This window comes from Ptychodera flava, chromosome 7 (genome assembly GCF_041260155.1).
Source record: "Ptychodera flava strain L36383 chromosome 7, AS_Pfla_20210202, whole genome shotgun sequence".
NCBI classification, from domain to species: Eukaryota; Metazoa; Hemichordata; class Enteropneusta; family Ptychoderidae; genus Ptychodera; species Ptychodera flava.
This window is the reverse complement of record NC_091934.1, coordinates 11,400,223-11,688,580: the sequence shown is the minus strand read 5'-3', so window position 1 is coordinate 11,688,580 and position 288,358 is coordinate 11,400,223. Positions and strand designations below refer to the sequence as shown.

The following is a 288,358-nucleotide window of genomic DNA, read 5'->3' as shown; positions in this document are numbered from 1 at the left end:
AAAAACGATAAAATACCGGCTGAGAAGATGACACCAGACGACATGGGTATATACAAAGATGAACTGACATTCTTACGGCAAGATGCTAGCGGTAATGCACATAAAATACAAGCTTTTGAAAATAAGATTGATGAATGGAATAATCTAAACCCCGAATATAGAGCTATTAATGATGAATTAAGGATTGCGAATATGCGTCTTGACGAGCTTAACAATGAAAAAGTTAAAATAAGGCTAGAGAAAAGACAACAACAATTGCCCTAGCTGTGACTAAAGGAGACGAGGAGGATCAGCAGGAACTGGAGCAAACAATGGTTCAGGCCCGCCCAAAGTATACACAAAAGCGAAAGAAATTGTAAAGCAATTTGGTGAATGGTTAAAAACATTGCCGCAAAAGTGCTGCTGCAATACCAGGTTTAATCGGTTCCCTTGTCAGTTTTCTATTAAAAACAGCAGGATCAGTTGTCGGATTTATTGGAGAACAGCTATGGATATTTTTAACTGGATTAACATTAGTCATAATAAATATAATTATGTATTGATATATGACCCAGCATGTTTGATGAAAAGAATATTACAAAGTTTCTTTCTAAAAATAAAGCTCTGTTTGGTTTCTCTGTCGAATTGGAATGGTGTAAACTCCGACGAGTAAATCGACATATCCTTCGAGCAAATCCAGGTGTCCGACTCAAAGATGATAATCTATATCATAACATATTAGCTTTCGTGAAGGAATGTCAAAAGACTAACTTCTTTAAGCGAATTTTACGCTTGCACCCACCTCCCAACTACTTGTCAGTAATCATGTTGTTACACCCAATTATAAATTAAAAAACATTCAAATGGAATACGAAACAATGTCTGATCCAACACTCGCGAGAGATACAGCAGGATATTACGACAACGGTAAAAGTTACCTTTATGAACATTTACATTATTTTAGAACAATCCCATTCAAAGAATCAACCACAGTTATCAATGAAAATATAAATGTACCACGACGTAGCATGAGAGGTATCGTGATACTCTTCACTAAAAATCAGAATCAGTCAGAACTTAATAGTGAACTTTTCTTTAATCCATCCGTTGAATCTGTGTCTGTAATGATTGAGGGTATTGCGAACAAAATATACGCTCAGAAGATGTTACCAAGACAATTTTGGACAGAAACAAGACGGTATTTTGCTGAAGATAAAGATTGGTGTGAAATTGATATAGATGAAGTCGATTATTTGAAGAATAAATTCTGTCTGTTTATCGATCTGCATAGTTTTAAAGATATTGAATTTCATGGAAATGGTCTAAGAGTAATGAACACAAAAGATGGCATACAACTTGAAATCCTGAAAATGGATACTTCAGTGAAGGGTGTCGACGACGCTCGAGATGATAATATATTTGCTCATGTTTATGTTGTTAGTGATGCAATGGTCTCTGTTGAAAATAGTAGATTAAAGTCTATACTATTTTAGTTAACTCCCGAGTTCAGAAAAAAAAACTCCACAGAAAATTTTCATGAAAACCGTAGAATGTCAGACCTCAGTTATGACATCAATGGCTGCTAAGCAACACTCGAAGTTATTGCGAAAGTCCTATCGGAAAGCCCCTGCTGGAAAGGTATTGCGCAACAGTGTTCAAGATCGGAACTCCCTTCGGTTATGGTTTATTTTATTTTATTTTATTTTATTAAACCTTGTTTAATGAGGGTAGCCTGGTAAGCTTCAGTAAAGATGCTTATCTTCCCCAGGGCCCTCAAATGAACATACAAACTGATACAAAGCAGAACAACATGAAACATGACAAACAAAGCTAGAACAATACAATGCACAGAAAAAAGTGGCCAGGAGTCACCACCTGCACACAGGAGGAAAAAAAATGCACAATCACTCTAGATAACAAAAAAAGCAAATTTAACAAGAAAACTAAAACTTACAAACACAAAAAATTATACCCAATAAGCTTTCAGGTAGGCAGTTTTAAAACTGCTTAATGAGTTACTAGATCTTATATTTAAATCGACATTATTCCACTGATTGGCACTATTTACAGTAAAGCCTTTTCGATAAAAATCCTTATTTGTTGCAGGAACCACTGCATCTTGGATCTTGTAACTCTTTTATGATCAATTTCGGTAAAAAAACTTGTCATATATTGCGGTGCAAGATTATTTAAACATTTAAAAACCATACAAACATTCTTATAAACTATTCTATCTGGTAATGGCATTATATGCATTGTGATTGGTTCCGGAAGGGTAGGGGAAAATCTAACATAAGTGTTGCTCCCGTTCCGATAGGCGTAGGAATAAAACATAGTGAAAAGGGACACAACCAGAAGACGAGTAAGGTATAAAATTATATCTATATACTTACATCCAGAAGACAAAAATCAGCACTGGAACCGTTCCGATAGGGGAAGAGCAGAATTTTTTACTTACATCACAGTCAGAATCTATCGAACAAATGACTCAGTATAGGGAACTACAGTACTGAGTGCTGACCTAAATATCTATTATATGTCAGTGAGTCATCTGTAAACGGGAGTGACGTCAGTGCCAGCTGTTGCGTACGTGAGGTGACCTGTATATGAACTCATGTACGCGTATGCCATTTTTAGCTACAGGGAGGGAAATCCCCTGTAGCTAAAATGAATAAAATGGGTTTAAATATTCTTATTTGTCACAGAAAGGAACTTTTATCTACTACTCATGTGGCTGACTAAACAGGGTGATGGGTTTGGCTGCGTTTATGAGGTGACAACTCTGACTAGACAGTGAAGAAATAGTACTGAGTGAGGTACAGTAGTTCAGCGGTATGGTCATTGCGTAAACAGAATACCTCGCAATTCAAACTTATTTTCAAGGAGAGCTTTAGAGGTGTGAATACTTAGATAAACCTTCGTGTGAACTCCAGAAAGCGATATACAAGTCGACCGCCTTGGCTTTAGGGACACACCCCACCTGCAACTTTACTTGCTTAACTATCTACATCGCGCAACTCTCAATGTGCGACATGGGTAGAATTTATCTCCAAGACATAAAGATTTATTTTAAAAAGTTGTTGTTTTGGACGTGGCATAGACACTTTAAGACAATGGAGAAGAGTATTTCGGCAATGGCAGCTGTCAAGCATGTCTACTGAGAAATAAAGTCTATGAAGTACCAGCAAAGTCTGAATGTCTAGTGCTGTCAATACTTTGAAGATTTCAGATACCTCTTAGCAGGCAAAGACGAGTTAACAAGAAATAAAACAATCAAAACATGGGAAAACTGAATAGTCATAAGAAAGGGTAAATAAATTATTTTCTGTTTTCAATTAGAGTCTACTTCCGATTACCAAGGCGACAAATCTATCGAAGAGACACAGAAATTACCAGAAGATGTCCTCATACATGGAGTGAACAGAATGAAAGGTGACGCCGTGAACACCAAGCTACCATCCCAGAAGTCATACATGTATTGGATGCTGTAAAACTGAAAGGGGAACAAATATCTGACACGTTCACGAGATTGAGAAATCAGGCTGAACGACAGAGTCGTAAACAAGACATGAGGAGCCAAGAATCGGATGTTTACTTCAGTCTGTGGGATTTTGCAGGACAAACTATCTATTACATAACACATCAGGTTGGTTTCATTGTTTTTTCCTATCTTTTGTGTAAAATTCCCATAACGTACAAAATTATATCATCGTTATTAAATGAATACTGATTTAAAATGAATAATTCATATTATCTCTTACGTTTTCATAGATGTCATGTGAAGATTTAGCAATTTTAGCATAACATTCACTTCATAAACAAATTTGGCATCTAAAACAACTTCGTATGTAACAAGACCCGAGAGTTATTAGTTTGCTGTACATTTAGTCAGCAAAACTTAAGTACTAATAACAGGTAGTAAATGACATGCACACTTTCATTTACTTAGTAAATGGCACTTTCACTTACTTTACCTCATTGAGTTACGAATTTATACAATATAATGATTCAAATCTTACAATTAATTCCATGCTGACTGATATTCTTACAACACTGTGCCAAGTTACCACTTGCTGTTGGTATTTCAAGCTCGAGGATAGACTTTTTTAAAGAAAATACGGTGCATTTTTAAGAGTTACCATTACCAAAAGCTAGACATTTGCCTAATCTCTGATAAACATATGTTCATCCATTTTAGCTTTTGCATTCGAAGGTATACGCTGTGCAATTTAAATCAAAAGTTGAAGTGAAGATAAGAATGCAACACTTAAGCAGTATTTATAAAGTTACCGAAACTAAACTAGAAATTTTTATATACACCTTCATCTATAACCTATGGAGTTTCGTCGTACAGTAAGTTTCAGTATCAGAAGACGCCGAGTCCAATAATTTTGATGCGGAGTATAATAACTTAGGTGTTATTGGACGCTATTTGACTTTTTACCTCAAACCACCTTTACAGACTCGCTCAACGAGTTCCCATTCTGCTCGCGGTCGCTCAGAGCAGTGCGCGACGAGCATAAAAAGACGCCTTAAAGGTCTGGTGAAATGCCCATGTTGCAAAATCACAGAAATACAGTTGATGGTCTATAAAACAGTTATGTTCATTTCTTTTTTCGTTTAGCGCGCGTGATTATGAAATATGGCAAAAGAAAAATGCAATGTGGGCGTGTCCCCCGAGCCTCTCCAGTCGACTTTTATCGGCTTTCCGAAGTTTGCCCGACGCCGTATCTCATAACGGGAAGTAAGTATTTCACACCTCCGTAAGCTCCCCACGGGGGGTAACTTCTAGGGTTTCCGCTTACATGATCAGGACAGTGTCCTCCTTCACTATGGGAAGACGTTGTTCTTTTGGTGGCTGTGACAGCGGCAAGAGCATGAACGGCTCAACTGTAAACTTTTTCAGTGTTGAGTGTTTGAACCATAATGTGCTTGTCTCTTCTGGTTCGTACGATCGGCCACGGTCCCTTGGCTGAGCCTGCCTCGCTACTCGCTACACAGAAAGTTGGGACCGTAATGCAAATCAACTGCATGAACAACAACACTGAACGTGGTGACTGCCACTTATAAAATGCACTAGTCTGAACGTCGGGACCGCAATGCAAATCGACAGTAACTTAAAACGTAAATGGGACAGTGATTAAATTAAATGGGACCGCGATGCAAATCAGCTGCATGAACAGCAACACTGAACGTTGAGACTAGCATTAAAACGAACAACAACACGGAACGTAGAGATCGCGATACAAATCATGGAGGTAGAGTCCTCCCTGATACAAATCGACAGCAACACGGAACGCGTCGTTGGGACGGCGATTAAATTGAAGAACAACGGGGAATACCGGATCACGAGGACTGGACCGCGATGCAAATCGACCCTCAACATGGAATTAAAATGCACAACACAGAACATCTAGACCGCAATGTAAATCAACTGCAACACCGAACCTTGTTGCCTCGATTAAAATGCGTATGTCTGCTATGTATAGCAAAAGTTTCAATTCTCGCGAGCGAGCGTTCCTATGCCTGCTGTAAGCTTACACTAGCCCTGCGTACGATGCTGTGTGTTCCGCTACAGCTAAATGTGGTGAGCGGGGCGATTACCTGTAGCGGAACACACAGCATCGTACGCAGGGCTAGCTGTACACTAGACAAAATTACGTCAAATTTATCGCGAGGGCTCGATTGCATGTGTCAAGTTTCAATTCTCGCGAAAGCCATTTATGCATGTTGTACACTAGACTAAATGACGTCAAATCTCTCGCGAGACTTGGCTCGATTGCAAATATGTACGACCATGGAGGTAGTACCTCCATGGTACGACGGAAAGAAAGCAATAATACGGAAGTAGACACAGTTTTTGTGAATCGCCGAGAGAGAAGCGCAGATTAAACAAAAGACTAAAAAACCCACGTTTTTTCTTTATTTTACCATATTTTTTAAACAAAAATCAGTTTCGCCACTGTGGCGAATTAGGATCGATTTTTTTCGCCACTTCGGATTTCGATTCGCATTGGCGAACGAACGTGGCGAATGGGCAGCACGAACACTGAGGCTGTTTTGTTAGCGGATACCGGGCAGAGATAAGGCGGCGTTGGACCGCTATTCGATGTAAATGAACACACCTGTGACGTCAAAGACGGCCAACCATGATCCCCGCTGCGGGCGTGACCTGAGTGTCACAAAATGACCCCATGAAAGCCGCGCATAGAAATATCAAAAAATTAACACTTGCGCGTACTTTTAGGTTGCAATTATGTTGCGAGTGTAATAGTATTGACCCCCCTGGAAGATATTCAGTCACATGAACGGGACCATTTCACCAGACCTTTAATTTCGACTTTTTTCTTGTAAAGTTGGACTACGAAGGTGTATAATAATAAGGTTATTACTAAATTACCGGGATTTATATCCTCGTACATCGTACGCTTCGGTATTGTCCTCGACTGTCCCACTAGAATGTCGGACAATACCTCCGCTGCACGATGTACTCGGACAGAAACACATTATTTGACGAAAATGGCTACAATTGCCCCAAATATACAAAATTGCAGATTTCATCATAATTTCACTATATCGCATTCATAGTCCCTGGGCTGAAGAGGCCCACCGTGTATCCCCCTCACGTCTACTACATTTTTTTTTTGTTTTTAGGATCTGGTGAACAAGACAAAAGATGTTAACATGGGACTCTTTGGGATGCACTACCTATAAGGGCTGGTGTTTAATTTGCATGTACCTCGAAAAATGGCGAAAAATTGGTAGGGGTACTATATTCTCCCCTACATTAAGTAAACTAGCATGAAATAACACAAACCTTACATTTTGGAAAGCTCAGATACTGCTTTTTATGAGAAACACCAACTTTAGCAAAATAATTTGTGTACATTGAATAGGACGGCTTTAAAATGAAATTTTGAAAAATTTTACCCAAAATACCATGTAACAATTGTAATTTACCTTTTATGAAGCAAAATTTTGACAACTTTTTGTGTTAACATTATTTATTTCTACATATGAAACAAGAAAATAAGTGTTAACATAAGCTAGCTAACAATACACTACTTCTCTGGAGTCAATTTTGAATTGCGTGTATCTGTATGGGGTGCGCAAAAGCTGGGTAGGGGTACAATATTCTTTCCCTGATTATTATTACGTATTGCAATATGCTGAAGAAGAAGGCAAATGTCAAAATTGGGTATTTACCATGCAGTCTTGTCTCTAGTCACTAAACTTTTGCTATACTTGTTCATCGTGAATTAGCAATTATTCATATCCGATGAACTAATGCACAGCTATAAAAATAAGTATTTAAACACGCCCATGTAGTCTATTGTCATTTTCTCCTTAAAGTAATATAAACTGTTGATGACTGTCTACTTTCATAATCAAAGTGAGACTTGAGTGGACACCGTGGATCATCAGTATGTATTAGGGAGATGGTGCAGTGGCAAAGAATGTGAAATTTTCAGAAGAGTTACTTTCAGAATGTGCTTAGGAATACAATTCAGAATAACATTCAGACACTCACTATGTGAGATAATATTCTGTATATTCCAGAAGAGTCCTTTCAGAATGTGCTTTGAATACAATTCAGAATAATATTCAGACACTCACTATGTGAGATAATATTCTGTATATTCTAGAAGTAACAAGTCATTGACAATGACATAGTCCCCACTTGTAATAGGAGTATTAGTCTTGATGGGCAGGGAATGAGGTCATTAAGAAGTATCACTGGAGTGTATATGTTCAGATCTATGGACACATAGGTCTATGTCATTGTTCCCATTTTGAAACAAGAGGCATGTCTAAGTTATGGTTCTAAATCGGGAAAAAAGATCAGACCTCTAGCTGTATTGGCCAGCCGAGATATACCTATGTGCATAATAAATAAGGTACAAAATGTGACATCTTAAGGTCTACTATCCTATCGAAATGGAAGCGTAAAGAACTTGTGGTTACTGAGTTATGCATATATATGCATATTCAAGGTCAAAGGTCATCAAGGTCACGTGACATTTTGAAAAACAAACAAACATTGTATTGCTAATTAATCCATATATGCCAAAATTCAGACCTCTAGCTCTATTGGCTTGCCAACAATTATATATGGGCATAATTAACGAGGTAAAGCATGTGTTGTCATAAGGTCTCCCATCCTACTAAAGGACATAGCACTTGTGGTTACTTATTTATTGACATAATCGTGTATTTTAGGTAAAAGGTTATCGAGGTCACATGACATTTTGTCAAAATATTTCTATCCTATAGTCTGTCCCTATATACTAAAAATCATACATTTACCTCTATTGGCTTGCTCAAAATTAGATATGCACATAATTAATGAGGTACAATATGTGGCGTCATAAGGTGTCCCATCATACCAAATATGAAGGGTGTAGCACTTGTGGTTCCTGAGTTATGGAAAAATATGTATATTTGAGGTCAAAGGTCATTGAGGTCACGTGACATTTTTTCAAAAAAATTGTATTGCTAAGTTATCCCTACATACCAAAAATCAGACCTCTAGCTCTATTGGCTCGCTCAAAATTAGATATGTGCATAATTAATGAGGTACAATATGTGGCGTCATAAGGTGTCCCATCATACCAAATATGAAGGGTGTAGCACTTGTGGTTACTGAGTTATGGACAAATATGTATATTTGAGGTCAAAGGTCACAAAGGTCACATGACATTTTGTCAAAAAAATTGTATTGCTAAGTTGTCCCTATATACTAAAATCAGACCTCTAGCTCTATGGGCTTGCTCAAAATTAGATATGCACATAATTAATGAGGTACAATATGTGGCATCATAGGGTGTCCCATCATACCATATATGAAAGGTTTAGCACTTGTGGTTACCGAGTTATGGAAAAATATGTATATTTGAGGTTAAAGGTCACGTGACATTTTGTCAAAGCATCTGAGATATCTGCGTGAACAGATGGACTCACATGGATGGACTAACGGACTGACATGACCCAATCTATGAGCCCCCTGGACTTTATCTGTGGGGACTAAAAACTGTGTCACTGCATCCTTTTTGCAATATGAATACGATGAGAAACTAAATTTTTATTTTTCTTGGCCTTATACATGGGAGTCTATGGACTGCCTTATACATGGGAGTCTATAGACTGCCTTATACATGGGAGTCTATGAACTGCCTTATACATGGGAGTCTATGGACTGCCTTATACATGGGAGTCTATGGACTTCCTTATACATGGGAGTCTATGGACTGCCTTATACATGGGAGTCTATGGACTGCCTTAAACATGGGAGTCTATGGACTGCCTTATGCATGGGGTCTACGGAGGTGAAAACTAAAAGTCCTCTAACACAGCCAAATTTGATCGCATTGTGAAACAAATCAACATGCATCTGTATGAGGTAGAGTACTATCCTTTTACCAAGTTTGAACGAAATCGCTCCAGGCGTCTCTGAGATATCTGCGTGAACGAAAAAAGTCATAAAATATGCAAATGAGCAATTAATTAATAAGCCACACCCACCAAAATCTAATCAGATCTAAGTCTCATCATGATAATACCAAATACCAAATTGCATGACATTGAACCTAACGGTTCTTAAGTTATGAGTGGAACAAAATCTGTCTACGGACGGACGGACGGACGGACAGACGGACACACACACAGACATTGTGGCGACATAGGACACCTTTGGTGCTTCGCACCACGGTGTCCAAATATACTATATTTTTCTATAAAATAATTTTGATAAGATGTATTTGGAAAACTTTCTATGCCTCCTTGTCTTGCTGATACAGCAAGCATTACTAACAATCCATTAGGCCATGGGCCCAAGGGGGCGTCTAAATTCACCTCCATCAATAGCTAACAAAGCTGTATTTTACAGAAGCCTTCGGATCCCTAGAATACGAAATGCAATTTTAACAAAAACATTATAGGTACTCAATAGCTGTTACGGTTATGTCTTGAAGTGTACCTGAAAATAACGATTTTGCGCCCACATGAATTTTTTTCAAATTTGTTTTCTTGTAAGTCATCTGCTGAGCTTAATCTTGATCATGACCTGACTTGTGGGGTATTATTACAAAGTCAGTTTATTGTTTTCGAAATGCTATATTGTATGCAATATCTTCAATAGCTTTCATGAAATAAAACCAAGGGCAATGATTTGTAATTAAATTTGTTTTAATTGCTACAAGAACATGTTAGAACCTGAAATAAACTTTTAACAGAAAAAATATCTGGATGCTGTAGCTGAGATAGTCATATTTTGAAAGGTATCGCAAAATCACAGTATTGCCGACTCGCATACGTTTTTGTCAACCTGTCTTCTTGTAAGTCGTCTGCTGAGCTTACTTTTTCTATGAACTGGCTTATTTGGTACCATTAGAAAGGCAATATATCTTTTTTTAAGGTGAAGCACTACGAATTACGTCAAAATTAGGTTGTGGTGTCATTTTCTTGAAACTTTGCACAAATATTCTTTGAAGTTGTGCAAGTGCAAAATGAAATAAAAAATGGGGGTCACCACGCTCGTTTCCATGGAAACGGACGTTAAAATGGCGTCGTTAGAAATAAATAAAAATGATATAATTCACTTAAACTAAAGAAAGCAATTATAAAACGCTTAGCAAATGAGTTAATTTTAATAAATACCAAGGATTAAGATCCATATCTATCGAATGTATAGTTTTCATGATGTTTGTAAAGAAATTTTAACATTAAAGTATCGATTACAAAATGACGATATCGAAATTATATCACTACATAATTTTCGAACTTTCTTCCTGTCGCTTTGAATGGTGTCATTTTGACCAAACTTGGCGAATAAAATCCTGACATAATACCATTTAGTTTACACTTTTAATAAAAGGTGTCACCACGCTACTTTTTACAATATCTCCAGGTGAATGGGTAATATGCGCCATGTAAATGGGAGAGAAATGTTAATTTTGCGCTCATATTGAATATAAACCAGCTTCCTAGGGGTTCAAAAAATCACAAGGTTAAAGGTCACAGATATTTCTGAGAGACTGGGTCATAAAGTTAGGTAAAAGCGCAATTTCAACAATGACAGGTGACGTTAAATACATGCGCTACAAAATAACCCATTTGCGGCAGGCTGGAGTTAAATCTGCGCAGAAACTTTCTAAAGCGTGTGCGCGTCCGAATTCGTCGCTCTTAACCTTAAAGTGATATACTGCAACATGCAATATCCTCATGAATAGGGCCAAAACATACCCCACACCCTAAAGTTTTCTGTCGCAAATTACCGTCAAAACTAATCCAAATTGTGCCAATTATTTTATTACCTACGAAGGGCATTGATTCGAATTAAATTTATTTTATATGGTACAGGAACATGTTAGAAACTTGAAATGAACTTTTGACATAAAAAAATTGGAATGCTCTGGCTGTAACTGTCATACTTTGAAGATTACTACAAGATCTCTTTATTGCCGACTCGCATGCTTTTGTTAATTCTGTCTTCTTGTAAGTCGTCTACTGAGCTTATTTTTCAATATAACCTGGCTACTGGGTTATCATTAGAAAGGCAATGTATTCTTCTTTATTATGATATGTTGTAAAATACAATGTCTTCTTTAGTGTTCATGATATAAGACCAAAACTTACCCCTAAATATGTATTGCCAATTAGTATCACAGCTAATCTCAAATTCTACCATTTTTTTGCAAGACATATTACAAAAGGCAATGCTTTGTATGGAATTTATTTAATTTGCTACATGGACATATAACAGATATGAAAAACTACTTTTAAACAGACAAAATATTTGGATTTAATTGTTGTTACTGTCATGTTTTAAAGGGTACCGTAAAGTCACGATATTGCTAACTCGTATGTGTTTTGTTATTGCTGGCGCAATAAACTTGGAACACCGAAGTCCCTATATACTTAGGGAAACCGCTGGCGATTTCCCTATATCGCCAAGTGATTAGCCAAAGCGGTATCGCTAGTGAGTTAGATCATCTTACACTTTGTTTATCGAAAACACTGCGGGTGCCCATGCTGTGTCTCATAGACAAAACCGCCTTAGCAGAGGCCGTTCATTTTGCGTGAACGATGGTACAATAAAGAATTGACGTTTTGAGTAAAGTTACGTTGGTAAATTTCAATGACCAGGGAACCTACATCTGATTTTAGTCATATTGGTCCGAAATCAACTCGCCCGTTGTTTGAGTTTACACGTTCGTTCGTACCGCGTTCCCCCCCCCCCCTGTCGATTTAGTCTGTAAATATTAATTATGGATGGTATAATCGAGACTGTCTATGATTTTATCAGTTAGAACAAAAATATTTCGATAGATTGACTAACACAACCAAAATTTTAAGCATTTTTCTTCAACTTTAAAAATAAGTCATCGCCTGGACATCGCCGTTTTCGTTGAAAATGCTCCATTATAGTCGAATATGAACGCTCAGGTTTACCTTGGCCGTGTACTGCCTGAGAGATGGCTACTTCTTTAGCTATTTTTTTTCAGTTTCGGTAAAGATATCGCCAACTATTCCTTTCAGTGCACAGTGCAAGTCTGTTTACGTTTGCAGGAAAAATATATCATTGGCTCGCCCAACAAATTGAATTCGGGCGAGTTGGTATCGGGAATCTGGGTGGTTTGAAAAGGTACCCGTTTTGAAGCAAAATGTAGGTTATCAACATCATTGATGATATGCCTTTTTTCTCACCGTGTTGTCTCATTTCTCTGTAATTTTTTGGTGATGGCGATTTGAAAATAGTAATTTCTTGTCCGCTGATCGTGGCGATTTGATGTAGCTCTCAGAATTCGAAGTACGAAACGTCGACGTCACTGGCTAGGCTGCGGGCCATGCCGCGGGAGATCAGAAAACACATTTTCAAACTTTGGGTCAAACCAAGTTTACGTTCTCGATCGGATAACGTTGAGGTCAAAAAACAAACTTTGCCATAGCGATTAAAATCTGCAGCATTTCAGCGTTCTTTGCAATTGATGATATGATTGAAACCTTTTTATTTAGCCTGTCCTTTTTCATCGTACGTTTCTTGAGAATAGGTATGTACCCACTTCAAGCGGATACCCCTATGAATAATGATATCATCTGTATGACGCACGCAAATAAATGTGATTGAACTATGACTTTCTTGTGTCATGTCAAGGCCGAGACTCGGACACGGTTTACGTCGCCTTTGCCTCTGAGGAGAGGTTTTCAGAAACAAAGCCGAGAAAAGGTCTAGCTTTATCTACGGTTTACTTTATTCTTCAAAATCACGAAAGCCGTCGATGGCGACCGTAGAGGTTATGGCCGACAGTTGGATGCTTGTAACATAGATTCCCCGCCACGCCACATGCGCCACGCCGTGCGCCAGCAACAAGTCGGACCATCCACGCTCGCGCTTTATTTCAACTTGATAATCAGCTGATACACTGAAATTCTCCGAAAACCGAAACCTTGCCAGTATTAGTTCTCACAGAATTTCGCTACGACATGTCGGATAAAAAAACGTCAGAGCCAGGAAGTTTTACCTAGCAACTCGCATCGGTCATGGATGTAAAAATAGACACGGCCGATAACATACCGGTAACGTACCGGTACCATTGGTTATTTTCACAACCGTCTATTCCTCACTTAGAATATGCATCTACTTTACACCGGTCGACAAACCATAGATCCTCGAGAAACGAGGGTCTATGGACAAACCGGTTTCTTCGAAACGAAATTAGAAATTTAGCGACTTTGAATTTCACTCAAGGAAACACTGTCGCTTTGAATGGAAATTGTCGAAGTACATGTTCGAGATATTACATCGCTCGATGGGTGTATTAAAAACGTGAATAGGCCTAAAGGTCCATGTACAACATAAAAGAAAGAGACGCACATTTTAAACCTCAACGTAAGCTGATCACTTTATAAAAATGAGAGTTAAAAAATACAGATTTAACCACAATGCCGGGCGTAATTTACAATTTTTGTGAGATAGTGGAAATGACGGCATTTATGATGACACGCCTGCACAACGAAACGAAGCCAAACGATAGCGAACTCCATGACAACACCTATCGTTTTCTCACCTGCACTCTTTCTTCATTTTGAGGTAAAGTCTGTCAAAACGGTTGCTTCAACAGGTTCCCTGCTCATCGAAATTTACCCAAGTAACTTTACTCAAAACGTCTATCCTTTCTTGTACCATCGTTCACGCAATTTGAACGGCCTCTGCTATGGCTTTTTGTCTATGAAACACAGTATGGGCACCCCGCAGTGATTTCGATAAACAAACTGTGAGATGATCTAACTCACTAGCGATACTGCTTTGGCTAATCACTTGGCGATATAGGGATATCGCCAGCGGTTTTCCTATGTATATAGGGACTTCGGTGTTCCAAGTTTATTTGCGCCAGCAATAAAGGTATCGTCTTGTCAGTCATCTGCTGACCTTACTGTTTACTATAACCTAGCTTATGGGCTATCATTGTAAAGATATTTATTTCTCTTTATTGTAATATGCAATATCTGCTATAGTGTTCATGAAATAGTACCAAACCTTACCCCATTCCCCGAATGCGCAATGTCATCTATAGTAAGTTTTCGAACAGATGTAGTGTGCAAATAAAACTAAAGGCTTTGGTAAGTGTTTTGCTATTTCAGTAAACTTAAGATGATAATGTACTTTATGATATGCCAAAATAGAGAGTGATAAAAACGTTTTAATAACACCCTACAATCTTGGTCAAGTATTATATACAGGTTGGCAGATAACTTTCATGGAAACTTGTTTAATAAAATTTAACGGGTTTCAGCAATCTATATCCTGCAATCCTTCAAAACATGATGCTAAAAGCAATTAAATTACAATAATTATCCTGTTAAAGGTATCTTTCATAGTTTGGAATTGTCTCTTTAACAAATGTAATGGGTTTCATACAAAGTTTGCCATTTTTATAGAATTTATCTAATTAAATTCTAGTTTTGACAGTAATTTGTGACATAAAACTTTCGGGTATGGGGTAAAATTTAATCCTATTACCTGAAAACTATATAATATATTGCATATTAAAATATGTCATCTTAAGGCAAAATAAATTGCCTTTAGAATGACAGCCCATAAGCTAGGCTAGGGTAAAACGTAAGCTCAGCAGATGACTTACAAGACAACACATTTAACAAAAACATGTGCGAGTCGGCAATACTGTGACCTAAAGGTACCCTTTATAACATGCTGGTAAAAGCTACTCAGTCCTAATATTTTTTCGGTTAAAAGTCTATTTCATATTTATGACATGTCCTTGTAGCAAATGAAACAGATTTCATACAAACGTTGCCTTTTGTAATATGTATATGTAAATAATTGATAGAATTTGAGATCAGTTTTGACAGTAATTTGCGACATAAAACTTTGGGGTATGGTGTAAATTTTGGTCCTATTTCATGAAAACTATAGAATACATTGCATATATTTTTCGCCATTTTTAGCGTTACATGCAATTAAAAAAACAGCCCAGATAGGTAGTGCATCCCAAAATATCCAATGTTAACATCTTTATTCTTGTTCAGCAGGTCCTAAAGAACAAAGAATACCCATGTACTAGGGATTTGGGGGTGCACGGTGGACCCCCTCCAGCCCACGTACTATAAGTTCATCTGTAGAAGCCTTTATACCAAAATTCAAAGCTATCAGACAAGTAGTTTTTGAGAAAGAAATTTTTTGGCTAAAAATGGCACAAATTGTCTTAAAAATAAAAAATTGCACATTCCAAATATCAAAGCTCTCTGACCTGTAATTTTGAAGAAGAAGATTTTAAAGTTGTTCTTTTTAACCAAAAAAAGACAAAAATGCTTTAAAAATATAAAGATGCAAATTTCACCACGATTTGAACAAACTTAAGTGATTACCCGAAGTGAACTGCATATCAAATTTCAAACCAATGGGACTTGCAGTTTCAGAGAAGAAGGTAAATGGACGGACGACGGACGCAGACGGAAAATGAGCCTATTTGATAAGCTACGCATCGCTGACAACGGAGATAGTAAAAAACAAATAAATGAAATTCGATGTTCGGATGTGTTCTTAAGAATCCAACGTTTTACGTTTTTCCCGACACATTCCAAAAGATTTAAGAAGCAAAGCGCACCATTTCACAATCGCACACTGTACGCAGTCATTCGCACTTAGATTAAAGTATGCCCGTGACAAAGCTTAACGTCAAGAATGTAAAATTCTGTATGCAATCAAAATGCAATCTCATCCTGAAAATTCACCAGTTTCTTATTGATTTTACATGTTGCAAAAATACACAACTATTGCCGATGGTACTTACCGCTGTTAAGGTAGTTTGCGTTTATTCAATGACATTCTATGCTCAAACTTTCTGCAAACAAACTTTCAACACTATTCTTTTATGATCAAAAATGAGAATCGAGGGTCATCGTGCTCATTTTGGTAATTAAGAGACAACTTACCGAGGATATTTGAATTAAAAATTGGCCGCTATCCCCCTTTTTATATGTAGGGGAAAACAAATTCCAAACTTTCAAACATAATTAAGCCGGTGAAAACTTTTTTGATTCAATAAGCTTCAAAAGAGTCCCAGTAAGTCATTGGCTCAGAGAATGTTGTAAACGTTGTCCCCGAGGCGTACCTAACTTAAGACATACTTAAAAGATGTAACAAGAAGACAGTTTGGTAATTGTTTTGCGGGTAAGGATTCACGCCAGTAATGAGCTCCAAATTTGCATATCTATCTGAATTATGCTATGCACCACAAAGAAACCAATACAGCAAATAAAAAGTGGTTTGAATACCTATAAGCCCCATAATGCGTATAAATAAAATTGAAATCGTGTACTCAATCTCTCCCCTTCTCTCTCTCTCTCTCTCTCTCTCTCTCTCTCTCTCTCTCTCTCTCTCTCTCTCTCTCTCTCTCTCCCAGGTGTTCCTTGCAAGTCAGGTAATCTACGTCCTTGTTACTGATCTCACTAAGTCTCTGGACGATATTGTACATGTCGATGATAGTGGTGACGAATGGACAGTAAAACGTAAGTAATGAAACTTGGTGCCGTTAAAACGTCCTAGTCTTGTTAAAGGTCATTTGAAATGGCACATATAGTATGCTGATAGTCGATATCTATAAAGTGTCTTATGTTTTTCTTTGAGGTTGACAATTGTCAGTCGTATGGCCACTATTCTGTGTTGTCGATCAAATTTCAATTACAAACAAGCTGTCTATATGAAATAAAACAGTGCATCATGATGCTTCATGCTGCCTTTCCCGTTTCACCTAATCTAATTTACCCATCTCTTGTAGGATTTCTTACTTTCTGGATGAATTCCATACACACATATGCAAGCAAAGGATCTAATGTTAATTTGAAGCAAAGGGACGGAAGTGATAAGACAGCAGTTGCACCACCTGTCATCATTTTGGGAACAAAGAAAGACCTCTTACGACAGGTAGGATTGCAAATATTACACACGGGCAATCTTAATGTTTAGATTTAGATTTTTGAAAAATAGTTGTGTATATTTTATCAACCATAAATTTGCTTGACAAAGTATGCTATCATGTCAAATTCACTGGTTGTTTGCTCATTGAAGAACTTTCGTTATTATTTTGAGATACTGCATTTTTATAAACATTTTCCTGAAATAATTCAATGTTTATACAGATGGTATCAAGGGGTGAGTAGCGTTGGCAGCTAACGCATCCTTCAAAATCGTAGATCTAGGACTGGCAAATAAACAAAAACTACATAAAAAGTTGAGCATATTTCATTTTCACTGAATTAGACACATCGAAAGTACTTTACCTTCTGACATAATTTTTCATATTATTGGTACATTCGTTCAAAGTTTCCATCAAACTGAGGGTTTCGTAGAAACGTTTGGAACTTGAAAAAAGTAAAGGAAAATACATGGCCCAGCGTTTCATTAGTTCAGTTATTTCTCCTTATAGGAATGACATATCCTTGAAACCATCCGGAAATGCCAATACAATAAACATATTAGCTTAGAAGATCCTCCGATGTATTATAAATCTGCTGGAGAAAACCGACATTGACTCACAAGTCAAACGCTAAAATTCAGCGAAAGAAAGCCAACCGTGCAGAATGCCTACTCGTGACGCCTGTAATTGTTGCAAGTTATTATGTCTACTAGTGGATGATCCAGTAAATAAATCAACATGAAAGGCGCCGCATGATTTCACTGTTTTTGGCAGTGACGGAGTAATTACACGTGAAAGTGGTCAGGGCGATTTTTAATTGGGGGTGGTCGAGTCACTTAACATTTAAAGGTCCTCTTAGAAATGAATTGCACAACAGTTACTGTATGTCAGTCAGTAAATACTAATTCAAAGCAAAGTTGTGCAAAGTCATCAATATTAAAACTTCACCTAAAATTTACGAGCCTCCATGGTGAATGACAGCCCCTTCCTTTGTACTTCATAGTAACGTACGCCTTTTTTATACATTTTCCAAATAAAACGCCACTTGCGTACGCAACTTTTGAAATCTTTGAAAACGCTGTAATACTGTCTCTCGTCATAAGCAAACATGCAATAAAACGCTCGCCAAAGAAGGTACAAAAACGGTATAAGCTTTGAGTGAAGAGATTCGCAAGTCATCGTGGACGATTTACAACGGCTTGGTGCAAATTCAGCCAACGGTGTTGTACCGAGGGGTTCACTCCGGGGTTCACTGAAGCAAGTCGGAGTAAAATATCGACTGTCCGACTCCGGTGTTCGATAGATATGGTGGAGGTACTGCACAACAGGTGACTACACTGCCAAACAGCGACGCGTGAATCAAAGGGCACTATTGCATCAAGACATAGCTTTCCTCGAAGTTATGAAACGTCAAAGGCCATCAGCAACCTACGGTGAAATGCGTGATGATCTTAGTCTAGTTTCTCCAACTCAAGTAACTGTGCGGACAATAAGTAATTACGTACGAAAACATTTTTCTGGCGGAGAGTGGACATGTAAAAAGATCACTAGAGTTGCCACAGAACGATTAACCGAAGATAATTTAATGTACACTCAGGCATTTATGGATTTGCTGCATGAAGTCGAACCACATCGATTAAAGTTTATGGATGAATTTGGATTCAAGACTCCAAACGTTGGTAATCCTAAGTACGGTACTAGCCCTCGAGGAGATCGCTGTGTGGAAGTTATTCGCTACCATCAAAGGCCCAATGCGACACTCAGTTTACTGGTAATTGATGGTGCCACGGATTCAGCCACGTTCACAAACTTCATAGAGCAATGTGTTAACACAGTTTCTCAAGATGGTTACCCGGCGTTACAAGTTGGCGATTACCTAGTAATTGACAATGCCCCGTTTCATCATAGTGATATGGCGATGGCACTTGCTGAATGGTTGAACATACAAGGAATAGAGTATATTTTTACCCCAAAGTACTCACCAGAATTTAACCCGGCTGAATTTTGCTTCAGCAAAATAAAACAGTCACTGCTCGCGCCAGATCGTAGAACGCTTGTCTATGAAAACATGGCATTCGCCATACACGACGCGATCCACGATATCACACCTTCAGATACAGCAGGCTATTTCAAAGCAACCGGATACATCCGAAATCTGTAGCTAGCGACCATCATCATTGAAGTAACAAGTGAACTTCACTCTAGAAGCGTGATTTTATTTTCTCTAATTAATCCATGTGACTAGCAATGGATGAATCACTGTGTCAAGGACAATGCGTAATATAAACAGAACTTTCGTATATTCCGGGATATTTTGCAATTAGTTCTGACTTAATTGGGGTCTCATACTTTTCTGGATTGTTTGCAAGTATTCTAACGATACATTTCGACGATTCTAGAAATTTGCTACAATTAATAAAGACAGAGTCCAATGTACAGTTTTATGAAAACCTACGTGTCCGTCCACTGGTCTCTCCATTTATTTTTATTGTCATAAAGTGTTCAAAGTCTTTGCAGATCCCTCTGGACTACACACACAGACACGCAAACAGAATTATCTGAGCACACACCTCTGGAAATAAATTACTACAAGCATCCCATAAACTTTCATACCATTTTAATGCATGGAACAATAAATCCATAAAAAAGTGACCAGTTCCAACCACATACATTTCCGTATATCGAGATGGAGAAAAAACTTGAAGAATTCGTTCATGATCAAATATAGTCCGAACACGTTTTCGCATGAACTCATTTACGAAAAATAAAACTATTCAGAAACAAGAAACACCAAACTGACGTGCTCAAATGTTGAACAAATACGAACATTAGATATTTTTTTCAAACCAACTTGAATGATAAGCGAGTTCAAAGACATGCATAGTTCCACAGACAATGATGCGATGAAGCAAATGTACACTTGTAATTCTTTGCACTCCCCGTTGGCATGTTTCATTTTCTTGAAGAAGTGCCTTTACGAAAACACTTGTTGGAGCTTGTCACGGTGGCAGCGGTGGTTGTGGTGATGCCTGTTGCTCAGGTGGTAGAGAAGGAACAAACGTGTTGGTTTCTGGTAAACTTGCACCAATACGGTGACAATCTAGAGTGAACGCTGAGCTTGTCTGTGGCTGCTCTGTTGCTACCGGTACATGGGGATAGTAGAACTGTTGTATTGGAGTGGAGGAAAGTGATGTTGTATCACCGTAGTAATAATATGGCAGCGGATACATCCATTGTGGGTAGTGTTGATAGCTAGCTGCTATCATACTATTATTAGTAGCTGCAATGGGCATTGGAGTTGATCGATTCGGTGTCACTTCGTCGCGTGGAGTTTCTGTACATACAGTTTCTGCTGTCGGTTTCGCAACTGTACTATCTTCTGGATAGTTTTGTAATCTGGGTGACAATGTTGGAAATCGAACATTGCATTTGGTGTTGTTTTCTAATAGCTCCCGCACAGGATTGTGTCGCTTTTTCTGGTGCCTTTGACGGTAACTTTGCAGAATCGTCTGGAATGTCGTTTTCTCCTTCGTAGGATTTTCTGGGACCTTACCGTGAAAATGAGCTTTCAGGATGCTTATATCTTCGTTTAGGAGGTAGCGGCGAGGCTGGCTTCCTATTGACGTCATCACCAAATAGCGGTTCTTGTCTAAATTAATCAAACTGGCCTCAATCTGCCGTTCGAAACTCGAGTTTACAGCGTCAAATAACTTATTACGCGTGTCAATCTCTGCCAACTTTTTGTCAATCTGTTTTTGAAATCATCACGTTGTTTTCCAAGCTTATTTAATTCTGTTCGTTCATCAATATGATCTCTATGGTTTATGTCACCGCACACTTTCGCTGATACACAACGGCCGTTCGGACATTTATCACGTGTATGGTTTGATTGCATGTGACACAGTCCACATTATTTTCGAGTAGGATCTCTCTGTAACTTAGGAATATCTGTCTGCATTGCGTCGATAGCTTTCTGTACACATTCTAATTCAACCTTTAACTCGTCCATCTCTCTTGTCTTAAGCTGTATGTCAAGTTCTTGGGGAGACACATAATCAGGGATAGTTTACGGAATGTTTGACTCAACTTGTGTCTCAGCTGCCGTTCTGTCACTTTCATTTACCCGTGTTTCATCGAACCTGAGTCCTTACTTCCTTTCTTGACACAAATTGTGGCTGGTGAACAACCCTCGACGATTCCAATTTTTATCCTCAGATATTCAGCATTGCACACCAAAGCAGCACACCGGTACATGTCATTTATGTCAAATTCGTTGTCTGATAAAGTTATCTGTGATCCCTCATCATTTGTGTACAGTAGTTGGAAGTCTACGTCACACAACGATGGGATGTTGGCTCGCAAAAATGAATAAAACTCTGCATATCCGACTTGTTTACTCAGGTAGAACTGCCGAATTTTGTTACGGTATCAGACTTGAATTTGGTATGCCATCTTCGACGAGAACCGTACGGAAAACTGGTGATTTCCCGCCTTACATCTCGGACAGCGCGGTGAGAAAGTTTTGATTGGCTATGCCGAAAAATGTGAAGGGGTTGTCAGCAACTATATTGAACTTTATATTTAATAACTGATGACTGACATTTACTGATAACTTTGCAAAACATGGCTTGATAGTACTACTATTCACTGACTGAATGAAATACAGTGGTTTTAATTTATTACTAAAGTTGTTCGTTTTCACAAAAATTATCTGTAAATTTTATGTGGCCTGACCACCCCCAATTAAAAATCGCCCTGACCACTTTCACGTGTAATTACTCAGTCACTGCCAAAAACAGTGAAATCACGCGGCGCCTTTCATGTTGATTTGTTTACTGGATCGTCCACTAGTAGACATAATAACTTGCAACAATTACAGGCGTCACGAGTAGGCATTCTGCACGGCTGGCTTTCTTTCGCTGTAGTCAATGTTTTAAAATCCGGGCCACACGAGAGTCTATACGGATATTTATTGGAAAGTAAAACAGAAAACAAAACAAGACTCAGCCAAGCTTAGCACGACGATGTATAAAATCCATTATACATCAACGTACTTTCATAATTGCATATTCCTCATAGCATGTCACAACGTCACAGCGCCTGCTGGTTACACTAAGTCGCTGCTCTAGCCTCATCCGTGTCTAATCTCTTCACGAATGTCTGCATACTGCGTATCTACTTGTATCGATCCACGCCTCTTTTACTTTCACATGTATATATTAACCAGATGTCTTTTTTTTCAACAGTCACAATCCCTTTGATATCAATGGTCACATTATGAAGTGGAGAGCACGTCTAATGAGTTATTGTGGCTCACTTGAAATCTTAATATGGCAATATGACAGCATTGATATAGCAATTTTGTGTGGAAAGTATATACAATTTTGAGTGAGCTAAAATAGCCGTCCGTAACGCCTGTTCCATAACATTTCCAGTTTCCAGGCGCCTCCGTCCTCTAACTGCGTGTTCACCGTTGAACGGTTTCAGGCAACGTCTGGTGCTATGTACGTGCGTAGTGTACAGGTAATCCATAAACATCAATTGGACCATCCACGAGTGCGACAAAGTCCAAGATAACGTTCCACGCTGCACTTGAGCTATAAATCGGAAGAAAAACTTGTTGACATTGCTCGAAAACGACATCATTCGGGCCATATGACGCCCCAATCACGAGTGTAAAATGTATAATAAGGTTATCACAACAAACCACAAAGGATGCTCTCCGATATTGTTACCGCGCATCGACGTCCTCTTCATGTTCAGCGATATGCTGGGCCAATGTCGTCGAGCATCCTCAATGGTATTTCGTTAATATAACCTCATATTATTACCTTATACCTTATACTCCAGTTGCAGACTGACGATGGTGCTGCTATTGACGTCAACGAGGAAGCAAATAAACGCCTTCGTGAGATCACGGAATACCTTACGAAGCATGCTACTCGATCAGTTAATGCCCACTTTGTCGAAAGGATTGCAATCGATAACCTGTCAAGAAATAAAGATGGTACTACTGCTGATCCATCGGTTGAAGATCTTCGCACGACATTACAGAATTTGGCGGCGGAAATTTTTTTTCATGGTGAAGTGCCAGCGAAGTGGATACATTTGGAAGTATTGATGAGGGAAACGCAAAAGGAGAAAATATCTCTGGATGAAGTAAAGGAAATGGGCAAGGTCATTTCCATGGAAGAAGCAGAAGTCATGGAAGCTGTTGCGTTTTACCGTGGCATTGGAGAAATAATACATTTCCAGTCGATACCCGAGATGCAAAACACCATAATTTTAAATGCTGTATGGTTGGTGAATCTCTTCAAGATACTGATCACCCAATCTCTCAAGTTCAAGAAAGAGCCAACTATACGTACCAGAGTCACTGGACTGATAGACAAGTTGCATCAAGAAGGCATTTTACACGAAGATTTGCTCGACTATCTTCTGAAAGGTGACAAACCCCTGGAAGATAAAACGATCTTGTTGAAAATAATGGAAATGTATGACATTATTTGTGAGAAGCCTGTAAAATCCGAAGAAAGGCGTATGTATTATCTACCGAGCCTGATACGGCATGATGCAGAAGGGGAAAAAAGCTGTATTCTCCCAGCAAGCAGTTCAGTGTGGTGCCAACTGTACTTCCACTTCATTGGCAATTTCCTGCCTGAAGGCCTTTTCTATCGTTTACTTATTCGATGCATTAGGCGATGGCCGAACTGTGTAGAGGTTATAAGAAAGCACATGGCTCGGCTGTATTTCAAGCACAATGACTTCCATTTAACCATGTGCATAGAAGGAGCTGATATCCAGTTGAAGATTCTGGTTTTTCCTGTCGATGGTCAGCATTCATCTCCGCCACGTGCAGAGGACGTGACCATTTTGAGACAAGAAATTGAGGAAGAGTTGCATGTAGTCATTGGAGTCTATGCCCCTGCTCTGGAATACAAAGCCTGTGTAAAGTGCGAAGGTCCGAATCACGAAGAGGGAGAGTTGCTGCCGTGTTGTGAAGATACAGATGATAGATGTGTTCCCGTCACAGAGGGCGAAGCGGTAGTTGTCTGCTCGATATGTGCAATGCCACTGAAAGATCAGAAATTGAGTATGTGGTATTGGCCAGGTGAGTGTCAAAACTATAAACTGATTACTTCGTAAGTACATCATGCGAAATTACTAATCCTACTATTGTGGTGTTATTTCCTTTAGCATCATAAGGGTGTGAAGCACTGCGTTTGGTAAAGGATTCTAATGGCCTTTACGAAGTATTGCTAGTCACAAATGTCAGAGATTCTCACAATACCTGCACAAGATTAATATTATGTTAATACAGAAATTAATAGCGGCCCGATATGATATCATCGAAAGCAAATTAGCAGATTCCAAGTTGATCAATATCTAGCGTTCATATAGTAAAACTTTGCTAAAAGGGAAGTCCATCCTGAACACTGGCACATCCAAGACGAAAAAACAGCTGCAGCTATTGGTCTGCAAAAGCTAGCTGTGCATTGATTATTGATGACGTGTATGTGCGACAAATGGATTTGTGTGATTAGGCAGAATAAACCGAATCACTGCACCCGTTTGCGTGAGCATTCACATGTTTAATCAGAAGTACATTTGGCAGTGCATTACATACACAAATAAAATTTTCAAAAAGGTTGTTTTAAAATCAGAGGTATAAAATTTGTAGCAGATACCGATCTCATAAGAAATTATTTCATCAAGCATTAGTTAAACATGCACTTCAATGAGGAGAATATCAGATTGAGTTAGTCACCAGAGGAATAAGTAAAACACAAAAGACCAGCAGTGATTGAGTAACTTAATCAAAATTTTTCTCACATACAGCTTCGGAATCATTTCGCTTGTTATAAGCTTCATACAATTCACTAGTAAAACGGGGTCTTGGTCATCAGAAGTTCCATCTTATCATGAAGTTGCAAGTTGTAAACATTGGGATAAAATTTACAAATTAAAAAAAAATATTGCTTTTATATCATTATACTAGCTCAAGTGCAAAACACAGTGCTTTCATTATCACTCCTGTACAAAATCACAAGTCATGGCTTCAACATTTTAATTGTGAGATCTACCTGTTTCTATTTCAAATGTATAATGCCTATTCTGAATTGTTCAATAATTGACCATTTTGGTCTTGATAAAGAATGTATCAAGAAATTTCATGTTTTATGTTCTTAAGAGTCACATGTGTTCTTATTTTGGCTCGCTGAATGTTTCACAAAATACCAAATTCCTTGTAAAAATCAAAGGTTGAACAAAGCACTATCCCAATTTACCACCTCTAAATCTCTAAATCTGAAAACCTTGTTTATATCAGTAAATAATTGATCAAGGTGCATATTTCTATACTTTAATAAATAATTCCATAGGAAAGGTATTTTTTATTATGTTATCTGGCAGACAAACAATACGGTTCCGAAATAAGAGAATAACCAATCGTGTTCAGTAATCGAACTGCATGTTTTTATCGCAAAACAAGTTATAGTGGTAGCAAGTTATAGTTAAGATTACGTAGTTGAGAGCTTTGATGACTTCCAACATTTGTAACATTTACGTTTTTAAGAGCTTGGATGATTTCCAACATTTACAATATTGATAGTTTTCATGAGAAAACTGAATTACAAGATTAAAGCTTTTTATTGTATGCGTTTGCGACTTTTATCAGATATTATTTGAAACGAAATACATTGTAAAATCACATAAAAGGCGTCTTTCGTAATTAGTAGGTTAAAAAGGCAAGGTAATGAATCGCTTAAGCGTTAATCGGATCCACCCTACTCGATTTCAGAAGGCCAGCACAAGATGAAACGTCACGAAAGGGCAGCTGATCAAGCCTTTGAAGGTGGGTTTATTCTCGGACTTTTTCTAGCACATTAAACCTACCTACCTACCTACCTACGAGACAGACAGACAGACAGACAGACAGACACACGTTTAGTAAAATAGTCAGATAGACAAGATTGTCCTATTCTTTTGACATCCATTATGTCGACATCGAATACAATTTTAGCAGGTGAGTGTAACTTTGCGTCAACTGTGACAGCTTGTCCGACATCAAGAGGATTCATTGTCTTCTGCCGCGAGTTAAATGTGTGGCATGGTTAGTCTATTACACTTTTATTATATGCATTTAAACTCACAAGATTATTTCACGTTACTTGAATTTGGTATAGTTTTCATGTGAAGGGAATAAACGGATTTTTCACGGCAAGTTTACGCGTTACTTCATTTCACACGGTGGCAATTTCACTTGTAAAGTCTATGCGTAAATCAAAGCGACTGCGCTGGTTCGCACTCTCATGTCATATTTTTTAAAGGGTTACCTTATCTACTTATCTCAAGAAACCTGGAATCCGCCGAAAATGAACCGAGTTAACGGCAGAAAATTGTTCAAATTGCTTTTTGTCGTGTTTTACGCCTTACGCGAGTAATCTACAATCACAGCAATTGTATCCGCATGATCCCCTCGCAGTTTTCATTTCATTTGATTTGTCGATACCATTTCTATAGGCAAACTCGCCATGAAATATCGATTTATATATTAAATGTACGCTGCAGTTAGGAAAAGAAGTTCAGGTCAAGTTACATCAAGTATTGCATACAGCTTTATGCCCAGTACGACATTTGGAAATTTCATAGAAAATGAGGCAGCACGAGACAAGCTTATTCGGCGCATTGGGCATGTAAGAATAGCAATTTGCAAAAAAAAGACGCTTTTGTTGCATATACAAGTATATATGCAAACGACCTTTCTTGAGTTAAAGTTGCAAATCGTCTGCGAGCACGCCATGGTTCGGCCAAAGTTGTGGCAGATCTCGTGAGAGGAATCACTTTTACAATATACTTTAGAATTATCTCATTTCTCATTTTAATACTTTCATAATTAATCGTTCCGACATCAATGATTTTCATTGTTTGATGTGGAATAAGAATAATTCACACGGAAACATATTTGCATATATCACATGATAGGTGTAGATCAGCTGAACGAGCTCTTCTGCACTCTGGACGAGAAGCTGACACAAAGTGACAAACGTCATATGGTGAACCTGTTGCTGCATAAGCAAATCAACCAACGTGATGCTGAGAATCTCAAGACCCCATATGATGTCTTTAACCATCTACGAAAGCACGGACATATTTCGGAAAATAATCTTGAACTACTGGAGAATGTATTTCGTCGAATGAAGAGACTCCCACTATTGAAATACATCGATGAATATCTAAACAAATATAAAACCTTCTGAAAGAGCCAGTAAGGAACATTCACTACAGACGGCCCTATGGTGTCTCTATGGCTACTTTTCTTGTAATGACTACAACGTTAAATCTCACAAACTTCTTGCAGAATATCAAACCATATTATATCTTTTTTGTTGTTGAAGTATGCCAGGTCTGTGCTGTATCATTGTGTTTTATCCAGAGTGAATTTAAACAGCATTGTAATTTGTATGGTGTTTTCATTGAGAAAAGTAAATAGCAACATTGAAGTCACTCAAGCACAGTAAATATATTGTGTAATTATAAACATAATAGTTGTTGTTAGATACATACCAAGGCGAGATTCCTTAATTTCATTTATAACCTCGTTTATAGTATGTGCCGTGTGTATGCATGTACTTTTCTTACACAGTATCATTTATATTACGCGAGCATCAGTTTTATTATATGCTGTAGTATTTAATCTGGGTTGCCAACCAAAAGCCATAAAAACAGAACTATCAGCGGTATAATATATCACTGACTGCAGAGAGTATCTTTGTTTTAATGTTTTGGTGTAGAGGTTAGGGAAATTATACGTGTGATATACTCCATTATCCTATATTCAGTGTTGACTGGAAGTAGTTCTCAAGTTGACCTTTTTATTTTTATCATATCATACAAATCTAAGTCTAGCGTTAACCTGCAATTCTTACAACATATCCTCATTATATCGTTGTGAAAAATTCATCTCATGTGTATTGTGTGATTAGTTCTTTGTTAGAGGCAAAGGGATGTTTAGAGTAGATTATGACAACTTTCTTATCTCTCCTTTCTCGTAAAGTAAAAATACCTAAAGTTGAGATATGGCTGTACCCAACATACGGAACAACTTGCATAAAGTAACTCCCCATTTATGAGAATATTTTATCAGTGTTCCCGAATAATCATATACAATCGGCAAATATGTATATTACGCTAACGGTAACTGAAGATGACCATTTTAGTAACAGTCACTGATTATTTTATCGAATGTTATAGAGTATGATGTAACTTGGAAAATATACCATCATCGGTTCCATTAGAGGAATTTGAATGCACATCTTGATTTTATTTTCATATGACAGTGCTTAGTACATTACTTGAACCTTTCTTGCACTATTAGCCTTTATAGCATCGCATACATCATAATATTACCAATTTTGAATAGTATCCTTTACACTCACATATCTTCCTCCAAAGTTTGTCCAATGCCATGTCTTTCTCAATCAAAACAGATGTGTTGTCCGGTATATTTTAGTTACGTTTACCCAGGTGGAATTCTGATACCCTGTTGTCTGAGAATATTTCCTTAGAAAATGTAAACAGAAACGTAGTAATGCAGAAATAATGCCAATAGAGCACTTTTGTCTCCCATGTTAACCATACGTATATCATCCTACAAATAAAACAAATGTGTGCCACAGTTTTAATATATGGCAATGGATTTGCTCTTTGATTTCAATTGAATGCCACCAATAAACAGAAATTATTGGCAACATCATATCACTGATTACCATCCCGGTAGTATTACTGTTTTTATTTATGGGTCATATAAGCGGTCTGATATATCACTGATTATCAAGTGTATCTTTGTTTTTTACGTTATGGTGTAGCGATTAGTGAAACTATGCGTTTGATTTACTCCACTTTCTTTTATGTTTTCATATTACTATAGTGTTGACTGTTAGTAGTTCTGGGGTTGGCTATTTATTATTATAACATTTTAATAACACATTTTAATAACAATCTAAGCCAAAACTTGGAATTTATATGTAACATCCTCTTTATATGGCTATCAAAAGTTTAACTGACTATGTAGTGCGTAATATGTTCTAGTTAGAGATATTTTGATATTGAATATTGATTAATGACACATCATCTCATCTTTCGTTTCTTGTGAAGTAAAAATACCGAAAGATGGGACATGGCTGTATCCAGCACATCGAATAATAGGCACCAAAATGTACACCTTGATTTTCTATTCATATGTCATGATATGACAGTACTTGGTACTTTAGTTGAACCGTTGTGGACAATTAGCCTCTATAGCATCGTATACATCACAATGTTTACCATTTTGAGTGGTTTCCCGTACGCTGGCATATCTTCCTGCACAGGTTTGGCCCATGGCTTAGACCTTCTTTAACAGGACAGATCTGTTGTCCGATATATTTTGCTTGTTTTACCGAAAGAGAAATTTTGATTACCTTGTTGTCTGTGAGATTTTTTCCTTAGAAAATGTAAACAGAAAATAATAATACAGAAGTAATTCCACTAGAGCAAATATGTAATTTATATAATCTGGGAAAGTGTCTTACTGCGTCTGCTGTGTTTAATCATATGTATATCATGCTAATAAAACACTTATTGCATCAGTTTTAGTTTATTTCGAAGTACTTGCTCTGTGGTTTCAATTGAATGCCAAGAAAATGATATGATATATCACTGACAACCAGGTATATCTTCTGTTATTTTGTCATGTTTCAATGTAAGGAACATATAAGTGGTCTGATATATCACCGAATGCCAAGTTTATCTTTGTATTTAATGTTTTGGTATAGCGATTAGGGGAAACTATGCTTTGATGTACTCCATTTTATTTCATAATAACTGTTTTCATATTTATTTAATAATGACTCTGCATAATTCTGGAGTTGATTTTTTTTTATTATTATAGCATTTTATTAACAATCTAAGTCTGGTGTTAACCTGAAATTCATATGTAATATTTATGTATATTGTTCTGAACTCTCCAACTGAATGTAAAGTGTGTAATAAATTCTTGTTTTAGATGTAGTGATATGGACAGTTTGATTTAAGATAACTGTTCTTATCTCTCCTTGTCTGTCCTTGAAAAGTAAAAATACCGGAAGTTGGGACATCGCTGTACCCGACATATCCCCTTTTATTAGAATAGTTTATCAGACGATCGGCAAGTATGTCCATTACAAACAGTCACAGATTATTTTATCCAATATGGTAGAGGAAATAATTTCCTTTGTGGTTTCAATCGAATGCCTAGAAAGGACCAAAATTATTAGCAATATCACATATCACTGAATCCCAAGTATATCTTCCTTTGTTCTAAATGTTTTTTGTATAGGAATTGTATTAGCGGGCTGATTTATCACTAATTGGCAAGTATTATACATTTTAGAGTGTTTTGGTGTAGGGATTAGAGAAACATCTTACTAAAGTGTTGACTGAGATTATCATAGAAATATTGAAATTTTTTTCTTTACCTAACATGAATCAGTTTTACTATCCTGTTTGGTAGCAGTAGTTTTATTTTAAGGAGGACAAGATCGTGTTTTTTGTGTATTTCAAAGACGATTTAACCTAGATGTTTGATTATTTGGTATGTTCTTGATCATAAACATTTGAAACAATTTACCAGCTAATTTTGCAAACTAAAATTAAGGTGTAATGGATATTGTAATATGCAATAGGTATTATTTCGAATGAAGCTAATCACATCTTTTTCACGTACACTTTACAAAAATTTTCAGAAAACAACAAATCCTGTAATTTTATAGTCCGGTAGCAACAATAAATGTCAGGATGATTTCTAAACCAAAACATATGGATGAATGAATAGATGAATGGATGATTGAATAAATTGAATGAATACGTTGAGATAGTAACACGTACGACTTGTACATGTCGAGCTATCATGTTTGATGTCTCATCAAGCAGCTCATCAAGCAGGTACTGAAACACTATAATGATCACGAACGTAAAAGAGAAAACAAAGCTAGTGAAATTTGTTCAATTGTGAAGCTGAGATTGCTGCACTGAATAGTAAGTCTATATATTGTGACATGACCAAGTGAACAGTGATGACGGGAACGATTTTCTTGGTCATGAACGTTTCTACTCCGTATAGAATTCGATAGGCGGATACCTTCCGAGGCCAATAAATCTTTTAAATGTACCCAGATACCAACCCAAGAAGATCGCATAAAATAAGCTTTCTCTTTATTGAGACAACAGCAATCAAGTGACCTTGATATGCATATACATATAGAATAAATAATAATGTTTATTTCAGATTTATTGCCTCAATAACATAGGCCACCGGCCTTTCGGTACACGAACTATAAAAGGAAATACATAAGTCTTTTGAAGGGGCAAAGGTTAAAACACTATCAGTAACAATTACAAAGCTTCCGAAAAAGAAATCTACAAAAAGACAGACACACTCGCCGTACCATACTTATGTCAAAACTTACACTTGTGGTCTCTCTGACATCTTTCTCTTGTCTGTACCAATATATTTGGCTAGACCAAAAATCACATGCTTATCCCTATTTTTCATTAGTTCAATAAAATTTACAAAGGATACATTCTCAATGTAATATACACGCAGATAATGTTGTCGTAATGTTTGTGTAAAGTCACATATCAACAAAAAATTATATTCATCATCTACAGCTCTCTTCTTGCAAAATCCACATAACCTCAACTGTCTTTCTATTTTTAGTTCTCTTCCTCTTCCTTTCTACTGCACATCTGATTCTGGCGGCTGCTGATATGAGGTGTCTTTCTGGTAAAATGTCAATAAACCTTTCTGGTTGTAACAAATGTTTAAAAGTAATATAATTATAAAGTGAAGTTGCCTTATGATGTTTGTATGCCACGTTTGCATCGAAACTTCAGCGACTCTTGATACAAATAAAGAAAAAATAATCAGAATTCCAACTTCCTGAGCCAACCACGCATAATGAAAACCAAAATTTTGCAGTAAAATGCGTACTTGACATGCCCAAGTAATTTTCCCACTATCATCTAAATTTTTAAGCATTTTATAGGCTCTGAAAGGGAGCCTATAGTTTTCCATTTGAATCACTTTTAACCAATACTTGATACACTTCTTAACACTTATTACAAATACCGGCAGTCTGCCACATTCCCCTAAAACTGCATATCTAGATGTATTTAATCGTACGCAAAGAATATTTTTACAAGCTTTTTGTTGAACTCTTTCAACATTGTCATAAAGCTTATAACCCAAAATTTCAGCTCCATACGTCAAAATAGGAGTAACCATAGCGTCAAATAATTTGAAATACAATGATAACGGCAGCTTTTTGATTTTATAATAAAACCTTTGCAGTACGGCTAGATTTTTACTCGCTTGTTGGGCCAAGGTCTTTATTGCCTTACCCCAACTACCCCTACAAGAAAATAACAAACCAAGATATTTGTAAAAGCTTACAGCAGAGATCCATTTTCCGTTAAAATACCATCTTTCTTTTCTAGCCAGTTTTCCACCTCGTTTAAAAACAACAATCTTTGTTTTGTCTAGGTTCACCTTTAGTTTCCACTTCTCACAATAATTTGAAAGTACATTGATAAGATTTTGTAAACCGTTTACCGTATTTGAAAACAAATAATGTCGTCCGCAAACAAAAGTAAAAAAAGGTCATACAAATAATCTATTCGCACCCCAGTATACCCTGCATTCATTATACACGACTGTAATTCACTCATAAATAAAACAAATAATAAGGGGCTGAGCATGCATCCTTGTCTGACGCCAATATTACAGTTGAAAAAATCTTGTTACGTGCAGAGAAAACGAAGAAAAAGGGTGAACTCAGCAGTTAACGTTTAAACAAAATTTATTACGAAAATAAAACTAATTGCTAAGTCAGGGATAGAATACAAGCTTTAAAAGTGTACAGACTACTTATCTCAGCTGGGATGGCAAAGCTCCAGTCTCAGAGTTGTAACAGTCAGTCGGATGAATGAACAGTCCTTTGGCTTGCAGGCTTGAAGCTGCACAAAGTCCACAGTATAAATCCAGCGTTGGCAGTGAAGGTCTTGGAAAGTCTTGAGAATGACTACTGCTTGAGGTTAGTAACACACAAGAGACACGATCCCAAAAGTCTGACTGCAAGCCTGCTGTCCCAGTATTTATACTCATGTGCTTACATAAGCATATAAGAACAATCTAGAACTTTTATTGACATGCTAATTACTGTTCTAAAATTATCTCTCTTACACAACTAACTAAATTTCTAGAACATTCAAAACATGACTAATTGAATTCAAGGTTGTGAGGTCGTTAAGGGCAGTGACCTTGAGAATGTTCTAGACTAATTGAACTCAGGTCATGATGAGTGTGGGGGAAATGACCTACATACAATCTGAATACTGGTTTGAACTCTTACACAAGATTGTACATCATTGTAAATGCTCTTAATCATGTTTAACATTTTACAACCAACACCAGACATAGACAGTTTTTCAAATAGTTTCTTGTGCTCTACACTGTCAAACGCCTTTTGAAAATCAACAAAAAGACAATAAAAGGGCAATTTCTTCCTAGACAAGTGTTTTTGAATGAGTGCATTTAAAACACACATGCTATCTATTGTATAACCAGCTTGTTCTTCTGGGATCTTATTCGTTGCCTCTGCCCAACAATAAAGCCTCTTATTTAAATACTCATAAACATTTTACTGAAAACACTAAGCAATGTATCCCGTATCTCCTTTCTTGTAAGTGGCGAAATATTCCCTTTCCCCAGCCTGAAGGGAAAACACCAGTATCATAAATTCTATTGAAAAGCTTGTTTAAAATGGGTAACAATATATCTTGAGCTGATTTGAAAAATTCTCCCATAAGATAGTCTTCTCCAGCAGCTTTATTTTTCTTCAAATTTTGAATGCTTTCTAGGATTTCAGTATCTGTAATTGGTGCATTTAAAGTGTCCTCTTCAATGTAAACCTGTCTTAAATCTGCCGAATAAATTTTCTTAACATTTGCCTCCTCATTATTTACATTTAACAGGGAAGAAAAGTGTATACCCCAGGATTGAATGTCAATGACATTTGCAGGATTTCCTTTGTATTTTAAGCCCCTAAGAATTTTCCACATTTCATTCACATTTTTTGTCGAGTGCAATCTGTTATTTTGCAAATTGGTGAACTGTGTCGACTTTTCTATGCACATTTTTGTGTATTCGTTTCTGACCTTTGAATATTCATCATAGTCAGCTGGATCACCATATATTCTAAATCTGTTCAACCACTGGATTTCAGATGTCTTTCTGTCTGCATTCTTGATCAAACCATGTTGCTTGTGTGCGCTGTGCAATACCATTTTCTGCATTGAAAGACATGAACATATGTGCATTTTTGCCCGCTTCTTCAAGGATGGCAGATAAATTTTTCACCACTACATTTACATCAGAATCAGCCAACATAAACAAATCATGTAGCTTATCTTTCACACATTGCGTTGATAAAAAAATCACGATATAAACTTCTTGATTCTTCTTTCCATTTGTAAGTACCTCTAGCAAAACGTGTATTCTCAAAAGGCGTAGCAGGATCACCCGATGTGTTACACTTTAAAATACATGAGTAGTAAGAATTGGTTGTTGACTGTGACAAATTTTTTACACCATTTTATTCGAAAATAACTACAGGGAGGGAAGGAAAAATTCCATTGTAGCTAAAAATAACATGAAGTGAGGGTGACCTGTATATGTACTCCGCGACAGCTGGTACTGACGAATAATAAACGTTTACACAAGAATGAGTCATAGCTAGCGAGTCTGAGTGACCTATATATAACTCAGTGGGGAATTCCCCATTATAACACCTGTCAGAACGGCTGAGTTCATTTGTTCGATAGATTCTGGCTGTGCTGCTGCTCTTCTGTTCCCGTGCCCCCTATCGGTACTGTTCCGAAGGCGATTCTCGTCTTGTTTGATAGATTCTGGCACGTAAGTATAAAATTCTGCTCTTCCGTTCCTGTGCCCCCTATCGGTACTGTTCCGAAGGCGATTCTCGTCTTCTGGATGTAAGTATGTGAGAATTTTATCAATATCTTCTGGCTGGTCCCTTTTCACTATGTTTTTTATTTATTTTTCCTAAGCAGCAATATTAACACTTATGTTAGATTTTCCCCTACGGAACACTGGTGCGCAATATCATTCTGGTAGGGTTTTCCCGTTCTGGTAGGGGCTTTTGCAATACTGCTTTTGCAATAACTTCGGGTGTTGCTTAGCAGCCTGTGATGTCATGACACAGGTCTGTCTTATTCTACAGTTTTTCATGAAAATTTCTGCAGAATTTTTTTTGAACTCGGGAGTTAACTAAAATAGTATAGACTTTAATCTACTATTTTCAACAGAGACCATTGCATCACTGATAACATAAACATGAGCAAATATATTATCATCTCGAGCGTCGACACCCTTCACTGATGTATCTTTTTTTATTATTTCAAGTTGTATGCCATCTTTTGTGTTCATTACTCTTAGACCATTTCCATGAAATTCAATATCTTTAAAACTACGCAGATCAATAAACAGACAGAATTTATTCTTCAAATAATCGACTTCATCTATATCAATTTCACACCAATCTTTATCTTTAGCAAAATACCGTCGTGTTTCTGTCCGAAGTTGGTGACATCTTCTGAGCGTATATTTTGTTCGCAATACCCTCAATCATTACAGACACAGATTCAATGGATGGATTAAAGAAAAGTTCGCTATTCAGTTCTGACTGATTCTGATTTTTAGTGAAGAGTATCACGATACCTCTCATGCTACGTCGTGGTACATTTATATTTTCATTGATAACTGTGGTTGATTCTTTGAATGGGATTGTTCTAAAATAATGTAAATGTTCGTAAAGGTAACTTTTACTGTTGTTGTAATAACCAGCAGTTTCTCTCGCGAGTGTTTGATCACTTATTGTCTCATATTCCATTTGAATGTTTTTAAATTTATAATTGGGTGTAACAACATGATTACTGACAAGTAATTGGGAGGCGGGTGCCAACGTAATTTCCCATTCGATATGACTCCCTAATGCTGATGGATATGCAACCCCATGGCCTGTTATTAGGGGATGAGACAGACGAATAGCATATTTTGTTTTATATGTGTCAAAAAGTAAACTATCATCCACGACAGCGGCATCTGCATTGGCCGCGCCACTTCTCAATTTTCTTAGATTTTCGTTCTGAATTCCGTACAGTGTCATGTTCGTTCTCTCCTTTTTATGTTTGAAGAGATCGCGATAACATTCAATAAGGTTATATTTATTCAAATTGACAAGTGTGTGGCCCTCAAATGTGAGAACCATACGCTCGATTATATTTTTGCAACATTTTGTACTACTCGGTTATCTTCATGTCCCGTTACTTTGAGATCAAAAACCAGGTCGAAAGTATCTGGAACTAGTACTACTCCGCTTTCTAACTTCGGACATCGTATGATAAGTGCCTAGCCTGGATCTGCCTCACTTGGATAATGAGCAACCACATGATGAGTTCTTTCTGACTTCATTCCCTGCGGTATTCGGTTGCTGAAATTCGGTAATAATGATCTATCGTATCCCATTTTCGTGTAATGTATATAGTAGCGTAGAAGAAAAAAATTACAGTTAAAAAGAAAATAAATCACATCTTAAGTTTCACTTCGTATAGTAACTCAGAAGAAAAAATAAATCACATCTTCACATAAATATTTCCATCTGACTGAAAGATAAATCGATTACCTGTGTCGCGAATCAATCGAAGAACCCAATATTCTTGTAAATGTGACACTCTTGGTCATCCTCTGCCTCCTGAAAGACGTTTATGAATTCTAGTCGCTTAAAGAAGTTGGTCTTTTGACATTTCTTAATGAAAGCTAATATGTTATGATATAGATTATCATCTTTGAGTCGGACACCTGGATTTGCTCGAAGGATATGTCGATTTACTCGTCGGAGTTTGCACCATTCCAATTCGACAGAGAAACCAAACAGGTCTTTATTTTTAGAAAGAAACTTTGTAATATTCTTTTCACCAAACATGCTTGGTCATATATTAATACATAATTTTATTTATTATCCCTACGGAGTCGTCTTCAGAATTCGTTAGACTCTGTATCAATACATAATTTTATTTATAATGACTAATGTTAAACCTGTTAAAAATATCCATAGCTGTTCTCCAACAAATCCGACAACTGATCCTGCTGTTTTTAATAGAAAACTAACAAGGGAGCCGATTAAACCTGGTATTGCAGCAGCACTTTTTGCGGCCAGGGTCTTTAACCATTCGCCAAATTGCTTTACAATTTCCTTCGCTTTTGTATATATTTTGGGCGGACCTGAACCACTGTTTGCTCCAGAGCCGCCAGTTCCTGCTGATCCTCGTCCTCCTTTAGTCACAGCCAAGGCAATTGTTGATATTGTCATTCCAAGGGCAGTTAGTATTGCAGCGATTGTAATACCATTTCGTTTAAATAACTCTGTCAGCTTCAGCCTGAGTGACAATTCTGGATCGGAAATTACATCACGAAGAGACCTAGTCGTAGCCAGACTTTCACGTGCCTCACTGATCTTACTATGTTCATATTCAATTCGATCAACAATTTTAGCTTCTCTTGTTATGAGTTCAGCTAGTAGTTTTTTGGCTTTTTCTTTTGCTTGGGTGTCCGTTTCAGGAATTTCCTTTAACTGTTTTTCAACTTCTCTTTTCTCTAGCCTTATTTTAACTTTTTCATTGTTAAGCTCGCTAATACGCATATTCGCAATCTTTAATTCATCATTAATAGCTCTATATTCAGGGTTTCATTATTCCATTTTCGATTTTATTTTCGATAGTACGAATTTCATCGGCATTATCGCTAAAAATTTTTCGTAAATCTGTTATTCTATCTCTGAGTCGTCCAATGTCGTAGGGTTTCAGTCTATCGGCCTGCCTTTTCAATAACATTTTCGCTTCATTATCAGTCAATTGTGATACAAAATCTGTAGGCATTTCTAATATATCTCTTTTAAATTCTGCAGCTCCCTTACCTTTTATTGAGGAGCGCATTAAATACCTCTTTCCTTTATTTGATGTCAGCCTGGCATCTCGATAATACAGCTCTCCATTCCTAATACTAGCATTCGTATGCATTAATTCTCGTTTATCCTCATCAGTAATCATATTGATATCTAAGTATTGGTCCACCATTTGCTCTGTAACTTCTCCTCTCAGTCTAGTCAAACGTTCCCCCTGCGGGCTATCCAGTAAAGGATCGGCTTCTGCAGGGGCATTATCGGTTAAGGATATTTCAGTAATATCAGCAGCATCATCATCATTTAAATTTGCATCATCGAAATCCTGGAGTGGTATATCTTCTCCTCCTTCTGCCATATTGTCTCTCTATATTACTACAATTATTTTTTATCATCCCTTACATATACAGTAAAAAAATGCACGTATCAGTTGTTGAAAGCGTTGAACAGTTAGCTGACTATATAGAAAGAACAAGTGCTGCATATCGCCGCAGTTATAAATTAAGGGGCCGAATTGATATGGCTCTTAATATGACTTAGGGAATTCTTTTAAGCTCTGCTGTAATAGCGACAATTCCGACAGTTCCAGTCCTTTTAGCTTTAACTCCTATACAAGGTGTTATTATTGATGTAATGCGTGGAAAAACAGGAATATCAAAAAGTTGAGAGAAATATAAACATTATTACGTTCAATATAAACAGCTGCTTACACAAATACAAGAAAAAGGCGCATCTATAAAGAAAGAAGAGAATAAAGATACCCGCACCTCAGAACTTATTGAAAACATATTTCATCAGGTACTAGAAATACAAAAACAAGATGGATTCAGGGCGCTCGTATGAATCCACAGGAGTGCCACGTCTTTACGATGGCTCCTGAACTTCGTTATTTTTTGCTGGTTCCCTGGTGGCTTTTGAAGATTATTACTAGTCTGAAATATGATATGCAGTTAATTTTAAGTCCCTGAGCTATTCTAAATGACGAAAGGACACCGAAGACGACGGCAATCCTCAAAAACTCTGACCAGTCCCAGGGAGAGTGGGGCGGCACTGAAACGCTCTAAGATGGCGGTAGCTGAAAGTGTTGAAACCAGTCCAGGTGTTGATTGCGACAATAGTGATGGCGAAATTCTGAAGCTAAGTGTAAAGAGGAGTCTAATCTTACATCAGAGATGGTCTTTACCAAGCTAATGAGTAAGTTGGAATCAATTTCTGCTGAATTGCGAACTGAAATTCGATGCGTGAAACAAAGTCTGTCGCACCTGGACGATACCGTCACAGGCCACGATACGAGGATTTTTGCAGTAGAGAGTGAGATAGGATCTTTGCGAAAAGATATGGAGGACATAAGAGATAGACAGAACACCTCTGAACAGTATAATCGAAGATATTTATTGGAAATACATGGGCTTCACACAGAAAGTGGATCTTTTGATGAACTTGCTCTTGCTATATGTAAAATAGCGAAGGCCACAGGTGTTGTACATAATGTCCGTCAATGATATTGACAATTGCCATCCTATACCATGCTCTAGCCAAGGTTTACCTGTACACGTGGTGAAGTTCAAGTCAAGCTACCTTGCCAGGAATTTCTACGCTGCGAGAACAAAATTACGACTGGTCAAGAATGAAGACGTGGGAATTTCTGCACAGTGTAGGCGAATCTTCATAAATGAAAGTTTAACAAAGGAAAACGCGGAGATTTTTAAGAGAGCAAGAAAAATGTGCAAGGAGCGAAATTGGTATAGTGCATTGACGAAGTATGGGTTGACGTTTCTGAAGACCGTGAAAGGAGCAAGAACTCTCAAGTTTATCGAACTGAACGTATAGTGACAGTCTCTGAAGACGAGTGTTCTGTCGTCTGGTACTAAAATAATGTACTTGTGTATTTGGAAATTCGCCATATAACAGTATGAACATGAAATTTGTTGTTTGTCGTTTTCGATTCCATATCGTCGACATTGTTGCAACGTTAGCCATCAATTTTTATATGGCCACCAGTGAGAGTCATGTTTAGTATATCTCAATTTTTTGCGCCCAAAGTTTTCCTCAATGTGTCTTTCCTTCATCTATGTTGTCTCCCTGTTGTTTTGCTTGTTCCGCTGTGTTTTTCGTTTATGTATTTTGTCGCTTGTCAGGTTTAATTCAAGGCTTTTTTCGGCTTTTATGAAGTCGTTTTTCATCGCCAGCTTTGTGAAGATGTTCAAGAGGGAACCATGTGTAGAGTTGAAGTTTTCTCTGTTTCCAATTTTTAGTTTCAATATCAAATATCGTACAGTTTTGTTACAGCCACAGATATGAGTCAGAACTTTAGGATTATCTCTCTCAATGTGAGAGGTCTGCGTGACGTTACCAAAAGGAAAGATGTTATGAATGGGTTACGCAAGAAAAACGCATCAATTTATTGTTTACAACAGACACATTGTACCGTAAATGACATTACCAGGTGGCGTTTAGAGTGGGGAGCACCTGTCTTTTTCAGTGCCGGGGACACGAAAGGTAGAGGGGTCATGATTTTATTTAAGAATAATTTTGAATATAAATTGCATTCACAGCAAGGTGATACCAAAGGCCGCTACATTCTGTTGGATCTCACAGTGGAGCACATTCGGTTCACATTAGTTTGTCTGTATGGTCCAAACGAAGATTCTCCCGAGTTTTTTCTCGATTTGAAAGAGAAAATTAGCTCTATCGGCAATGATTCTGTTATGATGGTAGGAGACTGGAATGTAGTCAGGAATTTTCACTCAGATACAGATGGCCGTACTCGAGACGCACATACGTCTGCGCGACACGAAATAGATAGCATTTGTAATGAATATAATCTGGTTGACATTTGGCGTATGTTCAATGAGGAATCCCGACAGTACACATGGCGACGGCATAACCCAACCATCATTCAAAGCAGGTTAGATTATTTCCTTGTAACTCCTGATTTTGTCTCTATGACTTCTACAGCAGATATTAGTGCCGGTTATCGTAGTGACCATTCAACAATTTCCATTTCATTAAGTTTCAACCGCAATGAACGTGGAAGGGGTTTTTGGAAATTCAACACTGCTTTGCTGCGGGATCGAGCCTATATAAAGGATACAATTTTAGAAACCGGAGATGAATATAAAGATGAAGAAAATCATGGAACGGGGAAGTTTAGTATTTCTGATTAACTTTTTTTGATGTTCTAAAGATGAAAATAAGGGGCGCTACGATCATGTTCTCTGCTAGGAAAAAGGTGGAGCGTCTTCAGGCAGAGGAATCAATTCACTTAGAAGTTGAACAGCTTGAATCTCGAATTCATGTCTCACCGTCAAAGGAACTCAGTGAAACAACTACTCTTGAAGCAGGAGCAGCTTGTTGATTTACGTCGCGAGAAAGTTGAGGGCAGTCGAATTAGGGCACGGGCGAGTGTGGTCTGTAGAGGGGGAGAAGCCAACAAGTTATTTTATTCTTTAGAAAAGCGTAATTATATCAATAAGACAATAGGTAAGCTTCATCTCGGCAATGGAACGCATACAACTGATGATAAGGTCATTTTGAAGGCACAAGGTGATTTTTATACAAATTTATACTCAGTCCCCGAAACTCTAGACTCTAGCGATGATTCGTTTGATGATTTCTTGTCTCATGAAGAGACTTTACCAAAGCTCAGTGACTTTGAAAAAGAATCTTTGGAGGGAATTTTGACCGAGGACGAGTGTAAGCAAGCCCTTTCAGCAATTGCAAACAACAAGTCACCAGGTACAGATGGTTTCCCCGCAGAGTTTCACAAGTTTTTTTGGCCGGATATTGGTTGTTATATTGTAGACGCTATAAATGATGCCTACGCTCTGGCCATTTGTCTGTTTCTCAAAAACAGGGTATTATCACTTGTATTCCCAAGCCAGATAGGAATAGACTGTTGTTGAAGAACTGGCGGCCTGTCACCTTGCTTAATACAGATTATAAAATTGCTTCTGGTGTCATCGCAAGTCGCATGAAGAAGGTTGTACCAAATACGGATAGTTTTCAATCGGATTCGAACCCACAACATACGGCATCAGTCGCCTAGCTGAAAGGCCAGAGACAGAACCAGTCGGCTAAATCTCCACTCCCAAAAAAGAGTGGTTCAATAGCCGGCTAAGTTGTTACATTTTTCTGACTGAGACCGCTCAACACGTTGTAGGGTTCGTGAAGCACTCACGCACGCATGCTCACTATCATACATCGCACATACACACTACATCGAAGCGAAGAAACGAATTTCATCGCTTTAACTGGGCGAACGATAACCTCGGGGACAATTCTGTCCACCAGCAGTGTTACCAACCCAGGATAGAAAATACGGATAGTTTTCAATCGGATTCGAACCCACAACATACGGCATCAGTCGCCTAGCTGAAAGGCCAGAGACAGAACCAGTCGGCTAAATCTCCACTCCCAAAAAGAGTTTTCTTAAGGGTAGATACATAGGTGAGAACACAAGGTTAATCTATGACGTGTTATTGACGTCACAGTTAGATAATGTCCCAGGCTTGCTCGTTTTGTTAGATTTTGAAAAAGCTTTTGATACCTTGTCCTGGAAATTCATAGATAAAGTTCTCCTCCGGTTCAATTTTGGTACTTCATTTCGTAAATGGGTGGAGGTTTTTTTATGCAAACATAACAAGTTGTGTTATTAATAATGGTAATTTCTCTCATTTCTTCTCTTTAGAGCGAGGTGTTCGTCAAGGTGATCCCTTTCACCTTATCTTTTCATTACATGTATGGAAATTCCCGCCCATGAAATTCGAGCAAACCTAGGCATTAAAGGTATTAGGTTAAGAGAGAAAGAGTTTTTACTTGGTCAATATGCAGATGATACGTTCTTATTCTTAGATGGTTCTAAAAATTCTTTGAGAAACCTTTTGTATCCCTTACAAAAATATCCTATACAAGTCCTTAGGGTAGAGGCATGTAGGGTCTTATAGGACATCAGGCAGTAGTAGTCTTACAGGATTTTGGAACGCAGTCTTACAGGGAACCCTATAGGGAGCCCTATAGGGGGTCTTATAGGGAACCCTATAGGGGGTCTTATAGGGACCCTATAGGGGGTCTTATAGGAACCCATAGTGGTCTTACAGGGAGCCCTATAGGGGGTCTTGTAGGCAGCCCTATAGGGGGTCTTATAGGGAGCCCTATAGGGTACAGAATATGCTTTACATATTGTTATCATACTTTCTAAGAGATTGAACTCGCACAAGGCAAACAAACTTCTGTAAAAGAGTGCAGAAATTTTGTTAAGTAAGGAATAACTCCTTCTGATTTTGCTATTGGTACCAAATGCAATGAATAACTGCAAAACTCACAAAAAGTCAGTCAACTTACAAAACAAGTAATTATAAACATGTAGTTTATTTCTAAAGGAATTAAGATTAACAATCAATCAAAACAGAAATCAATGCAACATACAGGGACTACAAAATATAAAGCAACCTACACATATGAATGCAAGGCCTACCTTTGACTTGTCACCTCAGCAAGTGCATTATTAACTGAATAGATGGGTATCTTAACTCACGTAATTAAGAGGTCAGTTCAGTTGATGCTGCAATGTCGATTCTTACAGTTGTGACATATTAGTGAGCTCCCTTCTCCATAACACTGTTAGAATCTTGGTAATGGACCTTGGATCCTAATGTTCCATGGAATTTGGAGTTGAACTTTAGTACTTTACATTAACAAGAGCCATGCATGTTCACTGGTGCACTGCCTCAAGTGCAAATGAATAATGCGTGGCTGTACTATTATGTAATCAGCCCATTGTAAATGCAGGAAACTATTTACATAACAAAGCAAAGGCACAGGTCAGCTCACTTGACCTTGGATCTAACAAAGAGAGTCTTTGTCTCTGTACAGCCATGACATGTACAAACAGCAAAAGGAATATGGTACGTTCCTGGCATGTGTGTGTAAATAGAAATAGCTTTTGAGAAAGGGTATATGAGAATGTGTGAAATTCTACAGACTATTTTCGTAAGGGAATAATTATAATTATAAACATTACTCAAACATTACTTGTTCAGTTTTACAGTCCTAAAAGTCAGGCAGAATCATCTTGTAGGGTGTCCTATAGGGCACAAATATGAGCCTATAGGACTAGTACGAACCCATAAGACATGACACATAAATCCTACAGCACAGGCGTTGTCCTATAGGACGAGTGCTATAGGATGGAGGTAGCCCTATAGGACTCCTGCAGGGATCCTTGGGTCCTACAGGGATCCTGTAGGACTTTTTTGTAAGGGATGTTTTGGAGTCCTTTTCACGTATTTCTGGTCTCTGTATAAATTATGATAAAACTAAGTTAGTATGGTTTGGCTCGAAACGCCATTCTAGAGACGTTCTCCTTCCAGACAGAGATCTAACGTGGACGGATGATTGTTAAATGTATTAGGGATAACATTTAGTGTAGATATTGAAAGGTTGGAAGATTTAAATTTTTCGCAAAGGGTGGAAGATGTGTCACTGTTGCTTGATAAATGGTCATGGCGTCCTTTCACTCTGTGTGGGAAAATAACCATTGTGAAGACTCTCGCATTATCTAAGTTGATTCATATTTTTTCAATTCTCCCCCACAAAACTTAATGCATTCCTTAATTCGTACCATTTATAAATTTATTTGGAGCTCAGGACAAGATAAAATTAACAGATTAAGGCTCTGCTGTGACTATAAGCAAGGGGGTTTGCGGATGACACATATTCCAACTTTTATACAAGCTATTCATGCTTCTTGGATCCATAGATTAATGCAGAATCAGGATTGTCAATGGGCTCATTTATTTAGAGCCTGGGCGGGGATTAGCCCTGATTGTCTTGTTTATTTCTCACAGAACAAGTGAGAGAGTTTGCTAGAAACGTTTTGTTAATCATAAATGTTGGTATTCGGCCTTATTTAGTTGGTCCAATACTCTTTCTAAGACAAGGAGAGTTGGTGTGCAAAATCAGTGTATCTGGTTTAATCCTGAAATCAAAATTAACAATAATACAGTCTTTTACCCTAATTGGTACCAACATGGGGTTATTTACCTTTCCAATCTAGTAGATGAGTCAGGTTCATTCTTGAAATTTGCAGATTTTTGTAACAAGTATAATTTCACACCAAATTTTCTTGAATACTACGGTTTGATTAGTGCCATACCAAGGTCTTGGGTGAGAGAGATACGTGGGCCGGGAGTTTTAAATCAACAAGTAACATCGCATCTAAACGTTTTCCTTCCAAGGGGTTCTTGCAAAAAAAGCTATGTAATTTTATTGGAGAAACATATGGATGAATTCCTGAAACCTATGAGGTGTCTACACAAGTGGGAATTGCTTTTTGGTAAACTAAAGTTTAACATGTATTTTGCTCTGCCATTTGCCATTACAAGAGATTGTACCTTGCATAATTTTCAATTCAGAATTCTCTCTAGAATCCTTACAACCAATAGCTTTGAAAATTAGACAGATTGTCGACTCAGACAGGTGCAGTTTTTGCGGAATTTATACGGAGAGTCTTATTCATCTGTTTTTGAATGTGAACATATTCTCGAGTTCTGGCATCAGATAGAGTTGAAACTTCAAAATTCTTGCGGTATCACCATTGAATTCTCACCGTTAGAAGTTCTCTTGGGCATAACTTCTAAGCCCAATTCTCCGTACACAAAGTCACAATCGTATGCGTTGAATTATTTTCTCCTGTTAATTAAAAAAAAATTATTTTTAAATGTAGATACGCAAAAGTCACGCCTTATTTGGCTGGTTTAGGTTCCTACTTAATGACTGTCAAAATCAGATATTGTACAAAAGAATGTGATGGAAAATGAGCTTCATAGTCAATATTGGGATATGTTCATTGGATTATGGTAATCTGTAATAATGTAATGTACACCTTTTTCTGGTTAGTGACAATAAAAAAAATAAGAAAAAAAAAAAGAAAAAAGATGGATTTAGTCCACCGCTAGAGCGTTACATGCGATATTACGGACTAAATGGATATGAAAGTTAACTCCGTCCTATAGGCCATGTTTCTGCCAGCCATTCGCCCGTGTCTGGATTGTATAACTGTACATGTTTGATATCATTTGGTGCCATCATGATTTTACTACGCTTTTCACTACGGATTTCTCCAGGTTTTTCCGTACAAACTGTACAAATTGTGCCCGCTCGGTCTCCTTCCTTCGGAATGCACCAGTTTCAAACAGATCCTTATAATCTTCAAAGTTCAAATGTTTTCTAACACAAACATCTTTTATCCCTTTATTTTTTTTTCGTCTCCGAAGTTGGAGTCCGAAAAGCATACACTTTCGAGCGTATGCCGACAAAATCAAGAATAGGTTCACCATTCAACTCATCTTTAAATTTACCTATCACCTTTTTATTAATCTTTGGAACTCTAATCATGTCTTTCATACCACTAGTATCATATATAGACTTCTCACCATTCTGTTCCACATCTTCTCGGACTATATCATTGAAAGTTGTGTCTGCAGAAGGAAGAGGTACACTGTAAACAAAACTGTCAGTATCCATGTAGGCTAATCGTATTCCTTTGAACCGCTTTCGAAAGTAATTGTAATGCGTCTCATACATAAGCAGCTTAGAAAGTTCAAGCACTGCCGTGCCAATGAAAACTGGCTTTTTATATTCATATTGATCCCTTTTCAGTTCCAGTAGGCACCGTCACAGGAATCGCCATCCTCTTCACTTGTTATGAGAGTTATGTTTCATCTTTGGATTATACTTCTGAATCTTTTTACGACCACTATCGGTACTACTGTGGCCCGAAACAAATTTAAAGTCTCTGTACTTTCGAACGTCTTCTATTGTCTTGCCGAACATTGCATTATTCATAAGCTTATAGAAATTCTTTTCAAAATCTGTCTTTCCCTTTGTCCTCATTTTAGTGTTAAAGTCAATATATTCTGCGAGACACTTTGCCTCTTCGAAGGCAAGCGCCCGATGAATCTTTTTCAGTCGCATTCCCATCCGAAGATAGAATTCAAGCAACTTATAATGTAAGACGTATCTCTCTCTGTCCATTAGACTTGTAATCAGTCGACTGCCCTGCCTCGGAAATTCATGGTGATGCGGCGCGAGAGGTAGATCGGAATGTTCTTCATGTAATTCGGCCGGATATTCTAAGTCTACTTCTAGAAAACTTGGCGGAAATCTAGCGCTGGGTCCCCAATCCAAGCCTGCTCCACCTTCCCATTCTAACAATTCTTCCATCGTCATCCAATGAAGTCCCCCCATTGGCATTGGTTGACTCATTGCATATCCGTAAAGATTATTAGCATCGAGATATTTTATTTCGGTTAACGGTTTCTCCGGATCGTAATTCCCGCCTATCTCGTCTGTAGCATAAGCTGGATGATTTGTCTGTAAATAATGAATATTACACTGACTGATACCACCTCGAATTCCCCTCTGAATGAAATTCATCTGCTCAGCATCTTGAATAAGTTTAAATTTATTACCTGTATAAAGTAACATAGCATCCCATGTCAAGCCAGGCGCTGACATATAGTGAGCTGGGTCTAACTTATATGCTTCTAAACATGTGTCACAGAAATTTTCGAATATATTCGCAAGAAGGAGAACGTTGGTCTCACAATAGAATTCCATATAATCTTTAATCGTCTGGCATCCAACTTCAGTCCATACTCGCAATGCATTTTCGTGATCGGACTCCGAAATCCTCTCTTCCGTCAGTTCACTATTCTTGGTGGGAGCTGGTCCTCTTCCAGTCTGTCAACCGAGTCTAAATATTCGTACGGGAAGAAACCTTTTGCCCGCTGAATGTCCGGGTACGAAAGTGGTACTGCCGTCAATCCATCCTCTGGCACAGTCTTTGCCAACTTCGCGAGCGACCCAGACATCAACTGAGCACTGTCCATAAACTTTATAGAAAAGAAACGTTTCTTTGTCTCCCTCTCTCCACCAACAACAATTGTGGCACTAAAGATAAATGTTTTCATAAGACACATAATTCCACCATTACCCGTCTTAGCTATGATATTTGGCTCTGGTCCGGTACCCTCATCTCCTTTGGTAACGATTTCATGTAACTTTTTCAAAATAAAAGAACCATCGTATCCCTTGAGGTTGTGAAAGTAGATAGGAATGGTTCTCGACGGGCGGCACTTTTCACAATAAAAAGTATTTTTATCCTTCACTATTCGGTATGTGGCTTGATCTCCACATGCAATACAGTCTGGATCATTGTAATTAGAAGGATCTTTCATCGGTTTTATTTTCCAATAATACGATTTCGAATAATTCTCAGCCCTTTTCTTCATATCCTTTAGAAATTCTGTAACACAATCTGTACTTGTGAATGTTCTTTTACTAAAAACTTTCGGCCCGTTCCGGCAGGGGTTGCCTGGCCATCGTTCAATAATAATATACGAAATACAAATTGGAATGTGCAGGCCGGTGCCCCGCTCAATAATTGCCTCAGTATCTGCATACACGACGTAGGGGCAGGGCACCTTCTTCTTATGACCTTCGAATTGACATACTTCCTTAGGAAAAACTGGCTGAGCAGTGTCTGTTCCACAGTATACCTGATGTATTTCTAATTCTTCTGTTGACGCAAAACCTCGCTTACAAACCATACAAATACACTTCCGTCTGTGCACATTCTTACGATTATTTTGAGAATTAAGAAGGCGATTTAATTTAGTAATTGGTACATAGTGGCTGCTGTCTTCGCCGACTATTAGTAAGATATTTGCTATTTGATCCCTATCGCCTTCGGAACGAGCTCCGCTACAGCCACTATATAACACAGTTATGCCGGACGGGGCGGGATCATTCTCGTAGATCTGAAATACTTGGAGTTTGATGCCTGGATTTTGCTGCTCGAAGCGCTTGAATACAGTCTCATCAGCGGGCGTAGGAAATGGTATTCCATCAAAACAGTAATCGGCCATAAATTTGTCATACGTCTTCCAGTTTCTTCTAGTCTGACCACATTTCTTTTTGCGAAACTCTTCGTCACCTAACTTTAAACTTGAAACGACCGCATACTGGAAGCAGTTCTCGCTGCCAAAAGGTAGAACCAGATCGCTCACAAAATGCTTATTTTTTAACCATTTGGGAAGTTGGACTGCGCTGTCATGTGAGCGGCCGGCCCCCAGTAGAACTTCTACTAGAATTACTTCAAAATTAAGTATCTCCTCGAGAACGAGACCAGAACCCTCAACATTTTCAATTGTATCAAGCATATGGTCGAAGCGTTCTATTAATTGTTGTTTCATATCCGATCCTCTTAAATCTTTTGTGTATGTATCTTTTAATTTAACAGGCAATGTACGAATTTGTGTCCGTTCCGTTTTTGGATCCACTAATTTGACTTCCATATCTGCATAAACAGAGTACATCTTTCTTATTTTGGTCATACCTTCGATATCGATCGTTTCGATATCCTCGACTCGCTTGACTTCAGGAAATTCTTTTCGTAAAACTGCCCCGTCGAATGCTTTTTGTAAGCGGCGCCTAACGTCAATATTCTCATCCATAATAATCTTTATAATATATACTATCCTAAAAATTAAAAAAAAATATTCTATGATAGGTCATCAAAATCCACTATAATATTTTTGTTTCTCACCTAATCTTTCTAAGTCGAATCTTTTTCAATAAATGCACCTTTGGTTGATGTATGTAAGCGACATTTTTTGTTGTTGTAATGGATATCAAGACTCCTTGGAATAAACTGATAGTACTTTGTCATCATTTCCTCCTCCCATTTCTTTATTAATTTCTCAAATTCCTTTATTAATTCTTCTCTAAGATCATTAAAATTTACTCTCGGTTTTTTACCGAAGGGGTTTTCTAGACCAAAAATTAAGCCTCAAGAATCTTCTACACCACACCACACCTGTCGACTAGTTCTTCAGCGTCTTGAATTTCTGGTTTATTAGGCGTGACACAAAATAACCTCTCAATAGTGAAAGAAAGATTACGCTCAAATAAGCGTGGTTTAAATGCTAAGAATTCTATCTTACAAGCTTTTCGGATATTATGAGGTACAATAGCAGGGTTTTCTCTGCTGGCAGTCGGCTCACTGCTTTAAATTCACAGTCGATTTCTTGAACTATATCAATACATGTAGCGAAATCGTCTCCTCTTTTAAACCGAAATTTAAAGTACTTTGTCTGTTTGTCGCTCCCTTGCTTCTGATACACTTTAGATGGATTGTAAAATAATAAATTATTCTTGGAGTGAGAGGAAAGGCTTGCAGCATAACTTTTAGCAGTGCTTGCATCGAAACTTTCACCTAAGGTACTTGATATTATTAAATCGATAAACTTTTGAAGACTCGGTCGCAAACGGACACACATTTCATCGCATGTAGCAAGACCTTTTGAACCATATTTAGGCCCGATTGGGAAAATAACTTCTAGCTCACTGTCTACATATACAATAGGATCTACATATTCACCAAATATTAATTTGCCGCCACCGATTTGAACATTTTCTCCACTTTCCAATATTTTCATTGCATCTGAAATAGAAAGGATTGCTATTGTCTTATCGTAATATATCTTTACGAAAAATAATTTTAAAAAAAATTTTATGATATAGATTGCAAAAATGTCATACATATTCATAAATGGGCCAACTGGAAGTGGTAAGAGTTACGATGCAGTAAATTTGGCGGGCGCCACCGACCACATTATTTGTGACTCAAGTATAGTTCAACGTTTAACCTTTTCTCGAATCCGAGGCGTTTCTGTGGCCTCAGAAGAAAAAGGTTTGTTTCTAGGGCATTTGACGATTTACATTGTTTCATTATCATATTCAAAGATATGCCTTTTGATTATTGCAGGCGGAATATACTGACTCGAGCAAGACCATATGAAATAACCGAGGTCGCCTTATATGAACTAGAAAACATTCATAAGCAGTTCAAACAGACTTTCTTAGAAATTTGCGACGACTACAGACTTCCATGTTTGATAATTAGTCAACCACTTATGCCTGAAGTTCTCAAGAATATACTTAATCCAACAATTGATACAGAGACAGTCGGGCCAGTAGATTTTCCATGAGCTCTTGATTTTGGAAATTGCGGCAGCCAGGGATTTTTAATAGATGGTTTTTTCCGAAGGCGAACTTGAAAAAGCTTATTATCCACCTGGCCAAGAACAACTAGAACAAGCACGAGTCTCACTCAAGAACTTACACAAACTTCTTAATGCTTTTGAATCTGTGTGTGCTTATAATGCTCCGTTTGACTTACAGGCACTTGACATGATGAAGAGGCAAGACTTTGGAGTTACTTGTCTATGGCTCATGTCAGTTGTGTACATTATACTTCAGCCAGAACTTATCGATGAAGCTGAACATTTGCGACTTGAAAGAACAGTTCATACAGTTCATAACAACATGAGAAGTCGCTTTGAAGATCTTGCAAACTTAATATGTTCATCTGGGGTACCACCTCATCCACATACAGCCTGCAAAGATGCAATAAGTGAACATTACTTACGACAATACATGATAAATACTTGGCCAGGTGGTTGGAAGAATGGTGGTAAACTGACACTTTCTTCTTTCAAGAAATTAAGGCTTGCTCCATGGTACTTATTGAATAACTTTCGTAATTACTTGCGTTAGTACTTATGTAGTACTTGACCAAGTACCAGCCACAGGAACTACATAAGTACTACAGAGTACTTACGAAGTTCTAATAACATTTTCCTCTGGCTCCCAACTATTGAAACTTTCTGGATAACCTTTCCATTTTATCAGATAATATTTCTTTCCTCTAATTTTTTTCGTCTTCAAAATTCGTTCTACTCTGTACAGCTCGTCGGCGCCAGCAGCGCTCTGCAGTTCATCGGAATAGAAAGTGCCGAGTATTTCCTCTCCATTCAGATCTTTTATCTTATAAACTGGCTTCGTTCCCAGTCCAGCTGCGTACACCACTTTTGAAACTATGAAAATCTCCTCTGTCCAATTTGGTAAATATCCTTTCCTGAAAGTGGTCTTGTATTTTGTAATTCGGACCCGTTCTCCCAGCTTGAATTCAGGGGTAACTCCCATGGCCGCCAACTCAGGACCGTAGAGTGTAGAATCGTTGTCCTCTGTTACGTCGACGGGTTTCATTTTGATACTTCCGTGTACGGTGTTATTGTAATTCTCGAGAAGTTGTGGTAGAATAAAGAGCCACTGACGTGTTTGTTTATATGTGAAGTATTTCCACATCATAGTTTTCAGAGTCCGATTAAAACGTTCAACGACACTAGCTTTTTTGTCACTGTAGGTGTGAAACCAGTGAATGTCTGACTCCTGGAGCCATTTCTGCATTTTTCGGTTAGTAAATTCCCGCCCCTCATCTGTCTGAAGTTTGTCAGGTTGCCTCCCGGATTTCTTAATTATGTCTTGTAGCGCCTTCAGAGTATCATCTGCCGTTTTTGACTGTATCGGCCTGGCCCATGCATATTTACTGAGCACATCGATTACTGTTAGCATGTATCGAATGTTTTTATTCTCTTTTGCGAATGGTAAAGGGAATTCCACGAGATCCGCTGCCAAAACTTGTCTATCGATGATACGAAAACGCGCCTCCCACCCGTAGCACCGTGAGTACGAGGTACCGGTTTATGTAGATTATAAGTTAGCTGAGTTTTTAACCAGTCCTGCACCTCTTTCTTGGTAAATTTAGTCCGCTGGCACGTGCTGAAAATATAATTTTGTACACCTGCAAAACCAGTTTTCGGGTTGTAATATAATTCTCTTAGACTTCCTTCAGTGTTGCCTTCAGGTCCTATCGGTGAAGCCATGATTAGCTATATTATACTAAAAATTGTATGTCGTACGGATACCGTAAATGAAATACTAGTTTACTGAATGGCCTCCTTTTCAATTGCCTGACTAGGTCCGTGGCCTCCTGTTCTGACACCTCCATTCCATATTCTTTTATAATAGTCTTGTTGTCTGTCTTGCTGGGTGTGTAAAATAGTACTAACATTTGTATGTTTTCCCTAAATGGTTTACTAATACCAGTATATTGTTGAGTCAGAACCCAGACAGATAATCCGTCGTGTCTTGCGCTGAAACCAAGTTTGACTAAAACGTCACTGCACTTCTTCATATCTTTGGACGAGGCGCAGTCGTCGAGGATTATTAAAGTGTTTGTGCCGACCCATTCCTTATGTACGAAGTCTAAAATATGTATCATCTACAGCATCAAGTCTGACCAGAAATATAAACACGTTGTCATCGAAGAAAATGAATCTTTTATTAGACGTTTTATTATTCATGAATGTCGGACAAATGAAACTATATATTGAAATTTTCCTAAGTACAGACCGGTGGGGAGATTCATTACATACTCCGTTTTGCCAGAATTTGTCGGCCCAGTTACAATCATGTTGAATGGTAAGGTCATGTACATCTCCATCGGAACGGATCTATATACTGTACATAAATTTAATGAATATGGCTAAAGATAACAAACCAATTTTGCCGTATTCGTGAATAGGGTCCGCGCGGGCGACAGACTGCTGTGTTAGGCGGTGCCCTATTGGAAGGGCATTCCGAAGAGATTGGGAGTGTTCCCCTATCGCCTTCGAAATGGAAGGTGGCTCGTCCTGCCACTTCACAGCATCCTCGTCCCCATCCATCTCATGTTTAGCACTTTCTTTAATTTCTGTGTTTATATCTCCATTTACCCCGAAGACCATAGATTCTGTTGCGTATTGCAATTCATTATTATAACCTGCGATTGCCGGGCCCGAAAGAATAACCATTTTAGACGGCAAGAGAAGTAAATTGGGCGAAACAGCCATATCAAGTTTGACACCAGTATTTGTTATTGTGTCTTGATATCGCCGATAACTGATTACTTTGTCGGTATTACGAATTTCATCTTCGAGGAGAACGCCGAATTCTTTTCTTACTTGCTCTGCACTGCCAGTATCGCCCACAATGGTACTGCGAATATTAGCTTGTGCACCGAGTATGCAATATACATAGGCTTCAAGGCTTTCATTGAGGCGGGCGAGACCTCTGTTAGTCCCATGTCTCCCTTCAGGGAGATGAAACTATTGTATTGCCCCTCCGATCCATCATTTCGGAAGAAATAATAGTGTGGTCTGTCTTTGTCGGGCAGTACATGTTTTTTCTTTCCAAAATGGTATGTGTATAGAAAAACGTCACTGTCGGCGGAAAGGAAAAAGTCGTGTCCATTGTATATAGCAGCAGGCTGACGAACGGGCCCACGATTAGTGTAATATTCATAACCATAACCAAGACCTGAGTTTTTACCGCCGCAATATCGAAAGGGGGCTTATATTTCCAAATTCTGTACAGAGAAGTTCATATTTCACGAGATTGTACGGATTGTCGCCGGCTTTGAAGATTCCCCCGGTATCGTCTTGAAGTGCAACCGAAATTTTGTGAAGGATCCGACGTACTGTAAAATATACATGAAAACGACAGAATGAACGTATTTGCGGCGGAAATTTCTTATCCAAGAGATGGGCGAATGATATACCACAACCAGTCGTGCTGCACCATACGGCGAAATTTAATTGCTGGTCCCAGTATTTCATGTTTGGGCCGCCCAACCATATATTACTTTCTTTAGCTGTTTGATGAGTGATTACGTTATCTTTAAATATATCCCGCAGATGAAAAGTAAATTTATCTGTCAGCGTTACATATATTTCTAAGTCCATGAGAATAGGTTTTATGTCGTTTGGTTTGGAAGGAATATCAGCATGCTGTACTGTCGGTATATGTTTTTTATTCAATTGAAAAGCAACCGGGAATGCGTCTGTACTCATGATTATATGTGTAGTAGTATATACAGATAGATTTTAATGGAGGAGAATTTTCATATTCTTGATCTACTACCAAATTTTCTCGTCATATTCCAAACTATGTTTAAACGAATTTTTATGTTTTACTAAGAGTAGATAATATATTACATAGATTTGATCATTATTCAGAATTTTTTTTTTTTTACTAAGAATAGATAACATACTGAAAACAATGGAGAATTTAATAAAGTCATCGGCAGCGGCAAATACGACAGCGACAGCGGCGCTACCATCAGTGCCTTCGGACGCCCTATCCATAATAGAGACAAAGCATGAAAAATACAAGTGGTCAAAGCAAGTTATTTTTTGGCAAGGATATTTCAGTTGCAGACGTGGAAAAATGGGGATGATACGTTAATTAAAGCCTTCAAAATGTACGAAGCGAAATACAGTTCTCTTATAAGTGATACCATCACTCAAAGTTTTATAGATCTAGGAGCCCGTGCAATAAGTCAGGTAGTTCCAATCGATGACAGAGATAACTATGCCACTGATCTTAAAAAGGATTTTATTCTAAACAGTGAAATAAAACGATTATCAGGACGGAAAACCTACACATGGGGACCCCTACTTGCATTAGTTTCCACCAGTTTAATTACGGGTAAACATTTAGATTTTAAAAAAAATCGGGTTTGAAACAAATGGATTCAACTTCGCAAGCACCAAAAGCGGTTCCGACCTTGACTCAGCAAATGGAAACGCGTTCCGAAGGAGCTCCGCCGACTCCTCCGATGACTACGCCACAGTGCAATATAGAGAAAATTACGTTACCTACGAAGCATCCAGGGAGAGTTGCTGCAGGGAAGAGATTAGCAGAATGGAACAGGCAGAACAAGAAGATGAAGCAACAAGCAATAGCAATGACTAATGATAGCTCCGCGGTAGCGACTGAGGCAAACTGTATAAGCCTACCGCCACAACAGTGTGATAGCTGGTATAATAAATGTTATCTTGTTTTAGGTGTTATAGGAGTTTCATTGACTGCATTAGGGCTATATTTTGGGCGTGCTCGACCAAGTCCCCTCCGGAAAGGTGAGCCGCTTCAGAAAGCGACGAAAACAGAGCCTACGTTTGGAACGGTAGCGGAAAGTAAGTTTTCCCCCTCCAGAACGCAACCAAGTCCCGGTCCCTCTACATTGTATGAGATGGATTAATTCCGTAATTATTTTATTTTTCTATTTTATATACTTGTCAGCAATCATGGATACTAAAACAGTTGTAAACACAATGTATGATGGTATTGTAATCGCTGGACTTACGATGGGATATCTAATGATCTCCAGCAAATTTCTGAAAATGGATATTGGCGATCCAAGTCGACCAAATTTCTCTCGATGGGTAAAATTAGGTGGAGCGACTGCTGCCGCGGTTGCGACAAAAGATCTCCTTGAACAGAAAAATATTATTCCAGCAGAACCTTATACTTTGTAATGTATATACAGTGAAACCTGTCCTTAAGGACACCTGACAAATACGGACACCTCTCATTTACGGACACTGTGTTTATTCCCAATGGCTGTTAGGGAACGAGCAAAATTAACGGCAGGGGGGCTGGAAGAGAAAATATGTGGTGCATATATTTTTTACAGCCCCCCCTAACACCAGCAAAAATTTTAGTGGCCCCCCCCCATCACCGGCAACAAAATTTTTGTGGCCCCCCTCCCAAAAAAGAAAGATTACATAGGTAAAAAGTTGTACACATATATATAATCCTTATAAATTTTAATATATGCTTTAGTGAAAACAACATTCTTGCATTCTTGAAATAAATAATAAACAAATAAAGATATAAATAATAAACAAATAAAATAACTTTACTTCAACTGAGTATCTGTATGATGTTTTCAGATGTTGGGGAAAATGTATAACATGACCGTTGTGATTTCAATGCACTTTCCACAACCCAGTGTCTGCCTTTCTATGACTACCCAAGATATTCAATGTTACTCCACTGTAATGACAGTCTGCCATTGGAATAGTCCTTCATGGGCTAACTATAAAAGACCCATTAATGCCATTTTTTCCTCCTTTTTTTCAGTATTTTTTTCCTGTGTGTCCACTACGTATTCTAGTTCTGAACTGCCTATTAGCCAGTCCACATTCCTGTGTGGAACAGGTTGAATGGTTATTTGAGGAAAAATAGGCAGTCCATAGGAGTCCAACCTGCCACATGCCAGTATTGGAAATATGACATGTTAAAATTTGAACATTCATCACTGGCTATGAATGTGAAATCAGACTCAGCCATGTGAAGTAACCATTCATTAGCAGAAGGGAAGATTGTCAATGGATTGAATGGTAGCTTACACATGTGGCGGTAAAATGATTAATAAACTCCAAGGACTGACTTGTTGTCAATTCTCATGTTTTCACATCCCTATTGTCTATTTAATTTAAATAAATTAGGCGGCACTCATGTGTAGAGTTGATTTTACTTGGGTTAAGTTTTTCAGGTGAAATTACTCATGTTTGCACTATAGAAATGGCACATGGGTCACATTTACCAGTTAAATTGTTCTCAGACTTAAATATTTAGTGGCTACAGAAGTAACGGTTTGCCATTGTAAAGTGACAGTATAACGCTGTAAGTTTTTGATTTTGTTAATATTTTTGTTATGTATCAACTGCACTTACTTCATTGGTTCACAAATTTAAGTTGAATTAGCTCGTTGATATTATCAATACAACCAACATACACTTTGTGTGCATGTATATTATAAAGGTTCACTGTTATTGTGTTCAATTGAAGTTTAGTCCAGACCAAAATGTGTTTACCAACAATAACAATGCTGACTGTACATAATACAGGTTGTGAAGACTGGATATTTGAACGTGTTTTAGAAAATAGAATAACATTAGCAATACAGGCTAACATGATTTTGAAAAGAGAGAAAAACCTGTAGTCGATGTACGAAGAACACAATTTCTGAAAAATTATGAAGTTACAACCTATTCCTTAAATATAATTAGCATTGGTTCAATTCATCTCCATTCAAAAAAACGAGACCAGGGATTTTCAGTATAAACCAATAAATATGACAAGAGGGAAGTCATGCAGATGGCTGCAAACGTCTGTGAGCAGCCTCTAAATTAAATCAGCACAGATCAAATTTAAAACATCGTTTATTTTTATTTTCAAAATGTGCAATAATAAACACATGTTCACCGCTAAATATTGCATATGATCGGAACCTGCATTATATTGAAAGGTACTCACATTTCCAGACGTAATATGGTTGGATCTGTCATTAAATTTTTCTCATACGGTCCACGTTTTCGCGAACGTCCGTCAGCAACTGGCTATGATGTGCAGTCATGTACATGTACGTCAGATCTTCACACAACGACGAACACACTTGCGACGGTTCTGCATCTGCCATTGTAAAACATTCGCGATTACAACTTACATAAAACTTAATGGAAACGCAGTACAGGTACTGTTCATCCCCAAACTGTTCAAAAGTCGAGCCGGATGGACTAACGGTTCTGACGATGTATGATGTCGTGAATTTGGAAAGAGTTGTGTTGGAAGACTGGACGGGACGTAACAGGGTATGAACGTAAGGGTCCCGTAAATGAGTATGCTTGGATTTAACGAGGCTGATCAGAATTGCAACAGGGTTCACTTTGTGTGTTAGACGTCCGTATTTTAACTGATCTCTTCATATAAAGTCAATTTTTGCTTATTAAAAAAATCTAAAAGAACAGTTTACGCGTACTTGAAATGTCAAAATTTTGCGACGATCAGGACCCTTGACCTTTCGAATTTGAATGCTTTGTGTTCCCACACGATCGTTGTCGGATATCACATTGCATCTCTCAAATGAGATTGCGCAGATTTTTTTGAAGTAATGCTGGCTGTTCAGACCAGCTGAATCTTACGAATTATGGCTGATTTCTCGGTTATTTCTTCCCCCAGTGACGACACATTTTGTGTCAAAACAGCAAATGAATTAGGTCTAAGTGGTAATGTTTCAGTTGGCAGGAAGGTAAAGTGTATTTCCCCGCCACAGTGTTGGACTTGATGCAGTGACCGAGATAGCAAGTCGTCGTGGACGATAATTTTCCATTTATCCGGTAAGTATTTGAAATGCATATTTATAAAGGGCAATTACGAAATTAGTATGCCTTATAGAGAGGCTTTTCTCTGCACATTGATGTTTTCCTGGGAAACTTGGTTTTGTATATGGCCCGAAATTTTAACCTGAGCTTTAGTGGTGTAAAGAAAGTTCGTATCTGTATACCTGGACAGGGCGGAGGGAGGTGTACTCCCTTACAAAACTGAACTGCCTATTAGCCAGTCCACATTTCTGTGTGGAACAGTTTGAATGGTTATTTGAGGAAAAATAGGCAGTCCATGGCAGTCCAACCAGCCACATGCCAGTTTGGAAATATGACATGTTAAAATTTGAACATTCATCACTAGCTATGCATGTGAAATCAGATTCAGCCATGTGAAGTAACCATTCATTACCAGTCCTATTGAATTCATGACAGAAGGGAAGATTGTCAATGGATTGAATGGTAGCTTAGACATGTGGTAGTAAAAATTTAGACATGCATTAATAAACTGCAAGGACTGACTTGTTGTCAATTCTCATGTCAATCTCATTCCCTATTGTCTATTTAATTGAAATAAATTGGGCGGCACCCATGTGTAGCGTTGTTTTTACTTGGGTTAAGTTTTTCAGGTGAAATTACTCATGTTTGCACTATAGAAATACTACATGGGTCACATGCACCGGTTAACTTAAATTGTTCTCAGACTTTAATATTTAGTGCAGTTTTAAAGTGACAGCTGGTATATAGCTGTAAGTTATTTATTTTGTTCATTTTTGTGTTGTGTATTAACTTCACTTACTTTATTATTCACAAATTTAAGTTGAATTATCTCGTTCATATCATCAATACAACCAACATACACTTTGGGTGCATGTTATTATAAAAGTTCACTGTTATTGTTTTCAATTGAAGTTTAGTCCAGACTAAAATGTGATTACAAACAATACATGTATAACAATGCTGACTGTACATAATACAATATAAGAACAAAATTTCTGCCAAAATTATGAAGTTACAGACTATCCCTTGAATATGGTTAGAATTGGTTTAATTCATCTCCATTCAAAAAAGGAGACCAGGGATTTTCAGTATAAACCAATGAATATGACAAGAGAGGGAAGTCACTGCAAACTCTGCGAGCAGCCTCTAAATAAAATCAGCACAGATCAATTTAAACATCGTTTATTTTTATTTTCAAAATGTGAAATAATTAACACATGTTCACCGCTAAATATCCAATATGATCGGAACCTTTCACTCACATTTTCAGACGTAATATGGTTGGATCAGTCATTAAATATTTCTCATACGGTCCACGTTTTCGCGTACGTCCGTGAACAACTGGCTATGCAGTCATGTATTGTACGTCATATCATGCCACAACGACGAACACACTTGCGATGGTTCTGCATCTGCCATTGTAAAACTTTCGCGACTACAACTTACATAAAACTTAATGGAGACGCAGTACGGGTACTGTTTTATTCCCCAACCGTACAAAAATCGAGCCGGATGGACTAACGGTTCTGACGATACACGGTACGATGTCGTGACTTGGAGGGACCATGGTTTCCAAACGGAGTGGCCGGGACGCAAGAGGGTACGACCTGAAGGGTCCCGTAAATGAGTATGCTGGAATTTAACAAGGCAGATCAGTATTGCAACGGTGTTCACTTAGTGTGTCTGACTTCCGTATTTTAACTGATCTCTTCATATTAAGTCATTTTTTGTTTATTATAAATATCTAAAAGAACAGTTTACGCGTACACGAAATGTCAAAATTTTGCGACGATCACGACCCTTGAGCTTTGACTTATCGGATATCACATTGCATCTCTCAAATGAGACTGCGCAGAGTTTTTTGAAGTAACGGCTAACAGTTCAGAGCTTCAACTGAATCTTACGAATTATGGCTGATTTCTCGGTCATTTCTACCCCCAGCGACGATACAGTTTTAGTCAAAACAGCAAGTGAGTTATGTCTAAGGGGTAATGTTTCAGTAGGCATGAAGGTAAAGTGTATTTCCCCCGCGACAGTGTTGGACCGTGGTTGGATGCAGTGACCAAGACAGCAAGTCGCCGGTTGACGATAATTTTCCATTCATCCGGTAAGTATTTGAAATGCATATTTATAAAATACTCTTATAAAGCTCAAGAGGTAGAAATTTTGATTCCGAATACCTTTTACCTCAAGGAGGTAACACCAACACGTAGCGCCACGAATCGAATACATTTCTATAGTATGTGTGACTTCAGACTATGGACAAAATGGTGGTGCATTAACTTCACTGCACTGTGCACTTGCTGGCGATCGTGAAGATGTGAGCCTCACCCATACTCGAAGTCAATCAGATAATGAGTTGTGCCTGTTTTTATTCACATTGCAAAATTGGCTCAATAAGCATTTTCAGATGAATTTCTCGCTCGCTTTCAATTTTCCGGGGTATGCAAAAAATTAGGCGAAATGAAAATATTAAAAAAACTAGATCGTAGGATGAACATGGCTTTGTAAACTTATGATTGTTTGTACCACTAAGTCTTACTTGCAATTTTCTATACATGGTTACTGTTAAAATGTATTTTTAATATGATATTGCCAGGTATGAAGCCTTGTATTGAAAGACAAAAAATATTCAGAAATTTGATGCGTCTTCATTTTCAAAGGACAGCAGCTGTAATTTTTAATGAGTTCAATACTTGTTTGCTACATGTATTACAGACAGTAACATACTTTTTTGTATTGATTCAAATTAGGATGTAATGATGTGACGAGTCTGTAATGAGTACATAAATTAATCAGACCAGTAGCTGTGGCAACTAGTCAAGTCAATACAACGTACACCAGCCCAATACATTTCTCGATATGTTACACTAGATATGTTACCCACATGTAGTAAATTCTTCAATGTGTTAACGTAACAAATCACACTCATGTTCTAAAACTATATTGTAAATTTGTTGTCTTAATAATGTTGCTAAGTTCATTCTCTTCTTTCTCTTTCATTTCAGTGTGCATGTCAGCCAAGGCCCGAGAGAAATTTCGGCAAATATAATCATGACTTACCTAAAGAAGTCTTCAATGTCAAATTTCAAACAAAATAGGACATGAAAAACGAGACTTATTGGCCAGAGCTAAATGAACTCTTTTAAAAACTTATCTTGGACTAAATCACTTTTCACTTTGTCTGTGGAATTTGTTGAAGCCAAAAATTTATTAAATTTGTCATCAGACTTACAGGTATATTTTGTGCTTTTTATTTTGAATGTTTGGAAAGGTGAGTCTGCTTGTGTTTGCTGTGTTCAGGTGAGTCTGAGTTGCTTTTAACTCTGTTTGGCCTGGCTTAGTTTTAGGCCAAATATAGTTAAATTACATCTCCAACAATTATTTCACATTCACGAAAAGGTCCTGTGTAAAAGTACTTAATTTCACTGGAATTAGCTTTCACTTATTTCCTTTTTGCTTACACCTTCCAAAGATACAAATGAACTGTGTTTACCAAATAATCACACAGCAACATAAGTAAAATTAAAATCCAATGTCAAATTAGTACTTTTCATAGTGCTCTTTTTCTGTCAGAATGATCCTGTCATTCATATGTGCATTCAAATAACCATTCAAAATGACCATTCGTTCACATACATGAAAATGAAATGAATGTGGACTGCCTAACTGCCTATTCCCCTATGCACATACATTTAGCCATGCCAATTAGCCATGTGAATGCTAATTTCATATGGTACTGACAGGCATTCCTCTTCTATAAGGGCAGTGTGGCCATTAACGCAAAACAAAGCTGGGCTTGAACAACGCCTAAGCTTAGTTTGCGTCCATGGTCTCACTCAGTGCAAAAACACTGCTATAAAAAAATAGGCGAAATGAAAATATTAAAAAAAAACCAAACTACCGGTAGATCGTAGGATGAACATGGCTATGTAAACTTATGATTGTTTGTACCACCCGGTCTTACTTGCATTTTTTACTTCTTTGTACATGGTTACTTTTAAAATCCATTGTTAATATGATATTGCCAGGTAAGAAGCCTTGTATTGAAAGACAGAAAAAATATTTAGAAATGTGATACGTCTTAATTTTCAAGGGACAGCAGCTGTAATTTTTAATGAGTTCAATAACTTGTTTGCCTCATGTATGAACATACTTTCTTGTATTGATTCAAATTATGAATTGTGATGCCCTCACTTTGTAAAGATGTACATAAATTAATCGGAATAGTGGCTGTGGCAACTAGTCAAGTCAATACAACGTACACCAAGCCCAATACATTTCTAGACATATATGTTACACTTTCAATGTATTAATTTTGCACTCGCAAAGATCATCATAAAGTTTCAGAGCATGTGTGTGATTTGTTACATACACATAGAGAATTTTTTACATACATCTTTAGATGTATGTAAAAAATTCCTCTATGTTATGTAACAAATCACACACATGTTCTGAAACTTTATTGTAAAGTTGTCGTCTTAATAAATGTTGCTAAGTTCATTCTCTTCTTTCTGTTTCATTTCAGTGTGCATGTCAGCCAAGGCCCAAGAGAAATTTGGCAAGAATAATCATGACTTACGTAAGAAGTCTTCAATGTCAAATTTCAAAACAAAATAGGACATGAAAGACGAGACTTGGCCAGAGTTAAATGAACTCTTTTAAAACTAATCTTTGACTAAATCACTTTTACTGTGTCTATGAAATTTGTTGAAGCCAAAAATTTATTAAATTGGTCATCAGACTTACAGATATGTTTTGTGCTTTTTATTTTGAACGTTTGGAAAGGTGAGTCTGCTTGTGTTTGCTGTGTTCAGGTGAGTCAGAGTTGCTTTTAACTCTGTTTGGCCTGTCTTAGTTTTAGGCCAAATATGGTTAAATTACATCTCCAACCAATTGTATCATATAATTCACCGAAAGAGGCTGTGTAAAAGTACTTGATTTTACTGGAATTTGATTTCACTTATTTGATGTTTGCTTACACCTTGCAAACATGCAAATGTAACAATGTTTACCAAATTCATAACGGCAACATGCAACATGGGTGTCAAATCAGTAGTTTTCATGGTGCTCTTTTCTGCCAGGATGACCCTGTCATTCATATGTGCATTCAAAATAACCATTCGTTCACATACATGTGAGTGGATTCAGAATAACCATTCGTTCACATGTGTGTGAATGGCTAGCTTATTTAAATATTTCGGCCTATACACATGTTACCCACGTGCTTCTGAAATGAATGTGAACTGCCTGACTGCCTATTCCCTATGCACATGCATTAAGCCATGCCAACTAGTCATGTGAATGCTAATTTCACATGGTACTGACAGGCATTCCTGTTCTATAAGGGATTCCTATAGCATGATGAAATAACCAGTTTCACCGAGCCTCTGTATCATTACCAACCATTATTACTGTTGACAAATGAAGTCAATTTTCAATAATAATATTGCTCATTTTACGCATAACAACTGCATTGTGAGGTTTAAGACTTGGTATTTCATCATGCTACAAGAAGTTTGAACAAGGAACTCCAGCTTCAACAAGGAACAAAAATGCTGAAAAATATTCTCTGTCTGTCGTGATGTAAAAGATTTTGGTGGCCCACCCCTTACTTTCCTGGAATTTTCATGGCCACCCCAAGAACACTCATTTTTTTCGTGCCCCCCCCCCCCATTTTCTCTTCCGCCCCCCCACCGTTAATTGTGCTCGGTCCCTTATTACAAACAATAGGTCGGCAACCTGACAAAAGCGGACACCTTTGAATTGTGGACAGCGGACAGCTCTTTGATACAAAGCGTGTGTTTCCTATTGTTATGAACCTGACCTTACGGACAGATACTTATCACTTTGTTGCGGACACTTGTCACTTTTTCTATATATCGGAAGATCAAAGATTAGTTTGTCCAGTTTGTCACAGCCATTACGGACAAACAATGTCCTGCCTGTTTTTAACGCAAACGGACACGCTGGCGGATGACACCTTCATATTGTTTTGACTGCCGACAAGGCACAGTATCTGTTAGCATGGCTGTAGCTAGGCACAAAAACAAACACTGCACTGATCGGTACCGAGCTTAGTCGACGACACCGATCGCGATGTGGACGCTATCAAAACCAGCATTTAGTATATGATACATAACATTCAATGACGATGTAAATGAAAGAAATAAGTGAAATTTAATTCATTTATGTGTTTTATTATGATATATCCACAGTTGCGAGTGTAGTGATACGTACCGGCCGCCATGTACTATGCTAATTATTCTATGCATAGTACGCGGCGGCCGGTACGTATCACTACACTCGCAACTGTGGATATATCCGAGTGTGGTTAGTGGCGAACCATGTCACCATATGCGATGTAGAAACAACGTGGACTATGCAACTTCGTGCAAATCTGTCAGTCATCGTCCCTGCTTTTCCAAGGTGTAATTTACACCATGTGGTTCCCCTTACGGAAAACCTATGTCCACAGTAGATGAGAGTAGATCTACGGACCGTCTGCAGTAGACTTTATGTAGATCTACATCAGGGTTTTGTAGATGAACAGCCACAGCAGTTTGTCTACATGAAGCTTTGTCTACAGATATTGTCCACACCAGACATGACTATGTCTACATTTCGCACTAACTTCGTCTACGTTTGATCTACACTGATCTACCATCCAATCTAAGGGAGTTTCATCTACAAAATTCACTTAGGCAAACAAAGACTCATCTACTTCTACTTCAAAAATCACCATCTTGTCTACATTTAATCTGTACTGTTTCTTGCTGTATACTATGTCCAACAATCCAATCCCTTCAAATTCTATGATTGGCAAACTGCAGGCTCCATGCGAGAAGGCATCAGTAAAAGACAAGACATTTTACCTTACATTTGAATATATACTGTACAACAATAGAGAGAAGAAATTAGTGAATTAATTTTCTTTTCATCCTAAGGCACTCCTGTTTAACTCGAGGAACACAAATGCAAAATATCACAGGGATCAAACTACAATTTTGTGGTAAAGTTAAAAATGTAAAGATTATCCAGTAATTAATTTTTGAAAAAGTGCATGACTTTAAAGTGAATCACAATAAAATCAATAAAAAAATCAATGTTTTCATTGATACTTTCTTCAGATGGGTCAATACAGTAGCATAACCACAGGCCGGACCCTGATCTAATTCGTAAGTTTTTTTTTTTGAGTTATGTGACTAATTACAAAACTTCATAAATATGCAAGTGAGCTATTTGTTAAATGATAACTTTTATCCTCGGCTTCATATCCAACAAACAATCAAACGAACCTGTTTGATATCCCAGCTGCTTTTAATTGTAAAAAATAAAATCAAAACTATCCTCGTATAAAACTTTCTGAGTATCATTAAGTCACTTCTGAATCGTGTGAAAATCAGCAGCCACGGCCCTATCTCTCAGTCAACTTACAAATAATTGTATTGGCATTCTTATCATTGCCATGTACGTAACAGATAAGACTACAGTACAGTGTTATTTTGGCAATGGCATTTCAGTACACATGCATAACACGAGTCAGCTTTAAAAATTACCAGTACTGCTTTAAGTAATTTCTTCACCTGCGAGTGACTTATTTTCTTGCATTTTCATGGAGAGTTCGCGCATGGACTGATCTCCCCACCACCTTTCAGCCTCCACCTTTCAGCCTCCCCCTCAGGCTCTTTAGAGCAAATGACCTGTAACTGGCTTCGATTTCCGGGTCAACTGTGAGAGTTGACCTTATGCGCATGCGCAATCAGAAGGCGCCATGTTTTTAACGGTTCAGCAGGTAATGGTCTCATGCTAACGGTCATGAATTGGGTAAACACACGCCGCTAAAGTACGTGTGAATTCTCGTACATCTATGAATGCTCGTACGAGATAAATTACATGTGACTGCTCGTACATCTATGAATGCTCGTACGAGGTGTTGCAGGTGCATGCCTCGTACTTTCGTGATTGCTCCTACGAGGTTTGGGTCACGAATGCTTTAACACACGCCGCCAAGCTAGATGTGAACTCTCGTACCACTATGAATGCTTGTACGAGATTTGGCGGGGTGCATGTACAGTGTGCTTTGAAACACCTTCCTCCTGGATAGGAATAAACTCTCATACCCTTGGTTATGCTCACACGATTGTCTGCAGAATGCATGTACAAATTGCCTAACTACAAGTACAGCCCTAGTGTAGGGGAATACAGTAGCTGATGGTGATGATTCACACGTACCAATGACAGCTCACTCAGTATCTCATAACCATCCACGTATAATTCACATGGCCATCAAGACAAGGAGACGTAGTACATGAAAACCAAGAGGACTAATGCCGACCTGATGATGTTCATACACACTCTTTAGTTGGTCGTGGTCGGCATGGTCCAATAGTATAAGGTGTGGTCAAATGCATAAGGTGCTGACACATAGCAAGGCATGGACTCAGTGGTCGTGGTCCGCATGGTCGTAAAAAATTAGCTGTGGTCAAATTCAAGAAGTGCTGATATACAGCAAGGCATGTGCTGTGTGGTCGTGGTCAGCATGGTCGTATAGTATAAGGTGTGGTCAAATGCATAAAGTACTGACATAGTGTAAGGCTTGTGCTATGTGGTCATGGTCAGCATGGTCGTATAGTATAAGGTGTGGTCAAATGCATAAAGTACTGACATAGTGCAAGGCATGTGCTGTGTGGTCGTGGTCAGCATGGTCGTATAGTATAAGGTGTGGTCAAATGCATAAAGTTCTGACATAGTGCAAGGCATGTGCTGTGTGGTCGTGGTCAAAATGGTCGTACAGTATAAGGTGTGGTCAAATGCATAAAGTACTGACATAGTGCAAGGCATGTGCTGTGTGGTCGTGGTCAGCATGGTCGTATAGTATAAGGTGTGGTCAAATGCATACAGTACTACATAGTGCAAGGCATGTGCTGTGTGGTCGTGGTCAGCATGGTCGTATAGTATAAGGTGTGGTCAAATGCATAAAGTACTGACATAGTGCAGGGCATGTGCTGTGTGGTCGTGGTCAGCATGGTCGTATAGTATAAGGTGTGGTCAAATGCATAAAGTACTGACATAGTGCAGGGCATGGGCTGTGTGGTCGTGGTCAGCATGGTCGTATAGTATAAGGTGTGGTCAAATGCATAAAGTACTGACATAGTGCAGGGCATGTGCTGTGTGGTCGTGGTCAGCATGGTCGTATAGTGTAAGGTGTGGTCAAATGCATAAAGTACTGACATAGTGCAGGGCATGTGCTGTGTGGTCGTGGTCAGCATGGTCGTTTAGAAGAAGCTGTGGTCAAATGCATATAGTACTGACATAGTGCAGGGCATGTGCTGTGTGGTCGTGGTCAGCATGGTCGTATAGTATAAGGTGTGGTCAAATGCATAAAGTACTGACATAGTGCAGGGCATGTGCTGTGTGGTCGTGATCAGCATGGTCGTATAGTATAGGGTGTGGTCAAATGCACAAAGTACTGACATATTGCAGGGCATGTGCTGTGTGGTCGTGGTCAGCATGGTCGTATAGTATAAGGTGTGGTCAAATGCATGAAGTACTGACATAGTGCAAGGCATATCCTGTGTGGTCGTGGTCAGCATGGTCGTATAGTATAAGGTGTGGTCAAATGCATAAAGTACTGACATAGTGCAAGGCATGTGCTGTGTGGTCGTGGTCAGCATGGTCGTATAGTATAAGGTGTGGTCAAATGCATAAAGTACTGACATAGTGCAAGGCATGTGCTATGTGGTCGTGGTCAGCATGGTCGTATAGTATAAGGTGTGGTCAAATGCATAAAGTGCTGACATAGTGCAAGGCATATCCTGTGTGGTCGTGGTCAGCATGGTCGTATAGTATAAGGTGTGGTCAAATGCATAAAGTACTGACATAGTGCAAGGCATGTGCTGTGTGGTCGTGGTCAGCATGGTCGTATAGTATAAGGTGTGGTCAAATCCATTAGGTGCAGACATACAGCAAGGCATGTGCTGTGTGGTCGTGGTCAGCATGGTCGTATAGTATAAGGTGTGGTCAAATGCATAAAGTTCTGACATAGTGCAAGGCATGTGCTGTGTGGTCGTGGTCAGCATGGTCGTATAGTATAAGGTGTGTTCAAATGCATAAAGTACTGACATAGTGCAAGGCATGTGCTGTGTGGTCGTGGTCAGCATGGTCGTATAGTATAAGGTGTGGTCAAATCCATTAGGTGCAGACATACAGCAAGGCATGTGCTGTGTGGTCGTGGTCAGCATGGTCGTATAGTATAAGGTGTGGTCAAATGCATGAAGTACTGACATAGTGCAAGGCATGTGCTGTGTGGTCGTGGTCAGCATGGTCGTAGAGTATAAGGTGTGGTCAAATGCATAAAGTACTGACACAGTGCAAGGCATGTGCTGTGTGGTAAAAGTAAAATATATAAATCTTGTATTTTTGCGGGGGGGGTGAGAATTTGTGGTTTTGAGTACAAAAAATACTTCCAGAATACATTGGCCGGGTTAATTTAAATTTTATTAGTAAGCAGCTTGTATTGCTCTAAAGTAACCAAATATTGTGTGTTGTTGAAAATGTGATGAAAATACATCCAGTCTATTTTTATAAATATTTTTCACTTTTGATCAAAAAATCTTCATTGAGTTTTGAAGCACGTCTCTACTAACATTCATAATTAAGAGTTACAAGTGTCACTGCAATGGATTTTTTGGCACTGTTATTGGTATTTACATATTTTTTACACTGGTATATGATCAAATTTGTCAAATAGAAGTATCTGGATTTTGTATCTACAAGTTGTTTTAATATATATATATATATATATATATATATATATATATATATATATATATATATATATATATATATATATATATATATATATATTAAAACACATTCTGCAAAACATTGTGAGAGTGTTAATTGACGGTATTTTTTGCTAAATGGTTGGGGGCCTCGAAAAATTTTGACCTTTCACAGAGGGATTTTTGCTGGTTGTTGAGGGGGAATTTGAAAGGAAAATTGAATATAATCCAAATTCCTCCAGCCCCCCCCCCCCAATTTTGGTGAATGCACATTTTTATGAATGCAGTCTAAGTCAGTAGTGTCAGAGTTCGTTTTTAATATTTTGAAAATCGACATGAAACAGAAGCCCTATCGCGTAAGTCCGTGATTGTAATGCTACCCTTAGTACTCAGGGGAAATCTCATGACAAATGGTCATTGTTAATGAGTTGGACATCAAAGCGACAAGTTTTTTTCTGTCTGTCTTTGGTGTGATTTTAATGCGAATTTATATCGGCTAAATATCGGATATATCCACCACTAAAATATTTGCTCGGAAGGTCCGATCTAAACTTCAGCTACGTGGGGGCTAATTTAGAAAGTTTCGAACTGTTAGATCGGCTAAATGTCGGAAAGATCTGCTAACTTTGTAAATTAGATTTAGATTTTGAAAAATGCAATATAGCTTTCTAACTCTCAACAATTAAGTTACAATTGGGTTTGGGGTTGGAGCAGAACCTAAAGAATTGTTTTTTTTTCTCAGACATTGAACCATTGACGTCGTCCCTTACGTAAGTGAGACGTATTTAGGGACGACGTCATTAGTTCAATGTCTGATAAAAATTGATTCTTTAAGTTTGGGGTCGGGGTTTTTAATCCCAAAAAGTTTTCCATCAGACAAAATCAATATAAGAGTTTGAGATGGTCGAGAATTTTAAAATTACATATTTTTGTTCCATTTGTGGAAAAAATCGACCAAGACCAAAAGTAAACTAAAAAATTAAAAGAAATAAATGTGTTTTATTGGAATATTGTGGATATATCATAGATCATTATCATATATGTGTGATAGTATAGTTTTCTATCGAGGTTGTTTCAAGTATGAATGGAGATGTCACGATAAGCAAATAATCAACATTGAACAATTAAGCTACAAGGGAGTGCAAAACTTAAAGAATTTTTTTTAATCAGAAACTGAACTATTGACCTTACTGTCCCGAAATCGCCCGTATGATTACCGTTTTCATGTATGTTGATAAAGTACGTGTTCCAATATTAAAGTAACAATGTGAGTAATATGTGGCGATTTTTTTCGGTGGTTATGCTTTTAGCATTTATTTCGGTTTCTTATTCAAACCCCTGTAGTTATGTTTAACTACCAAGTGTAATGCTTAATATGAACCATTCAAACTTTTCCCCACAAACTTGTCACCTTGGATTACTCACACCTCTCTGAATCCTACTGCTCGTAATGTTTTCCCCGTAAACACATCTATCGCACGTTTTTAATACATTTCGCGGGTTCTTGAACAAGGTTGGTCAAAATTGGCTGTTCTGGCCATTTCAATTTCCCCTCTTAAAATGTTTGAGACACTAACATTTACTACATAACATGAACGGAGCCCCTAGATAAAACTACAAAAACTACCGTCGCGTTCATCGAGAACAATGACCACAAAATACAGAAAAAACAACAAAAAGACATAAATGTGAAATAAAACTTGTATGCTTTTTCAGCGTGAAATATGTACGTGAAACATTTTCCTACGTGCGAAATACATTAAAATGTTCTCTGTCTTAAAAAGTGACACGCGTAAAGTGGAGGTTTATTAATCAAAGTGAACTTCCGGCATTTCTCATGGGCGTGAGGATAGGAGAGTGGTTTTGTCACTTAAGAACTTTCGTTTGAGGGGGGAGGGAGGGGGTTTCAAGTGAAACGAAGGAATTACGTTTCTTGTGCGTCCGCTTTTATTATCGACAGCCCCTAACTTGTCACGCTTTGGAAAGAGTAAATTTTTATTCATAGCCTTTGTAGGTGGTTTCAACCTGATATAATATGAAATCCCCAGATTTTCATGTGATATCAGAGTGTACGTAAACAAGAAAAGTAAACTATGAACTTTAATAGACGTGGTGGATGTGACCAATTTTAGCTAAATTGGTCACAGCCACCAAATCTAAATCTGTGTGGGGGAAATGTTGTAGTGCACCGCCGGATTTTTATTAATAATTTGCTCATTCCTAACATTTACCACAACTTGTACTAAACGACCTTGGGACCACAATCACAACTGTTTAAATTATAGAGACATGCTGAATATGACCACACAGCGCTTGCCTTGATGTATGTAAGCACTGTTTGCATTTGACCACAGCTTATACTATACGACCATGCAGACCACGACCACACAGTACAAGTAGGTCTGCAATTAATGGATTTGACCACACCTTATACTATACGACCATGCTGACCACGACCACACAGCACATGCCTTGCACTATGTCAGTACTTTATGCATTTGACCACACCTTATACTATACGACCATGCTGACAACGACCACACAGCACATGCCTTGCACTATGTCAGTACTTTATGCATTTGACCACACCTTATACTATACGACCATGCTGACCACGACCACACAGCACATGCCCTGCACTATATATGTCAGTACTTTATGCATTCGACCACACCTTATACTATGCGACCATGCTAACCACGACCACACAGCACATGCCGCGCTGTATATCAGCACTTCTTGAATTTGACCACAGCTTTTTCTATACGACCATGCTGACCACGACCACACAGCACATGCCTTGCACTATGTCAGTACTTTCTGCATTTGACCACACTTATACTATACGACCATGCTGACCACGACCACACAGCACATGCCCTGCACTATGTCAGTACTTTATGCATTTGACCACATCTTATACTATACGACCATGCTGACCACGACCACACAGCACATGCCTTGCACTATGTCAGTACTTTATGCATTTGACCACACCTTATACTATACGACCATGCTGACCACGACCACACAGCACATGCCTTTCTCTATGTCAGTACTTTATGCATTTGACCACACCTTATACTATACGACCATGCTGACCACGACCACACAGCACATGCCTTGCACTATGTCAGTACTTTATGCATTTGACCACACCTTATACTATACGACCATGCTGACCACGACCACACAGCACATGCCTTGCACTATGTCAGTACTATATGCATTTGACCACACCTTATACTATACGACCATGCTGACCACGACCACACAGCACATGCCTTGCACTATGTCAGTACTTTATGCATTTGACCACACCTTATACTCTACGACCATGCTGACCACGACCACACAGCACAAGCCTTGCACTATGTCAGTACTTTATGCATTTGACCACACCTTATACTATACGACCATGCTGACCACGACCACACAGCACATGCCTTGCACTATGTCAGTACTTTATGCATTTGACCACACCTTATACTATACGACAATGCTGACCACGACCACAAAGCACATGCCTTGCACTATGTCAGTACTTTATGCATTTGACCACACCTTATACTATACGACCATGCTGACCACGACCACACAGCACATGCCTTGCACTATGTCAGTACTTTATGCATTTGACCACACCTTATACTATACGACCATGCTGACCATGACCACAAAGCACATGCCTTGCACTGTTACTTTATGCATTTGACCACACCTTATACTATACGACCATGCTGACCACGACCACACAGCACATGCCTTGCACTATGTCAGTACTGTATGCATTTGACCACACCTTATACTATACGACCATGCTGACCACGACCACACAGCACATGCCCTGCACTATGTCAGTACTTTATGCATTTGACCACACCTTATACTCTACGACCATGCTGACCACGACCACACAGCACATGCCTTGCACTATGTCAGTACTTTATGCATTTGACCACACCTTATACTATACGACCATGCTGACCACGACCACACAGCACATGCCTTGCACTATGTCAGAACTTTATGCATTTGACCACACCTTATACTATACGACCATGCTGACCACGACCACACAGCACATGCCTTGCACTATGTCAGTACTTTATGCATTTGACCACACCTTATACTATACGACCATGCTGACCACGACCACACAGCACATGCCTTGCTGTATGTCAGCACTTCTTGAATTTGACCACAGCAAATTTTTTACGACCATGCGGACCACGACCACAGAGTCCATGCCTTGCTATGTGTCAGCACCTTATGCATTTGACCACACCTTATACTATTGGACCATGCCGACCACGACCAACTAAAGAGTGTGTATGAACATCATCAGGTCGGCATTAGTCCACTTGGTTCTCATGTACTACGTCTCTGTGTCTTGATGGCCATGTGAATTATACGTGGATGGTTATGAGATACTGAGTGAGCTGTCATTGGTACGTGTGAATCATCACCATCAGCTACTGTATTCCCCTACACTAGGGGTGTACTTGTCGTTAGGCAATTTGTACATGCATTCTGCAGACAATCGTGTGAGCATAACCAAGGGTATGAGAGTTTATTCCTATCCAGGCGGAAGGTGTTTCAAAGCACACTGTACATGCACCCCGCCAAATCTCGTACAAGCATTCATAGTGGTACGAGAGTTCACATCTAGCTTGGCGGCGTGTGTTTAAAGCATTCGTGACCCTAACCTCGTAGGAGCAATCACGAAAGTACGAGGCATGCACCTTGCAACACCTCGTACGAGCATTCATAGATGTACGAGCAGTCACATGTAATTTATCTCGTACGAGCATTCATAGATGTACGAGAATTCACATGTACTTTAGCGGCGTGTGTTTACCCAATTCATGACCGTTAGCATGAGACCATTACCGTTCAGCATATCAACCCGTAGGAAACGTGCAGATCTTCATTTAGCTGCAGCAGATCGGTTTCAGAGCTGTGACAGCTCAAACCAGCTTTAATGCAGATCTGCACAGAGCGTTTGGAGCTGTCATTTGTCTGCTGCAGATTCGAGTGTCTCTGGAAGACGAAATGCAGACTTGAGCAGCTCTTGGCCGATCGGTCAACAGCCGTTTTGCAGCTCAAAATCGTTCGAAGTAAAACTTTGTTGACACTACAATTGTCACAGCTCTATGGCAGCTCGAAACAGTTCACTGGCAGCAAAACATGAGCCAGTCAAGGTATATATAAGGGTAGGCACCACTGTAGTTGAGTTTTCGTTTCTAGTAGAGTGAAGTTATAAGGACGGTCAGGTATTTAATGAGTTCAGTCCATTTTCAAATTAAATTTGCGTGCGTCCGTTTTGCGATCTCGGCTCAGAGAATTGATCGAGTACGCGTGTACGTGTACATGTAGTCTATCAGCGTAATCCTATGGGCACACATATAAAAACGCCGGGAAAGCCCTGTGCATCAATGAGAAGTTGCCTTATAATTATCAACGTGTCTTCCTCAGAATCATTGTTCATTCGATGTTAAGCTGTGCTCCGTTTTACCTTTGATATTTGTAGATCCGAGCACCGCTACTTTTGCTACTCCCCACAGGTCCGAACATCAAATCATAGACCCTTGAGGAAAAAGTGTACGTTGCATGTTGTTGTTGGTTAGGCTGCATCACGCATGATGACGTCATTTATCATGTGAAAAGTTGTCCGCAATTGGTCAGATTCGCTAAATGACCCAGGTCACGCAGGTCAAAGTGTTAGCGGCAAGACACATCGACCGTTAATCTACACATATTGAATTAGCTTCAGGGTTACTCTGTCACGTTTCTTTGCTAAACTTTGGATGAAATTTCGCCGAAAACTGTATCCAAACTTTGATAAAATGGTAGCAAATTGAACGAGTATACTTGATGACATATTCAACGTACCAATAGGTCTCGCCGTCAGGAGAAATGAGGTCAAACCATGGATATATTGCCTGTTATTGCAAACGGCATTGTACCGCATACTGATCCCAATGATACTATAGGTAAGTTACTTGACATATCTCCTTCATATGCGTTTTTTATTTGTACATACTTTTCTGAAGATTACATTCGGTATATCGAGTATTTCTAGTTGCTTCAAAGTTCAAGCCAGGCATCAGTAAAACTGTCGATTTGCGATTGTACGGTTCAAGAAGACAGGGTGCTGAAATAATATACAATCCAACACAATTGTCATCAATAAAATTGCCGATTTTCGATCACCATGTAATCAGTGTTTCATCTAGGCTTTTGATCTGCTTCATGAAAATGCTGTTGAAACAATATACCACGCGTAAATTTTCCGTACGCTGATTTTGCACATGAAAGCCTGCCAGTTGAGAGTTACGCGTACGTTCACAAAGTTCATTGCCCTAGCCCGATACAATTTCTGTGTCACATTATCTCTGTACGATTGAGAAAAGGAGACAAACTGAAGTTTTTATGCATTGTATGGATGTCCATAACACTCTGAAAATAATTCTGATAGCAAAATCGACACGAACAATCGGACTTTATTGTCACAGAAACGTGTTCAGTGCAGACGGCATGCAATGAAAGTCACAAGCAAACTGTGGTGTCAATGGCCCACACAATGGGTCCTGTTTTTGAATTCAGTGAACAGACAAACTTATTTTTCGGGGCAAATAAACCCGTACAAGTTACAAGTTAAGTTCCCCAAAATTTTAAAATCCCCTCGAAAATTCCAGTGGAAGGGGACCAATCCCCCCACCCTGGTGTAGTATCCTAGATGAAACACTGTGTACCGGTAATGTGGTTCAGTCTTTGCCAGCCTGCAGCCTTGCTTCACTTTCTTTTTCATCGACAGGCCTTAACTGGCTTATTGATAAGTTCGCTAATGTAAATTCTCACTGGATTTTAAAAGCTACGTGAACCTTTTGTCTGCAACTTAAGCACTGTAAATCATATATTTTCACATTTCAGTAACTTGTGTTTCTCATTCTTCTATCATTTCAGAGTTCATCTGTGACTGGTATTAAGGCTTCACGTTGAAGGAAAACTTCACAGTTTTACACTATAAAGTATCAAAAACGTGAGCGATTAAATTTAGAGCGTAGCCCTACATGTAGCATTGTGTCGTTTCAGCATGGAAATCCCTTTGTTTGAGTGAGTAAACAGAATTTGTAAACATGTTTGCTGCAAAGTGATTTTACATAAAGTAACACTTTTATTTCCCATGGTCCATCTGGGTGAATTGTATCTATTTCAATTACACCCTCGCGATTCTTCTTTCTCATTAAATGCCAAAACAAATGTGTATTGCTTGATATATAGTTTGATGTCCTTTCCATATAGAGGATCTCAATTTCATTACTACTACCGGTATTTGTTCAAAGCTTCCTATATTTATTCTATACATCAGAATAACTTTTGTTGGAATTGAAAGTACTGGAAATATTTGAATAAACTACAAGAACTTTGATCTATTATACAATGCTGAGAGTAACTCTTCACAATTTCTCAGAAGAAGTTTGATTCATCAAACAATGCTGAGGTAAACATCTCACAATATCTCCAACATCAGTTGTTCATGACAGTAAACTTGGACTAGTTTGTACTAGTTTTGATATAACATTATGCTAGCTTCATAAAGGTTTTAGACTTTTTTCCTTTGTTGTATTCAGTGTAATCTTTCCCGTAACCTGTAGTAATAAATGAGTGTTTCTTCATCCTACATCAGGTGTTATCTTTTTTTACTCACATGTGAGCTAGTTCACTGGTATGGTAACTTTGATGAGGTGTGTCACATTTATCTAACAGGGTGACGAGGATCTCCAGCTGCTTGTGTTGTATTGTTGTGAGCCATTGAAGTGAGCATGACATGAGGTAGAAATAAATATATTTTTGTGTGTACAAATAAAATATGACCCATTACATGCAGTATGATAATGGTGAATGAGCAATGTCCATTTTGAGCTGTTATATGTCTTCAAGTGGTCTAATATGAGCTGCTGTATGTCTGCAGGTCAAAAGTCATGGGCTGAAAGTTGTCTGCTATGAGCTGCTGTATGTCTGCAGGTCAAAAGTCACGGGCTGCATTTGAGCTGTCATGTGTATGTCATTGATCTGCATACCATGCCCCATGAGCTGCAATTTGCAGCTCAAAGCTAATTATATATGCACAAAATCAGACCATTTGCAGATATCTGCAAGTGATCTGCTACAGCTGAGCTGCGAAGATCTGCAACAGCCATCTGGCAGGTCTGCAGGTTTGGTAAGGGGATGCATATCGGGGAGAGAAGCCAGCCTGCTCACCATTCGTACTTCAACAAATCTTATTTTTCAAGCACATTTTCGTCATCTGTACACCTTGGAAACAATGTGACATCAATTCTGATATGCATAGAAAGTGTTCCGATCGAGAATTACATCGGGTTGAGACATAGGTTGGCATCGATAACTTGACGATGGCAGTGCCTCTACACTGCCAGTATACAGCTGTACTGGTACTGCGGTAATTGTAATGCAACTTGTAAGGTAGGCCCGTGAGGTAGGCAAGGTTTGTTGATCGCCTGTTTTAATACCACGACCATATGAATTTTGATTGTGTAACATGTAGAATATTTCAGTTCTAAATTTTTTAATAAAGCGTCGTTGAATGTACTGAAATGCTTTGTATGCAGTTTGTTCTGTTAATCATGTAATGGTATGTACAGTTGAGAAAGATTTTGAAAAATTTGAGTAGGCCTAAGCATGCACAATGTTCTACTCTCTATTTCGACCTGAATACCACTCATGATCGGTCATTGAATGATTGATTTTTCCAGCGTGAGATATCTCATGTTATGCAAAGGTCCATTGATACCATGGTGCTCAGTGAAGTTGCCACCAAATTACATCAAGAGGATGTTGTTGTGATATGCAATATAGTGATACTCATCATGAACTGCAGCCCTAGCCTGTGCTACACCATGGCCATCGGTCAATTTTTAAAGTCTAAAAATTGATTGACATGTTAACATACTTACATTTTCATTTCCAACACTTTTGCAAGATCTCCATGCCTCACTAATTTCTTGTTCTTTGTCTAAGCTACATCTTATACGTAATTTATTCCATCTACATCTTGTCTGCCTTTCATCTACATTTATCTACTCTTTAAACTATGACCTGATGATTAATATGCACAAAAGTAGACGAAGCAATAGATCTACATCTTGTCTACATTTCATCTACCTGAGATCTAAATTTCGTCTAATTTTCATCCACATTTTGTCTACATTTCATCTACTCTCTGAACTATGACCTCATTAGTATGCACAAAAGTAGATGAAGCAGTTCATTACTGCCCAATTAAAATAAAGTCTACTGTAGATCTAATGTGGACTAGATGTAGATCTCAATTTTCCGTAAGGGTCGACATCAGTTCAATCACCTTCGCTGTACGGTAAGCAGAAATCGGATAGTCGTTATCATAATTTATGCAGTTTCCATGGAGTTTTTTCCCGCTACTCAGACTTTGCTACGCCACACTTGGACTGGGGTCTTTTTGTATGATAAACATGATAAAAATTTTCTTTTAAACGTCAATCAAGTTGAGTGACACGACCGGCTTCACAGTGCATAAACCGACAGAGCCGTGATTGACTCAAATTCAAATGATTTCATTGGTCGTCCCTTTTTTAATTGTCCCATGGCGCTAATATATTCAAAGTTCTTTTGAAACCAATAATAAATTCAACCGCATGGACAAAGAAGGTTCAACCTTGTAAGTGATTGTTTTTTAGTGTCGGCGACTCTTTGATATCTGGAGAAATAACGTATAAAATCCGACCAAAAGTGCAAGTTGGCGACATTCTAGATCGCAATCATCGAGCATCAACATGTCTATCAAGCGTAAGCGTATCAAACTCACCCTCGACCATAAAGTTATCCGAGCTGCAGACTCCAAAAAACTCAGCTGTCGACAAATTGCTATTGAGTTCAGTATCGGTAAAACTCAAGCCAGCACTATTCTGCAAAAAGAGAGACGATTTTGCAAGAATACGAATGCAACCATGAAGGCAGCCGAAAGAGACTCTGTGTCCGCACAGAATACGAAGAGTTGAACGCACTAGTATGGGAGTGGTTCAAGAAGAAAAGAACTCAGTCAATTCCCTATCAGGCTCGATGATACAAGAACAAGCACTCATCTATGCAGAGCAACTGAACAAGCCTGAGTTCAAAGCGTCAAACGGTTGGCTCGAGAGCTTCAGTAAGCGAAACAACCTATCATTTCTCAAAGTGAGCGGTGAAAGTGCCGATGTGCCCCAAGAAACAGTCGACTCATGGACAGCGCGACTTCCCCATCTCATCGAAGGTTATTCACCCAGGGACATTTTCAATATGGACGAGACCGGCGTTTTTTACTGCGCCCTTCCTGACAAATCGTATGCAGTGAAGGGTGAAGATTGCAAGGGTGGGAAGAAATCAAAAGATCGCATTACAGCCGTCCTTTTACGAATATGAACGGCACTGAGAAACTGAAAGCAATTGTTATTGGGATATCAGCAAAAACAAGGTGCTTCAACAACGTTAATCTGAACTCTCTCTCAGTTTTGTGGCGAAACAATAAAAAGCATGAATGACCACAGAACTTTTCACCGACTGGCTTCGAGATTTTGATAGGAAGATGCGGCAACAGAAGCGCAAAATCCTGATGTTTATTGACAATCCTCCAAATGCCGTCCGTCTCACAAACACGAAGCTGATTTTTTTCCCTCCGAAAACAATGTCAAAACTTCAACCGCTCGACCAGGGTATCATTGCAGCCATGAAGAAAACCTACCAAAAGAGACTTCTTCTCACTGTTTTGTCAAAAGCAGAAGATGAATCGCTGTCTGCAAATGAAATCACAAGAACCGTCAACGTCCTTGACGCCTGTTACTGGATTGGTCGTTCATGGAATGAAGTTACCGCAGAGACTATTACGAGCTGCTTCAGGAAAGCTGGGTTTCCTAAAATGCTGCAAATGAAGCCGATGAAGTGAATGAAGACACAGAGGTAGACCGTCTTGTTACAGCACCTGGCCGTGCCCTTGGTATCACGCAACTTCTATGTTCTTCAGACTTTGTCAATGTCGACAGTGAAGTCCCGACCGATGCTGATGTAGGCGACGGTTTGGAAGAGGAATTTCTCCGTGACCGACGAGGTGAAAACGATGGAGTGACTGCGACGACGATCAGCAAGGAGACAAAGAAAATGAAGATCCGCAGCCAGTGAAATCATCGTCGGATGCTCTGAGGTTGATCGACAACATCAAGCAATTCGCGTTAGACAAGCATCCACAGATCATCGACAGTCTTGTTACCATCAAGGAAGAACTACAGAAAGCAATTGCCAACCGTCATCATGCAGCTAAACAACAGACACTCCACAAGTTTTTCAGCGTCCCGTAGTCAACAAACTTTCAAACAACTTGAACGCTCATCTTTAAATGTGTTAATCATGTCAAGAGAATCCGAAAAATCTATGCAATTTCAATATGAGTTTTTTTCCTTGGACACTGCTTCGTAGTACGTCAACAATACGATGAAATTTCCTTTCAATAAAAACTTGTTTCATTTTTATTGTACTGTATTTAATATCTTCGTGAGTGTTATCTGTCTTTATTGGTAAAATAAATTACAGTAAATGTACTTTTCAAGTAAACCGTAACTTTATTTGTTCTTAGTATTTTGTGTGCTGTGTGCGGTAGGTTTGGTCGTACATGCATTACGAGTGTCCGTGTTTGTAAACATGAAACTGCAAGAAAACAGACGTGTGTCCATTCATGAATATTAATGAGTTTCACAATTATGGACACCTCCAAACAACGGACAGTAAAGTCATTCCCAATGGTGTCCGCAATTGACAGGTTTCACTGTACATATAGTAAGTATGATCATTTGGATTGAAAGCAAATTGGGTAAACAGGTTACTGTTAATTTTAACCCTTGCATTGACATATCACAGTTTACTAAAATAAGACTATCAGTGTTCACTCTTTAATTCATAATGGGGGCGAATAGTATATTAAAATATCAAGAAAGTAACCAACCAAAGAAGACTATATCAATATGTCCAGGTAACTACAATATCGATACACTCAACAAAGCAATCGGGTTGAAGCAGAAAATTAATTTTGAAAAACATCTGCCGACAAACCGCATTCTTCTAACTTTGGCTAAAGATATTAAAGTATTTTTAATGCCACAGGTAACTTCGCTAAACTCGTCGGATTTTCAAATAAACCTGAGGACAACCCTGTGATAAAAAGTACTATGAGTCCGAAGAGAGCAGATTTCTTAACAGTCACTAAATACATAGTTCATTTAGATGCCGTCGATGTGACTGGAAATTATGTTTCATTTGGCTCGGGTGAATACATACAGGGGAAAGTATCGGACTGTTTACAAATACTTCCCGTCCAGGATACAAAAGAAATAAGTGAAAAGGTCACCTATGATTTTAAAAACAGCTCAATTTCCATGCCATTGAGAAAAGGCTCAGATTACATGAGTTCAATGCGTATTTGGATAACAGATCAAAACGGAAAGGAAGTCGGTTTCAATAACTGGCCAACTAGCTTTTGTATCGAATTATTGTAGCTGTTCCAAAGGGACCCTATCGCGTTCCGAAGGGTGTAACATAAACCATCCCACGACCAATCCTCCAGCAATATAAATCATTTCATATTTCTTTTGCTCAGGACTGGGCTGATAATAATCTGAGAATTGAACTGCTTCGCCTGATGCAGAGTTGGCTTGTGCTGACGCAGTTGCCGCTGCTTCTTCCAGGATTTCTGCATCTGTATCTCTTAATTCAGCCGCAGCATGCGCATCTTTAGCCTGATTTTCTCTTTCCCAATCAGCCTGGAGTAATCTTTTTTCTGACCAGACGGCATGATCATGTTCAATTTTTTCTAATGCTTTATCATGTCTAATTTTTTCTTCAATAAGAGCCTCACCATTCCCGGAAAGCTTTTGTCCGATAATATTTCCTCCTGTGAATGCCGTTGCATTTAATACAGCACCAAGAACTGTCATTCCTATTGCTGAAGCCATGATTGTATATTATTACAAGGTATTATTTATTTTTCACTGTATATACGATAATTATGTCTGGCCCAAGTAACTACGGTCTAGGTGCAATTCACGGACAAAATCTCGAGCTCGAAGATCTGAGTGATGTTAAAGTTAACAATAATACTAAGATAGCAGGTAATCATAATAAGGATTACGTCCTTCGATACAAGGACCGTGAAAAATATTTTGTTTTAGCCTCTGCTGCTGTACAAAGTCACGAACACGCTGTAGAGTTTTCCGAACTGAAAGATGTAGATGAAATCACAATAGATGCTACAAAGGCTGCAAATGATCCTACTCCTTTTGCTCTGACATGGGATAAGGCTAGTCAGCAATTTAGGCCTTATAATGTACCGCGTAACATCTTAGATATATTAGATAGTGAAATTGCAGGTGGAGTTGCTGAACTGCCAGGAACTCCAAATGTGATTTATTTTGATAGCAATGTTAACAAGTACAAGTTGCTAGATTTTCGTCATTGGCTTGAGCCTGTTAACCCATACATTACACTACTCGGTATACCGGTTCACCTTAAAATTAGTCCTCTTAATACAATAATGTCTTCAGATAATACACTGCGAAGGTGGATAAATGATGGGGAGAATTATTGTTCATATACAGCTAGCGGAGTTCCAGTAAGATTATTTTGGGACACAACTTTAAAGAAACTGGGTCTGAAGAGTGTGGGGGAGGGGACAGCTGAATTAACTTTACAGACTGCAAATCAACAGATGACTGATAATATGAAAATAATTGAACATGGTACAGTTTTTATCAAATGCATAAAGTTAGCAACGGGAAAAGATTTTGACGATTTAATTGGAAATATCGCTATAAAAACAGATTCAAGAACACCTTGCAATATTATCATAACCATAGATAAAGACAGAAAGGATTTAGATATTGTTGCTCACAGTAGTGTAGAAAGTAACAACATTTCATTTGTTAAAAAAGATACAACTACTTACACTTTAGATATCAGTACCATTTATCTAAAACGTCTCATTTTATTTGAAGTAATGGTCTTCCGACATATTTTAAGTTCAGAGGAAATTTCTAAAATTTTATCTATCGCGTGAGCAAGTTAACTCCTGAGTTCAGAAAAAATTCTGTAGAAATTTTCATGAAAAACTGTAGAATAAGAAAGACCTGTGTCATGACATCACAGGCTGCTAAGCAACACCCGAAGTTATTGCAAAAGCAGTATTGTGAAAGCCTTACCAGAACGGGAAAACCCTACCAGAACGATATTGCGCAACAGTGTTCCGTAGGGGAAAATCTAACATAAGTGTTAATGATACTGTGTATGTTCATCATGGAAGCATTAACATTGAAACACAGAACAGTTCTCTTCTTCCACTGTGAATTAGCAAAACAGACATGTTTCGAACAAATCTCTTGTCCTTCATCAGTGTCCACACTTGATCTGACAGAAAGATCCAAATGCTGGCATTTAAACAGCTGGAGGTGTGAACAAACTTGAGGTGTGAAAACGTTTCATTGTCACAGAAAATGTGTTAAGTGTGGACATTGAACTGTCCACTGACTCTCAGGATGTCACCATAGATGGGTGGGATCTCATATTTTCCAACATTGGCGTTGAGTGGTGGATTGTTTACATTAATGTACATGGCCTCTAATAATCTTCTTTTGTCCACGTGTTGTTCTTTATCAATGACTTTGACTGACAAAGAAGACAATTCTGGAGGTTTGTGTTTACTTTCTGAAATATGTTGTCAGATAGCTGATTAATATTGCTCTATGGGAAAAATAAATAAAAAACACAGTGAAAAGGGACCAGCCAGAAGATATTGATAAAATTCTATATACTGACATCCAGAAGACGAGAATCGCCTTTGGAACCATATCAATAGGGGGCACGGAACGGAAGAGCAGAATTTTATACTTACGTGCCAGAATCTATCGAACAAATGAACTCAGCCATTCTGACAGGTGTTATAATGGGGAATTCCCCACTGAGTTATATATAGGCCACTCAGATTTGCTAGCTATGACTCATTCTTGTGTAAACGTTTATTATACGTCAGTACTCGGGCCAGCTGTTGTGGAGTTAATATACAGGTCGCCTCACTTCATGTTATTTTTAGCTACAGGAATGGGGAATTTTTCCTTCCCTCCCTGTAGTTATTTTCCAATAAAATGGTGTAAAAAATTTGTCACAGTGAACAACCAATTCTTACTACTTACATGTCAGCGGGAAATGATCAGATCCATCCATTGTTGGTATTTCAAAATGTGAAATATGGCGATACAAATCAGTAGATACACATACATAATCAACAGTACTTCTGCCTCTATTGGCTAAACATATGAAATCACCTTCCTCGTCACCAGTTACTCTTCCATTTCGAAATGTAAACTTAAAGAGCAACACATGGAGATCAAAGACATTCCGAAATTATTTACCACTGGATCTTTAGAATTTCTCGGTGTGTTGAAATGATCGTTTGGGTAGCTGTCCGCCAACTCTCCAATTACAGTATTTTCATCCTCAATGATAACATCATCTAAATTTCCACATCGAGCATTGAAATCCCCGATAACCATCAATTACATCCTTCATGGTCTGCTTGAATTTGAATCAGTTTGCTTCTAGATTTTCAATAATTTACAGAATTATAAAAGGATGACCCCTCTGGCGCAATATAGGTGACACAAAGTAAAATGTTTGTTTCAACACCCCAAAACTCTTTTTTCATTTTAAGAAACTATACAATTTTCTATATCCTTACTGATTCTTTGACTCCCATTTTATATTTCGATTTCACAAATAATAACAAACCACTACTAAAACGTCCTCTCTGAGTTGACCTTCTTCCAACACAACTAAACACAATATAACCTGGAAAAATATTACTAAATTCCAACTCATCTTTAGCCCAAGTTTCCAATAACCCAAAAATGTCAAACTTACTACAGTATTCATGAAAATAAGGTTGTCCTATTTTTGATTTTAGCCCATGGATGTTCCAACATGAAATTTTTATAGGAGAAACACAAAATATTTTCTGGCCTCGGCCACACCTCTATACTCGTCTTTGGTCGCCAACTACCTGGTTTAATTTCTCATCAACTGTGTACACAAGACATCGACCATTTCTGTGAACAATAAGTCTGTCAAATCTCACAAAAGCTTTACTTGTATCATCTTCTTCCATTATTTCTCTGCGTTTCGCGAATAGTTTTTTTCCTGATGTTTCTTATCCTTGGAGAGAAATCTTCATCAACGTTATTTTGTCCCTTTCAGCTTCTTTCCGTTTTTCAGGATGAGGTCTTTATCTTTCCATGATTGAAAACTGACGATTATAGGTTTTGTTCCTTTGGTGGTTGGAGCATTAGAAATTCTATGCGCTCTTTCAATTTTTCACCTCCTTTTCTATTTCCATGGTGTATTTGATAATGTCTTTTAGATTTCTTTCCGTTGTTTCCCAGTTTTCTTTATTTCTTGATTTACACAATAGAACAACAAGTTATTTCTCCGTGAACGGTTTTCTAGGTCGTCTTTCTCTCTTTTCATCTCTTTGACCTCATTTTCAACTGCTGCACTTCATGATGCAAGACATGTAGCTCTTTTTGCAAATCCTCGTTTTTCCTTTTCTAGACGCTCGTTATTTGTTTCAAACCGCTTACCTCCGAATGAAACGCATTCATTTCGCGATTTAAAGAACTTAATTGGTCATCAATTGACGTAGTCAGCTCACCAATGGTTTTGTCAACCCCTTCCAGCTTATTATTCATTTCTTTCCTCATTTCTTGAAGCTGGTTGAGTATCTCATTTCAAACACTCATTTCTAAATGTGTTCCTGGTACAGGTGTGCGTTGGGAGAATTTTCTGGAGACGACTGAGTTGAAGATGGCGTTGTCCTGCTACTTTGTAGTTTTCTCGCTAATTCTTTTTCTGTAGCTGGTCCCGGGTTTAATTCCACGTCCCCAGCACATGCAAAATCACGTTTTGGTGTGAGTACAAGGAGAAAACAAATAGGCATAGAAGACCACAAACCGTTGCCGCTATAGCTTCGACCACCTGTTGTTTCACTTTCATTTTCAAAATGTCCGCCCCACCACGTTGTCGGTTGTTGGAACGCGCCTATTCTGGCTCTCCATGCGTCAACAGTGATGCCCATCTTCAACATTTTCGAGAAAGTGTTCCCATATCCTTCACAACTATCCTTCCCAACTATCAAATACAAAATAAAATCAGCTTTACAATACATAAAACTACAATATACATGTTGGCGTCTGCGGAATATACCGGTTGCATGTATGGATTTAGGATCAAACCAAATGGCGTACTCCTGTTTAAATTTAACACAATCCGAATTCATTCGTTCACAATGCGTATGACGTTCGCGTACTTGAGCTCGAGCAAGCAAATGACCTTTATTTACCTTATTGAGCTATGTGTGCTAAATATATGAAGAAGAAAAAAAGCCCCATTTACCGTCTGTGCTCAATTTATACGGCGAAACAAATATTTCGCTTGAGGCAAGAAGCAAACATCTCTGACCGATCATCTCCCTATTATGATATGCTTATTTGAAGATCGCAAGACTCCTTTTCAAATATTTTTGCTCGGATGTATGCTGTTTGAAAGTGCAAACCACACGCCCTCTGCGATAAACCCATGTAGATCGTGTTATATATCAGTAAATGTGTGAGCGATTTCTCAATGCCCAGCGAGCAAGGAAAGTGCTAAAGGTAGGTGCTCAAGGTAGGAGTGTTTGTGGCCCGACAACTATAAATCTGAAATCAAACGGAATGCTTAAAGAATATTTACAAAAGTACATAAATAGATACACGTCCATTGATACACACAGTTTTATATGTGATTCAATGTAATGGAATATAATACTTTCCGGATACTTCCCTCATTTTCTACTACCTTCTCGATACTTCCCATATTTTCACAGTACCTATAAGTTGTGTCTTTTGAGGGCGCATCATCTCTTTTGATATATCAGATGCTATTCGACATTATCGATTCACCTTGTGGTGAACTATTAGATGGGAAATATCATTTAGTATTAACGCGTTGTTAGGGTTTCAGAAAGGTTTACCATCGATACCTTGACCAATTAATAGAAGGAAAACGCTTACGCACTGGGATTTCCGCTTTACTTTTGTTAGCGTCTCTAATAGAAACACGATTGGAAAGAATTTGGGATAATATTGGATTTTCATATTTTTGCAAATTTCTCAAAAGTGTTAGGTGCCATATAGCTAAATGTTGCAATATCGCATATTACTCATAAAAACAAGTGTTTAAAATACAAAACAAAAGCAGATGAGATAACATTTGTAGATTAAATCGATATTACGTCGCCATCCAATTATCCCAAATTAGTTCTAATCGTGTTTAGAGAAGATTGTACGACTATGTATATGAACGTATTGGCCTTATATAGAGTACTACGAATGATGATAAATCAGAATATTGTCAGTTTATCTAATCTTCGCTATTGATGAATGGAACCTTACCTACAAGTGTTGGAACATGTTATGTCAAATATAGGAAGCACAATCGTAGTAATGCCCACTAGGTACGCCTGAATGTATGTCTTCAGGAAGGACGCCCGTCTATCGTAGAGGTTATTTAGCTTTTGAATACTACACATGTTAAGGAAATTTCAAACTTTCCTCAAGCAAACCTTCAACCATTCTCTTTCAAAATCAAGAATAAAAATCGGGGGTTACCTTGCAAATTTTGGAACTAGGGAAACAAATTACCAAAAATTTACCCATATTTGAAATTCAAAATGACCGCCACCCTGTGTTATCTCTAAGGGAGAAAATAAAATTTCAATTTTTCACAAGACTAAGCCAGTTAAAATTTTTCTAACTCCAAGAGCTTCAAAATAAGCCGCATAATTGGTAGGCCAAAACTGATTTTGTTAAAGTTTCAGAATCCGAATATCTGTCTCCGATGGGCACTCTACGGAACTTTAATTCACCATGCTACACTTTATGCAAATAAAATATAATTTGCAGTACCTATATAAAGTTCCGTTATAGAGAAATCTCATTGTATACGGCAACACATGTAGACAACAATTCAGAACCACAAAATGTTTTGGAATAACATGAAACAATAAAAAACCTGAACTGTGGTCCAGGACTAGTAGAGGGCACATTTAATTTAATTTTTACATGATTAACACTATGGAAACATAAAAATTACAGAGGATTTTCACTTCTGAAATCTTACGGTTTTCAGATATAACCACCTTGAAGAGGTGTCCACACCATAAGACTGCTTTCGTTCTGGACAATAAATGCCTATTAAGTTTAAAACAAAATGAAAATAACAAAAATAATATGAAAGCTTTAAATCATCTGAAGGTCTACAATGATCGGATTATGTACTGCCTCTGCAGAGGGTAGTGCATGAATATGTCCGAGTCGGAATAATTTCCATAAGACCGAATGTTGATAGAAGGCGGGTTTGAAATCACCCTCCTTTGAACACGTTTTCTAACAGATGTTTGACCTTATTATAGAATGATGGAAAACTAGGCAAAGCTAGATTTCGAAAAACCTTTTGTATAGTTTATTGTTTGAGACTGTGATAACTTCCTTGATATTCAGTTTACAGTTCCTTCCACACGCCAAATTCCTAAATATCACAAGCATTGATGTGTATTTCAATAGAATAAGAAAAGATATATAAAATTCCGAATATGAGGTGATGTGGGAGACTAATTCTCTCCGTACACTCATACATGTATTACCTTCACACGCCTATTATGCAGTGAATTATTTTATTTAAACAAAGGTTTATACTTTGTATAACTACGTATTTTTGGACTCTATCGACCCCTGTGAAGTTTTTCATTGTAAAAAAAAAGAATAGGATTACGGAACTACTTTACTTTCACTTCAAACATAAATTATTGTAATAAAGCCATAAACAAAGCTGAAAACGATGAAAGGTATAAACACTTTAGGCACATGTCACATGAGGTTGATCGGGTCATCTGTAACCAATGGCGTACTTACTGAAAAGTATGGCTACACAGTTTCGATTTAAAACACGGTCAAAATGTAATTTCAAAATTAAGTTAACACTCTGCTTTAAATAGCTAATCATGAAATGTCAGTTATAACACTTCACTTTGCATTATTATAACTGTTTGGTTTCACGTTTTATACCGCTGTTGGTATGTTTGATTGCTACTTTATTTGACATTCTCACTGAAAACGTTTTCCGCAAAACGTATTTTGTATTGTTCATTTACATGCTAACATTAAACAGACGACCAGAATTCTTACAGCTATTTATGAGTACAGCGTAACAGCTTGGACAAGGATCCTGACGTCCATAGTCTTCTGAAGTGGCTTTTGCTCAGCTTCGCGAGATTTCTCAGTTTTACAGATGAAGATTTGGACTAATCAAATTTGACTTCATATCCCACGTTCATACACAGGCCATTGAAACGGCTCTGAAACGGTTCTGGGCCAATACTGGCATAGAAAGTTATGTGTGGACACTCCGAAGTGGTTCTGAAGCGTTTCAGATTTGAGACGGTTTAGTCGGCCCTACCTGAGCCGTTGTAGGGATTAATTTTATCCGCAAATCGCTGTGTGGACGGACCGAGTTGCTTCAGAGGCGTTTCAAACGCCCTCACGCGACAGGTATTTGTAACATAAACAAACAACAACACTGCAAGCTCAAGGCACTGAAGCTAAAATACCGTCCAAAGAAGTTGTCGACAGCAACAGGCCATGAAGACGCGACTTTGCACAATTTTTAAATATCGGATATTTACAATCTAGTATCGCAGTTTGAATATCGACGATTTCGGGACTAATATCTATACTAGACGATACTAGAATGAACTGTGGTTGTTCCATGGGAAGCCGCGTCTATGAAATTGCCGATATTTACTGAGCCCCATGGACGATACTAGATTCATTCAAATCGCGCGTAAATATCCGATATATATCAGAGATTTCACCGTCTTACAGTTCTGGCCAAACCCGACTTCCAAGGACTGACTCTAGCTTCGATACTAGCGATACTAGAATCTATCAAATCGCGCGTAAATATCCGATATATAACGAAGATTTCAACACCTTACAGCTCTGTACAAACCCGACTTCCAAGGACTGACTCTAGCTTCGATACTAGACGGTACTAGATTCATTCAAATCGCGCGTAAATATCCGATATATATCAGAGATTTCACCGTCTTACAGTTCTGGACAAACCCGACTTCCAAGGACTGACTCTAGCTTCGATACTAGACGGTACTAGATTCATTCAAATCGCGCGTAAATATCCGATATATATCAGAGATTTCACCGTCTTACAGTTCTGGCCAAACCCGACTTCCAAGGACTGACTCTAGCTTCGATACTAGCGATACTAGAATCTGTCAAATCGCGCGTAAATATCCGATATATAACGGAGATTTCAACACCTTACAGTTCTGGCCAAACCCGACTTCCAAGGACTGACTCTAGCTTCGATACTAGACGATACTAGATTCATTCAAATCGCAGGTAAATATCCAATATAGGCCTACGGTATGTCGGAGATTTCACCACCTTACAGTTCTTGTCAAACCCGACTACCAAGGACTGACTCTAGCTGCAATACTGGATGATACTTGATTCATTCTAATCGTGCATAAATATCCGATATATCGGAGATTTCACCACCTTTCAGTTCTGGTCAAACCCGACTTCCAAGGACTGACTCCAGCTACGATACTAGACGATAGTATAGATACAGTAAAATCAAACAGTTTAATCAATTCAATGAAATACAGGAACATAATTTTCAGTGATTTTAATTCACTGTACTAATTTCACAATAAAACGAATAAGCGAGCTGATATGAATTTTTTGGTGTCGTTGAATATTATTGAAAAAGAGAGCTAAATTTCAGTGTTCATGTTTGATAAAACCTCAAACTAACGACACCGAACGCCAGCCTGTACAACACCGTGTGTGTACAAAGCACCGGCAGTCAATTGTAACACAGTACACATCGGTCGACCTGAAATTTGACACTGTGATCGACGTAGCGTTTAAAAAGTACGAAAAGTGAGACCAAGTAATTTTAGATTTGATCTAAAACCTCCCAAAACCAACAGACAAAGTCCTATACTCTTACGCAGAAAATCAAAGTTTTCAAGCGTCGACTTTCTCTTCCGCGATGCACACCGTGACAACCACGGCCCCTCCACAAAACGCGATGTCGATCGACTTGAATATTGACATCGTGATTGACCATGGATGGACTAACATGGCGTTTCAAAGTATGAAAAATGAGACTCAGTAACTTTGGACGCTTTAGATTTGATCAAAAACCTACCAAACCCATCAGACAAGGCCCTACTCTTACGCAGAAAACAAAGCTCTCAAGCGTCGACTTTCTCTTCCGCGTTTGAGCGAAACAAAAGTCGGCTTCATTCGGAAATGGTCGGCTATTCGCGGGCATAACGTAATTGTACGTTAGTCCAATTTTCGGCTTTACCCGATGTGAACGTCGGAATTTCGAATAATTCGGCCTGTGATCGGGCAAGTAAGGTTGACCTCGAGAGCGATTCCCAGTACAACACGTTCCCTGATCGCGGTACTACAGTGATAGGAACAAGTTCACCGCGTAAATTGCTAGACTACATGATATAGCCACATCGGCACTTCTGACATATTTTATCTCCGGCTTGCAAGGCCATTAAAAAATCAAAATATTATTATCAAAACCAAAATTTCCGGGCCAGAGAGCGAAACAGTGCTGAAAAGTAGCCAGCCAAAGTACGAAAGTAGCCGGTCAATTTGAAAATGAACACGCTGCAATCAGTTTTTGTTTTTAAAATACAAACTTATTTACACTGACATTCAACAAAACTGGATAAAGTGCTGTTCAAGATACCTTGCCAATGTTATGCTGCCGCCGCCGCGACACGACGTCCCCACTCCAACCTCGGCTTCCTTCTTCACCTATAATTTACATTTCTCCGCCTGGGCAAATTTCTACTGAAAACCCTGCGATACTAGATTCTGTCAAATCGCGCGTAAATATCCGATATACATTATCAGAGATTTCACCACCTTAAAAGTTCTGGTCAAACCCGACTTCCAAGAACTGACTCTTGCTTTTTATACTAGACGATACTAGATTCTGTCAAATCGAGCTAAATATCCGATATTTATCGAGATTTCAGCCCTTTATAGATCTAGCTAAGCCAATCTAACTTCGATACTGTATAGTCTAGTAGCCGTAAATATCGGATATCATATAAAAGTGCAATGTCGCGGTGTCCCCCAACAAACGGAGCGGCAAAGGCAGAATACTGATGCCTTTCTACGAATAACTGTCTCAGATCCTCGGTAATCGGCCATCAATCCCAGTAGAAACGCCAACAGAATACCTGTTAGCTATGCTAAACATTATTCTGAAAAACAACACATTCGAATTTAACAACGAATTCTACAAGCAAACATGTTGGTGCGCAATGGGATCGTCATCGTCACCCGAGATTGCCAATCGACATCACTTTTCACGAATTAGAACAGGAAATCATATGTGAACACACAACAAAAATATCACTATGGTGTAGATTCAGAGACGATATTTTCCTAATATTCATTGGAACGGATCACAAACTCCACAAATTTATAACAGTAATTTAAAAGATGCATCCTTCTTTCAAATTTTCATATGAAAGTTCTTCACACGAAATAACATATCTTGACCTAGGCATTTACAAAGGTCAACGATACAACAACGAAAACATAGAACGCACACAAAACCAGCAGATACATTCCAGTTCTTACACAGAAAATCATGTCATCCAAAATCAACCTTCAAGGGCCTAATCAAAGGCGAAATATTAAGGTACATAAGGACATGTAACAACGAAGAGGACTTTAACAACAAAGTCAAAACATTTAATGAAAAATTACTACAACGAGGATATTCACAACAAGAAATATCGAACATCAATGCGGAAACAAATTACGCAACACGAAGAACACATTTAAATCACAAACAAACACACAACAACAACACTAATAAAGTGATATTTTCTACCACACATAGTCCACATATCAAAACAAAAGACATCAAACAAGCACTCCTGAAGAACTAGGAAGAAATAGAAAAAGATCAAACGCTAAATAATTTATTCATGATGAAACTGATCATCGCATACAAAAGAAATCCAAACATTGGCGACAAGCTCATAAATGTACAAGTACACAATCTTACAGAAAAGACCGAACAAAATGAAACACAATCAACTGACTCGAATATAAATATTCTAGCCTCCTTACTGGACGAACAAAACACTGACAATGATTAAGCCACAAACAGTGAAACAAAAATCCAAGGGGAGAAAATATCAAAAAGCGACTGAGGAAGAGACCACACTGGTTTCGAAACGTAGCGTCAAAGGATCACACTGTCATTCGACATCTAGATTACTTCTACGCCTCGCCATGGCTTATATCTACACCAATAGCCAAACGCACAAAATAAAACATGAACACAGAGAACGAAAAAATAGTGTAGGTGAAACGTGGAGCCGTTTTCCCTTTATTACAGTTCTGAACGCATCAAACGCAAGGGCTAAATCGGTTAACGATTGCATTTGGTCTGCATTCAGATCATTAAAGCGACGATGACTCGGTTTGGACCGCATATGCAGCAGGTAAAAAACAGAAGACAAGCAGTACGACGTCGTTCATTTCAGCCATCTTATTACCATGCCGTATGCAGCACACACCTTTTGAACTCGAGAGGGCGCATTAAGACGTCTTAAACACCAAAACAATGGCTTAATTTTGTGAGTATGGACGCAAGCGACTCAAACTATTAATCCCCTGTGTTTACAAATCACAAATAGTGTTGCAGAAGCGTTTCAATTTTTACCTGTCTGAACGTAGCAATAGTTCCTTATTCCTTCGCAAATATTGCACAACAACTAAAACGATAAAGAGTTAAGTTTTTGAAGTATCCGTGTTTCGGTTTGCACGAATGTGGTTATGCATCATGTTGTTACGCTTCGGTCTAAAGGTTAAGGACCAGTACTTGAATATTACTGACAATCCTAGTCATACCAAGCCATTGTATAAACGACACGTTTCGTTGAAGGGCACATGACTGTGACAACTGTGAAAAATCGATCATTATCATCGTTATATGCTTGCCATCTTCGGATATGTAATCTTAATGTCGTTCGGCAACCGAAGCTCGTGGAGATTGCTTAATGCATAAAACAGCTGTCACAGTGGTGTTTCAATGAGATATTTTAAGTCAAGGTGGTGGTTTATGTTTCCAGTAATTCATTCTTGTGTCAAGTTTCTTTCTCCTGGAAAACCCGTGGAGAAAGTAACGATTTTTATAGACCAAACCTCTACTTTGTTATGACTTTTAAAATTGAAAATGTTTCGATAACTAACTGTGCCAACGAAAAACCAATAAACGAAATATTGATGACCTTCCTTCAGCTATGACACGCGACGTAAAACATGTTTTCCCATAAGCCTGCTTAATCTCTTTTGTCCTCGTTTCTGCAATCCCCTTGCTACATGACGAACAATAAACCGCCCTTTGATGCTTCTTGCATCCAGAAACGTCCCTGGTAAATTAATTTTACCATTATCCAAGTCGGTACAGTTGCACCAAATTATATATCCGTTATCTGTTTATACACACAGAGAAGGACGAAGGTGCCAAGCATCTTGTATTGTACTTCATTTTCATTCATTCTATTACTCTCCACTACGAGTACCTACAAACGAATTTATGAGTTCATTTTCTTGATAAAGAACAAACAAAGAAAATAGCAGCAAAAAAAGAACCAAAACAATGTACACATAAAGCATCACAAAACATTTAAATCATATTGGCGAAATCAAAGAAAACAACTTTCCAAAATTATGTTTACAATTCTCAAACACGGTCAAAGTTACTGTTACGCACATAAAGAATAGAAAATAATCAAATAAAACCTTTTTTCAGTAACTTTAAGACAGTTATACGGTACATAAAGTAATTATATTTGCCTTGCACCAAAGCAAGGCGTGTTGAAATTAAGCATAAATGTTGTGCTGGTATGTTATAATGGAGGGGGAGTTGGCCATAGTCACAGTCAGAAAATTTACGATCCTTACTAAAACCTTATTTAACATGCAACAATCCAACAAATAGTTCCAGTCCGCTTGTGAAGTTGAGCTTAAATTGATGGCACTCCAAAATCATAAAACCAGTATAGCAAACAAATGGTGAAGAGCATAAACTTTGTTAAAAAGAAGCCTGCTGAATGGTGTACTTAGAACACAGTTGGATTAAAATAGCTTTTGAGTCAGCATGACAATGTCCGGGATGATGCCCTTGTCCGAGGATACTTTCAATGTCAAGTTATCAATTAAAAGTTATTAAAATTCCAAGGATGGTCATTGAACCGCACTTATCTATACTGAAGGACAGTTCTTACTCAGTAAACTACTCCATACTACTCAACTAATAATAAAGAAAACTTGTAGATTTCTACTGTAATCAATATTGTGAATTTTTCTATAATATTTGCTATCGTCTGCCGAAATTACTATTTGATTTGATTTACTAAAGGAAGGAAACTTAACTATTATGAAGGAATCTAATTATCTGAATATTTAGACCATCTGAAATTACATCACCACGAATGGGATCAGGATACATCGAGGATAAATTGATATCTTCCGCCGTTGGATTGGTAACGTTGAACCATTTACCGTACTGTTATCCATGGTGATATAGCTCGTTAAAGAACAGAGTATGATTCACTTCAGTAAAGACTTAAATAAAATCCATGAACGATATCCGCCTGTCACTTGCTGTCTTTAGTAAAATGACGAGGTTTGAGCTGTTAATATTCCCTTAATATCTTTTTTAATTTACAAATTGTAGAATTTGTTGTAAGGTATATGTTATTAGTGGAAACGTTCAAAAATCCTTACTAACCGTTCGTAATAGGAACCAGTTTAATTATTGAAAAGTCCCCTTGTTTGTGTACCCTGTCCGAGGATACTTTAATCGTCAAGTTATCAATTAAAAGTTATTAAAATTCCAAGGATGGTCATTGAACCGCACTTATCTATACTGAAGGACACTTCTTACGCAGTAAACTACTCCACACTACTCAACAAATAATAAGAAAACTTGTAGATTTCTACTGTGATCAATATTGTGAATTTTGGTGTAATATTTGCTATCATCTGCCAGAATTACTATTTGATTTGATTACTAGAGGGTAGAAACTTAACTGTATTATGAAGGAATCTAATTATCTGAATATTTAGACCATCTGAAATTACATCACCACGAATGGGATCAGGATACATCGAGGATAAATTGATATCTTCCGCCGTCGGATTGGTAACGTTGAACCATTTACAGTACCATGGTGATAAAGCTCGTTAAAGAACAGAGTATGATTCACTTCATTAAAGACTTCAATAAAATCCATGTAAGATATTCGCCTGTCACTTGCTGTCTTTAATAAAATGGCGAGGTTTAAGCTGTTAATTTTCCTTAATATCATTTTAATTTACAAATTGTGGACTCTGATATAAGGTATATGTTATTAGTGGAAACGTTCAAAAATCCTTACAAACCGTTCGTAATAGGAACCAGTTTAATTATTGAATAGCCCCCTTGTTTGTGTACTGGAATGATGTTGGCTGATTTCCAGGCAGGCTAGACAGCTTTGGTAAGGGGACGTAGATGACAGTTTTCAAAATCGGAGAACTAAAATTTGCGGCACAGTCTGATCGAATGGGGTTACTAAGACCGTCACTACCCTTAGGTGTTTTGATATCCAGACGATCACGTGTTTTCGTCTATCAACTACCAGTAAGTAGCCAAAAGCGTGACTGGATATACACATCAAGCATATTTATGAATACAAAGTATCAATAAAGTTTTATCGCCCCTTTAGGGACTGGTCAGTTTCTTCGGCCTGGGGGGGGGCGGTGGATTCATGGGGAGTCACCCTGTTTTTGACTTTGGTGATAGGGGGTCACCATGTTTTTGAAATGCCCAATAGGGGGGTCAGTGTGTTTTTGAATTTTGACACAGGCTCATCATTGCCTAAAATGCATCGTGTCAGCCACAAATTTCATCCAGTTGCATTTTTCAACGCGCCCTTCGGGCGCATAACTGTAATAATCAGACATATTTTTCAGCACGCCCAACTTTAACATATCAGGCATACATATATCAGAGATATATGTATGTTCAATATTTTTCAGCGTGCTCTTCGAGCGCATTACTTTAATATATCAGACATTTTTTCAGCACACCCTTCCTGTGCATTACTTTAATATACAAGACATATATATCAGAGATATCAGGATGTTTCACATTTTTCTCCGCGCCCTTCGGGCGCCATACTTTAATAAATCAGAGATATATGCCAGGGATATCTTGATGTTTGCTAAGTGAAAGTGCATTATTATGAAATCTGCATTTCATATAAAAAGCATGACAAATTCCTGATACTTTTCTGTTCTCTCTATGAGAATTCAGTATGAGAAAGCAACATGCACAAATATCAATGTTGCAAGAAAAGGTCATCTCAGACTGTGCACACATCAGATTTGGCTGAAATGCCTCTCTATGGTTCCTCAGGAGATTTAATTGGATGGCTGGCAAGTCTTAACACCCATCAAAGTTTTTGATTTACTGCTTTTTCCTGTTTGATATTAATAATTGACATCCATTTCTGTACAACAGTTCAGGACATCTGGTTAAGCATAGAAAGTGTGAAATACATTCACAGCTCATTCAAAATGTACTGTATTCAAACTTTAAGATTGACACTTTGAAATTCCTATCTTACAACTGACATGCCAACAATTTCATTAAAACACAGAATGACTTAAAATATAAATGTATGTAAAATATAAATATATATATATATATATATATATATATATATATATATATTTACATATATATATATATATATTACAGTATTGTATTATTACATATTACAGTTGTCGCGTGCGGGGGGAGGTCACCCTGTTTTCAAAATTTGGAACAGGGGGGTCACCCTGTTTTCAAAATTTGGAATGGGGGTCAGCCACTTTTTGACATCGGCAAAAAATAATCCACCGCCCCCCCCCCCCCAGGCTGAAGAAACTGACCATTCCCTTATTTAAATACGTTGGAGCGATATTTTTCCTTTGCTCCACAGAAGATAGTAGGCCTAATGGTGCAGTGTGGAGTGTTTTTTATTCTTGCATATTCATATAGACAATGAGTGAAAGTCTAACTACTGTGCTGTTTCTAAACGAATAAGATGTCGAAAAATATAATGACAACGACACTATATAATGGGAAGGTCTGCATATGTTGGTGCTGAAGGAGAATAATGCGTGATGCTCTTCGCAAGAATATTTGTTGTATATTATTTGAGAAGCTCTCTCTCTCTCTCTCTCTCTCTCTCTCTCTCTCTCTCTCTCTCTCTGCATCTTAACAAAGCGTCTATAGCACTTGCCAATGAGGTGCTACCTTGATCCAAAGAATATGCACAATGTCCATATAACAGGCCTTCGTTTTGTACCGACACATCTGCTACATAAAATGATCTTGCTAGGTCAAAGGATTTGGAAAATGTCCAACTAACAACAGATGGCCTGCCTAATTTTGTTTTAAATCGAGTTTCTGATATGTTTGAAAATAACTTCAGAATCACACACAATTCCTACACACCAAGTATTTCTGACATAGCTTTACATTAACATTAAGTGGTGAAATGTCTATGATCATGTAACTTAAAATCCGGCATTTCGAAATAACGCAGCACAGACAACACTATTCTCTGCGAAATGGAAACATGTGATGGAATTCGAGACGTAAAGCCTCTAATTCAATACAATGAACCCGGTAATTGAGGAAACGGCGGTGCAAGTATTCAGCTCAGACGTTTGTTGAATGATAATTTCTATAAAAGTCTGCCTTATTGAAATGGTACGATATATAATGCTTGTCATTGATAATACTGAGTGGGTTAGAGGGTCCATCAGATCCGTATAAACAAAACCGTGCAGTATCCATGATGACAGGAAATTTGGCGAAGCTTCGGAGACTCTACGCTGTACACCACGTTAACCGATTGTATTGATTTGTCGGTTCAAGAGTAATATATACTAAAGTGAAGACTCAGACGTTTATGGGAAGAACATGGCGAGATACTTCGTCAGAAGAAAATTGGTCACCATGGTGATATACATGACGCTCCTGACCATGGGTGGACACGGTAAGCCCTGCTGTGGTTGTTACTGTAATACAAAATAATTGTGTCCATTTTCGCAAGCTAATCAGACAATGAGGAGAAAACGCAATATTTAATTGTAATGTTAATGAGCGATAGCTGAGAAAGAGAGATAAATTCGGTATTAAAATCTATAAATAGTACTTTTGCTTGCAAATGTGTCCTAATCACAGTGATATCATGGACATTTTGGTGATTAGATGGCTTGCACTGTTAAATGACAACGTTGAAGATGAAAAGCGCGTTTGTTACAAAATATAGCAATGTCATTTTTAGATAAAATTAATAGCAAAAATCATATTGAATGGCCTTCTTCCGATGTTTTACTTGAAGAAAACAGTTTACCAGAAAATGACTTAGAGATGTCCATATAGAAAAACGAAAGTCTGACATAATGAAATCATTCGGTTGGATTTCGTTAATTTGTAGAAGTTTAGTGGACATATATATTTCCTAAACATTGAGCTACTTTAACCAAACAAATTCGAATTTAACGATGGACATGTTAGGTTTGTTGTCCTACTTTCTTCCTATACACGCTTTTATCTTTTCGTGTTTTCATCATACGTGGCTGTTTTGCAAGCCAGGCCTGAAACTAGCACTGCCATTGGGTTTCATGGCAGGCCTGCGGGTAAATCCCACACATGTGTTCAATTTAATTGGAGTAACTACCTATCGAACCAGCCTTCCATACAAAACCGTTATTCATCACATGTACTTTGATCAAACACCACAATATCCTTACAACAATTTAAACGGACGGTAATTATATTCAATTCAACAGACACATTTTCTGAAAAAAATGTATGTAAAATACCAGCGTATAAAACCTAGGGAACCTCCAATATGTAATTGCACATAATGCGCAGATGTTAGACTTCATTTTAATGTAACTGCACTTTTTATAACATTAAATCATAATAAATACGGGTCTAAATGTGGCCTACATCCTTCTATTATCATTTTTTTCCGACATTCGTCATTTTTACTGGTCTCTTAAAAGTACACAAAATATTTAAATTTGGGGATGACATATGTAGCTAACTATCAGTGGAAGGTTAAATATATATAAAAAAGACTGCACATGGTTATTTAAAACACCAAAATTAAAACACAGGTTACTGTTTAACAATGTTTGTTATACTTGTATGTTAATTTCACATTCACCAATGGTTTTTGTAGGTGCGATATGTGTACTATACAGTCGTATGTATTTCGTGGGACAAGAAATATTCCTGAACACCGACAAAAGAAAATAAAAACAATAGTCAATTTAGGATGTTTTTTAAGGCAAGCTAATGACTAAATATTTAAAAAGTAAGATGGAATCGTCCACAACGAAGGTCAGTGACAGACTCAATCATAATAGACTGTCCTTCAATGAGAAACAATAACAACAATTACACCAATCGATTTTCAGCTTATGAAGAAAGTCGTGTTCACTAATGCTACGTTCTTAAATAATCTGCCAATTTCTATCTTGTAAAAGCAATTTCCACAAGAATTATGGTCTTATTCCGTACAATAAATTCGATGTCATGGAGAACACTCAGGCGCGATAAAAATGTTTTGAAAATGAACATTAATAATTAAATACCGTCATTTAATCATCTGTTGCTACACACCATATCAACATGCATTCCCTTTCATTGTCTTTACGCATGCTTAGTGTGAAACAGATGGCAACCAACACAAATGGATGCCATACCTGATTTTGAGCAGCTTTCCATATTTATATTTAACGAACCATATTGCACCCCATTTGACGCTCCGTGGATGCCAAGCAAAGCTATGAAAACCTATTTAAAGTAGATCTGACATCGGGTCGTCTTCAGCACAAATATTGTCTTAAGTGATTTCTTTTGTACAGTGATTGTAAGCTTATTTCATAATTGGCGCTTTAATAGGTGAAATTTTCGGTGTGGTTACCACGTTCAGTGGTTGGTACTTGAATAGCAATATGTTTTTGTGTGAGCTTGTGATCATCACTAGCTGAGATAAACGACATTTCTGTGTGATACATGAGCATGAAATAAGACGTTATCGCTGTGAATTACTATCATTTTTGTCGATTTTGCGTTATACAGGGGTCATCGGTAACTTACAAACTGCTGAAATACTGGTTAGCAATACATGTAACAAAAACACGCTTATAGGGAGCATAGATTATGACAGCGGTGAGGTAATAACTTTCTGGTATGTTATAGAAACTGATGGGGAAAGTGTTGCTCTACATTAATGTAAACTGCATAGTTCGCTACCGAATCAAAACATGAGACCATATACATTGTGGCATGCAAGAACATTTTAGTTCACGGTTTGGCTATTGGAAGTAAAACGCTTTCCTCTCGACAGCCACATTCCTATCAGGACAGACTCAGCCGGTTTTCGATTAGGTACAGACACAATATATTGGTATGCTGTGAGCACGCGGCTAAGCTGGAAAAAATACACCCATCATTGACTCACTTTTTCAGGAGAGTGGGCGATACAAGTCCAAGTATAGTAAACTTTTTTCGTTTTTTTGTCAAACGTTAACTGAACACATAACAAAAAGTAGCGTTAGAGGGATATTGAAGGATTAAATATAATGTAATTGGCATTCTGTTGCGTGTGACTCCTGCCTCTGGCGAACATATTATATTTGTAATAATACATTGCTGAATAACGTTTAGTGCGATACCGTTCACCTATGTTACGTCTGCAATTGTTGCAAATGCTGACCCTGGCATTATACCGTTTACTATTTACGATCTAGAAGGGCAAAAATTGCCAAGGAGAATTTGATATTAAGTCGTACTTTAGAAGGCCTGACTAAATGTAAATCTAATTAGGAAAATTAATCGAGCCTAAGTCGATTTTTTTCATAAAGGAACAATTTATCAATGTTAATGACATTAAGCAAACCAGAAAGCTAAAAGGATCTGGTTGCTTGGCAACTGTTTCAAGGAAACAGTCCCGGCATACGGATATATCACAAAAAAACATACAATGAGTTAGCCATAGCGCAATTGATTCAAAAGTGATGGGGGTGTATTATAATAACACCAGGAGGCGGTAGGAATTCTTAAATTTAAGATAATCACAAAAATACAGCATGCTTTACGATTTTACATTTTATGCATAACTGTTCAGTATTTTGTTCTAGGCAATTCTTGTTTAAAAGAGGATCTATGCATTCATAAATACAAATATGAAGGACAGCAATATTAAATATTTATATCAGTAGAAACAAACTGTACACACTGCAAGGCTGATTAGTCGACCTTTAATTGGATATGAGTCAGTGCGCACATTGTCAGAGCATTAATAATATCTACAGTGTTTTTTTTACATTATTGTCAACAACGTCATTAAAGTTGAAGTATCGCAAACGTGTCAATTCATTTGACAAATATCCCATCTGTCTTAACACACAATGCATTCAGTCAATGAGAACACTCATTTTCTGACCAAACGATTCGATAATTAGGTACCATGCATTCGCTTTCGCGTATCATTAACTGACGACTGCCAATGACGAGAAATACGTGTAGAACAACATACATACATTAAGGCGACTCTGAACATCCTGTATTCTACTTGTATTATGTAAACCATTCAATGTATAACTGAACACGAGTGCCACTCAAACTCAACAATGATTGATGTAGTTTTTTATTCACTACCTCTGCATTTCTTCCTTCTTTAATGAGTGTCAATTATATAGAAGGTTAATTTTGCATAATCACAGACAACGAACGATTTAATAAGACTACAGCTTGCACTAAATTTCATTGGAACTGTTGTTTTGTTTGTTTTTATTTTCAGTTAAGTACTTAATCCTATACGAAGCCAGAAAAGTCTGCATATGCTCTCTGTTTTCAAGCGTTTTTACTTAGGGAAGTTGTTCAGGATGAGAAAGGGTCGAAATTAAATACTCTAGGGGAGGAAAAGGAACTGTATCATTGTAGTTCCATGAAAACCACATTTTCTTCCGTGTATTCTTTTACTTCCTATGGTGTAACTCTTAAACATTTTCATTCCGAGATCAAATAGTGTATACACAAAACAGCATAACGTCAGGATCAATTTAAACATTATTTCAAACATCCATATATACATATTTATGATGTGATGTGTGGCTACAGTTCTTTACGGCACGAAAATCGTTTATCTTTGGGACTGCTGCTTTATTCGCCAACGTTGACTAGAAGTTATTTGATGCAATACTCATCTAGTTATAATTTTTTGTCATATAAAGTACATTAGTTGTGTGTGGCAAGTTTGATTTTAAAATGATTTAATTATATTAAGACAATAATGATTTGGCATGGTCTTATCATGCCGACTAATACAATGCATTTTGTGCCAACTGATGTGAAGTGTAGTGAATTACCAACACCGTACGTAGTCAGGTTTAGCAGAAATAGTACAATTCATGAAAGTGTTAGTTGACTACGCAAACTAAATTTTATGCAGATCTTTAGAAGGTACTATCACCCGTTTTTTATTTTCTAATCGTCTGTATGCCTTCATATTCCTGACAGAGGTTTAAGACATGTCAATAAAATTGCACTCGCAACTTTTGATAGGCAAATTTGCCAATACTAAGTCCTGAAGTTAAATTATAAAATTTTTAACTAAATAAGTAAATACTACCTTCAACGCAGGTGAGTATTTGCACATTTATGGAGAAATTCATCTGGCATGAGCTGCTAGGCCCGGCTATATCAAACGATTTGTACGCCATCGACAGTAAAGTCACCTGTGACTCGTTCTCGTTTTTAAAAGTGAGTTTCTCCGTAGTTTAACTTCCAGAGACGAAAAGCATACTTCACGTTTTTGGAAATGCTCTCATATGCTCTGGTTGCATTCAATTGTATCAAACAGGTAATTTTCTGAAACCTTTACTGTGTAATTTATCATAATTCAAAAGTAAGTCGCAAACGATATAATTTACGTAGGTTAGTAGGATTGTATTTTACACACTTTTGACGAAGTTTATGGTTCTGGCTAGAGACTAATTCCTTTAAGTTAAAGTTCCATTAGCTGTATCTTCTGGCGATTTTTCCGTTAGTTTTGATTGAAATGATCACTGGCTCATGTTGAATAGCCTGTCAAATAACAGAGAATCGCATATTATTCGGAAACATTACGTGCCCTACAACTAAAAAACATGTGAGTTAACAACGAAAATTTCAATTTTTGTCCGGACAGAAATACAAACTCTGTTGACACGCGGATTGCAACGTAGGCATTCTTCTGCACCTGCGCGAGCCATTCACAGCTATTTCAAAATAAATATTCATTACTTATGCCCGGTACTTACGTCGTAGTCCATTGTCCGAGCACGTTGCGTAGCCAGATGTCTGGCAGTCCAAGACGCAATGTTGTTTTGATCCCGCAATAAACGTGAACTTGTACATCTCGCGTGATCGCGGCGTCACCATATCTGCGTTCTCCCCAGCACACTGAGCATGCCAGACGTCAACAAACGAGCTCGGAAGGGCAACACGTTTGAACAAAAATTAGCAATTTTATATGGCCATAACATCACTAATCATGTTTGTTTCTTCGTAAAACAACATTTTGCAACAGATATGAGCCTTCAACATGGAATTTTCAGAGGTAAAAAATTGTCAAAAGTTACAAATAATGGCTCTTTAATAACGATTGCTTTATTTCCGATTAATTTTTCAGTAAGAAGTCAATCAAACGAAAAGAAAATCATCGATGTGATCCTTGCCGATTATGACAAACGTGTGCGCCCTGTGAGTGTTGATAGCACTGTTACCATGGTGACTCTGGACCTAACTCTTACTCATATTATTGACATGGTAATTATGCATCATGTTTATTAGTTTTCGTGTGCCTGAATGTGATTTTGAAATAGTATGGGCACTTAGAGCTGTTATTCTCAGACTGTTTCCCATCGCAAACAAAGTAAATGATAAAAACAATTTATGCTGTCGCCTCACCATTTGAGATGCATCGCATTTGCATAGAAATACGTGATGTACTCATTTGACCTAACGAGACTGAGATGAAAGTGTTATCTTTTCCTTTAAATGTTTTCCAGGTAAGATTTTATTAGTAATCTCAACCGATATGATATCAGAAAGGTGAAACTGCTTTCAGTACATTTATTCATATTAACTCTTCTGCTACAGTACGTGATTATTTAAGTGTCAGGAAAATCTCTTTCTAAAAGTGTTCAAGTCAATGGGACATGTCGACAAAGCATAGCACATGAGTGGTCTACTACCTTAACAAAAGTAGCAAAGTTCATCTTACAACATCTTGGTGAATTAATTTTGCATCATAACGAGGCTCTGACGTCAATTGTTGACCCCGGGTACCGTCTGTTGCTAGGTGATTAACGCAAGCCAATTTGGCTCCGTGGATAATACAGACACACTCAATTTCGTCCAGAAAATTAATGTAAGAATCGTGTTTACGTCAGATCTATACGTTTGCTTTTAGTTTGGTTAAAGTTTTTACAATGATTTCTGTGCATTTTGTTCTCTATTTGGCTAAGAATTCACATCTCACAGCATATCGACGAAGATCGGCATGCTCATTTTGGGCGCTTCTCTCGTTAATAAGTATATTCTTACCTTATTTGACATCCAAACATCACAAAGAATATTTTTGAAATTCATTTGACACCCCAGCATCACAAAAAACGTAAATTACGAGATAGCAGAAGTGACATTTAGATGTTTTTGTTAATTGCTGAAGGGTATCCACATGGTGCTCTGAAATGGAGCCTACATTTAACAATTAACATGTATGTAGGTTCAGAAATATCTCAAGTATACATCTCAGACCTACTGCATCATTGTCCTACCGCAGCAATATAACAGTCAAAGCCTGTCAGCAATACCTGTGTCACCCGAAATTTCATTATCTTCAACAAATACAGCTAGAGTAAAGAAGAAAAATTGATGATTGATGATTCCTTTCTTCTTATTTATGATTAGCAGCGATCAGTGGATTAATATCCCCCTCGCTTAGGAAACACCTGCTCAATGGCAATGTACGGTTACTAAACCTTACAAATATGTATACGTCCGTGCGCACATCCTTCTTTCGGTGTCTTTTATTTCGACTAATTTTCCTGTGCAGATTTCAAGGTAATGTGTGGCCGTTTTTTGTAATGAGAAGATAGAAACAATGTTTGCAAAGATGAATACATTCTCACAGCAGAAAAAACGAAGACAAATATTAACTGTATTGTAATCGAATATCTGTTTGTTACATGGCGACGTCGTAAATCACCCATACATCTTATCCGCAATCTCATACAGACCATCCATCCTGTCAAAGGGAAATTTTGCCTCCGGCGTAGTCTATCTGTTGAGTACAGATGAATATCTGAACTCATTAATTTGCCAATGCAATTTATTATTCTAGAAAATAGCACCAATGTAAGCGATGCAATGACTTGTATTTGAGAAAGAATGAATTGATAGGCATTATTTTGAGAATTAGTCTGAAGGCGGAGTATTTTCATTTCAAAATTTTAAGATTACTGAACTCTTTAAATATTCAGAACGAGTACCAATGAGCGGTTTATCAGACTCATTAGACATGATTTGGCAGATTTATCAAGCAATATTAATCATTGATGCGTCGATATGACCCTACCTTTTATTTATAATGGTCTTTATTTGCGAAAATTACCACAATAGAACCCCACATAATTTTAAAATATGTTATGTCATTCCTTTATTTGATGAAGAGCTCTCTATATTCAGACATTCGATACCAACAATTCTTTCCCTACGACGTTTCAAAGTATGGCAGATACAAATGGGTAACAGGCACTGGTAGTTTGTCTTAGTCAATTTGAAGGAAACATTGAAGGTTTGAAATGGTAATCTTCGCATTGGTACATCTTATGAATGACCAAGTGGTGTTATGGTGACACAGTATCGGGGTATTAGAAGTTGAACTCGGAGAAATAGTGGCTGGATTTAGAAGTAAATAAGCTGCTTCTTGTCCAGTAAACATCGCTATATCAAAGCATTGAAAAATCATGCTGGTATATTATGGTCAGGACGCGAGCGATAAACAATCGAAATCCCTTTGAAACAAGACAAAGCATGAATGATAAACAAGCATGCCAGACTCCACTGCTCGGAGCTAACACATATATCATACTTTATAGCTTGGTGCGTTTGTGTGCGTCAAGGATCAAAGTTGACTTTATTAGTGAGGTATTAATTGCGGCTGAGGGTAAAAAGGTTGCAATGTTCTTCAGTGCTGTAAATCTTTATTGCCTTGAAATATTAAAATTTACTGTTGCTACTTAAGAAGAACAGCATGCTTGCTCTGTTAAATTCAACTCCATGCTATGTTGAGTTAACGTTTTGCTAACGGCAGTATTAAGTTCAAATGAAGCTGACATTCATTTTGAGAATTGCATTAGCTATTTTAATTAATAGCTCCAGAGACAATAAATGGTACAATTATACACTAGCGACTGGCGTTCAAAGCGCTGGCTGTTTTGTTTGAATGACAATATGTCTAAGTCACACAATAACAGAATCCCACCACTTTCGAAAGCGCGGCTCGCGCAAAACAACGTCGCTATTTATACCCTTGCATGTTGTCGGCAGAAATGACCGGATAGGAGCAATAATGAAAAACACAATGGCGCCCACAGATATACACTGCGTTGAAATAGAATTCTACTTTTGATTTTGTAGGTCTTTGTGCAACTTACAAATTTAGCACAAGTATCGCTCTTCAAAGAATTAAGAAGTCGTTTTCTTTGTGTACAAATTTCCATGACATTTCTGTACATATAGTTTTCCATCACGGATGGCAGATTAAGTAAGGAACGCACAACATGATATGTCACATTAGGAATTTGAAAAACCCAGCTGCGTCCGCATTTTTTCACGCGGGTATTTATATAGAAATAAATACTCATTCCTTAAACATTGAAATCAAGCAAAGAGACGTCGATGTTTGAATAAACCAACATGTCTTCTAGAAAGAATTTGTTTCTAAATTAATTTCATTTGTGTTCGAGATAATTCATCATAGAGTTGCAAATACTGGTGATGATGACAATGATGATAATGTCAGTCATTTTGTATAGTAAGGAGTTCATAGATGGCATTTATTATTTACGAAACTTTATTTAGTGCCGATAACTTGTTCGGCGATAATTGGTCAATAAGGCCGATATTCCACAAAAGTTAAAAGAACAATAAAAGTATCAAAACAAACGACAACAAACCAGAAAACGTACAAGACAGAAACAGTAAATACGACAACAAAGCAGAAGAAAAATACAAGTTAAGCTTATCAATTGAGACTTCTATAAAAATGCGACTTGAAACACTTAAGGTTTGGGCTATTTTTAAAGACAAAGGGAGGTCGTTCCAGAAAAGAGCACCTGAATAAGGCTTTTTCTCTTGATTTCGGTTCTAATTTTTGGCAAATCCAAATTGTTTATCGGCATTGAGCGCATTGACGTTGACAAACGGACGTTTGCAGGTTGGAAAAGATTCTGCAGATATGTTGCATTGACTTCACTTAGGATGAAATTTCAAACAAGTATATCAAAACATCGCTTCCCGTTAAATCACTGGAAATTACTTATGAGACGGCTTAACGTGTTAACATGATTAGAGAATTTCTTTTCCTTAGCGTTAACATTAGAGTGGTCTATCAATGTGACCTGAAGATGCATTACTTGATAAATATAAATGAATAAATATCATACGAGCTCTCGAAACATATTTATGGTAATGAAAAGTATATGGCCGAAAATTTGATAAGTGTGCGGTCCGAGAAGCCCTCGCTGAGTAAAAGACAGTCATTTAAAAGCATGAAATGGCTGGATCCAGGTTTGGTCTTAGCAGGCTAAGCCATTGTCACAAAGTCTAGCAAGTTGCCATATTTTTAAAAAATCTGCCCACCATATGTTGCAAAACAGTAAATTAACGTTAAGAACAACTGAAACATTGAACTTTACTCGACGGATTGCACACATTTTAAGTTATATATCTACTAAATGGTTGTCAATGTAAGTGTAAATATCGGGCCAATAAATATCCCATGTAGTGTATGACACTCAAACGAACGTTTCACCAATTTGAAATACACTTCGATGATTTAACCTACAGTCATAGTTGTTTGGAAAAGTACATTGAGTAAATATACATATCGATCTAATCATCCATCCACCTACCAACCTATCTATTTACACAACCACAGAACAACCAAAACGCAAATTAACCTACCTACATTCCTATCTAGTTACCCATACACCTATGGACATGCTGCAATAAGTTTTCAAAAATACCACGGAGTTGACACGAGTGTAGAGTTGGCGAACAAGTAAACCAAAACAGAATAGGAATTTCGAAATTTTGGCATTTTTTCTGCTCCTTACTCCATATACAAACGGAAAGTTTAATGGAAGTGTACAAGAGAGAATAACGGCCATTAGTGTGAGTATTTTTCAGTGAAATAAAAATGTTTGATGTTCAATCATTACACATTGAACGTTAAAATATTTGCATCTTTTGTTCTTTTCAATATGTCACAGCAAAACAAGAAGCAAGTCTTAAATATGTTGGTATACATGACATTGGTAAGTCCAAGTCGAGTACCTCTCTTCCGTTTTGCGTCCATGTGTTGCACTGTAAATATCGTATTTATTATGGTTTCACGTTCTAAATTTTTAGCTTATCTTTTTGTTATGATAGTAGAATCCTTTTTACAATTGTGATGCACGCAAAATGGAATCAGGATCTGACTCAATCCATTTTACTAACCAATTACGTTTCTAGTGCGTTAACTTTTATTCATGAAGTTATAGACTGAGTGACAGTAGTTCTGCAAAAAGTCTTGTCTAGTTCATAAGTTGAAATAAGGGCGACATTGACTTAAATATTATTTATACACCAACTGTGTATCATTTAATGAATTCCGATAATCACTGTTATTCCGAAATAGGTTTGGGAAGATGAACTTCTCCATTGGTATCCTCCTGACTATGGCAATGTGGATAGGATCGTTATTCCGGCTTCAGATATATGGATTCCAGATATAAGACTCTGGAACAGGTGTTGTCACTCTTATTACTCGATCGTAAACTTCATTGCAGCTTAGTAAAATAGATACAAACAGATTGCATAATGTTCTTGAACAGAAAGATTGGCACTAGACGTGGTGATATAGAGTGTCAAATGTATTATTGCAGTGTTGTATACATTTTGAGCACAAATTTGAACGAGTTATTCTCCTACTAAACCATTGATTTATGACATGTAGCTTTACAGACTTAAACAGAAGGAAGAAAAAGGCGCATGAATCAGGCAGAGAGAGAGAGAGAGAGAGAGAGAGAGAGAGAGAGAGAGGGATGCAGTATTACCGGTTTGGTCGAGTACTATTACACTTAATTTTCAGAGGGTAGTCTGAGTTTCAAAGTGATTTGTAATTCACACCAGAGCCCTGAAAATACAGGATAAAATAAATAATTATTAAAAATAGTAACAATACAGTGAGAAAATATGACAACTTTCTAAAGTCTGAGTAAATCTAGTCCAGTGAAGAGCCTTCATTTATAAATTAAGTGTGTTGAAAACTACGTATCTGAGCCTTGAATTGAGAAAGGCTTTCCGTATTTCTTATGGAAAAAGGAATATCATTCCAGATGTTCGCTGCACGAAACGCAAAAGTTCTCTGTCCACACTGTAAAAATAGCGGACGCCAGACGCGTCTTTACGCGTTCAAAATGTAAATTTCGGTGTTCAAATTTGAACTGCGAGTGTTCATACTGTTAACACTAGTGTTCATATTATTAACACTGATGTTCAAAACCTAAACACTGTGTGTTAACAACCATCTCCTTCAAGTGTTAAAAAACTCAGCCTTACAGAAATTTTACAATACTGTGAAACAATTAACAATCTTTTGTGTTTTTCACTTTACTGTGGCTATATTAAATGTACTACTGCCTCGCTGTCCGGCAAACGTACACGGACTTTGATGAAACGAATTTCCCACTACGTGAAAAATATCTCCGGTCTAAAATTGCTGAAAGCATGTTTTCTCTGAAAAAGGATGTATACAAAATAATTTTACACGTTTATTACGGGTTGAAAATTTGAAATTTTGAAAAGAAAATCAGATAACCACCATGAACGTTTTAATGTTAACATCGGCTTGCAAGAGGCGTTCTACATCTAAACACTTGGTGTTCAAGTTTGGTGCCTTTTCTTATCCCGTCGTGCATCAAAACGGCAGTTGCGACATTTTTCTTGAAAACGCACGCTGAAGTCGTGATCGTACGGAAGCAAGACTAGAAAGGGTAAGTTTTCTCTCCAAAATAGTAAAAGGTGTTAAATTATGAAGCATCTGTGTTATTATCCTTTGAAATTATTTGTATAGTACTTTTGAATAGCTAGAATACGTGAAGAATCCTTTTTTTCTTTCAGTGGCTGGTACTACAGTGGTAGACCATACACTAGCTGTGAATACGCAGCGGTGTTTTGGGCCATGGCGTATCGATCACACTCGGGTCAAGGGTCATCACGGCAGAACTGTAGCGATGACCCTTGCCCCGAGCGCGATCGATATGCCACATTACCGCTGCGTAATCACAGCTAACATATGTCTTTTAGTAATCACAATCGCATGTAAATTTAAAACATTAGTTGAACATCGCAAAGTGTACACTCTATTGTTTCAGCATATGAGAGTTGGCTTTTCTTTTACTTTTCAGTTTATGATGACAAGAAGAAGCCAATTTTGTAACATTATTGAAGCGAGGCACTGTATACCAAAGTCACCCCTTTTCCTTGACCTAATAAGGCCACCTTGTCTTTCATTTGAAGTCTCATGTCGCCATATTACCTATTGTTGCATTATTTTCAGGATGTGAAAAGTTGGATTAACGTGAAATCGTAGAGTTGTTACAGAAGCTGATGGTACAGAAATTGAAAAAGATGAGTGTACAGGTAGCTGTCTGGAAACAAGCTTGAGAACCTCAGTTCATCTCTAATGTTGATTGAAACTTTCGAGGGTCAGTAACTGAATTTTGATAAGTTTCTGTATTTTTGTTCTGAATTTATCTGAGTTTTGGTAGAACGCTATGATCAACTAAATGTTGCTGGAGAATGAGCTTTCAAATACGTGTTGTCTCCCTTATCAGATGCAAGGGTAGAATGAAGAATTTAAGCAGAAAGTGGCATAAAATTCAAAGTGAAAAATGTACACTCTGAATTTCTGAATTTTCTGAAATTTTCACTCTGAATTTTCTGTCGTTTTCTGCTTCAAATCTTCATTCCAGCCTTGCATCTAATGAAGGAGACGTCACGTCTTTGAAGGCTTTTGATCCAGTAATATTTAGTCGATCATGGCATGCTACCAAATCTTGTATTGTAGATCAACACGTCTTTTGTTCTCGATTTGTTACTTTTTAGCTTTGCCGTTAAGGACGCAGAGCTTATATCATAGGTGAATGTGTGTGAATGTGTGTCCTCAACTTTTTACATCACAAGCTTTTTCTTCAAACTGGCCATTACGATTCCTGTAATATTTGGTAGACAGGTTTCAAGGGATTATCCTAATCATATATGTACAAGTTATGATGAAATACGCAAATTTGTATTTTTGAGACATTAAAGACATTTCAGACATTTTTAAGACATAAGGAATTATCAAAATGTGATATATTCAAGTAAACCAAATTTTGAGCTTTTTAAGAATAGATGTTTTTGTACGTGTTTACAAGTATGAACACATAACGTAATCCACAATATTTAAGTAAAACCTGTTTTGTCATTACTTTGTTCATATTGTTTGAAAACGATCTACAGTTTTTATGTGGATTTTCTTTTGTTTATGTTTTGATAGGAAGGTGTTTACACCCTTGGTATTTTCCTCCAACAAATTTTACAAAGTGGCCATGTTAATTTGCCCAATTTACACTAAATAATTGTATTTTACTCAAGGAATTTTTGTGTATTTTTAAATAAAAAAATTACTGAATATCAGTAGTATGTTTTGTTATTTCCAGGCTTTTCTAAAGCTGGCAGTATTGGAATAGGTCTGTAATTACTAATGACATGCTTAGGTCCGCCCTTGTGTATTGGTACAACTCTGGCCAATTAAAGCAATCCGGGAAAGTACCATTTGCTATTGACACATTAAACATATTGGTAATGATTTCTGCAATACTATTTGCCCCAATTTTAAGAAGTTTAGGAGAGACATTATCATAACCATGTGATTTGGTAGCATCTAACGATGAAAGTTGCTCCAATACAAAATTAAGTGAGATTTTAGGCAACTGAAAAGAAAGTGAAATTGAACCCATTTGTGAATTGACAACAACAATTGAAAACAACAACGTAACAACCAAGTCTGAATGATCAGGAAGACTATGGCGATACTTAACAACAATACTAGTAAAATAAGCATTGAAGGCGTTTACAATGTCTTTGTGATTAGACAGAGATTTATCATGGAAGGTGATATACGTAACTTACGTAACTTACTTGAACAGTATTCACTTGATGTGTAAGCAAATTAGCACGATTTTTAAATTAAAATAGGTCTGTAAATGCCAACGTTCAAGTAGCATACATACACATATTCAGAAATGCAAGGTGAATAGACAGCACGTTTGGACTTTAACAACTTACGTTTCAGAATGTTTGATGGCCACGGCGTGATACTTTGAACAAACATTTACTTTAAAGTTTGATATGGATTTTAGTTTGACTATATAGCAAGGCAGGTTGACAAAACTAGCGTAGATACTGTTTTTGCGTAACCTTAACTATAAACTAAACCAAAGTTAAGTATGAAATGACAAATCAGTAGTACTGAGTACGACGGATAGTTACTACTTAAATTCGAAGGCCAATGTTCTATACGTTATCGAAACAAAGAAACATCTAGGTTTATTTATATATTCGACGAGTTTAAAAGCTTCAAAGATAAAACGGAACTGCTACCTTCAAAACTTTGATTTACAATATTTGGGAGACTCTAGAAAGAGAAAACATGATTGGAATTAATTCGGAATAATTGGATGGTGAATTAATGCCGATTTAATGTACAAATGTAATCTCATCTGCTTTTCTTTTTACATTACACACTTGTTTTTTGAGTAATTTGTATTATTGCAACATTTAACTATCTTGCACCTAGCACTTTTGAGAAATTTAAAAAATATAAAAATCCAATTATCCCAAATTAGTTCCAATCGTGTTAGAAAATACTATAATAGTATTTCTCTTTATTCTCTCACTTTGTTATGCTCATCAGTCAGCAAGCGAAAGTTGAAATGTCTGACAAACGATTTTAAAGGTGAAATAAAAGAAAAATAGTTTGCCAAAAAATTACCCTGTTCTACCTATTAAGTATGTACTCATTTAATCATTGTGCTTTGAGATAAAAAAGTGCAAAGAAAACATCTAGAAAACACCCTTTCGTTTCGCCAATAACTCGATCTGCAAGACTGACCAAGAATAAGCTTGTCAATCGATTCCGCAAATTCGCTACCAAAGGGCGTTTAGTGACGTCATGCGACAACGGTTCTGACTATTCATACATACAAATTGACCACTCACACACAATGATTAAATGAGTCGGCAACGTTAATGTCTGGCTTATCAACAAATTCTGTGTGTACTTTAGAAGAAAACATGTGTGATGAACATGCGAGTGTAAACGGTCAACCTAAAAGACCTGTACACTCTGCTAGACCGCCGCCGTGAATAGCAAGCATGCCACTTGTGTTTGACACAAATGACGTCACTGACCACACAACCGGAAGGAAGGACGTTTGCGGGCATTTCAAATGGCGTTTTCTGGGCGGGGCTGACACACAACTACATTTTCGAGAAATCCGATTAATTTTTCGCATCGCCGACAATTTTTTTTATTATAATAAGCATATATGAGATAGGATAAGCAAAATGGTATTATAGTATTTGCAAATTTGATTTTTTTTTTTCATTTCGCCTTTAAGGTCGATTTAGGGCGATTCCGTATTATGTCTAAATATACAGTTTCAAATCAAAATATCACATGTCATGATATGGCCTGACACATCACATCACATCACATCACATCACATCATATCACATCACATCACATCATATCACGCGATAATGTTTGACGTTAACCTTAACTGTGCTCCCCCTGGCGTGCATATCTTTTCATTGTGTTGCAGACAGCGTCGACAATACTGCTGCTAATGTGTTGGTGAGTGTCAAATCTCACGGAATGGTAACATTGTCATGACGGCCTCTGTTCGTGGAAATTGCATGCCGAGTCTCTGTTCGTTCATTCCCGTTAGATTCTCAGGTAGGCCTATAGTTTTCTTCCAGTATGTTTATCAAAAGTAAATATTGTGTGTGGAAAATCTTGGAGCGAATATGATTAGTCATGTGTAGAAATCCGGCGCAGCTGTTAGAATCTTCAAAACATATGTTCTATAGATTTTAATGGGACAATCTGAAAGACATCGCACCTCATTGTTAACACTGGTTACTGATGAAAACTTGTCTTATTCTTTTCCTGGGTCAGGTGTGTGACATTCCGTTCGGTTCATGGGCATACGACGTCACTCAATTAGACATACGACCCGAGCGCAGCAATGTCAACGTGTCAGATTTCAATGACCTTGGGGAGTTCACTATTGGTAACATTGCCTCTAGAACAAGTCTAAAACTTGCAAACGACGGTAAGTACCATATCAGTCCATATCACATATCTCCCTCAAGATAGGAAACTGTTCAGCAGCTTGCATCTCCGTGCGCAACGCAGGGACTATGGGATTATTTGTCCTTGAATTAGAGGCAGGAACAAAGACACTATGAGTACGGATGAAAGTGAACTTGAAAATGATACGCTACTGTCGTTTGCTAGCGTAATCCCAAGCTCGGCCTACAGCCGTGTACGCGAAGACCGACCTGCATGCCAAAATGTAAAGATTGTCTTTTGATGTGGCACAAGAGCATTATCCGGCATAACGCAGTAAGGGAGACCCTACTGTTCTATGGCATGTTCCTCCCGTCTTGAAATGGAGATATGCTAAAAGCAAGAGGGCGTCTGTAGAGACACTTTCACATGACAAGTTCATCGTACATTTTGTTGTAACTGATTACCGAGGGTTGATCACTGCCATAACACTTCAAAGGAATGTAAGATTATGACAAAGTAAAAAGGGAGAACTTGTCAACATTAACACAGTGCTCTCAACGGATGGGTAACGTTAAAAACAGCTATTCTTAGGATCAACATTCTTTTACCGACTGGAGATTTCTTATCGACTAAACTTCAAGAAACTATCGAGAAACAACCATACATGGCACCGTCTGCATTTTCAAGGGGAATGAGCTAAAATTACTTATCTGTATGGAATATTTTGACACTGTAGTGTAGCAACAGTGAGAACGTGGTCGGCAGTATATCCAGTGTTGCGGACGTTGTTACAATAACTGTTGCTATGGCGTTACTTACAACGTATTTCAGTCAGCTTAAAGTAATTCTTCAATCAAAGTAAATGCCATCTCGTTCAAAAGTTGGATATTTGGTATATGTCAAACAGATACGATTGAATAAAGTGAGTGGCAACTTCATAATGGAGTAGTTAGTTCGTTTGCTTGTACAGCATTATCCAATTTTTTCAGTCGGCGTTTTGTTTATTTCTTCTGATCTCAGGTCGTGCTTTCAGGGTTGTCCACACAACAGTCATTCTGAAGCGGAAGCAACAGCTATACATCATCTGTTATCTAATCCCATGCATCCTCATCGATTTGATGATGGTGATTAGTTTCATAATCCCTTACCAACATGGAGTTCAGAAGATAATCATGGGAGTTACATTATTTCTCACTGGCATTGTCTACTTGCAATCACTTATCAAGACTTTACCGGCCACAACTGATCAGCAAATACTTCTGAGTAAGTACAGCGAAATCTTGAGCACTAGTACTTTCTCATCACAATGGAAGACAAACTTCAAAGAAAGCCATCAAACTTAAGCTTGTAGTCATAGGAACTCTCATCTCTCTTTGAGGGGCGCCACCTCTCACTATAAAAGCGGCTGATAAATGTAGCCCTAGGCTTGTCTTTTAGTTGATTCTGTACAGACTACGGACATTCCAAGTGTTGTAGGCCTGCCTTTAGCGAAAGATGTGATTTAAACGATGTGCGTAATATAGGAGATAAAGATTGATATCTAGCACTTTGAATGAATAATTAAGTTAGCCATTCAGTCTATCAGTTATGAATAAAGTAGAGATAAATTGGTGAGGATATGACATTACCAGCCGATCCAAAGTGTGAGTGATTGCGTATTTACAGATGACAAGAATCTCATGTGTTTTTCTATGACAATTGACATTTTTAATTGCAGGTGAGTACTACCTTTCGATGTTGATGGTTCTTTCATCAGGCACTCTACTAAATGTAGTTTCGCTCATAGTCGCTCATAGTGGACGAAACGGTAAACGGGAGGTGTGTATCATTCATTATTTCTACTTCACAACATTACCTAGGTAGGCTGTGTTGTTTCCGCGAACCGAAATATCTGACTGATATGTCAGAGCGTGACACATAGTCTTATATAAGATGGCGTCCATTGACGAACTCAAGTATAATCTTGCACTTGAGCTTTAGTGCTCAGACGTGCTGGCAGTTCATGACATTTAGTAATGCTTGCCTCGGCTGCACATCTTATCTGAGCCATTTTATCAATTTTTGACACAACGTACCGTCCTTGGACTATATTTAACTTATTTATTTTGTAACACAGTATATCAAACAAGGCCACAGGGCGATTTTGTTGTTATAATTATTCTTATCAATATACACATTCCAAGTAAGTATCGTTTGTCAGAGAGATGCGGTGTTACATTTAAATACGCAGTCTGAAAACTACAATATAATGTGTGGCCAAAAGGAAAACAATTTAATGTGGCTGGTGGAAACTAATTACGTAAGACGATAATAACAGTGCTGCCATATACTCTTATTTATCTATAGGTGCCTTGTTTGCTCCGTAAAGTGTTTTGCATCGACTCGTCTTGCCAAAACGTCGGTAAAGGAAGACAGACAGCAAGCTTTGAAGGTAAACTGACCAATCACTCTGCCATACGGTTACGACGACAGTCTGTCGAGTCTACCCGAGAACACACGCCCTTGGAATATACACTAGTCAACATTGAGGCCATCACAGAAGGCATATCAGACACGTTACTCAAACAGGAGCGATCTGATTCGAACACAGCACGTGTAGATGGAGAATGGAAAATTGTGGCAAAAGTGCTGGACAGGTTTTTTCTAATCGGTTACCTGATTGAAATTATAGTTGTTAACAGCTATACCGTGCACAAAGCACATGACTATGTAGACTCGTATGCAAGCTTTGATAATCCCGATTCGTGGAACATTATGTGAGATGAATGCGAAAACCAAGCCGTGTCATTCATGTGATAGGAAAAGTCAAAGCCAATGTTATAAAAGTTGATGCTCGCAAAGAGGACAAGTTTACACGTGTTATGTGTTGAACTGCAGAGTCTACTTATTTCTTATGAAGACGATGTGTAGCATTGAAATATCTTCCAATCAAATAGGGTAATGGGTATGTGTTGAACTGCAGAGTCTACTTATTTCTTATGAAGACGATGTGTAGCATTGAAATATCTTCCAATCAAATAGGGTAATGGGCAGATTGGCAAAATAACAAAACATCTGTTGTTTGAGCGCCACAGGCGTCTACAATAATTCAAATTTAAGGAACATTGGAGTCTGAAAATTGCTCGAAACAAGTTTGAGTGAGTTCCGATTTTCCTTTACTTCATTTTACTTTGAGTTTGGTTGCAATGGTGGTATCACAAAAGCGTTGGACTTATAATTCCACCCTCAGATAATAATACGCATTACATTTCTCGACGGAATGTGGTAGTGATTCACATTGCCCAAAAGCAATCAGAATATTGTGATCTTCCGGCTTGTGCTAAGTTTCCCATCTCCACGGAATGGTGTTGACAAGCAGAAACGCTGATTGCGCGGAGAAGTACATATGTTCGTATTTGTTTATCGGCGAAAGATTGATATATTGATAATATATCGTATCATGCAATATAAAATAGTGTCCTTTAATCTGTGCATATTCAGACATGTTCTGTCAGTGTTGTCACGTGCCGGTATATTTGATTATCATGCGAGCATGGAGTTATTTTCTAATTTGCAATACTATGCTTACAATTGTCTTTGGAGAACGAGATCGTTGGTTGATGCATAAAAGTACAAGGACTTTTAATGGGCTTCCTCTTGTCCGGACAATTTTATGCAGAATGTATTCTTCAGAGGTTTACAGAATGCTTTTTTAAATAGATTCTAATAACACGACGAGTTTCAGTTATTGTTGGCATTTAGTTGAAGTGTATTCGTTGCTGAAAAATTATTCTGGCAACTAATAGCATATTATAGTATCATTGGAGCAAATTTCACCGAGTCTGGCATTATGATACAACCTCACATTGTAAAGTAAATATAAAAGATGTAAACCATTTTTCATCAGCAATATTCAAAATGCATCGGCTACATTAGGATCCGATACAATACTTGTATGATTTGATAATTCCTCATATTGCAGCAATAATCAATACGTAACAGCAATATTTACATATCATTAACAATTTAAGTCTTTACGTAGGGTACTAACCTAAATCACCGCGACAGGTCTAGTCAATATAGTGATCATGATTCATTAGTGTTTAAGTATTTTCAACAAATTTCCAATGAATTAGATCATAGAACCTGGAGCAAGAGTATGCTTTTATCAATGTCATGAAATTTGTACTTACAAAACCTGAGAGAGAGAGAGAGAGAGAGAGAGAGAGAGAGAGAGAGAGAGAGAGAGAGAGAGAGAGAGAAATCCCCTGATGCCATGCACACTACGACACTTATCAATAATTGTAGTCTCAGTTCCTAATTTTTCTGTCCAAAAGACAGTAAAGAATATTTCGTCACAAAATAGCCATAACAGTAAATGAATGAATGACAGAAACAAAATTCCGTTGTCATATTTGAAATATAAGGGAGCATTCGTTTTTTACTGGGAGGAGGGTGGTGGAACTTGAGCGACAAATGAAACGTAAAAAAGCGACCCCCCTCAAAATCAAATTTCTAAAATTTGACCCCCAAATTCATAAACTGTGAAATTTGACCCGCCCCCCCAAAAAACAACCCAAATTCATCAGATTTAATTCATTAACCCTTCGCACCTTTTGGTCCTGGGGTGTAAAATTGAGCCCTTCAAAAGTGTTTGCAAGAAAAAGAGTGACCCTCCCAAATTTTCAGGCTCAAAACACAGCCGCTCTCTCCCAAATGTCACAGTCTGTATCAATAATATCGTAATTGAATTATAATTTCCTATTGGACCTTTGAATTTTCAAAGAATCCTTTTTGAACTTGACAAATAATCACTGGGTGAAATTCCAATACTATATTAGTTTTTCAGATCTGCTCTTTCAAACAATATTCTCACCACGTACATTTATACCAATTGTCAAACTTTTTTAAAACAGATTTAGCTAGTTTTGTATGGTAAAATATCAGTTTCCTCAAAGACCACCATTTCTATGTATAGAGAATCAAACTTTTTGGTGAAATTCCAAAATCAAAATTCCAAATTTTTTCAGACACATGAACTTGTAATCGCCCTCGTCTAATCAAGTACAATGATATCAATGATCAAGAGTCTATGAATATACATATTTACCTAGTTTTGTATTGGACAAAATTATTCATAGTCTCCACATAGACCACATTTCGGTGAAATTCAAAAGTCATAACTCCATACAAACGCTTGTAAAATTTAACCCCCCTCTAAATCATTGATTGTAAAATTTGACCCCCGCCCTGAAAACGTCTTTATAAAAGTCAACCCTTCCCCCCGATTTCCACCGCCCCCCCCGTAAAATCGAATGCTCCCTAATGTCTCCATCCTGCTGTTTACAATACAGGAAACTGAGGTTGCATTAAAATGAAACGTAGGAATATGTTTGAACTACTTTTGCGACCGATCCAGGGCCTCCAGTCATTAGGGTTAATGTTAAGCAACAATACAAAGTGTGTACATGACACTGTACCTCTGGCAAATGCCTATTTAAACATAAGGATGAAGGATTCACTTGTCTAAAAATGATTAAGCTTTGAATGTAAGCTACAACTAAACATTACAGCGTGGCATTTTTAGAAACCATATCAATCTCATGGGTTACAGCAACAGCACAAAACACCCTTCTATATAGGTCAAAACTATTATTTAAAATTATTTCCTTGCGTTTTGCTGCTTTTCGCCAGATTCTGCTTTAGCGTACTGCAACATTACCAAAAGAGCAAACTGTTGAATATTCTGCAATTCTCTTACAGTTTTTAAGATTGCTTATACTTATTTGCAGCAAATTATTAGTGTGATCGAATGCGATGTACTTTCTAAACTTTTATTGGATTGCGAAATAAATTATGCACCAGTCCATGGCAATGCAAAAACGTTATGGTAAAAGAGAGGTATATGTATATCATACACAAAATGCGTTTATTCTTTCCGGACAAAATTCGAATGGTAGATTATACTCTCGTCATTCAAAGTCATAACAACAAATCTATAATCATTCTTGCCGTCGGCATTAGTTTAAAGAGTGATTGTGTTCTGTTTCAAAACATATATTGAATGTATAGGTATCCGTATAATCTGTAATGCAAGCAGTTACGTTTAACATTTACGTTTGATTTTTGTTGAAATGTTGGTTATTTAATAATATTTTTTAAACGTTATCAAATACTTTTATTTATTAACAGGCAAGTATGTATAAAAGTCATTTTGATTTGCTAATGCTACAAAACAAATTACTCTACAGTGATATGCGTTATGATAAGGCTTTTCAATATTCACTACATAGTATTCTTATGCCGATTGCTAACAGATGGTTCGACGCTCCTTATCTTTTTCTATTCAATATTCTCTGCACAAAGGTGCATTCTGCTCTAAATTAATTGTTCATAATGACATTAAACAGGTCTTGCAGGGTCAGCATAATATCTTCATTAGTACCAATTGTGCAACAACGGGCCTCACTACCTTTTTATTTATTCCGACAGCCGAAACCTGACGGACCATTCTGCACAGAAATATCTGTATGATCTCTTAATCCAGCAAGGTCATGAACACCTGTTGGAATTTTGGTAGTTATGTCTACCCAGACATTGTCATACAATAATTTAGGCATCAAGTAAATGGCAGAAATCATTCCAACGTGTAAACCACTTTGGAGAGTGCCAAATGACAAGTTTCGAAGTATGCCATTGAGATTGTTGTGCATGACGGGGATTAAATATATCGTTGGTTAACAGCTGATACGATATCATTACAAGTATTTGTATGTGAATTCTTTTCAGTCGTTTACAGTACCGCGAAGCTGTAACGGTGACATGATGTGAGAACGACACATTGTTAGTGTGTTTATTTGTCTGTAAAAAAGTCGAACAGCAGAAGTGATAGAACTGAACCTTGGTACTTAAATACATTTTGTAAATAGTTGGAACAGTTCTAAGTAGTTGTATCATAGATGTTACTTATTCAGTAATCAGATTATTGAGGTCAAAATTTTGACCGCAAATGGCATCCTATTACTGCCATTGAGAGAACAGCCCGAAAGCAAAATTAAGCATCAACAAATACTAAGCTTTTGCAGTTTCCTTTAATAGAACAGTCTGACACGGTAGGATAAACCAAAAGGTTCATGATGAAAATAATCGTATTATGCTATTTAATTTTGTATGTATTAAATAAAGTCTATTGAGATACTTTCTTATATTATGGTATGAGTGTTTTATGTGCATGTTACATTTCATTTGCTATTCTCTCCTTCGGACTTCTACATTCTTGTATAAGTGTTTGCGACAAGGTAAACACCATGAGGTTAATTAGAACTTATATGTCGACATACAAAGACAATGAACTAAAAACAAACTGACATTTTTCATTATAATAATGATAGTGGTAGTAGTCAATGATAATTTTGGTAGATATGGGGGAAGCTCACCACATATTTGACAATCTCGGATATTTGTTGTATGCCATTTGTAAATCAAAGATGGTTCAAATGTTCTTAACTTACCTCAAATTGTACTGACGAACGACAAGTACTTAAAAACCAAAATACTATAACAGCAGGATAACAATTCAATATAAATGAGTTTGTCGCTATTATTACCAACCTATAGCCTCAATAGTGGTTGGTTCACATAGTAAGTGAATTACAGCAGTCATATCACCAGATGTACGTATTCATATTTAATAAAAATGCTTTTAAGCGAATGTTAAATAGAAATTAGTGTGTTGTCGCTAACATTTTTAATAGCGATGAATTTCATTTTAACCACAGCAGCTTGCAACATCACTATTTTGTAGATTGATCATTGATATCTTTATACTTATCGCATTGAAAATTGATACAATTGGCTGTGGACCTACCGTAACTGTAGACCAACAATTCTAAATAAGGGCTGGGTTAACTAACTTGATTTACGTGATTTACGAAACTTAAGTCGCAAGGGTCGAAATTACTGGCCGTATAAATTTACAAATTTTCAGACTTAAGCTGCTCATCATAACCCCGGGAAAACCCGCAAACCTCAACAAAGATGGTAAAATAAAATACAAGAATACTTAAGTAAGTTACAATTTCGAGCACTATTTTAATAAGGAAAACCAACGTCAGAACGTGGCGATAGCAAGAAAACAAGCTCCAGTGAAGAAAAGACATTTCTATACATTAAAATGACAAAAGGTGATCAGATTATAAAATATATAGTCTGGCATAAAGAAAATGAAGAGTTTATGGTCCGATAACAGAGGTCTCTAGTTAATGACGAACTGTCACGTGTTACCTAAACTTACAGTTTAAACAAAGTTCAAGGAATTCTGCAGAACGGAAACTCCTATCTCTCTAAAACGTTTCCTATCCTGACATTAGAACATAAAATATCTGCAACTCGGAAAACTACTATCTCTCTGCGACGTTTCCATTTTGACAAACAGTTCACGGGAGAGTTCAAAAAGAGTCTGCTCTAAACTTCTCACCCAAGTATAAATGAATATAACGTACAGAAACTCTACTCACAGCAGCGAGTGCGACGTGGCATCGTGTGAGTTTATATAGGAACACAATAAATAATTTATTAACACCCCTGGTCTCGCAAAGTAAAGAAACATGCAAATAAAAAAGAGCTAGAATAATTTTCACCTGGTAACAAAATAAAACCTTGCTAACAAAACTGCTGCATTCACTGTATCATAGGATTTACAACAATATGGAATCCGCAATATTATTGAATACATAACCATGCGAAAGGTATACTGAGTTTTTGACAAGCTTTCAACTTAGCTCTTGTTTATATGGTGTGAAGAGTTAAAACTCAGGTGGTAAAATAGTCCCTTGAGTGGTTGATGGGTAAGGTACTGCGACTTGGCATGACGTTTGTAACTAAAACATTTAAAACATAGGGCCAATCCTGAAGCTACTATGGACATGGATACAAAATTAAGTATTTGTAATAAAGGGAAAGTGGCTTCACACGTCAGTATGGTGGCCTGGAGTTGTCACTAATAAAAATACGTCTAAATTATTAGTCTTTTTTGTTTTTATGTCAACTAATATTTTAAAAGCGATTTTTTTAACAAACGAATTCGTGCGTAATAAGTAATATCGAAACAAAAAACGAAAAACTATCGCAAAAAAGTCATAATAAATTTGAAAAAATATTTTTTTTGTTTCTTGCAAAGGAAAAAATCAAACATTAGACATTGGAAACAAAAATTGTTTGATTTATAACTTTATTTTGATTAAAAAAGCAGGGACATTTCATTTGAAACATTTTTAAGAAACAAAAAAAATCATAATCGAAATGAAAATATAATAAAGTGAAATTAAAACATTTCAAGTGGAATGAAGAAATTAAAAGTTAAATGAAAAAAATAAAGTCGAAAATAAAAATTCAAAGTAAAATGAAAATAAAAGTAAATTCAAAGTAAAAAGAAAATTACAAAGTAAAATGAAAACAAAATAAAATGTATTTCAACTATGGCCGACAGTTGTCATAGTAGACCAGCATCCTTTTCGGTTCCCATGGAGTTACATGCAGTCTAATGACAATCCTCCGCCGTCGTGTCACAAGCAAAAATTTTCAAAAAGAAAACAACCAGAATTTGGCGATGGCCGAGGATTGTCATAGTATACCAGCATGCTTTTTGGGAAGGAGATCCACAATGGCGACGGATACGAACGCTTCCCTAGCATATAGGGAGAAAAGTGGGCTTTACGTGAGTTTACAAGCGCAGCTTAGCATATCATGTACCTAGACGAGGTCAGTGTGCTCGAAAACGCAGACCAAAGCAAGTTATGGATTCCAGAGCGACTGTTTTCGGTGGAGAAATCGCGCGCCGCAAGTCCAAGGCGCTAGCTGTGGTGGGAGAGACCAGTGTGGCTAACAAAAGTGCTAAAAGAAATAAATGAGCAAATAAAATCATAAAAGTGACGACGCTATTACTATAGCGTGAAAACTGCAGGGTTACGCTTTAAGCTTAACCCTGCAGTTTTCACGCTATAGCGTCGCCACTTTTATGATTTTATTTGCTCATTTATTTCTTTTCTTATTACGGAGCTCTCACTCTAGTCTATGGTTGGGCTTGATTTACATGTACTTGGCCGAATATGGAGGTCGCTCGGAGCAACTACAAGCTACCTGTGAAGTCTGCCTGCCCGAGCACAGGGCATTGGGAGCAATATTCGTCTAGAAGTTATGAATATGATCAAGAAATATCATGTATTGAACTTTTTTCATTATACAAGCCTTACCTGTTTCTAGTTTGTGCGTATTACTTTACCCTAGCTATCTGCGTATAGTATTTCAAAGAAAACAGTTTATATCTGTCAAATGCCCTCCCTAATTTTCGTCATTAATTTGTTGTGCTGATGACCGACTACTACCTTATGAGTTATTTGGCCAGGGGGATAAGCACCCCCCATTCACTTTTATTGTACAAACTGATGACTCAGAATATTTTAATTGTCCAACTGGTGCACGACAGGGGTGTGTTCTTAGCCCTTTATTGTTCAGCCTATTCATAGAAGAATTAAACTCCATGTTTATGGTCAAATGGGCATTCAGTTAACTCAAGATATTTTCGATCTTTTCTCCTTACTGTATGCAGATGATATTGTAATTTTTTCTGATTCTGTACGAAACTTACAGTTCTTAATTGACATTCTTCATAAATATTGTACCAAATGGCGCATGAAAGTTAACTTTGAAAAGACAAAAATTGTTATTTTTCGCAAAGGTGGCCATAAAGCTCGATGGGAAAAATGGCACTTTGGGAATACAAAAACTGATATTGTACCGTATTACAAATATCTTGGTCTTCTACTCTCTACACGTAACACCTGGTCTAAAGCTGTACATACATTGGCCAACCAAGCTAACAAGGCACTGAATTTATTGTCAGTGGCCAGGTGGAAACTGGAATACATTTCATTTGAATGTCATTTTAAGTTATTTGATGCTATTATCAAATTGTAATGAAAAAGTCCTTGGCTGTTCCGAATCAGGATCAAGGGGAGCTTCAGACCAGACTACGCGTAGATGGAGTACATATATATAGATCAGGCGACACAGGAATTAACGTTGCGCTCGAAACTTTATTTCCCCAGGTCAGCCTGATGGCTGCCTGGGGCAACTCTTAGCTCCGAGAACCTGGAGATATGCTCACTCCAAGGCTCCCGAAGTCCGACTCCCAAATTTACAATACTTTGTCGACAAGAAAACTTGCCAACGCTTGTTTCACAATGATTAATACGTAGTATGCATGAGACATGTCACGACACCATTGTTTTAAATCCAAGCTGTGAAAATATGAAAAGCGATACTTAACAGCTACAGTTCTGATAAAAGTTCGACTACATTGTCTTTCTATTGTCCTACCTTGCGTGAGACATTTCATGCATAATCATAGGAATTCACGAAACACGCGGGTGCCTGGAATGGCGCTGCTATTGAATTTAAACAAAAGAGACTTGAAAATGTCATTCGCCGCCAAGTTTGGAGAATTACACCTCCGGTAAATCGTGGGAAGCCAAGCCCAAGTGGCGAAATGCTGAAATTTGGCAAATTACTAGAATGAAGATTTTACAGTAACCGGTACAAATTATAGAAACATGACACTATGATCTTACCAATTCTTTGTTATGGATCAGAGATATGGGGATTTCAATTTTACGACATCATTGAAAAAGTTCAACAACCATGGTGCAAAAAGCTATTGGGTGTACCTAATAGTACAGCAAATGAAGCTGTAGTTGGAGAGTGTGGGCGTTTGCCAGTCTTTTTTCACACTTTAAAACGATGCATCCGTTACTGGGTAAAACTCACTGAAATGCCACAAGCGAGACTCCCTCGGCAAGCGTATTTAATGCTGTGCAATCTTGACCGTTTAGGTCGACACACACGGGCAACGTCAGTCAAACATATTCTATTTTCGTATGGATTTGACCATGTATGGATATCTCAAGAGATAGGTGACAAACAGTTGTTCTTTTTAACATTTGAAACACGAATTGCAGATATTTTGAAACAGCAATGGAAAGGCTACTGTTCATCAAAAAGCAAACTACGTACTTATTCACAGTTCAAGTCTCTCCTTGAACCTGAAATGTATCTTTCTTCAAATTGTACACGAAATGTTCGACAGGTCTTTGCTTGCTTTCGATGTTCTGTTCTTCCTCTCGCGATAGAGGAAGGAAGGCATCAGAACATAGATGTCTCAGCAAGGCATTGTACGGTATGCTCTGGCAAATATGTAGAAGATGAGTATCATTTTCTACTTGTGTGTCCTGTATATGCGAATTTCAGAAAGCAATATTTTCCACGAGAAGATATTAACCATCCTCACTTCCAAATGTTTTTGAGAATTATGAGTGAAAAGGATCCATCAATGATCTCATCACTAAGTAACTTTGTAGATAAAGCTTTCAAGCTCAGAGAATCAGTTTTGAAAAATACTGAAATGCCATAGTTTAGTTTTCAGTACGATATTTCAGTACTATGAACTGATTTTCTTTTTCCTTTTTTCACGAGAAACTAGTGTATTTACTGTACTGTACTGTATGACTTAACACTGTATGTGTACTTCTCACCTGTTTCTCTTTGTTGTACCCCCTTGCTTATGGGCCGGAGGCCTTGAAAAGCAATAAACGTGCACATATGTGTGCACCTGAACTTGATAAGCACCCCCCTACACACACACACGTCGGTGGTCGGCATAACGAATTAATGACGGGGATAAGGGAGGGCAATTAACAGATATGGGCTGTTTTCTTTGAAACACTATACACAGATAGCTAGGATAAAGTAATAGGCACACACTAGCCGCAGGTAAGGTTTGTATAATGAAAAAAGTTTAATATATGATAATTATTTATCATATTCATAACTTCTAGACGAATATTACTTGCAATACGCCCTGTCAACACAGTCACGGCAGCCGGCTCGAGTGCCCCATTTGCGTATAACACTTTACATGTAGCTACTGTGGCAAGGGTGCGGGAAAAAGACTTTCCCGACGACCGAGAGTTAATGGCCCGAGAGCGATTGTCAAAGGCACATCACAGGGGACCCAGAGATCTGGTTGTTATTGTTTGCATTGTTGTGTACGTTTATTAGTCGTGTCGTTGTTGACAAATAAAATTCAACGAACAGAATCGTGTTGTTTCAAACGTAATGTAGATGTCATAAGAAACATTACAAGGACACTATCATTATTTGACTCAGTGCAACTTCCGCCGCAATGCTGTTGAAACAACAACAACAACAACACAGTTATGTCCATCTTATTTTATTGGTCAACAACAACAACAACAACAACAACATCAACAACAACAACACGACTAATCAACATCAACAACAATACAAACAACAACAACAACAACAACGGAATCTCTGGATTCCCTGTTTAACACGATTGAAACTAATTTAGGATAATTGGATTTTCATGTTTTTAAAATTTCTCAAAAGTGTTAGGTGCTCTTTGGCTGATTGTCGCAATATTACAAATTACTCATAAAAACATGTGTGTAACTTATAAAGAAAAGCAGATGAGCTTACATTTGCAGATCACCATCCAATTATCCCAAATTAGTTCCAATCTTGTCGTGTGCAGATAGAGAGAAGAACACGGGTGATAAATCGCTGCCCGGTCGTACAGGCGAGACTCGCGTCTTCGACACTCGCCCTAAGGCCATTACTAGCTCTCGGCCGGCCGGGGCTCTCGGTCGTCGGAAAAGTCTTATTCCCGGCCCCTTGCCACAGTGGCTACATTTATGGTTATATAGGCAAATTGGGCACTTAGGCTGGTTGTGGAGACTTCACTCTACCTCGGGCATGCAGACTACAAAGCACGCTGAAGTCGCTCCGAGTAAATCAAGCTCGTCCATAGAGTGGCGCTCCGTAGCCAGTGACCCTGCAGGTTTCACGCTATGCTAATATCGTCGTCACTTTTATGATTTGATTTGCTCATGTATTTCTTTTAGCACTTTTGTCAATCACACTGGGTCCAGAATAGGAAACTACTGACAAGAGCTTCGGCCTCCGATCGGCGAACTTTATGTCCACTTGTTGTGGATAGGTCAGCCGCTGGCCGCAACTCTTCATAGCAGCAGGTGCTGACAAATTGTCATATACGAAACCGCTCATGCCGCTGACAGCGCCTAGCGCCTTGGACTTGCGGCGCGTGGTTTCTCCACCGAAAACAGTCGATTTGGAATCCATAACTTAATTTGGTCTGCGTTTTCGAGCACACTGATCTCGTCTAGGTACATGATATGCTAAGCTGCGCTTGTAAACTCACGTAAAGCCTACTTTTCTCCCTATATGCTAGGGAAGCGTTCGTATCCGTCGCCATTGTGGATCTCCTTCCCGAAAAGCATGCTGGTATACTATGACAATCCTCGGCCATCGCCAAATTCTGATTGTTTTCTTTTTAAAAATTTTTGCTTGTGACACGACGGCGGGGGATTGTCATAAGACTGCATGTAACTCTATGGGAACCGAAAAGGATGCTGGTCTACTATGACAACTGTCGGCCATAGTTGAAATACATTTTATTTCGTTTTCATTTGACTTTAAATTTAATTTTAACTTTTAATTTCTTTATTTCACTTGAAATGTTTTTCATTTTTATTTCACTTTATTATATTTTTATTTCAATTATGATTTTAATTTTTTGTTTCTTAAAAAATGTTTCAAATGAAATGTACCTGCTTTTTTAATCAAAATAAAATAATAAAACAAACAATTTCTGTTTCCAATGTCTAATGTTTGATTTTTCTTTTTTCAAGAAAATTTTTTTTTGTTTAATTTGTTTTTCGTTTTTGTTTCGATATTACTTATAGGGCACGAATTCGTTTGTTAAAAATCGCTTTTAAAATAATATTTGACATAAAAACAAAATACACTAATAATTTAGACGTATTTTATTGGTGACAACTCCAGGCCACCATACATCAGCCATCTCGTCTTGTATATGCTTTGGTGTGTTGAGTGTCTGAGCTGTGTTTTGGCTGTTAGTATGAAAAATTAAGAAACCAGTCGTTAATTTTAAAATAAGCCACGGCGAAACGTGTGCGCAGTCGAGTGTGTCTTAGAAAACCGTGACCCTTTGACCCCACGTTTCGAAACCAGCTCGGTCTCTTCCTCAGTCGCCTATCTCTTTCTTATTTTTATGTCATTGTGATATTGTTGATCTCCTTGTTCTTCTAGCAATGGAAGCCAGAATATTATGTTTGGATCGTATTGTGTATATTTGTTTCTTGTCTTGTTCCAAATGCCGTGGACTTTGGCCTGTATCACTATATCGCTAATGTTTGGATTTCTTTTGTATGCGATGATCGGTTTTTGCGGAAATATTTCATTCAGGCTTAGTGTTTCGTCCTTGTCTATGTGTTCCCAGTTTTCGCACATTGCTGCTGTTATAGCTTGTGTTCTTATATATAATGTTGCTATAGTTTTCGTTGTGAAGACTAGTGTTTTCTTTGTTTCTTCGTTTGTTCGCTTGTGTTCTAGTTGCGTAATTCGTGCGGCGAACTGTGCTTGCGATGTGACTGGACATTTCCTGTTGTTTCAGCCACGTTCGACTAATCTTGCATTAAGTGTATTGACTTTTGAAACAAAGTCATTTTTGTGTTGCAAGTTCTGATGTATCTTAGTGTTCCGCCTTTGATCAGGCTTTTAAAGCGTAGATTTCAGGTGGCCTGATGTTTTATGTAGGAATTCAAATCTGTCGATTTGTGTTTTTAGTTGTACGTGGAGTCCATCGAGACTTGTGTTTGAATTTGTCTTTTTTGGTCACTTTGTGTCGCATAATGTATAGGATTCTCCTTCTCCTAATGTTTGCGTCTTGTATTAGATGAACTCTGTGGGGACGATTTGGTGTTGGGATGAATTTCAGCCCTTGCCCAGTGCATTGATTTTTAGCTCACGTGTGTGAACACGTGGGCTAATGTCATGGCGATGTCTGTCTGTCTGTCCGTGTGTGTGTGTGTGTCTGTCTGTCTGTTTACACGATTACTCAAAAACGCCTGAACGGATTCAAGTCAGATTTAGTAGACAGGTACCATATGCTACTTGCAAGAACAGATTAGATTTTAGTTAGTGTGGCTTGCATATTAATGAAGTTATGCAATATTGTTTTTTTCCGTACAATGGTTTCCCTATGGAGATGGTAATGACAGTGTAGACATATATCAAGAAACACTGCACGAAATTTCATGAAACTTTTCAGAGATGACAATCTTACAACATTATGATGATACTGTGAGTGTCATGTCAATTGTCTGCTCATTTGCATATTTAATGAACTTTTGTTATTAGTGAAATAACTCTGAAATTCCAGCACCAAACTTGATGATACTCGCAAAAAATATTGATCTGATATATATCTAGTTATACTTAGAAGCATTGGGCAGTGTCAAGTTAATAAATAGCTCATTTGCATATTTTATGAAGTTTTGTAATTAGTCATATAACATCGATATAACTGCACTAAATGTGATGAAATCTGCTGTAGATACTGATCCGACTGCTATCTAACTGTGGTGTAAAGCATTTAGTTGTGTGAAGTTAATTAAGGGTTCATTTGCATATTTAATGAACGTTGTAATTAGGTATATAACTCTGAATTTACGGCTCCAAAGTCAGTGAATATATTTATATATTAAATATGCAAATGAACCCTTAAATATCTGTACAGATATATAAATATCTGTACAGATATTTATATGATAAATATCTAATTGTACTGACAAGCATTTGGCAGTGTCAAGTTAACAAATAGGTCATTTGCATATTTCATGAAGTTTTGTAATTAGTCATATAACTCCATAATAACTACACCAAATGTGATAAAATCTGCAGCAGATACTGATCCTACAGATATCTAATTGTGGCGTATAGCATTTAGTTGTTTGGAGTTAATCGAGGGTTCATTTGCATATTTAATGAGCTTTGTAATTAGTGACATAACACCAAAATTACAGCATTAAATTTGATGAAACTTGCTACATACGGTGATCTAATAAATGTCCGATTGCGCTGAGAAGAATTGTGCAGTGTCAAGTTAATAAATAGCTCATTTGCATATTTTATGAAGTTTTATAATTAGTCTTATAACTCTGAAATAACGGCATCAAATGTGGCGAAAACTGCTGCATATACTGATCAGACAGATATCTAACTGTGTTGTAAAGCATTTAGTAGTGTGAAGTTAATTAGGGGTTCATTTGCATATTTAATAAACTTTGTAATTAGGTATATTACTCTGAATTTACGGCACCAAATTTGGTGAAACGTGCTACAGATATTGATCTGATAAAAATTTTTGTCTGTGCTATGAAACATTGAACAGTGTCATGTTAATTTAGGGCTCATTTGCATATTTAATGAACTTTATAATTAGCGATATTACTTTAAAATTACAGCATTGAATTTAATGAAACATGCTACAAATGTTGATCTGATGGATATCTAATTGATCTAATTGTCCCATGAAGCATTTAGCAGTGTCAAGTTGATTAATAGCTCATTTGCATATTAAATAAAGTTTTGTAATCAGTGATTAAACTCTTAGAGTTCTGTGCAAATTTGATAAAACCCTGCTACATATAGTGTTATAACAGATATCTGATTGTTCTGTGAAGCGTACTACTATTAATGAACCTGTTGTAAAACACGTGAGCATATTCAGTTCATATCTGGTTTCTGTTGTTAACTTGTGTAATGATAGATTTTGATGAATCTAAGATTCGTGTTGTTATTTATGTTTATGCTCTGCTCGGCATTTGTACGGTGTTTCATTGTGTTTGAGATAATATGGTGTCTCCTCTTGTACCGTATTTTTCTGGCATTTTTGTTGTTGTTCCTGTTTCTGTGTTTGGTGACACAGTATTGTGTAGATTTGTATTTTGCATTTGTGTTATGGTAGTTCTTGTTTGGAGAATTTGCTGGCCTTGAAAAAGGCCGTCTGGTAGGGGTTTCAAAGACAGACCCGATTCTGTTCGTCCCTCTGGACGTTGTGTTTTGGGTTGTGTGTAGCCTTTCGTTTGGCCTTAAAATGTAGTGTAATAAAGGGAAAGTGGCTTCACACATCACTCATCTCGTCTTGTATGTGCTTTGGTGTGTTTAGTGTCTGAAATGTTTTGGCTGTTAGTGTGAAAATTAACAAATGAATCGTTAATTTTAAAATAAGCCATGGCGAGACGTGGGCGTAGTCGAGAGTGTCGTAGACAACCGTGACTCTTTGTCCCCACGTTTCGAAACCAAAGCGGTCTCTTCCTCAGTCGCCTAAAGATATAAGGATGTCTTTTTTTGTTTATGTCACGTCGATATTGTTAATCTGTTCTTCTAGCAATGAAGCAAGAAAACTTATATTTGGATCGTAATGTGTTTGTTCCTTCATTGACTTGTTCCTAATACAATGGACTTTCAGTGTGTCGCTGATGTTCGTATTTCTTTTGTAAGCGATGATCAGTTGTTTAGGAAATAAATTCCTTAATGTTTCGTCCTTTTCTATATGCTCCCACTTTTCACACAGAGGTAGTTTAATAGCTTGTGTCTTTATATATGGGCTATATCTTGTTGTGAACACAAGTGTGTTTTTCGTTCTGTTTTTTGTTCGCTGGTGTTCTAATTGCGTAATTCTGGTGGCGAACTTTGTCTTGATGTAATTCTAGAGATTTCTTTTTGTTTGTAGCCACGTTCCACTAATTTCTGACTGTATATCATTATCTTACTATGGTCATCCTAGAGACCTTTATATCAAAGCATCATTGCTACATCTTGAAGGTGTCCAAAGGAGAGCCACAAAATATATTCTTTGATATCCTCAGGAGATGAATTACAAAGAGCGTATGATTAAATTGAATTTGCTCCCGTTAAGCTACAGGAGAGAATTAAATGACTGTGTCTTTTTAGCTAAATGTTTTATTGTTATGTATGATTTAAATTTAAGTCAGTTTGTCACATTTAAATCTCCTGATGACACTTCCATGAAGATGCCACTTTTTAAAACTGAATGATTTCGTCACTCGTTTTTTAACAGAGCTTTTTACTCGTGTATTGTTATGCCCTTTCATAGCAAATCTTCAACAAAGTGTTAGGTCATACAAGTCCATTTTATTAAAACATTAAACGGGTCTGTTTAATAATAAATTTTATCCTAATAACACTTGTACTTGGGTGGGAAAGTGCCACTGTAAAAATTGCCGTCTCTGTTAATTTCTCTGTTTTGTTTTGTTCTGTTTTGAAATTTTTTGTATATTTTTATTATTGTTATATTCTGCGTTTGTCTTTTCTGTTTTTAATTTTGTATGTGTAACTTGTTAAATGTGTGCTTTTGTGGAGGGTTGCTTTTGTATAGGTGTTAGTCATCTGTGCGACTCATCCTGACTTTATGTCAAAGCTGGATAAATAAATAAAAAATAAATATTAAAGCTGGTTTTGAAAAACAAGCGACATAACAGTCGACAGAGCTCTGCTGTGTTATGTAGAGAATTACTTTTTGTGACACATTTGTTGATGACGAAAGTGGGAATCTTTGATAGTTCATTTTAGGATGGCCTGACCAAAAATGGCAAAATTAGCTGCAAAAATACAAAATTGAAGATTTCATCATAATTTCAATATATTACATTAAGATAAACCCTACAAACCTGTATATATCAATAATAATATCAATGCTTTCAGAAGAGTAACATTTGAGAAACAAAAATTTTGACCAAAACACAGCAAAAATTGACCCAGAAATACAAAATTGAAGATTTCATCAAAGTTCAATATATCATACTAATACAACCCCTACGGACCTGTACACCAAATATCAGAGGTAACAGACAACTGCTTTTTGAAAAACAAATTTTTTGACAAAAATGGCAAAATTTGCCCCAAAAATACAAAATTGTAGATTTCATCATAATTTTAATGTATCATATTTTGATCATCCCTATGAACCTGTATACCAAATATCAAAGGTGTCAGAGAAGCAGTTTTGATGAAATAAATTTTTGACCAAAAATGACAAAAAATTCCTTAGAAATACAAATTTGCATATTTTATCAAAAGTTGAACAAATCTTAATTGGATTACCACTAGGGACCTGAATACCAAATATCAAAGGTGTCTGACCAGCGGTTACAAGGAAGATTTTTTACCAAAAGTGCCTCTTTTTGCTCTAATTTGCATAATTTCCACAATATTAAAAAACAAAAAGAATCACTTTCTCATAGTCATATTTTGCATCTACACAACAAATATCAAATCTGGAAGTTCTGTGGTTCTCGAGATATTTGAGTGGACGGCATCCTCAAAAATGGACGGACATACATATGAACAAACAAACATACATACATACATACATACATACATACATACATACAACATACATACATACATACATACATACATACATACATACATACATACATACATACATACAGACTGACAACGGACGCCATACCGATATCCATTCCGATAGCTTCTATAGACTATAGTCTATACTAGCTAAAAGTGGCGAATAACATCAGCGCTGACATCAACATCCAACTGGAGACAACATCAAATATAACACAGAACATCTCGTATTCATGAAAACAGGCATACTGTAAATATTTTTATTATTTAATTTCATACAGAAAACCCATAATTCATTTCCTAATTCTCCTCTATAATTTACTAATCAAGATTTTACATGGTCAAAACTTATCCAGATTCAGAGCCACTCTAACAAATTAAAACTGTTGTATATGATATCTGATAGTGCTGTTCTTCTCACGTATTGGTCAAAACTTATCCAGATTCAGAGCCACTCTAACAAATTAAAACTGTTGTATATGATATCTGATAGTGTTGTTCTTCTCACGTATATACCTATCAGATTTTTGTAATTTTGCCCTACATACTGGTATAACATAATTTCAATGGCAACCTTTGCTAATTTCATATAAGCCTTAGTGTGCAGAGAAGTCGGACAAAGGTACATGTATCTTACTGTAATCATAAACCCAAAGACTTTAAAACACAACACACTTGCATTAGATAAAGGACTAAACCTGGAATAAAGTTCATATCAAAAGTTCAGGACATCACAACATTTTAAAGTCATCAATTTTTTTTTTTGGCTTCGATAATTGGCACTTGATGTGTTGCTCAAACTTTGACATCATGTCACCTGAAACCACAAAATTGAGCAGCAGCGTACTTACTTGACAATTTGAGAACATGTTCTTCTAAACTCGATACCATCTATTTATTTGAAAAGGTTACACAGAAGCTTTTCAGAAATGTTCTCAACTATTTACTGCGCTAGGTGATTGGGTACCGTGCGTTGTGGGTTCGAGCCCAATTGAAACCATCGTATTTACTTCTTCATTTACCCACATACTGTATTGGTTTTATCCAAATACTGTAATATTCATTTGATTAATATTATTTACTAATAGCTGTGGCATCCTATATCCGTCAGCACATTTTGGAGAAGGCACAGGACAAATATGGATGCGTAAAATGATTTGCTATGGGACAGAAAATCGTTTGAGAGATTGCGGAGTTTCAGGTCGAGAGAGTTCACAATTGTGTACACAAGCAAGGTGTTGGTGTTGTCTGCTACGATTCCACATCCAGAGTTGACCAATCTGTAGGAGCCCAAGGCAGTCTTCTCCACATGAGGGACGAATCAAAATACTCTACTTTAATCAGTGGGGTACCGTTTGTGATGATACCTTTGAATACATTGATGTTACTTTGCCTGCCAAGAACTTCGATACAGGTATTGAACTGCAAACAAAAAACAACAAATTTTAATGCAGCCTTATTCATCAAACACTTTTGGGTCATTGAATGCTTGTTCTTTGACAATATGATTTTAATGTATCACACAAAGCTTGAAAAAATATCGGCAAATACTTGGAAATTCAGTGTCACACCTTAATTACACAATGATTTGTGAACTCATTCGACTCAACTTAAACCCCTCACAATCATTTGAAAATTAAGTTTCACACATGCTTCTCAATTTTTTTTAATATTTACATGTAAATCTTTACAAGTGAATGTAAATAAACGAAATCCCTTTGTGCTTTTCATGCACTGTAAATACCAATTATTGAAATATTATTTACTTATATCAGTTCGTTGCCACTCTTAATTTGGAGGTTCGTTTTTGAACGACTGTGCATGCCCAGATCTCAACTCGATAACGTCACTGACTTCGAAGTGGTCGTATTTGGTTTGGAACATTGGCTTTGTTTTAACGCTATGCAAGGCCAAGTTTGGAAAAATTCGGTCATGGTTAATCTCGTGACTAACCTCACTACAAAATCATGGCAGCAAGAGAGCATTGTAGGTCGTAATTTGTCAACTTTTCGAGCTTTCTGTTTGACGTAGTACGATCGTCACCTCAATGTTTTCAGTATCGGCCTCCAAATTAAGGGTGGCAATGAACTGTATATAGTTGCGGCATCCCATATCAATCAGCAAAATTTTGAGAAGGTACAGGACAGATATGGATGGATGAAACACATTTGCTGAGGGACAGAAAGTCGTTTAAGAGAATGTGGAATTGAAGGATGGGGTGTTTAGAATTGTGTACCTGTAAAAGAAGTCGGTGTTGCCTGCTACGATTCTGCCATCCGGAGTTGACCAATCTGCAGGAGCCCAGATTCATTAAGTCAGCAGTCCTTCACCATATGAGGGATGTGTCGAAATTTTTCCACGCTTATCAGTGGGGCACCGTTTCTGATGATGCATTTGAAGATCTTGATGCAGCTATGGTCTGCCGAGAACTTGGATACAGGCATTCAGCTGTAATAAAAAACACATAAATGGCTATACATGTGCATGAGAGATGTTCGCTGTATATACATGTAGTCAAGTCTAGACAATAAATTGCTCATATTAATAGTCTGTAAAGTTATCTTTTTAAGAAAAAAGTATTCACTGACCCAAAAGGTAAAAATGTTCTCTTACTGTGTCAAACAAAGTTTGAAATAATTATCACGACCAAAAGTAAGCAATGAAGCATCAGCTTATTTACCCTTCTACAATTTATGAACATATTCTACTTTACCCAAACTTCGCCTAAAGATAAATGGCAAATTTAGAACTACTGAGTTAAAATATTACTCGGAAGTTATATTTTTTTGAATTATAATAGAGCAATAATTCAACTACAATTATATATGAACATTTTTATTTCCATTCTCGGTACCTTGCTGCAGAGGGCTAACACAACGATACCTGTATGTGTGTGTGTGTGGGGGGGGGGGGGGGGCATTTCTGTTGTGATACTTTCATGCCTTTGAAAAATGTTCTTCTTCTTTTTCAAAAATGCATGTATTTTTGGGTAAAAATTTCAAATAATGATTAGTGTTGACTTGTAATACGAAAATATGACAAAATATTCAAAAAAAATAATACAATGATAAAATATAATATACATGTAATTATTTGTAACTGCATCAATATTATGTATGGTGTAATTCTGCTAAAGCCCGACAGAACATCAAACATGTCGTTCCACATGGACATTTTATGGATTCAGGGTAGTGCAATTTTCCATGGTTATTCTTTGAGTAAACTTATGATAATGTAAAAGTAATATATCATCTCAAACAATTTGCTTTACTTTATAGCTGCAAATAAATGAAATGGCATCACAAAAAGACTTTGGTAACTCGGAATATCAAAATAAGGTTTTCAATTATATTATGATTTCTGTCATCTTAACGGCACACATTGCATATTGAGGTGTCATTGATAGACTACAGACTTTCTTCAAACCTAAAAGCGTCAAATGTAAATGCAGTGACATTGTTTTTCTAATCTACACACAAATAGATTTGCCCTCAAAACTAAGAAGTAATCATACAACATGAAAAGAATTTTGATTTCTTGCTCGAATATTTCATCTATCCAAGGTAACTTCAGTACACAGTAATGACACGCTGCATAATGTTCTACTGCATATTTATTTTTAACCAACAGCCGTGGAACTTGATACTATGCAGCACATCTCAGAGAACATACCAGAGAAATGTGGCTGGATTACGTGAATGACTAGGGTAGTTCAGGTTGGGATGTTAGTAAGTGTGAACATAGCGAGCTTGTTGGCGTTGTCTGCCTGGCTCAAATTTGTCTTGTTGCTGGTTCTTCCAAATGACTGTTTGTTTATTCTTTTGAAGACATTAAATGAGTAGTGGTCTGCCAAGTGCTAGAATATAGGCATTTCCTTATGATTGTATAACAATGAATTTTAATGAGTAAGGATTCATTGTTTTATTCAAGAGAGAGCCGAAAATATATGTAGCATAATACCAAACATAGAAGTAAACATAATATTTGTGGGTCACTGGGAATCTTTTACAGCGACAATTTCTTCATACAGACAATCAATGAATCAAGATAGACGATAACTAATAAACTTATTGTGTGCTTATTGACTCAAAGATTAGACAAGATGTGTTTCTTTATCAAGTCTTTACCTAAGGATAACTGGCAAGTCAGAACAACAGTGTACATGGTGCTATTTGTGTCTGCAAACACCTGTGGAATGATTATTGTACTATATATATTATAAACAGGGATTTAGAGTGATACATTGGGTACCTGCTTCATCAGGCATTCTACGGTGCTGATGTTGAAATTATGTCTATACAGATGTCTTTTTTCTATGAAATTTTCATATACTTAGAAAAATTGTCGATCCTGTACTTTGAAAATATGGGTATTATTTCCCAGAAGTTAATTAACTCAGAAATAAAGCCTTGTCAGACATTGTTACTCAATGTACTCAGAATAATAGAGTCATCGGAATTTTATTAATGGCTACTGTAACGACCAGTGACCACATTGTTCCTCATGGACACCTTGAGGTTTAAGGCTATGAAATGTTTCATGTTATTCATAGAGTGAACAATTTATACTGTTACATTGTATTATTTATACTGTTTACATAGTATTATTTATACTGTTACATAGTATCTATGACATGCATGCTCCTAACGTAATAAGGAGATTGGAAAGCCTTCAACAGCCTTCTTTGTTCTCAAGTCAAATTATCGACCTTATGAGTATCAGGGACGCGCAGCTTATGAAGGTTTCGGGGACAAATTTGCCTAGCGATTGGCTTTTGTACAAAACTATTAGAAATAGAGTCGTCAATACAATTCCAGCAGCAAAACATCGTCACTCCATACGTATCTTTGCGGAGAATCCTAATAATTCTTCAATTGTTTTGTGTACCGTTAAAGAACTTTTATCTTGCAAGTCCCCAAATGATACATAATGATGTAATGCTCTACAATTACAGGGCGACTGCCGACGCTTTGAACTCTTTCTAAATAAGTGTCATTGATAAATGTTGTCATTGCCTTTACTGTGATCCTGACTTTGTTATCATAAAAGAATGAGTTTCATCACAGATGGCTTCAGTATCAGTGTCTTTTAAAATCCCCGGATTTATGTTGCTTTTGTTGTGGAACAACTTTCTTCACTAAAAGTATAGGTCAGACAGAGGGTAATGTTATGCGTTTCAGCCAACAATATTGAAGTTGAAGTTAAAATGTGCAATGATATTTTACCGATTTCTTCCAGGGTTTCAAACAATGTTATGTATATTATACCGAAGAGTATGATTGTTGTATCACCTCCATTGATTCAAATGCATCTCTTCATATTGGTTTTAACGGTACTGACATTGTAAATGTTTTCAATCACACTCTTCTGGGCATTGAGATTGACAGTATCGTAACTTGGAGTCTCATATTGACGATCTACGCAAGAAATTGTCCATACAGTGTAAGAATACTGATAGGTATTTGGGCAAGCTGCGTCCTTTAACACCTGTAAAAGTCCTTTTACTGGTCTATAATGCTATTTATCTGTCTGTAATTGATTATTTCTGCATTAAGGGAGCCGTCATTATTTACGGCCGGGGGAATGGGAGGAATGTGGGGGCGGGGGGGGGGGCACTCAAAAAATTGAAAATTACAATGGGGCTTGCTCAAAATGTGGAGAGAAGGAGGGGTTAATCAATTTTTTGGTGTGAAATGAATTGAAACCCCTCTCAGATTGCACTATTTCACACATAAATTTTTAATGCTAAAGGGGGGACACCCCCTCCTGTAGTCTCCCCTTGGGGTATGTCTTCTCACAATTTTAGTAAAATTACAAATTGAAAACACCTCTCATATTGCACCAGATTGCACCATGAATTTGCGCACATCAATTTCACAATTTTTTTCACACAAGAATGAGTACTACCTCCTCTGACACTTTCTCCTTTAGCCTCCCATGTGTTCTCCTTGCTGTACTTTCAAATTCTGCCTTGTCAGATATCTTCGTGAAAATCTTGTCATGAAACCAATCCAAATTATACAATACTATATGGCAAGATACTGGTTATAGCATGAGCTTTTAGATCTACATTTTATTGTGACTCTGAATTTCATTTTATTGGTTTCATCTTCTTTAAAGCCCCAGTATTTGTAACTATTAACCTTTTTTATGTTCGAAATTACATGTTATTCCCCTACATCCATCGTGAAATCTTGTTCAGTGAAGAAATAAGCCAAATTTGTGCTCCTGTAGTGACATACAAACGCTAAATATTGCCCGATCGAGTTGGATTGCCGCGCGGGTTTGTTGACAACTTGTAGGCTGTGCACGTGACCAAGAACGCCAATATTGATGACATCATCGAGCTTGCAACTGTTCCTGGGGCCATGCGCCATGCTATGCCACGCCACACTGCCGGGGCAATCGCCCATGGTCGCTGGCTGAATGACCCGCGAATGATTTTATTTTGTTGTTCTCTGTTCAAATACGTTCTGCTACTGTGTTTCAGAGGATACAGAACTTTGGGAGAGGAGGCTGACATTCTATTCTGGTACAGTGTGCGTTATATACGGATTATTCAAACTGCAGTCGGCAGTGCACCGATGCGCACCCTGCTCCCGGTACCGATGTAAAATCAAGACGACACTGAATACACTAAGCTCACTTGTGTAGGCAAATAACTATCAAAATTAAGTAACTTGAAGTAATCAATTTCAGCTGATTGTTGCTTTAGCGGCGACGTGATTGCGAAATCGAAGCAACATATTTTGGCAAAGTATGGCAGGCTTTTGATTGCAGTGAACGCGATGGCGTTGCGCAGCAAGTAAGGGAACCGTCAGTATTTTCGAGCCGGGGGTCATTCAAAAATTGAAAGCTATAAGGGGGTACTCAAAATGTTATTTCTTTGTCTTACTTTTGTCTTTGATGACATAATGGTTAGTTGATGATGTATATTTTACTCTGATACATGTTAAATAAAACGCAAATAAATATTTTAACAGAACAATAAATATCAACTACATGAAGCCAGGCAAAAAACTGCAAGTAGTTGCCACTACTAGCAATACTTATTATGAAAGAGAAGATAGTGACCATGAGAATGATATCATTGTTCATGTACTCAATGGCACCAGCGACAGTGAAGATGAGGATCAACAGTTGTTATGATGATGTCACACACTAGTTTTCTTCAGCCGTTACCAGAGGTGGAAGGAGAGGCTGGGTCATGGAAAAATGTTCTCGACAGTTATCATTATAAGTGCACAGGATCTAGGACAAAATTGAACTGTTTTGAATTCGTCCTCTGTATTATCACAGAAATGTATATTTTAATTGACTTAAGTTCAACAACTATTTGGACATTTAACCATACCGTAATGACATGCTACCCATCCAAATTAAACAATTATGATCGGATACTGGTTACTAGGTGAGCTTTTATATCTACATATTGTTACATGGGTTCAGGTAAGCCAAAATTTCTGTGTTAGAGAGGGGGTTACTCAAATTCATAATAGTTGGCTGGGGTGTGACTCAAAATTTCGGATTTTCTAATGTAATTCCTCCGACCCCCGGGCCGTAAATAATGACGGCTCCCTAAACAGCTGTGTACGCCCGAGTCAGAAAGACTGGGACCAGTATACGCACTGCTGATATCTCAGCGAAAATTTAGAAACAACAATGAAGCTACTGCTAAGAATTTACAGACTCTTGGCTTTTCATGCATCAGTTTTTGAGCTTTTATACCGGTAAAAAGGCATTCTGAATACAGCGGTAAATTTCCTCCCAAACACGAAAAGCGAAGACGCGAGCATTCTGCAATGGACGCTGTCAATTTTACCTTGCTGCAGGCCCCACGCCGGGGCCCCGCTGCACTTGTAAAGTCAACTACCTCCATGTAGTACACTGTCTTACAGGACTAGTAGCCAGCCAAACGCAAAAAAAAAAAGACGCCGCAGTGTAAAATCCGTAGGTCAGAAGCATTGATCATAAATTTTCAGAACATGTGATGTTTAAAACTTTTGTATTCATGTAGGTTTATGTCCGGGGTTTATGTGAATGACCTTCTCATCGAGCTGCGTGTAAAATTGTCCCGGGCACTGTCCATGCAAATTTGGGGCCTGCCTTAGCTCCCTCCGATCGTCTCTAGAGTACAGCAAAAATCACAGTCCTCGGCAAATTGTGCAGTTGTGAAAGTCAGATATATGTATCTTGAATTCTTTACAAAAAATAAGTAAACAACAGAATCAAACCAAGAGGTTAGTTTGCTGTCAGGCCGGGTGAACACAGACTTTGCAGTGAGGCCGGAATCTCTCGTGTTCGAACTTCTACCACCATTCCTGGAGCTCCATCGCATCGCAGCTAGGGCTCTGGTAATTGTACTTCGGTAGTCCTTGTGAGGATTAGATACCCGTTACGTTCGATATTATTCGGAAATACTTTTAAATTTAATAAATAAGACTTTTGTACTGCATTCAAGATATAATTTGTTCCTTTCTGAGCGTTTTCAATTACGGCGAAGTTGATAGGCTGTGTGTTGCCTGCAACGTAGCCCGGTGCCGTACTCTAAACTTCGTTTGGAGTAGACAGAGCAGAATCAGTCCCGTCATTTATATTCAACGAAATTTTCATTATACTCCATAATGGAAGAAACGACTAGTTCAATGATTACGATGGTGAAGTATTGAATTTTTATTTATATAGGTTTTTCTCTCTCAATGCATTCAGCACCCAACTTGATCTCCGTACCGTCGGTCAAAACATGCAATGCAGTGCATGAAGCTTACAATCGACTGCCTCCATCGTTAGTTTAGCTGTTCAAGTAGTTTGTTTGCACGGCTCATTATAGTTGGAACAATCTGTAAACACTTACATATTTATATCTTTCCGGTAATTCACCTAACTTTCGCGCGATTTTAGCTGAGTCTCCAGTTTCGATGGACCAGACCTTTTCGAAGAGCGTATGGTTTCTACGGACGCCACAGTAAAACTTGCGTACCTGTGGTTGAGCATACGCGGTGGTGTGATTACGTTTCGTTTCGTGTGTCAACAAAGCCTGACTTCTGGTCCGGACAAGAAGTCATTTTTCACTTCTTTTACTGTTAATCGTACACGTTTGTGAGGCGGGCTGGGCATGCAAACCATGCGATTCAGTGTTAATTACGGTCTACTTTCACATACTGAGGATGTCATTTTAATCAAAAATATGAAAAAAATTGTTAAAAGTTACAAATACTGGGGCTTTAACCATCAAGAGATAACCGATGTTAATCTAGTAGGGTACATCAGAATATGAAAGGTCTTTACTATTACTGTATTTTTGTAAATTTTACATAGGCATTTATTGATATTTAACTTTTCTACCTAGGGGAGGTCAATCAAAATTTCTGTGTTAGAGAGGGATTACTCAAGGTCATCAGGGTTGGCAGGGGGGTGTTTACTAGAAATTTCAGAGTTTCCGATGAAATTCTTCCAAACCCCCAGGCCGTAAATAATGACGGCTCCCTTACAGGGGGGGGGGGGGACAATACTTCATAGAAGAATCTGCAAAGAATTAACATACTTGAAAAAAGGGCCAGTACAGTCATACTTGAAGTTGATATCACAGTCTCGACTACAACTTTTTTCTCACATCTTAAATGGCTACCGATTGACCTTCGTATTTATTATTTCATAGCTGTACAAACTGTAAACGTTCTTAATGGCCTTGCGTCTGACTATTTACACCATTTCCATTATATATCTTATATGAACGATTTAAAAAATTGTTGTTCCAGTAACCGTAATTTACATTCTCCTTCATTCAAGACAAGTAGTTGACAAAAGTCAGTTATTTATTGTGCAACTATCATTTGGAATGATATTCCTCTTTGTATTAGAAACATTGAGAGTTTGCCAGTTTAAAACTCACATATGCAATCTTCTTCACAACAAAATTATGAATGAAGGTTCTTCACTGGATTAATTGGTCTTTCCTTTTTCATATGCCATACTTCTACTTTGCTTTGGAATTGTATCCAATGTGTGCTAACTGTTTTCCAGTGATTATATTTATTCTCTTGCATTATAATAGTCTGTCCTCTATTTGTATAATGTCCTGCGTGAGGGCTCTGATGTAAATTACATTTTTTGTAACTCAGACTACCCTCTTGAAATAAAGTATCATCACCATAATAATAACTAAATAATTATTATCCCTAGAATTTCAAAGAATTGAACAAATGATCAGCTTCTCTGACTGGAAAGATTAAAACTTCATGAAATTAAACAGAACATACCAAATAGATCATGGCTGGTTTGTTGAGCAGGCTGCTGTGGTTGAGTCAGTCCAGCTTGGCCTGGTGGTGGAGTTAAAGTTGGTATTTTTGAGCCTAGTGGTGGTGGTAAAAAGCCAATGTGCCCTCTCAGCCAAATTTGTACACCACTGATTTGTTGCAGTTCTGTGTGAATCAAAGGAATTTGACATATTGTATTTACACGTATACAGTTGATTCATGGAAATTTCCAGAAATTCCAATATTGATGCAGAGAGTTCAGAACTGTTTAGAGAAAGGGTATGGTAAATTTTTGAATTATGAACTGAAACATGGAAATAACTTTTTACAGAAATATTATTGTCGTAGCTGTTATTAACCTTTAAATGAGAGTCCATTGTGACTGAATTCTACTGCACAATTTCTGTTGTGTTATAGAACAAGACCACTAATTCACTTCCGGGTTCATTACCCACAAAGATAGTTTGGCAGAAAAATAGTGCAAACCTTGAAGTTTTGATACCTGCATGGATGCTGGTCTGGTTTGAACTTCAAGTTGAAGTATTTTTGCAAAGATATTTTTCTCCTTGAATCAAAATGCAGACTGTTGTGAATAATGGCTGAAGCATTCTGTGGTAATATGGGGAGTTCTAAGGCCCATAGAAATCATAACAATCAGCCTGAATTTTGTAAAAAAAACCACCACTGAGGGCGTTGTTTCATCGCTATCTCAAAACTTCAATGGACTTGCCCACACAAAAAATTCATCAGTAGTCAAGCTGACATTGACCTAACACCTGGCAAGAGGATTTGTGCCGCTGAATGTTTTAAAATAGGAAAATTGAGCTCAATGCTACTGTGGTGGCCCATGGGAAATTAATTAGTGGTCTTGTTCTATAGGGGACATATTTCAGTACATATGTCCTATGTTGAAAAATAACAACCTTTAGTGCTTTTCATAACACTGAAAATTATTTGAAAATATGAAGGAATGTGAAAACCACCTCAGACATCAATTTTGATAAACTTTGGGACCCAAATCCCCCACGGACTCAGCCAGGATAGGGGCATAGCATAGGTATTTGTCAATGACTTTCCTAATTCAACTTAATTTGTCAAACCAGTACTTTTGTTGTTTAGATATATAATTTATTGCTTTTATATCAAAAATTTGTGCAGATCCATCCATAGCATTTTGCAACAGAGAAGTTTAATTTTCAAAATTTTTGTAAAAAGTTCATAAAAATAGGCCTAACGCCTGAAACAGGGGTTTAATTTTGTGGAGGGATTGCTATTTATGAAAACGTTATCTTTTATGGAAGAACACTACTAAGCAATAGAAAAAATATTCTGATATTGGTGCTTGGGACAGAAAATTAGTTTGCTAGGAGTTTGTTTTTATGTCATATGGCTTGTTACAAAGGTGACGCAAATTGCTGCTACAGGGCCAATGACATCTTCGCTTGCCAAGGTCTCCGCTCCGGGCAGCTGGATGCTTCCCGAAATCAGACCTTGGCTGATAGACCCCCTAAATCGTGTTTTTTAAAGCGCCACCACACGACTGTATGTGACCAGTAAATAGCCAATCAGATAATCGGTTACTACGAATGTAGTAGTATAGGTCTTTTCCCACTTTTTTCTCGGTGTTACATTTACAAGTATTCGTGGTCACTGTTTACATTTCATGCTACTGAAATCTACTGCTGAAATAACTGATGTGTTCAAAACGCTAAAACAAAGGCCCAGCCGCCAGCGCGTCGTACCGCAAGATATTCCCAGCTGTCGCTCAACTAAAGGTGAAAACATCAACCCGCCAAACTCAAAGATCGTGGCGCGAAATAGAAAAGTTCTACCCGCCGAAGTAAATCTGTTAAACCACTCCTCCAATTTTGACCTCAACATTTCATGATAAACCCATTACTCAGACGTTGTTCAGACATTGTGGTCCTGTCAACTGGCGCGGCCGGCAGCTATTCTGTTGTTCATATCTTTGGAAAATTGTAAACATTGTGAGACGATGAACAGGATTTACCAGAACAGAACATAGACACGCCGCGGGAGAAACAACTGGAAGCATGGCTCGAAAACATGGACTAAGACTTTGTGAAATATGCTAGAACTGGAAATCAAAGAACCGGATTTTGTTTGGGTGTTGTTCAAAAAAAATTGACACATTCATCACAGCTATACACTCATCGGTGAATTTTTCATACAAGCGTCAGTTTTTTCAAAGTCATCTTCTGCACTATCGCCATATTTATTCGTCGATTTTTTTTTCTTTGGGAGATATCTAACGCTTCACACGATACAAAGCATTACAGCCATACATTTCGTAACCCACGATCACTGTAACGGAACTTTTCGCCACCTCTCTGTATGACGAGAAAATCGCCCGTAACTTTATCCGCACCATGCAGTAAGATTTCCCCATGTATGACAATCAAATCCTGTATTAAACTCGGACAAGATTGCCTTCCCACTCTTAAATTTCCGTTTTAGCCATTAGGGTGTCACAGGACGAAGGTAAACCAGAGACTTGGTTCAAGTCGGTGAATTTTCAAAAAATAAAATGATTTGAAAAGTTCCTCGTGTAAAATTTGGTAGTGATCGAACGCGTTTTTATTTAGTCTGTGCAGCTATAGCAGTAGTGAATTAGTTTGTGCCGGGTAAAACTCCCCTGTATCGCGTTCACCCCACTCAACGCGTTCACATAATCCTACTCACACATTTCACATGAAAACAGAACACAGATCATTGCATTCCAGACGATCACACAACTCACATGTTCACAATCACGCACTTGAACCAAGTCTAGTAAACCAGTAAGCAAATCGAGAGAAAAGCTGTGCACAAACAGTGCAGTGGTCGGCATTTGGAAGGTAGGCGTGGTTTTCTCTTTGAGTGTAAGGCGTGCTCTGATTGGTCCGCCTGATTTTCTAATTCCATCAAACTCCTTAACGCAAAATAGTGGGGGTATCCCGCACGGCGTGGTTAGTGGAAGACTCCTGTCTGGCTAACGAGCCGTGCGAGCGGACGATGGGCCAATGAGTGTATGTCTTGAGGCAGCTGTTGCAATTAAAGTGTCATGGTAAATTGTTTTTTATATAAGTATTTGAGTCAGATTCACCAGTACTTTCAATTTAAGGTTCACTGTATTGGCACAAGACCACTAATTCACTTCCTGGTTCGTTACCCGTGAAGATAGTTCGGCAGGAAAATAATACAGACCTTGAAGTTTTGATACCTGCATGGATGCTGGTCTGGTTAAAAACTTTAAGTTGGAGTATTTTTGCAAAGATATTTTTCTCCTTGAATCAAAATGCAGACTGTTGTGAATAATGGTTGAAGCATTCTGTGGTAACATAGGGAGTTCTAAGGCCCATAGAAATCATAACAATCAGCCTGAATTTTGTAAAAAACACCACTGAGGGCGCTATTTCATCGCTATCTCAAAACTTCAGTGGACTTGCCCACATGAAAAATTCATCAGTAGTCAAGCTGACATTGACCTAACACCTGTCCAGATAATTTGTGCCGCTGAATGTTTTAAAATAGGAAAATTGAGCTCAACGCTACTGTGGTGGCCTATGGGAATTAATTAGTGATCTTGTGCCTTGTGTTTCATCAGACTAGATTTTTATTTTATTCGTTTTACTTTTTCACTGAAAGATATTAATTTGACTTCGTGCAGAGCTTATCAAGTTGTTACAATGTAGCATAATGGTTGGTAAATTAATCAGTGTATTTGTTAAGGCCAGTACCCTGGCAAACTTTACCAGAGTTCCCAGTCACGTGACCTGAGTTCCCCGTTTTATCGATCCAATCCTGTTTGGGGATGGAAACGATACCAGGATTCCACCACAATTTACCATTTCCTGAACCTTAGCAAAAACACTGTAAATGTATATTAAAGTAAATGTCGAGCTGAAGTACCTTCAGAGGGACACAACAACATACCATTCTCATCCATTAGTCTGATGACAAAATATCTACTGGAATCCAGCTTCCACTGCAATACCAGGGTAGGCATCTACTGGACATTTGGCAAACAGTTCACCTGTATTCAAGTCAAGACATATCAACGTGTTTTACATTCATATTGGTACATGTATATATGTAAGTGCTGTCACCTATGATCAAATTTTCGAAAAATTTAAATTAAAAGGCCTATCCAGCACACAACAATTGGTGAATTCTTTTGAAACTCCAATATGTAGTAGTCATTTTGGCTTTTCATTAGTGAAATATTCTGTGGTATCTTTTGTCAGAGCTAAGCCAGGTCAAGTGGGTGAAAATATATAACGGTATGCTTTTGGCTCAATACTACTTCTTACTTACTTGGCAGATATGAGAAGTATATTCTGTGACAAGAAAAAGGTTTATGGTTACGTAGAAAAAAGACAGAAACTTTTTTCACAGCAGTTTCAATGTTATTGAAGAAGGTATTTCTTCAATTGTGCATGTTCAAATTTTGTTCTGTTTAAAAACAGATACTTTCCCTTCGGGCCATCAGATACATGTATACCTACTTGTAGTCAGCATAATAGCAATTATTGTCAAGTCACTAGTAAATGTAACACAGTATTGTGGTACCAGTGGAAGGTAATTTGTGTGAGCATGTTGTGTATGAGTACCAGTACATGTCCAGTATCTTATGATGTTTGTACAGTAAGTGTACATGTATGTGTTCTGTTTTTATTTTATATGCATGAAATGCTGCCTTCAAAAGAAACTGGCCTTCATGGGCCGCTATCCTGTCAACTCAGTAAAATTTCCAAACGACTCTCGGCATAATGGCCAGACACATCAAGTGAAAAACACAATGTTTAGGAGGATTTCTGGGACTGAAATTGCCAAGCTTAGATGTAACATTAATTTAAAGCCCCAATAGCTGCAAATTTCATGCGATATTTTCATGACTTTATTTTCAAACCTAAGTTGGTTCCTGTAAATGTGCTAACTGAAGAACATACCGGTATATAGAAGTACCACTGCTTGCTGATTTGGACCATGCTTACATGTTTTAACAGGCTGAATAATAAACAGTTGCCGCACCCATAAATTGGCACCCCCACGTAAAAGTACAAAGTACACAGTATTTCCTGCACATACACATCGTGACAAGCATGATGCTATTTACTCGAATGAGCAACACATGATGGCCAACATTTTGTTGTTGTAATCTTTATATTCTCTGTTTGATGATTAGTTTTTGAATATGGCGGGAAATCTAGAATGATGTTAAAACGTTTCAATTTACCAGTACATGTCATTTTCGGCACTCATGACAGTGTTATACACTTTCTCAGTCTTAATGGGTCTTTTTCAAAGAAAACTCTTGAAAAACAAAGAATATTTTGGGACTGGTTTATTGCACATTTGCACGTACATAGACTTCTACGAAAACAAGAGCTAAACTAGAAAGCATTTGCAAGCAAAAGCGAAGTTCCAGAGACCAGAGCAGTGGAAGAAACAAGAGAATGTGTGACAACGATAGGTGCAGAATGAAAGAGTGCTTTGGATTTTAATATTCAAGCACGTACCTATAGTTAGGGCTGCTAGCAGTAAACACCATAATACAACTAAAAGCAAGGCAGTCCACAGATTACAAATGCCTACATGTACGGTAAAAACGCAACAGATACATACACACATGGACAACACACGGAAATGTATATCAGACGACATTCTCGCGAGTCAGAACAATAATTTTCGCTCCGCTGATCTACGCAAAAATCAATCGCTTGACGGGTAGCGCCGAGTTGTTGCCGTAAAGAGGCGCGTGGTTTACGACGATGATCAGACGAGAGGAAACATCGGACCTAGGCCGTTGAAATTGAAAACCGAGGCCGAATGCATTTTCATTTGATTAACAGCACAGACTAAAACAATTTTCATTGCAATGTCGCTATTTTCACGAGATACTGACCGTTTGATCTTGAAAAGTTGAGCTGCTTTAACGTCCAGCCAAGCATGCCGGTGCGGTGACAGGGCTGTGTGTTACCAGCGTTAAACGGCCTCGCAGACTGATATAGGAAAAACCGCTGGTGGCTCCTCAGAAATACGGCAGGCAGTTTCTCCGCCAAAACAGCCGATTTTGAATCCAAAGTTTGCATTGACCTTCGTTTTCGAGCACACCCACCTCGCCTAGGTACACGATGTGCCCAGCCACGCTTGTAAACTTATGGACAGCCTAATTTTCTCTCTCTATGCGAGCGAAGCCATCTTATGCGTCGCGATTGTTATCTCATGAGCATTCGGGCAAAACAGTATAGCGCCACGTACGGCGAGTATTTAGAGAAAAATAAAATCAAAAAGCAACAAAAAACAAAGCGAAAGAAAGCTAGAATTATTAATAGCTGAACACAATATGATAGTCGAGCAATGCAGAATAATACCAGGTGCCAAATGTAAAAAAATTAATTTACACAATCAAGCTTTTTTTAGAGATAGAAAAGATGGAAAATGTATATATAGAGAGGAATTATATATATATATATATATATATATATATATATATATATATATATATATATATATATATATATATGTATATACATATATATATATGTGTGCGTGTGTATACACATACGTACATACAGATACATTGCCCCACACGTTTGCGTATGCATACATATACATAGTAAAAAATACGCGCACGCATATAGCGTATTCATTCATACATGTAGAATACATACATACATACATACATACATACATACATACATACATACATACATACATACATACATACATACATACACAGACTATGAGCCTGGACAGGGGTCGAGCCTCGACGCGAAAACATTTATATACATATAGAACCTCGTTCTGACTTACTGATACAGCTGGACCTCGTTCTGACTTACTGATACAGCTGCAAAATTTTACATACATAGAACCTCGTTCTGACTTACTGATAGAGCTGCAAAATTTTATATACATAGAACCTCGTTCTGACTTACTGATACAGCTGCAAAATTTTATATACGTAGAACCTCGTTCTGACTTACTGATAGAGCTGCAAAATTTTATATACATAGAACCTCGTCCTGACTTACTGATAGAGCTGCAAAATTTTATATACATAGAACCTCGTCCTGACTTACTGATAGAGCTGCAAAATTTTATATACATAGAACCTCGTCCTGACTTACTGATAGAGCTGCAAAATTTTATATACATAGAACCTCGTCCTGACTTACTGATAGAGCTGCAAAATTTTATATACATAGAACCTCGTTCTGACTTACTGATAGAGCTGCAAAATTTTATACACATAGGACCTCGTCCTGACTTACTGATAGCTGCAAAATTTTATTACATAGAACCTCGTCCTGACTTACTGATAGAGCTGCAAAATTTTATATACATAGAACCTCGTCCTGACTTACTGATAGAGCTGCACAATTTTATACACATAGGACCTCGTCCTGACTTACTGATAGAGCTGCCAAATTTTATACACATAGGACCTCGTCCTGACTTACTGATAGAGCTGCAAAATTTTATACACATAGGACCTCGCTCTAACTTACTGATACAGCCGCAAAATTATATATATGAACTTGTTCTGGCTGACTAATACAACCGCAAAACGATGCTGTGCGTTCCCGGCGTTGAAGGTGCTGGACGGGAGGCGGTAGGCCTCTCGCGCCGCGCTGGGAAAACACAGTATCGTACGCAGGGCCATGGAGCTAAGAATGATCCAGGCTAGGTGCAATTATTGTAGCCCATATGCCGTGCGCGTGGGCTGGCTTTTCTGACCTGTTTCCTTTGCAGCGCTGGTCTGTAGCGGCTGATGCTTCACAGCAACACGTTAGGAAAAGACCGCGCACAGCCCGGCCGGCTGTGGGCTGCCTTTTTGCGGCTAGATCCTGGCAAGACTAAAGCTGATACATACATAGTGCTAGCTCTGCATGGCAGGGCTGTGTGTTACCGGCGTTATACGGCCTCCCACCACAAGAGCCACCATGGGAGGCCGTATATAACGCCGGTAACACACAGCCCTGCCATGAAGAGCTAGCATAGTGCTAGCGCTTATGCTATTCAAGTGCATTTGAACTTTCCGGTTTATTTTGTGCTAGCGACAACAATGACCGTGGTTTTGCTATCACGAGAGATCACCACTGATCTTGGCTGTTCGTAGAAGCACAGTCCCTCCACGGGACCGTGGTAGAAGAAAGGACATGCGCTAGACGTCGACCACACAGTGCTCGTTCACTGCAGGTCACTGCAGTCGGCTGTGCAACCTACTTTCGCGGTCTACAGAGTTAAGAGAATAAAGACAAAAATTTAATTCGGAAATTTTGGTGCAATAAACCCATGCACTATGACGGATGAAGGCAAATTTGTGCAACAAGACAGCAATTCTTGGACTTTCCTCGGGGCATTCGACGCAAGGAGAATGGCAGTACACAGAGCATGGTGCTTGGTTGTGTTTACGAGAATTAGAAACGATCAGACATTCCAATTCACCAGTCAATCAGCGACACTCAGCGATAGAGTATATGAGATTCATTGAACATGGCATGAAGGTAGAAAGAGATCTCTTGCGACCTCCATGCCGTCTTCAATGAATCTCATATACTCTGTCGGTTGAGCGTCGCTGATTTTATACTGGTGTTTTGAGTGTCTGATCATTTCTAATTCTCGTAAACACAACCGTTGTATTAGGGACTGGTCAGTGTCTTTGGCCTAGGGGGCGGTGGATTATTTTTTGCCGACGTCAAAAAGTGGCTGAACCCCCCTTCCAACTTTCGAAAACAGGGTGACCCCCCAGTGTGAAACAAAGGTTAACAAAAGGTGGAATATAAATTGAATAATTCAGTATATATATATATATATATATATATATATATATATATATATATATATATATATATATATATATATATATATATATATATATATATATATATATATATATATATATATATATATATGTAATTTTGGGAGTATATTTTCAACAATCAGTCATTCTGTGTTTTAATGAAATTGGTGTCATGTCAGTTGTAAGATATGAACTTAAAAGTGTCAATTCTAAAGTTTGAGTACAGTATTTTGAATGCGCTGTATGTATTCCAACTCTCTTTATGCATAAGCAGATGTCCAGAAACTATTGTAAGGAAAATGTGATTGAAATAATAGTGCATCTTGCTTCTTATAGAGAAAACAGAAAGTATCAGGAACTTGCCATGCTTTTCATATGAAGGGCATGCTGAAAAATATGTTTGATATTTTAAAGAAATGCGCCCAAGGGCGCGCCGAAAAATTTTAAACATACAGATATCTCAAATATATATGTCAAATATATAAAGTTTTGCACTAGGACAGGGGTCTAAAATATGTCTTATTATTGTTAAAGTAACGTGCCCGAAGGGCGCCCTAAAATGCAACTCAATGCTGAAATTTGAGGCTGGCACAATGCATTTTATGCAATTATGAGCCCTCGTTGAACTTGAAAAACACACTGACCCCCCTATTGGGCATTTCAAAACATGGTGCCCCCCATCACCAAAGTCAAAAACAGGGTGACCCAATGAATCCACCGCCCCTCTGGCTGAAGCAACTGACTAGTCCCTTAGCTCCATGCCCCATGCTCCTTCTGTCAGTGTCAAATGCCCCGAGCCCGAAGAAAGTCCAAGACCAAGCATGCTGTCTTTTACTCAAATTTATCTTCATCCATCATTGTGCATGGGTTTATTGCACCAAGATTTCAGTGTTAAATTTTTGTCTTTATTCTCGTAACTGTGTAGACCGCGAAAGTTCGTTGCACAGCTGACGGACTTCAGCGGTCTCAGTGAACGATCTTTGTATGGTTGACGCCGTTGTATGGTTGACGAGTAGCCCTGCGTACAGGTCTCTGTGTGTTCCCGGCCGTATAACGCCGGGAACTCACAGACATGTACACAGGGCTAGGCTGCGAGCAGCCCAGATCAGTGGTGATCTCACCTGATAGCAATACCACGATCATTGTTGTGGCTACCTTACTAGACAAAATAAACCGGAAAGTTCAAATGCACGTGAATAGCACAAGCGCCAGCACTATGCGTGTATTGGCTTTCGTCTTGCCAGGGTCTAGCCGCGTACGATACCGGGCAGAGTTCAATCACGCTTTATGATCACCAGGTATTACACTCAATCCAAGACGAGTCTGTATGTAAAAGTTTCCCACGGAGTCTGTGTATAAAACTTCCCAGCTAGCTGTATGTAAAATTTTCCCGCCGAGTCTGTGTATAAAACTTCCTAGCTGGCTGTATGTAAAATTTCCAACCGAGTCTGTGTATAAAACTTCCCAGCTAGCGTATGTAAAATTTTCGCACCGAGTCTGTGTATAAAACTTCCCAGCTGGCTGTATGTAAAATTTTCCCACCGAGTCTGTGTATAAAACTTCCCAGCTAGCTGTATGTAAAATTTTCCCACCGAGTCTGTGTATAAAACTTCCCAGCTAGCTGTATGTAAAATTTTCGCACCGAGTCTGTGTATAAAACTTCCCAGCTAGCTGTATGTAAAAATTTTCCACCGAGTCTGTGTATAAAACTTCCCAGCGTGTAAATTTCCGAGTCCCATCTATGTGAAAATAAATTTCCGAGTCCCATCTATGTGAAAACGTTAACGAGACTGTATATAAAGTTTTGCAGTTGGTATTACGTGTATAGAAAATTTTACAGCTGTATGCAAAGTGAAAACGAGGTTGAATGTAAATATTTTCGAGACATACGCTTACAGTTGAAAAAATGTACATTCAACCTCGTTTTCAACTGTATGTCGAAAGCGAGGCTGAATGTAAATATTTTCGAGACAAGCTCACAGTTGAAAAAAATTACATTCAACCTCGTTTTCAACTGTATGTCGAAAGCGAGGCTGATTGTAAATTTATCCAAGTCCAGGCTCTATGTATTTATGTAATGTATGTATGTATGTATGTATGTATGTATGTATGTATGTATGTATGTATGTATGTATGTATGCATGTATGTATCTGTGTTTTTTCATATGTATGTATAGTGTGTGTGTTTATGCATGTTTTTGCGAATGTATGTGTGCACATACGTATGTATGTATGTATGTATGTATGTATGTATGTATGTATGTACGTATTTATGCATGTATTCTACATGTATAAATGCATACCCTATATGCGTATATATATATATATATATATATATATATATATATAATTTCTCTCTATATATACATTTTCCATCTTTTCTATCTCTAAAAAAGCTTGATTGTGTAAATTATTTTTTTTACATTTGGCGCCTGGTAGAATAAAAAATAAATAAATAAATAAACAAGAAATGCCCGTAAAACCCGTCCGAGCTGAGCGATGACGTCATAAGCGTGTCGCAATGCATTCTGGGTAAATAAGGTAAAATTTGTGTATAGCATGTTCTATGATAGTAATACCGGAAATAGAGAAAGAAAGAAAGAAAGAGAAAGAAAGAAAGAAAGAAAGAAGGAAAGTGAGCAAAAACTAAGAGTTCCAGAGCTGGTCTCTGGAACTAATTACAAAAAATTGGCACTACGGGTATCTGTATTTTCAAAGCTATATGTCAAGAGACATGCCAGGTGGATGAAAATATATTTCAATTCAAAATTGCTTTTATGACCTAACAGGATAGCACTATTAGAAGTTGACACATCCAACAGAACAAGGCTTTTAGCATTTGACTGCATCAGTCAACTCACCGCTTGTCTTGTCTTCTACCGGTAGTTTGATGATACAGTCATTGCCCTTGGCAACCCGTAACCTTCCTTTCCAGTCATGCTGATCCATTTTCCAGTCTGCTGCTCTGTGTCAACAAAATAGATTTACAGGTATAAGTAACATGTAGATCCTTTCAGGGCCTATATGTAATTTGCATGGGTATGGTACAATACCATGCACACTGTGTCTTGACAGCTTTACTGATATTCAAATAAACACTCACCATCCTATGATAATCTTATTTCATGACTATCATGACAAAATACTCGTAAATAAACTTCTATCATCTAATTACATAGCCATTGAAACTTAAAAGGTGTAACAGTTGTATGGCATTATTACTGATATTACACTTACAGTTTTACCAAATTAATAACACAGAATGAAATATTATTCTGGAAGACGGAATACGGTGAGATATCAACAAATACACATCATTTACACTATGGGGAAAATAGCTATAGCTTGCCACAATAATTCCATAATATTTGTTTTAAAAGATATACATTTTTATCCATTTTTCTTAATCATATTGTAATACAATGACTTAATTATCTCGATACAATGGATTATGTCAAGTTTCAAATTGAGAACTTAATTATGGTCCTGACTGGAATTCAGTTATTGGTAATAATTTTGAGCATTACGCACATGTACATGTAGGATGTGTTGATAAGTATGTTGATTTTGATTAACGAGTAATTGAGCGATGTTCATAAAACATAATATTACTGTAATATTATGTTTTGTGAACATCACTCAATGTGAAGTTTATGTAGTGTGTCCCTCAAAAGTGAAAGAATTAAACTTTTGCTCAAACTTTCCTTGAAATGACACTTTCAACCATTCTTTTACTTAATCAAGAATAAAAATCAGGGGTCTCCAAATATTTGAAATTCAAAAAGGCTGCCATCCCTATCTTATATTTCTTTTGAAAATAATATTTCGATCTTCAAAAAACTAAGACTGAATTTTTTTACTCCAAGAGCTCTAAAATGATCCCCCACAAGTGGTACACTAGTAAAAATGTGTGGAAAAAATGTGTGACTGAATATCATTTTTTTTTTTTTCTACGAACTGCCACTGTCGGTGACGGACGTGTTTTCACAACGCTCCGTCTCATTTCGAGAAAACTGAGCCTGACTGTTAAAATGGTACCTTGAAATCTGTTGAAAATGAAGTGTAACGACTGTGGCACTAAAAAGGATGTCCATTTGTGTCAAGGCGACTTAGATTTATGTCCCCGATGTGAAGCAAGACGATTTCCCAGGACAAGTGGAAGACTGTCACAGAACAACAAAGACAAGATGGCGGAAGGCCACGGTGAAGTACCAGTATCAAGTGTCGAAGGTAGACTTGCAACTTTATGTCATAAGGTTGATCAGTTATCTTCCGTGACATCCACCCTACGAGAGCTTTAGGAGTCAGTAAATTTCATGAGCACCTGCTTTGAAGATTACCGAAAACAAATGCAAGAAATCACCATGGAAAATACAGCTCTCCGCCAGAAGTTGGAAACAACTGAAGGAAAACTAAAAGCAGCAGAAGACGAGATTGAAGAAATGCAGCAATACACGAGACGTAACAACCTAGAAATACATGGCATACCCGAAACAAACGAAGAAAATACTGACGACATAGTAAAAAGAGTGGCAGAAGCTGTGGGTGTACAAGTCACGGATAATGACATCGACATCAGTCATCGATTGCCCAAGAGGAGAGATCTACAACCAACTGCAATCATCGTGAGGTTCACAAGACGATCAGTTCGAAACAAACTTTATAGTGCAAAGAAAAATTTCATAAGAAGACAGCATCCGATATCGGTATAACTCATCAAAGGCAGGATAACCATATTATCTACATCAACGAACAATTAACCAGAAATAACAAAAAACTGTTCCACGACGTCAACGTAAAGCGAAAAGCAGTGAAATGGAAATATATCTGGACTCAAAACAGGAAGATATACGTCCAAAAGATAATGAAATCCCGGCGATAAACATCAACTCAGAAAGAGACATTCAGCGCATAAAGTAATGTAAATTCTCACTCGTATTTCACGGTTTCTCTTGTAATTTTAGCTACATTTTCCCATGATAATTGACGACACTACGATCAAATTTAATTGTAGGGCGCACAGCGTCGAACACTTCAGATCGAGCACTGAGATTGTCAAAAACTCCTGTTCTTTTTTGCATCTGAACATTCGTTCACTGCCCAAACATTATGATGATTTTGTATCATTCTTAGATGTCTTACAATACCAGTTTTCATTCTTGGCTCTTTCAGAAACATGGTTGAACTCAAACGATGCAAATCTTTTCAATTTACCTTCATATAATTTGCTTACTTGCAACAGAGAAGAGTCTAAAGGTGGAGGGGTAGCATTGTACATTCATGACTCGGTTTCTTACACTTGCATTAACACCTCCAAAATTATGCACTGTGAATCTATCTTTTTTGATAGCCTCAATAATAACAAAAAAGTACTAATAGGTGTTATCTATAGAAAACCGAATACACCCTACAATGAATTTATTGAGAGTTTTGAGGCTAGCCTCCACCAGCTGTCAGCCAAAGGTCAGGATTGTGTTATCCTAGGTGATTTGAATATTGATATGTCAGCGGATGCTCCTCCATCTTCAAATTACTTTACACTTGTGAATTCTTATAATGTCTCCCAAATCATCAACACACCAACAAGAGTCACAGACCAAGCCAGTACTATTATCGATCATTTTCTTACCAATATTACAAATTATTTCATTGAATGTGGTACAATTCAGACAGATATTAGCGATCATTATCCAATTTTTGGCGTCCTTAAACAATTTAGTCATGTTTTCAATTCCAACTCAAATACTTATAAATATGACTTCAGGAGTTATAACCAGAACGCATTCTTACACGATTTAAATAATGTTTCTTGGCTGCCCGTGTATGATAGCTCCGATCCTAATGAGGCATATGAGATATTTAACAACATTTTTCTCGAAGTCATGAATAAACATGTTCAAATTAGATTAGTTAAGAACAATTCTAAATCTATCTGCAAGCCCTGGCTTTCTTCTGGCCTAATGAAATCAATTAGGACTAAACACAAACTATTCACGAAAGTCAAAAACAACCCACAAAATGTCGAATTAAAGCACAAGTATAATAAATATAGAAACGTTCTTACAAAACTCCTGAAGTCAGCCAAGAAGAAATATTTTGCAGTTTCAATGCTCAATGCCGGAGGGGACACAAACAAAACTTGGGAAGTGATCAGAGAAATTCTTAACAAAAGTCAGAATAAAACGTTCCCCACTACTTTAAATCGCAACGATCCCGAAAAAACGCCCCTCTCAAATAGTATTGACATAGCAGAAGAATTTAATGATTATTTCACCAATATTGGTCCAAACCTTGCTGCTAAAATCAAAGCGAATGTTGACTTTCACCACTATTTACATGGACAATATACAAACTCGTATTTCTTTCACCCTGTCAGTGAACAAGAAATCATCAGCGAAATTGGACGTCTAGACTCAAAAAAATCAATAGGTCATGACAAGATTCACCCCAAAAATTTTCAACATGCTGCACCTGTTATTAGTCATCCACTTGCTCATATTATCAATTGTTCATTTAGCCATGGCATTTTCCCCGACCAATTAAAAATAGCGAAAGTGATTCCGGTCTACAAAAAAGGTTCTACCTCAGATGCGTGCAACTATCGCCCCATTTCCATTCTACCCATTTTCAGTAAAATCTTTGAGTCAATTGTTAATAAACAGCTCATCAATTACCTTGACAGATATGATATTCTTTCAAAATGTCAATATGGATTTCGTAAGAAACACAACACAAAACTTGCTATAGCAGAGCTCATCTCTGATATTGCTGAAAAACTAGACAATGATCTGATAACCTTCGGTATTTTCATTGATCTTCGCAAGGCATTTGACACTTTAAATCACAGCATTCTTCTTCAAAAGCTTGAACACTATGGAATTAGACGTTTACCACTTCTTTGGTTTAAGAGTTACTTGTCAAATCGTCAGCAAACAGTCTCCATCGGTAACAAGTCATCCTCGTACAAGCCAATCAAATGTGGAGTCCCACAAGGGTCAATTTTAGGGCCTATTCTTTTCTTGTTGTACATAAATGATATTGTGAACTCAACTAGTAACCTTCATTTTAGACTGTTTGCTGATGACACCAACTTATTTAAATATCTAAACAACTCAGTTATAGACATCAATGATATAGATATTGATTTTCATAAGGTTTGTAAGTGGTGCAATGCCAATAAGTTAACTATAAACTCAGATAAGACAAATAATATGATAATTAAGTCAGCTAGGAAATCTGTAAATACTGTTGGAAAGTTGAGTGTTGACGGATCCCCAATTCAAGGCGTCTTATCAACCAACTACTTAGGAATTTCCATAGATCACCACATGACGTGGAAAACACATATTGATAAAGTTAGCAAATCCATCGCGCCCCTTGTAGGTGTTATCTCACAAATCCGTCATTTTGTTCCCAGATCAACTCTCATCCTACTGTACAACTCAATGATTCTTCCTCGAATTTGCTACTGCATTGAAATATGGGGAAACACATACTCAACTTTTCTCCAACCCATTCTCATTTTACAAAAAAAGTTGGTACGACTTATCACCTTTTCAGATTTCCGTACTCATACTGTCCCCCTTTTCCAGAAACTCAACATTCTTGACATCAACAAGCAATGTAAATTAAATACTTGCCTATTAATTTTTGACTTAAAGAAAAATCGCTTTGTTCATGATGAATATCACTACCTCGACAGATTGCCCCATAATTACCCAACATGACTTGCAAGGAACGACAATTTCTACATCCCTAAAGTAAACCTCTCTATAACTCAGCACAGTCTCAAATACGCTGCAACTAAGCATTGGAATTCGCTACCTGACTCATTGAAAAAAATTGATAATAGAACCTCATTTAAGTTACAATTGAAGCAATATCTTCTTTCTACTTGATCAGTTTTTCATTCTCTTTCTGTCACCTTACTTTCACCATTTTGATGTATATTTATCTATTTCGTATTTAAATTTCAATGTCAGCCTGATGCAAATGCAACGCATTTTACTCATAGTTTCGTTTTGGGGCCACAAGCTCGACTAGTTCTAAAGAACTATTTTTGTGGCTCCAGCCAGGATCAGGTTCCTTCTTGAGTTGAAAAGCAAACATTGTGAATGTTTTGTCGTTTCTGGCGAATAAAGATTATTATTATTATTATTATTATTATTATTATTATTATTATTATCTGTCTGCTAGGGGCATTTTACCTTAATGAGAAAGATGAGTTCATCCATTGCAGTAGTATTTATTATGTTGAACTATCATGCGAGCGAAATTCTTGATATTTAAGTTCACTCTTTGATATTTAATAATTGACAAACTTTTTGAAAAACACACTTGTTGCAAGAGATGGTTGTATATGATAAAATATGTGAATACTAAAATCTTTCACATTCATATGTCTCTTTTAATTGTTGTTCCTGAATTTAAAGAAAATTGAAAGAATGGTCAGCTTCTCTGACTGGCACCACTGAAAAGTTCATCCAAGCAAACAGAGCTTACCAAACAAATTATGGCTGGCTTGTTGAGCAGGCTCCTGTGGTTGAGTCTGTCCAGCTTGGCCTGGTGGTGGAGTTAAAGTTGGTATTTTTGAGCCTGGTGGTGGTGGTAAAAACCCAACTTGTCCTGTACGCTTGGGTCTTGCTACACCTGTACTTGACTTTTTACTCTGATAACAGAATGTGCAAATGTGATATGACAACATTGATATTATAGGTCAGTTGATACATGAATGATAAAGCTTATACCAGACGAGTTTAATTTTAATTAGATCATTGAATAACAGCTCAGAAAAGCTGCTGGCTACATGCACCAGGATGTGTGGTGGGACATTTCTTAATGATGCATGACAGTTGGTTTGAGGAGACCTTATTTAACATATTAATTAGTGAGATGTGTGCATAATTGCATTAAGAAAGCTCTTCCTTCACAGATTCTGCATGTAAGGGCATTCATTGATGGTACCAATCTTGAATTATTTATTGTTTGTACCAATACAAATCATTCATTGATAGTGCTGATCTTAAATCATTCATTGATGGCACTGATCTGGAATTATGAAAACTACATGCACATCATGTTGAAAAGTATCAGCAAACAGGTAAGAGATAGAGAACATACCCCTATTTATTTATTTTTATCGTCTGTCCTTCTTTCAAATTAAGGTGTAACTTTGGTCCAGGATCCACTGCAGCTTTCTTCTCTTCTTCTTCAAATTTTTTACTTTGTTTTACCGATCTATGAAAACAAAACAAGAAAAACTATCTTGATAAAAAGAAGAGGTGGGAGAGTGGGGAAAAACAAAGAGTGGGAAAAACATGTACAAGGGATCTGGTAAAAAGTAATGCTACCTCATCAATCTCCTAGACCCTACCCCCTCCTGAATATCAAATGTTCCACCCCTTGGTAGACCATGTTTACATAAGACCAGCTGGCAGGAAATATATTTACAACCTTGGGGATGTTTTAATTAATGCTATGGGAGCTTCCATTCGAATGTAAATAGCACTTAAATTAGTTACAGATAGTGAAATGCCTTCCACTGTTGGGGTGATTACGACATCTGGAATTATCCCGGATCCAAATTTCTCATCAGTTCTTGTGTGTCTTACATGCAAAAGTTGCAAAAATTGGTTCGCAATTAAACAAATTTACCTCTGCTTTGTCTGGATCAAATTTTACTACAAATTGATACCAAATATGACAAAATTATGTTCACAGCCTTTGAAACTGTCTCACAACATATCCTGGGTTGGTGTAGGTCATTTAAGGTCACAAACTGAGAACTGAATTTCCTAAAATATAAAAAATACCGTCAAGGACACTATGTGCTCACATTCGGTTTGAATTGGTCCATTCAAGAAATATTTAAACCAGGAAAAACAAGAATGACAAAAGCAAATAAGGTCTCCAACTTAGGTACTGGAGGTCACCTTTAGGAACATGCATATCAACTTCTATAGCAATGGGAGAAGCAGATCCTAAATACATAAGCAAATGTCAACAACAAAAAACAGAGAAGGCTTGATAAAAAGAAACGGTGGGAGTGGGCAAAAAATGCACAAGGGATCTGGTAAAAAAGTAATGCTGCATCATCGATCATCTAGACCCTACCCCCTCCTGAATATCAAATGTTCCACCCCTTGGTATTACATAAGACCAAATGACAGGAAGTACATTTACAACCTTGGAGATTTTTAATTAATGCCATGAGTGTTATCATTCTAATGTAAACAGCACTTAAGGTCTAATATCCTATCAAAATTGGAGGGTATAGAACTTGTGGTTACTGAAATATGCATATATATGTATAATCAAGGTCAAAGGTCATCGAGGTCACATGACATTTGAACAAAAAAAATTATATTGCTAATTAATCCCTATATGCCAAAAAATCAGATCTCTAGCTCTATTCGCTTGCCCAGAATTAGATGTGTACATAATTAATGAGGTAAAGCGTGTGTTGTCATAAGGTCTCCCATCTTACTAAATACAAAGGACATAGCACTTGTGGTTACTTATTTATTGACAGAAACATATATTTTAGGTAAAAGGTCATCGAGGTCACATGATATTTTGTCAAAGAATTTCTCTCCTATAGTTATCCCTATATACCAAAAATCAGACATCCAGCTCTATTGGCTCGCTCAGAATGAGATATGCGCATAATTATTGAGGTACAGTATGTGGCGTCATAGGGTGTCCCATCATACCAAACATGAAGGGTGCAGCACTTGTGGTTACCGAGTTATGGAAAAATATGTATATTTGAGGTCAAAGGTCACCAAGGTCACATGACATTTTGTCAAAAAAATTGTTTTGCTAAGTTATTCCTATATACCAAAAATCAGACCTCTAGCTCTATTGGCTCGCTCAAAATTAGATATGTGCATAATTAATGAGGTACAATATGTGGCGTCATAAGCTGTCCCATCATACCATACATGAAGGGTGTAGCACTTGTGGTTACTGAGTTATGGACAAATATGTATATTTGAGGTCAAAGGTCACCGAGGTAACGTGACGTTTTGTCAAGAAAATTGTTTTGCTAAGTTATCCCTATATACCAAAAATCAGACCTCTAGCTCTATTGGCTCGCTCAAATTAGATATGCACATAATTAATGAGGTACAATATGTGGCGTCATAAGGTGTCCCATCATACCATACATGAAGGGTGTAGCACTTGTGGTTACTGAGTTATGGACAAATATGTATATTTGAGGTCAGAGGTCACCGAGGTCACGTGACGTTTTGTCAAAAAAATTATATTGCTAAGTTATCCCTATATACCAAAAATCAGACCTCTAGCTCTATAGGCTCGCTCAAACTTAGATATGCACATAATTAATGAGGTACAATATGTGGCGTCATAAGGTGTCCCATCATACCATACATGAAGGCTGTAGCACTTGTGGTTACTGAGTTATGGACAAATATGTATATTTGAGGTCAAAGGTCACAGAGGTCACGTGACATTTTGTCAAAAAAATTGTTTTGCTTAGTTATCCCTATATACCAAAAATCAGACCTATAGCTCTATTGGCTCGCTCAAAATTAGATATGCGCATAATTAATGAGGTACAATATGTGGCGTCATAATGTGTCACATCATACCATACAAGAAGGCTGTAGCACTTGTGGTTACTGAGTTATGGACAAATATGTATATTTGAGGTCAAAGGTCACAGAGGTCACGTGACATTTTGTCAAAAAAATTGTTTTGCTAAGTTATCCCTATATACCAAAAATCAGACCTATAGCTCTATTGGCTCGCTCAAAATTAGATATGCGCATAATTAATGAGGTACAATATGTGGCGTCATAATGTGTCCCATCATACCATACAAGAAGGCTGTAGCACTTGTGGTTACTGAGTTATGGACAAATATGTATATTTGAGGTCAAAGGTCACAGAGGTCACGTGACATTTTGTCAAAAAATTTGTTTTGCTAAGTTATCCCTATATACCAAAAATCAGACCTCTAGCTCTATTGGCTCGCTCAAAATTAGATATGCGCATAATTAATGAGGTACAATACGTGGCGTCATAATGTGTCCCATCATACCATACAAGAAGGCTGTAGCACTTGTGGTTACTGAGTTACTGAGTTATGGACAAATATGTATATTTGAGGTCAAAGGTCACAGAGGTCACGTGACATTTTGTCAAAAAAAACTGTTTTGCTAAGTTATCCCTATATACCAAAAATCAGACCTCTAGCTCTATTGGCTCGCTCAAAATTAGATATGCACATAATTAATGAGGTACAATATGTGGCGTCATAAGGTGTCCCATCGTACCATACATGAAGGCTGTAGCACTTGTGGTTACCGAGTTATGGACAAATATGTATATTTGAGATCAAAGGTCACCAAGGTCACATGACATTTTGTCAAAATATCCGAGATATATGCGTGAACGGATGGACTCACGGATGGACGAACAGACGGACATGACCCAATCTATAAGCTCACTGGACTTCATCCGTGGGGACTAAAAATTGTGTCACTGCATCCTTTTTGCAATATGAATACGATGAGAAACTAAATTTTTATTTTTCGTGGCCTTATACACGGGAGTCTATGGAGATCTGCCTTATACATGGGAGTCTATGGACGTGTAAACTAAAAATATGCAAATTTCACCACGATTTCCCCAAATTTGGCAAAGGTCACTCCTATGCACTTCCATACAAAGTATAAGGTCTCCCACCCTACTAAATACAAAAGACATAGCACTTGTGGTTACTTATTTATTGACATAAACATATATTTTAGGTAAAAGGTCATCGAGGTCACATGACATTTGGTCAAAAAATTTCTCTCCTATAGTTATCCCTATATACCAAAAATCAGACATCCAGCTCTATTGGCTCGCTCAAAATTAGATATGCACATAATTATTGAGGTACAGTATGTGGCGTCATAAGGTGTCCAATCATACCATACATGAAGGCTGTAGCACTTGTGGTTACCGAGTTATGGACAAATATGTATATTTGAGGTCAAAGGTCACCGAGGTCACGTGACATTTTGTCAAAAAATTGTTTTGCTAAGTTATCCCTATATACCAAAAATCAGACCTCTAGCTCTATTGGCTCACTCAAAATTAGATATGTGCATAATTAATGAGGTACAATATGTGGCGTCATAAGCTGTCCCATCATACCATACATGAAGGCTGTAGCACTTGTGGTTACTGAGTTATGGACAAATATGTATATTTGAGATCAAAGGTCATCAAGGTCACATGACATTTTGTCAAAATATCCGAGATATATGTGTGAACGGATGGACTCACGGATGGACGAACAGACGGACATGACCCAATCTATAAGCTCACTGGACTTCATCCGTGGGGACTAAAAATTGTGTCACTGCATCCTTTTTGCAATATGAATACGATGAGAAACTAAATTTTTATTTTTCGTGGCCTTATACATGGGAGTCTATGGAGATCTGCCTTATACATCGGAGTCTATGGACGTGTAAACTAAAATATGCAAATTTCACCACGATTTCCCCAAATTTGGGAAAGGTCACACCTATGCACTTCCATACCAAGTTTCAAATCAATCGGACTTGTGGTTTCAGAGCAGGAGATTTTTTGACCAAAAATGGTAGAAAATTACAAAAAAATTCATGAAAAATAGCAAGTCCAAGATACTGACCCAAGATGTGCACAATCATTTCATGTCAGCCCAAAGTACTTACATGCTAATTTTTCATGTAATCTGCTCAGTGGTTATTGAGTTTTTTCAATTTTGATTGTTTTTACATTTTTTCACTTAATTTGCATATTTTTGGCAATGACAACTTCATTTGAACAAAATCTCATCTACAGCCCATCATCCATGTACACACCAAATATCAAGATGAAATGTACAGCAGTTTTGGAGTTTTTGATGTTGACGGACAGACATACAGACATACAGACATACATACATACAGACATTTCCCTAGCCTATAAGAATAGCTTCCATTGCCATATATACATATGGCCATGGGAGCTAAAAATCACCTCAGCTTTGTTTTCTGGATCAAATTTTCCTACAAATTGGTACCAAATATGACAAAATTATGTTCACAGCCTTCAAAATTGTCTCACAACATATCCTGGGTTGGTGTAGGTCATTTAAGGTCACAAACTGAGAAAAGTACCTAAAATATACAAATTTTGGGGTTTCCCAACACTTTGAGCTGAAAATTTATCTAATAACATCTTTCGGGACTTTATACCAAATTACAAAGCTATCAAACAAGGGACTTTATACCAAATTACAAAGCTATCAAACAAGTAATTTTGAGATAAAGTTTTCTTGACCAAAAATGACAATATTGTCTTAAAAATACAATTTTTTATATTTCAGGACAATTTCCACATATCTAAACGTCTGTGTACCAAATATGAAAGCTGTCTGTCCAGGGGTTTTAAAAAGGAAATACTGTCTAAGATTTTTTGACCAAAAATGACAAAATTGCACAAAAATAGTAATTTTCCACATTTTGTCATAATTTCAACAAATTAGAAGAGTGACACCCTTGCAAAGAGACAACGCAAATTTGAGAGCGATTGGGCTGGCGGTTTCAGAGAAGAAGAATTTTTACTGAAAATGAGAAAAATCACAAAAAAATTCAGCAAAAATACAAAATTAAGGATATCTTCACAATATTCATAAAACTGTATAAGTAGGGGTGTCACACAAAAATATTATAATTAAGAAACAAACCAGTTTCCATTATTATGTAAGAGAGATTTCTCTGAAAAAACATTTAACTTCTTACATTTTCAGTATCGGACAATCCGTAAAAAATTTACAGCACTTTGAAGTTCTGGCTTTTTCAAAGTTTTTCAAAGAAAAATGCCAAAAATGTGACTTTTTGATAAAATGACAAATTTAACTGAGTGTATTTTAAATAAATAAAATGAGGACCCCTCTATTTGAATTGATAGTAGCAGTAAAAGTCCGTTTGTAATAAATAAACAACTAATTGAGCGTAAATTTTGCAAATTTGTGAAACAGTAGGGTCACAAAGTATTAGCTGCATCATCTAGTAGGTAATTTTTGATGATCTTTCCAATGATGATATCATTTTTGCGCTAAACGGTACAGAAATACAAGTTTCCATGGCAACCATCCCCAAATTTTAAAGATAAGCATAATATTAAATATGAATAATTGATGATGACATTGAATGTAGCAAATAACTACATTTAAATCTTTTCTGGGTCTCACATACAAGTTCCACTTTGACAGGGTAAGTATTAGTTTCCATGGCAACAGCATAAAGTCTCCCTAAAACAACATTACTGGTAATCCGCAGACTTACACATGAAGTACATATACAAATTAGACAGTATGGGAAAAGTTGCATGGAATGAAATCTGAAAAGTATATAGTACTTCATCCGGTTAAATGTTACATATTGTGTTTACATGTTGCTATGGTAACCATATATCATACAAGTAAAGCAATTCTTTGTTTTCAGCTGTCAGTGAATTTTCATTTCGGTAAAACCGCATATCATCCAATGAATAAAAGTTTCTTTATACCTGATGAAGTTCTCTTTTGGTTTTTATTTCTTCCGACTTCGTTTTTTTGGAGGCCAGTGATGTACAAAGTACTTATTATAATATTGATTATATTCTTTTTCAATTTTATCACAATTCTCAATTCTGAATAATCTGCCACTGTAATTCTGTGGGGTAAGAACTACTGCCGAACTGATTACAAATTTAGGGTGTGTAACTTGTACGTCTGGTGCAAATGGCCAAGAAAATCCTGTTCCCTGTCTCTGCATATAACTTATATTATAAGTGACGTTGAGTGTGCTGTCAGGATTTACAGAGATGACACTTCCTGGGTACCAGTGGTCTTCATAAGCAGTTATCACAATGTCTCCTGGATTGTAGACCTTGTCATCCGGGGCAGAATGGTATGTGTCATCCTCTCCATCAGACTCAATGTCACTGCCACTTTCAGAAGAACTTTCCTCACTGTCACGTTTATTTTCCTCTGTTATCATCTCCTTTTCCCTGTCAACTATTTTAACAGCTCTCTAGGAGGCGCCAATGGCTTCTTTTGAGAAATTTGCCTTGATTCTACTGATCATGTCTGTCATTTCTTCCTGTTGTTCTTCTGTAAGTTCTGGCAATGATGATGATGCAATGCTAACATCCTGATCTTTCTCGTTTACAGGTTTCAGACCTCCAGCTTTTATAGTCTCAATGATTAGCTTCAGGTTTGATGTCAGCTCTTCAACTGTCAACTGTTTACCCATTCTGGAGAATTTCATCAGCGGAGCAATCTCACTGTCAAACCTGTAGGTTTCACGACAGAAGTTGATGTGTGCCTTGAGTCCACTTAACTGTTTTGTTTTTGTTTTCAGGTTTTGGACAAAGACATCTACATCCTCAGCTGACTTGCATTCACCTCCATGCTCATTAATTTTCTCAAGCCACTCTCTCAGTTGATCAGACTTTCTTTTGCTCTTGTTTTCTTGTTCCTTGGCTTGCTGCTTCATGAGTTCCTCTTTCTGCTTTTCGGTTGCCATCTGTCTCTCCTTATATCTATTCATCCAGTTTCTTCTTTCTGTTCTTGCTTTTCTCATGACTTTGTTAAGGTGGTCATCACTCAGGCCATCAAGCCACTGGGCTGTATCATTACATCTGTACATGACTGATCCTTCTGCGGCCATTGGGCCAATGGAGGGTTTGATTTGTTTTACATAGGCCCAATAGCCAGAGTCATTTTCACCTCTTTTGTTAGATTTTGGCATTCCACTGGTTTCTTCCTTCGTTTGGTCAGAAACATTGTCAGGGATGCTGTACTTGCCATGAAGTTGGTCTATGAATCTTCTTTCAAGAAGAACAGTCAAGGCACTACAACACACTTCCAGAGCCTGCTTTGTCAGAGTTTGTACTTCAGAGTCAACATCTTGATAGAGTGCATCAAATACACTGTCTTTCTTGACTGGTACATAGGTATTGTCATCCAGTTTAAAGAGTGCTGGTATGTCCCTGGACAACAGTGGAGTAGCATCATCACTCCATTCAGTTAACAAACTCTGCAACTGTTGTACTTGAGGAGTTACACCCTCTATGATATGCAGCTTATCATTCTCGATCCACTCCCAGTAGGGTTCAGTGATGTGCTTGTGCAGGATTCCAAGGGCTCTAGCACCAGCCAACAGTGGTCGACATGCAACATCTGCCTGAACTGCTCGAAGCAGTTTGTTTCCAGCTTTGACATATCCATCTGAAAACATCTGTGAAATATGCCGATGATGATAGTAGGTACCTGCGGCACATTTAAACATCACATTGAAGCGGTTGGCTCGGAAGGGCACCACTTGACAGCTGCTGACAGAATGCATGGATCTATATGTCGCAAAGTGGCCAATGCAACCACTTTTCTGGTCTCCACCAGGAGCTACTGCATCAGACACAGTCCTGATCAGTCTCTGAGTAGCAGAGTCAGTATGCTTCCATGAGTATTGACCTGTTTTATCTTGAAATTCTCGCAGGCCCTCTACTCCTAGCTTTCCATATTTTTCCCTCCATACTTCCTCTAATTGCTTCATGGCTTTATCGCAATACGTTGCCGCTCCAATCAACACATGCAGATTACAGAAAAAGTGATTCATTTCACACCTTTTTGGCCTTTGTCCTGTCATCTAAATGGTCCCAGTTTTCTGTAATTTCAGGTACAATGTTTGACCGGTACTCTTCTAACTTCTCATTGAAAAGCTTTTGAGTAGCTGCTTGGTCCCCCATCGTATTCTTTATTTTGGAACACAGGACTTTGGCAGTTGTTGTACTATCATCATCATCTATCAGCTCAGCCATTTTTGCCATGATGAAATTAAAGGCTTCAAGTTGTGTATCTGCATTGCCTGAATGTACTTCTATCAAACCGGATGTTCGGGTTTTCCCTTTGCCCAACGACACTTCAAAGTCAACAACTTTTTGTCCGTCTCTGGAGGTACCATTACTATGCTGGGTTGCATGTGTGCAATTAGACAATTCTTCTGCAACCTGTATTGATGAAACCAGGTTTGCTTCAACAGGAATCAGTCTGCAAAATGTCTCTCCAGGCAAATCAGTTTCACTTACACTGAATTTGCCTATCATCTGTAGGACAGCAGCAGCAACTTTGCTCATATTTTTGTGCTGACACCTAGACTCCCTAGAGTCATATAACACCGCTGCACATCATTACTGTATAAACTGTTGGAATGAGTGCCATCTTTCAGAGTGAGTTTCTTTCCCTCTCTTAATTCGTGTACATCTGACTCAAGTCTGTCCACTTCTTTCTTCAAGTCTTCACATTTTTTATTCAGATCTTTAATTTCTGTGCATTTTTCTGTGAGCTGTTGTGACAGTGTCTGTGATTTATCCTTTCGTTTGTAATAGTTCCTTGAATTTTCACAAGATGCTTGTTTTTCCAGTCTTTTCTCCAAAGATGATATTTTTTCATCCCTTTCCTCAATTTGTTTCTCCAGCTCTTCTATTCTCATTTGTTTTCGTTTTTCTCTCCTATCAACATTATGTGGTTTGTAGTGACTTTCTAGTTCATCCATGTTTGTTTTCCTTTTAGCCAACTTGGTTTCCTCGAACTTAATCTCTTTCTCCATTTGTTCATAATCTTGTAGAACTGATTTTACTTTACTATTTTCTTTGTATGCATCATGTAACTGTTTTTCAAGCTCTTTGTTTCTCTCCTTTTCAGCTGACACCATTCTGTCAAACCGGGCTAACTCTCTCTCTTTAATACCAGTATCCTCTTTCCTGCAGGTGACATTTCGTGGCTTAATTAAAACACATTTTGTTTCTTTCAGACAAGTTATTGCTTTTTCATCTTGATTTCTAACAGCCTTATTTCGTTTGTTTCTGATGGATAACCAAGAGTCTCTCAATTTCTTTTCATCAATTGGCACTGCTTCTTTTCCAAGGAGATTTTGCATCCATATCAAGGCATCTCTCCATGTTGCATTGGTATTTTGTCTGAATTTGTCAAGTTCACTTACTGCCATGTGGGTTAGGCATACAGGGGATGATGACACAGTGTGCAAACTATGCACATTTACACCAAGTTTTTCACACTCCACTCCAATGAAATCACCAGGATCTGGAAAACAAAGATCAAATACTGAGTATATGCTGATTCGAAATTCCATAATTTTATTCAGAATCTTTATAAATACTTGACAGGGCTCAAAATTAGTGGTACTACTGGTAGTCTTGCGGCAGTTGACATCTTACATATGTACTTTGCCATCCTGACTACAAAATTAAAGATGACTCAAAACTTTCAGAGGTCATTGCTTCCAGCAAGAAAGACTTGATAGAAATACCATGATCAGCAACACTTAATGTTGTGTACTACCCACAAAATGACCTTGCTTTTACAAAGGTTTTCATGATTGAACTTGAGAGTTGATATTATATAGTAAACTAGTAGTGTGCACAATTACAAAGTGGCATTTGAAAGGATGATCATTGAACAAAGTAATAATCCAAGATCAAACATTTAGAAAATTGTCAATGTGGAGGTCAAATGTCACAGTCCTTTGAAGTTTGTTTACCTCACCCTAAATGAGTACCGTATTATGTTTACAGGTGATCAATCGGTGGACTTTACTATGTGTTTTAAACTGTTGCATGTATATATCACCCGTCAGCAAACATTTCATAATGATTTGTACCTATGTATTTGTATATAGAGCACTATACATATACAGTGCAAGTAACAGTCAGTCTTATCGGTCAGTTTTAATTGTACCTGTTGAAATAAAAAGATGTTTAACAGTTGAAAAATTCACAAGGGGCCCCAGGGATTTTCAAACTTTATTTCTGAGCAAGTTATTCTATCAAGATTTTACCTGTTGACTTCCAGCTTTTGAAAATGTTTATCATGTCGACCACCAACACTAAAACTAAAAGTTAATTTCGAGCCCTGCATGGGGGTAATCCACTACAAAATTCAGTATCAACAGTAACAATGAACTTAAAATTAATTACATTGCATTTCAAGTGCAATACAAATTCGTCACAACATAATCAAAGTCTAAAAATAAATAAAATAAATGATTACCTTGTACATGCAAAGAAATTATCCATTATCTATAAATTGATAATGATAACAATAATAATATTTATATTAATATAATAATAAAAAATAATGATAAAAAAATAGTATTTATTCCTTATTTTTAGAAGCCAACATGACAAAAACTAGCTGAGCAACAAAATGAATATGTTTATGCCTTATGTATGTCGATTTCATAAGGTACGATCTCAAATATATGAGTTAATGTGATCTCACATTTTAAAAACAACTGTTGTCATGACCCTGTCAAAAAATCATCGTTGGAACTGAAGAATTAGATGGCGAAGGATTGGAACAGCTGATCGAGGGTGTCATGTGATTTGGTCGCGTTGTTGACCTCATGACCTGTAGTAACTATCGTCCTGAATTTTCAAACTAATATTTATTTTCCAATGATAAGTTGACAAAAACCAGCACTTGCCAGCGAAAAACCGTAAAGTTTTCACAGGCGAACTCGCCATTGATTCAAAAACGGAATGACAACGATGCATTGGTAACAGCCGCCGGCCGGCCGGCGACTTGACTCGACGGTATTCATAGCAACAATGACGCTTTCTCTAGAACACATACAAAGTTCGCGAGACTAAAATCTGATAAAAAATTCATTCAGTATTCCTCTAACCAAAAACATCTTTGAAGTTCTGACTTACCTGTCATTTTATCACTGAGCGTTGCGCCTTCAGTGGTTCGGGCGGCGAAGTCCTCATTATCGGCAAAGCTTACGCGTACGCCAGGCTCAAAGGTCGCGGCCATTTTGTAGTTTGTTTTGACTGGAAACAACAGTGGCGGGAACTTTAACCTTTCATCGGGGTTACAGTGTCTCACGTGACACTATGAATTATGCATCATTTGAAAGCTCTAATGCTCTAGAATTAAATTTTGAATTCCGATTTCATATATTCTGAGTTCGTTGGGTTTTAAAAACATTTCAAAATGTTTGGCCGATCATATCTCCGCCAAAAATGCTTCGATTGACAATCGGAAACAAGTTCCATGTAGCTCGAATCGTGGTCTTTCAATTTTTGCATATATTAATATTAAATGAGGTTTGGGAATTCCCGGAATAGACCAAACCCGGAATTCGAATCGACCACGGTACAAACAAAGCCATGTGCGCAAACGCGCACAGACGTACGTGTATTTCCATACGCGTTCAGTACACATGTGGGTTTGTTTGTACCGGCATCACGTGATTATTTGGGCGTACTGAGTATGTAGAACGGCGTACGCATCGCGTCCTTTTTATTCCGGAGTAGAACCATTCTGTTTACGCACGACTTGCCTCCGGGTACCAGTGACCGCCTACGCGTACTGCGGCGGCCGGTACCGCAACACAGACATTTTGACCTTTCATTTTTCGGGTTTAAAACAAAGAAGACTACAAAAAAAATTGAGTTTTGATAAGATATTTTTATTGAATACATAAATCCTGTAAAAAAAATCGTGATAATATGCGGTTTTTCCGTATTTTTTTTACATTTTATTTGACCCGTAATCAGCTAGTTATGACTCAGCGCGAGCAGTTGAACGGACGTGCGACACCCCTAGTATAAGGTTCACCTAAGGTACTTGCACACAAATTTTCAAAGCAATCAAAAAAGCGGTTCTTGAGTTATTAATTCTTAAACATTTTCACATTTTGTAAGCTCATTTGCATAATTTTGGCAATGCAGACTTCATTTGAACAAAATCCCATCTATATTCCAGGTGCATCCACACACCAAATACCAAGCTGAAACGGGCAGCGGTTTGCGTGTTTTTGATGTTGACGGACATACTTTACATACACACATACATGCATACATACACACATACATACAGACGCCATCGACTTCAGCCTATATGATAAACTCACATTGGTAAAACCAAATGTGAGCTAAAAATTGGGGGTTTCCCAACACTTTGAGCAGAAAATCTATCTAATAACATCCCTCGGGACTTTTGTAGCAAATTACAAAGCTATCAGTAAAGTAATTTTGAGAACGAGTTTTCTTGACCAAAAATGACAAAATTGTCTTGATCAAAGTGAGACTTGAGTGGACACCGTGGGTCATCAGTATGTATTAGGGAGATGTGTAGATATTTCATGGATAGTGTTTGATAGATATACGCATAATTCATGAGGTACAGTATGAAGCATCATAAGGTCTCCAATCATACCATATATGAAGGGTGTACCACTTGTGGTTACTGAGTTATGGACAAATATGTATATTTTGAGGTCAAAGGTCACCGAGGTCACGTGACATTTTGTCAAAAAAAATTGTATTGCTAAGTTATTCCTATATACCAAAAATACCGTCAATGACGCTGTACCTTCTCTAATGTGTGGCCAGGTCAGGTAATTGGTTGTTGGCATGGAGTTATTGGTAAATAGTTGATGATGTAGGGGCATGAGGTGAGATATGGACCCAAAGAACCCAAAAGATGATTAAATACATCAATCAGAAAAAAATTCTAAGCTACAGTATAAACTGCCTAAAGATAGTTCAGTGTGGAAAAAAGTTTAATAATTCAGAAATAAGAATTAATTGTCCAAAATAGTAATGACACACTTCCCTACTGACCTGAGTGCATGTGAAATACACAACCTGGCATCTGTAAATTAAATGTATACCAAGTGATCATTTTAAGTCACTTTTAACTGTTTTTAAGGGATATTCCACAGAGTCCTGTGGAAATGATGAAAAATGCTTATCTGGTCTTGTGTTTGTAAAACCTCATGGCTGATAATTGTCATAGTATTCAAAAGATATTGAAAGTGAAGAAATTACTGTTTTTAATAGGCATATTTTCCTTGAAATACATGACCGTGTAAAGAATATATGCTAAAAGTGTTTAAGAGTAAATTCCTTTAAAAAAATAATTTAATCTGTGACCAAAGGATTTTATTCTTTGAGTTTACAAATTCAAACATTGCAATTTGTTCAATCATCTTGCGCAGTGCAAAATTTATAAAGTGACTGAAAAATAAAAAAAATTAGCAGAATTACAGTCTTTGTGATGTAAAATCATGGGTTGACATCACGATAATTGTTAATCTGTTCGAAGTATTTTCTATAATTTAAAAAAGAAAAGTTCATGCAGAAACGGTAACATATATTGTCAGCAATGTAGTGTTAATTTTGACTTTACATCAAAATATGCCTTTGCTGGATACCAAATATATAGGGCGAAATATTAAAATCAGCCGTGTGCAGCAAAATCCACACAACAGCATTGATCCTTTTCTAATTTCATTTGATTTGCTTATGTTATCCTTGTATGACAGTCAGTACAATATGGAACTTGAACACAACACAGTGAATAAGTATGCTGTAAATGAAATGGTGTGGCTGCATCCACATGCAGCAATAGGAGTGCCTTTGTCTCTCACCCCTCATTTCCAACCTGTCCCATCCCTGACAAAATAGTTTAGTCTTTTATTTATAATGTTAATAATTTCTGTATTTGTTAAAATGTGCGCATCTCAAAAACTTTTGATCATAAACATTTTCATTGTTTTTTATAGCTGACCAGTCAGTTAACCTGTTTATTTTGAATATTTGAGCATTTTTTCTCAGTATTTGACATTTTCAGAGTAGCTTCTTATTCAATTTGTCATTTTCTAAAAGTTAAAATGCTCCTTTGTGTGGTCAAGCTTTCCACAAGCATCAAATGTTGTACTTCATATAGGAAGGTCTGCCTCTAGAGGGCGGGCATCATGAATAGTGTTTGTTAGTTATTTCCTCCACATAAACTTCTGATTGTACTGTAAACATTGAACATGGCCGACGTCCGATTTTCCTGTCTAAAACTTTCACTCATTTTCGTTCATATGACTCTGAAACTCTAGGAAACGATTGGGAAGAAAGAGTTATCTTGAAATATTGAGGTACTCGCCGATATTTTGCAAAATTAAGTGAGAAAAAATGCAAGGAAAATGCCGACAGGCTTACACAACGACCGTTTTCAGACTCAGAGGCATATGATCATCTGCAGATTATGCAAAAGACCCATATCACGTGAGGCCATGAGGGGATATCCACGCAACTCAGTACCAAACACTAGCGCACACAGGGTGAGCAAACACAAAGTGAGTACCCCTAACGTCAGCTCAGTAGTCTGTAATAGATCGTAGTCAACTAAGAACCTTGGAGAAAGGCTTACATGTAACACTGTGGCTATGCCACTAAGTCCCTTTTGATTTTTGTCACAGCTCAAAATCGCTCACCTACATCTCAACCTGAACCATGAACACCCCCACCAGTTTATGATTTGACCCATCACAATGGCATAACGTCAACGGATCTTGACAGACGGAAGTATTGACAGACGGAAGTAGTTGACACCAGCATACTGGTTTTCAACTCTAATACCTTCTCTGTCTATAAATAGACACGAGAAGGTAAAAATCAGACCTCTAGCTCTATTGACTCGCTCAAAATTAGATATGTGCATAATTAATGAGGTACAATATGTGGCATCATAAGCTGTCCCATCATACCATACATGAAGGGTGTAGCACTTGTGGTTACTGAGTTATGGACAAATATGTATATTTGAGGTCAAAGGTCACCGAGGTCACGTGACATTTTGAAAAAAAAATAGTACTGCTAAGTTATCCCTATATACCAAAAATCAGACCTCTAGCTCTATTGGCTTGCTCAAAATTAGATATGCACATAATTAATGAGGTACAATATGTGGCGTCATAAGGTGTCCCATCATACCATATATGAAGGGTGTAGCACTTGTGGTTACTGAGTTATGGACAAATATGTATATTTGAGGTCAAAGGTCACCAAAGTCACGGGAGATTTTGTCAAAATATTTGATATATCTGCCTGAACGGAGGGACATGACCCAATCTATAAGGCCCTGGACTTCATCCATGGGGACTAAAAACTGTGTCACTGAATCCTTTTTGCAATATGAATATGATGACAAACTAAATTTATATTTTACTTGGCCTTCCTTATACATGGGATTTTATAGACAGCTGACTTATACATGGTAGTCTATGGTGGTGTAAACTAAAAAGTCCTCTAACATGGCCAAATTTGATTGCATTGTGAAACAAATCGACGTGCATCTGTATGGGGTAGGGTACTATCCTTGTGCACAGTTTGAAAGAAATTGACCAGGGCATGTCTGAGATATCTGCGTGAACAGATGGACGGATGCACGCACACACGGACATGACCAAACCTATAAGTCCCCCCCCGGACGGTGTCCGTGGAGACTAATTAGACAGACAACGAAGTAAATGAGCAACATACAGCTGAAAGACTATTTTTCACATTGCGATTTTAAGCCCATTTTGATGAGAAAAGGGACATGTATATGTATATGGAGAAAAAAGCAGAAGACATAGTTGACAGTAGACAGTAATTAAGATTACAAAATTATACACTAAGCTGAGGAAATCTGAATAAAATAAATGTTGAAAAGTAGCAAAGTCATGGTCATCTTTTGTCTAATACCTTGTGTAAGTTCATGAACTTTACATAAATCTTGCTATAGATTTGTTGCTAATGGGCAATAACTGTGTTTCAGATCATTTGAGAGCAATCCATCCATGACAGGTTTAAATTGTAATATACTTCTATTCAAAGGAGAGAAACTTCTCAAATAATTTTTTTCCCTGTAATTTCCTGTGAGAACACATGGACATGCTTAGGACTCTATGCTTGTGCCACCTTGATAACTTAACCTACAACTTGTAACGGCATTGTCTAACCTGTTCACCCCGATTTCCAGTAGACAGGTCCACACTCACCATTGATAACAATGGGTTTGGGCCATACCATGGTAGTAAAAGACTGTAACATGTGAGGTCGTGGATACTTAATCTCAGGAATGTCAAAGTCTGTATATTGACTCAAGGATGTTTACATGACAAATGCTTAGGGTCATCTCAAAAGTGAGAATCTAAACTATGAAATATGTTTTTTTTTATTGCTTTTGATGCCCAAAAGAGCATAGAAATCTCTTATACTTTGAATCAGCCATCCTGCATATTTCTAACATTCATCAAAACCTCATTTCTGTTCCACAACTCATAAAAGAGTCCACAATGCAGGATTGGTGTACATTCCAAAACTACATATATGAAAGACCCCTAAAATCAATTAGTTAAAAAGGGGGGTTAGAAATTTCCCAAAACTATATAACCTCCGCTCCGTTTGGCTCCATTTTTCGGAATTGGAACCTTGGAACCAGTCTATGTACCGGTACCAAATATCAACGCAGTCTGTTCAGCAGTTTTTGACTTTTTGTCGTTTACGGAAATGGACGACATCAAACACCGGTTGAAACCACCTCTATATCACAACTTCCAGTTGTGATAAAAATTACCCCAAAGATAGAAACATGCAAATTTCATCCAAATTTTAAATACCTAATTTAGAATACCTAAAGGAACCTGCACACCAAGTTTCAACCCTATCTGACCAACGGTTACAGAGTTTTAGCAATTTGCAGGGTTTTTCCTTTTTTCCCCTCATTTGCATATTTTTGACACTGACAAGTTCATTTGAACAAATTCACATCTACACCCCTAGGTGCACCTGTACACCAAATACTAAGACAGTAGGTGCTGTGGTTTAGGTGTTTTTGATGTGGACGGACAAACATACATATATACATACATACATACATACAGACATGCACATCGGATGCAAATGAACTGATTCAGCTTATACGATTACCTCACATTGGTATACTAAATGTGAGCTAAAAAGTGATGGCATATGTTTTATCTGTTGCCTCAGTAGTCTGCCCTGTGAGCAAAATTTACACACCACTGATTCATGGCTGTTCTATGTAAATCATGGGAATTTACATTTTGTATGTACTTGTGCAGGCTTGACTCAAGGAAATTTACAAAAATTCCTACATTGATGCAGAGAGTTCAGAACTCTTCTGTGTTAGAGGTGACAGTCTACTGTGTGATTGAATTCTACTGTATAATTTCTGTTTTGTTATATTTCATCAGATAGGAGTTTCATTGTATTCCCTTTACTGTTTTAGTGAGTGGTATAAATTTGATTTCATGCAGAGCTGAGTTTCTTACAGTTACCATGATACTTGGTAAATTAATCATTGCTTTTGTTAAGGCCAGTACCAATGTAAATTTTAATGGAGTTTCCCAGTCATGTTACTTGAGCTCCTCCTGTTTTGATCAATCCTGATTGGGGATAATGAAAATGATTTGAGGGTTCCACCACAATGTACCTTAGCAAAAACCACTGTTAATATAGAAATAACGGGCTACGCGCTGACCATTAACGTTTATTTGTGGGCAAGGGCGAGAGGAAAGCCAAAAATTAACGGGCGAGGCTTGCCGACCCCGTTAATTTGGCTTTCCTCAAGCCCACACCTGCAAATAAAGGTTAATGGTCAGAGCGGAGTCTGTTATTTCCATTATATTATCAGTGAACCCAAGAAAACGGTCAAAATTTCCGAAAATTTCAGGAGCGAACGACAAACTGGGCCCAAGAAAGTGAGCAACACGTGACGCACTGTCACACGCGCTGTAAAAATTTGGCAAATCCGGAGATGTTTTCAGAAAAAAAGTATCTCAACTTGACCTACAAATACTCCATTTTATTTTGTGATTGATTATGATTTCCGTTTGAGCTGTAAAGTTACGATACTTTGAGTTGTTAATCTTACTATTCATATTCACGGGCATGTAAACAAACCATTACTGTGTATTTGTGGTCAGTCACGTGGTTCAGCTCGCCCAATCAAAATGCGACGGGCAGGGCATGGTATTAAAATATAGAAATAACGGGCAATGCGCTGACCATTAACGTTTATTTATGGGCAAGGGTGAGAGGAAAGCCAAAAATTAATGGGCAAGGCTTGCCAAGCCCGTTAATTTTGGCTTTCCTTGAGACCGCGCCCATAAATAAACGTTAATGGTCAGGGCGGAGTCTGTTATTTCCATTTTATTATCAAGGAACCCAAGAAAACCGTCAAAATTTGCGAAAATTTCACAAGCAAACAACAACTGGGCCCCAGAACTGAGCAATATGCGACGCACTGTCACGCATGCTGTAAAAATTTGGCAAATCCGGAGATGTTTTCAGAAAAAAAGTATTTCAACTTGGCCCACAAGTGGTCCATTTTATTTTGTGAATGATTAATATTTACGTTTGAGATGTAAAGATACTTTGGGTTTTTACTCTTATTATTCATATTCATGGGCATGTAAACAAACCATTATTGTGTTTATGTGGTCAGTCACGTGGTTCAGCTTGACCAATCAAAATGCGACGGGTAGGGCATGGTAATATAATGAATAATAAATGTGAAGTTGAAATAACTCTTCAGAGAGACACAATAACATACCATTCTCATCCATTAGTCTGATGACAAAATATCTACTGGAATCCATCACAGCTTCCACTGCAATACCAGGGTAGACATCTACTGGACATTTGGCAAACAGTTCACCTATATTCAAGTCAAGACATTATAAACATCTTTGACATTCATATTGGTACATACATGTATATGTTCAATCTTTTCACACTAATCTAAGTGTTGTTGCCTATGATCAAATTTTCCAAAAATTTAAATTAAAAGGTCTACCCAACACACATCAGTTGCTGAATTCTTTTGAAACTCCTACATGTTGTAGTCATTTTAGCCTTTCATTTGTGAAATATTCTGTAGTATCTTTTGTCAGGTTAACTTTATGCATAAAACTAATTTATCAAAAAAATTCAAAGACATGAAATGTTTTACGTAAAATGTGGTTATACTATGCTCATAAATTAGATGATTTCCTCTAATGCAGGTACGTTTTTACTTGCATATCTGATGTTTATCTTGTTATCTTTTGACTTTGGTACATTCTATTGTTTCATGTACATTTTTATTATGATTATATTATGTGTTTGCCTGCGGTGAGACTCAAAAACCCCAAATTATTTAACTCTGTTGATAAATCAATTAATTACATGTAAATGTGCATATACATATAGAAAAGTAACCGTCTTATTTTATTGAATGATAGGCATATTTGTTATGTATATGAACATGTACGTTCTTTACTGTGTAACTGGATGATTTAGGATTCTGTAGGAAAAAGAAACTTTTTTCACAGCCGTTTTCATATTGTTACAGATCATATCGTGCGTGTTCAAATTTTTCTTTTTAAATGCAGTTATTTTCCTTGCAGGTCATCAAATATATCTACTCGCAGTCAGCATGATAGCAATTATCGTCCAGTCACTACTAAACGTAACACAGTATTGTGGTACCAGTGGTAGTGAATTTGTGTGAGCACATTATGTATGAGTCCAGTACTTTATGTTGTGTACACAAGAAGTGTATATGTTAATTTTATGTGTTTATTTTACATACTGGACACAGAAGCTGGTAAATATATGTAGTAATTATGGTGAAATTTACGACATTACTTTTAATACTGGAAAGACTGAATGTTTATGTGTCACTACTGACAAGTCAAGAAATGTTCGTTTGCCCACGGTATATCTTAATGGTGTTAAACTTGTTTTCGTAGAGAACAAAAAGTATCTTGGTTATATATTAACTACCCACTTCAGAGACGATGCTGACATTGAACGACAGAAAAGATCGTTCTACGTTTCAGCTAATATGCTTCTCAGGAAATTCTGCTCATGTTCTTTTGATGTTAAATGTACGATATTTAAGATATATTGTCATCAATTGTATGGGGCACACCTCTGGTTTAACCATACTGCCAGTGCCCTGAGAAAGTTGAGGGTCGCCTACAGCAATGCGGCTAGGATATTTCTAGGATTTGACAAACGGAGTAGCGCAAGTGAAATGTTTGTTACCAATAATTTGTACAACTTCGATGCACTTCGTAGAAAACAAATGTATGGTTTTATGACACGCTTATCGAGAAGTGAAAATATGATCGTTAGGCTGGTACATGATCGTCTTTATTTCATCTCTGATGTTTGTAAATTGTGGATCGATTCCCTGTACCTTTGATTTTGTCTTTCTCTACTAACACAGAAAATCATATTTTTGTAATGCTTTAAGAAAATTTTTCTACATGTGAATCATGTATTATATGGACTGATTTAGTCCGAAATAAAGTGAAATAAAATACTGGTACTCTACATACATAATTGATGAAATGTTTTGATGAAATGTTACACACTCTTCCTTTAAAAGAACCTGGCACTTAGGGGCCACTATATTATGTCAAGCCATTGAAATTCACTACTTGACTCTCTGCATAGCCTGCCACTATGTTTAGGATGATTTCTTGGACTAAAAGTGCCAAGAGTTTGGCATTAGAACTTTTAAATAGCTTTCTGGTAAAACAACAGAAAAATGATTAAAAATTATCACCTACAGTATCTGTATTTCTAAACTACTGTCTGGAGTAATGGCCAAGAGGGTGAAAATATGTTTTGACTCAAAGTTGCTTTTTAGGACTCTGCAGGATAGCCCTATTAGAAGTTTACAGATCCAACAGGACAAGGCTTTAGCATTTGACTGCATCAGCCTACTCACCACTTGTCTTGTCTTCTAGTTTGATGATACAGTCATTGCCCTTGGTAACTACCCGTAACCTTCCCTTCCAGTCATGCTGGTCCAACTTCCAGTCTGCTGCTCTGTGTCAACAAAAAGAGACAACAATTTCTAGGTATACAAGTAACATGTAGATTTGTTCTGGATGTATGTAATTTGCATGAGTATGGTACAACACAATGCACACTGCGTCTTGACAAACTTTACTGATTTGCTTACGTGTTGACACACGTGAGCATATGTCGCAGCGATGTCTGTCTGTCTGTGTGTCTGTCTGTCTGTCTGTCCGTCTGTCTGTCTGTCTGTCTGTGTGTCTGTCTGTCTGTGTACTCAATATCTCAAAAACGGCTCATCAGATCAGAATCAAATCTGGTACATAGATTCAGTTTGCAAATGGCAAGAACTGATTAGTTTTTGGTGGGTGTGGCTTGCTTACTTTTTGCTCATTTGCATAATTAATGATTTTAGAAAAAACTGATATATATTGACAACGACTGCACATAATTTGATGAGATTCGCTACAAATGTTGATCACACCAAGATATATCAGCTTTGAAAGATATTAGGGGGTGACGTGAAATATAATTACTAATTTGCTTGTTTAATGAAATTTCCTAATTAGGAGTATATATCTGAATTTACTCAATCAAATTGACGAAACTTGGTATGCATATTGAAGATACTATGATTTAACATTATTGAAAGTCATTACGCAAATCCTAATTTGCATATTTAATGACCTTTTGAAATTAAGGCTATATATTGGAAGTTACATGACCAAAATTGATGAAACTTGCTATGTACATTAAAGATACTATGATAGAACATTATTAAATGACATTAAGCATTTTTACATCGGCCAATTCCTAATTTGCATATTTTATGAACTTTCCTAATTAGGAGTATTTATCTGAATTGATGAGACCAAAGTTGAGGAAACTGGCTACGTACATTAAAGATACTATGTTAGAACATTATTGAAAGTCATTAAACATTTGAAGTTTAGCCAATTCCTTATTTGCATATTTAATGAACTTTCATAATCAGGGATATTTATCTGTGTTGACAAGACCAAAGTTGACGAAACTTGCTATGTACATTAAAGATACTATGATACGATATTATTGAAAGTCATTAAGCATTTTTACTTCATCCAGCTCCTAATTTGCATATTTAACGAATTTTTGAAATTAGGGATATATATTTGAATTTACATGACCAAAATTGATGAAACTTGCTTTGTACATTTAAGATACTATTATGTAGGCTAACTTTATTGAAAGGCATTAAGCATTTTTGCTTCAGCCAATTCCTAATTTGTGTATTTAATGAACTTTCCTAATTAGGGATATATACTTGGATTTATTTGATCAAAATTGGCATAACACGCTATGTACATTGATGATTATACCAGGTTATATTGATATTGGAAGTCATTTCGTACTTAAGTTTTCATGTCAGCTAATTTATAGTTTGCATAGTAATGAGCTTTCAAAGTTTGGAATATATATAGTTTGAAGGACTTGACCAAAGGCAATTACACTTGCTATATAAAGTGGTGATACAATGACAGCAGTCAAAGAAATTAATATTTTTTTCAGCTAATTACATATTTGAATACTTAATGACCTATAGAGTTAATCTGTGGTGAATTATGTTCATTATGTTGATCATAATACTTTCAATGAAGTTGCAAACATGTGGCAAAGGTTCAAATTTACACATAACTGCAATATATAATGAAACACGTGAGCATTTACAGTTCATATCTGGTTTTCAAATAGACACTCACCATCCTATGACAATCTTATTTACTGTATATCATGACAAAATACTGGTATATAAACTTCTATCATCCAGTTACATAGCCATTGGAATTTGAAAGGTTGTATGTCACTATTACTGATATTACAGTTTTACTGAATTGATAACACAGCATGAAATATTATTCTGGAAGACGGTATACGATGAGATCTCAACAAACACATATCACTTACACTATGGGGACAATAGCTGTAGCTTGCCACAATAATTTCATAATATCTGATTTAAAAGATATACATTTTTTATCCATCTTTCTAAATCATATTGTAATAAAATGACTTAGTTATCTCAATACAATGGATCATGTCAAATGTCAAATTGAGAACTGAATTATAGTCCTAACTGGAATTCAGGTATTGGTAATAATTTTGAACATTACACACATGTAGGATGTGTTGAATATGTTCAGTTTGGTTTTTGGAGTTGAAATGGAAACTGCATTTTAAAAGCGGCACAAACAAAATTAGTGTTTATGGTGCCTTATGATGAATATAATAATAATAATAATAATAACTTTATTGACGTTATTCCCTCAAAGGTGAACATAGTCAAGTCAACTAATACTACAAAAATAAGAAAAGGATACTTATCAAAAATTAATATATATATAATATATATATATATATATATATATATATATATATATATATATATATATTATATATATATATATATATATATATATATATTAGATCTAACTTTATGCATAATATGAAATGTGGGGTAATCTTGAAAAATATATGTTTCTTGGATAAATGTTGTGAGGTATATCATGCTATCTGTATTGCTCATTATGATGCAAAATTTGGCTTGCAAATCCCAGTTGTTGAAGTTTTCATTGTTGACTGCTATCGAGTCTAACAATTTTTGTCGTGATTGTGTATGACATGGACAACACATGATATAATGAAATTCGTCCTCAACTGAGTTGGTATCACACCTATTACAAATTCTGTCCTCAGCTTTTAGTTTTGGTCTTATGTGTCTACCTTTCTCAATCATCAGATTATGGTCACTTATTCTCAGCTTGGTAATATATTTTCTGTCATTTTTATCCTTGATACAGCTTAAATACTTTTCCATTTTAAAATCCGTTTTAAACTTTCTAGAAATGCGTACATTCTCTCCTGATGATGTCTTTTCTGCATTAACTTCATTTTTCCATTTTAAAATGTAGTCATTACTTATCTTATCTGTTAAGTTTTTCACACTATGTTTATCATTTTGCCAAAAATTACCAACACTCTCCAATCCTGTAATTTCTTGCATTGCAGTTGCCCAGGCCATGTTATTGTTAGTACAAAATACCATCACCTCATGGATCAAAGTATTTTCTTTCTTAGTGTATGTTCTATACCAATATTTAACCATAATTTTCTTGATAAAAGTTAAAAGAGGATGCCTGCCCATCTCACCTCTCACTGCTAAATTTGTTGCTGACTGATTAACTTGGAGAAGTATTTTACACAACTTAAGATTCAATTTTTCAATTGGGTCCTATCTGAATATTTCTCAGTTCCCCAAATTTCACTTCCGTAAGTTAGTATAGGCCTAATAACATGGTCAAAAATATGAATCCATGCATGAATATTTATGTTAGCTGATGAACTGACAACTTTTCTAATATAAAAGAATGCTTTCAGTGCCTTCTTGTATAGAGTCTCCTTTGCAATGTCAAACTTCCCATTACATTTGAAGTCTATGCCTAAGTATTTGTAGCTTTGAACAATTTCTAATTTCATACTATTATAATAAAAGTTATATTTATGACGAAGGACCCTAGCATTCTTGTTGAAAACAATGACTTTGGTTTTGTTAGTGTTGACTTCTAAATTCCAGTCATTACAATATGCATGAAGTTTATCAAAGCAACGTTGTAATCCAGCCTCTGATTCTGAAATTAATACAAGATCATCAGCATATAACAGGAAATTGATCAGAGACTGTCCTAAATTAACTGGTTCACACCTATCATCAAAGTAACCTGATAAATCGTTAACAAACAGATTAAGAAGAATGGGACTAATATTGCAACCTTGCCTAACTCCTCGCATTGATTTGAACTGTCGTGTGATTCCACCATTAAGTTTTATACTGTATTTGACTTCGTCATACATACTTTTAATTATTTGATAAATATTGCCATTAATATTGTGTGTTAGTAACTTATAATAGAGCCCTTGACGCCAAATACTATCAAATGCCTTTCTAAAATCAACAAATCCTACAAACAACCTATTTATATTTTTCCTTTTATCCTTCGCATTTTCAATGTTTGATTTATTAATATACTTATCAATAACCGATTTTAAGATGAACATGTTGTCTGTTGTTCGAAATCCAGGCCTAAACCCAGCCTGAAATTGACTTAGAATATCATGACTCTCAACATATTTATGTAATCTGTTATTCAAAACTGAAGTGAAAAGTTTTGAGTGACAACTTGATAGAGCTATACCTCTGTAGTTATTTGGGTTATTTTTATCCCCTGATTTGAAAAGTGGTTTTATAATGCTAGTGCGCCAAATGTCTGGAAACTTTTTTGAATTTAAAATACTATTAAAGAGTTTTGTAATTGGTTTCAGAAGGACATACTGACCACTTATTGACATTTCATTGATTATTTTATCATCACCTGGCGACTTTTTCTTTTTTAACTGTTTAATTGCCTTCATGATTTCAGTTGAAGTTATATCCCCATTCAATTCTTCATTAATTTCCTTACTTTCTAGCTCCTTTATAATTTTGTCTAATTTTGAACAATGGTTATATTTCTTATTTTGATTTGAGAAATACTTGATCCATTCCTCAACACTTATACTATTACTGATATCATCATTTGTTGGTAAGGAATTGTTGGTTTTTAATTCTTTCAATGCACTCCAGAATTGATCTAAGTCACCACCATTCACTTCCGTGATATTATTTAAAAGATTCTCCTGGTACATTCTCTTTTTAGTTCTAATTAACTTTTTATACTCCTTCTTAAGTTGAAAATAGTGACCTCTCACATATGGGTCATTTGGATATTTCACAATCAGTTTACCCATTGCTCTAACTTCAGGTTTTATTATAAAACACCATCTACGACCTGTTTTCTTTTTCACATTGCCTTTCTTTATAACTTTATGAGTGCAGGTTTTGAGTGACATGTCTGCAGCCGTGTAAATTATATCATTAAAGCCGTGTACAGCATCATCAATATTACCAGTCAAATAATTTGTGTGTAAATACTGAGTAATTTTGGAACTGACTGGTGGGCTTTGGAGAGTCTCTTGATACTTCTCAGTTGAACTTTGTTCCCATAAATATCTTTTGGGAAGGGGGTTAAGACCGGTACTGTTGTCCACATTTTCAGTTCTGACTTGCCCCGTGAGTGCAAAAGATAGTGGACAATGATCTGATAAGTGGGTCAATTGGTGAACTCTTAAGTATTGAATTTTAAAGTGAAGGCTTGATTGTGCAATTACATAGTCCACAAGGCTTGAGCTGTTATATGTGTAACATGTAAAATCTCCATACAAGTCGCCAATTTTTCTGCCATTGACAATTTTCATGTCTGTTGATAAACAGAGGTCAATAAGTTTCCTTCCATGTGAATTGATATTATTATCCTTATTCAATCTTGCTCTGAAATTATCTATAGCATACATATTTGGTAATGTAATATGGTCTCTTGAGTCATCTGTAACGTAATCATCAAGTCTTCCTGTACGTGCATTGAAATCACCCATAATAATTATTTTACCCTCGGATGAGTAATTGATTATTTCTTTTTCAATATCTTCAAAGAGAGTATTTACCTTCTCTTTGTAAATGGATGAATTATCTGGTGGGAAATATGTTGCACAGATAAATATGTCTTTTTCAAAGTTAAAAAAAGTTTTATCTAGTTTGACCCATATTGTATCAGGTATAATCGTAGAGATTTTCTGTACTCCTCTTTTATATTTATGTTTGAACAGAAATATAGTACCACCAGAGTTCCGTTTTGCTGTTTTCTTTTTTTTCCTATCACTACGAAAATAACTAAAATCAGACAAGGAAAAATTGTCTACAGAATCTAACCAACTTTCTTCTAAAGCTACAAAGTCAAAATGATTAATAGTATTCAAGAAGTCTTGGTCATTCAGCTTCTGCTTGACCCCTTGAATGTTCCAAGTCATAAAAGTTAAGGTGTTATCCACCTGTTGTCGATAAGTCTCCGATAAACACATAACAATGGCCAACTAACAACTGTTACTCTCCTAGTAACATGGTTGTTTTAACAGAATCATACACACTTATACAAAATTTTTCAAAAGAGTTATCAGCGAATGGACTATCTGGTCATTTTTATTTTGCACAGCATCTTCCCTCCCAGTACTGTTATACAGTGGCTTTGTTTGACGATGTTGATATTGTTTATTTCCATGTGATCGGTACTGCCCTGTAGCCTGTCTGTTGTACTGCACTGGTTGACCTCTCCTGATGAATCCACTCCTATTGCCATGACCTGACCTCGTAGATTGACCCTGACGAGCTCGCTTTTCGTTTCCATCCATCATCGTCCATTTCATATCTGCTACTAGTAACTTGACACCATCCCTTTCAATGTGTATTCCATCCTTTACAAACAGATGTCCACTCGTTGCCAACTTCCTATGTTGTATGAATACCAGCTTTTCATTCTTATTGCAGAATTCTTTAATGTTATTGTTAATTTCTGTAATATCAACATTAATCGTATCTCATCCAATCCTAGGTAAAATTGCAGATATTCCAATTTTGGCATTTGGATATTTTTGTGTTGCAGTTTCAGCAATTGTTTGGGGTGACGTCAGTACTGATTGTTTGTTTTTCTTTGTTTCAGCCATTGTTTGGGGTGACGTCAGTACTGATTGTTTGTTTTTCTTTGTTAAGTCATTTGTTCCCATGTGGCAAATTACAGATGATAATTTTGTGGGATCAAAATTTGAATCCTAAATTTTTTGGACAGCCTCTTCAGTTGTGTATACCATATATTTCTCTGCAATGTTTGGTCTATACATCTGGTCTATATTCACACCGTTGATAAGTGAGTCACCAAGTAGAACATGCTGTACTGATGCCAGATCCTTTTGGATGTGTTGTGAGGTAGTGGTAACTGTAACTTCCTGACCGGTTTCTAGATTTCTGTTCTGGACGTGTTGTGTAGTTGTGACTGATGCATATGTCTCACTCAGCATTTCATCAACTTCCTCCTCAGATGTATTTTCAAATACCTGGTAATGATTGTTTAGGGGAACTCCCGATTGTCTTACATCACTTGCAATTAACTTTGCTGATGCCGTTGATGGTGGCCTGCGCTGACTTTCAAATCCTCCCCGACTTACTTCATTGAGATGTAGTGACAGCTGTTCATACTGGTTACTCATGATATCGTATTTCCTGGAGAATGTTTCTGCTGCTTTCCTTAACTCATTGTTATCAGCCGTCAATTTATCCAAAGCAACAGTGGTAGTTTCTTTCAATTTTGTGAACTCTTGTTGCCATAGCATTTTGTCAATGTCTTGCATGTTAAGTTTTTCTTCAAAGTCACGGGCGTTCTCTTTCATCTCCTTTTTCAGTTTATCATTAGCTTCAACCAGCTTGTTGTAATTAGCTTTCAACTCATTGTAATCTTTTGTACAAGTACAAGCTCTCTGTTGATCCTGCTGAAGCATTTTTATCAATTGTTGATTTACAACATTGATAGATTGAATGAGTTCAGTCATTTGAGTCTGTAACTCCTCCACGCATATTTCGGTATCATATAACCTCCTTTCTAGGACACTGTAATTTTTCTCTATATTGCCCCGTCTAGATCTGCTGGAGGGAGTTTCAAATTTATGAACCAGTTTCTTTACAAATCCATCATCACTGTCTGTATCAACTTTATCTTCTGTGAGTTGCACACATTCATGATCAGTATCTCCAGCTGTATCTGGTTTATCAACAGCTCCATGCATGTGTGTACGTTGGCCAAACGTATTGAGGCCACCATCTTGGTTTTCGAGTTCACAGTCATATTTGAAATCACCGTTATTTCTATTAACAGATTGTTGAAGTTCAAGAAAGTCTTTATCTGCCCAGTTCTCAAAACTTTCACCTTGAACCATGATTCCGCCTTTGGTATAGAATGTCAACACTACATATTTATGCTCTCTATCATCTTGCTTTCCCGCCCGACAATTCCACAGTGTAAGAACAGCCATCTTGCCCCCTGACAGATTTGATTCTTTCCACTCCTGTTTAAGTTCATTCGCCTTACAATAGCTGTCTGTATACTTATCTTTCGATGCCTTAACCCATAATGGCAATCTGGTTGTGGTTGTCTTAAACTTGATGTTGGTTGGTACCGCACTGCTAATTTTGCAGTCATACTTGAAGTCCGTATGTATAACTTCATCAGCTGGAATTTCCGCAATGGTTGGGTTGGTCACTACAGTGGTAGACTTCGCTGCATCATACACAAAGTCCTCATTCATATTAGGCCTAGAAATCCTTCCTGCTTTGTTTTCTGCCATGACTCACAGGTTCCACGTATGTTACTTTCAGTTCTTGTGAGTATTGTGTGAGTACAAATGTTGTACAGTCTATGAAAACACCAGTTACTTGTAGAGCAAGCAGGACTACTGTACATGTGCTCTATGCTAGCCGCCATTTTTTTTTTTTTTTTAATATAAGTCCTTTTAGTTTCCAGTTCCTGAATAAAGCTATTCTGTAAAATGGTCCCTAAACTATTTCCTTTCATATAATGTAAATAGTGGATGGTTTCTATTTCCGTCCAATCTAAAGGCCATTTTCTGTGAAGTCTGATATCTTTATCTACTTCCTGACACACTTATCACTCTATTCAATTGTTCTTAGCAGTATCCTGTCATTCATTGCAATGTAATGTAAAAGTTAAAATGTGTGTTCACAGCTGACTACCAAGTGACATTTGATTTGTACAATGGCTCACTGGTATCCCTTTAATTTTATATCTCATGCCTGAAGGAAGTCATAGTCATACCGTACATGAAACTAGTACAGTTGTAAGTTTGTAATAGTACATGTAACTACATGAAATTTCAATATCACAGTGTTACACACACCTGCTTATGAACAAACAAGGCACTGGAAAAAATGAGAGAGTTGCTTAAGCCATGATTATAACAGCAATGTGCATATTGTACATGAAAGGTCATTGCACCATGGCTGTTCACATGTACATGTACCAGTATACTAATACTGTATGTATATGTAAAATGTAGGGCTAACACAGCTAATTGACCAATGGCTGTCCTCTTGAATATAATCTACATTGTACGACTGTATATGTTAAATCTATCGGAGATTAACAGCGATACATTCCCAAAAGTAAAACAAGCATATAAATGTAAATCATGTACTTCAAGAAATCTTGTACAGGGCTCGAAAATTCTCGCCGCCCGACGCCCGTGACAAGTGAATTTTGAGTCCGGGCAAGTGAAAACAACATTCTCCCAGCCCGACGGACAAGTGAATTTCAATGGGGCCACTGTACGTACGCGCTGCCACTCTCTGGTTCATTGAGTGTACCGCTTTCGATATGGCCGGCAATAAAATGGCTCTGTTCTGCTTGGCTACAAAATGGCAAAATATTGACGTTTTTGCAGGCTCTTATGTTTTTTTCTTCTCATGAAATCATGTCAGCACGATGCCTCCTCAACAGAAAACTACAGCTTTAATACAATAAAATGTTGTAACGTGTTGAAACAATTTACCCTCCTTCCTACAAAGTTACAATGTATTGAAACACTTTACTCTCCTTTCTACAAAGTTACAATTCCCTGGTACGTGAATCAAACAATGTTGCTGTTCAATACTGCAATAACGGTCCCTCTCAGTCTCTCATGAACGGACCGTGCTACAATACATCGTGGGCGACCATGAATACACTGACCCTTGGCTTTGCCTCCGTGATCTGTGTCCCGCGTACCGGTCGTTATTTTTAGTCCAAGTTTTACCTACTTTGCTTGAATCAAAATTTGGCCTGCAATTACTCAGTTTGATAGTAAAAACCATTATTTCAAGGAAACTTTCACAAACAGAGTCATAATACAAGGGAAAGGAGAAAACTTGAGGTTTTCTGAAAGGTCAAATCTGGGTCATCTTATGTGATGTCATAAATGAAGACCCTTAAGTACACAATTATGGTTCAAAAGAAACCACCTAGGAAGGTCCAATAGGTACAATCTTATGATAAAAGGTAATTTCTTGGTGCTTTCCAATTTAATGGCATTTAGCTTGACTGTCAGTTTTCAATTAAATTTTATTAACAGTTATGGCAAAGGGAAATTGTCAACAGTAGTTGTAGTAAGCATATCCATTTCAAATATCACATTAATATTTCTGCAGATTCCTCCAGTTTAATGATGTAATAGTGAACATCACCAGACATTTCTTGATGATATCAAACTATCAAATGAAAATGTTCCTGGGCTACAATGTTATCATTATTATTAAAACTATTATTACTCTTTAAAACATTGGGAAATGAATTGAGCAATATCAAATATTGTGTCTTGTTTTAAAGGATTTTGACCTGACCCTTTTTGTCTCAAGAAAAATACTCATGCTGAAGATGCTATTGAGCCTGCTTGATCACAACTATGACACAACACCATAATACTTGTATCTACACTGTCACTATGCTACCGAATGCTTTCTTCTGCATGGAAAATTTGTATTTGTGTGGCTAACAAAACCACATAAGGAGCTTGTAGTGTATATGTATGATAAGTTGTCATACTGTGAATACTGACTGAATGCTGCAGAAATATTTTGTATCTGTGGTAACGTACACTTCACATTGCTACCTGATTTTTAGAATTGCCACCTAATTATTTCTTGTGGCAAAAGTTTACCACTAGAAATGAAAAAGTATTTCAATCCCTTCAATGTCATAAAAAACACAGATAATTAATGTAATAAAAACTAAACAAATATTTCTTTAATGTAAAAACTATCATGAACAATATCTTGATTTGTAAAATTAGGAACTCCTGAATGCCGAGAAAGCTATTGCTACACTTGAGATCATAAACTGTTTAAAAGTTGCTCAAAGTGGCTACAAGATTTTTGATTTGGTTAATGAGTTGGCTAATCATTTTGGTGACTGAGGGGAACCCTGCAGTTTATGCACATACCACATGGTAACAGTAAACTAAATGATACTGAAAGTTTCACATGGGCACAATTTGACACAACACTAGTGGCCTATTATATACTTACCCTTAGTGCACCTACCTGACTTGCCTATTTAACACAAGGTACCAGGTCATGATGACACACAATGACAATGTACCGGTGTTGTCTTATTGGAATACATTACATGTCCCCCAAAAATTTAATTTGTCCCCATTAAGACCTACTATGGGTCACTGTGTCCCCATGCTAGCAAAAGCTGGCCAAAACACTGTGCATGTATACTTTATATTAGATATTATTTTTGATACACAGAATAAGGAGACAAATTTATAAGTAAGTTACAGCTACTGTTTCTTTAAATGACATGAATAAAACCATACACATTTACTCCTTAAATCATCTGAAATTCAGGGCAAGTGAATTTTTCTTCCGGACAAGTGAAATTGAAAATTCACTTGCCCTATGGCAAGTGAATTTTTAAAAAAATTTTCGAGCCCTGTTGTACACATTAAGTACCCTGCACATACCGGTACATGTACATTGTACATGTACAGTAGGTATCATATATTCTGGCATAACAACATTTCCACAACTGTGGAAGGCTGTATATTACAGGAAAATGGCGACCTGATTTTGATTTGGACTGCAAAGAAATTCTCTCTAGAGGAAGAGTTGCTTTTTCTGTCCCTCTTATACTAAACCCCATTCTTTCCACTTTCAGGTCTAGATAAAATGGAGGCATAGCTGCCATTTAAAATCATCCTTTGATTATCAATTGAAGTCCCTATGGAAAAATATTAGCGATACTGGTAAATTCCTCAAGTTTGCTTGTAAGCCAGTGGTGATGCACTTGGTTCTACCATTTTAAAGTTAAAGACACACTTTTCAATCCCAGGTTCTCGCATTAGTGGAGTTCTCCTCCCAGTCAAACGCTTTGCCAGTACGATGTTTGATTTCTATAACATTAATTACACAAACTGATCTCAACCTTTTGTCACATTTTGCTTATCCTGCAAACAGAGTTTATGCAAGCTTTTGATTGACGGTCGGTTCAAATTGCCAACGGTCATTGATTCCCCACCACAAACGCTTGACTTTGAATATAACCACAGAGTTCGTTCGGCAGCAACTTCGCGCTGACCGCTTGGCAGTCTGTCTGTGTTTTTGCGGCCATGGAAAACTAAAAAGTTGCATTTTCTGGAGCGTGTGCCTGCGTGTTGCCTGTTTGGTGTCCACTTACACAATGAACGCCGCCATAACTTGGCGTCATTTTAAAGGGAGGCTCCGCCTTTAAAGAGTATGGCAAAGTAATGGCTTTTCAACTGCCATTCACAACCACCCAATTATCACATGATTTAAAGCTGGAACGTTTCACTGTGGCGAGTCTCATTCGACTATTGACAGCATTCTGAGCAAAGTTTCAAAAGCAAGTGTTTGTTAATTGTTTGGCGTAATAAAATTAATAACACAAGCTAGTACGGGCAAGATCACGATTTGTTGCCTGCCCTCTGGCTGGTGCTCATGACGATAATATTGATGATACCCTCGCCTTCGGCTCGGGCATCATCAATATTACCGTCATGAGCACCATCCCTTGGGCGGGCAACAAATCGTGATCTTGCCCTTGCTGGCGTGTGTTATTATTTAACTAGAGAACACCCTTCAGTCACTAGTCAGGATATCGAGTGGGTGAACTTGGAACTTTCTGCATGTCGGATGTTCCTTGTACGCTAGGAATAAGAAACGTTTGAGTTTCTACAGGGATACCAGTCTTGCATAATAAACTCGTTGCCAGCATACCGTACGTACATGCGGGTGGGACCGTGGGTAATCTCAATTGCCAGCATCGCAGTATCCTCCCCCTTTTGTTTGCGATACACTAGCCTAGGGCCGGTCCTACTAATTACTGCCCGTGACTGCCCGTAGCTGCCTGAGGACTGCCCGAGAACTGCCCGAGGACTGCCCGAGGAGCAAGTAGGCCAAATTTCGCCCATTTTAACACTAGGCTAATAGGTTCAGTTTATATCATGCCCAGCCAACCAAAAATATCATTGATTTGGCGTTAACCTGATGTTTTCTCTGGCAGTTTTGGAACACGGAAGACGTCGGTCTTTAGGACGTCGCCAGCTTGATAGTGAGATCATACCATTCAGTCCAAGAGGTGGAACAATAACATCGCCGAGCGCGTACAGCCTGAAAGCCTACCACCCCTTGCACTGAATGGTATGATCTCTCAATCAAGTTGGAGACGTCTTTCTCGTTGTATGAAAGCCCGGCGTCTTTCAGGTTCTAAAACCGCTACAGAAAACGCCAAATCAATGATATTTTTGGTTGGCTGGGCATGATATAAACTGAACCTATTGGCCTAGTGTTAAAATGGGAGAAATTTGGCCTACTTGCTCCTCGGGCAGTCCTCGGGCAGTTCTCGGGCAGTCCTCGGGCAGCTACGGGCAGTCACGGGCAGTAATTAGTAGGACCCCCTAGGGCAGGGGCACTGGTCATACATTACTTCCGCTGGCGCTGTGTATTAACGCAAACACAACGGAGTCGACGTTGGCGAATTTGAGCTCCACAATCTCCTAACAATACAAACAATATTAAAAAATTCGTTTTATCTCGTTAGTATTTTCTCTTCCGTTTATAAAATCGGTGGTCAAGACTATCTGTATTGACATAGTTGTTACAGCGTGCGTGACGTTGACGTTCGGGATCGGACAGGTGATCAACTACCAAGCACACGGCAGTCCCAAAATTAACAGTACACTGCCAACACGACATCGTGATTACAACACGGAGCTTTGCTTGGGCTTTAAAAAGAGATCATCTTCATTCTACTCACCTATATCCCCTATTAGAGGGCCTCGGCGGGATTTTATACACATTGGAAAACACCTCGTTCTTCACACACAGTATACTTTCATTTTCTGTCGCCATTTTGCATCTAGGAAGTTGCTGTTATGATTCAACGTTGATGGCGCTCACCATAAAAATTGCATGACCTCTGGGTCATGTAAAAAAGACACCTTGTACCGATACCGTGCCCCCTTTCGCTCGCAACAAGTCGTTACGAACGAACGTTTTTGCCCAAGATAACATCTAGTGCAACTTTAAGCGTTTAAAACGAGGATTTCAAAACACCGGCAACTTTAGTCATTCTGTTGTGTATCTACCGCTTGCTAAGAGGGTGTTATGCTTGATTTGTTTATACTTTTCTTTACTTTAGGGCCTACTATTGCTCAACAACACACTCAAGGAGTGCGGTAAGGCAAAAATTACAAAACTCAGCAAACACTGGATGAAGCTGCTGCTGGGGGAGGAACTAACATACAAGAAATAAATTTGGCAAGATGTAGTTTGTGTTCGTGAGTAAAGATATACGTCATGAACTTTTCTCTATCATTCAAATCAAGAAAGCTAGGATTAGGCCTATACAAACTTGTGGATGAAAATAGACTATCTCGATAAGCTCTGTATTTTGGACATTCTATTACAAAGGGAATTTCATCCTCAACTAAAGACTTACAATACTTGCAGAATCTTTCATTTGCAGGAACTTTTGGAATTGACTTTCTACCCAGTTCTATTTGTAGGTTGTGATCCGAAATTCTTAGTTTTGTCAGCCACCTCCTATAGGTAAAAGATCTTATATCTAGCAAGTAACTTTCAAATTCAAATTTTGTCTTAAATAGTCTGTAAGTTCGGAGCTTATTCCTCTGCATTCTCCACTTCCTTGTATCATTATGAATGTTTCTCAGCCATGTTTGTTCATAAGTTTCACCACAGGGCGTGGCAGGAATTATTAGTGTAGAAGTTATGAATATGATCAATAAATGTCTTGTATTAAACTATTTTTCATTATACAAGGCTTACCTGTGTCTATAGTGTGTGCCTATTACTTTACGCTAGCTATCTGAGATCTCTGTATAGTATTTCAAAGAAAACAGTCTATATCTGTTAATTGCCCTCCCTAATCCCTTCATTAATTTGTTCTGCCGATCACTGACGCGGTGGCTTATCGCCCTGACCAAATACCTCGTTAGCGGCTCATAAGGTAGTAGACGGAGATCTCAGTAAGATGTCATCTGATAAAACCAATCTATGCCAGTATTTGAGCATGTGCTTTATCACCGTAAAGTGAATTGGATATCTACCCAGCTCTCCAACAACACCATCAGACGGTGCACGTTTAGAGACTCCTAGGATAAATCTATAATAAGATATACTAACATCATTGAGAAAGTTACACTTGTCATTAATTTCATGTCCCCATATTTCACAGCCATATGTCATAATAGGAACAATTAAACTATCAAAGAGTGATAATGCAACTTTTACAGAAAGTGAACCATTTTGAAGGCCCTTACGAAGGCTGAAAAGAGCTTTCATTGCCTTCAATTTAAGATAATGAAAATTACCTTTGAATCTACCATTTGGGGTAATGACAAAACCAAGATAACAGTACTCTTTCACTAAGTCAAGAGTCACTCCATTTTAAGTGAGTGTAACTCCTTTTACAAGATGATAACTTTTGTTGAACACAATAACTTTCGTTTTCTTTTTATGTTAATAGATAATTTCTATTCACGACAAAAACTATGAAGTTTATCTAAGCAGCTTTGTAAGCCTGTTTCAGATTCTGAAATCAATAAAAGATCATCAGCATACATTAGACAATTGATAAGGAGTTTACCAAGTTTGATAGGACAGTCCTGACTGGAACCAAATGTACTGGGAAGATCATTTATAAAAATATTAAACAAAGTTGGACTTAAGTTACACCCTTGCTTAACTCATAAATTTGAGTCAAATTCTTCAGTAAAGCAGTTGTTACTTTTCACACAATATTGTACATGGACTTAATTAAACTATAAAAATTACCATTAATGCCGTGTTTCTGTAATTTCCAAAGTAAACCTGTACGCCAAACCCTGTCAAATGCTTTCTGAAAATCTACAAAACAACAATAAAGGTACCTACGACTGGGACTATAGCTTGGCTGAGAAAATTTCGCATAGACATGTTGATCGATAGCAGAACGCAAAACAAGAAGATTATCTGCAGTTCTCGTCTTTGCTCTGAAACCAGACTGAAATGCATGGCGAAAAAAATACCATTGCTATTAAGAAAGTTTATAAGCCTATTATTCAACACAGAGGTAAACAGTTTTGCAAGGCAACTATTTATAGAAATCCCTCTGTAATTTGACGGATCACATGTATCACCTGATTTGAACACAGGGACCAAATATGCTTTTTTTCCAAGCATTTGGAAACGTTCCTGATCTGAGGATGACATTGAATAATGAACACAATGGCGTAAGTATGGAAGAACCACCATATTTTAGCATTTCATTCAAAATACCATCGACACCTAGGGATTTCCCTGATTTTAATTTACGCAAAGCTATAAGCCTCCACTCAAAGCTAAAAGTTGATTGTGTAATTGATTTACATGATAAGATTCACATTCACATTCACAAAAGTTAATCATCTCCTACTGAAAAATTTACTTGCGGTTCTTAACACTAAATTCAGAATACAACACAAAAGATTAAGTTTACTAATAACTATTGCTAAAAGGAAATTAGTAATACTAATTAATATTGCTAATAAGGAAATGGAGTCGGCCCCGGGCAAATCAAGTTCGAAACCTACGATCAGAAATAAGTATTAACGAACCAATAAAAGCGCTGATTCTGTTTACAAATGAACGATGTTCGTATATGTTTATAAAGATAATTAGAAAAGTGATTCATATATGTTCGAACAGACTTCATTTTCACTTTGTTGAAGCACTGATGATATAAAAGCTGAAATCCCCAGAAAGCACTCTCATGTCTGTAATAAATGTAAAGCGTGCGTAATTCTTACTCACCCATGGGCATTGAAATCAAAACATTGTCACACTCCATGGAACAGGAGTTGATTACCTCATTACAAAGTAATAAAATATGACAAGGCTTGAAGCAGGTTTTATAGAAGTGAATTAGTGTTAAAGGGAGTGTTAAAGCATGTAAATGAGAACTTTGCGCTCATGCAATCGAAACACTCTTACTGTACGTTGATGGCATTATACAGATGTACATTGATGCTTTATTGTTGACCGGAATTAAGCCACTTTGTCACAATGATTAATATAACTTGTCATCGTAAACATTCAAAATTGACTCGAGGCTGCCAGTGTTTAACTCTCGGATTTCTGAAATTAGCATGAATTATGCAGACCATACTATGCAACGGTCTTACCCCATGTTTAAAATTCATGCTTCATAGTGACCCTTGTTTTAGGTTCTTATATTGGTGTAGACTATATATGTTTTTTGCACATCAGCAGCCAGATTCATACTAGGCATAATATAATCCTCGCTTCATTTTCTATAGCTGTAGGGCCACTGGTTTCCGTGGAATTGGGCGCCTAGCATGTAAACATAACAAGTCATCGTTGATGACACAGTCCCCACTTGTTAATAATGGGTACTTTGATTACATGTCCTCAGAGAGGATAGAGTCCTCTTCATTAATTAGGTCTGTGATAAAAATACTTTGATACAGATGGCGCTCAATGGCCAAGAATGAGTTCCATGGTGACGAAAACATAAAACCAATGTAGGCCACCATCCTAAAGTTCATAAAATGAGTCAACTAGGAATTAATCAACAGGATGTTGCAAAACATTTTTGCATACAATTCTAACACTTAACAGATTATCACTGGTACCATACTTCATAAAGTTTGATGCAGTATTTACAACACTATGAGATCAACATCTGTATCAAGTTTCATCACATTTGACGTTGTATTAATTTGTGGCTATATCACCCTAATTAGGAAAGTTCATTACTTATGCAATTACAAATTAATTAAAATGACACTGATAAATGTCTTTTTCAATGTTAAAGCAATGTGAGCTTAACATCGGTTAACATCTGTATAAAGTTTCATGAATTTGATGCAGTACATATTTCTTGACATATCAGCCTACTTACGAAACTTCAATAATTGACATGTTACTGCTACATGACGTGAAACAAATTGACGAGCATATGTATGAAATAGGTCAATGTCAACTTTGAATGATACTGGTGGAAATATGTCTGAGTTATGGCTCTGTACATGAAAACATCGTAATAAAATGGCTGCCTAGCAACCATATTGGATCGTATCACATAAAAAATCAACGTACATATGTATGACATAGGTCAATGTCCTTGTACCAACTTTGAATAAAATCAGTTGAGATATGCCTGAGTTATGCCTCTGTATATGAAAAAATCGTAACAAAATGACCACACAGCAGCCATATTGGATCGTATCACAAAACAAATTGACGTGCATATCTATGACATTGGTCAATGTCCTTGTACCAACTTTGAATAAAATCGGTTGAGATATGCCTGAGTTATGCCTCTGTATATGAAAAAATTGTAATAAAATGGCCGCCTAGCGGCCATATTGGATTGTATCACAAAACAAATCGACGTGCATATCTATGAAATTGGTCAATGTCCTTGTAGCAATGTTGAATAAAATCGGTTGAAACATGTCTGAGTTGTGGCTCTGTACATGAAAAAATCATAATAAAATGGCCGCCTGGCGGCCATATTGGATCGTATCACAAAACAAATTGACCTGCATATCTATGACATTGGTCAATGTCTTTGTACCAACTTTGAATAAAATCACTTGAGACATGTCTGAGTTATGGCTCTGTACATGAAAAAATCGTAATAAAATGGCCGCCTGGCGGCCATATTGGATCGTATCACAAAGAAAATTGACGTGCATATCTATGACATTGGTCAATGTCCTTGTACCAACTTTGAATAAAATTGGTTGAAACATGTCTGAGTTATGGCTCTGTACATGAAAAAATCGTAATAAAATGGCCGCCTGGCGGCCATATTGGATCGTATCCCAAAACAAATCAACGTGCATCTGTATGACATATGAAGTAATCCTTGTACCAAGTTTGAATGAAATCGCTTCTTGCATCTCTGAGATATCTGTGTGAACGGACGGACGGACGCACGGACATGACCAAACCTATAAGTCCCCCCGGACGGTGTCCGTGGGGACTAATTAAAGCATACTTGCTGGAATTTGGTTCTAATTTCATGCCGGAGACTCAGCTTGTCATCTCACAATATTATGTTCGCCAAAGACACTTTTGCTGCAAATTTCTTTTTGCGAGTCGACTTTATTTACATAACAAGATATCTGCGTCATTGTCAAACAGAAATACTTATTATTTTATAAAAGATATATAATCCGCGTGCACAAATGACTTAGGAAATACTTTGAGCTCATTTTTAAATTTGTTTTTGACAACCGAATATAAAATTACGATATTATGATAACCATTGGAGTGACACATGTCGTTTAATACAACAAAGTGTAATGTTCCCAGGTTTACAAGATCCAGAAACCCCTTGAACTTTTAGTATGTTATGAATGGCAAATGTTTAGAATCTGTTATAAAATACGGTGATCAAGATGCTTATCTTACATCAAACCTAGACTGGAACACCCATATTGTTTTGGTACTGTAAAGCGTACTAGCCTTGTGGTTATAAATGTGACACAAAAAACTATTTGGGCTCTTTTTGTTCTATGATAATTGTTCACTAATCCCTAGCCACCTGGAGTATGGGAGTGTTGTATGGACGTCACTGTGTGGGATTGTTTACGAAGCAGGATCTTTTGAGTTCAAGTGATGGAGACAGAGGCGTCGACTGTATTTTTTCAAACTTTATTACTACAGCTACGATGAACTACTGCTACAATAATATAATGTATCAGTGGGTGGATAAGTGACGACCAGTTCCAGTGGTGAGCGATGCGCTCTGAGTATACGCATACATATACACTAAGCTGTACATAAACATATACTAAAGTAAAGTGGCTAATTCAGGCTGTGATATAGCTAGACTTGGTTCAAGTCGGTGAATTTTGAAAAAATAAAATCATTTATAATAGTTTCTCTTGTGTCTCTCCTATTTCGTACAAACCTATCCGGAATTTGGCAGCTCTCGCCAGGTTTTCCCAGCGATTGAATGCGTCACGTTTGAGTCTGCGCAGTAGTGAGTTAGTTTCTGTGATTCCGGGTGAAACTCCGCTGTATAGCGTTCACTCCACTCATCGCGTTCACCCTGCTCATCGCGTCCACTCACGCGCGCGTTTCACATGAAAGCAAAATACAAATCATTGCGTTCACTCCACTCAAACATTCACAAATCACAGACTTGAACCAAGTCTATGATATAGCCGGTTTTGGCGGGAAAGTAAGAAGCGTCTTTGACTTTGATTGGTTAGAGATGAGTCACGTCAGAAAGAATTAAAACTATGTGTAAACACAGGATATTGGAAGGAACTGAAGAGATTACAATCTGTCTTCATTGTCAAGGAATTAAGAAGTAGCTATCTTTGTATAACGTTTCTCGACATTCTCCCGCCCGACAGAAAAGGTATCAAGTCTAAAATTCGAAAAATCATCGTAAACTAAAACTCGAGAAAAATGCAAAAATTGAAAGTAATCGAAATACTGAGTAAAATGACTAGATATCATATGGTGAGTATATATGAGTATATAGGGTCCATTAAATAGTGTCCAATATATATTGTCCGATATATAGAGTTCACATAGTGTTCAGGTCTTGTATCCTACAACGTGCAATGGCTGCTGCTGTACGTGTAGAACGTCGTTGACCTTTACTAGGGTCAGGCAGAATTGTGTCCGTGTCATTGTTGCTGCTTGGTAACATTGGAGAAGTGTTTGCCTTCACTTCGAGGGGATAAAGTTTCACAATAGGACGATTAGTGAGTCCTGTCGTAGTCTTGATTTCCGCAGATCGTATCATTCCATCTTTTCCGTAGTTTAATTTCTCCACGATGGCTAATGGCCAATGCATTCGTCATTCAGTGTCACTGTGAACTAGAACAACATCTCCGACCTTGATTACATTGTTGGGAGTGCCGTTCAATTTGTGATGTTCTGAAATCCATCGACGCCAGAATTGTTCTTGTAATTGAGCAATGCCTACGTACCGTTTGTTCAAGCTGCTGCTATTTCCATAGGTTGGGTCCGAAAGTTCGTCGTCGTCGTATAGTGGGTGTGGCACGCCTGTAAGTGGCCGTCCCTGCAGAAGGTGAGACGGTGATAGGGGCGTCGTGTCTTCAGAATCCGTGTACAAGTAGGTGAGAGGTCGGTCGTTCAACATGGTTTCAATCTCTGTAACAATAGTGTTCAATTCGTCGAATGTAACGAAGGCGCAACCGAGCACTTTCTTTATCGCGTTTTTAGTCAGTCCGATCATGCACTCCCAGAAACCTCCGAACCAAGGGGCGCGTTTAGGTATGAAGGACCATTGTACGCGTCGATTAGCTAAATAGCGTTTCACATCTGGCGCGTAGAATAATTTCCGTATTTCATCCGCGGCGGATAAATAAGTAGAGGCGTTGTCCGAAATCATCTTCGAGGGTAGCGAGCGTCTTGCTGCGAATCGTCGGAAGGCGAGTAGAAATGATCCCGTAGATAGATCAGGTACCAGTTCGAGGTGAACGGCGCGAGTCACGGCACAGGTGAACAAACATATGTAGGCTTTTGTTTCCTTACCGTTAGGCGATTTAACAAATAGCGCTCCGGTGAAATCCACTCCAGTAATAGCGAAGGGAGGGGCGTCGTTTACGCGATACGATTGCAGCGGAGCTTGTATCGGTATTTGATAAGGTTTGCCGCTCGTTTTCAGACAAGTGACGCATTTTCTTAGCAATTTTTTCACGGTCTGGCGAATCTTGGCTATCCAGAAGCGTCGTCGAATGTAGGTTACCGTTGTCTGTAACCCAGAGTGAAGCGCGCGTGCGTGTGCGTTCAAAATCACGAAATCGGTGAACCGATGAGCTGGGGGTAGTAGAATTGTCACAAAGTCCAGGGGAGCATTGCAGATAGGGGTAGTGCGCGCGACAGGGAGCCTGTCAGCTGGGAAATGGAATGTGTCATGTGGGAATGCTCACGTCTAGTCACGGAATATGAGATCAAAGGTCATCATAGGCCAGGCTTTTGCGCAAGCGTTTCCCTCAAATAACTATTAGGCCTACTGTTCGTTAATGCTGCATACTGACTGACTGACTGACTGACCGGGTACCGTACGTTGTGAGTTCGAACCCGATTGAAACCACGTCATTTGTTAATAGAGAAAGTGCATGAGTACAAAGTGAGTATCATTTTTTTTTAGTCATTTGTGATAGACTTGTAACAGAAGGGAATGAGACTCAACAACTGTTGCAGCACATCGACTATGACTTATCCATGACCATATACTCATTCATTTTATGTGGGAATGAAGAGACTCGCAACATATCTCTATTCATAATAATGGTTTTGCTTATCAATGTTTTCCTTTATGTTATTCCTTGGTAACATATTCTGTTTGAGCATTAATTTTATGATATCCATTGACATTTAGAAAATTTGGAGTTGCACACCAGCTGTCACATGGGAATGACTGAGGCTCTCAACACATATCCAACCGCTAGCATGGCATTATCTATCAATGTTAATCTTCATTTTCTTTCCTGGTGACATATTCTGAATCATTTTGAGCATTGACATGGGAAATTTGTTGTATTGATTTGCATTTAGAGCATTCAGAGTAACACACCTGTCACGTAGGAATGGAGAGTCTGCATGCAGTGTCAACACATCCCCAACAACCATAACTTAGGGGTAACTTAGGGGTACACCATTTGATTTCTGGGGGGGGTATGGAGGATTTTGAGAAAAAAAAATTTGTCGCCAGGTGAGATAGAAGAAAAAAAATTGATCCTGTCATGGCCTGAGAAAAAAAAAATTGTCATAACAGACAGAAGTGAAAAAAAAATTGTCACAATGCACCAGAAATTAGCAAAATTTGGAAACCCTATTCTCATGTAATTCTTTGCCGGCGCGCCGCCATAGACGGCGCAAATGTTTTTAACACAAGCAATTCTTATGTTTTTTCCCAAGCACTTATGATATAAGCATGCACTACATAGGTCTACTTTACACCTCAGTGCACTCAATTTTTTCCTTCCCTTTACTGACCCAAGAAATCATATTTCAGGATTTCTGTTGCAATATCTCAATGGCATAGGCACTATCTAAAGGGGACTTTTTGACTTCTGTAAATTGTGAAAATTTTAAAACACAAGACAGGAGTCAATAAGCTAGTGTTAAAATCAATATATTATTCTCTCAATATAAAGATATTAGGAAGATGTACAAGTTGACAATGAAAAATTGAGGAACAACAAATATAATGAAATACAAGGGAGGGGGTCACTAAAAAAATTGAAAACTTCAGGGGGGCGTTACTGAAAATGTGGAGAGGAAGAAGGGGGGGGGGGTTACTCAGTTTTTTTTTGCGAAGTAAATTGAAACACATCTCAGATTGCACCATTGCACACATCCATTTCTCAAAATTTTCACAGGATCTAGGACAAAACTGAACTGTTGTGAATTCATCCTTTATTATCACAGAAACATGTTTTCATTTACCTCAGTTCAATGAGCATTTTGACAGTTAAACATACCATATTCATGCTTTTCATTAGAAGCTGGCAGCTGGAGAAATGACACAAGAAGGTCACAGATTTTCCGTTCCTGTATATTTATTTATCTTCAGTCTCTGGCAAACAGAACTGTTTTTCACAAATTGTATTGTCATTTTTTTGGTTGTTGAATATTGTGACACAAACACTGATCATGCATAAAATGTAAAAAAATATTGCAGTGTTCAATGTCATTTTCAAACAGTTTTACCGAGTGCAAAATAACCTGAAACTCCTCTCAGATTGCACCATTAAACACATCAATTTCCCAAAATTTCCAATACGAGAGGGGGTTTCCCCCTCTCGTGCTCTCCCCCTTTGGGTGTTCTAACAGTTTCACTTAGTAAACATAGGGGCATTGTCCCTGAAGCTACTATAGACATGGATACAAAATTAAGTATTTCCTGACTGTATGAAATTATCTCACTAAGGTCATCCTAGGGAGATGTAAACCAAATATTAAAACTGTCTGACCAGCAGTTTTGAAAAAACAAGCGGCTCAACAGTTGACAGAGCTCTGCTGTGTTATGCAGAGAATAACCTTTTGTGACTACGGCGCGCCAAATGTTTCAAAAATATTTATCGTCATAGAGTAAAAATAAACTGTCAAATTTTCTTTCTAAAAACAAGTCTTAAACGTGTATGAATAATAAAGAAAAAAGTTCTTTCGTCCATATCATTGCATTTTATTAATGTACCTTTTCATAAAAATAGCATTCATTTGAAAATACGTGTCATTAAATATTTGAATGTGCCTGTACAGATAAAGATGACGTGCAACCGTCTTTCTTGATTGAAATAAAAATTCGATGGAATTATGGAAGAAAATAAACGAGAAAAGTATTATTGCAAAAAAGGGCAGAATGTTATGTAATGCTTAATTGTAAAATATTCTTTAAACCGTAATGAGAAGATAAACTTTTAAAAATTTGGAAATACCACACTCCCATACTTATTGACGTACACATACACGTGTATTTGATATAAAGGTGCAATGAATGCTGATTATAAGGGAGAAAAGAAAAAAAATCAAGCACACACAAAAAATATTGAAATGATTAAAAACCAAACCACCAATAGTACTTGCACTACTACAATAACAAAACGAACCACCATCAGGTCTGACTAAAAAAAGAAAGAGAATCACAATTGAAAAGTCGACCGAGATCGCGCCGGCGTTGAGGCTGTAAAGAAACCAAAACGAGGTCAGCTTGGAAAAACATAGGGCCAAAGTCCCTGAAGCTACAATAGACATGGATACAAAATTAAGTATTTTCTGACTGTATGAAATTATCTCACTTTAATAGGTCATCCTAGGGACTTGTAAACCAAATGTTAAAGCTGTCTGACCAGCGGCTTTGAAAAAACAAGCAACTCAACAGTTGACAGAGCTCTGCTGTGTAATATGTAGAGAATAACCTTTTGTGACACATGTATTGATGAAGAAGGTGGATATCTTTCATTAACATTGTAAGTGAGTTCTGTTGAATAAGTTGAGACTGTACATACGCAGAGAAAGCACACTGAAGAGACAAATGTTTGAAACTTAAGAAGTTCAAGGTCATCAAAAGCATTATAAGGAATCATGTAACTTTCATTGCACTGTTTACACAGATTGCACAATTGCTATAAATAGCACATGAGGAATCTTACAGCCAAGCTTTACCATAAAAACCCTATCACTTTGACCACTCTTTTAATTGACCACTCTATTTTTTTCCTCAAAAAGTAATTTTATTTTATCCTTACAAAGTCAACCATAAATGGAAATTAGAACTTTCTCTATCTCTATCTCTATTGACTATTTTGAGCAATTTCTTTTAGATAACATACAGGGCACAATAAATGACGGTTCAGAATATGTCAAAGTTGGGATTCAGGAAAGTTGCCTTTTACATGTTTTAATCCTCCAAGATGGTAAGCATTTCACTATGAACTGTCAAAAAAAGGTTGAACTTTCTGATAATTCTACATAAAAATTATTTTGGCTTTGATGATTTCCTAATTAATTCAATTATTTAAAATCATATTAATTATTTTTTTCTGGGTGAATTGATAGGGTTTATACAGTACAAGAATTACATACAATGCAAGTCAAATTTTGACCAAAAATGACAAAAAATTCCTTAAAAATACACATTTGCATATTCATCACAATTTGAACAAATCTAAGTTGGGTTACCCCTAGGGACCTGTATACCAAATAACAAAGCTGTCTGACCAGCGGTTATGAAGAAGAAGATTTTTTACAAAAACACCTTTTTGGCATTAATTGCCTATTTTCAACAATATCAAAAAATTAAAAAAAATAGTTTCTCAAAATCATATTTTTAATCTACACAACAAATATCGAATCAGTAAGTACTGCGGTTCTCAAGATATTTGAGTGGACGGACGCCTCACAAACGGACATACATACATACATACATACATACATACATACATACATACATACATACAGACTGACGACGGACGCCGGACGGATACCCATCCCAATAGCTTCTATAGACTATAGTCTATAGTAGCTAAAAACCAAAGCGAGGTTACAAAAAAAAAAAAAAAAAAAAAGAGGTTACCAAAAAAAAAAAAAAAAAAAACTCGGTAGAAAAAAAGAGGCCCGTTCGAGAAAAGAAAACAGAGTGGGACACCCCGCAGAAAAAACCCAACATGAAAGTTGAATAATTGTCAACGTCATGATTGTTACAGTTTAATGCCAGAGGGTTTGGGATCATCACACTCGGATGTTGGACATGATATTTGGGGTATTTCAGCGAATAACTCTCAGCTTCTAGTCTTCAATATCATCTCATGGACGTCCAAGTTACCGACACGTCCCATTCTATATTAAACAGTTACCAGTTTTGGTTAAAAGTGGACAAAACACTCGTGGTGGTTCGTCGGCTGCCAGCGGTCCCCTCGCTCCAATGTACACTCGAGGTGGTAAGCCAGCGGCCGGCGGTCCCGTCGCTAGTATAGTAGGCCTACACGCCGGCAACCAGCGATCCCCTCGCTGTTAAGTGTAGGGCCGCCTCTCCCAAACCATAGACAATCTGTGCCCAAACCCCAACAAAACGATGGCTTGCCGCTAGCCCACGGTTACGTGTGGTTCGATACACAGCGGCCGCCGTGAGGGTATGCATAGTAAAATTGCATACCACGCAGCACGCTGCGGCCTAGTTCTGCATGGCAGGGCTGTGTGTTACCGGCGTGACACGGCCTCCCGTATAACGCCGGTAAATTGACACGTACACAGCCCTGCCATGTAAAGCTAGCAGCGGCCGCCATGTATCGAACCACACACGTATCACGTGGGTTTAGCCTCTAAACGGATTGTGGCAAAGGCAAAAATACTCGGGCTGAAACACTCCGTTTAAATTCGAGGCAACGTTTTCACTAGTACCTGTAGAACGCGAACGCGCCCGACTTGACAAACACTGATCAAGCAGCCGCTATTTCTCTGTATACTGTAGCTCAAAACAACCAGCAAAGGGAGTGGTAGGGCTACGGAACCGCAGCAAGGCCGGGCTGTGAGTTACTGGATACGGCCAGGCCGTATAACACTGGCGTTATACGGCCAGGCCGTATAACGCCGGTAACTCACAGCCCTGCCCTGCCACCAAGAGCTATGTATAGGCTACTGCACAAATATCGTAGCTCCATATATTGGACTGTGTGGATATAAAGATTTCTGCAATGGGGATCGACATGTCGTGTGTGTGCCTGTCTAGCCCTGCGAGTATAGTGAAAGTGTCTGGCGTTGCGAAGGCCGGACACTCTCGCCATACTCGTAGTCGTAAGGTAAGGCTTGTACAGTTGCGTCGCTTGTCTTGTCGAACACGGAAAGCGATGGACGTTCTCTCAACACGCGGCAGATTTCTTCAAAACTATTCATTTTATCATGATTTCGGTGATCTTTGAGGATAGACGAGGAATTAGCAAACAACGAGGTGGTTTATTATCATGGTATTTGAACCCGATGTATCGAACCATACGTATAAAACTATGTAGAAATCATGTAGGCCAAACGGCGATGACAGTGCGGCTCGGTGGAAGGCCTGCAGTGGGCTCCCAGCCATACCGCGCCTAAGGCATCGATATGTTCGCAGTGTTGCTATGAAGGGTCATGGGTTTGTACGTCTCGCTCGTGATCTGACCTGTGGACTGCCTGAAATTGGCGCAGTTAACTTGACTCTCTGGAACTATTCACTGTAAACTTGGACGTTCTTTAGGTGATATTGCCCACTTCATTTCATCAAGTGTGGTTTCAAGTAGAGCAGGGCCCAGCCAAACAGAGCTAGGTTTCAAGATGTCACGTTATCACTGAAATGCTCGATTAATATTTCGTCAAACATTGGAGTATGTGGTGATCGGATTCCCCGCTGTTGGGGATTCATCAATCGAAGGAACCGTGAACCATGAGTTTTTTGAATAAAATAATTGTAATTTCGGGCTTGTTTTTTTTCTGTGGCGAGTGCTTGTTTTTTTCTTTTTTTTCTTTTTTTTTTTTTTTTTTTTTTTTGCTGTGGCGAGTCCTCATTTATTTTTTCTTTCCACAGGCCTACGCGGTTTTTTTGTATCTCTGTTCATGGCATTTTTTTATTTTTTTCGTTTTTATTTATTTTATTTTATTTTTTTGTAGATGAGATCCACTTTTGTCTAGAGCCATCAGTGCCGAATTTTTTCTCTGATTTTTTCTCTTTACTGTCAAAGCGGCTGGTGATTCATATTATATTTTTGATCATCTATAATACGTTTATTATGAGACGTAGTGCTTTTTAATTTTCTGAAGTACATAAATAATTTTATGTGTGCATGGCTTTTTTTGTCTGATTCTTTTACAATTATTTTCTGTATGTGGTTCACGTTTTTATTTTTGTACTATTTTTTCCGGGTAGTAGTGATTTTTAGTGATTTTCTTGTGAATTTTTTGGACGTATCACTGTATAACATATTTTTCTTTTTTCTTTTTGTAAAATCAGCACTCATTGCACCTTTTTCGCGAACTATTTTACGTGTATGTATGTCGATAAGTATGGATGTATGACTTTTTCAAATCGTTGAAAATTGTTTATTTCCTAATTACGCTTAAAAGATTTTTTCTCAAGTTAAAATGAAGTATTAAATGGTATTTCTGTCTTTTATATTTTAATTATACTTTTCTTACTTATTTCCTTCCTAATGAGACCGAATTTTTATTTCAATTGAGAAAAACAGTTATGTTTATTTTTGCACTGAATCGATCAATATTTTTGAAACATTTGGCGCGCCGTATGTGACACATGTATTGATGAAGAAGGTGGATATCTTTGATAGCTCATTTCAGGATGGCCTGACCAAAAATGGAAAAAATTCCGTAAAAATACAGATTTGCATATTTCATCAGACTATATTAGTCTATAATAGCAAATAAAGGAGAGTTAATTACATTCTAATTAAAGTAAACAAGACTTGCTTAAATCAAGATTTACGTCATAAAAAAACAGCATATCTGTCAGGTTATAAAGAATCTTGAGCTGATTATCTTTATCAGTATTTTCATCCTATTAAACAAGCACATTTTAACTTTCAAATTAACATTGTAAGTAAGTTCTGTTGAATAAATTGAGACTGTACATACTCAGAGAAAGCACACTGAAGAGACAAATGTTTGAAACTTAAGAAGTTCAAGGTCATCAAAAGCATTGTAAGGAATCATGTTACACTTTCATTGCACTGTTTACACAGATTGCATAACTGCTATAAATAGCACAGAGGAATCTTACAGCCCAGCTTTACCATAAAAACCCTATCACTTTGACCACTCTTTTAATTGACCACTCTATTTTTTTCCTCAAAAAGTAATCTTATTTTATCCTTACCAAGTCAACCATAAATGGAAATTAGAACTTTCTCTATCTCTATTTATTTGACCACCCTATCATGACAAACTATTATGAGCAATTTCTTTAGGATAACATAAATGGTGGTTCAGAGCATATCAAAGTTGGGATTCAGGAAAGTCACCTTTACATGTTTTAATCCTCAATTCACTATGAACTGTCCAAAAAAGTTGAACTTTCTGATAATTCCGCACTATAATTATTTTGGCTTTGATGATTTCCTAATTAATTCAATTACTTAAAATCATATTCATTATTTTTTTCTGGGTGAATTGATTGGGTTTATACAGTACAAGAATTACATACAATGTAAATCAAATTTTGACCAAAAATGACAAAAAAATTCCTTAAAAATACACATTTGCATATTTCATCACAATTTGAACAAATCTATGTTGGGTTACCCCAAGGGACCTGTATACCAAATAACAAAGCTGTCTGACCAGCGGTTATGAAGAAGAAGATTTTTTTACCAAAAACACCTTTTTTGGCATTAATTTGCCTATTTTCAACAATATCAAAAAATTAAAAAAACTAGTTTCTCAATATCATATTTTTCATCTACACAAGAAATATCAAATCAGTAAGTACTGCGGTTCTCAAGATATTTGAGTGGACGGACGCCTCACAAATGGACATACATACATACATACATACAGACTGACGCCGGACGCCGGACGGATACCCATCCCAATAGCTTCTATAGACTATAGTCTATAGTAGCTAAAAAAATAAAAAAAACACCTCTCAGATTGCACCAGACTGCACCATTGCACACATCAATATCTTAAAAATTTCCATGCAAGATAGGGGAAAGCCCCTGTGACACTTCCCCCCTAAGCCTCTCGCGTGTTCTTCCCCTGTACTTTCAAATTCTGCCCGGTCAGATATCCTAGTGAAAACCTTGTCATAATACCCATCCAAATTAAACAATATACTATATGGTTAGATACTGCGTGAGCTTTTATATCTTTATTTTATTGTGACTTACAATTTCATTTTGATGGGTTCACTTTTTTTGAACCATCATGAGATAACTGATGATAGTCTAGCAGAGTACATCAGGATTTCAAAGGTCTTTACTGTTGCTGTATTTTGTAAATGTTACAAATACATGTATTTGTATTTAACTTTTCTAAGTGGGGGGATCAGTCAAAATTTCAGAGTTAGAGAGGGGAGTTGCTCAAATTCATCACGGTTGACGGGGGGGGGGGGGGGGTGTCACTTAAAATTTCTGAGTTTCAGGCCGTAAATAATGACGGCTCCCTTATACAACGCATCACAAACTTGATAACAAAGAAAAAAACATTTGCATTGCTACTCCATTTGAAAAAAAAAATTGATGCAGCTCTGACAGTAGAAAAAAAAAATTGCTGTCACTGTGACAGGAAAAAAAATTTGCTCCCATACCCATTTCCTCCATACCCCCCCAAAATCAAATGGTTCTCCCCTTATCCATGTTTCCCTCGATATTCTTTCTTGTTGACCTATTCTGAAACAATTTGAGCATTAATATAGGAATTATGATGTATTGATTGACATTTGGAGCATTCAGAGTCATGACACACATGTCACATGGGAATGGAGAGTTTCTCAACAGCAACACAGCTCCAACCACAGTATTTTTAATATGTCTTGCACATCTTCTCCTATCTCTTAAGTTTTCCTGACCTGTTCTGAACCTCTTGTAATTATTACATTTGAATTTTCTTGTATTCATTGTAATTTAGACCTTTCAGAGTCACATACCTGTCACATGGGAATGGGGAGTTTCTCAACACAGCTCCAACCCCCATATTTTGTGTCTTACACATCTTCTCCTATCTTTTAAGTTTTCCTGACCTATTCTGAACCCCATGGTTAATTATTACATTTTCATTTTCTTGTATAACTTGTAATTTAGACATTTCGGGGTCACATACCTGTCACGTGGGAATAGAGAGTTTCTCAACACAGCTCCAACCCCCATATTTTGTGTCTTACACATCTTCTCCTACCTTTTAAGTTTTCCTGACCTACTCTGAACCCCTTTTAATCACTACATTTGAATTTTGTTGTAACCATTGTAATTTAGACCTTTCGGAGTCACACACCTGTCACGTGGGAATGGAGAGTTTCTCAAGACAGCTCCAACTGCAATATCGTGTGTCTTACACATCTTCTCCTATCTTTTAAGGTTTCCTGACCTATTCTGAACCCCTGTTAATTATTACATTTTCATTTTCTTGTATCACTTGTAATTTAGACCTCTCGGAGTCACACACCTGTCAGGTGGGAATGGAGAGTTTCTCAACACAGCTCTATCCACAATATTGTGTGTCTTTTATACATCTTCTCCTATATTTTAAGTTTTCCTGACCTATTCTGATCCCCTTTTAATCATTACATTTGAATTTTGTTGTAACCATTGTAATTTAGACATTTCGGAGTCACACACCTGTCATGTGGGAATGGAGACTCTCAACACATCTTCAGCTACTGTATTCGTGTGACTTATAAATGTTCTCTTTTAATTTATTTCTTAGTGAGCTACTCTGAATAAGTTTGAGGAATGATATGGGAATCTTATCCTATCTACCTACTTACTTACTACTTACATTCGGAGTCACACCTGTCACATAAGAATGGAGAGACTCTCCACGCATCTCCAGTCACTATAATGGTGTGACTTACCAATGTTGTCCTTCATTTTATTTCTTGGTGACACATTCTGTACATGTTTGAGCAATGACATGGGAATTTATTCTATCAACTTACATTTGAAGCATTGGGAGTCACACACCTGTCACATTTGAATGGAGACGTTCAACACATCTTCATCCACTATAGTGGTGTGATTTATTCATGTTCTTCATCAATCTAAGTTTGTAGTGTGTAATCTATTCTGAACCAGTTTGAGCAATGACATTGGAATTTTATCTGTATTGCTATTTGGCACAGTCTGAGTCATACACCTGTCACGTGGGAATGGAGTCTCTCTCATACCACATAAAACCTCATAATGACCATCATCCTTGCCACTTATACCAAAACTTTCACAAACAGTGCATGAATCTCTTGTAACAATACTCACAGCAATCATGTAGATATCAAGATAATGGGAATTTTAACATTCAGTCAATTTTAAATTCTGTGAGCAATAAGAAATAATGATGTAACTATGCACTCACCAAACATCTTTCCTGTACAGCTGATGTGTTGTAAGAGTATTTTGAAGAGACATTGATTTGAGAAAGTAATAGTGCATTTTATCATACACTTTAACACCTCTTACCATCCCCTGTCAAAACATCAGATTTTCATTGTTGCAAATACACTACACAGGTATAGTAAGTTGTCTTGCTATGTTTTTCTTTTTTCTACTCAGATTGGCAGTTGACTATGTAGACGAGGTACTTTGCAAAGAAGCAGTTGTCTTGTGTCAAGAAGGAAAGACATAAGCCTGAAGATGCAGACATTAGCTTTGTATAGTAATAGAGATTTTGCACATATGAGGGTTGGTTGAAAAGTTTTGAGCCTAAGTATGAAGGAGCAATGCCAGATCAAAGAAGCTTGGTTTGAATATACCGGTATCTCAACTCTTCAGATGACAACCTAGAAAAGGGACAAACTATCAATGAAGAGAACTATTCTAACCTGTTGAGGGAGTTTTGGGAGGCTGACAAAAATACGACGAGGGAAAATTGAGAAAAGTTGTCTTGTTCCATCCGGACAATGCTCCACCTCACAAGTCAGTCATTGACATGGCAACAGTGCATGACTGCGGCTTCAAACTCATTCTACATGCCCACCATACTCTCCTAACCTAGCACCCTCAGACTTTCATCTCTTCCCCCACATGAAGAAATAGTTAGCTGAAAACCAATTTGTATTTTTATGGCATTTTTTGTCATTTTTGGTCAAAAATCTTTTTCATAAAAAAATAATTGTCATAGCTTTGATATTAAGTATACAGGTTCAAAGAGGTTATCAACATGTAATATATTCAAAATATGATGAAATGTACAATTTTATAATTTTGGAGTAATATTTGCCATTTTTGTTTAAAAGTGTGTTTCTAAAAATCTGCTTGTCTGATAGCTTTGATATTTGGTATACAGATTCCTATAGGTCACCCTAGTGTGATATGTTGACATTGTGATGAAATCTTCTATTTTGTATTTTGACACAAGTTTTACCATTTTTTGTCAAAAACTTTGTTTCGCAAAAGTTACTCATCTGATAGCATTTTTGCCAAACTGCCTGTATAAGCGTCAACCTAGTGTCAGAGTCGGATGGCAAAGACACTGTAGGTATAAAATGACAGTTTTCTATGCTTGCTACTGATGAATGTCTGTGTAAATATGGATCTGTAATGAAACATTCTTCTGTCATAACAATACATTGTATTGCCAAGGGACCTCTGCACTCAGTATATATTTGGTGTTATGCTATGTACGTCCTCTATACTGTCCATGCCTAAAGTAGCTACAGGGACTTTGACCCTATGTTTCATTGTTCTCCTGGTGTAACGGTAGTTCTAGTCTGTTTGTACATCACTGTATTTACACAAGATGAATACAACCTGAAACCTCCTGCATGGTAAGCCATGACCATGTTGTATTACCTATGTGGTCCAGTATTTTCAAATAGCTCAGACTTAGTACACTCTGACTCAAAATATTTAGCTATGAAGTATTTCACATGTACTTACATATTTGCTCTGCTTCAAATGCAAGATTTACATAGCTACGTCTACACTGTAAAAATAGCGGACGCTAGACGCGTCTTTACGCGTTCAAAATGTAGATGTCGGTGTTCAAATTTGAACGGCTAGTGTTCATATTGTTAACACTAGTGTTCATATTATTAACAATGGTGTTCTAAACATGAACACGGAGTGTTAACAACCATCTGCTTGAAGTGTTCAAAAACTCAGCATTACAGAAATTTTACAATAATGTGAAACAATTAACAGTCTTTGGTGTTTTTTACTTTACTATGGCTATATTAAATTTATTACTGCCTCGCTGTCTGGCAAACGTACACGGATTTTGATGTAACGAATTTCTCACTTAATGAAAAATATCTCCGGTCTAAAATTGCTGAAAGCGCATTTTTTCTAAAAAAGGAAGTATACAAAATAATTTTACACGTTTATTACGGGTTGAAATTTTGACATTTTGAAAAGAAAATCAGATAACCACCATGAACGTTTTAATTTTAACATCAGCGTGCAAGAGGCGTTCTACTCCTAAACACTAAGTGTTCAAGTTTGGTGCCTTTTCTTATCCCGTCATGCATTAAAACGGAAGCTGCGATATTTTTCTTGTAAACACACGCTGAAGTCGTGGTCGCACGGAAGCAATTCCAGAAAGGGTAAGTTTTCTCTTCAAATAGTAAAAGGTGTTCAATTTTGAAGCATCTGTATTATTATCCTTTCAAATTATTTGTATAGTACTTTGGAATAGCTAAATTACGTGAAGAAGCCTTTTTTCTTTTAGTGGCTGGTATACCATACACTAGCTGTGAATACGCAGCGGTGTTTTGGGCCATGGCGTATCGATCGCACTCGGGTCAAGGGTCATCACCGAACTGTAGCGATTACCCTTGACTCGAGCGCGATCGATATACCACATTACCGCTGCGTGATCACAGCTTATAGTCTGTGGGCCAGGCCTTGTAAAAGTGCTTAGAAATGGCATTTTGTTGTGGGGGGTCTTCTGCTCAACCTGATTTCGCGTGAAATAATACATTATGAGGTGTCAAGACATATTTGAGAAGTTCAATATCAGCTTTCCAATGGTAACATGATAATTGACCAAAAAGTTTCATTTTTTTTGTAATTCTACCCAAAATGTAAAAGAACTGTATAAAATTGAAGGACAAATTACAGTTTCCAGTAATACAAAGGAAATTGTATATAAATATAAAGATATGATGTGTCACTTCCCAATTATGAGTAAATAGAGTAGATTTTCTCCAAAAATGGCATTTTTTGAGGTTTTCCCCCAAAATAATGGCAGTGACTTTCAGTGACAGAAAATTTCAGTTTCACTCACATTGTACAGTAAAACATCAATGAAAACTGAATTTAAGAGAAAGCCATATGAACATTTTATTTCTTATAATCAAGAATGTGACAGAAAACTTCCATTTTTTCCACTTTTTGCCCCACATTCTGCATAAATGATATTATAGGAATTTGGTTCTTTTCTGAAATATGGAAAAGTTTAGAACAACACACTAAACATGATAGGACATTATTTATGACAAAGTTTCAATGAATAAGAGCAAAAAATATTCACATCCATGTTTTTTGCCCCAAATCTTCTGATTTGAAATGTTTCATGTCATGTAGTAATTACAATCGCATGTAAAACATTACTTAAACCACAGAGTAATATCATAGACAGAGTGGCAACAGCTATTGTTTAAGGCGTGAAGCGGTTACGTAAGCAATCCATGTTTGCCTCGCCTCACGAAGCTCTTGGCTCTCTTTTCCGAAGAGTGCCGACCATGCACCCTTCGGTAATTTTCGGATTTTCACCAATTGTTAAGCGAAAGTATGTTCGACAAAGCTTGTGTTGTTGTTGTCGTGTGGTTCTGATCGGAATTGATGTGCTGGCGAAAACGGGAGTGTTTCGAGCTTCAGGAAAGTGGGTTTTACCGTTTTAAAAATTCCTCTCATATTTTTATGAATATATAATGAGTGTGTTTGAACCAAATTTGAAAGTCTTTTATCGATACTGTCTGGTTTTACTCAATGGTTTACGGTCAGTCATACCGTCTTTTACACGTGCGCCAAGAAAGGACATGTTTATGAAACTGCTGGCGTGTTATGTTTTGATTGGCGTGAGGCAGTGTTTCTGGCCTATGAGCTCACAAAGTAACTATGGTTGCTACGCGACTGGCAGTACGATGCCATCTCGTCGTATGTTTCGCATAATCTCGTGTAATTATCAACCACAAACCAAGCCTCCAAAAAGTTTAACACCTTTTAAGCTCATTTTAATATGAAAAGCCAATAGTCTACCGAGACGACCATGGAACAAAAGGCATGCAAGTGTTGCCACTCTGTCTATGATATTACTCTGTGCTTAAACATCGCAGAGTGTACTCTCTATTGTTTCAGCATATGAGAGTTGACTTTTGTTTTTACTTTTCATCAGTTGATGACAAGCTTAAGAAGAAGCCAATATTTTTAACAGTATCGAAAAAGAGGCACTGTATACCAAAGTCACCCCTTTTCCATAACCTAATAAGGCCACCTTGTCTTTCATTTAAAGTCTCGTGTCGCCATATTACCTATTGTTGCATTATTTTCAGGATGTGAAAAGTTGGATTTACCTGGTAATCGAAGAGTTATTACAGAAGCTGATGGTGCAGAAATTGAAGAAGATGAGTGTACAAGTAGTTGCCTTGAAACAAGCTTGAGAACCTCAGTTCATCTCTAATGTAGATTTAAACTTTCGAGGGTCAGTAACTGAATTTTTACGTTTCTGTATTTTTGCTTTGAATTTATCTAAGCTTTGGTACAACGCTATAATCAACTAAATCTTTCTGGAGAATAAGCTTTCAAATACGTGTAGTCTCCCTTATCAGATGCAAGGGTGGAATGAAGAATTAAAGCAGAAAGCGACAGATGATTCAGAGTGGAAAATGTACACTCTGAATTTCTGAATTTTCTGATATCTTTACTCTGAATTTCTGTCGCTCTCTGCTTTAATTCTTCATTCCACCCTTGCATCTGATAAGGGAGATTTCACGTCTTTTAAGGGTTATGCGCCAGTCACATTTAGTTGACCACAGCCTGCTACCAAACCTTAGATTATTTTGTATTGTAGATCTACACGTCTTTTATTCTCCATTTGTTACTTTTTTAGCTTTGCTGTTAGCGACGCAGAGCTTATTTAATAGGTGAATGTGTGGCATCGTCCTCATATTTTTACATTCCAAGCTACTTTTTAAAAACTGCCGGTACGATTTCTTTAATATTTGGAGAACATGTTCCCATTGATTACTAATGATGAAATACGCAAATTTGTATTTTTGAGGCTAATTTTGCTATTTTTTGGCAAAAATCTTCTCCTTTACTGATGGTTGGACGTCTTCAATATTTGGTAAACATGGCCCTGAGAATGACCTTCGTCAAATTTGTGCTAGTTGTGATGAAATATTCAACTTTTTATTTTTCATGGCAATTTTTTTCTTGTTTGATCAAAAAATCCTTAAAATCTTCTTCAAAACTGCTAATTACACAGCTTTGATATTTTGGACATAAGTGTCTGCGGATAGCTTTTTTCAGATTGTTCACATTATGCAGAAATATGCAAATTTGTATTTTTGAGAGATAAAAGACATTTCAGACATTTAAGACATAAGGAATTATCAGAATGTGATATATTCAAGTTATGGTGAAATCTGCATTTTTCTATTTTTGAGGCAATTTTTATCATTTTTCGTCAAAAAAATTTTTGTCTTAAAAATTACAAGTATGATAGCTTTGATATTTGCTACTAATGTTCTTTGGGATGATCTTAATTTGATATGTCCAAATCATGGTGAAATCTTCAACTGTGTATGTTTTGCAGCTATTTCCCCATTTTTGGTGAGGCCATCCTGAAATGAGCTGTCAGAGATCCTAAACATAACACTCTGAGCTCTTTCGACGTCTAAGTCGCTTGTTGTATTAATATATTGGTGTTGAAATGGCTAGCATTTAAATTGTTGCCATTGGTTTCAGACTGCAGTTTCCTTTTGCAAGTGAATTTTAGTAAGGACTGAAATTTCCAGGTTCAACAGCAAATGCTTATTGACACACAGAACAAAACTTATAAAACTAAGTCAAAATTAGTTAATGTGATTTTAATTTCTGAGGAGTAGAGTTTTGAAATTTCACTGATTTATTTCAGGGTTTATTTAAAGATATTACAAACAAACAACCCTTTTCGTTTATGAAGGACTTTGTTGGACAAGGAAATAGGTTTTACACTGCCAAGGACACCTTTACTCACTCTCTGCATGTTGTGCCTTACTGTGACACTTTATGACAACTTGACATGTTGTGTTTACTTTAGTGTGGACAACTATGTACCATGTGCATCAGAGAAGCCTTCACTAACTTCTTTGCAAGTTTACAATTGTCTATACAAGAGGAAATGTCTTAAACTATGTTACAAAAACGGAGTAAACATTTCATACGAATAAATGTGTTTTCAACACAATAAGTAAGCCAAATTTTGAGTTTTTTCAAAACAGATATTTTTGTGCATTTTTACAAGTATGAACATATAATGTAATCTACAATATTTAAGTAAAACTTGTTTTGTCATTACTTTGTTCATATTTTTTTGAAAACGATCGAAAGTGTTTATAAGGATTTTATTTTGTTTATGTTTTGATAGGAAGGTGTTAACACCGTTGGTGTTTTCCTCTGACAAACTTTACAAAGTGGCCATGTTTATTTTCCCATTGTATTTTACTCAAAGAATTTTTGTGTGTATATTTAGAATAAAATAATTTCACTGAATATCAGTGGTCTGTTTTGTACTTTTCAGGCTTGAACACACCCTGAACGCCTAAATTAAAGGTGTTCAATAAGTGCATATCATGTGTTCTAGCCTTTAACACACTTATCATTGAACGGCGTCCATGCGTTCAAAAAGTGTTACAGCCCGTTGAACGCGTAAATGCGTTCAATTTTTTGAACACATTTCATGTGCAACGTGTGTTCAGATATGGAACACCATGTGTTCAATATAATGTCTGATGAACACATAGTGTTCAAAATCTGAACACGTGTGTTCAAAAATTGAACGTTGGTTGAACACGTAGTGTTAAATTTCTGAACGTCTAGACGCGTTCAAAAAAAGTTACAAAAAGGCGTTTAATTGGTGTTCTATCCTTGAACACTTAACTTTACAGTGTAGAACACTATAGTATGTATTTACAAAATGGGAACACGATTAGAAACAAGAAGTGACATAAATGTGAAACACAAAGTTCAGTTCTAAAGAGAACAAGTGATTGATCTTCATGAAACTTGTGGAAAGAGCATTGGTTGTACTGAACTGTTAGCAGAACAGGAAACAGGCAAGCTGTGTAATTGAGGAGTTGCCAACAATGTCAGGTGTAATTATCGTCTAGGCTGTAAATGATTAAAAAGGGAAACTCAAGCAAATTGTTAAAACTCTGTAACCATGTACCAGATTTTGTTGAAACTTTGCATGCAGGTTCTTTATGGTGATTCTAGTTACATTTGTTCAACTTGTGGTTTACGATAAATTTTCCCTTTTTTGGTCAAAATCTTCTCCTCATAAAGTGTTCATCCAATTGCTTTTAAACTTGGTATGCGTGATCCGGGGTTCGCCTTTGTAAGATATGTTCAAATTGTGGTAAAATTTTTATATTTGTATTTTTGGGGTAATTTTTTGCATTTTTACTCAAAAAATCATTTTCTCTGAATTTGATTTATTGTAACTATTATTGTAACCATCAATATTAGTAAGATTGAGTGTATGAGTAGCACAACAGGAAGCTAAACTCTTTATGAACTGAACAAAATTCATGTGATTGAAGTTTAAGCACATCATGTTACAAATGAATGCAAATTTACCATGCAGTAGTCAATCAGTACCAGCAAATACCCGCCTTTTTTAATGTAGGATATTTGTAAGACTTAATAAGTATACAGCCACACAATTTTGACAAATAGAATACATTGGTATTATGCAGGGTCCATAACACTCATGGAAAGTCCTTGACAATATTTAAATGTTGAAGCTTCCCATAAAGTTCATTGAAATAGTAATTTTGTCCTGAAAGTCATTGAAAATTGATTATTCGCATACAATTTCAAAACTGACATGAGCATCAGAAGTAATATATTGTGAAGTGGTATGTTGCATTCTGAAAGTGTGCTTTTGAATTGCCATTGAAAGCATGGAAACTCTTTACATTTTATTTCGCTTTGATTAGGTGGAAACTTTTTTATCACTGCTTGTTCCACATTAACTTTTTAACTTACGATTTTGTATGAGTGAAAATTATATTGAGTATTGTTACATTATTCAAAATAATAAAATCTATGAAAGATATCATATTGTGTGTTGTCATAATTCCAGTGTTATTTGTCAATCATACATAAATCATGATATCATACGTAAAGGATTATGACTTCTTTCACATTCTGTAATTCATTTTCGGGTGATTTGACCAATTGATAAATCACTACCATCAGTATTCGATTAATAGTATATTTGTGTATCAGTTATCGAACTCCCAACTGTCGGTTTCTGTAATACACGAGTAAAATTATCAAATAAATAGCGAATAGTATGGAGGATGATTCCTTGTTAAAGATAAAATGAGAATGTGAAACAAATATGGCTGATGTCCATCAATGAGACATAGATGTAACAAAATAGGCACAACTTTTGTCAGTATATTACAGTTTACGGACAAGACCACATACTAACTTTCTCAGACTTTTAACTCCCAATGAAGGGGTAAAAGATATCATACTACGCATTTGCTGTACAATCGGGCCAATCCTGATTTACCAGCTGATCTCCATGTAGTGTAAAGCAAGGCGTGCAGTGTTTCATCCAGATAGAGGGATTCCCCCTCTGTTGACATGTTGGCATTTGTCAGGGGATCGAGGCCCTCCCTAGTTACACCTTAGAGATACAAGTAGAACACATGAACTGGTGAAATCACCCCTGTAAATGTTCTGGTAAAGGGGGAATCCCCCTGATGATGCCATCCTGGATGAAACATTGTACAATCTGCAGTATATACTTCTTTGACAACATCATTCCAACCCGGTATTGAATGATAGTGCTTTTGGTTTTCTTGAATTGAATACATCATCGCTTACCTTGGTCAACGCATTAGGGGTGGACCATTTGATATCCTGGGGGGGGGGTTCTGGAAGATTTTCGAACAAAAAATTTCCCAGAAGATACAAGGGAAAAAAATTCTGCCTTAGATGACTTATGAAAAAAACACTGGCAAGCTAATGTGGAAGAAAAAAAATCTATCACAGTATCAGCAAGAACTTTTTGGGATGTAACTTTCCCAATTCTGTGCACCCTTCTTGTCTTTCTTGGCTTTTCCACTTGCCTATAATGCATCAAATGCATCGTGCTTGCCATGATTTTCATCATTCAAGTCTGTTTTGCAAAGAGTACTCTAATCATTATGAAATCTGCAGTTCATATTAAAAGCATGACAAGTTCCTGACACTTTTCTGTTTCCGCTATGAAAATTCAATATTAGAAAGCAACATGCACTAATATTTCACAATCAAATTTTTCTTAGAACAGTTCTGGACATCTGGTTATGCATAAAAAGAGTGGAGTACATTCACAGCTCATTCAAAATACTGTATTCAAACTTTAGAATTGACACTTTTAAGTTCCTATCTTAAAACTCACAAGACAACAATTTCATTAAAACACTGAATGACTGAATGTTTAAAACATACCCCAAAAATTATATATATATATATATATATATATATATATATATATATATATATATATATATATATATATATATATATTATATATATATATATATATATATTCTGTGAAGGAAGAATGCAAAAAAAATTGCCAGGATTCACAAGGAAAAAAAAAACATCCAGTGGAACATGTGGAAAAAAAATAATGCCCCCCCCCCAAAAAAAAAAAAAAAATCTTCCAGACCCTCCAGGGTATCAAATGGTCCACCCCTTATAAATTGAGTTACAAGTTGAATAATATGATGACGAAAGAGCCTATAGCCAGCTCTCTTTAAAAGACAGATCGGCCACATTAAAAAGGTTCTTCATATACAAGCGATGTGTTTTGTCATCGACAATCAGGCCTACAATACACGATTTTCATCATTATGTAGCGACCTTTTAGAACGACTACCATAGAAAACTTTGGTCACAACTTTAAACACACACATATACACATACACACATACGTATACATACATACATGCACACATACATACATGCATACATACATACACTCTTTAGAAATTACAGTGCTCAATGTTGAAGCAGAGCGTTATAAATTATAACACAAATTACTTCAAGTACAAAGTAATGATATCAGATAAACTTAATGGCAATAAGTATACATGAAACTTAAAGTAACAGATATAATTTCTTTGTACTTGAAGTAATTTGTGTTATTATATATATATATATATATATATATATATATATATATATATATATATATATATATATATATATATATATATATATATATATATATATATATATATATATATATATATATATATGAAACACACGCATTTCTATGGTAACACTTTGCAGTAAAAGGGGGCTCGGATAACGCTAAATGTTTTTGCATCACTGTTTTGTCAACCATGATCTACCGGTAGCTAACGGGCGTTACTGCGGCCCTCTCTCGAAAACGAACTCCTCGACACTCTTACTGCGTATTTCAATCGCCGACGACCTCGCACAAACCCCACGTTTAAATGCTCGCTTCTATACTAAATATACATTTCACATAGCCTGATTTCCAGGATTTCCTATATATTGCCACCCGCCGGTTTGATTATAAACGATACGAAAGTACAGAGAGCATACAGAGGGCCTTCGTCGCAATGCGGAAGTGCACATACGTGACCTGTCAGAATTTTCCCACATGACAGTCTCCGGGTGCGCGCGAACTCCATAAGTGGCATTGCATAGGCTTATTGTAATCCTCACTGAGGGTACCGACATCCTCCTCAGTAGATACATGATATGTTGAGCTGTCAAACACGGGACAGATAGGCCAATCACCTTGTTTTAGCCAGGGTGGGCCTTGCCACCAGAGAACGAGTCAATAAATCGGCTGGATTGTCCTTGGTTGGACAATATTTGATCGTGCATGGCACATTTCTAATTTCTTTGACTCGATTTGCAACGAATACCGGAAGTTTCTTGTCTCTTCGTGTTATCCAATGTATAACGCATCGATTGTCCGACCACAGCGTACGATTTGTGATATTGACTTTGTCTTGCAAAGCGTCCTGAACGAAGCGTAGTAGTCTAGAACCGACTAATGCTGCCATAAGTTCGAGGCAGGGCAGTGATAATTCCTTGATTGGAGCGACGCGTGTTTTTGCCATGACCAAACACGTTTGGTCGCCGCGGCGAAGGTATGCGGCTGCACCGTAAGCTTTACAGCTGGCATCTGCGAATACATGTAGTTCATGATCGGCGCTCGTATTCTCGGCGAAATAACGACGGTCGATCTTGATTTCGCTGCTCGCGTTGAAGTCCGATACTATGTGTTTCCACCGATTAGCGAGGTCGATTTCTTGTATTTCGTCCCAATCTAAATTTCTCTTCCATATGTCTTGAATAAATGTCTTTGCTTTCACTTGAACGGGTGAAAGGTATCCGAGGGGGTCGAATAAACTTGCGGTTACTTGTGTGACTTCGCGCTTTGTGGCGAGATAGTCCGATTTCTTCACATCCTTTTTCTTAGCGTGAGCGAGTTGATCAGAGTCCGTTAACCAGCGCATTCCGAGAACACCCACGTTGGTGTTCGTTTCCAGCGTTTTGTCCTTAGCGGCTAATTTGCGTATTTCATCGTTGTTCGATGACCACGAGCGAAGGTTAAATCCAGCGGATTTCATGAGAGAGTTTGCATCAGTGTAGTATTTCGTAGCTTCCGTAGTATTGTTAACACCCGAGATGACATTAGGCCAAAAAAAAGCTGTTCAACGGGCGGGATGACTTCAAAGTTGGGTAGGTAGGTCGGATTTTTTTTTTGATTTTTTTTCTTAAACAGAACATATAATATAAACACTTTTTGTGTGTTTCATGCTTTTTCTTAGTCACATAAAATATACTGGATATGTTGTTTTGTACGTTCATGATTTTTTCAAGTTTTTGTTGACATGGGTTGGTTGTCTCACAACAGCTTCTTTGCCTTCACTTCTATAGTTCAATCTACGGGAGCCGCCAACTGGTGAATTTCATGAATTTCTCAAAAACATCACAAAAACTGTTTTGAAGGCTGATATACCGATTTTTCTTATTTTTGACCCTGACCTAAACTTTGGAGGGGAAAGTGAGAACTGTTCGTAACTGCCCTCCCACTGGTATACACTGAAAATGTGCCCTCCCACTGAATTGTGATGCCCACTGCCCTCCGGTATCTACAGTCTGCCCGCTCCCCACTCCCCACAACAATTCAATCTCCCCGCTGCCCTTTCCCCACTTCTGAAATATCCCATTGCCAACTAGATGTCCACTAGGCAACCCAGATCAACACAAAACCATGCAAGCAGTTAGCAGTATACCTTGGAACATTGCTCCCCTCTAAGTTAGGTTCTATCAAGCACGCAGCTTTCTCCTCCCTCTACGTATTTTTCCGGTGCCCACTGTCAAGAATTTTCTCCCCACCCGCTGGAAGTAATGAAATTTCTTCCCTGCCCACAGTAAATATTGATATTTTCTCCCCGCCCGCTGATTAGTTTTGAAACCTGCCCGCCCGCTGCACGAACAGCTTCGTTGGCGGCACCTGAATCTAACGGAGCTAATTTCTGTGTTGGTGTCACCAGACATATGAGCACTGTGCATTCGATGCCATTCCAACTAAAACTCGCGACTCAGAAACTGACGGGTCAGCCCCGGTGATGTCCGGGTGACGTCGTCAAACGAGGGAGCGAAATAGACCATTCGTACTGAGTCCAAGTCAAACAAATGTCACAAGGTTGACTTCTTGTGCATTCTCCAGGTGCCGCCAACTGGTAAATTTCATGAATTTCGCAAAATCATCACAAAACATGTTTTGAAGGCTGATATACCGATTTTTATTATTTTTGACCTTGACCTAAACTTTGGAGGGGAAAGTGAGAGCTGTTCGTAACTGCCCTCCCACTGGCATACACTGAAAATGTGCCCTCCCACTGAATTTTGATGCCCACTGCCCTCCGGTATCTACAGTCTGCCCGCCTCCCGCTCCCACAACACTTCAAGCTCCCCACTGCCCTCTCCCCATTACTAAAATTCCCCATTGCCAACTAGATGCCCACTAGGCAACCCAGATCAACACAAAACCATGCCAGTAGTTAGCAGTGTACTTGGAACATTGCTTCCCTCTAAGTTAGGCGCTTAATTAGTTCCAGAGACCAGCTCTGGAACTGTTAGTTTTTGCTCACTTTCCTTCTTTCTTTCTTTCTTTCTTTCTTTCTTTCTTTCTTTTTTTTCTTTCTCTATTTCCGGTTTTACTACTATAGAACATGCTATACACAAATTTTACCTTAATTACCCAGAATGCATTGCGACATGCCTATGACGTCATCGCTCAGCTCGGACGGGTTTTACGGGCATTTCTTGTTTATTTATTTATTTATTTTTTATTTGGCATTGCTCAACTATCATATTGCGTTCAGTTATTAATAATTCTAGCTTTCTTTCGCTTTGTTTTTTGTTGCTTTTTGATTTTATTTTTCTCTAAATACTCGCCGTACGTGGCGCTATACTGTTTCGCCCGAATGCTCATGAGACAACATGGCGGCGTATCGATCGCCTCGCTCGCACAGAGAGAGAAAAGTAGCCTTTCCCTAAGTTTACAAGCGCGGCTGGGCACATCGTGTACCTAGGCGAGGTGGGTGTGCTCGAAAACGATGATCAATGCAAAATTTGGACTCAAAATCGGCTGTTTTGGCGGAGAAACTGCCCGCCGTATTTCTGAGGAGCCACCAGCAGTTTTTCCTATATCAGTCTGCGGGGCTGTGGTGGGAGGCCGTTTAACGCCGGTAACACACAGCCCTGCCATGCAGAGCTAGGCATTCATAGTGAACGTACTGTCTGTCATGCACCGGCATGCGTTGGCTGCACGTAAAAGCAACTCAACTTTCCAAGATCAAATGGTCAGTATCTTGTGAAAACAGCGACATAGCAATGAAAATTGTTTTAGTCTGTGCTTTTAATCAAATGGAAACGCATGTGGCTCAATTTCAACGGACTAGGTCCGATGTTTCCTCTCGTCTGATCATCGTCGTAAATGACACGCCTCTTTACGGCAACAACTCAGCGCTACCCGTCAAACGATTGATTTTTGCGTAGGTCAGCGGAGCGAAAATTATTGCTCTGGCTCGCGAGAATGTCGTCTGATAAACATTTCCGTGCGTTGTCGCCCCCGTATGTATCTGTTGCGTTTTTACCGTACATGTAGGCATTTGTAATCTGTGTACTGTAATTCCCCGGACTGCCTTGCTTTTAGTTGTATTATGGTGTTTACTGCTATCAGCCCTGAATATTAAAATCCAAAGCACTCTTTCATTCTGCACCTATCTTTGTCACACATTCTCTTGTTTCTTCCGCTGCTCTGGTCTCTGGAACTTCGCTTTTGCTTGCAAATGCTTTCTAGTTTCTCCTCAAGTTTTATCAACCACGCTGCTTTCCCCTCCCTCTACGTATTTTCCGGTGCCCACTGTCAAACATTTTCTCCCTGCCCGCTGAAAGTAATGAAATTCTTCCCCGCCCACATTAAATATCAATATTTTCTCCCCGCCCGCTGATAAGTTTTGAAATTTGCCCGCCCGCTAAAAAATTTCGCACGAACACCTTTTTGCACGAACAGCTTAGTTTGGCGGCACCTGATTCTCGACAACGGAAAAACAAATCATGTCCGTCCTGCAGTGAGAACTGCTGCTTACAATCACGCGTTCGATAGGTGAAAGCCATGACGAAAATCGGAACGAATGATGACTCAAAGAACAATAAAGAATTTTCAAGGAACACTGAAAATAGGAACACTTGAAAATATAGACTGTACAACCACTCGGACGTGAAATAAACACCGGTGAAACAACACAGTACAGAGTGTCTAGGCTACACGGAACATGTGGCGTAATAGTTTATTTTCCACGGCGTATTAACCCTGCCCTTCACCTTGACCAAATGTTTGTGATGCGCTTCCACCTTAACTCTTCAAATCATAGCCTTTATCAATCTCACTCAAGTCGATGTCATCGAAAATGTGAAGCTCATTCATCTTACAGACAGATGTTCTTTGAATAATATCTCCGCGTTTCTTCAGATTCGTAAAGATTTCGGGGGGGGGGGAATGGGGAGTGGTCCAAATATGGGTCGGTCGGGCCCGTTGAACAGATAATTTTTTTTCTCGCCTTATCAACATAGATATTATCTTTAAGATCAGCGGCTATTGGAGTGTTATTGTTTGACCTTGTTTGACTCCAAGTGTGTTTTGACGACTGCGTTCAATATGAACGGTGAACAGACCGCGCCAAAGAGAACGGTTTTAAAACGATAAACTTTGAACGGGCTCTCAGGGTCGCTTGGGTCAGATAACCAGAGGAATTTTGTGAATTTCCGGTCATTTTCGTCAAGACGTACATTGAGAAATGCTTTCTCGATGTCACTGCTGAGCGCGATGTCATGCACTCGAAATCTGAGTAGAATTGATGAGAGATCGTTAAGGAGTGGCGGTCCAGTCTGTAAACAGTCATTTAGACTACGTGAATCTGATTGTCTGCAGCTGCAATCATATACAACACGAATGGGTGTAGTCGTCGAGTCTTTCTTTACTGAGCGATGGGGAAGATAATGTCCGTTTGTTTTATCATCGTCGTCGACTTCCTCGATAAAGTCGCGAGACTGTTGGTCAATTAAGATGTTGTAGTATACTTTCAATAAATCGGGCGTTAACCGACGCACCATAGCGCGTGTGCGTTTCTCAGTAATATGATAATTGGTCGGCAATGGAGGGTGGTCGACCTTCCATGGTAACTTAGCAACGTATTTTCCGTCTTCAACTCGTAAATGCGTATCACGATATAATTCGAATTCGCTTACCTCAGTGTCCTTTGCGTTTAGGCCCTACTTGGTCTCTTATTCCGATTGTTTCCAAGTCCCAGTAGTTTTGAAGTTTCATTTCCTCTTCAACTGTAGTCGTAGCGATGTGTAGAGTGGTCGCGTCGGCGTTTGGCGCGTTTCGTATACCAGTGCGTCCCGACAATAAGTATCCACCGAATTTAGAAAGTACGGCGGTCGGGCCTGGTCCCCGTACAATGTCATCTTCGACAAAGTCCCAGTAATAATCAGTTCCCATTACAGTTATGCTCAACGGAAAGTAGACGATGAGATTAAATGATACCTTACTCAATTACTAATTTACATCAGACACTTATTTCTAAAACTACACTAGTACCTCACAATATTGCTTGCGAGCGGCAAGTTCTCAAAGACAAGAATAACAAATACCAGACCTAAATGATTCCTTAACATAACAGTCGCTTGCCTGCTTCTCTGCCGACATGAGTGCCTTATCTCTTTCCACTGGTTTATTGCCGTAATCTTATACCACGATACTAATTACACAGCGACAAAAAGACAACTGTAAGTTGGCTGAAGCATGAAGTAACATATGTGCCTCTCAAAGAGATATATAAAAGGCAAATAATGAAACATCTTCATCATTCATGAATCAAACGTTTTGTCTGAAAAGCTCTTGCAAAGATATCTTGAGACAGACAATAATTATATGGTTTCTCTGGTTTGGCGAGTAAATCTTGTAGAGGATTATACAAATCTGTAACTGACCCTCATCAATTTTGAGCCATTGAATAACAGATAGACAAAGTCTCATTTGATTGGATATAATAAACACAAAACGTTAAACATCCCAATCAAATGTACTTGGAAGAGTATGCATGAGAATAGTTGCACCACTGTTTGACTGCTAGAAGAGATACACAGAAAAGTTGGACACATAGACAGTATTTCACATTAATCATCAGTAGCTTAGGTAATTGTAAAGTTGGCGATATGGTACATAGCTAGAGACCCCCATGCGTGATAACATTGCCAAATTAAGTCAGTTTTATGCAAATGTTTTTGTCCACACTTATCTTCACTCTAGCACAAATTACAGAGTGGCAGTTGATTGTAACATTTTCACCACCATGGTTTGGCAAATTACCCATTGTTATCAATCGTAAGTGTGGACCTGTTTTACAAAGAATTAGGGGGGTTAGGTCGAGGCATTTTCATACAATGAATTAGGGGTAATCTGTTTAAGGCATTTTAGTGTCAAAGAAAATGAAAATTGGCAAAAGCAGAAGTCATGATTTTAAAGATTGAAAAATCCAATCTACTTGACACTTACTGAGCAGTGTCTCAACAATGTCGGCCGGTCTACCCCGGCGATGATGTTCATTTCAGCAAGAACTACAGTTGTCTTTTTGTCGCTGTGTAATTAGTATCGTGGTATAAGATTACGGCAATAAACCAGTGGAAAGAGATAAGGCACTCATGTCGGCAGAGAAGCAGGCAAGCGACTGTTATGTTAAGGAATCATTTAGGTCTGGTATTTGTTATTCTTGTCTTTGAGAACTTGCCGCTCGCAAGCAATATTGTGAGGTACTAGTGTAGTTTTAGAAATAAAGTGTCTGATGTAAATTAGTAATTGAGTAAGGTATCATTTAATCTCATCGTCTACTTTCTGTTGAGCATAACTGTAATAGCGATATCTCGAATGATTCGGCATCAGAGGGTGGGTGCGCTAATTTTAAACCCTTTATGTGAGGTAAATTCAATACGGAACGTGAAATTTTGTTTCTCACGCTGATTGATTTCTCCGGAACGATTAGCGCGCTCATTGACTTCGGACCGTCGCGTGTCTGAAGTGCGAATGTTACCATTTCAAACGATCTGGCGTTAGCAGTTTTGTCACCGAATCTCTTTAATCCGTATACGTCCGAGGTTTGTGGCTTCATATCTAGCTTCGTTACTAGATCCCGTGTAATGAAGGAAATGTCCGAACCTTCATCAAACAATACCGTAGCGTTGATTGTATTTGGACCGTAAGTGATTGGAACTTCGGCAGTTTTGTGTATGCCTGGCTCCATTTTCCGTTTACTCGAGTTACTCTCCGTTCTCGCGAAATTTACTCCAATCTGCGTGGCAGGTTGAGTAGATGAGGTAGGCTTGTCGTCGCCTCTATTTCCCGTAGCGTGCGTTTGAGTGTCCGTAACCTGATTGTTGGGACTTGGTCCCGTCGTAGCGTGACTCGATTCCGTGGTACACAGCGAGGTGTGATGCTTTCTTCCGCAGCGAAAGCATTTCCCTTTCGATTTACAATCTCCGACTTTGTGTTTCCCGAGGCAGTTGAAACACAATTTATCCCTTTTAACGATTTCGTGGCGTTTGCTTCGATCAGTTACTACCGTACAGTCGTTGTGGAAGTGTGGTCCCTTGCAGTACGCGCAAGTTTTCGGCCTTTTCGGATTCGAGGCGTGGCGGCCTTTCGCGTTCGTCTCGGCGTTCGCGAAGAAGGTCGCGGTAGCTATTGGCGTTTCCGTAGATTCGATCGGTTTCTTCGTCCACGTAAAGTATGTGTCTCCATAGTGCGTCGCGAAGTTCGTCGATTTCCCAGCTTTTGTCTCCGTAATGTTCGTTGAATACAGCGATTATCTTTTTCGGTAGTTTTATCCAGATCGATCTTTCTAACATAACAGCGTATTTGTCAACAGTAATGTCGAGGTTTTCTAGCTCGCGAATGTGGTTCTCTATATTATCGTAGAATTTTCTCTCGTAATTAGGCTTCGGCATAGTTAATAGCGAATCTATGTGCGCTTGGATTATTTTGTGTCTTTGTCCGTAACGCTTTTTAAGCGCATTAATGGCGCGTTGGTAATTAGAGTCCGAAATACTCAAACCAGCGACTATAGGTTCGCGGTTTTGCCCGTTAATTGACCGCGCAGATAATGAAATTTCTGAACGGGTTCTAGCGCAGTATCATTATCGACCATGGACTTGAAGCTATCGTAGAAAGTCATCCATTGATGAACGTCGCCACTGAACGTAGGTCGTTGAAGTTTTGGTAGACTTACCGTCTTATGAGGTGCTGAGACGGGCGGTGTGCGAGCTTGCCTGAAGGTTGAACTTGGGGTTGCTTCGATGGGTTTATTCTCCTTCTCTCCAATGAAACGCTTGATTCTGAATATCTTCTCGTGTGTCTCTTCGTTGAATTGCTGGAGGTCGGCAGATATGTCGTCGATGTCTCCATCTTCGGCGTTAGTGATGATCGAACTGTCGAGTTTTTGTATCTCTTCGTACGTTTCCTCTACTCTTGCCAGTATCATCTCCAGTATGAACAGTTGTTCGGGGTCGCCCTGAAACGCAGACATTGTGGTTTCGTTGAATTGGTTCGTCACTATTCCGCGGTAGACTCCTCGTGTCCTCTTCAGGTTGGTCGTAGCTGGGGTAGCCATTTCCTCTGCTTGCGCTGACTTCGACTTTGCTTTCTTCTTTGAACTCATCCTGGTCTCGGCACCAAAAACAATGTGTGGGATTGTTTACGAAGCAGGATCTTTTGAGTTCAAGTGATCGAGACAGAGGTGTCGACTGTATTTCTTCAAACTTTATTACTACAGCTACGATGAACTACTGCTACAATAACATAATGTATCAGCGGGTGGATAAGTGACGACCAGATCCAGTGGTGAGCAATGCGCTCTGAGTATACGCATACATATACACTAAGCTGTACATAAACATATACTAAAGTAAAGTGGCTATTCAGGCTGTGATATAGCCGGTTTTGGCGGGAAAGTAAGAAGCGTCTTTGACTTTGATTGGTTAGAGATGAGTCACACGTCAGAAAGAATTAAAACTATGTGTAAACACAGGATATTGGAAGGAACTGAAGAGATTACAATCTGTCTTCATTGTCAAGGAATTAAGAAGTAGCTATCTTTGTATAACGTTTCTCGACAGATGGCTGGCAACAGTCTTATTACCAACCGAAACTGTAGTTTTTGATTTACTGCTGGTCCGTCTTTTTATATTTGTGATTGACATCAATCTATATGTACAAAAGTGTTGGACATCTTGTTATGCATACAGAGTATGAAATACATTCAACATTCACAGCTCATTCAAAACACTATTTATGCACTTCAAAAGTAGAAATTTGAAATCTCTATACAACAACTGACATGTCAATAATTGCACAACAACAGAATGACTTAATTTGTGCGAGGGGTCACCCTGTTTTCAAAATTTTGAATAGGGGGGTCAGCCACTTTTTGACGTCGGCAAAAAATAATCCACCCCCCCCACCAAGGTCGAAGAAACTGACCAGTCCCTTAGGAAGTATCGCACTTTATAGAAACTTTATAACCCGAATAGTGATCAGAGAAACAACTGTGCAACAAACCATACGCACTTTTATTGCGTCTATGGTTACTGGCTCAGCTAAAGGACTGGTCAAATTTTTCGGCCGAGGGGGGGGGGGGGCGATGGATTCATGGGGGTCATCATTTTTTGACTTTGGTGATGGAAGGGTCACCATGTTTTTGAAATGCCCGGGGGGGGGGGTCAGTGTGTTTTTGAATTTCGAATTCGACTTGGGCTCATACTTGCCTAAAATACATCGTGCCAGCCACAAGTACGGGGGTTTTATCAGACTTCAAAACTATCGTCCCTTACTGATATATTTTCGTTTTAATGTGTTTACGTCAACCGTCCCCTTCGTCAATGTAACATGTTTAGGATATGAATTAAAACTTTTATTTGTGAAATAGCCTTCCAATGTAATGGAACATCCTATAAATGCCCTAGGGCACATTGGTTTAAATGCCCTGGGGCACATTAGTTTATGTTTGTACCACAGCAGATTTTGTGTTGCAGCTGGTTTCCGCTGTGTTACCAAATTTGAATATTAAAACGTACCAGATGTCTACAGATTATGACATGTTCACTTTTGATTGGTCAGTACTTTACTATGGCGCTTTCATTCGTTTCTGAAATTTGGTGACCAAGGCTTTACGAGTAGATAAAGCACCCTGAATTGAGCACTCTGATTGGTCAATCATATATATATATATATATATATATATATATATATATATATATATATATATATATATATATATATATATATATATATATATATGTGTGTGTGTGTGTGTGTAGGTGTGTGTGTGTGTGTAGGTGTGTGTGTGTGTGTGTGTGATATATTAAAGTTTTTGCGCTTGTGGCGGAGGGCTCTAAAAATGTCTTATTTTTATTACAGTTATGCGCCAAAAAATGCAATTTGAATGATGAAATTTGTGGCTGGCACAATGTATTTTAGGCACGTATGAGCCCGTGTCGAATTCGAAATTCAAAAACACACTGAACCCCCCCCCCCCCCGGGCATTTCAAAAACATGGTGACCCTCCCATCACCAAAGTCAAAAAATGGTGACCCCATGAATCCACCGCCCCCCGGCCGAAAAATTTGACCAGTCCTTTAGCTGAGCCAGTAACCATAGACGCAATTAAAGTGCGTATGGTTTGTTGTACAGTTGTTTCTCTGATCACTATTCGGGTTATAAAGTTTCTATAAAGTGCGATACTTCCTAAGAGGCTGGTCAGTTTCTTCGGCCTTGGTGGGGGGGGGGGGGTGGATTATTTCTTGCCGACTTCAAAAAGTGGCTGACCCCCCTATTCCAAATTTTGAAAACAGGATGACCCCGCACTCGACAACTGTAGAGCAAAAGGTGGACATAAATTATCTATATATATATATATATATATATATATATATATATATATAAAATATTTTACATACATTTATATTTTAAGTCATTCTGTGTTTAAATAAAATTGTTGACATGACAGTTGTAAGATAGCAATTTCAAAGTGTCAATCTTAAAGTTTGAATACAGTACATTTTGAATGAGCTGTGAATGTATTTCACACTTTGTATGCATAACCTGATGTCCTGAACTGTTGTACAGAAATGGATGTCGATCATTAATATCAAAGAGGAAAAAGCGGTAAATCAAAAACTTTGATGGGTGTGAAGACTTGCCAGCTATCCAATTAAATCTCCTGGGGAGCCATAGAGAGGCATTTTAGTCATTTCTGATGTGTGCAGTGTCTGAGATGACCTTTTCTTGTAAAATTGAAACCATAAAAGCACAGCTAATAATGACAAAATCTGCCTTTTAACTGTTATTTTGGTCATAAAAAGGCATCATTCTACAGAAAACCTAAGACACAAAGGAAAACAGTTTCATCAATGGAACGAAAGATATCTTGTCATTTTTCTATCTCTAAAATAAGTCACTGTATCAAATATATATTGTGAAATATTTGTGCAGGGTGCTTTCTCATACTGAATTCTCATAGAGAGAACAGAAAGTAACAGGAATTTGTCATGCTTTTCATATGAAATGCAGATTTCATAACGGTACACTTTCATTTAGTAAACATCAAGATATCTCTGGCATATATCTCTGATTTATTAAAGTATGGCACCCGAAGGGCGTTGAGAAATGTCTTGTATATTAAAGTCATCCACAGGAAGGGCGTGCTGAAAAATGTCTGATATATTAAAGTAATGCGCTCGAAGAGCACGCTGAAAAATATTGAACATACAGATATCTCTGATATATATATGACTGATATGTTAAAGTTGGGCGTGCTGAAAAATATGTCGGGTTATTAAAGTTACGCGCCCGAAGGGCGCGCCGACAAATGCAACTGAATGACGGAATTTGTGACTGACACGATGCATTTTAGGCAATAATGAGCCTGTGTCGAATTCAAAAACACACTGACCACCCTATTGGGCATTTCAAAAACATGGTGATCCCCCATCACCAAAGTTAAAAACAGGGTGACCCCCCATGAATCCACCGCCCCAAGGCCGAAGAAACTGACCAGTCCCTAAAGCCTCACTATAATGGGTTGGTCCAACTCAAGCGTTTTCTTACTATGACAATGTTGGACCGCTAAAGAAGGATACAGGAGTGTAAAGGTTACGGTAAATAACACACCCCAGGGCACACGCAATGATGATAGGTCAGTTGGCAAATGTTTCAGTTTCCAGTGTCAAAATTCATTAAACAATGATGTCACCATGGCTGGGTTTTGTATCATATCCGGGACTTTATTCAGCATACGCAGTAGTACAACGGGTAAGTGAGCATCAGTCATTCTTAAAGCTTCTCACCATTTTCTGCATGCTCATCATGTGCGTGGTTTTCTTTCTTGTCTTTCCTATTCTTTTAGAAAGTTTCCAATCATGCTAGGTAAAGCATATCAAATACACTTTTGTTTGGGAATCTCACAGACTTCGAGTCGGTGGAAAGTTAAGTTTATGTTAATATGATGAACTGAACAGTAGTACATGTGACGTGTAAAACCTGACACAATAACTCCTTGGCGTGTTCAAGTCCGTACTATGATGCGTGGAGTCATCTCGTTGAGTTTAAAACCGTGTGTAGAGGCCAATCTAGTCTACACCGTCGTACTGAGCACTAGGTTTCCGTGTCAGCCATGGCTACTTGATGAAATCGATACTTGAGATGATCTCTCAACTTCCGCGTTGTTTGTGACCACTGCTAGGACAGAAAGCTGAGAAAAGGGCACACGACCAGCATTTCATGTCCATGTCGATGGACGTACATTGCAGCGCCGAGTGAGGTATGCAGCCCAATCAGCTCTGTTTACCAGGCGCCAAATGTAAAAAAATTAATATACATACGGAAAATGTATATATATATAGAGGAATTATATATAATATATATATATATATATATATATATATATATATATATATGTGTGTGTGTGTGTGTGTGTGTGTGTGTGTGTGTGTGTGTGTGTGTGTGTACATACACGTACAGAAACATTGCCTCACGCATATGTTTGCATATACATACATACATACATACATACATACATACATACATACATACATCGGACTTTGATACAGCTCCGGTTTATTTTGATCTAGTAAGGTATAGCCACAACAATGATCGTTGTATTGCTATCAGGTGAGATCACCACTGATCTGGGCTGCTCGTAGCCTAGCCCTGTGTACATGGCATGTGTGTTCCCGGCGTTATACGGCTGTGGTCGAGGCCGTATAACACCGGGAATACAAAGACCTGTACGCATGGCTACTTGTCAACCATACAACGGCGTCGACCATACAACGATAGTTCACTGAGACTGCTGCAGTCCGTCAGCTGTGAAACGAACTTTTGAGGTCTACACAGTTACGAGAATAAAGACAAAAATTGAATATACTAAAATCTTGGTGCGATAAACCCATGCACAATGATGGATGAAGATAAATTTGAGTAAAAAGACAGCAATGCTTGGTCTTGGACTTTCCTCGGGGTATTGAACACACGGAGAATGGAGGTACACGCGAGCATGTAGCTAAGGAACTGGTCAGTTGCTTCAACCGGGGGGGGGCGGTGGATTTATCGGGGTGTCACCCTGTTTTTGACTTTGGTGATGGGGTCACCATGGTTTTGAAATGCCCAATAGGGGGGTGTCAGTGTGTTTTTCAAGTTCAACAAGGGCTCATACTTGCATAAAATGCATTGTGCCAACCACAAATTTCAGTATTGAGTTCCATTTTTCTGCGCGCCCTTCGGGCGCGTTACTTTAAGAATAATAATAAGACATATTTTTTAGAGCCCTGACCTAGTGCAAAACTTAATATATTTGACATATATAAATTTGAGATATCTATATATGTTTAAAATTTTTCGGCGCGCCCTTGGGCGCATTTCTTTGAAATATCAAACATATTTTTCAGCATGCCAATCATATGAAAAGCATGGCAAGTTCCTGATACTTTTCTGTATTCTCTATGAGAATTTAGTATCAGAAAGCAACATGCTTTAATGTTTCAATCACATTTTCCTTACAACAGTTCTGGACATCTGCTTATGCATAAAGAGAGTTGGAATACATACAGCTCATTCAAAATACTGTACTAAAACTTTAGAATTGACAGTTTTTAAGTTCCTATCTTACAACTGACATGACACCAATTTCATTAAAACACAGAATATATATATATATATATATATATATATATATATATATATATATATATATATATATATATATAGATATATATAGATATATCTGGACATCTGCTTATGCATAAAGAGAGTTGGAATACATACAGCTCATTCAAAATACTGTACTAAAACTTTAGAATTGACACTTTTTAAGTTCCTATCTTACAACTGACATGACACCAATTTCATTAAAACACAATATATATAATATATATTATATATATATATATATATATATATATATATATATATATATATATATATATATATATATATTATTCATATTTATATTGTACCTTTTGTTTTAACTTTGTTTCACACGAGGGGGGTCACCCTGTTTTCGAAAGTTGGAATGTGGGGTCACCCTGTTTTCTAAAGTTGGAATTTGGGATTCAGCCACTTTTTTGACGTCGGCAAAAAATAATTCACCCCCCGGACCGAAGAAACTGATCAGTCCCTAATACAACGGTTGTGTTTACCAGAATTAGAAATGATCAGACACTCAAAACACCAGTAAATCAGCGACGCTCAACCTACAGAGTATATATGAGATTCATTGAAGACGGCATTGAGGTCGCAAGTGATCTCTTTCTACCTCCATGCCCTGTTCAATGAATCTCATATATTCTGTCGGTTGAGCGGCGCTGATTTACTGGTGTTTTGAGTGTCTGTTCATTTCTAATTCTCGTAAACACAAACAAGCACCATGCTCTGTGTACCGCCATTCTCCCTGCGTTGAATGCCCCGAGGAAAGCCCAAGACCAAGAATTGCTGTCTTGTTACCCAAATTTGCCTTCATCCATCATGGTGCATGGGTTTATTGCACCAAAATTTCCCAATTAAATTTTTGTCTTTATTCCCGTAACTGTGTAGACCGCAAAAGTTCGTTGCACAGCTGACTGCAGTGACTTGCAATGAACGAGCACTGTGTGGTCGACACCTAGTGCATGTCCTTTCTTCTACGAACAGCCCAGATCAGTGGTGATCTCTCCTGATAGCAATACAACGCCATTCATGGTAAAAAAATCTGTATTCTCTGAAGGGCTTGCCCAATTTCTTTGAAATTTGCTACTTAAGATTTGTTTAAATCATGCTCTTTTTTGTGGTGGAAAAATTCTTCATTAATTGCCATTCATCATTTGCTACACACAAACGATTATTCATGCAGATGTATTCAGTATTTGCTATAGAGAAACCTTCAAAGTTCAACCCTTTTGTATGTTTTTGTGTTGGGATTTGTTGGATAGATGGCATTCTACGTAGTGTAATATTGTTGAATGTTAAAAATGAGTTGCTGTTGTTTTTTGAGGTTGTTTTTTGAGAAAAAGAATTGAAAATGCCTTTTTAAAACCAAAATAATACATAATGACTTGATATGTTGTTTTATCATTAGTGACGTGTTTCTACTTGTTCACCCATTCTTGCATTCATCATTGCAATAAAATGCTGTGAATAAAAAAAATGAACCTGATGTGGCCTGCATCTGTTTACCTTGATCTTAAAAGGCAAATATAACTTTCTGTCTTGACAACCATACCATACTTTCAATGTTTTACCTAGTGTACCTGCTTGGTTTGTACGTAGGAAACAAGTCGAAAACAGGCTCTATAATTTTTTAATTTTCAAGTGATCAGAATACAAAAGTCCTGAAAAGATAAGATAATCACAACTTCAAGTATAAGGGATACAGTCACTCTAAATGTATAAATTAAAATTTAAAATGTGCCCGGAGGATGTACTAAAAATACAGAAAGTTGCTTCCGGTCGGTAAAATCCCTCCAAAATTCAAGATTTTAAAGACTTTTGCAGATTTTCTTTTTACGCATTTGTCTTCTCATTTATTTTTTTTTTATTTTGCAAACTAGTTTGAAGATTTTTTTTCCCTAACTTTTTGCTCTGAAAATTTTTTTTCTGTTTTTGACAACCCCCTCCCAAGATCTAATGATCCGTCCCTAAGTTTCTTACATATAGAACCTCGTTCTCATACAGCGATACTTCATCAGAACGAGGCTGTATATATAAGATTTTGCAGCGCTGTCAGATACTGTAAACGTCAGCAGTTGCCTCGAAAACGAGGCTTGATTTAAAACTTTGAGCTGTATCAAAGTCCGATGTATGTATGTATGTATGTATGTATGTATGTATGTATGTATGTATGTATGTATGTATGTATGTATGCATTCTACATGTATGGATGAATACGCTATGTGCGTGCGCGTATTTTTTTCTATATGTATGTATATGTATGCACAAGCAAATATATGTGTGGGGCAATGTATCTGTATGTGTGTTTATACACACGCACACACACACACACACACACACACACACACACATATATATATATATATATATATATATATATATATATATATATATATATATATATATATATATATATATATACATTTTCCATCTTTTCTATCTCTAAAAAAAGCTTGATTGTGTAAATTAATTTTTTTACATTTGGCGCCTGGTATTCGTTTACCATGCCGTTTATCATGAACTGTGTCAATGTGGCAACAGCCTGAACGGCGGGTACGAAATTTGCATATTTTATCGTGTTCGAGAGCCTCGTTTTCGCTACCTCGCCGAGTGCGGAAGTTTGTGTGGTAGAGAGACCGGCGCAAGTATGATTCTATTCAGTGGTGTTAGTATTAGTTTTGTTTCATTAATGCTTGCTTTTATTGCATGAAATAGATTAAAGGATAAATTGGGAGTTACTTGTTATTCAAAGCCACGACGTTGAGAAATTCACCAGTTTGTAAAATGTTTACTTAGGCCTACGGTCACATTTGTTGTTTTGCAGAGAATACCGTTCTTCTTCTATCGCCTCATTCATTTATGTTTACTCATCATATATCGGCCCTAGTTTGAATATAGGTCATTGAGGCTCGTGATTGTTTGGCCAACTTACGGTGACAACATGTGCGTGTTGGTGTTTAATGTTCGCTTTCATTTTATGGAAGCGTGTTGTAAATGTGGGGTTTTTTTTGGCAGATTACGCAGGTGTTAGGAAGAAAGGTAAGTGTTACTACGAAAACTATTCCCCTCATTTAACAATGTGGATAAAAGCTACCAAATTTTCAGCAGAGCAAATTATGTTAATAAATTTTTTGTCTATATTTCAAATAAAACACTATGCTTTTAAAGATTAACAATATATCGATATATATCAGCACATATCTCAACATTAGTATCTCAGTAGTAAAGTGCAACATATTGCAGATGTAGCGTAAATCAGTTTAGAAATAATTCACATCGTTAAATAGTATCAAAATTTACAAAGGCAGAGTGTCTTTGACTTTGCATTAACATGTATCATTGTTAACTGAAAACAAATTAGTCACTTTCTCACGTACCATCGTCGTTGACTGACATATTCAGTCGTGTTTCGGCCTCCGCCAACTCTAATTCCATACCATGGGGACATACAGACCGAATCTTTTAGTCTCTTACATTCGATGCAGCTTTTGTTCAGCAAAAGTAAATTGCGAGGTTGAGTAACAGGGCGCAACTATATAAGCTATACTGCTTTTGATCTCATGTATTGGAAACCCTTTCAATGATATGCCACGTGAGTACGCCCTTATATACGGATTTTCAGTATTCATGCACAATGATATGGTTTGTTGATGTGAAGATAGAAGTACAACTGTGGACGACATGCATTTTAAGATGTGAATTGCTTCATCGATGCAGTAACTTGATTTATCTATGTAACTATCAACTAGAAACATACTTTTTCCTATTCTGATCTTCAGAAGCCATGATGATACTTGCAGAGGTCATTTCTTTCCGAAATAAATACAACATATGTTGATAATTTAGACTTGCATAACTTGTGTTGACTAAATATCAGATGTATATAAAAATACAGTAATATTACACTCAGCTTCTGGACCCTTTCAGTGTTGTATCATTCTGATTGCGGACCGTTTCTGTTCTTTTTGAAGCACTTGATCAGAGAAACAATTAAATAGTCAATCCTAATTGTTGAAACTAAAAGGAATTAATTTCGCTCACCACGCAGACGTTGCATCCCATACCTGTCTACAAGTGCTAGTTGATTGATTTGCCGCAAAATGTTGTTCCGACTATCATATCTTAAACAACGCTTCCATCTGGTAAAGACTCATGGCTTGTAACCATCAAGTAATTTCTAGTATACATCGCTTCTATTTTCCAGATAATTGAAGTCATACAAAACCATGGCGACTAGCTCGGAAGATGGAAAAGAAAGAGCATGGCTGGAATTAAAGACGAAAATTAGCAGAGAAATTAAACCAGGTATATTTAATCATATCAACCAGCTATCGATTCCTGTACAGATAAATAAAAATCAAATGTATTTTAAGCAACGAGCCGCAAACCTAAAGTACATACAGTCAAAACAGTGCAGATACATTGAGTTCGACGGAGCTTTTAAGTGACAGAAAAAATCAAGCCCGAAATAGAGAGTCAAGCAAAGTTTTTCTTGACAATATGAGCTGTAGATAGATACATTCTTCCGTCAAAGGCGAATGATCGTATATATGTGTCACCGACGGCTGAAGCTTTGCTCAGAACATGAAAGTCAGGAAGCTCAAAAGATTGTGTGACTTTAGATCTGACCAGTGCCTATTATGATATCATTCCAAAACCTGTGCCGTCGATCGACGTATGTATTTGACGGGAAAAGTCCAACCACTCATAAAGAAACGGGTACTCGCAATGCAGATTTGACCGATATTCTGAGTACATTGAGTTTAGATTGATTCGAGTTTAATCACCAAATTTCCCAATAAACACATTTTTATAAGCATGTACCATGTCTAGCAAGTATCAGATCACACTGGGTAGTCATTGTGAGTAACGGTTGACCCGTCAGAAGCAGCGAGCATCCCTGGCTTAAATCTTGGTAGTGATAAAGAATTCGCGTCAAAATCTCTGGTTCCGTAAACTGTGACTTTCAAGTACATAATGGGATTACCTTTGATTTCCTACTGTTAACGCTTTCTTACATCAAAATTTCTATGCTGGAAATTTGTCTGACTAAAGACACAGGAACTCCGTTGGCAATGGAAATGAAGACTTCAACTGTGATACTTCTGACAGTCGAGCGAGTGTGAGTTGTCGACATACGTATGTATGGTGATTGATAGTGCAAATGTTCGTGCATGGAATTGCGTGACTTGTAGAGTCACTTGCAGTTGATTACTTTGACATTGTATGATTCACCATTTCATTTCACACATTAAAGGGGTTAAACAATCTTTAAATTGTATTTTATTCATAGATGATTTATTAAAAATGAAGACATCAAGCATAGTTAAACGGTATATAGCAAAGAGGGAGCTTGACCATATTGCATCAACTCTCACCCTCCTTGAGAAACTTGAACCTAAGAAAATTGCGTCTCTCGATAATCTGCGTCTCCTGATTGACATTCTAGAAGACATCGGAAGAACTGATTTAGTTCTTGAAGTTATTGAAATACTAGGTAAGATTTTTTCAAATGAACAAAAAGAAATGTTTCTTTAAAGCTTTAATATAGCGCTTTTAGTATATGGTGGTTGATGAAGTAAACTGCTTGTGGTGATCACGTATACCTGGAAATGTCAGTAGAAATTTATTCTATGCCATTGCCAAATGCTAAGTTACCGACTTCAAGAAAATACAGACACACATTCACCACCTTTTGCCTTACTGGTAAATAGTTAGTAATGAGGGATAATCAGATAAACTCTTTTTGAGGAATGATCGAGGAATTAATCAATCGATTTAATTATTGATTGTTGAGGATTATCATTCATCATAACGTACAAAACACATTTGTCGTAGTCATAGTGATGATGGTTGAACTTTATGAAAAATTCAGCTATCGATGAAATTTACATATTCAAACGATAGTTAAAGAAGCAAAACTTGTGACACAATATGTTTAGAATTAAGATTGATGCAGTTTTGAAATTTGTGACCAGTCGCTCAAGTTAGATTGATGGGCGACCAGTCAGGGGTTACAATTCAATGAGACCATCCCACAAAATATGTCATTGGCATCTGAATAAGGAAAAGCACGTCATTCCTCGCCTTTTACATTTCTTTTCCTCTACCTCCTTTCTCTATCGTCTGGACGTATCTTCCTCTTGTACCTTTCTCTTCATCTATGTTATTGATCCAGAGAAGGTAAGAGTCTTGATATATTTTTAAAAGGTACCTGATGTAATTGCTTATTACGATAATACCCACATACATGTCATCTAGGATCAAAAAGTGACATCAGCCAGAACAAATGGTGTAGAGTTTAAAACGTATCATTAAGATTCGCTCATCATGCCTAGCCTTAGCACACTTGAGCTTATGGATCTACTGAAGAATTTGCAACAAGCGTCAATTAATATTGTTTTAAGTGAAGAAGGTCAACAATCGGGCATAAGAAGCACGAAGCATACACTTCTGACATGATACTAATAGAATTTATACCACTCCAGGTCATACGACCCGTTATCCTTGCTATGTCTTAACAAGTCATCGTTGATGACACAGTCCCCACTTGTTAATGGGTAGTACTTTGATTACAGGTCCTCAGAGAGGATAGAGTTCTCTTCATTAGGTCTGTGATAAAAATAATTTTTGAATAAATTCGCTTGATACATGTCTGAGCTGTAGTTCAGGCCATGAAAAAATCGTAATAAAATGGCCACATGGCGGCCTTATTGGATCGTATCACAGAACAAATCTATGTGCATATGTATGACAGACATCCAGCTCTATGGGTTTGCTCAGAATTAGATATATGCATAATTAATGAGGTACAGTATGAAGCATCATAAGGTCTCCCATCATACCATATATGAAGGGTGTACCACTTGTGGTTACTGAGTTATGGACAAACATGTATATTTGAGGTCAAAGGTCATCGAGGTCATGTGACATTTTGTCAAAATAATTGTATTGCTAAGTTGTCCCTATATACCAAAAATCAGACCTCTAGATCTATTGACTCGCTCAAAATTAGATATGCACATAATTAATGAGGTACAATATGTGGCATCATATTGTGTCCCATCATACCATATATGAAGGGTGTACCACTTGTGGTTACTGAGTTATGGACAAATATGTATATTTGAGGTCAAAGGTCATCGAGGTCACATGACATTTTGTCAAAAAAATTGTATTGCTACGTTATCCCTATATACCAAAAATCAGACCTCTACCTCTATTGGCTCGCTCAAAATTAGATATGTGCATAATTGATGACGTACAATATGTGGCGTCATAAGCTGTCCCATCATACCATATATGAAGGGTGTAGCACTTGTGGTTACTGAGTTGTGGACAAATATGTATATTTGAGGTCACCAAGGTCACATGACATTTTGTCAAAAAATTGTCTTGCTAAGTTATCCCTATATACCAAAAATCAGACCTCTAGCTCTATTGGCTCGCTCAAAATTAGATATGCGCATAATTGATGACGTACAATATGTGGCATCATAAAGTGTCCCATCATACCATATATGAAGGTAGTAGCACTTGTGGTTACTGAGTTATGGACAAATTAGTATATTTGAGGTCAAAGGTCACCGAGGTCACATGACATTTTGTCAAAAAAAATTGTATTGCTAAGTTATCCCTATATACCAAAAATCAGACCTCTAACTCTATTGGCTAGCTCAAAATTAGATATGCGCATAATTAATGAGGTACAATATGTGGCGTCATAAGCTGTCCCATCATACCATATATGAAGGGTGTAGCACTTGTGTTTACCGAGTTATGGACATATATATTTGAGGTCAAAGGTCACCAAGGTCACGTGACATTTTGTCAAAATATCTGAGATATCTGCGTGAACGGATGGACTCACGGATGGACTCATGGACGGACATGACCCAATCTATAAGCCCCCTGGACTTCATCCGTGGGGACTAAAAACTGTGTCACTGCATCCTTTTTGCAATATGAATACGATGAGAAACTAAATTTGTATTTTTCTTGGCCTTATACATGGGAGTCTATGGACTGCCTTATACATGGGAGTCTATGGACTGCCTTATACATGGGAGTCTATGGAGACTGCCTTATACATGGAAGTCTATGGAGGTGAAAACTAAAAAGTCCTCTAACACGACCAAATTTGATCGCATTGTGAAACAAATCGATGTGCATCTGTATGGGGTAGGGTACTATCCTTGTGCAAAGTTTGAATGAAATCGCTCCAGGCATCTCTGAGATATCTGCGTGAACGGACGGACGCATGGACGGACGCACGCACAGACGGACATGACCAAACCTATAAGTTCCCCCCCCCCGGACGGTGTCCGTGGGGACTAAAAAACGACTGCCACCTATTGTTCTTATGCAAATTAATAATCAGTCATACTTTTTATTCATATGTAAATAAGTAATCACCACACTTTAATGGAAGAAAATCATTATTATATCAATAAAAGTGTAGTTATTACTCATGTACATATGAAAAAAAAAATATGGCCGATTACTAATTTGCATGAGAACAATAGGTCCAGTCGAGATGCCTAAAGCACACACATAAATTCAATATTATAATAAAGACAATTTTTCAACTGATAAGTTATAACATTACATTTTATAATTCAATTTTAACTTTCTTTAAAGCATGCTCAATACAGCAACACGATTTGTTGATGAATACTGTCCATCTTCAGATTCAGTGTCTTCTTGGGTTCGACCAATGTTTTGTTATATTGTTTTGTAACAACTTGAGAAAGTGGTTCACTTACAGCTTCCTCTGATTTAACACAAGGTGGAGGTGGTAGTAATGTATTCGACACATGGTTTAGTAGTGCAGTAGACATAATTTGAGGCGCGTAAACCGTCATCTGATATATGACGTGTTTGTTCTTTGATAAACTGCTCAACGAATCCCTGATGGTGCGGCGATTATGCCGCATTCACCTGAAATTATCAAACACAAAGCATATGTCACAAATAGCATGGAAACAAGTACAGTATTTTGATTACGTCTCTACAACAGTCAAAAGAAATTCTGTGATATTGCCGCATACACAACAAAATATCTTGATGAAAAAATGAATTTAATTCTAAAAGTTTACAGAATTCGTTTTATGTATAAATATCTGAAAACATTTGCTTTGTGTGAAGACGCCTACTTTCTGGAAGGAGAACTTGATTATCCCTTGGCAAGGACCTTACGTTCCTGTCGGTGGTATCATCGCAAAGTACATTTTTATAAGTCGATCTACACATCGTGGATTTGATGAGCTTCCGTAGCAGCGGCTGCTGTAACATGGCAGTTTGCCTGTGTAAAATCCACTTTGGTTGTTTTTACATGGCCGTCCAATGAACTCCAGGAAGTCTCTGGGGTCATCACTGTCATCAGATCAGACAAACGGACAAGATCCATCTTGACCAGTCGAAAACACAAAAATGGCATTGAAAGCCATCCACGAGGCAATAACATTACATCATAATGCGCAAACTGTCGCTTGCGACCAATCACGTACATCTATAGATTGAATGCCTTCCCGCTAGCCAATAGCCAAAACGACATAGTAAAGCCAGTCATTTTCCTTGACCAATCGGACTGAAACAGTTTCCTTCTGCACAGATGCATTATACCATTCTGTGCCCCTTATTCATATGCAGATCTGCAGTTGACCTGAGTCCTGTTACAACCGATAACGTAGTAACTAACCGATAACGTATCAAACCCGATAACGTAGTAAAAAATTACTGATAACGTAGTAAATCAACCGATAAACGTTGTAACGAACCGATAACGTAGTAAATTTTTCTAACCGATAACGTAGTAAAAAATTACCGATAACGTATCAAACCAACGTATCAATGTGTTGGATTAAGTGATTCATGGGAATAGATTCATAAGGATAGATGTATCCTCGATCGATCATTCAATCCATCGATCAATCAATAAATCGACCGGTTGATCGATGCCCTGATCTATCAATCGATCGATCTTTCTGTCGATGAATGATTGAATGAATAGATCGATTGCTCGACTAATAGAATGATATATATATATATATATATATATATATATATATATATATATATATATCGATGGATCGACGGATCGATCGACGAATAGATAAATAGAGAGATAAGTGTATCAAATCAACCGATGACGTATCAAATCAACCAATGATATATTAAATCAACCAATGACCTAGCCAAGTCAAAGAGTGAAGATTCCAATCAACTGACAATTCATCAAGTCAACAAATGAATTTTCAATCGACTGATAAGGTATTAATAAATGGAAACTAACTGAACATAAATGAGTGTGTAGATTTCGATTTTTTTTCATAATCAATCAGTTACACCTTCAGAGGCAGATATATTTTGAGTATAGTGTCTTCGTGATATAACTCAGACATCACGAATCGAATTTCATCAGTTTGGGAAATGCAAACTAATTAATAAGTATTTATGCAGGATTAATTAAAGATACAGCATATGTGTGAGTGTCTTTATCGACACACTTTCTCAGTTAGGAGGACTTGGAAAAAAGTTTTCAACTTGACCGATTATAAAATTTCGTTACTTGTAACTTCAGTTTATCAATATGACAATAAGTCTTTACAATGTAACTCTCATTCTAGGACTGAATTACAGGTAAATCTGGACTCGCATGATTGTTCAATTGAATTCCTTATAACCAAAATTCATTAATTTTGCAAGTTACTCCTGTAAGCAAGCCAAGTCAACATATTTTGTAGACAACATATTGCTTTTTCTTTCCTTTTTATCCTTTCTGTCGTGATTCACGTCAAGTCACATCTTATTTAAAGTAAGATTATGGAGACATCGCAAAATCTTTCTCGGTAGTGTTCTACGTGTACACCGACAGCCGCTCATTCTCATGCCTGTATTTCATCAGTACTTATACTATCTCTTTGAATTTTACCAAGCCGGAACTCCCTCCCTCCCTCCCTCCCTCGCTCCCTACCATCCTACCTACCTACCTACCTACCTACCTATCTATCTATCTATCTATCTATCTATCTATCTATCTATCTATCTATCTATCTATCTATCTATCTATTATCTAATGTCAATCTAAATACAAATCGATCAATCTGTCGCTCCCTATGAATGGCTAAAGGTGGCTGGAGAGGCCATTTTTGTACCAATTCTTTTCTCAGAGTTAATGTCAAGTTCAAAGTGTTAGAATCAAGATATTTAGTTCAAATTTTTAGGATAGCTCCTTACTTAATACTTTCTTCAAAAAATATACAAATTGTATATTTGCAGCCGTGATTTTGAAATATGACAGCAGCAAATATTAAAATTTAATTTTTCATATTTTTTACATATTTGAATTTAATAATAATTGGATAGTACTTAATATTACCAAATTAGTTATAAATATGTTGACACTATCAATTGTAAGATATGTACGGCAGGATTTGTAAATAAAATTTGTTTTTTATGATTTTACATGGGTTTACATATCAAAACATTATTAAAAAATCCTTTTAAATTTCAAAATTTGATTTTTCAAAAAGTACTTCAAATACAGGAAAATTGTGCCATAGTCATCTTTTCTGTAACCTTGTTAATAGGCTGTAAAAACTCCATGTCCATCAAAAATGTTGAAAACAAGCCATATTTGCACCCCTCTATGTTTGTTTGTTTGTTTATTTCACCAATGACGAAAAAATGAACATTTGTAAAAATATACAATTCAGTACTTTTGAAGTTACAGAGCAGTCTTTTTGGTTAATCTCACTTTTGACACCTCTTTGACACTCAAATAATCTAAAAAAGCATTTCCAATAGCAGTCATGCATTCTGAATTCAAGCGCTGCCTTGTCAAACTTTCCTGAAAAACAGCAAAAAAATGACTCCTTTTCCAACATTTGTTAAAAGCTAGGGGACCTCTCCCATAGTTAATACACTATGGACTCCCCAACTTCTCCTTATTTGGTCAGTTTTTCAGAAGTTTCAACAGGCTATAACTCTGACCCCAAATGTCTAGTTTTTAGCTCCCATATATGCATATGTATATATGCAAATGGGAGGTATTCATATAAGGTGGAAAAATGTCGTCTGTATGTATGTATGTATGTATGTATGTATGTATGTATGTATGTATGTATGTATGTATGTATGTATGTATGTATGTATGTATGTATGTCCGTCAACATCAAAAACTCCTAAGCCGTAGCACCTTCTGTCTCAGTATTTGGTGTACAGGTGCACCTAGGGGTGGAGATGTGAATTTGTTCAAATGAACATGTCAGTGTCAAAAATATGCAAATGAAGGGAAAAAAGGAAAAATCCTGCAAATGGCTAAAACTCAGTAAGCATTGGTCAGATTTGGTTGAAACTTGGTATGCAGATTTCTTTAGGTATTGTAAATTATGTGTGCAAAAATTGGGATGAAATTTTCATGTTTGTATTTTTAGGGTATTTTTTCCGTTTTTTTGTCAAAAAATCTTGTTCTCTGAAATCACTCGTCTGATTGCTATGAAACTTAATATTCATGTTCCTCAGGATGACCTCAGTCATGCTTGTACAAATTGTATTGATATTGTCATATTTGTAATTTTGGGGCAATTTTCCCAATTTTTGATAAAAACATTTTTTATCCAAAAACTACTGATTTGATAGCTTTGATATTTGGTATACAGGTATCTAAGATTAATCTCAATATAATATATTGAAGGTATGTTGAAACTGGCAATTTTTTTTATTTTGGGGGCAATTTTTGCCTTTTTTGGTCAAAAAATTTTTCTCCTAAAACTTCTGATCTGGTAGCTTTGATATCTAGTGTACAGGTTCCTAGGGTTTATGTTAAAATTAGATATATTCAAAATTAGGATGAAATCTGCAATTTTGTATTTTGGGGGGCAATTTTTCTCATTTTTGGTCAAAAAAATTGTTTCTCAAAATTTACCAGTCTGATTGCTTTGATATTTAGTAAACCGGTTCTTAGGGTTTTTTGTTAATAAGATATATTGAAATTAAGCTGAAATCCGGAATTTTGAATTTTTGGGGCAACTTTGCGAAACTGTCAGTTTTACTGGGATACCTTTCATTTTGTATACGTTTTTTGGTTATTTTATACCTACTGGAACTATGAGTATATAATGTGGTGATTTAGTAAGCATTTGATATGGTAAATTGTATTTGGTGTTGAAATGCGGTAAAAAAATCCTGGCAGATTTTGAAAAAATTCCAAACAAATGCCAATGAAAAATTCAGCCAGAGAAGGTTTGACAAAAAGAAAAGGTGGGAGAGTGGGGAAAAAAGAATGTACAATGGATCGGATAAAAAAATGTACCTCATCGATCTTCCAGACACCACCCCTTATCAAATGGTCCACCCCGATGTATTTTTGTGCGCAATTAACCATGCAGTGTATTTTAGTTTAAGATGTCAAGTTAGGTAAGGATTTGAAAGGAATAGTCAAGTTCACCACAGTTTAACTTTATCTCTTGTGTCATCATCCTTGTGTAATTGGTTAAGTTTGTAAGTTGTTCCAGATGTGGATGCACCAGCTGTTCTGGAAGAAAACAATGTTTACTTTTCCCAGTAGAGTTTCTGAGTTGATGATAGTATGTTGAAATTTCTCCATGTATCTGGTGTATGGGCAAAGTGTAAACATTGGTTGCATGTTATGTATTTCAGCCTATGTCATATATTGTAAATGAAAAATCAAGAACAGTTTACTGTGTGCATGTAATATTTGTCAATACTTATACTGCCTTGCAGATTGATTGTCTTAAAGATTATTACAGAAGTAGAAAAGGAAAAGAAACTAATCAAATTGCTGTAACATATTCACTCTCAGTGCCTGTATAGGCCTATACTTAACTATTTTATCATTACATTCAGCTATTGTTATATCTTTATCACTCTCCATGGGCCAAGGCACACTTGGGGTCAATGTCATCACTCTGTGCCGGTCTGTGTATGTCAGTCTGTCTGTATATGTATGTCCATGTTTCATACAATTGTTGACTTGTTTTGATAACTATATTGGAGCGAACAGTGATGTTGTCACTATTTTTTAATTCTTCAGAGAATGTTGACTACTTTTATATTTCAACAGTTTTATTGAAGTTTATAACTGACGCTCTAGCCTTTCCAACCACCTTAATCAGATATTATCAGTTAATTGATACGCTATTAGTTGTTTTGATGCGGTATTGGTTGACTTTTGTACGTTATCAATTAATTTAACCCGTGATTGGTTCATTGATACGTTATCGGTAATTTTGTTGATACATTATGGGTTAAGAAAAGTTACTACGTCGTCGGTAAATTGTTACTACGTTACCTGTTAGAAAAATTTATTATGTTATCGGCTCCTTACTCATTGGTTGATTTACTACGTTATCGGTAAATTTTTACAACATGATCGGGTTTGATACGGTATCGGTTAGTTACTATGTTATCGGTTGTAACAAGCCCTTGTCCTACTTGTCTGGGATAGTGCACTCTCCAGAACTTGCATGCCAGGCGCATAAATGACCTCTGTGAACCTTTCGATGTACAATGGGTCACCCCATTAAATTGTGGGTGTTCAAATCAAAAGTCGACGATTTATTGACAGTCATTGTGAAATTTTAGAAAATATTACTTCGCCTTCGGCCTCGTGATGTTTACAAATTCCTCACCATAAGTGTGGTGCTTACAACTGTAACAGCACACCTACTCGTGCGATTAACTATACTGATCAACAATGCATCATTATCATCCATGATGATTTTAGGATATCTATCAGCGCGCGCAACACCACATTTCATTGCAGCAGAACGTATCAGACGACGTTTCAGCGTTGTTCTTTGCCTTTGATGCGTGTCATTTCAAAATAACCACAGTCGATTATAAGCCAGTGTCTTACAGTTAGTCAGCCAGCACCCATACGGCACAAGAAAACAAACATACGTTTCTTGTTTCAGCAAATGAGTGCATTCAGGCCTGCGACTTGATACCCAGGAGAAAGTTTATCCCAACCACTAGTGTGATAGACTCTCGCCAGTCGCTTGTACCTCTTGGTCTCGGGTAGCTTCCGGTCAAAGAAGGCACGAGGGACTGTCGACAGTCTAGTGTGATAGTGGCGTGACAATATGTAAATGTATTTATGAAGATACAGCCACAGCATACTGTCTATTGATAATCACTTCGATTTTTGTCTGCAAGAAGTTGTAATGAATATTAAACGGTTTACACTGAATAATCGCCTGAAACTGTGAATATCAATGCAAAATTACCATACTAAGAAACACACCACTGAACTATTTGGTGTCACGCCGTTTAAGTCCAGATTTTCGAGCCCTGTGTTACAACTGATAACGTATTAAGTAACCGATAACGTACCAGCCTAATAGCATAGTAAAAATTTACCAATAAGGTATCAAATCAACCGATAATGTAGTAACGAACCGATAACGTGGTAATTTTTTCTAACCAATAATGTTGCAAGAATGAACCGATAACGTAGTAATTTTTCCTAAACGATAACGTATCAACAAATTTACCGATATCGTATCAATGAACCTATAGCGTATGAAACTATAAAACGACTTTTATTAACATAGAAAAGTAAACTAATATCGAATAAAAAAACAATAACGCATCAATTAACTGATAACGCATCTGATCAAACGAGTCATGGGGAGCAAAAGATGGATCGATAGATAAATAGATAGGTCGAAAGATGTATAGATATATAGATCGATCACTCTCTATCGACAGATAGATCTATCAATCGATCAATCCTATTGATTGATAATTTGATTGGTAGACCGATCGATAGAACGATATGACTATTTGGTAGATCGATCGATAGAACGACCTATTGCTTTGCAGATTGTTCGATAGAATGATCAATCGATCGATCGATTGGATAAATTTGATAAATTGGTCGTAGATCGATCCATCAATCGATCTGTTATCACATTGCCTCGTGCTTATTTTCTTTTTCTTCTATAAATTATGTGTGGAATATGACCATGTCTGAGAAAGTAATCGGGAGATGAAGTCGTCCAATACTATATATGGCTATTTTATTCTATACTAATAATAGACAGTGGCTAATACAGTGAAGCATACCACTTGGGTGAGAGACTGTGCATAGAATGCAGTGACGGGAAGTGTCGCTGTTTATGGTAGAAATGTGTCTGAGTCGGGAAGACGAGGTTCCCCGTATTTAAAGCACTTTCGGCGGGAAAGGTGTTTTTGAGTCACGAGAAAGGCACGTGATGGATTAGATATATTGTCTTAACAGATGAAATCTCTTGTTGGTAAAAAAAAACAGTGTTAGGAAGCGGTGCCTCAAAACTTTTAAGTCTTATCAGAAATGCTATCTAAGTATCTATAGTAAGACACTGTACAAATAATAACGTAATACAAGAATATATTTCCTAACATTATTATTTCCGTTTACGTAAATTGCTACAAATTCCTGCATCAAATCATTCGTGTCTTGACTGTTTCATGGAAGTACGAATGACTATGTTGATCTAAATGTTGTCAAACTAATAGAATTGGTTTTTTGAAGTATTTTCTCACCTTGCTATTAATATAGAAGCTATACAGTTGTAATTGGGTAAAATTCAAAGAGATATTATAAGTACTGAAAAAACAAAGGCAGGGTAATGAGCGGCTGTTGTTTTGTACAGAGAACCTACCGAGAAAGGAAACTATTATGTATCTAACATCTGTATTCACTACAATTCAAACATAATGTATGGTCATAATAGCAAGATTAGAAACAACTTTCTAAGCCAATCCAGTAGTGTAGCAACATTTAGATCAATTTAATCGTTCGTACTGCAACCATAGTTGTACAGGCGAGTCGTTGAAATACTTTGCTTTGCATATATGATTATCACAAAAATTGTTGTATTTTGAACAACTGAATGGGACCAGCTAAAAAATGAAAGTTCTTTCTTCCTTAGTAACTGTTTTCTGGCTAGAACAGACCAATTGCAATACCGAAATCAGCGGCAGCCAACATCGCAAATTTCGCACACATATTGGATACGTCACCGATAGAAATAACTGTTTAAGTAGCAAAGGGGGATGTATAGCACTTTTGGGTAAGTTAGGGGGTCTTTATGGGAAGATATAGAACACTTGGATAAGTTAGGGGGTCTTTATGAGAAGATATAGAACACTTGGGTAAGTTGGGGTTTTTTTTCATTTTTTTGAAAGATATAGACGACTGTCATGGCCGACTGGTACAAACGTACGTCTCCTTGGTGATGGAAAGACCCCCTAGCCTAGTGCAAATAGATATAGACCCTTTTGGAAAGATAAAGATCACTTTTTGCCTGGGTTTATAGATCACTTTTAAAAAGATATAGACCACTTTTAAAAAGCTATAGATCACTTTTTGCCTGGGCTTAAATATCACCTTTAAAACGATATAGATCACTTTTAAAAAAGATATAGAACATTGTCATGGCCACCTGGTAGAAACGTACTTCTCCTACATGATGAAAAGACCCCGTAACCTAGTGAAAATAGATGGGCTCGATCACTCTGTGCAGGAGCCTACTGTATATACGAGTGTTTTTTTCGTGGAGCAGCACAACTTCGAGCCGAACAAGAAATGTAGGAATGTGGCACATACTATTAGGTTATTTGCTTCAGAAGTTGAAAAACTTTGGAAAGTAGCGCACTACCTGGCCCTCATTTGATGAAGATAAATCCTATGGCTGCTTTTGGAGCTTATTCACAGCAGGGTAGTGATGTACACCGTAAGTACGACAGTCACATTGGATACGAGCGAGTATTCCCGACTTTGCTGCAATAACAGGGAACAATTGACATTCTGGGCGATAAGATATCAAGGTATAATGTGGTAAATAAGTTCATTTGCTATATATTTCATTACTTTTCATTTTCTTCGATCTAATACATCATGTATTTTTTGTTCTATGTTGATTGATATGCAGTATCGACCCGACCTGGCTTCGTCTATCAAACAAGCGGAGAGGGGGCGCCGGGGCATATACATTTACGATTTCAACAGTTGTATTGATATATAATCATTCTGCAACATTCGAGAAAAGGGGTAGGGAGTATGAGAAATGTGAAATTTTGCCTTTAAAATGTAACTAAAGGAGCGATGCCGTACTGTACCATGCCGTCCAACATACGCGGCGCTAGCGCAGGCCACTGGAGGCATACAGTGCATGTTGTCCGTCAACACGTTTAGCGACGAATACGATTTTGAAGAAAGAGGCTGGAAAAAAGTGTTAAATTTTATAATGTTTCAAGTTCAATGAATCAAATCTATCAATTTTTAAAGAGAACTGACATATCCATTACGGTAGTCGATAGAATAACATCGTTTTGCAAGCGCTAGGAGTAACGCGAGTGATACTGTCAGTGTGTACTTGAGACCCGCGAGATACTGTTTGCGTTCGATCGTCCGGTACTCACGTAAATCATGGAGTGAAACAAGGGGCCCGGGGGCACCGACTTCCTTTGTACCTCCTTACTGTTTATTATTTGCCATAAATGTAAAATTTGGCAAAAAGTCAAATTGTTTGGACATAAATGAAAGTTATTTGAACTGGTTGGTTACTGCTCCAGCATAAGTTCAAGTGTGGATTCTAAGTATCAACAACCTTGATATGTGTGAAAGTGAATTAAGAATAAGAGATGGGACTCAATAGGATCAACAATCTCTAAAACAGGAAACGGTGAACTTATATGATACAGAAGGGGAGAAAATTTAGCCACAAACTATTGTAATATAATGACAATGGCTAATCTGAACCAAATTACTTAAACTGGATTGTTGGCATTGATTACACATGTATTTATTGTCCATCAAATAGAAAATAAATTTGGGCCATTGACTAAAAAACATTTGCTTGTTACACTCACCACACTTGTACTTAGTATTTGGAGTGTGCACCTATCTACAATACAATGATAAAAAGTTTGGACTCTGTAGGTCAACAGTTCATCTTTAATGCTTACCCCTCAAGTATGTATCGGCCAAAAACAATATTTAATTTTGAATTATGTGGTGCAGAGAAGGACATACAATATGGTGAAAAGCAAACTAAATATAAAAAACTGAATATACAATTATATGGAAATGTTTTTTCACAGTCATGAGTATCTGGTGTGTGCCGAGAGACAATTATTAAAATTGGACAGTATCATCCTGACCACAGTTTGTCTGACTGGTTGTTTCCTTCTGATTTTCTGACACGGTGATAGTTATACAACATAGCTTGCATTTTGTTCAAGTAGAACTGAGTTTTACATGTAAGATAAATTTCTCATAAACTGTAAATTCTGGCTTCTGCCAGCTCAAACGTCGCAATACTACATTTTTTGATATGATATGGAGTGACTTGCACAAATATGCAATATGCAGTGACAGTCGATATATTCATAGTAAGAGTCTACTACATTCAAGCATAGTGATGTTGACAACTACATGCATGCCAATGCACGATTTCAAAGTAGCCAGAAGGAAATTCTAATGGTCTTTTAGTGGAAATATAGGTATTAAACGACAGTGAAACAAACAACATTAGTTATCGTGACCTCCCTTATGAAAAATTTTAGCCTGTTGCACAGTGTTCCTGCACAGGTGCGGCACTAGTGCAACAGACAATTACCGTAACTCAACTGTAAGGCGACTTTTTCGCATGTAAATCAGCTGCTGCCGCACAGGCGCAAGAAATGATGGAAACAGTAACTGTGCGGCAGCTTTGTGCAGGAACTGTGCAGCAATATACAGCAGGTTGCGGCAGCTCTGCTGTAAGGCGATTTTTTCGCATGCAAATTAGTTGCACTGAGCACATATATAGTGCAAGAAATGCTGAAAACAGTAACTGCAGTAACTTTGTGTTGGAAATGTGGAAGCCTGTGTTTGCACAATAGCCCTTTGAACTACAGAGTACCTGAAAGACTGTGCAGGAACTTCATAGAAAATTGTGGCACCGGAGATACTGAATACCAAAGAAGCAACACAATTAAGTGACAGCAAAATTTCTTGTATTGTACCATAAGTTTCAACGTTTATCGTTTCCAACGTTCAGCTCAGATATGTACACAGAAGTTGTAAAATCGCTTGTGTAAACATGGGCAATGTTAGTGAAAGGGTTGAAAACCTGACAGACTGTGGAAAGCACAAGATGTGTTTTATCCAACTAAGCTCTGAAATACCAGTTTAAAAAGAAAAAATGGTCAGCGCAAATAAAGTTATTGTTTAATAAAGACAACAGAGAAAAAAAGGTAAAATTCATATTGTGGTACGATTTATTTTATATGCCATGTTCATTTCATGCCACATAAGTATCTTCAAGAGATTTTCTTTTTACTCGAGAAGTTTCATGTAACATTTACGTCACTGTCAAAGGCTGCGATTTGGCTTTCTGTTTTCTGAATTTCTTGTCCCTTCCTCTCTATGCATTCTGAAAAATACAAATCGTTCAGGGAAGAGTATAAGTCTTTACCGTTTGACCAAACATTTTAAACATCGCAATTTGATGAAAGACATCAATAATTATTTGAAAAGAGACAAAAAAGTTGAGAACTTGAAGCAGAAAAATGCATAAACATTATGATTATTAAATTAATAATGATCAAACGTCCAACAGCGGACAGCTCGCCGTATATTGTGTACATACACGACGGCGGCGACGGGCGACAATCTGCAAAAATCTCAGCACTTACTGTACCTGTTGTGAAACGAAAGTGAATTCAGTATGAATCAGTACTCAACGAAAATTTATCTGTAGCTAAACATAGCAATACAACGATTACAGAGCATTATAGCGATGAACAGACGGACGGTACATTGACTTACTTGAGAATTGCTCGCAGAGGCTGGATGATTCCCGGTTCCGGTTGCAGGTCTCTCCGAGCCGTGTATACATACTTAGAAACATAATCAGCATTTTTACTGCTGTTCGCGTTCACAAATTTTGAAATCCGTTTATCTCTGGTGCTGTATACACGTTTTTCCAACACTGTGATATCATTTGGCTGGCGATTCCATAGAAAGATCACGAAATTGCCCATTAGATAACTCCCTAACAACAAGTTCACAGCCGATGGTACCAAAATCTAACTTCGCGCCGATCAAGCCTCATGACGTTAACGGAAGTGCGATGTATAAATCATTACGCGATTGATAATGTAGTCCCATTTTTAAACGCTGGAATTGACTCTACATTATGCACCAATCCGTTATGTTTCATACTTGATAAAGCCCCCAATTTATGAGTATAATGAAAATGGTCATTTTCATCATCAAAAGAATCAAAATAGAGTAAAATTCCTTTCAACACGAAGAGTCAATATCAATGCGCGAACTGAACTTGATGAACCGTGACCTCATAGTAGTCCGTGGGCTGGAGGGGCCCACCGTGCACCCCCCCCCCCCACATCCCTACTACTTGGGTATTTTTTTGTTCTTTAGGACCTGCTGAACAAGAAAAAAGATGTTAACATTGGATATTTTGGGATGCACTACCTATCTCGGCTGGTTTTTGATTTGCATGTACCGCAAAAAATGGCGAAAAATGGGTAGGGGTAGGGGGTACTATATCCTCCCCTACATTGAGTAAACTAGCATGAAATAACACAAACCATACATTTTTGGAAAGCTGAGATTCTGCTCTTTATGAGAAACACCAACTTTAGCAAAATTAATTTGTGTACATAGAATAGGACGACTTTAAAATGAATTTTTTTGACAATTTTGAAATTTTTTACCCAAAATACCATGTAACAATTGTGATTTACTTGTTATTAAGCAAAATTTTGACAGCTTTTTGTGTTTGAATTATTTATTCCCACATATTAAACCAGAAAAAAAGTGTTAACATTAGATATTTAACTATACACTACTTCTCTTGAGTCAATTTTGAATTGCGTGTATCTGTATGGGGTGTGCAAAAGCTAGGGGTAGGGGTACAACATTCTTTCCTTGATGAAGTAAACTGGCTTGAAATGCCATATACCTTATAGTTTTAGAAAGCTTAGATACTGGTCTTTCTAAAATGCATAAAGTTTTAGTGAAAAAATATGACGTCATAGAATTGGATAACTTTAAATCGATTTTTTCTGGTAATTCAATATTTTTAACCGGAAGAAAAAACGATAACTATTGTTTCCTCCTTATGAAGCAAATCAAACACATTTATGGATGTTATTTACTAATTGCAATGTTCTGAAGAAGAAAATAAATGTCAAAATTGGGTATTTACCATGCATTATTGTCCCTACTCACTAAAATAGCAAGTTTTGCTAAATTGGTATATCGTGAATGGGCATTTCATTGTTATGCAATGAACTAATGCACAGGCTTAAAAAGAAGACTCGAAAACGTGCACACATAGTCATATTGCCATTTTCTCCTTCAAGTAAATAGATTATTGACGACTGTCTATTGTTATAATTTAATTTTTAAATATTTTTCTATAAATAATTTTGTTAAGGCGTATTTGGAAAATTGTCTATGCCTCCTTGTCTTACTTTATATACAGCAAGCATTACTAATAATCTATTAGGCCGAGGCTAGAGGGGCGTCTACGTGCACCTCCCCCCTCACCCCACAGGATAACAAACCTGTAATTTTCAGAAGCCTTGGGATCCCTAGAATAAGAAATGGGATTTTAACAGACAAAATATAGGGACTCAATAGCTGTTACGGTCATGTTTTGAAGGGTACCGCAAAATCACGATTTTGTGACCCACGTGGATTTTTATCAAACCTGTCTTCTTGTACGTGATCTGCTGAGCTTACTGTTTAACATGACCTAGGTTATGGGGTATCATTAGAAAGTTGATTTATTCTTCTTGAAAATGGTATATAGCAATATGCAATATCTTCTATAGTTTTCATGAAATAGGGCCATAATTTACCCCATACCCCAAAGTTTTATGTCACAAATTGCTGTCAAAACTAATCTAAATTCCACCAATTATTTACCTGTACATAATACAGAAGGCAATACTGTGTATTAACTTTGTGTTATTTGCTACAGGTACAAGTAGAAACTTGGAATAAACTTTTAACAGAAAAAATATTGGGATCCTGTAGCTGTAACAGTCATATTTTGAAGGGTACCGAAAAATAACAGTATTACTGACTCGCATTAGTTTTTGTTAAACCTGTCTTCTTGTAAGTCTTATGCTGAGCTTATTTTGAACATAACGAGGCCAATGGGGTACCATTAGAAAGTTAATTTACTCTTCTTTAAAATGATATGTTGCAATATGCAATATCTTCTATAGTTTTCATGAAATAAGATCAAAACTTACCCCATACTCCAACGTTTTATGTCGCAAATTACCATCAAAACTAATCTCAAATTCTACCAATTATTTTCCTAGACACATTACAAAAGGCAATTCTTTGTATAAAGTATATTTTATTTGGTACAGGGACATGTCAAAAATATGAGTTAGACTTTTAAGAGACAAAATATTGGTATTGAATGACTGTTACTGGCATGTTTTGAAGGGTACTGTGAAGTCAGAGTATTACCGACTCGCATGTGTTTTTGTTAAATGTGTCGTCTTGTAAGTTTTCTGCTGAGCTTACTTTTTACCATAGCCTAGATTATGGGCTGCCATTGGAAAGACAATTTATTTGGCTTTAAAATTACATATTGTAATATACAATATCTTCTATAGTTTTTATGAAATAGGACCAAACCTTACCCCATACCCCAAAGTTTTTTGTCACAAATTACTGTCAAAACTAATCCTAAATTCTACCAATTATCTTCCTAGACATTATACAAAGGGCAATGCTTTATATCAAATTTGTTTTATTTGATACAGGTAAAGGTTAGAAACTTGAAATAAACTTTTAACAGAAAAATATCCAGATGCTGTAGCTGTAACAGTCATATTTTGAATGGTACTGCAAAATCACAGTACTGCCAACTCGCATACATTTTGTTCAACCTGTCTTCTTGTAAGTCTTCTACTGAGCTTACTTTTTAACATAATGTAGCAAGTTGGGCATCACTCGATAGGTAATTTACTCTTCTTTGAAATAATATATTGCAATATGCAATATCTTTATAGTTTTCATGAAATAGGACCACAACTTACCCCATACCCCAAAGTTTTATATTCCAAATTACCGTCAAAACAAATCTCAAATTATGACAACTATTGACCGGGTCATAATATAAAGGGCAATGATTTGTATTAAATTTAGTATATTTGCTTTAGGTTCATGTTAAAAACTTGAAACGAACTTTTAACAGAAAAATATTGTGATGCTGTAGCTGTAACAGTCATATTTTGAAGGGTACCACAAACTCACAGTATTGCCAACTCGCATACGTTTGGTTAAACCTGTCGTATTATAAGTCATCTGCTGAGCCTATTTTTTAACATAACCCGGCTATTGAGGTATCGTTAGAAAGGTATTTGTTTCTTCTTTCATATGACATATTGTAATATACAATATCTTCTTAAGTTTTCAGGAAATAAGACCAAAACTTACCCCACACCCCTAAGTTTATATTGCAAATTACTATCACTACTAATCTCAAATTCTACCAAACGTTTACCTAGACATACTACAAAAGGCAATTATTTGTATGAAATCTGTTTTATTTGCTACAGAGACATGTTACAAATATTAGATAGACTTATAACAGACAAAATATTGGGAATGAATGGTTGTTGCTGTCATGTTTTGAAGGGTACCATAAAGTCACAGTCTTGCCCACTCGTATGTGTTTTTGTTAAATGTGTCATCTTGTAAGTCATCTGCTGAGCTTACTTTTTACTCTAACCTATCTTATAGGCCATCATTGGAAAGAAAATTTATTTTGCCTTAAAGTGACATATTGTAATATGAAATATCTTTAATAGTTTTCATGGAATAGGACCAGACTTACCCCATATCCCAAATTCGCAAACTGCAAAGTTTTCGAACAGATGTAGTTTGCAAATAAAACTAAGGGATGGGGAAAGTTTTTTGCCATTTCATTACAACTTCAGATGATAATGCACTTTATCATATGCTAAAATAAAGAGTGATAAAAGCTTATAATGATACCCTACAATCTGCGTTACGGATAAAATAAAGGTTGGCAGATAAATTTCATGGAAACTTGTTTAATAAAATTTCACGGGTTTCAGCAACATATATCCTGCTATCCTTCAAACTATGATGCTAACAGCTATTAAATCACAATAATTATCCTGTTAATGGTATCTTTCATAGTTGGAAATGTCTCTGTAACAAATAAAATAGGTTTCATACAAAGTTTGTCTTTTTTATAGAATTTATCGAAATTAAATGCTAGTTTTGACAGTAATATACAACATAAAACTTTGGGGTATGGGGTAAGGTTTGGTCCTATTTCATAAAAACTATAGAAGATATTGTATATTACAATATGTCATTTTAAAGCCAAATAAATTGTCTTTCCAATGGCAGCCCATAATCTAGGCTATGGTAAAAAGTAAGCTCAGCAGAAAACTTACAAGACGACACATTTAACAAAAACATATGCGAGTCGGTAATACTCTGACTTCACAGTACCCTTCAAAATATGCCAGTAACAGTCATTCAATACCAATATTTTGTCTCTTAAAAGTCTAACTCATATTTTTGACATGTCCCTGTACCAAATAAAATATATTTTATACAAAGAATTGCCTTTTGTAATGTGTCTAGGAAAATAATTGGTAGAATTTGAGATTAGTTTTGATGGTAATTTGCGACATAAAACGTTGGAGTATGGGTAAGTTTTGATCTTATTTCATGAAAACTATAGAAGATATTGCATATTGCAACATATCATTTTAAAGAAGAGTAAATTAACTTTCTAATGGTACCCCATTGGCCTCGTTATGTTCAAAATAAGCTCAGCATAAGACTTACAAGAAGACAGGTTTAACAAAAACTAATGCGAGTCAGTAATACTGTTATTTTTCGGTACCCTTCAAAATATGACTGTTACAGCTACAGGATCCCAATTTGTTTCTGTTAAAAGTTTATTCCAAGTTTCTACTTGTACCTGTAGCAAATAACACAAAGTTAATACACAGTATTGCCTTCTGTATTATGTACAGGTAAATAATTGGTGGAATTTAGATTAGTTTTGACAGCAATTTGTGACATAAAACTTTGGGGTATGGGGTAAATTATGGCCCTATTTCATGAAAACTATAGAAGATATTGCATATTGCTATATACCATTTTCAAGAAGAATAAATCACCTTTCTAATGATACCCCATAACCTAGGTCATGTTAAACAGTAAGCTCAGCAGATTACGTACAAGAAGACAGGTTTGACAAAAATCCACGTGGGTCACAAAATCGTGATTTTGTGGTACCCTTCAAAACATGACCGTAACAGCTATTGAGTCCCTATATTTTGTCTGTTAAAATCCCATTTCTTATTCTAGGGATCCCAAGGCTTCTGAAAATTACAGGTTTGTTATCCTGTGGGGTGAGGGGGGAGGTGCACGTAGACGCCCCCTCTAGCCTCGGCCTAATAGATTGTTAGTAATGCTTGCTGTATATAAAGTAAGACAAGGAGGCATAGACAATTTTCCAAATACGCCTTAACAAAATTATTTATAGAAAAATATTTAAAAATTAAATTATAACAATAGACAGTCGTCAATAATCTATTTACTTGAAGGAGAAAATGGCAATATGACTATGTGTGCACGTTTTCGAGTCTTCTTTTTAAGGCTGTGCATTAGTTCATTGCATAACAATAAAATGCCCATTCACGATATACCAATGTAGCAAAACTTGCTATTTTAGTGACTAGGGACAATAATGCATGGTAAATACCCAATTTTGACATTTATTTTCTTCTTCAGCACATTGCAATTAGTAAATAACATCCATAAATGTGTTTGATTGCTTCATAAGGAGGAGAAACAATAGTTATCGTATTTTCTTCCGGTTAAAAATACTGAATTACCAGAAAAAATCGATTTAAAGTTATCCAATTCTATGACGTCATATTTTTTCACTAAAACTTTATGCATTTTAGAAAGACCAGTATCTAAGCTTTCTAAAACTATAAGGTATATGGCATTTCAAGCCAGTTTACTTCATCAAGGAAAGAATGTTGTACCCCTACCCCTAGCTTTTGCACACCCCATACAGATACACGCAATTCAAAATTGACTCAAGAGAAGTAGTGTATAGTTAAATATCTAATGTTAACACTTTTTTTCTGGTTTAATATGTGGGAATAAATAATTCAAACACAAAAAGCTGTCAAAATTTTGCTTAATAACAAGTAAATCACAATTGTTACATGGTATTTTGGGTAAAAAAATTTCAAAATTGTCAAAAAAATTCATTTTAAAGTCGTCCTATTCTATGTACACAAATTAATTTTGCTAAAGTTGGTGTTTCTCATAAAGAGCAGAATCTCAGCTTTCCAAAAATGTATGGTTTGTGTTATTTCATGCTAGTTTACTCAATGTAGGGGAGGATATAGTACCCCCTACCCCTACCCATTTTTCGCCATTTTTTGCGGTACATGCAAATCAAAAACCAGCCGAGATAGGTAGTGCATCCCAAAATATCCAATGTTAACATCTTTTTTCTTGTTCAGCAGGTCCTAAAAAACAAAAAAATACCCAAGTAGTAGGGATGTGGGGGGGTGCACGGTGGGCCCCTCCAGCCCACAGACTATTTCGTACAGCGGTCGGGATGGAGTGTGAAAAACCCCAAATTTGTGCTCGGCAATATAACTCTAACGCTGAAAATATGGACAAAAGTATTCATATCAATCCATTTCATGACAGTCAGAGGCGAGATTTTGTTAGCGATGACAGGACACAGACTTAGGTTCCAGTGCTGTGCACCATACGTACGTACCGTATATTGTATACACTGCGGAGCACGTCTGCGGCCCTGCTTGGAGCCAAGGAGGTAGTAGCGGGTCCTTGCTTATACCATGGATGTAAAAAATAGATCTATTTTTTACATCCATGCTTATACCAACATTGAAATTTACTTGTTTGTTTCTGCAATGAAAAGTTCTCATCTGTCGATATTTTTAAGGTACAGATTTGCAGTAACAAAAGTGTACGACGCGTCCTTACACAAGTTACAGACCATCAGATTTAGATTTCGTTTGAAACTGCTTGCATTTTGGTATCACTCGCAGAAAATACAGAGCTTACTTCAACTTGCAAGACAGAGAAGTCCCTGTTTTAAAAATTTGTTTTCTAAAAATTCAGTTGTCCATTGAACCGTGATTTACCAAACCAGATCGTCGAAGGGGGTACTCATGTTACATGCCACTGCGGTATAATACAGATGTACTCTTTATAATCCATGCAATGCCAGGATGCAATGTTGCTGAGTTTAGGCCAGTGTCGCTTTCACCAGCTGAACTGTGCTTTAAAAGCTGTCCATTATCTAACAGTTATTATAATTTAAAAATTGGATTGTCTGTTATAAAAATAAATGAATGTAAAATATAAATGAAAGATCAGTTTTATTTTCTTGAATATGACTGGTCACGAAGTGCAATGGTACACTGTACTCCCGGTAATGAAACAGTGGGCAATGTGCCCATCAGGTGTTGCTCCATATTTGCAGCAATAACCAATAACAATCTGTACACAATCTGGCACACAAGCTGCACACTTTGATGGCCTGCTGCACACAAGCTGCACAGTTCAAGGTCTGTTGTAAACAAGCTGTACACATTTTACATTTATTTATTTATTTTTATTTTATTTACACTTTTAATGAGCGTCCGAGTTACTCAAATGAGTAATTTTCTCGGGGGCTCGATAATTAACAAGTCACAAAACTGGCAAAAATAAATGAATAAGATTACAGCGGAATGTTCTTTGTTATATATTCTTTCAGAAGCACCTTGAAATTTCCAATAGTCGAAGCTAAACTCATATCATTTGGCAGTGAATTCCATAACTTAGTTGCACGATAATGAAAACTCCGTTGTCCAATATTCAAAGCAGATTTCGGAATATAACAATCCTGTCGAGAAACCGAGCGCGTTTGATAATAATGGACATTACTCTGAAATACAAATAAATTCGACAGATAATGTGGAGCACTGCCAGTCATACACCTGAAAGTTAACATTGCCATAAAGTATACAATTCTTTGTCTAACAGACATGACATTTAACGAAGAAAACAAACTGACTGAAGGGTAATCATTAGGCAATTCAAACAGAATACGTAACGCTCTCTTTTGTAATATGAAAATTTTGTCAAGATTTTTTGCTATGGTATTTCCCCATACAACACAACAATAGTCAATAGTGCTCTGAATTAATCCATTATACAAAACAAGACGATGGTTCATCGGAATAAAAGGACGTAATCTTAACAAAAGACTTATTCTCTTACTAAGAGTCTTACAAAGAAATTCTATATGGTCATTCCATGATAAGCATTCATCAATAGTTATTCCTAATATTTTTGCGTGATTGCTACGAGAAATTTCAGTTTCATTAATACAAATAGACAACGATTGGTTTGACTCTTTTAAACAATTCAACTTGTGAGAAGTCGTTACCAGAAGATACTTTGTTTTGTTGACATTAATGCGCATTGAATTTGCCGTTATCCAATTGGAAATTGGCAAAACTGAATTATTCATTTTTTCAATAACATCATCAATAGTAAATTTTGATCATCAGCATACACGTGTAAAGTTGAAGTATCGGCACATAATGATAAATCATTAATAAAAAGCAAAAAGAACAACGGACCTAGGATTGACCCTTGTGGGACGCCAGCTGTAATATTATGTTTCTCTGATGAACAACCTAGATAACTGACTAATTGCTGGCGATTAGAAAGGTAAGACATAAACCAGGCAACTACAGTTTCTGCTAAACCATAACAAGACAGTTTCTGTAATAAAATATTGTGATTGATAAGGTCAAAAGCCTTAGATAAATCAAGTAAAAGAAGACTGTTCATATACCCCTTGTCCATATTCTGCAAGATTTCATCCGTTAGACGTATTAACGCCGTTTGACAGGAAAAGTTTTTCCTAAAACCAGACTGTGTGTCAATAAGCAAGTTTGTACGTATCAAATAATTATAAAGGTGATTATGTACATGTCTCTCAAGGATTTTTGAAAGGGCCGGTAAAACTGAAATCGGCCGATAATTTAACATATTACTGACATTACCTCCACCCTTGTATAAAGGAACAACTCTCGCACACTTGAAAACGTTAGGAAAGACAGAAAACCGCAGGCTCAAATTGTACAGGTGAGTGAGAATATCAGAAATTACAGGAGCACCAACTTTTAACAATTTAAAGTTAACATTATCCACACTAGTTGATTTCGCTTTTAATAAATAAGAAAAAACAAAACTTTTTTTGATAAATGGAATTTTAAATCTTGGAATATTAGTCAACTTATCTTTGACAAAAATCATAAGTTGTTCAAAGTTAACAGGAATTGACGAGTTATCAGAACTACCAATGCCAGTAAAATGCTGATTGAAAGCATTTGCAATATCAATATTACTTTTAAGAAAAACATCACCACATGTAAAAGTGGGACTGCGTGACACATTAGGATTCATTACACTATCATAAATACGCCATATTGTCGCAGGGTTTGACTGCTTCTCTGTAAGAGTATTCATAAAATACAATTTCTTTGCACGCATTATAAGATGCACAACTCTATTTCTTTCATGCCTGTAATCATTCCAAAAATCCACAGATGAGTTTACTCTCGCACGTTTTAGAGACAAATCACGCTTCTTTATCGCGTTTAAAATGTCAACAGAAAACCACTTTGGTTGTCTAAAACGCTTTACCCGTCGTTCAATTGTAGGACAGTGTAAATCACAGACACGATTAAAAATAGAAATCCACACTTCAAATGCAGCATTAACATCATTTATGTCATTGAGTAAGTACCACGGGGCAGTTCTCAAATCGGAGAGAAAATCCGACTCAACAAAATTTTTAAAAGATCTATACTTGACAGAAATGCAGGAACCTGACTTGACACTACCAGCATTCGATTTACGGCTCGTAAGAATGGGGAAATGATCAGATAGACCTATCTCCCTGATGCTAGAATTGAAAAAGTTTTCAGGGTTGGTGACATAGATGTGATCAAGACAGGATTTTGAAGACGGTCGAGTAATACCATCAATTATCTGTGTCATATCAAGCATTACAAGAGATTGGTAAATAAAGTGCTTTACACCATGATCAGAAAGAATAACATCAATATTTACATCACCACAAATGATCATTTCTTTACCTTCAAGGAAGGCATTTTCTACATTATTTACAATAGCAACATCTGTATCATGATTTGTGTTAGGAGGTCGGTAAATGGAAGAAAACAAAAGACTTCGAGTATGAGGCGGTTTAATTTCCAACCACAAAATTTCAAGGTCATCATGTTCAAGGTCTCGTCTCCTGTCATAAGGTAGGCTAGACCTGATATAAGTGAGAAGACCACCGCCAAATCTCTGTAATCTATCTTTTCTCTCTAAAAGAAAATCATCCATGAAAAATTCAGAACTTAAATTACATTCCGTCAAAAATGTGTCAACGAGACACAATATATCAACAGATGATAAGACCGAATCGTAGTTTGACAGTAATAAATACCTGAGTTGGTCAGTTTTGTTAGAAATTTGCCGCACACAAGGTGTACAGTATGGAGAATATTGCACAGAAGCTGCACAGTTTTGTCTCCTGCTGCACAGTTTCTGCGGAGATTAACACTGTGCAGAAACTGTGCAGCTAGCTGCATTTTCCTGCACAGCCTCTCTTGCACAGCTTTCCTGTGCAGCACTAGTGCAGCAACTCTACGGCAGAGGTGCCGCTACTCTACAGCAGAGCTGCCGCACAGTTTCATTTTCATAAGAGCTTGCTTAAGTGCAATCTCGGATCATGTATGATCTGATGATCATGCCAAATTACCATGTCGGATTATGCCGTGATTCTGAAGTGCGCGTAAATCGGTCAACATAAGCACACACTGTCTTTAGCGATCGAAGTCAACAATGATGTCAAAATCAATGCACAACTGTCGAAATTACCCAAAATAAGCAACAGAAAACTAAAAGTTATCGCTGTGTCGAAAGGACAGTACATCAACATAAAACGACGCTAGTTTGTTATGACATGGAGGTAGAAGGATAGAGCGTTCCCTCGCTCTCACCCAGCTATTAGTAGGGGCCGCCGGTGGGATTGCCTCGCTAAGGCAATGGATTCACCGGTACTGGGGAGTACCGAGTACGGAGGCCATCATTCTTCAGTCTATCGAAGGAGCATTTCGTGCCAAAAAATACATGACATCAACAAAAGTACCATCACTGTGAACTTCATATTTACAAAACATCATCGAATAAACTCTAAAAACTTTAAAACGTCAAAATTCACACAAGACCTAGAAACAAGATCACGTCGGTTTGATTTTTCAAAGTCCTTGCAAAACAACGCTAACTTGTTATATGCGCATGCGCATATTAAGGGGAGACCCATTTGATTTCGGGGGGGTATGCAGGAAGTGGGTATGGGAACTTTTTTTTGTCAGAGAGACAGCATTTTTTTATTTCAACTGTCAGACCTGCATCAATTTTTTTTATCAAATGGAGTAGCAGTGCAATTTTTCAAATTTAAGCCAGTGTTTCACATATCACAGGATGGTTTTATATATTCATTTTACATTCCAACAAATGAAAACAAAATGGAAAGTCTAGTATATATACAACTTTCAATTATAGAACACTTTTTTGGCAAATCAACAATGATCAGTACTATACCTGCTTTTCTTTAAAACAGTCAATTCCTTTTAAGTTCTCAGGGGAGATGTTATCTTTTGTGGTCAGAGAAACAAGGCTCACACATTGTATTTCATTATATTTGTTGTTCCTCAATTTTTCATTGTCAACTTGTAATCTTTCTAACATATTCATATTGAGAGAATAATGTATTGGTTTTAACACTAGTTTATTGACTCCTGTCTTGTGTTTTAAATTTTCACAATTTACAGAAGTCAAATAGTCCCATATAGATATTGCCTGTACCATTAAGATATTGCAACAGAAATCCTGAAATATGATTTCTTGGGTCAGAAAAGGGAAGGAAAACATATAGTGCACTGAGGTGTAAAGTAGTGAATGCTTATATCATAAGTGCTGGGGAAAAAACACATAAGAATTCCTTGTGGTAAAAACATTTGCGCTGCCTGTGGCAGCATGCTAGCAAACAATACATGAGAATGAAGTTTCCAAAATTTTACTCTTTTCAACTGCATTGTGACAGTTCCTTTTTTATTTCTGTCTGTTATGCGTATTTTTTTTCTCAAGCCATTACAGGCTTAATTTTTTTCTTTTATTTCACCTGGTGACATTTTTTTTTCTCAAAGTCCTCCATACCTCCCCCCCCCCCCAGAAATCAAGTGGCTCTCCCCTAAGTGAGTCCCTGACCTGTACGGGCCAGTGGATTACTTCCTCAGTAGAACTGATATGCGTGCCGGTACCGGTGTTTATCGCCTACGGAAGCCATCATTCTTCAGTGGATCAAAGGCGCCTTTCGTACCAAAAAATACACGACAGCCGCAAAAGTGCATCACTGTCAATTTAATAACTATAGAACATATTGAAATACACAGTGAAACGTTCACAACATAAAAAATGTGCCCAGACCGAGAAACAAGATGGCGTCCGGTTCGATCAGACTCCGATTTTGTCCTAAAGTTGTGCGCATGCGAAGACGGTAGCTTTAACGAAAGCGAGTCAAAATCAAGTAAATATAAAATAAAAATGGATAAAAATATTGTTTAAAAATAATACAAGGCATGTATCACCAAATTTTGAACATTTCTGACGGCATTTCAACTATACGAACACCCATGCCAAACATCACAATAATCAAATCATTGGTTTTAAGGAAAAATTGAAAATAGTGGTTTTCACAAAAAAGCTAAAAAAGTGACTTTAAAATGATTCAATCAAAAAAAGAAAAAAGACCGTTTGAGATACATGCCCAAGTGACCACCAGACCAAATTTCAGAAAAAGTTACTGAAGCGTTTCTGAGATACCTGCGTCCACAGCATACGGCCCACTGTATGCGACATCAGAGGCCGCGTCATCACATTAGTACTTTGGGCCAAAGGCCCAAAGGACTAAAATTGATGATTTCACAAGTCCGGTATTAATTTTTATCCTCTCCTTGGCTTCTCAAAAGAATGGCAGTGAATCCCTTTCACCGGCGATGATTTAGAGTGAAAATTGTTGCAAGAGTGTTTCAATCGCCGATTTTCATGGAAAGTAGATGGTGGATTTTGTCGACCTTCAGTGCATTCAATGCAGTCGACCACCGTGCTCCCAAAATAATCCAGCACAGAACAAAAGGTAACCTGTTCTGTGTTCAAAGTTCATTGACTTTAGCACCAAATGTAAGGTGACACTGAAACACAAAGGAAAATAATCGCAATCATACCAATCCATAATCCAATGACAGTAGGTCGGAATTCGGAAGACAATAGTTGTAAACATAGACACAAAACAGCACAGAACAGACAGTAAATAGACGGTACACAAACAAAGTCACATTCATGAAAGAAAGATATATGGACCTCTGGCCAGAAGACCAAGAAGTGATGTCAGGTGTTTCGAAAATAGTAAGCGCATCCTGCCCCACATGTAGCACCCGCCATATATCAATCTATAAGTCAGATAGGTAGTGGTCACTAACTAAGGCCCAATGTCACCGATGCCATCAGTGATCATTTGTCGAAGAGAGATATTGTATTTATCTACCACCTTGCGATACCTGCCAAAAAAGCGTTTGAATGTAGAGACAAGTCTTGCTCTGGTGTAACCTTGATTTAATAGTTTGTAAGAGAGATGGCCATGTCTCTCTACAAAATCACCATATGAACTGCATGCTCTAGCATATCGAATAAGCTGGGAAATGTATACCCCATAAGCTGGTGAGAGTGGAATATTACTTATGAGGTGTGGAAAATTGATGATACTAAAGTTGAAATCATCTCTCTTGTCATATAGCCTAGTAGAAAGGTGACCATTAGAGTCAAATTCAAGTAAAATGTCCAGATATGAAGCAGAAAAGGCCGTTTCTGTAGTTTCTTTAATCTCCAATTCCGGAGGGTAAATCATAGCGAGATATTTACTGAATTCAGAGTTATTCATAGAAATAACATCGTCTATGTATCTATATGTTAGATTGAAAGTTCGAGCTACAGAGACCTTTCTCTGTTTAATTAAGTTCTGGATAAATTCTGCCTCATATGAGAACAGAAATAAGTCTGCAAGCAAGGGAGCACAGTTAGTGCCCATAGGAATTCCTATACACTGTTGGAAAATGTGCCCTCCAAATTCTACAAATATGTTGTCGATGAGGATATCAAGCATACTGATAATGTCTTTCTCGGTATAAAACACTTTAGCATTAGTAGTATTTTTAACAAAATATGTAGAATTATACCCTAACACTACATATTTGTAACGGCGTGAACCGTTTTTGCTTGGTTGATGATGTTTTTCAAGTGCTCTTTCAATTTATTATGTGGCATTGTGGTATACAATGTGGAAAAATCGAAAGTTTTAATAGATGTTATTTTTGAAACAGATCTTGATTTCAAATTTTCCAAGAGTTCCTTCGAACTTTTTAATATCCACATTTGATTTATACCACTCCGAGAAAAGACAACATAACAGTATGCTTGAAGTCCCCGTTTAACAGTACAAAGAACAGAAGTCAATATCTTCGATAACGCTGTGAAATTATGCCGTGTTTTGTATGAGAGCTTGCATAGTCAAAAAACAAATTACTACTATATCACCTTGTTTATACTTGTTCAGACATGTGTTCCTAAGGTAAAAAAAAAATTAACCGATGAAAATGATGATTACTATGAAAGTTAGTGACTAATCAAATGAAAATCTAAGAGTTGACCGTTTCACAATATTTCTTTCCCGTCAATGAACACAAACTTCAAACAAATCACACCCACTGATGTAAATTGTGTACGCAAATTTATATAAAACATTCACACCAACACTATATATACAATACTTTACATTTATATTGTGCTAAATTATTTGTATTCAGTATTGTTTGCTTGCTTTAAGTGTTATTGTCACCTTTACTAAATTTGAGAATAATTTTTGTTATGCAGTGCCATATTTTTATTTTGAATATCGACAGAGTTTTAAAGAGAAAATCACCTCACCGTATTATTATTTTTTTTATCTATTACCTCCTCACTGTACTTATACTGGCGGTGTTTTCTTCTGTGAGTGCCTAATCGCAAAACTCTTTCTTGGTGTTAGGGCCATCTGGAGAAATGCTGGCATCGACGTGATCACATCATAATGGTTGTTATGATGATAAAGGTAAAAATTGTGTTCAGCAGTGTCCCTTCCCTGATAAGCAAGCGAACCCGACGTTTCATCTGAAATAACATGGATTCGATACAATGGAAGGACAGAAAGTGAAACAAGGGCTTGCCCTTTTTATCCCGTTCAATTTTATTCATTGGATACTGCAAAACAAATTAATTGTACTTAGAGTAATAATGTTCTTACAAGGAAAAAAAATGTTTGACAAACTTTACAGACTGGCTTAAAAACAAACTCGTATTCGTCGCTAAACGTGTTGACGGACAACATGCACTGTATGCCTCCAGTGGCCTGTGCTAGCGCCGCGTATGTTGGCCAGCGTGGTACAGTACGGCATTGCTCCTTTAGTTTACATTTTAAAGGCAAAATTTCACATTTCTGATACTCCCTACTCCTTTTCTCGAATGTTGCAGAATGATAATATATCAATACAACTGTTGAAATCGTAAATGTACATGCCCCGGCGCCCCCCTCCCGCTTGTTTGATAGACGAAGCCAGGTCGGGTTGATACTGCATACCAATCAACATACAACAAAATATACATGCTGTATAAGATCGAAGAAAATGAAAAGTAATGAAATATATAGCAAATGAATTTACCCCATTATCTCTTGACATCTTATCGTCCATGCTCACTGCAAGGAATGTCAATTGTTCCCTGTTATTTGCCGCAAAGTCAGGAAGACTCGCTTGTATCCAATGTGACTGCCGTACGTTCGGTATATATCACTACCCTGCTGTGAATAAGCTCCAAAAGCAGCCATAGGATTTATCTTCATCAAATGAGGGCCAGGTAGTGCGCTACTTTCCCAACTTCTGAAGCAAATTACCTATGTACCACATTCCTACATTTCTTGTTTGGCTCGAAGTTGTGCTGCTCCGCGAAAAAACACTCGTATATACAGCAGGCTCCTGCACAGAGTGATCGAGCCCATCTATTTCACTAGGTCAGGGGGTTTTTTCATCACCTAGGAGACGTACGTTTCTACCAGGCGGCCATGACAGTGTTATATATCTTTTTTAAAAGTGATCTATATCGTTTTAAAAGTGATCTATAGCTTTTTAAAAGTGGTCTATATCTTTTTAAAAGTGATCTATATCTTTTTAAAAGTGATGTATAAGCCCAGGCAAAAAGTGGTCTATATCTTTCCAAAGGGGTCTATATCTATTTTCACTAGTAGGGGGTCTTTCCAATACCAAGGAGACGTGTGTTTGTACCAGCGGCCATGACAGTGGTCTATATCTTTCAAAAAAATGAAAAAAGACCCCCTAACTTACCCAAGTGTTCTATATCTTCTCATAAAGACCCCCTAACTTACCCAAGTGTTCTATATATTCTCATGAAGACCCCCTAACTTACCCAAAAGTGCAATACAGCCCCCTTTACTACTTGTGTATTACAGCAAAAACAGGATGGTTGGACAGTCTCATATACATTACGTTTACTTTTTTGTACGTGGCACACAAGTTTTGTAGATAACATTGTAGACAAAAAGAACGGACTCATTTGAGTGTCCGGACATGGCATGCTAAATTACTTGTTGAGTTGAGAGTAGAGACCGAAGTTAATTAGGACAACAATCTGGTAAACAAACCATAATGCAATGTATACCTACTGATGCCAATCTGTTTTTATAGACACACAAGGATAAACAGTGGAGTGGAATGTTACATGATTAGTATTTCATTCAAATGAGTACGTTCTTTTTATCTGAGACTGTCCAACTATCCTGTTTTTTGCTGTTGTAATTAACCAAAGAATAATAATGATGTATTCTTACAATTGACGATTTTTCATGTTATTGAAAATGTCCATCGGGTATATTTGAAAAAGGTAAGCATATCAGTGATATATATACCCGAACCTAATTTAAATGTATGTGTAAACTCTGGTAAGCGTTTTTATTCTATCTATACTATAGCACAGTAAGCAATATTACCCATAATGCAATGCGATTTGTATGCACAGAGATCAGCGTTGTTGCCATATTGCACGACGCATAAACCACATGTGAACCAGAAGCAACGCGATCAGAGTGTACGTCCAGTCTAGTCACTGCGATTGCGGTCGCCTCGAAAATATTTATATTGCAAGTGGAAACTTTGCCTTGTACACGCGTGCATGTATTTATTACCGGCCAGGAACATGTACGACACGGTTTTATGGTTTTCCAACATATGTTAAAAGATGGAACTTGTTTGCACAATCGCTGTTATATATTTCTGATATCTGATCGCGAAGACAGAAACACATTTTGGCGAATTATAACTACAAGCTACAATGAATTACTGCGGCACCTCCTCAAATTCAGCAAAACTGATGACGCCGAATGTGAGCATACATGTATAAATAACCGGTCGCAATTTTCAAATGAAGCGATCTTGAAGTTCTGTATGAAATCAGCTGGCGTTTGTTGTTATTATACGACCGACGACCGACCAACACAGTATCGGCAACCACGAAACAAAAAGCCTATGTCGACAGTTGGCAAAACTACGTACCTGCCTGTTCTACTCTGACCCTTGTAGTTCACGGATCAAGCATAAATAAACATTTATTCAACTTCCTGCGATCGAAAAATCGTACAGGTTTACGAAAGACTAGTACATCATCTGACTTACACTGATTTGCGGAACAGAATGAGCGGAATGGAATGGAACAGAACGGAACGGAATAGCCACACCAAAAAGAAAAATAGTTTCTCTTAATTAGAATCCATTTTTTCGTCCACCAAATTTTGGAGCGCAACAACATGGAATTTCGGATCTTAAACAGAAATTTGAATTTAATAAAATATCATTTTTCAACCCTTAAAGTAATACATCTGTTTTTCGAAGTTTTTCTTGCCGTGATGAAAATCGTGAATAAGACTACTAATAAGAACCTTTATTCCATAGAAACACACTTTGGGAAGTGTGGTAGAGCAAGTAAAATAAATCAAACATCACACATATATTCAGGCAAGACTGCTTCCGCGACTACTGCTGGGAATGAATAAGACTACTGGACTGAAGCTATAATTCAAATCTGAAACTACATCTGAATCCAAACCTCACCCTGGATATCGCATCTGCTGGTAGTCTGGTTCCCTGACCCATTTTCCCCGGTAGAGGGCTTGGGGAAATATAGGGTCAGGTACCGGGTAGCCATCTTGAACAGAATTTTGTTCAAGATGGCGGAGGTTAGTCACCTGACAGAACATGCTACAACAAATATGGCTGCTACCATGAAAACGCCGGTCAAAATTCGACTGGATCAGAATTATGTTTGAACACTGGTATCCGAACCAAAAACATTGGCACACGAGACGGGAAACATAAACTGAAAGGATTAATCCAGAAGTACGGGGAAATAGAGGTGATTGGAGGCTGGCTGTGTTATCGCAGCAGTACTTGTGGTGGCGTGTATCGGACGCGCTAGGGTCATTGAGGTCATCACCGACTGTGGCGTGACCCCAATGAGCACGTTCGATGCACGCCACAAGTACTGCTGCGATATCACAGCTAATTGAAAGCAAACTTTGTTGGAACTTTGAACGACGATTGATTTCTGTGGATAGAATGGTGTCCGACTTTCGTGAAAAATGCCAGGCATCATGTCGACGTTCTAAAAGTATCAAGAGGTGTGCTAAATCACAGTGGCTAAATCATGGAGGTAAAAAGTCTTTCTTTCTACCTCCACGGCTTTGTGGTACAAACAAGAAGTTGGTGTCAAGTGAGCCTGAAAGTGCGAAACCCAAGAAAAATGAGAAAAAGTTACAAGTGTTACTTTCATCCAATCACAGCTTGTTTTATTTTAACCCAATAGCATCCATGTTTACATTTGCCGGTACCTGACCCTATATTTCCCCACGCCCTCTACCGGGGAAAATGGGTCAGGGAACCAGACTAATCTGCTGGAGGATGCTATGGCTACCGTGAGGTGGCGGTATGTGTATGAAATATTCACCTCTATGGCATGGCGCCAGATTACATTTGGCACGGAGGTGAAAAACAAGGGAGGTGGTGACAGATTCTAACTTCTGATACATTGTAACTGTATTGCTGACTATGTGTTCATTGGCGCGGATGCAACCCCTGACTAGCGTGATGAGAGTCCCACAAACAGCCAGGCAGGGCGAGGAGTGGCAGGGCCAGGTACACCCGTAGCAATTTATAAGTTTTAGTGACAGTGCGTCATGGTGAGTTCCTGGATTTATTTATCTAAACTGTCCAAACTTACGAACGTTGTAAAGACATTCAGATCTTGTACTCTAAATCCGCTTGTTTTTCGAAAAAAAATATACAGATGCTCGTGTGGCGGTGACATCTAAAAACATTGCGATCGTACGTAACGAAACAGAGTGCACAATTTCATGTTGGCCATAGACACACCCTCTTTTGGGTTGACCATCCCCTCCACACAATGGTAGTGCCCTCTATAAGGTGTGATTCTCGAGGTTAGATTTGAATTTACATGTAGCTTCAAATGGAAGTTACAGCCTCGTTTCCTGTGGTATTTGACATAATTTTCATTTTGGAAACTTTAAAAATTAAGGTGCCTTACTTGTATAGTTGAATAAACGAAAGATTTTATTTAAATCAAAATGTGTGTCTTAATTCCATTCTTTTCCGCTCAAAAATCCAGTGGGCGAAAAAATGGACTCTAATTAAGAGAAGCTAATTTTTTATTTGGTGTGGCTATTCCGTTCCTTTCCGTTCCTTTCCGTTCCGCTCATTCCGTTCCGCAAATTTGTGCAAGCCACATCATCTACATGCCATTGGGCACATACATATTATAGTCATCGGCGTTTGACGGTGCTTGTGGTACGGTATGGTGATGTAGAATTTTACTAGAGACACAAGTGAGCGCAAACATGACGTACAGTGCATGTGCTTACAAAAGCCGAAATTATAACATGGCGAAATACATTTTTCACTCCGATGTGACTGTCCTTTTTCAAACTCTATCTCCTCCCTCGATTTCGGGGTCAACATAGGCATGCAGTATATCGTTAGAATCGTATTCGTTGTACAATGATGATATGGTTTTAATTTTTCACAATCCACATTTCTAATCAAGAAACAGGTTAAGAATAATCAAAAATATAATTTTTCACCAAATATTTGCGATGAAATTTTTAAAAATCGGTCGAACAAAAAACTGAGACCATACGTTTACGCGGAGCAAGCACGCCAATGGCTTTCGTACTCTTCCGGGCATTGTCGATTCAAAAACCAGAGAGAAGATAGCAAAAAATATCCCAAAAAAGGTCAAAAAATAGAAACACAATTTCTATTTTTGAATAATATGAATCTTTGGATAGAATCATGCTATAAAGATTCGGAAAAAACCTAACAATGTACGCCTTCCGAACTATCCCATAGAAGTAACTGCGATCGAGGATGAAAAACATGTATACGCCAACGACCACCGTTAGCATGAGACCATTACCCAACGACCTCAGTTTTTAGCTCGTGGCTATTTTTGGACACAACATTAGTCAAATATGTAATGGCGCCCTCGGTGGCAGGATGGTGATCTTCGAGCATACAAATGGTGTTGCATCATGGGATTATATACGTACTGTGTATAGTACGACTACTCAATAATTTTGTGCTGTCCTCGTAATTATAAGATCTGACTTTACATGAATCGCGACAGAAAAGATAAAAAGGAAAGAAAAAGCAATATGTTTTCTACTAAACATGTGGAATTGGCTCGCGGACAGGAGTTGCTCGCGAAATTTATTATAGGGAATTCAATTGAACAAAGAATCTAGATTTACCTGTAATTCAGTCCCAGGATGAGAGTTGCATTGTAAAGATTTATTGTCATTTTGATATACTGACATTGTAAGTAACGAAATTTTATAATCTGTCATGTTGAAAACTATTTTCCAAGTCCTCCCAACTTAGAAAGTGTGTCGATAGAGATACTCACGTGTGTGTTGTGTATCGAATCTATCCTGCAGGAATATTTATAAACAGTATACTCGGCACGAGAAACTTTCTCGCGAGCACAAGATACGTTCTCGTACACACGATATAATTGTGTTATTGTTTTAGGACTAGGGAGTCAAATTCTACGTTGACCAAGATGTGGCATTTGTGACAAAACTTTAATTTTTACATATTTCCAGCTCAGTAACATCATACTACTGACAATTAATCTTAAATTTAATCACAAATGTAACGTTTGAGGCCACAATTTATGAGCTGATGTACCTTCATGCATTTTAAAGGAGCCATTAAGGTAATATGCACCTCGAAAGTGAAAGACTTAAACTTTTGCTCTAACTTTCCTCAAGGAATCTTTCAGTCATTCTCTTTCAAAATCAAGAATAAAAATAGGGGGTCACCGTGCAAATTTTTGTACTAGAGAAACAAATTACCCAAGATTTACCGATATTAGAAATTCAAAATGGCCGCCATCCTTGTGTTAACTCTATGGAGAAAAATAAAAAGTTTTGAATTTCGAAAAACTAAGCCGGTAAAAAGTTTTCTTTCACCAAGAGCTTTAAAATGAACCCCCACATGTGGTATATCAGAAGAGAATTGTAAAAGTTTGAGAGTCCCAATGTCTGTCCCTGAGGTGCGTTCTACCTTAAATCCGCCATGACAATTTTTGCACGCCCTTTGAAAACAGAGGACATAATACCGTAAGGTTATACTTTAGTACCCTTATTCAAATTTGACGTTTCACATCAAGACTTCTCTAATGACTATTATTAGTATGTAAGTTAGCTAAGAATGATCTGATCTCACAGGCATGAGGTGAAGTAGTTTATATTTAACTGGAAAAAGTATCTTGTTTATACCCACGAAATAGTTACTGGTGCTTACGAGAAAACTATCTTTTGCTCACAAGAACTATTCTTGGGCTCATAAGAATGTTTCATGCGAGCACTATATAGACATACTATCCTTTGTGACCGCGAAAAAGGTAAAAGGTTTCTTATGAGCACAAAAGATAGATTTTTGTGCTGATGAAATTTTCTCATGAGGAGAAGATACTCTCTCGGGCTAACCAGAAAGTTTCTCCTACTCATGAGAAACTATCTTGTGCCAATGACAAACTTCTTCATGAGAGCAACTAAGTTTTCATGCGTAATAGGTAGTACGTTGTCCTTATTTTTATTTGATTACATTTGTAAAACTTTGTCAAATTACTATTCGCAAGTATTATTGTGTAAACATGTTATTTTCATCAGTCTGCAAAGCCTTTACTATTTCTGGCTAAATTGGCATTGTGTACTTGTCAGCAACAAGATTTGATAGCGTATTTCATCGTCACATTATATATAAATTGGTCTCTAATAGAGGATTACGTCCTCAGCAATTATTAAAGGGCCTATGACATGATTTCAAAAGTTTTTAATTTTTCCTTTCAAAAACTCTGCTATTGGACACGTCTATGGATTGCATATTGTGTCACTTCGTAAAGATGTGCGTAAAGGGCGAAATTTGACTCCTTTTTCATGCCTGGTGATCAGGGGGCCT

The 288,358-nt window shown here is 37.4% G+C and overlaps 7 protein-coding genes and 1 long non-coding RNA gene across 12 annotated transcripts; 6 read left to right on the top strand and 2 right to left on the bottom strand.

The window, feature by feature from the left end:
• The first annotated feature begins 3,488 nt into the window (after positions 1 to 3,488).
• LOC139136785 (probable serine/threonine-protein kinase roco4) lies at positions 3,489 to 31,206 on the top strand. Its single transcript, XM_070704621.1, has 6 exons — positions 3,489 to 3,625; positions 16,902 to 17,007; positions 17,277 to 17,422; positions 23,265 to 24,525; positions 26,215 to 26,268; positions 27,399 to 31,206. Exons 1-6 carry the CDS (start codon positions 3,548 to 3,550, stop codon positions 27,671 to 27,673), a joined length of 1,920 nt encoding a protein of 639 aa, XP_070560722.1. The 5' UTR covers positions 3,489 to 3,547; the 3' UTR covers positions 27,674 to 31,206.
• Positions 31,207 to 80,222: 49,016 nt separating this feature from the next.
• Positions 80,223 to 80,612, top strand: LOC139137820 (tigger transposable element-derived protein 6-like). Its single transcript, XM_070706086.1, has one exon. It carries the CDS (start codon positions 80,223 to 80,225, stop codon positions 80,610 to 80,612), a length of 390 nt encoding a protein of 129 aa, XP_070562187.1.
• Positions 80,613 to 80,727: 115 nt separating this feature from the next.
• LOC139137818 (tigger transposable element-derived protein 6-like) lies at positions 80,728 to 81,132 on the top strand. The gene has a single exon (XM_070706085.1). It carries the CDS (start codon positions 80,728 to 80,730, stop codon positions 81,130 to 81,132), a length of 405 nt encoding a protein of 134 aa, XP_070562186.1.
• Positions 81,133 to 100,247: 19,115 nt separating this feature from the next.
• LOC139136784 (acetylcholine receptor subunit alpha-L1-like) lies at positions 100,248 to 113,666 on the top strand. Its single transcript, XM_070704620.1, has 4 exons — positions 100,248 to 100,485; positions 106,183 to 106,319; positions 111,053 to 111,097; positions 111,463 to 113,666. The coding sequence occupies exons 1-4, from the start codon at positions 100,410 to 100,412 to the stop codon at positions 111,616 to 111,618; spliced, it is 414 nt and encodes a 137-aa protein (XP_070560721.1). The 5' UTR covers positions 100,248 to 100,409; the 3' UTR covers positions 111,619 to 113,666.
• Positions 113,667 to 114,895: 1,229 nt separating this feature from the next.
• LOC139137817 (neuronal acetylcholine receptor subunit alpha-9-like) lies at positions 114,896 to 124,298 on the top strand. The gene is made up of 6 exons (XM_070706084.1): positions 114,896 to 114,983; positions 116,696 to 116,727; positions 117,052 to 117,208; positions 118,189 to 118,431; positions 118,886 to 118,986; positions 119,515 to 124,298. Exons 1-6 carry the CDS (start codon positions 114,896 to 114,898, stop codon positions 119,926 to 119,928), a joined length of 1,035 nt encoding a protein of 344 aa, XP_070562185.1. The 3' UTR covers positions 119,929 to 124,298.
• Positions 124,299 to 137,726: 13,428 nt separating this feature from the next.
• On the bottom strand, positions 137,727 to 239,213 carry LOC139136792 (NECAP-like protein CG9132). Of its 4 annotated transcripts, none has more exons than XM_070704627.1 (10): positions 238,533 to 239,213; positions 187,187 to 187,287; positions 185,018 to 185,122; positions 165,685 to 165,801; positions 165,067 to 165,232; positions 159,426 to 159,529; positions 151,689 to 151,788; positions 147,756 to 147,917; positions 139,733 to 139,944; positions 137,727 to 138,918 (listed from the first exon to the last, which is right to left on the bottom strand). In XM_070704627.1, the coding sequence occupies exons 1-4, from the start codon at positions 238,706 to 238,708 to the stop codon at positions 165,794 to 165,796; spliced, it is 390 nt and encodes a 129-aa protein (XP_070560728.1). In that variant the 5' UTR covers positions 238,709 to 239,213; the 3' UTR covers positions 137,727 to 138,918; positions 139,733 to 139,944; positions 147,756 to 147,917; positions 151,689 to 151,788; positions 159,426 to 159,529; positions 165,067 to 165,232; positions 165,685 to 165,793. The 4 variants fall into 4 exon arrangements, with proteins under 4 accessions (XP_070560728.1, XP_070560730.1, XP_070560729.1 ...); XM_070704629.1 differs by lacking the exon at positions 238,533 to 239,213 and adding an exon at positions 201,042 to 201,142; XM_070704628.1 differs by lacking the exons at positions 185,018 to 185,122; positions 238,533 to 239,213 and adding an exon at positions 235,495 to 235,734.
• LOC139136783 (uncharacterized) lies at positions 168,688 to 177,682 on the bottom strand. Of its 2 annotated transcripts, XM_070704618.1 has the most exons (3): positions 177,328 to 177,682; positions 176,663 to 176,691; positions 168,688 to 175,696 (listed from the first exon to the last, which is right to left on the bottom strand). In XM_070704618.1, the coding sequence occupies exon 3, from the start codon at positions 174,240 to 174,242 to the stop codon at positions 172,626 to 172,628; it is 1,617 nt and encodes a 538-aa protein (XP_070560719.1). In that variant the 5' UTR covers positions 174,243 to 175,696; positions 176,663 to 176,691; positions 177,328 to 177,682; the 3' UTR covers positions 168,688 to 172,625. The 2 variants fall into 2 exon arrangements, with proteins under 2 accessions (XP_070560719.1, XP_070560720.1); XM_070704619.1 differs by lacking the exon at positions 176,663 to 176,691.
• Positions 239,214 to 247,515: 8,302 nt separating the features above from the next.
• On the top strand, positions 247,516 to 249,997 carry LOC139136119 (uncharacterized). The gene is made up of 3 exons (XR_011553110.1): positions 247,516 to 247,540; positions 248,706 to 248,806; positions 249,795 to 249,997. It is a non-coding gene; the product is annotated as an uncharacterized lncRNA (long non-coding RNA).
• Positions 249,998 to 288,358: the final 38,361 nt, after the last annotated feature.

Coding starts and splice junctions, on each gene's coding strand:
- LOC139136785 (XM_070704621.1), top strand. CDS start 3,548: ATGAGGAGCCAAGAATCGGATGTTTACTTCAGTCTGTGGGATTTTGCA. Junction 17,008..17,276: donor TGACGAATGGACAGTAAAAC/GTAAGTAATGAA, acceptor CATCTCTTGTAG/GATTTCTTACTTTCTGGATG. Junction 17,423..23,264: donor AGAAAGACCTCTTACGACAG/GTAGGATTGCAA, acceptor CTTATACTCCAG/TTGCAGACTGACGATGGTGC.
- LOC139137820 (XM_070706086.1), top strand. CDS start 80,223: ATGGGAGTGGTTCAAGAAGAAAAGAACTCAGTCAATTCCCTATCAGGC.
- LOC139137818 (XM_070706085.1), top strand. CDS start 80,728: ATGACCACAGAACTTTTCACCGACTGGCTTCGAGATTTTGATAGGAAG.
- LOC139136784 (XM_070704620.1), top strand. CDS start 100,410: ATGGCGAGATACTTCGTCAGAAGAAAATTGGTCACCATGGTGATATAC. Junction 100,486..106,182: donor CCTGACCATGGGTGGACACG/GTAAGCCCTGCT, acceptor TTAATTTTTCAG/TAAGAAGTCAATCAAACGAA. Junction 111,098..111,462: donor TGTTGGTATACATGACATTG/GTAAGTCCAAGT, acceptor ATTCCGAAATAG/GTTTGGGAAGATGAACTTCT.
- LOC139137817 (XM_070706084.1), top strand. CDS start 114,896: ATGGCGATACTTAACAACAATACTAGTAAAATAAGCATTGAAGGCGTT. Junction 114,984..116,695: donor ACAGAGATTTATCATGGAAG/GTGATATACGTA, acceptor ATTGTGTTGCAG/ACAGCGTCGACAATACTGCT. Junction 118,987..119,514: donor GACGAAACGGTAAACGGGAG/GTGTGTATCATT, acceptor ATTTATCTATAG/GTGCCTTGTTTGCTCCGTAA.
- LOC139136783 (XM_070704618.1), bottom strand. CDS start 174,242: ATGACAGGACAAAGGCCAAAAAGGTGTGAAATGAATCACTTTTTCTGT.
- LOC139136792 (XM_070704626.1), bottom strand. CDS start 238,961: ATGAGTTCAAAGAAGAAAGCAAAGTCGAAGTCAGCGCAAGCAGAGGAA. Junction 187,288..238,532: donor TCTCAGCACCTCATAAGACG/GTAAGTCTACCA, acceptor TTGTTGACACAG/AGCAGCAGACTGGAAGTTGG.